The 288,358-nt window shown below is 38.8% G+C and overlaps 1 non-coding gene across 1 annotated transcript; it reads right to left on the bottom strand.

The window, feature by feature from the left end:
- Positions 1 to 220,880: 220,880 nt before the first annotated feature.
- On the bottom strand, positions 220,881 to 220,987 carry LOC148860846 (small nucleolar RNA R71). Its single transcript, XR_016095210.1, has one exon. It is a non-coding gene; the product is annotated as a small nucleolar RNA R71 (small nucleolar RNA).
- Positions 220,988 to 288,358: the final 67,371 nt, after the last annotated feature.

Raw genomic sequence — 288,358 nt, 5'->3', positions numbered from 1 at the left:
TCTGTTTTAACAGACTCTATTAGGCGGATTGTTGTAAAAAGTTGAGAGTGATTGTTGTTTGTAGTTTGGCCCTTACATTTAATGTTTTATTCGTTAGGATTTTGAATAATTTTCGGGCTATGAAATTGTTAGTTTTTTGAAAATTTGGGCAATGAAATACCAAAACATCTTTTTTTGATCCTTTGAAGATTAAGTTAGTTCGTTTAGCACAAGAATTTACATCGCCATAGTGGATTAGTTTGTTTTGGATTATATAGGTTCCGTTTGGCACTTATAAGTCTGAGTGACTAGATTTAGCTTATTTAGGAGATATAAAGGGTATAAGAGAAAATGGTGCTTGTAGGGGGTAATGTGCTCGGTACTTGTTGGTTGATGTTATTTATGTCAAGTTATATCTCTATGTTGTTTAAATGGGTTTGTTTGGATTAGTCATTATTTATTTGCATTGTTTTGATTTTAATAGGTAAAGTTTCAATTTTTGATGGTGCGGAGTTGGTTTTGTTTAACTTAGATTTGGGAGATTATACAGCCTGTGCTATAAGTTCTAATGGGGTTGTTTAATTAAGAATAGTGTGATTAGATCTGTAATAAGCTCTCTTCTTCTGGGTTAAATTGAGTAAGACAAGTTTCTTTTTTTGTTTTGTTTTAGATTCTTTAGTTGGCGGACTGTTTGGATTGATCAACGTTTATTTCTTTTATTTACCTCCGACTTGGTCTATTTATATTTTAGAGAGGAGTTGGCTGGACTTCTTATTTTTTTGGGTATTTCTGGTTCGCTTCTGTCAGTTTTCATTTGAGTGATTTTTGATTAGTTTTCAACGGCTTGGTTCGTTTTGGATAGTCTGTAATTGTTTGTATTTAGGTTTCGAAAGACACAGTTTCATAGGAGTTGGAAGAATTGTTTTGATTAATCTTAACTATATTCGATCTCTACCAGATGGTTTTTTCTATATTGAGTTTGATTCATTTTTATCAGGGTTGGTTTGTTAAACAGGGAATATTCTAAAACTGTACGCATCTTATTTCGTAAGGGCTGACTCTATTTTAGGTCTTGACTTAATAAATTAGGTCGGTTTGGATAGTATTGGATTGTTTGGTCTGATTTCAGCAACGATTTTCTGTGATGGCATCATTCTGGGATGCTATCTTTAGCTTTGGTTGGATTTTTTAAATAAATTGGATAATTTTTCCTATGCTTTTGCTTTATCAGTTACGGAATGATTGTTTTGGCCGACATGAAATGGTTGTGTGGGTTCCAATTTGGGTTGGGAAAGTTTGGTTTTTTTAGAGCTCTGTTCTAATAGACTCTTTTAGGCGGATTGTTGTAAAATGCTGAGAGTGATTGTTGTTTGTAGTTTGGCCCTAATATTTAATGTTTTATTCGTTAGGATTTTCGAATAACTTTCGGACTATGAAATTGTTAGTTTTTTGATATTTTGGGCAATGAAATTGTTTCGGATTATATAGGTTCCGTTTGGCACTTATAAGTCTGTGTGAGTGGATTTAGCTTATTTAGGAGATACAAAGGGTGTAAGAGAAAATGGTTCCTTTAGGGGGTAATGAGCTCGGTATTTGTTGGTTGATGTGATTTATGTCAAGTTATATCTCTATGTTTGTTTTTACGTTGTTTAAATGGGTTTGTTTGAATTGGTCATTGTTTATTTACATTGTTTTGATTTTAATAGGTAAAGTTTCAGGTTTTGATGGAACGGAGTTGATTTCCCAACTTCTATAAATAAGTTGGTTTTGTTTGACTTAGATTTGGGAGATTATGCAGCCTGTGCTATAAGTTTTAATGGGTTTGTTTAATTACGAATAGTGTTATTAGATCTGTAATAAACTCTCTTCTTTTGGGTTAAATTGAGTAAGACATGTTTCTTTTTTTGTTTTGTTTTAGATTGTTTAGTTGGCGGACTGTTTGGATTGATCAACGCTTATTTGTTTTATTTACCTCCGACTTGGTCTATTTATATTTTAGAGAGGAGTTGACTGGACTTCTAATTTTATTTGGGTATGCTTGGTTTCCTTCTGTCAGTTTTCATTTGATTGATTTTTTATTAGTTTTCAATGGCTTGGCTCGTTTTGGATAATCTGTAATTGTTTGTACTTGTATCGATAGACACAGTTTCATAGATGTTGGAAGAATTGTTTTGATCAATCTTAACTATATTCGATCTCTACCAGATGGATTTTTCTATGTTGAGTTTGACTCATTTTTATCAGGGTTGGTTTGTTAAACAGGGAATATTCTAAAATTGTACGCATCTTATTTCATAAGGGCTGACTCAATTTTAGTTTTTAACTTGATAAATTAGGTCAGTTTGGATAGTATTGGATTGTTTGGACTGATTTCAACAACGATTTTCTTTCATGGCTTCATTCTGGGATGCAATCTATAGCTTTTTTTGGATTGTTTAAATAATTTGGATAATTTTTCCTATGCTTTTGCTTTATCAGTTACGGAATGATCGTTTCGGCCGACATGAAATGGTTGTGTGGGTTCTAATTTGGGTTGGTAAAGTTGGCTTTTGTTAGAGCTCTGTTATAATAGACTCTATTAGGTGGATTGTTGTAAAATGCTGAGAGTGATTGCTGTTTGGAGTTTGGCCCTATTAGTTTAATGTGTTATTCGTTAGGTTTTTGAATAATTTTTGGGCTATGAAATTGTTAGTTCTTTGAAATTTTGGGCAATGAAATACCAAAACATCTTTTTTTTATCCTTTGAAGATTATGTTAGTTGGTTTAGCACAAGGAATTTACATCACCAGAGTGGATTCGCTTGTATCGGATTATATAGGTTATGTTTGGCACTTATAAGTCTGAGTGTGTGGATTTAGCATATTTAGGAGATATAAAGGGTATAAGAGAAAATGGTGCCTTTTGGGGGTAATGAGCTCGGTACTTGTTGGTTGATGTGATTTATGTCAAGTTATATCTCTATGTTTGTTTTTACGATGTTTAAATGGGTTTGTTTGGATTGGTAATTGTTTATTTTCATTGTTTTGATTTTAATTGGTAAAGTTTCAGTTTTTGATGGAGCGGAGTTGGCTTTGTTTAAATTAGATTTGGGAGATTATGTAGCTTGTGCTATAAGTTCTAATGGATTTGTTTAATTAAGAATAGTGTGATTAGATCTGTAATAAGCATTTTTCTTCTGGGTTAAATTGAGTAAGACAAGTTTCTATTTTTGTTTTGTTTTAGATTGTTTAGTTGACGGATTGTTTGGCTTGATCAACGTTTATTTGTTTTATTTACCTCCGACTTGGTCTATTTATATTTTAGTGAGGAGTTGACTGGACTTCTTGTTTTATTTGGGTATGCCTGGTTCGCTTCTGTCAGTTTTCATTTGAATAATTTTTTATTATTTTCAACGGCTTGATTTTTTATTATTTACCTCCGACTTGGTCTATTACTCTTAACTATATTCGATCTCTACCAGATGGTTTTTTCTATGTTGAGTTTGATTCATTTTTATCAGGGTTGGTTTGTTAAACAGGGAATATTCTAAAACTATACGCATCTTATTTCGTAAGGGCTGACTCTATTTTAGTTTTTGACAAGATAAATTAGGTCGCTTAAATAGTATTGGATTGTTTGGACTGATTTCAGCAACGATTTTCTTTGATGGCATCACTCTGGCATGCTATTTATAGCTTTGGTTGGATTTTTTAAATAAAATTGGATAATTTTCTCTATGCTTTTGTTTTATTAGTTACGGAATGATCGTTTCGGCCGACATGAAATGGTTGTGTGCGTTCTAATTTGGGTTGGCAAGGTTGGATTTTGTTAGAGCTATGTTATAACAGACTCGATTAGGTGGATTGTTGTAAAATTCTGAGAGTGATTGTTGTTTCTAGTTTGGCCCTAATATTTAATGTTTTATTCATTGGGAGATTATGCAGCCTGTGCTATAAGTTCTAATGGATTTGTTTAATTAAGAATAGTGTGATTAGATCTATAATAAGCACTATTCTTCTCTGTTAAATTCAGTAAAATAAGTTTATTTTTCTGCTTTGTTTTAGATTGGTTAGATGGGGGACTATTTGAATTGATCAACGTTTATTTGTTTTATTTACCTACGACTTGGTCTATTTATAAGTTAGAGAGCAGTTGATTTGACTTCCTACTTTATTTGGGTATGCCTGTTCGCTTCTGTCAGTTTTGATTTCATTTATTTTTGATTGGTTTGCAATGGCTTGGTTCGTTTTGGATCGTCTGTAATTGTTTGTACTCGGGTATCGATAGACACAGTTTCATAGGAGTTGGAAGAATTGTTTTGATTAAGCTTAACTATATTCGATCTCTACCAGATGGTTTTTTCTATGTTGAGTTTGATTTATTTTTATCAGGGTTGGTTTGTTAAAATGGGAATAATCTAAAACTGTACGCATCTTATTTCGTAAGGGATGACTCTATTTTAGTCTTTGACTTGATAAATTAGGTCGCTTTGGATAGTATTGGATTGTTTGGACTGATTTCAACAACGATTTTCTTTGATGGCATCATTCCGGGATGCTTTCTATAGCTTTGGTTGGATTATTTAAATAAATTGGATAATTTTTCCAATGCTTTTGCTTTATCAGTTACGGAATGATCGTTTCGGCCGACATGAAATCGTTTTGTGGGTTCCAATTTGGGTTGGAAAAGTTGGTTTTTGTTAGAGCTCTGTTCTAACAGACTCTATTAGGCGGATTGTTGTAAAATACTGAGAGTGATTGTTGTTTGTAGTTTGGCCCAAATATTTAATGTTTTATTCGTTAAGCTTTTCGAATAATTTCTGGGCTATGAAATTGTTAGTTTTTGAAATTTTGGGCAATAAAATACCGAAACATTTTTTTTGATCCTTTGAAGATTAAGTTAGTTGGTTTAGCACAAAGAATTTACATTGCCAGATTGGATTAGCTTGTATCGGATTTAATAGGTTCCGTTTGGCACTTATAAGTCTGAGTAACTGGATTTAGCTTATTTAGGAGATATAAAGGTTATAAGAGAAAATGGTGCCTTTAGGGGGTAATGAGCTCGGTACTAGTTGGTTGATGTGATTTATGTCAAGTTATATCTCTATGTTTGTTTTTACGTTGTTTAAATGGGTTTGTTTGGATTGGTATTTGTTTATTTGCTTTGTTTTGATTTTAATAGGTAAAGTTTCAGTTTTTGAAGGAGCGGAGTTGATTTCCCAACTTCTCTAAATAAGTTGGTTTTGTATAACTTAGATTTTGAAGATTATGCAGCCTGTGCTATAAGTTCTAATGAGTTTGTTTAATTAAGAATAGTGGGATTAGATCTGTAATAAGCTCTCTTCTTCTGGGTTAAATTGAGTAAGACCAGTTTCTTTTTTTGTTTTGTTTTAGATTGTTTAGTTGGTAGATTGTTAGGATTGATCAACGTTTATTTGTTTAATTTACCTCCGACTTGGTCTTTTTATATTTTAGAGAGGAGTTAACTAGACTTCTTATTTTATTTGGGTATGCCCGGTTCGCTTCTGTCAGTTTTCATTTGATTGATTTTTTATTAGTTTTCAGCGGTTTGGTTCATTTTGGATAGTCTGTGATTGTTTCTACTTAGGTTTCGATAGACACAGTTTCATAGGAGTTGGAAGAATTGTTTTGATTAATCTTAACTATATTCGATCTCTACCAGATGGTTTTTTCTATGTTGAGTTTGATTCATTTTTATCAGGGTTGGTTTGTTAAACATGGAATATTCTAAAACTATACGCATCTTATTTTGTAAGGGCTGACACTATTTTAGTTTTTGCCTTGATAAATTAGGTCGGTTTGGATAGTATTGGATTGTTTGGTCTGATTTCAGCAACGATTTTCTTTGATGGCATCATTCTGGGATGCTAGCTATAGCTTTTGTTGGATTTTTTAAATAAATTGGATAATTTTTTCTATGCTTTTGTTTTATTAGTTACGGAATGATCGTTTCGGCCGACATAAAATTGTTGTGTGCATTCCAATTTGGGTTGGCAAGGTTGGCTTTTGTTAGAGCTCTACTATAACAGACTCTATTAGGTGGATTGTTGTAAAATGCTGAGAGTGATTGTTGTTTCTAGTTTGGCCCTCATATTTAATGTTTTATTCGTTGGGAGATTATGCAGCCTGTGCTATAAGTTCTAATGGATTTGTTTAATTAAGAATAGTGTGACTAGATCTGTAATAAGCTCTGTTCTTCTGGGTTAAATTCAGTAAGATAAGTTTCTTTTTCTGTTTTGTTTTAGATTGGTTAGATGGGGGACTATTTGGATTGATCAACGTTTATTTGTTTTATTTACCTACGACTTGGTCTATTTATAAGTTAGAGAGCAGTTGATTTGACTTCCTACTTTATTTGGGTATGCCTGTTCGCTTCTGTCAGTTTTCATTTGATTGATTTTTGATTAGTTTTCAACGGCTTGGTTCATTTTGGATAGTCTGTAAATGTTTGTACTTAGGTTTCGATAGACCCAGTTTCATAGGAGTTGGAAGAATTGTTTTGATTAATCTTAACTATATTCGATTTCTACCAGATGGTTTTTTCTATGTTGAATTTGATTCATTTTTATCAGGGTTGGTTTGTTAAACAGGGAATATTCTAAAACTGTGCGCATCTTATTTCGTAAGGGCTGACTCTATTTTAGTTTTTGACATGATAAATTAGGTCGGTTTGGATAGTATTGGATTGTTTGGACTGATTTCAGCAACGATTTTTTTTATGGCATCATTATGGGATGCTATTTATAGCTTTGGGTGGATTTTTTAAATAAATTGGATAATTTTTCCTATGCTTTTGCTTTATCAGTTACGGAATGATCGTTTCGGCCGACATGAAATGGTTGTGTGGGTTCCAATTTGGGTTGGAAAAGTTGTTTTTTTTAGAGCTCTGTTTTAACAGACTCTATTAGGCGGATTGTTGTAAAAAGTTGAGAGTGATTGTTGTTTGTAGTTTGGCCCTTACATTTAATGTTTTATTCGTTAGGATTTTGAATAATTTTCGGGCTATGAAATTGTTAGTTTTTTGAAAATTTGGGCAATGAAATACCAAAACATCTTTTTTTGATCCTTTGAAGATTAAGTTAGTTCGTTTAGCACAAGAATTTACATCGCCATAGTGGATTAGTTTGTTTTGGATTATATAGGTTCCGTTTGGCACTTATAAGTCTGAGTGACTAGATTTAGCTTATTTAGGAGATATAAAGGGTATAAGAGAAAATGGTGCTTGTAGGGGGTAATGTGCTCGGTACTTGTTGGTTGATGTTATTTATGTCAAGTTATATCTCTATGTTGTTTAAATGGGTTTGTTTGGATTAGTCATTATTTATTTGCATTGTTTTGATTTTAATAGGTAAAGTTTCAATTTTTGATGGTGCGGAGTTGGTTTTGTTTAACTTAGATTTGGGAGATTATACAGCCTGTGCTATAAGTTCTAATGGGGTTGTTTAATTAAGAATAGTGTGATTAGATCTGTAATAAGCTCTCTTCTTCTGGGTTAAATTGAGTAAGACAAGTTTCTTTTTTTGTTTTGTTTTAGATTCTTTAGTTGGCGGACTGTTTGGATTGATCAACGTTTATTTCTTTTATTTACCTCCGACTTGGTCTATTTATATTTTAGAGAGGAGTTGGCTGGACTTCTTATTTTTTTGGGTATTTCTGGTTCGCTTCTGTCAGTTTTCATTTGAGTGATTTTTGATTAGTTTTCAACGGCTTGGTTCGTTTTGGATAGTCTGTAATTGTTTGTATTTAGGTTTCGAAAGACACAGTTTCATAGGAGTTGGAAGAATTGTTTTGATTAATCTTAACTATATTCGATCTCTACCAGATGGTTTTTTCTATATTGAGTTTGATTCATTTTTATCAGGGTTGGTTTGTTAAACAGGGAATATTCTAAAACTGTACGCATCTTATTTCGTAAGGGCTGACTCTATTTTAGGTCTTGACTTAATAAATTAGGTCGGTTTGGATAGTATTGGATTGTTTGGTCTGATTTCAGCAACGATTTTCTGTGATGGCATCATTCTGGGATGCTATCTTTAGCTTTGGTTGGATTTTTTAAATAAATTGGATAATTTTTCCTATGCTTTTGCTTTATCAGTTACGGAATGATTGTTTTGGCCGACATGAAATGGTTGTGTGGGTTCCAATTTGGGTTGGGAAAGTTTGGTTTTTTTAGAGCTCTGTTCTAATAGACTCTTTTAGGCGGATTGTTGTAAAATGCTGAGAGTGATTGTTGTTTGTAGTTTGGCCCTAATATTTAATGTTTTATTCGTTAGGATTTTCGAATAACTTTCGGACTATGAAATTGTTAGTTTTTTGATATTTTGGGCAATGAAATTGTTTCGGATTATATAGGTTCCGTTTGGCACTTATAAGTCTGTGTGAGTGGATTTAGCTTATTTAGGAGATACAAAGGGTGTAAGAGAAAATGGTTCCTTTAGGGGGTAATGAGCTCGGTATTTGTTGGTTGATGTGATTTATGTCAAGTTATATCTCTATGTTTGTTTTTACGTTGTTTAAATGGGTTTGTTTGAATTGGTCATTGTTTATTTACATTGTTTTGATTTTAATAGGTAAAGTTTCAGGTTTTGATGGAACGGAGTTGATTTCCCAACTTCTATAAATAAGTTGGTTTTGTTTGACTTAGATTTGGGAGATTATGCAGCCTGTGCTATAAGTTTTAATGGGTTTGTTTAATTACGAATAGTGTTATTAGATCTGTAATAAACTCTCTTCTTTTGGGTTAAATTGAGTAAGACATGTTTCTTTTTTTGTTTTGTTTTAGATTGTTTAGTTGGCGGACTGTTTGGATTGATCAACGCTTATTTGTTTTATTTACCTCCGACTTGGTCTATTTATATTTTAGAGAGGAGTTGACTGGACTTCTAATTTTATTTGGGTATGCTTGGTTTCCTTCTGTCAGTTTTCATTTGATTGATTTTTTATTAGTTTTCAATGGCTTGGCTCGTTTTGGATAATCTGTAATTGTTTGTACTTGTATCGATAGACACAGTTTCATAGATGTTGGAAGAATTGTTTTGATCAATCTTAACTATATTCGATCTCTACCAGATGGATTTTTCTATGTTGAGTTTGACTCATTTTTATCAGGGTTGGTTTGTTAAACAGGGAATATTCTAAAATTGTACGCATCTTATTTCATAAGGGCTGACTCAATTTTAGTTTTTAACTTGATAAATTAGGTCAGTTTGGATAGTATTGGATTGTTTGGACTGATTTCAACAACGATTTTCTTTCATGGCTTCATTCTGGGATGCAATCTATAGCTTTTTTTGGATTGTTTAAATAATTTGGATAATTTTTCCTATGCTTTTGCTTTATCAGTTACGGAATGATCGTTTCGGCCGACATGAAATGGTTGTGTGGGTTCTAATTTGGGTTGGTAAAGTTGGCTTTTGTTAGAGCTCTGTTATAATAGACTCTATTAGGTGGATTGTTGTAAAATGCTGAGAGTGATTGCTGTTTGGAGTTTGGCCCTATTAGTTTAATGTGTTATTCGTTAGGTTTTTGAATAATTTTTGGGCTATGAAATTGTTAGTTCTTTGAAATTTTGGGCAATGAAATACCAAAACATCTTTTTTTTATCCTTTGAAGATTATGTTAGTTGGTTTAGCACAAGGAATTTACATCACCAGAGTGGATTCGCTTGTATCGGATTATATAGGTTATGTTTGGCACTTATAAGTCTGAGTGTGTGGATTTAGCATATTTAGGAGATATAAAGGGTATAAGAGAAAATGGTGCCTTTTGGGGGTAATGAGCTCGGTACTTGTTGGTTGATGTGATTTATGTCAAGTTATATCTCTATGTTTGTTTTTACGATGTTTAAATGGGTTTGTTTGGATTGGTAATTGTTTATTTTCATTGTTTTGATTTTAATTGGTAAAGTTTCAGTTTTTGATGGAGCGGAGTTGGCTTTGTTTAAATTAGATTTGGGAGATTATGTAGCTTGTGCTATAAGTTCTAATGGATTTGTTTAATTAAGAATAGTGTGATTAGATCTGTAATAAGCATTTTTCTTCTGGGTTAAATTGAGTAAGACAAGTTTCTATTTTTGTTTTGTTTTAGATTGTTTAGTTGACGGATTGTTTGGCTTGATCAACGTTTATTTGTTTTATTTACCTCCGACTTGGTCTATTTATATTTTAGTGAGGAGTTGACTGGACTTCTTGTTTTATTTGGGTATGCCTGGTTCGCTTCTGTCAGTTTTCATTTGAATAATTTTTTATTATTTTCAACGGCTTGATTTTTTATTATTTACCTCCGACTTGGTCTATTACTCTTAACTATATTCGATCTCTACCAGATGGTTTTTTCTATGTTGAGTTTGATTCATTTTTATCAGGGTTGGTTTGTTAAACAGGGAATATTCTAAAACTATACGCATCTTATTTCGTAAGGGCTGACTCTATTTTAGTTTTTGACAAGATAAATTAGGTCGCTTAAATAGTATTGGATTGTTTGGACTGATTTCAGCAACGATTTTCTTTGATGGCATCACTCTGGCATGCTATTTATAGCTTTGGTTGGATTTTTTAAATAAAATTGGATAATTTTCTCTATGCTTTTGTTTTATTAGTTACGGAATGATCGTTTCGGCCGACATGAAATGGTTGTGTGCGTTCTAATTTGGGTTGGCAAGGTTGGATTTTGTTAGAGCTATGTTATAACAGACTCGATTAGGTGGATTGTTGTAAAATTCTGAGAGTGATTGTTGTTTCTAGTTTGGCCCTAATATTTAATGTTTTATTCATTGGGAGATTATGCAGCCTGTGCTATAAGTTCTAATGGATTTGTTTAATTAAGAATAGTGTGATTAGATCTATAATAAGCACTATTCTTCTCTGTTAAATTCAGTAAAATAAGTTTATTTTTCTGCTTTGTTTTAGATTGGTTAGATGGGGGACTATTTGAATTGATCAACGTTTATTTGTTTTATTTACCTACGACTTGGTCTATTTATAAGTTAGAGAGCAGTTGATTTGACTTCCTACTTTATTTGGGTATGCCTGTTCGCTTCTGTCAGTTTTGATTTCATTTATTTTTGATTGGTTTGCAATGGCTTGGTTCGTTTTGGATCGTCTGTAATTGTTTGTACTCGGGTATCGATAGACACAGTTTCATAGGAGTTGGAAGAATTGTTTTGATTAAGCTTAACTATATTCGATCTCTACCAGATGGTTTTTTCTATGTTGAGTTTGATTTATTTTTATCAGGGTTGGTTTGTTAAAATGGGAATAATCTAAAACTGTACGCATCTTATTTCGTAAGGGATGACTCTATTTTAGTCTTTGACTTGATAAATTAGGTCGCTTTGGATAGTATTGGATTGTTTGGACTGATTTCAACAACGATTTTCTTTGATGGCATCATTCCGGGATGCTTTCTATAGCTTTGGTTGGATTATTTAAATAAATTGGATAATTTTTCCAATGCTTTTGCTTTATCAGTTACGGAATGATCGTTTCGGCCGACATGAAATCGTTTTGTGGGTTCCAATTTGGGTTGGAAAAGTTGGTTTTTGTTAGAGCTCTGTTCTAACAGACTCTATTAGGCGGATTGTTGTAAAATACTGAGAGTGATTGTTGTTTGTAGTTTGGCCCAAATATTTAATGTTTTATTCGTTAAGCTTTTCGAATAATTTCTGGGCTATGAAATTGTTAGTTTTTGAAATTTTGGGCAATAAAATACCGAAACATTTTTTTTGATCCTTTGAAGATTAAGTTAGTTGGTTTAGCACAAAGAATTTACATTGCCAGATTGGATTAGCTTGTATCGGATTTAATAGGTTCCGTTTGGCACTTATAAGTCTGAGTAACTGGATTTAGCTTATTTAGGAGATATAAAGGTTATAAGAGAAAATGGTGCCTTTAGGGGGTAATGAGCTCGGTACTAGTTGGTTGATGTGATTTATGTCAAGTTATATCTCTATGTTTGTTTTTACGTTGTTTAAATGGGTTTGTTTGGATTGGTATTTGTTTATTTGCTTTGTTTTGATTTTAATAGGTAAAGTTTCAATTTTTGAAGGAGCGGAGTTGATTTCCCAACTTCTCTAAATAAGTTGGTTTTGTATAACTTAGATTTTGAAGATTATGCAGCCTGTGCTATAAGTTCTAATGAGTTTGTTTAATTAAGAATAGTGGGATTAGATCTGTAATAAGCTCTCTTCTTCTGGGTTAAATTGAGTAAGACCAGTTTCTTTTTTTGTTTTGTTTTAGATTGTTTAGTTGGTAGATTGTTAGGATTGATCAACGTTTATTTGTTTAATTTACCTCCGACTTGGTCTTTTTATATTTTAGAGAGGAGTTAACTAGACTTCTTATTTTATTTGGGTATGCCCGGTTCGCTTCTGTCAGTTTTCATTTGATTGATTTTTTATTAGTTTTCAGCGGTTTGGTTCATTTTGGATAGTCTGTGATTGTTTCTACTTAGGTTTCGATAGACACAGTTTCATAGGAGTTGGAAGAATTGTTTTGATTAATCTTAACTATATTCGATCTCTACCAGATGGTTTTTTCTATGTTGAGTTTGATTCATTTTTATCAGGGTTGGTTTGTTAAACATGGAATATTCTAAAACTATACGCATCTTATTTTGTAAGGGCTGACACTATTTTAGTTTTTGCCTTGATAAATTAGGTCGGTTTGGATAGTATTGGATTGTTTGGTCTGATTTCAGCAACGATTTTCTTTGATGGCATCATTCTGGGATGCTAGCTATAGCTTTTGTTGGATTTTTTAAATAAATTGGATAATTTTTTCTATGCTTTTGTTTTATTAGTTACGGAATGATCGTTTCGGCCGACATAAAATTGTTGTGTGCATTCCAATTTGGGTTGGCAAGGTTGGCTTTTGTTAGAGCTCTACTATAACAGACTCTATTAGGTGGATTGTTGTAAAATGCTGAGAGTGATTGTTGTTTCTAGTTTGGCCCTCATATTTAATGTTTTATTCGTTGGGAGATTATGCAGCCTGTGCTATAAGTTCTAATGGATTTGTTTAATTAAGAATAGTGTGACTAGATCTGTAATAAGCTCTGTTCTTCTGGGTTAAATTCAGTAAGATAAGTTTCTTTTTCTGTTTTGTTTTAGATTGGTTAGATGGGGGACTATTTGGATTGATCAACGTTTATTTGTTTTATTTACCTACGACTTGGTCTATTTATAAGTTAGAGAGCAGTTGATTTGACTTCCTACTTTATTTGGGTATGCCTGTTCGCTTCTGTCAGTTTTCATTTGATTGATTTTTGATTAGTTTTCAACGGCTTGGTTCATTTTGGATAGTCTGTAAATGTTTGTACTTAGGTTTCGATAGACCCAGTTTCATAGGAGTTGGAAGAATTGTTTTGATTAATCTTAACTATATTCGATTTCTACCAGATGGTTTTTTCTATGTTGAATTTGATTCATTTTTATCAGGGTTGGTTTGTTAAACAGGGAATATTCTAAAACTGTGCGCATCTTATTTCGTAAGGGCTGACTCTATTTTAGTTTTTGACATGATAAATTAGGTCGGTTTGGATAGTATTGGATTGTTTGGACTGATTTCAGCAACGATTTTTTTTATGGCATCATTATGGGATGCTATTTATAGCTTTGGGTGGATTTTTTAAATAAATTGGATAATTTTTCCTATGCTTTTGCTTTATCAGTTACGGAATGATCGTTTCGGCCGACATGAAATGGTTGTGTGGGTTCCAATTTGGGTTGGAAAAGTTGTTTTTTTTAGAGCTCTGTTTTAACAGACTCTATTAGGCGGATTGTTGTAAAAAGTTGAGAGTGATTGTTGTTTGTAGTTTGGCCCTTACATTTAATGTTTTATTCGTTAGGATTTTGAATAATTTTCGGGCTATGAAATTGTTAGTTTTTTGAAATTTTGGGCAATGAAATACCAAAACATCTTTTTTTGATCCTTTGAAGATTAAGTTAGTTCGTTTAGCACAAGAATTTACATCGCCATAGTGGATTAGTTTGTTTTGGATTATATAGGTTCCGTTTGGCACTTATAAGTCTGAGTGACTAGATTTAGCTTATTTAGGAGATATAAAGGGTATAAGAGAAAATGGTGCTTGTAGGGGGTAATGTGCTCGGTACTTGTTGGTTGATGTTATTTATGTCAAGTTATATCTCTATGTTGTTTAAATGGGTTTGTTTGGATTAGTCATTATTTATTTGCATTGTTTTGATTTTAATAGGTAAAGTTTCAATTTTTGATGGTGCGGAGTTGGTTTTGTTTAACTTAGATTTGGGAGATTATACAGCCTGTGCTATAAGTTCTAATGGGGTTGTTTAATTAAGAATAGTGTGATTAGATCTGTAATAAGCTCTCTTCTTCTGGGTTAAATTGAGTAAGACAAGTTTCTTTTTTTGTTTTGTTTTAGATTCTTTAGTTGGCGGACTGTTTGGATTGATCAACGTTTATTTCTTTTATTTACCTCCGACTTGGTCTATTTATATTTTAGAGAGGAGTTGGCTGGACTTCTTATTTTTTTGGGTATTTCTGGTTCGCTTCTGTCAGTTTTCATTTGAGTGATTTTTGATTAGTTTTCAACGGCTTGGTTCGTTTTGGATAGTCTGTAATTGTTTGTATTTAGGTTTCGAAAGACACAGTTTCATAGGAGTTGGAAGAATTGTTTTGATTAATCTTAACTATATTCGATCTCTACCAGATGGTTTTTTCTATATTGAGTTTGATTCATTTTTATCAGGGTTGGTTTGTTAAACAGGGAATATTCTAAAACTGTACGCATCTTATTTCGTAAGGGCTGACTCTATTTTAGGTCTTGACTTAATAAATTAGGTCGGTTTGGATAGTATTGGATTGTTTGGTCTGATTTCAGCAACGATTTTCTGTGATGGCATCATTCTGGGATGCTATCTTTAGCTTTGGTTGGATTTTTTAAATAAATTGGATAATTTTTCCTATGCTTTTGCTTTATCAGTTACGGAATGATTGTTTTGGCCGACATGAAATGGTTGTGTGGGTTCCAATTTGGGTTGGGAAAGTTTGGTTTTTTTAGAGCTCTGTTCTAATAGACTCTTTTAGGCGGATTGTTGTAAAATGCTGAGAGTGATTGTTGTTTGTAGTTTGGCCCTAATATTTAATGTTTTATTCGTTAGGATTTTCGAATAACTTTCGGACTATGAAATTGTTAGTTTTTTGATATTTTGGGCAATGAAATTGTTTCGGATTATATAGGTTCCGTTTGGCACTTATAAGTCTGTGTGAGTGGATTTAGCTTATTTAGGAGATACAAAGGGTGTAAGAGAAAATGGTTCCTTTAGGGGGTAATGAGCTCGGTATTTGTTGGTTGATGTGATTTATGTCAAGTTATATCTCTATGTTTGTTTTTACGTTGTTTAAATGGGTTTGTTTGAATTGGTCATTGTTTATTTACATTGTTTTGATTTTAATAGGTAAAGTTTCAGGTTTTGATGGAACGGAGTTGATTTCCCAACTTCTATAAATAAGTTGGTTTTGTTTGACTTAGATTTGGGAGATTATGCAGCCTGTGCTATAAGTTTTAATGGGTTTGTTTAATTACGAATAGTGTTATTAGATCTGTAATAAACTCTCTTCTTTTGGGTTAAATTGAGTAAGACATGTTTCTTTTTTTGTTTTGTTTTAGATTGTTTAGTTGGCGGACTGTTTGGATTGATCAACGCTTATTTGTTTTATTTACCTCCGACTTGGTCTATTTATATTTTAGAGAGGAGTTGACTGGACTTCTAATTTTATTTGGGTATGCTTGGTTTCCTTCTGTCAGTTTTCATTTGATTGATTTTTTATTAGTTTTCAATGGCTTGGCTCGTTTTGGATAATCTGTAATTGTTTGTACTTGTATCGATAGACACAGTTTCATAGATGTTGGAAGAATTGTTTTGATCAATCTTAACTATATTCGATCTCTACCAGATGGATTTTTCTATGTTGAGTTTGACTCATTTTTATCAGGGTTGGTTTGTTAAACAGGGAATATTCTAAAATTGTACGCATCTTATTTCATAAGGGCTGACTCAATTTTAGTTTTTAACTTGATAAATTAGGTCAGTTTGGATAGTATTGGATTGTTTGGACTGATTTCAACAACGATTTTCTTTCATGGCTTCATTCTGGGATGCAATCTATAGCTTTTTTTGGATTGTTTAAATAATTTGGATAATTTTTCCTATGCTTTTGCTTTATCAGTTACGGAATGATCGTTTCGGCCGACATGAAATGGTTGTGTGGGTTCTAATTTGGGTTGGTAAAGTTGGCTTTTGTTAGAGCTCTGTTATAATAGACTCTATTAGGTGGATTGTTGTAAAATGCTGAGAGTGATTGCTGTTTGGAGTTTGGCCCTATTAGTTTAATGTGTTATTCGTTAGGTTTTTGAATAATTTTTGGGCTATGAAATTGTTAGTTCTTTGAAATTTTGGGCAATGAAATACCAAAACATCTTTTTTTTATCCTTTGAAGATTATGTTAGTTGGTTTAGCACAAGGAATTTACATCACCAGAGTGGATTCGCTTGTATCGGATTATATAGGTTATGTTTGGCACTTATAAGTCTGAGTGTGTGGATTTAGCATATTTAGGAGATATAAAGGGTATAAGAGAAAATGGTGCCTTTTGGGGGTAATGAGCTCGGTACTTGTTGGTTGATGTGATTTATGTCAAGTTATATCTCTATGTTTGTTTTTACGATGTTTAAATGGGTTTGTTTGGATTGGTAATTGTTTATTTTCATTGTTTTGATTTTAATTGGTAAAGTTTCAGTTTTTGATGGAGCGGAGTTGGCTTTGTTTAAATTAGATTTGGGAGATTATGTAGCTTGTGCTATAAGTTCTAATGGATTTGTTTAATTAAGAATAGTGTGATTAGATCTGTAATAAGCATTTTTCTTCTGGGTTAAATTGAGTAAGACAAGTTTCTATTTTTGTTTTGTTTTAGATTGTTTAGTTGACGGATTGTTTGGCTTGATCAACGTTTATTTGTTTTATTTACCTCCGACTTGGTCTATTTATATTTTAGTGAGGAGTTGACTGGACTTCTTGTTTTATTTGGGTATGCCTGGTTCGCTTCTGTCAGTTTTCATTTGAATAATTTTTTATTATTTTCAACGGCTTGATTTTTTATTATTTACCTCCGACTTGGTCTATTACTCTTAACTATATTCGATCTCTACCAGATGGTTTTTTCTATGTTGAGTTTGATTCATTTTTATCAGGGTTGGTTTGTTAAACAGGGAATATTCTAAAACTATACGCATCTTATTTCGTAAGGGCTGACTCTATTTTAGTTTTTGACAAGATAAATTAGGTCGCTTAAATAGTATTGGATTGTTTGGACTGATTTCAGCAACGATTTTCTTTGATGGCATCACTCTGGCATGCTATTTATAGCTTTGGTTGGATTTTTTAAATAAAATTGGATAATTTTCTCTATGCTTTTGTTTTATTAGTTACGGAATGATCGTTTCGGCCGACATGAAATGGTTGTGTGCGTTCTAATTTGGGTTGGCAAGGTTGGATTTTGTTAGAGCTATGTTATAACAGACTCGATTAGGTGGATTGTTGTAAAATTCTGAGAGTGATTGTTGTTTCTAGTTTGGCCCTAATATTTAATGTTTTATTCATTGGGAGATTATGCAGCCTGTGCTATAAGTTCTAATGGATTTGTTTAATTAAGAATAGTGTGATTAGATCTATAATAAGCACTATTCTTCTCTGTTAAATTCAGTAAAATAAGTTTATTTTTCTGCTTTGTTTTAGATTGGTTAGATGGGGGACTATTTGAATTGATCAACGTTTATTTGTTTTATTTACCTACGACTTGGTCTATTTATAAGTTAGAGAGCAGTTGATTTGACTTCCTACTTTATTTGGGTATGCCTGTTCGCTTCTGTCAGTTTTGATTTCATTTATTTTTGATTGGTTTGCAATGGCTTGGTTCGTTTTGGATCGTCTGTAATTGTTTGTACTCGGGTATCGATAGACACAGTTTCATAGGAGTTGGAAGAATTGTTTTGATTAAGCTTAACTATATTCGATCTCTACCAGATGGTTTTTTCTATGTTGAGTTTGATTTATTTTTATCAGGGTTGGTTTGTTAAAATGGGAATAATCTAAAACTGTACGCATCTTATTTCGTAAGGGATGACTCTATTTTAGTCTTTGACTTGATAAATTAGGTCGCTTTGGATAGTATTGGATTGTTTGGACTGATTTCAACAACGATTTTCTTTGATGGCATCATTCCGGGATGCTTTCTATAGCTTTGGTTGGATTATTTAAATAAATTGGATAATTTTTCCAATGCTTTTGCTTTATCAGTTACGGAATGATCGTTTCGGCCGACATGAAATCGTTTTGTGGGTTCCAATTTGGGTTGGAAAAGTTGGTTTTTGTTAGAGCTCTGTTCTAACAGACTCTATTAGGCGGATTGTTGTAAAATACTGAGAGTGATTGTTGTTTGTAGTTTGGCCCAAATATTTAATGTTTTATTCGTTAAGCTTTTCGAATAATTTCTGGGCTATGAAATTGTTAGTTTTTGAAATTTTGGGCAATAAAATACCGAAACATTTTTTTTGATCCTTTGAAGATTAAGTTAGTTGGTTTAGCACAAAGAATTTACATTGCCAGATTGGATTAGCTTGTATCGGATTTAATAGGTTCCGTTTGGCACTTATAAGTCTGAGTAACTGGATTTAGCTTATTTAGGAGATATAAAGGTTATAAGAGAAAATGGTGCCTTTAGGGGGTAATGAGCTCGGTACTAGTTGGTTGATGTGATTTATGTCAAGTTATATCTCTATGTTTGTTTTTACGTTGTTTAAATGGGTTTGTTTGGATTGGTATTTGTTTATTTGCTTTGTTTTGATTTTAATAGGTAAAGTTTCAATTTTTGAAGGAGCGGAGTTGATTTCCCAACTTCTCTAAATAAGTTGGTTTTGTATAACTTAGATTTTGAAGATTATGCAGCCTGTGCTATAAGTTCTAATGAGTTTGTTTAATTAAGAATAGTGGGATTAGATCTGTAATAAGCTCTCTTCTTCTGGGTTAAATTGAGTAAGACCAGTTTCTTTTTTTGTTTTGTTTTAGATTGTTTAGTTGGTAGATTGTTAGGATTGATCAACGTTTATTTGTTTAATTTACCTCCGACTTGGTCTTTTTATATTTTAGAGAGGAGTTAACTAGACTTCTTATTTTATTTGGGTATGCCCGGTTCGCTTCTGTCAGTTTTCATTTGATTGATTTTTTATTAGTTTTCAGCGGTTTGGTTCATTTTGGATAGTCTGTGATTGTTTCTACTTAGGTTTCGATAGACACAGTTTCATAGGAGTTGGAAGAATTGTTTTGATTAATCTTAACTATATTCGATCTCTACCAGATGGTTTTTTCTATGTTGAGTTTGATTCATTTTTATCAGGGTTGGTTTGTTAAACATGGAATATTCTAAAACTATACGCATCTTATTTTGTAAGGGCTGACACTATTTTAGTTTTTGCCTTGATAAATTAGGTCGGTTTGGATAGTATTGGATTGTTTGGTCTGATTTCAGCAACGATTTTCTTTGATGGCATCATTCTGGGATGCTAGCTATAGCTTTTGTTGGATTTTTTAAATAAATTGGATAATTTTTTCTATGCTTTTGTTTTATTAGTTACGGAATGATCGTTTCGGCCGACATAAAATTGTTGTGTGCATTCCAATTTGGGTTGGCAAGGTTGGCTTTTGTTAGAGCTCTACTATAACAGACTCTATTAGGTGGATTGTTGTAAAATGCTGAGAGTGATTGTTGTTTCTAGTTTGGCCCTCATATTTAATGTTTTATTCGTTGGGAGATTATGCAGCCTGTGCTATAAGTTCTAATGGATTTGTTTAATTAAGAATAGTGTGACTAGATCTGTAATAAGCTCTGTTCTTCTGGGTTAAATTCAGTAAGATAAGTTTCTTTTTCTGTTTTGTTTTAGATTGGTTAGATGGGGGACTATTTGGATTGATCAACGTTTATTTGTTTTATTTACCTACGACTTGGTCTATTTATAAGTTAGAGAGCAGTTGATTTGACTTCCTACTTTATTTGGGTATGCCTGTTCGCTTCTGTCAGTTTTCATTTGATTGATTTTTGATTAGTTTTCAACGGCTTGGTTCATTTTGGATAGTCTGTAAATGTTTGTACTTAGGTTTCGATAGACCCAGTTTCATAGGAGTTGGAAGAATTGTTTTGATTAATCTTAACTATATTCGATTTCTACCAGATGGTTTTTTCTATGTTGAATTTGATTCATTTTTATCAGGGTTGGTTTGTTAAACAGGGAATATTCTAAAACTGTGCGCATCTTATTTCGTAAGGGCTGACTCTATTTTAGTTTTTGACATGATAAATTAGGTCGGTTTGGATAGTATTGGATTGTTTGGACTGATTTCAGCAACGATTTTTTTTATGGCATCATTATGGGATGCTATTTATAGCTTTGGGTGGATTTTTTAAATAAATTGGATAATTTTTCCTATGCTTTTGCTTTATCAGTTACGGAATGATCGTTTCGGCCGACATGAAATGGTTGTGTGGGTTCCAATTTGGGTTGGAAAAGTTGTTTTTTTTAGAGCTCTGTTTTAACAGACTCTATTAGGCGGATTGTTGTAAAAAGTTGAGAGTGATTGTTGTTTGTAGTTTGGCCCTTACATTTAATGTTTTATTCGTTAGGATTTTGAATAATTTTCGGGCTATGAAATTGTTAGTTTTTTGAAAATTTGGGCAATGAAATACCAAAACATCTTTTTTTGATCCTTTGAAGATTAAGTTAGTTCGTTTAGCACAAGAATTTACATCGCCATAGTGGATTAGTTTGTTTTGGATTATATAGGTTCCGTTTGGCACTTATAAGTCTGAGTGACTAGATTTAGCTTATTTAGGAGATATAAAGGGTATAAGAGAAAATGGTGCTTGTAGGGGGTAATGTGCTCGGTACTTGTTGGTTGATGTTATTTATGTCAAGTTATATCTCTATGTTGTTTAAATGGGTTTGTTTGGATTAGTCATTATTTATTTGCATTGTTTTGATTTTAATAGGTAAAGTTTCAATTTTTGATGGTGCGGAGTTGGTTTTGTTTAACTTAGATTTGGGAGATTATACAGCCTGTGCTATAAGTTCTAATGGGGTTGTTTAATTAAGAATAGTGTGATTAGATCTGTAATAAGCTCTCTTCTTCTGGGTTAAATTGAGTAAGACAAGTTTCTTTTTTTGTTTTGTTTTAGATTCTTTAGTTGGCGGACTGTTTGGATTGATCAACGTTTATTTCTTTTATTTACCTCCGACTTGGTCTATTTATATTTTAGAGAGGAGTTGGCTGGACTTCTTATTTTTTTGGGTATTTCTGGTTCGCTTCTGTCAGTTTTCATTTGAGTGATTTTTGATTAGTTTTCAACGGCTTGGTTCGTTTTGGATAGTCTGTAATTGTTTGTATTTAGGTTTCGAAAGACACAGTTTCATAGGAGTTGGAAGAATTGTTTTGATTAATCTTAACTATATTCGATCTCTACCAGATGGTTTTTTCTATATTGAGTTTGATTCATTTTTATCAGGGTTGGTTTGTTAAACAGGGAATATTCTAAAACTGTACGCATCTTATTTCGTAAGGGCTGACTCTATTTTAGGTCTTGACTTAATAAATTAGGTCGGTTTGGATAGTATTGGATTGTTTGGTCTGATTTCAGCAACGATTTTCTGTGATGGCATCATTCTGGGATGCTATCTTTAGCTTTGGTTGGATTTTTTAAATAAATTGGATAATTTTTCCTATGCTTTTGCTTTATCAGTTACGGAATGATTGTTTTGGCCGACATGAAATGGTTGTGTGGGTTCCAATTTGGGTTGGGAAAGTTTGGTTTTTTTAGAGCTCTGTTCTAATAGACTCTTTTAGGCGGATTGTTGTAAAATGCTGAGAGTGATTGTTGTTTGTAGTTTGGCCCTAATATTTAATGTTTTATTCGTTAGGATTTTCGAATAACTTTCGGACTATGAAATTGTTAGTTTTTTGATATTTTGGGCAATGAAATTGTTTCGGATTATATAGGTTCCGTTTGGCACTTATAAGTCTGTGTGAGTGGATTTAGCTTATTTAGGAGATACAAAGGGTGTAAGAGAAAATGGTTCCTTTAGGGGGTAATGAGCTCGGTATTTGTTGGTTGATGTGATTTATGTCAAGTTATATCTCTATGTTTGTTTTTACGTTGTTTAAATGGGTTTGTTTGAATTGGTCATTGTTTATTTACATTGTTTTGATTTTAATAGGTAAAGTTTCAGGTTTTGATGGAACGGAGTTGATTTCCCAACTTCTATAAATAAGTTGGTTTTGTTTGACTTAGATTTGGGAGATTATGCAGCCTGTGCTATAAGTTTTAATGGGTTTGTTTAATTACGAATAGTGTTATTAGATCTGTAATAAACTCTCTTCTTTTGGGTTAAATTGAGTAAGACATGTTTCTTTTTTTGTTTTGTTTTAGATTGTTTAGTTGGCGGACTGTTTGGATTGATCAACGCTTATTTGTTTTATTTACCTCCGACTTGGTCTATTTATATTTTAGAGAGGAGTTGACTGGACTTCTAATTTTATTTGGGTATGCTTGGTTTCCTTCTGTCAGTTTTCATTTGATTGATTTTTTATTAGTTTTCAATGGCTTGGCTCGTTTTGGATAATCTGTAATTGTTTGTACTTGTATCGATAGACACAGTTTCATAGATGTTGGAAGAATTGTTTTGATCAATCTTAACTATATTCGATCTCTACCAGATGGATTTTTCTATGTTGAGTTTGACTCATTTTTATCAGGGTTGGTTTGTTAAACAGGGAATATTCTAAAATTGTACGCATCTTATTTCATAAGGGCTGACTCAATTTTAGTTTTTAACTTGATAAATTAGGTCAGTTTGGATAGTATTGGATTGTTTGGACTGATTTCAACAACGATTTTCTTTCATGGCTTCATTCTGGGATGCAATCTATAGCTTTTTTTGGATTGTTTAAATAATTTGGATAATTTTTCCTATGCTTTTGCTTTATCAGTTACGGAATGATCGTTTCGGCCGACATGAAATGGTTGTGTGGGTTCTAATTTGGGTTGGTAAAGTTGGCTTTTGTTAGAGCTCTGTTATAATAGACTCTATTAGGTGGATTGTTGTAAAATGCTGAGAGTGATTGCTGTTTGGAGTTTGGCCCTATTAGTTTAATGTGTTATTCGTTAGGTTTTTGAATAATTTTTGGGCTATGAAATTGTTAGTTCTTTGAAATTTTGGGCAATGAAATACCAAAACATCTTTTTTTTATCCTTTGAAGATTATGTTAGTTGGTTTAGCACAAGGAATTTACATCACCAGAGTGGATTCGCTTGTATCGGATTATATAGGTTATGTTTGGCACTTATAAGTCTGAGTGTGTGGATTTAGCATATTTAGGAGATATAAAGGGTATAAGAGAAAATGGTGCCTTTTGGGGGTAATGAGCTCGGTACTTGTTGGTTGATGTGATTTATGTCAAGTTATATCTCTATGTTTGTTTTTACGATGTTTAAATGGGTTTGTTTGGATTGGTAATTGTTTATTTTCATTGTTTTGATTTTAATTGGTAAAGTTTCAGTTTTTGATGGAGCGGAGTTGGCTTTGTTTAAATTAGATTTGGGAGATTATGTAGCTTGTGCTATAAGTTCTAATGGATTTGTTTAATTAAGAATAGTGTGATTAGATCTGTAATAAGCATTTTTCTTCTGGGTTAAATTGAGTAAGACAAGTTTCTATTTTTGTTTTGTTTTAGATTGTTTAGTTGACGGATTGTTTGGCTTGATCAACGTTTATTTGTTTTATTTACCTCCGACTTGGTCTATTTATATTTTAGTGAGGAGTTGACTGGACTTCTTGTTTTATTTGGGTATGCCTGGTTCGCTTCTGTCAGTTTTCATTTGAATAATTTTTTATTATTTTCAACGGCTTGATTTTTTATTATTTACCTCCGACTTGGTCTATTACTCTTAACTATATTCGATCTCTACCAGATGGTTTTTTCTATGTTGAGTTTGATTCATTTTTATCAGGGTTGGTTTGTTAAACAGGGAATATTCTAAAACTATACGCATCTTATTTCGTAAGGGCTGACTCTATTTTAGTTTTTGACAAGATAAATTAGGTCGCTTAAATAGTATTGGATTGTTTGGACTGATTTCAGCAACGATTTTCTTTGATGGCATCACTCTGGCATGCTATTTATAGCTTTGGTTGGATTTTTTAAATAAAATTGGATAATTTTCTCTATGCTTTTGTTTTATTAGTTACGGAATGATCGTTTCGGCCGACATGAAATGGTTGTGTGCGTTCTAATTTGGGTTGGCAAGGTTGGATTTTGTTAGAGCTATGTTATAACAGACTCGATTAGGTGGATTGTTGTAAAATTCTGAGAGTGATTGTTGTTTCTAGTTTGGCCCTAATATTTAATGTTTTATTCATTGGGAGATTATGCAGCCTGTGCTATAAGTTCTAATGGATTTGTTTAATTAAGAATAGTGTGATTAGATCTATAATAAGCACTATTCTTCTCTGTTAAATTCAGTAAAATAAGTTTATTTTTCTGCTTTGTTTTAGATTGGTTAGATGGGGGACTATTTGAATTGATCAACGTTTATTTGTTTTATTTACCTACGACTTGGTCTATTTATAAGTTAGAGAGCAGTTGATTTGACTTCCTACTTTATTTGGGTATGCCTGTTCGCTTCTGTCAGTTTTGATTTCATTTATTTTTGATTGGTTTGCAATGGCTTGGTTCGTTTTGGATCGTCTGTAATTGTTTGTACTCGGGTATCGATAGACACAGTTTCATAGGAGTTGGAAGAATTGTTTTGATTAAGCTTAACTATATTCGATCTCTACTAGATGGTTTTTTCTATGTTGAGTTTGATTTATTTTTATCAGGGTTGGTTTGTTAAAATGGGAATAATCTAAAACTGTACGCATCTTATTTCGTAAGGGATGACTCTATTTTAGTCTTTGACTTGATAAATTAGGTCGCTTTGGATAGTATTGGATTGTTTGGACTGATTTCAACAACGATTTTCTTTGATGGCATCATTCCGGGATGCTTTCTATAGCTTTGGTTGGATTATTTAAATAAATTGGATAATTTTTCCAATGCTTTTGCTTTATCAGTTACGGAATGATCGTTTCGGCCGACATGAAATCGTTTTGTGGGTTCCAATTTGGGTTGGAAAAGTTGGTTTTTGTTAGAGCTCTGTTCTAACAGACTCTATTAGGCGGATTGTTGTAAAATACTGAGAGTGATTGTTGTTTGTAGTTTGGCCCAAATATTTAATGTTTTATTCGTTAAGCTTTTCGAATAATTTCTAGGCTATGAAATTGTTAGTTTTTTGAAATTTTGGGCAATAAAATACCGAAACATTTTTTTTGATCCTTTGAAGATTAAGTTAGTTGGTTTAGCACAAAGAATTTACATTGCCAGATTGGATTAGCTTGTATCGGATTTAATAGGTTCCGTTTGGCACTTATAAGTCTGAGTAACTGGATTTAGCTTATTTAGGAGATATAAAGGTTATAAGAGAAAATGGTGCCTTTAGGGGGTAATGAGCTCGGTACTAGTTGGTTGATGTGATTTATGTCAAGTTATATCTCTATGTTTGTTTTTACGTTGTTTAAATGGGTTTGTTTGGATTGGTATTTGTTTATTTGCTTTGTTTTGATTTTAATAGGTAAAGTTTCAATTTTTGAAGGAGCGGAGTTGATTTCCCAACTTCTCTAAATAAGTTGGTTTTGTATAACTTAGATTTTGAAGATTATGCAGCCTGTGCTATAAGTTCTAATGGGTTTGTTTAATTAAGAATATTGGGATTAGATCTGTAATAAGCTCTCTTCTTCTGGGTTAAATTGAGTAAGACCAGTTTCTTTTTTTGTTTTGTTTTAGATTGTTTAGTTGGTAGATTGTTAGGATTGATCAACGTTTATTTGTTTAATTTACCTCCGACTTGGTCTTTTTATATTTTAGAGAGGAGTTGACTAGACTTTTTATTTTATTTGGGTATGCCCGGTTCGCTTCTGTCAGTTTTCATTTGATTGATTTTTTATTAGTTTTCAGCGGTTTGGTTCATTTTGGATAGTCTGTGATTGTTTCTACTTAGGTTTCGATAGACACAGTTTCATAGGAGTTGGAAGAATTGTTTTGATTAATCTTAACTATATTCGATCTCTACCAGATGGTTTTTTCTATGTTGAGTTTGATTCATTTTTATCAGGGTTGGTTTGTTAAACATGGAATATTCTAAAACTATACGCATCTTATTTTGTAAGGGCTGACACTATTTTAGTTTTTGCCTTGATAAATTAGGTCGGTTTGGATAGTATTGGATTGTTTGGTCTGATTTCAGCAACGATTTTCTTTGATGGCATCATTCTGGGATGCTAGCTATAGCTTTTGTTGGATTTTTTAAATAAATTGGATAATTTTTTCTATGCTTTTGTTTTATTAGTTACGGAATGATCGTTTCGGCCGACATAAAATTGTTGTGTGCATTCCAATTTGGGTTGGCAAGGTTGGCTTTTGTTAGAGCTCTACTATAACAGACTCTATTAGGTGGATTGTTGTAAAATGCTGAGAGTGATTGTTGTTTGTAGTTTGGCCCTAATATTTAATGTTTTATTCGTTGGGAGATTATGCAGCCTGTGCTATAAGTTCTAATGGATTTGTTTAATTAAGAATAGTGTGATTAGATCTATAATAAGCTCTATTCTTCTGGGTTAAATTCAGTAAGATAAGTTTCTTTTTCTGTTTTGTTTTAGATTGGTTAGATGGGGGACTATTTGGACTGATCAACGTTTATTTGTTTTATTCACCTACGACTTAGTCTATTTATAAGTTAGAGAGCAGTTGATTTGACTTCCTACTTTATTTGGGTATAACTGTTCGCTTCTGTCAGGTTTGATTTGATTGATTTTTGATTGGTTTACAACGGCTTGGTTCGTTTTGGATCGTCTGTAATTGTTTGTACTCGGGTATCGATAGACACAGTTTCATAGTAGTTGGAAGAATTGTTTTGGTTAAGCTTAACTATATTCGATCTCTACCAGATGGTTTTTTCTATGTTGAGTTTGATTTACTTTTATCAGGGTTGGTTTGTTAAAAAGGAAATAATCTAAAACTGTACGCATCTTATTACGTAAGGGTTGACTCTATTTTAGTCTTTGACTTGATAAATTAGGTCGCTTTGGATAGTATTGGATTGTTTGGACTGATTTCAACAACAATTTTCTTTGATGGCATCATTCTGGGATGCTATCTATAGCTTTGGTTGGATTTTTTAAATAAATTGGATAATTTTTCCTATGCTTTTGCTTTATCAGTTACGGAATGATCGTTTCGAACGACATGAAATCGTTTTGTGGGTTCCAATTTGGGTTGGAAAAGTTGGTTTTTGTTAGAGCTTTGTTATACAAACTCTATTAGGCGGATTGTTGTAAAATGCTGAGAGTGATTGTTGTTTGTAGTTTGGGCCGAATATTTAATGTTTTATTCGTTAAGTTTTTCGAATAATTTTCGGGCTATGAAATTGTTAGTTTTTTGAAATTTTGGGCAATAAAACACGAAAACATCTTTTTTTGATCCTTTGAAGATTAAGTTAATTGGTTTAGCACAAAGAATTTACATCGCCAAAGTGGATTAGCTTGTATCGGAATATATAGGTTCCGTTTGGCTCTTATAAGTCTGAGTGACAGGATTTAGCTTATTTAGGAGATATAAAGGGTATAAACGAAAATGGTGCCTTTAGGGCGTAATGAGCTCGGTACTGGTTGGTTGATGTGATTTATGGCAAGTTATATCTCTATGTTTGTTTTTATGTAGCGGAGTTGATTTCCCAACTTCTCTAAATAAGTTGGTTTTGTTTAACTTAGATTTGGGAGATTATGCAGCCTGTGCTATAAGTTCTAATGGGTTTGTTTAATTAAGAATAGTGTGATTAGATCTGTAATAATTTCTCTTCTTCTGGGTTAAATTGAGTAAGACAAGTTTCTTTTATTGTTTTGTTTTAGATTGTTTACTTGGAGGATTGTTAGGATTGATCAACGTTTATTTGTTTTATTTACCTCCGACTTGGTCTTTTTATATTTTAGAGAAGAGTTGACTGGACTTCTTATTATTTGGGTATGCCCGGTTCGCTTCTGTCAGTTTTCATTTGATTGATTTTTTATTAGTTTTCAATGGCTTGGTTCATTTTGGATAGTCTGTAATTGTTTGTATTTAGGTTTCGATAGACCCAGTTTCATTGGAGTTGGAAGAATTGTTTTGATTAATCTTAACTATATTCGATCTCTACCAGATGGTTTTTTCTATGTTGAATTTTATTCATTTTTATCAGGGTTGGTTTGTTAAACAGGGAATATTCTAAAACTGTGCTCATCTTATTTCGTAAGGGCTGACTCTATCTTAGTTCTTGACATGATAAATTAGGTCGGTTTGGATAGTATTGGATTGTTTGGTCTGATTTCAGCAACGATTTTCAGTGATGGCATCATTCTGGGATGCTATCTATAGCTTTGGCTGGATTTTTTAAATAAATTGGATAATTTTTCCTATGCTTTTGCTTTATCAGTTACGGAATGATTGTTTTGGCCGACATGAACTGGTTGTGTGGGTTCCAATTTGGGTTGGGAAAGTTGGGTTTTTTTAGAGCTCTGTTCTAATAGACTCTTTTAGGCGGATTGTTGTAAAATGCTGAGAGTGATTGTTGTTTGTAGTTTGGCCCTAATATTTAATGTTTTATTCATTAGGATTTTCGAATAACCTTCGGACTATGAAATTGTTAGTTTTTTTATATTTTGGGAAATCAAATTGTTTCGGATTATATAGGTTCTGTTTGGCACTTATAAGTCTGTGTGAGTGGATTTTGCTTATTTAGGAGATATAAAGGGTATAAGAGAAAATGGGGCCTTTAGGGGGTAATGAGCTCGGTATTTGTTGGTTTTGTTTGACTTAGATTTGGGAGATTATGCATCCTGTGCTATAAGTTTTAATGGGTTTGTTTAATTACGAATAGTGTGATTAGATCTGTCTTAAGCTCTCTTCTTCTGGGTTAAATTGAGTAAGACAAGTTTCTTTTTTTGTTTTGTATTAGATTGTTTAGTTGGCGGACTGTTTGGATTGATCAACGTTTATTTGTTTTATTTAACTCCGACTTGGTCAATTTATATTTTAGAGAGGAGTTGAATGGACTTCTTATTTTATTTGGGTATGCCTGGTTCGCTTCTGTCAGTTTTCATTTGATTAGTCTTAACTATATTCGATCTCTACCAGATGGTTTTTTTTATGTTCAAGTTGATTCATTTTTATTCGGATTGGTTTGTTAAATAGGGAATATTCTAAAACTGTACGCATCTTATTTCGTAAGGGCTGACTCTATTTTAGTTTTTGACTTGATAAATTAGGTCGGTTTGGATAGTATTGGATTGTTTGGACTGATTTCAATAATAACTTTATTTCATGGCATCATTCTGGGATGCTATTTATAGCTTTGGTTGGATTTTTTAAATAAATTGGATAATTTTCTCTATGCTTTTGTTTTATTAGTTACGGAATGATCGTTTCGGCCGACATAAAATTGTTGTGTGCATTCCAATTTGCGATGGCAAGGTTGGCTTTTGTTAGAGCTCTGCTATAACAGACTCTATTAGGTGGATTGTTGTAAAATGCTGAGTGTGATTGTTGTTTGTATTTGGCCCTAATATTTAATGTTTTATTCGTTGGGAGATTATGCAGCCTGTGCTATAAGTTCTAATGGATTTGTTTAATTAAGAATAGTGTGATGAGATATGTAATATGCTCTATTCTTCTGGGTTAAATTCAGTAAGATAAGTTTCTTTTTCTGTTTTGTTTTAGATTGGTTAGAAGGGGGACTATTTGGACTGATCAACGTTTATTTGTTTTATTCACCTACGACTTGGTCTATTTATAAGTTAGAGAGCAGTTGATTTGACTTCCTACTTTATTTGGGTATAACTGTTCGCTTCAGTCAGTTTTGATTTGATTGATTTTTGATTGGTTTGCAACGGCTTGGTTCGTTTTGGATCGTCTGTAATTGTTTGTACTCGGGTATCGATAGACACAGTTTCATAGTAGTTGGAAGAATTGTTTTGATTAAGCTTAACTATATTCGATCTCTACCAGATGGTTTTTTTTATGTCGAGTTTATTTACTTTTACCAGGGTTAGTTTGTTAAAAAGGGAATAATCTAAAACTGTACGCATCTTATTTCGTAAGGGTTGACTCTATTTTAGTCTTTGACTTGATAAATTAGGTCGCTTTGGATAGTATAGGATTGTTTGGACTGATTTCAACAACGATTTTCTTTGATGGCATCATTCTGGGATGCTATCTATAGCTTTGGTTGGATTTTTTAAATAAAATGGATAATTTTTCCTATGCTTTTGCTTTATCAGTTACGGAATAATCGTTTCGGCCGACATGAAATCGTTTTGTGGGTTCCAATTTGGGTTGGAAAAGTTGGTTTTTGTTAGAGTTTTGTTCTAACAGACTCTATTAGGCGGATTGTTGTAAAATGCTGAGAGTGATTGTTGTTTGTAGTTTGGCCCTAATATTTAATGTTTTATTCGTTAGGGTTTTCGAATAATTTTCGGGCTATGAAATTGTTAGTTTTTTGAAATTTTGGGCAATAAAATACCAAAACATCTTTTTTTGATCCTTTGAAGATTAAGTTAATTGGTTTAGCACAAAGAATTTACATCGCCAGAGTTGATTTGCTTGTATCGGATTATATAGGTTCCGTTTGGCTCTTATAAGTCTGAGTGACTGGATTTAGCTTATTTAGGAGATATAAAGGGTATAAGAGAAAATGGTGCCTTTAGGGGGTAATGAGCTCGGTACTTGTTGGTTGATGTGATTTATGTCTAGTTATATCTCTATGTTTGTTTTTACGTTGTTTAAATGGGTTTGTTTGGACTGGTCATTCTTTATTTGCATTGTTTTAATTTTAATAGGTAAAGTTTCAGTTTTTGATGTAGCGGAGTTGATTTCCCAACTTCTCTAAATAAGTTGGTTTTGTTTAAATTAGATTTGGGAGATTATGCAGCCTGTGCTATAAGTTCTAATGGGTTTGTTTAATTAAGAATAGTGTGATTAGATCTGTAATAAGCTCTCTTCTTTGGGTTAAATTGAGTAAGACAAGTTTCTTTTTTTGTTTTGTTTTAGATTGTTTAGTTGGAGGATTGGTAGGATTGATCAACGTTTATTTGTTTTATTTAGCTCCGACTTGGTCTTCTTATATTTTAGAGAGGAGTTGACTGGACTTCTTATTATTTGGGTATGCCCGGTTCGCTTCTGTCAGTTTTCATTTGATTGATTTTTTATTAGTTTTCAACGGCTTGGTTCGTTTTGGATAGTCTGTAAATGTTTGTACATAGGTTTCGATAGACCCAGTTTCATAGGAGTTGGAAGAATTGTTTTGATTAATCTTAACTATATTCGATCTCTTCCAGATGGTTTTTTCTATGTTGAATTTTATTCATTTTTATCAGGGTTGGTTTGTTAAACAGGGAATATTCTAAAACTGTGCGCATCTTATTTCGTAAGGGCTGACTCTATTTTAGTTTTTAACATGATAAATTAGGTCGGTTTGGATAGTATTGGATTGTTTGGACTGATTTCAGCAACGATTTTCTTTGATGGCATCATTATGGAATGCTATTTATAGCTTTTGTTGGATTTTTTAAATAAATTGGATAATTTTTCCTATGCTTTTGCTTTATCAGTTACGGAATGATCGTTTCGGCCGACATGAAATGGTTGTGTGGGTTCCAATTTTGGTAGGAAAAGTTGTTTTTTTTAGAGCTCTGTTTTAACAGACTCTATTAGGCGGATTGTTGTAAAAAGTTGAGAGTGATTGTTGTTTGTAGTTTGGCCCTAACATTTAATGTTTTATTCGTTAGGATTTTGAATAATTTTAGGGCTATGAAATTGTTAGTTTCTAAAAATTTGGGCAATGAAATACCAAAACATCTTTTTTTGATCCTTTGAAGATTAAGTTAGTTGGTTTAGCACAAGAATTTACATCGCCATAGTGGATTAGTTTGTTTTGGATTATATAGGTTCCGTTTGGCACTTATAAGTCTGAGTGACTGGATTTAGCTTATTTAGGAGATATAAAGGGTATAAGAGAAAATGGTGCCTTTAGGGGGTAATGAGCTCGGTACTTGTTGGTTGATATGATTTATGTCAAGTTATATCTCTATGTTTGTTTTTACGTTGTTTAAATGGGTTTGTTTGGATTGGTCATTGTTTATTTGCATTGTTTTGATTTTAAATAAATTGGATAATTTTTCCTATGCTTTTGCTTTATCAGTTACAGAATGATCGTTTCGGCCGACATGAAATTGTTGTGTGGGTTCCAATTTGGGTTGGCAAGGTTGGCTTTTGTTAGAGCTCTGTTATAACATACTCTATTAGGTGGATTGTTGTAAAATGCTGAGAGTGATTGTTGTTTGTAGTTTGGCCCTCATATTTAATGTTTTATTCGTTGGGAGATTATGCAGCCTATGCTATAAGTTCTAATCGATTTGTTTAATTAAGAATAGTGTGACTAGATCTGTAATAAGCTCTATTCTTCTGGGTTAAATTTAGTAAGATAAGTTTCTTTTTCTATTTTGTTTTAGATTGGTTAGATGGGGGACTATTTGGATTGATCAACATTTATTTGTTTTATTTACCTATGACTTGGTCTATTTATAAGTTAGAGAGCAGTTGATTTGACTTCCTACTTTATTTGGGTATGCCTATTCGCTTCTGTCAGTTTTCATTTGATTGATTTTTGATTAGTTTTCAACGGCTTGGTTCGTTTTGGATAGTCTGTAAATGATTGTACTTAGGTTTCGCTAGACCCAGTTTCATAGGAGTTGGAAGAATTGTTTTGATTAATCTTAACTATATTCGATTTCTACCAGATGGTCTTTTCTATGTTGAATTTGATTCATTTTTATCAGGGTTGGTTTGTTAAACAGGGAATATTCTAAAACTGTGCGCATCTTATTTCGTAAGGGCTGACTCTATTTTAGTTTTTGACATGATAAATTAGGTCGGTTTGGATAGTATTGGATTGTTTGGACTGATTTCAGCAACGATTTTTTTTTATGGCATCATTATGGGATGCTATTTATACCTTTGGTTGGATTTTTTAAATAAATTGGATAATTTTTCCTATTCTTTTGCTTTATCAGTTACGGAATGATTGTTTCAGCCGGCATTAAATTCTTGTGTGGGTTCCAATTTGGGTTGGAAAAGTTGTTTTTTTAGAGCTCTGTTTTAACAGACTCTATTAGGCGGATTGTTGTAAAAAGTTGAGAGTGATTGTTGTTTGTAGTTTGGCCCTAACATTTAATGTTTTGTTCGTTAGGATTTTGAATAATTTTCGGGCTATGAAATTGTTAGTTTTTTGAAAATTTGGGCAATGAAATACCAAAACATCTTTTTTTGATCCTTTGAAGATTAAGTTAGTTTGTTTAGCACAAGAATTTACATCGCCATAGTGGATTAGTTTGTTTTGGATTATATAGGTTCCGTTTGGCACTTATAAGTCTGAGTGAGTAGATTTAGCTTATTTAGGAGATATAAAGGGTATAAGAGAAAATGGTGCCTTTAGGGGGTAATGAGCTTGGTACTTGTTGGTTGATGTTATTTATGTCAAGTTATATCTCTATGTTGTTTAAATGGGTTTGTTTGGATTAGTCATTATTTATTTGCATTGTTTTGATTTTAATAGGTAAAGTTTCAATTTTTGATGGTGCAGATTTGGTTTTGTTTAACTTAGATTTGGGAGACTATGCAGCCTGTGCTATAAGTTCTAATGGGTTTGTTTAATTAAGAATAGTGTGATTAGATCTGTAATAATCTCTCTTCTTCTGGGTGAAATTGAGTAAGACAAGTTTCTTTTTTTGTTTTGTTTTAGATAGTTTAGTTGGCGGACTGTTTGGATTGATCAACGTTTATTTCTTTTATTTACCTCCGACTTGGTCTATTTATATTTTAGAGAGGAGTTGGCTGGACTTCTTATTTTTTTGGGTATGCCTGGTTCGCTTCTGTCAGTTTTCATTTGAGTGATTTTTGATTAGTTTTCAACGGCTTGGTTCGTTTTGGATAGTCTGTAATTGTTCGTATTTAGGTTTCGATAGACACAGTTTCATAGGAGTTGGAAGAATTGTTTTGATTACTCTTAACTATATTCGATCTCTACCAGATGGTTTTTTCTATGTTGAGTTTGATTCATTTTTATCGGGGTTGGTTTGTTAAACAGGGAATATTCTAAAACTGTACGCATCTTATTTCGTAATGGCTGACTCTATTTTAGTTCTTGACTTAATAAATTAGGTCGGTTTGGATAGTATTGGATTGTTTGGTCTGATTTCAGCAACGATTTTCTGTGATGGCATCATTCTGGGATGCTATCTATAGCTTTGGTTGGATTTTTTAAATAAATTGGATAATTTTTCCAATGCTTTTGATTTATCAGTTACGGAATGATCGTTTCGGCCGACATGAAATCGTTTTGTGTGTTCCAATTTGGGTTGGAAAAGTTGGTTTTTGTTAGAGCTCTGTTCTAACAGACTCTATTAGGCGGATTGTTGTAAAATACTGAGAGTGATTGTTGTTTGTAGTTTGGCTCTAATATTTAATGTTTTATTCGTTAAGCTTTTCGAATAATTTCTGGGCTATGAAATTGTTAGTTTTTTGAAATTTTGGGCAATAAAATACCGAAACATTTTTTTTGATCCTTTGAAGATTAAGTTAGTTGGTTTAGCACAAAGAATTTACATTGCCAGATTGGATTAGCTTGTATCGGATTTAATAGGTTCCGTTTGGCACTTATAAGTCTGAGTGACTGGATTTAACTTATTTAGGAGATATAAAGGGTATAAGAGAAAATGGTGCCTTTAGGGGGTAATGAGCTCGGTACTAGTTGGTTGATGTGATTTATGTCAAGTTATATCTCTATGTTTGTTTTTACGTTGTTTAAATGGGTTTGTTTGGATTGGTATTTTTTTATTTGCATTGTTTTGATTTTAATAGGTAAAGTTTCAATTTTTGAAGGAGTGGACTTGATTTCCCAACTTCTCTAAATAAGTTGGTTTTGTATAACTTAGATTTTGAAGATTATGCAGCCTGTGCTATATGTTCTAATGGGTTTGTTTAATTAAGAATAGTATGATTAGATCTGTAATAAGCTCTCTTCTTCTGGGTTAAATTGAGTAAGACCAGTTTCTTTTTTTGTTTTGTCTTAGATTGTTTAGTTGGCAGATTGTTAGGATTGATCAACGTTTATTTGTTTTATTTACCTCTGACTTGGTCTTTCTATATTTTAGAGAGGAGTTGACTGGACTTCTTATTTTATTTGGGTATGCCCGGTTCGCTTCTGTCAGTTTTCATTTGATTGATTTTTGATTAGTTTTCAGCGTTTTGGTTCATTTTGGAAAGTCTGTGATTGTTTCTACTTAGGTTTCGATAGACACAGTTTCATAGGAGTTGGAAGAATTGTTTTGATTAATCTTAACTATATTCGATCTCTACCAGATGGTTTTTTCTATGTTGAGTTTGATTCATTTTTATCAGGGTTGGTTTGTTAAACATGGAATATTCTAAAACTATACGCATCTTATTTTGTAAGGGCTGACACTATTTTAGTTTTTGCATTGATAAATTAGGTCGGTTTGGATAGTATTGGATTGTTTGGTCTGATTTCCGCAACGATTTTCTTTGATGGCATCATTCTGTGTGCATTCCAATTTGGGTTGGCAAGGTTGGCTTTTGTTAGAGCTCTGTTATAACAGACTCTATTAGGTGGATTGTTGTAAAATGCTGAGAGTGATTGTTGTTTGTAGTTTGGCCCTAATATTTAATGTTTTATTCGTTGGGAGATTATGCAGCCTGTGCTATAAGTTCTAATGGATTTGTTTAATTAAGAATAGTGTGATTAGATCTATAATAAGCTCTATTCTTCTGGGTTAAATTCAGTAAGATAAGTTTCTTTTTCTATTTTGTTTTAGATTGGTTAGATGGGGGACTATTTGGACTAATCAACGTTTATTTGTTTTATTCACCTACGACTTAGTCTATTTATAAATTAGAGAGCAGTTGATTTGACTTCCTACTTTATTTGGGTATAACTGTTCGCTTCTGTCAGTTTTGATTTGATTGATTTTTTATTGGTTTGCAACGGCTTGGTTCGTTTTGGATCGTCTGTAATTGTTTGTACTCGGGTATCGATAGACACAGTTTCATAGTAGTTGGAAGAATTGTTTTGGTTAAGCTTAACTATATTCGATCTCTACCAGATGGTTTTTTCTATGTTGAGTTTGATTTACTTTTATCAGGGTTGGTTTGTTAAAAAGGAAATAATCTAAAACTGTACGCATCTTATTTCGTAAGGGTTGACTCTATTTTAGTCTTTGACTTGATAAATTAGGTCGCTATGGATAGTATTGGATTGTTTGGATTGATTTCAACAACAATTTTCTTTGATGGCATCATTCTGGGATGCTATCTATAGCTTTGGTTGGATTTTTTAAATAAATTGGATAATTTTTCCTATGCTTTTGCTTTATCAGTTACGGAATGATCGTTTCGAACGACATGAAATCGTTTTGTGGGTTCCAATTTGGGTTGGAAAATTTGGTTTTTGTTAGAGCTTTGTTATACAAACTCTATTAGGCGGATTGTTGTAAAATACTGAGAGTGATTGTTGTTTGTATTTTGGGCCGAATATTTAATGTTTTATTCGTTAAGGTTTTCGAATAATTTTCGGGCTATGAAATTGTTAGTTTTTTGAAATTTTGGGCAATAAAACACCAAAACATCTTTTTTTGATCCTTTGATGATTAAGTTAATTGGTTTAGCACAAAGAATTTACATCGCCAGAGTGGATTAGCTTGTATCGGATTATATAGGTTTCGTTTGGCTCTTATAAGTCTGAGTGACTGGATTTAGCTTATTTAGGAGATATAAAGGGTATAAACGAAAATGGTGCCTTTAGGGCGTAATGAGCTCGGTACTGGTTGGTTGATGTGATTTATGGCAAGTTATATCTCTATGTTTGTTTTTATGTTGTTTAAATGTGTTAGTTTGGATTGGTCATTGTTTATTTGCATTGTTTTAATTTTAATAGGTAGAGTTTTAGTTTTTTATGTAGCGGAGTTGATTTCCCAACTTTTCTAAATAAGTTGGTTTTGTTTAACTTAGATTTGGGAGATTATGCACCCTGTGCTATAAGTTCTAATGGGTTTGTTTAATTAAGAATAGTGTGATTAGATCTGTAATAAGCTCTCTTCTTCTGGGTTAAATTGAGTAAGACAAGTTTCTTTTTTTGTTTTGTTTTAGATTGTTTACTTGGAGGATTGTTAGGATTGATCAACGTTTATTTGTTTTATTTACCTCCGACTTGGTCTTTTTATATTTTAGAGAGGAGTTGACTGGACTTCTTATTGTTTGGGTATGCCCTGTTCGCTTCTGTCAGTTTTCATTTGATTGATTTTTTATTAGTTTTCAACGGCTTGGTTCATTTTGGATAGTCTGTAATTGTTTGTATTTAGGTTTCGATAGACCCAGTTTCATAGGAGTTGGAAGAATTGTTTTGATTAATCTTAACTATATTCGATCTCTACCAGATGGTTTTTTCTATCTTGAATTTTATTCATTTTTATCAGGGTTGGTTTGTTAAACAGGGAATATTCTAAAACTGTGCTCATCTTATTTCGTAAGGGCTGACTCTATCTTAGTTCTTGACATGGTAAATTAGGTCGGTTTGGATAGTATTGAATTGTTTGGTCTGATTTCAGCAACGATTTTCAGTGATGGCATCATTCTGGGATGCTATCTATAGCTTTGGCTGGATTTTTTAAATAAATTGGATAATTTTTCCTATGCTTTTGCTTTATCAGTTAGGGAATGATTGTTTTGGCCGACATGAACTGGTTGTGTAGGTTCCAATTTGTAAAATGCTGAGAGTGATTGTTGTTTGTAGTTTGGCCCTAATATTTAATGTTTTATTCGTTGGGAGATTATGCAGCCTGTGCTATAAGTTCTAATGGATTTGTTTAATTAAGAATAGTGTGATTAGATATGTAATATGCTCTATTCTTCTTTGTTAAATTCAGTAAGATAAGTTTCTTTTTCTGTTTTGTTTTAGATTGGTTAGATGGGGGACTATTTGGACTGATCAACGTTTATTTATTTTATTCACCTACGACTTGGTCTATTTATAAGTTAGAGAGCAGTTGATTTGCCTTCCTACTTTATTTGGGTTTAACTGTTCGCTTCTGTCAGTTTTGATTTGATTGATTTTTGATTGGTTTGCAACGGCTTAGTTCGTTTTGGATCGTCTGTAATTGTTTGTACTCGGGTATCGATAGACACAGTTTCATAGTAGTTGGAAGAATTGTTTTGATTAAGCTTAACTATATTCGATCTCTACCAGATGGTTTTTTTTATGTTGAGTTTATTTACTTTTACCAGGGTTAGTTTGTTAAAAAGGGAATAATCTAAAACTGTACGCATCTTATTTCGTAAGGGTTGACTCTATTTTAGTCTTTGACTTGATAAATTAGGTCGCTTTGGATAGTATTGGATTGTTTGGACTGATTTCAACAACGATTTTCTTTGATGGCATCATTCTGGGATGCTATCTATAGCTTTGGTTGGATTTTTTAAATAAATTGGATAATTTTTCCAATGCTTTTGCTTTATCAGTTACGGAATGATCGTTTCGGCCGACATGAAATCGTTTTGTGGGTTCCAATTTGTGTCGGAAAAGTTGGTTTTTGTTAGAGTTTTGTTCTAACAGACTCTATTAGGCGGATTGTTGTAAAATGCTGAGAGTGATTGTTGGTTGTAGTTTGGCCCTAATATTTAATGTTTTCTTCGTTAGGGTTTTCGAATAATTTTCGGGCTATGAAATTATTAGTTTTTTGAAATTTTGGGCAATAAAATACCAGAACATCTTTTTTTGATCCTTTGAAGATTAAGTTAATTGGTTTAGCACAAAGAATTTACATCGCCAGAGTTGATTAGCTTGTATCGGATTATATAGGTTCCGTTTGGCTCTTATAAGTCTGAGTGACTGGATTTAGCTTATTTAGGAGATATAAAGGGTATAAGAGAAAATGGTGCTTTTAGGGGGTAATGAGCTCGGTACTTGTTGGTTGATGTGATTTATGTCAAGTTATATCTCTATGTTTGTTTTTACGTTGTTTAAATGGGTTTGTTTGGACTGGTCATTCTTTATTTGCATTGTTTTAATTTTAATAGGTAAAGTTTCAGTTTTTGATGTAGCGGAGTTGATTTCCCAACTTCTCTAAATAAGTTGGTTTTGTTTAACTTAGATTTGGGAGATTATGCAGCCTGTGCTATAAGTTCTAATGGGTTTGTTTAATTAAGAATAGTGTGATTAGATCTGTAATATGCTCTCTTCTTCTGGGTTAAATTAAGTAACACAAGTTTCTTTTTTTGTTTTGTTTTAGATTGTTTACTTGCAGGATTGGTAGGATTGATCAACGTTTATTTGTTTTATTTAGCTCCGACTTGGTCTTTTTATATTTTAGAGAGGAATTGACTGGACTTCTTATTATTTGGGTATGCCTGGTTCGCTTCTGTCAGTTTTCATTTGATTGATTTTTGATTAGTTTTCAACAGCTTGGTTCGTTTTGGATAGTCTGTAAATGTTTGTACTTAGGTTTCGATAGACCCAGTTTCATAGGAGTTGGAAGAATTGTTTTGATTAATCTTAACTATATTCGATCTCTTCCAGATGGTTTTTTCTATGTTCAATTTGATTCATTTTTATCAGGGTAGGATTGTTAAACAGGGAATATTCTAAAACTGTGCACATCTTATTTTGTAAGGGCTAACTCTATTTTAGTTTTTAACATGACAAATTAGGTCGGTTTGGATAGTATTGGATTGTTTGGACTGATTTCAGCAACGATTTTCTTTGATGGCATCATTATGGGATGCTATTTATAGTTTTGGTTGGATTTTTTAAATAAATTGGATAATTTTTCTTATGCTTTTGCTTTATCAGTTACGAAATGATCGTTTCGGCCGACATGAAATGGTTGTGTGGGTTCCAATTTTGGTTGGAAAAGTTGTTTTTTTTAGAGCTCTGTTTTAACAGACTCTATTAGGCGGATTGTTGTAAAAAGTTGAGAGTGATTGTTGTTTGTAGTTTGGCCCTAACATTTAATGTTTTATTCGTTAGGATTTTGAATAATTTTAGGGCTATGAAATTGTTAGTTTTTAAAAATTTGGGCAATGAAATACCAAAACAACTTTTTTTGATCCTTTGAAGATTAAGTTAGTTGGTTTAGCACAAGAATTTAAATCGCCATAGTGTATTAGTTTGTTTTTATATAGGTTCCGTTTGGCACTTATAAGTCTGAGTGACTGGATTTAGCTTATTTAGGAGATATAAAGGGTATAAGAGAAAATGGTGCCTTTTGGGGGTAATGTGCTCGGTACTTGTTGGTTGATGTGATTTATGTCAAATTATATCTCTATGTTTGTTTTTACGTTGTTTAAATGGGTTTGTTTGGATTGGTCATTGTTTATTTGCATTGTTTTGATTTTAAATAAATTGGATAATTTTTCCTATGCTTTTGCTTTATCAGTTACAAAATGATCGTTTCGGCCGACATGAAATTGTTGTGTGGGTTCCAATTTGGGTTGGCAAGGTTGGCTTTTGTTAGAGCTCTGTTATAACATACTCTATTAGGTGGATTGTTGTAAAATGCTGAGAGTGATTGTTGTTTGTAGTTTGGCCCTCATATTTAATGTTTTATTCGTTGGAGATTATGCAGCCTATGCTATAAGTTCTAATGGATTTGTTTAACTAAGAATAGTGTGACTAGATCTGTAATAAGCTTTATTCTTCTAGGTTAAATTTAGTAAGATAAGTTTCTTTTTCTGTTTTGTTTTAGATTGGTTAGATGGGGGACTATTTGGATTGATCAACATTTATTTGTTTTATTTACCTATGACTTGGTCTATTTATAAGTTAGAGAGCAGTTGATTTGACTTCCTACTTTATTTGGGTATGCCTATTCGCTTCTGTCAGTTTTCATTTGATTGATTTTTGATTAGTTTTCAACGGCTTGGTTCGTTTTGGATAGTCTGTAAATGATTGTACTTAGGTTTCGATAGACCCAGTTTCATAGGAGTTGGAAGAATTGTTTTGATTAATCTTAACTATATTCGATTTCTACCAGATGGTTTTTTCTATGTTGAATTTGATTCATTTTTATCAGGGTTGGTTTGTTAAATAGGGAATATTCTAAAACTGTGCACATCTTATTTCGTAAGGGCTGACTCTATTTTAGTTTTTGACATGATAAATTAGGTCGGTTTGGATAGTATTGGATTGTTTGGACTGATTTCAGCAACGATTTTCTTTGATGGCATCATTATGGGATGCTATTTATAGCTTTGGTTGGATTTTTTAAATAAATTGGATAATTTTTCCTCTTCTTTTGCTTTATCAGTTACGCAATGATCGTTTCGGCCGACATGAAATGCTTGTGTGGGTTCCAATTTGGGTTGGAAAAGTTGTTTTTTTTAGAGCTCTGTTTTAACAGACTCTATTAGGCGGATTGTTGTAAAAAGTTGAGAGTGATTGTTGTTCGTAGTTTGGCCCTAACATTTAATGTTTTATTCGTTAGGATTTTGAATAATTTTCGGGCTATGAAATTGTTATTTTTTGAAAATTTGGGCAATGAAATACCAAAACATCTTTTTTTGATCCTTTGAAGATTAAGTTAGTTTGTTTAGCACAAGAATTTACATCGCCATAGTGGATTAGTTTGTTTTGGATTATATAGGTTCCGTTTGGCACTTATAAGTCTGAGTGACTAGATTTAGCTTATTTAGGAGATATAAAGGGTGTAAGAGAAAATGGTGCCTTTAGGGGGTAATGAGCTTGGTATTTGTTGGTTGATGTGATTTATGTCAAGTTATATCTCTATGTTTGTTTTTACGTTGTTTAAATGGGTTTGTTTGAATTGGTCATTGTTTATTAACATTGTTTTGATTTTAATAGGAAAAATTTCAGGTTTTAATGGAGCGGAGTTGATTTCCAACTTCTATAAATAAGTTGGTTTTGTTTGACTTAGATTTGGGAGATTATGCAGCCTGTGCTATAAGTTTTAATGGGTTTGTTTAATTACGAATAGTGTTATTAGATCTGTAATAAGCTCTCTTCTTCTAGGTTAAATTGAGTAAGACATGTTTCTTTTTTTGTTTATTTTCGATTGTTTAATTGGCGGAATTTTTGGATTGATCAACGTTTATTTGTTTTATTTACCTCCGACTTGGCCTATTTATATTTTAGAGAGGAGTTGAATGGACTTCTTATTTTATTTGGGTATGCCTGATTCGCTTCTTTCAGTTTTCATTTGATTGATTTTTTATTAATTTTCAACAGCTTAGTTCGTTTTGGATATTCTATAATTGTTTGTACATAGGTTTCAATAGACACAGTTTCATAGGAGTTGGAAGAATTGTTTTGATTAGTCTTAACTATATTCGATCTCTACCAGATAGTTTTTTCTATTTTCAATTTGATTCATTTTTATCCGGATTGGTTTGTTAAATAGGGAATATTCTAAAACTGTACGCATCTTATTTCATAAGGGCTGACTCTATTTTAGTTTTTGACTTGATAAATTAGGTCGGTTTGGATAGTATTGGATTGTTTGGACTGATTTCAATAATAATTTTCTCTCATGGCATCATTCTGGGATGCTGTTTATAGCTTTGGTTGGATTTTTTAAATAAATTGGATAATTTTCTCTATGCTTTTGTTTTATTAGTTACGGAATGATCGTTTCGGCCGACATAAAATTGTTGTGTGCATTCCAATTTGGGTTGGCAAGGTTGGCTTTTGTTAGAGCTCTGTTATAACAGACTCTATTAGGTGGATTGTTGTAAAATGCTGAGAGTGATTGTTGTTTGTAGTTTGGCCCTAATATTTAATGTTTTATTCGTTGGGAGATTATGCAGCCTGTGCTATAAGTTCTAATGGATTGGTTTAATTAAGAATAGTGTGATTAGATATGTAATATGCTCTATTCTTCTGAGTTAAATTTAGTAAGATAAGTTTCTTTTTCTGTTTTGTTTTAGATTGGTTAGATGGGGGACTATTTGGACTTATCAACGTTTATTTGTTTTATTCACCTACGACTTGGTCTATTTATAAGTTAGAGAGCAGTTGATTTGACTTCCTACTTTATTTGGGTATGCCTGTTCCCTTCTGTCAGTTTTCATTTGATTGATTTTTGATTAGTTTTCAGTGGCTTGGTTCGTTTTGGATAGTCTGTAAATGTTTGTACTTAGGTTTCGATAGACCCAGTTTCATAGGAGTTGGAAGAATTGTTTTGATTAATCTTAACTATATTCGATCTCTACCAGATGGTTTTTTCTATGTTGAATTTGATTCATTTTTATCAGGGTTGGTTTGTTAAACAGGGAATATTCTAAAACTGTGCGCATCTTTTTTCGTAAGGGCTGACTCTATTTTAGTTTTTAACATGATAAATTAGGTCGGTTTGGATAGTATTGGATTGTTTGGACTGATTTCAGCAACGATTTTCTTTGATGGCATCGTTAAGGGATGCTATTTATAGCTTTGGTTGGATTTTTTAAATAAATTGGATAATTTTTCCTATGCTTTTGCTTTATCAGTTACGGAATGATCGTTTCGGCCGACATGAAATGGTTGTGTGGGTTCCAATTTGGGTTGGAAAAGTTGTTTTTTTAGAGCTTTGTTTTAACAGACTCTATTAGGCGGATTGTTGTAAAATGCTGTGAGTGATTGTTGTTTTTAGTTTGAACCTAATATTTAATGTTTTATTCGTTAGGGTTTTCGAATAATTTTCGGGCTATGAAATTGTTAGTCTTTTGAAATTTTGGGCAATAAAATACCAAAACATCTTTTTTTGATCCTTTGAAGATTAAGTTAGTTTGTTTAGCACAAGAATTTACATCGCCATAGTGGATTAGTTTGTTTTGGTTTATATAAGTTCCGTTTGGCTCTTATAAGTCTGAGTGACTGGATTTAGCTTATTTAGGAGATATAAAGGGTATAAGAGAAAATGGTGCCTTTAGGGGGTAATGAGCTCGGTACTTGATGGTTGATGTGATTTATGTCAAATTATATCTCTATGTTTGTTTTTACGTTGTTTAAATGGGTTTGTTTGGATTGCTCATTGTTTATTTGCATTGTTTTGATTTTAAATAAATTGGATAATTTTTCCAATGCTTTTGCTTTATCAGTTACAGAATGATCGTTTCGGCCGACATGAAATTGTTGTGTGGGTTCCAATTTGGGTTGGCAAGGTTGGCTTTTGTTAGAGCTCTGTTATAACAGACTCTATTAGGTGGATTGTTGTAAAATGCTGAGAGTGATTGTTGTCTGTAGTTTGGCCCTCATATTTAATGTTTTATTCGTTGGGAGATTATGCAGCGTATGCTATAAGTTCTAATGGATTTGTTTAATTAAGAATAGTGTGACTAGATCTGTAACAAGCTCTATTCTTCTGGGTTAAATTTAGTAAGATAAGTTTCTTTTTCTGTATTGTTTTAGATTGGTTAGATGGGGGACTATGTGGATTGATCAACATTTATTTGTTTTATTTACCTATGACTTCGTCTATTTATAAGTTAGAGAGCAGTTGATTTGACTTCCTACTTTATTTGGGTATGCCTGTTCCCTTCTGTCAGTTTTCATTTGATTGATTTTTTATTAGTTTTCAACGGCTTGGTTCGTTTTGGATAGTCTGTAAATGTTTGTACTTAGGTTTCGATAGACCTAGTTTCATAGTAGTTGGAAGAATTGTTTTGATTAAGCTTAACTATATTCGATCTCTATCAGATGGTTTTTTTTATGTTGAATTTGATTTACTTTTATCAGGGTTGGTTTGTTAAAAAGGGAATAATCTAAAACTGTACGCATCTTATTTCGTAAGGGTTGACTCTATTTTAGTCTTTGACTTGATAAATTAGGTCACTTTGGATAGTATTGGATTGTTTGGACTGATTTCAACAACGATTTTCTTTGATGGCATCATTCTGGGATGCTATCTATAGCTTTGGTTGGATTTTTTAAATAAATTGGATAATTTTTCCAATGCTTTTGCTTTATCAGTTACGGAATGATCGTTTCGGCCGACATGAAATCGTTTTGTGGGTTCCAATTTGTGTCGGAAAAGTTGGTTTTTGTTAGAATTTTGTTCTAACAGACTCTATTAGGCGGATTGTTGTAAAATGCTGAGAGTGATTGTTGGTTGTAGTTTGGCCCTAATATTTAATGTTTTATTCGTTAGGGTTTTTGAATAATTTTCGGGCTTTGAAATTATTAGTTTTTTGAAATTTTGGGCAATAAAATACCAAAACATTTTTTTTTTATCCTTTGAAGATTAAGTTAGTTGGTTTAGCACAAAGAATTTACATCGCCAGAGTGGATTAGCTTGTATCGGATTATATAGGTTCTGTTTGGCTCTTATAAGTCTGAGTGACTGGATTTAGCTTATTTAGGAGATATAAAGGGTATAAGAGAAAATGGTGCCTTTAGGGGGTAATGAGCTCGGTACTTGTTGGTTGATGTGATTTATGTCAAGTTATATCTCTATGTTTGTTTTTACGTTGTTTAAATGGGTTTGTTTGGACTGGTCATTCTTTATTTGCATTGTTTTAATTTTAATAGGTAAAGTTTCAGTTTTTGATGTAGCGGAGTTGATTTCCCAACTTCTCTAAATAAGTTGCTTTTGTTTAACTTAGATTTGGGAGATTATGCACCCTGTGCTATAAGTTCTAATGGGTTTGTTTAATTAAGAATAGTGTAATTAGATCTGTAATAAGCTCTCTTCTTCTGGGTTAAATTGAGTAACACAAGTTTCTTTTTTTGTTTTGTTTTAGATTGTTTACTTGGAGGATTGGTAGGATTGATCAACGTTTATTTGTTTTATTTAGCTCCGACTTGGTCTTTTTATATTTTAGAGAGGAGTTGACTGGACTTCTTATTATTTGGGTATGCCCGGTTCGCTTCTGTCAGTTTTCATTTGATTGATTTTTGATTAGTTTTCAACAGCTTGGTTCGTTTTGGATAGTCTGTAATTGTTTGTACTTAGGTTTCGATAGACCCAGTTTCATAGGAGTTGGAAGAATTGTTTTGATTAATTTTAACTATATTCGATCTCTTCCAGATGGTTTTTTTATGTTGAAATTGATTCATTTTTATCAGGGTTGGTTTGTTAAACAGGGAATATTCTAAAACTGTGCGCATCTTATTTCGTAAGGGCTGACTCTATTTTAGTTTTTAACATAATAAATTAGGTCGGTTTGCATAGTATTGGATTGTTTTGACTGATTTCAGCAACGATTTTCTTTGATGGCATCATTATGGGATGCTATTTATAGCTTTGGTTGGATTTTTTAAATAAATTGGATAATTTTTCCTATGCTTTTGCTTTATCAGTTACGGAATGATCGTTTCGGCCGACATGAAATGCTTGTGTGGGTTCCAATTTGGGTTGGAAAAGTTGTTTTTTTTAGAGCTCTGTTTTAACAGAATCTATTAGGCGGATTGTAGTAAAAAGTTGAGAGTGATTGTTGTTTGTAGTTTGGCCCTCACATTTAATGTTTTCTTCGTTAGGATTTTGAATAATTTTCGGGCTATGAAATTGTTAGTTTTTTGAAAATTTGGGCAATGAAATACCAAAACATCTTTTTTTGATCCTTTGAAGATTAAGTTAGTTTGTTTAGCACAAGAATTTACATCGCCAAAGTGGATTAGTTTGTTTTGGATTATATAGGTTCCGTTTGGCACTTATAAGTCTGAGTGACTAGATTTAGCTTATTTAGGAGATATAAAGGGTGTAAGAGAAAATGGTGCCTTTAGGGGGTAATGAGCTCGGTATTTGTTGGTTGATGTGATTTATGTCAAGTTATATCTCTATGTTTGTTTTTACGTTGTTTAAATGGGTTTGTTTGAATTGGTCATTGTTTATTAACATTGTTTTGATTTTAATAGGTAAAATTTCAGGTTTTAATGGAGCGGAGTTGATTTCCCAACTTCTATAAATAAGTTGGTTTTGTTTGACTTAGATTTGGGAGATTATGCAGCCTGTGCTATAAGTTTTAATGGGTTTGTTTAATTACGAATAGTGTTACTAGATCTGTAATAAGCTCTCTTCTTCTAGGTTAAATTGAGTAAGACATGTTTCGTTTTTTGTTTATTATAGATTGTTTAATTGGCGGACTTTTTGGATTGATCAACGTTTATTTGTTTTATTTACCTCCGACTTGGTCTATTTATATTTTAGAGAGGAGTTGAATGGACTTCTTATTTTATTTGGGTATGCCTGATTCGCTTCTATCAGTTTTCATTTGATTGATTTTTTATTAGTTTTCAACAGCTTAGTTCGTTTTGGATATTCTATAATTGTTTGTACATAGGTTTCAATAGACACAGTTTCATAGGAGTTGGAAGAATTGTTTTGATTAGTCTTAACTATATTCGATCTCTACCAGATGGTTTTTTCTATGTTCAATTTGATTCATTTTTATCCGGATTGGTTTCTTAAATAGGGAATATTCTAAAACTGTACGCATCTTATTTCATAAGGGCTGACTATATTTTAGTTTTTGACTTGATAAATTAGGTCGGTTTGGATAGTATTGGATTGTTTGGACTGATTTCAATAATAACTTTCTCTCATGGCATCATTTTGGCTTGCTATTTATAGCTTTGGTTGGATTTTTTAAATAAATTGGATAATTTTCTCTATGCTTTTGTTTTATTAGTTACGGAATGATCGTTCCGGCCGACATAAAATTGTTGTGTGCATTCCAATTTGGGTTGGCAAGGTTGGCTTTTGTTAGAGCTCTGTTATAACAGACTCTATTACGTGGATTGTTGTTAAATGCTGAGTGTGATTGTTGTTTGTAGTTTGGCCCTAATATTTAATGTTTTATTCGTTGGGAGATTATGCAGCCTGTGCTATAAGTTCTAATGGATTTGTTTAATTAAGAATAGTGTGATTAGATATGTAATATGCTCTATTCTTCTGGGTTAAATTCAGTAAGATAAGTTTCTTTTTCTGTTTTGTTTTAGATTGGTTAGATGGGGGACTATTTGGACTGATCAACGTTTATTTGTTTTATTCACCTACGACTTGGTCTATTTATAAGTTTGAGAGCAGTTGATTTGACTTCCTACTTTATTTGGGTATGCCTGTTCCCTTCTGTCAGTTTTCATTTGATTGATTTTTGATTAGTTTTCAACGGCTTGGTTCGTTTTGGATAGTCTGTAAATGTTTGTACTTAGGTTTCGATAGACCCAGTTTCATAGGAGTTGGAAGAATTGTTTTGATTAATCTTAACTATATTCGATCTCTACCAAATGGTTTTTTCTATGTTGAATTTGATTCATTTTTATCAGGGTTGGTTTGTTAAACAGGGAATATTCTAAAACTGTGCGCATCTTATTTCGTAAGGGCTGAATCTATTTTAGTTTTTAGCATGATAAATTAGGTCGGTTTGGATAGTATTGGATTGTTTGGACTGATTTCAGCAACGATTTTTTTTGATGGCATCATTATGGGATGCTATTTATAGCTTTGGTTGGATTTTTTAAATAAATTGGATAATTTTTCCTATGCTTTTGCTTTATCAGTTACGTAATGATCGTTTCGGCCGACATGAAATGGTTGTGTGGTTTCCAATTTCGGTTGGAAAAGTTGTTTTTTTTAGAGCTTTGTTTTAACAGACTCTATTAGGCGGATTGTTGTAAAAAGTTGAGAGTGATTGTTGTTTGTAGTTTGGCCCTAACATTTAATGTTTTATTCGTTAGGATTTTGAATAATTTTAGGGTTATGAAATTGTTAGTTTTTAAAAATTTGGGCAATGAAATACCAAAACATCTTTTTTTGATCCTTTGAAGATTAAGTTAGTTGGTTTAGCACAAGAATTTACATCACCATAGTGGATTAGTTTGTTTTGGTTTATATAGGTTCCGTTTGGCTCTTATAAGTCTGAGTGACTGGATTTAGCTTATTTAGGAGATATAAAGGGTATAAGAGAAAATGGTGCCTTTAGGGGGTAATGAGCTCGGTACTTGATGGTTGATGTGATTTATGTCAAGTTATATCTCTATGTTTGTTTTTACGTTGTTTAAATGGGTTTGTTTGGATTGGTCATTGTTTATTTGCATTGTTTTGATTTTAAATAAATTGGATAATTTTTCCCATGCTTTTGCTTTATCAGTTACAGAATGATCGTTTCGGCCGACATGAAATTGTTGTGTGGGTTCCAATTTGGGTTGGCAAGGTTGGCTTTTGTTAGAGCTCTGTTATAACAGACTCTATTAGGTGGATTGTTGTAAAATGCTGAGAGTGATTGTTGTCTGTAGTTTGGCCCTCATATTTAATGTTTTATTCGTTGGGAGATTATGCAGCCTATGCTATAAGTTCTAATGGATTTGTTTAATTAAGAATAGTGTGACTAGATCTGTAACAAGCTCTATTCTTCTGGGTTAAATTTAGTAAGATAAGTTTCTTTTTCTGTTTTGTTTTAGATTGGTTAGATGGGGGACTATGTGGATTGATCAACATTTATTTGTTTTATTTACCTATGACTTCGTCTATTTATAAGTTAGAGAGCAGTTGATTTGACTTCCTACTTTATTTGGGTATGCCTGTTCCCTTCTGTCAGTTTTCATTTGATTGATTTTTTATTAGTTTTCAACGGCTTGTTTCGTTTTGGATAGTCTGTAAATGTTTGTACTTAGGTTTCGATAGACCCAGTTTCATAGGAGTTGGAAGAATTGTTTTGATTAATCTTAACTATATTTGATCTCTACTAGATGGTTTTTTCTATGTTGAATTTGATTCATTTTTATCAGGGTTGGTTTGTTAAACAGGGAATATTCTAAAACTGTGCGCATCTTATTTCGTAAGGGCTAACTCTATTTTAGTTTTTGACATGATAAATTAGGTCGGTTTGGATAGTATTGGATTGTTTGGACTGATTTCAGCAACGATTTTTTTTTATGGCATCATTATGGGATGCTATTTATAGCTTTGGTTGGATTTTTTAAATAAATTGGATAATTTTTCCTATGCTTTTGCTTTATCAGTTACGGAATGATCGTTTCGGCCGACATGAAATGCTTGTGTGGGTTCCAATTTGGGTTGGAAAAGTTGTTTTTTTTAGAGCTCTATTTTAACAGACTCTATTAGGCGGATTGTAGTAAAAAGTTGAGAGTGATTGTTGTTTGTAGTTTGGCCCTCACATTTAATGTTTTATTCGTTAGGATTTTGAATAATTTTCGGGCTTTGAAATTTTTAGTTTTTTGAAAATTTGGGCAATGAAATACCAAAACATCTTTTTTTGATCCTTTGAAGATTAAGTTAGTTTGTTTAGCACAAGAATTTACATCGCCATAGTGGATTAGTTTGTTTGGGATTATATAGGTTCCGTTTGGCACTTATAAGTCTGAGTGACTAGATTTAGCTTATTTAGGAGATATAAAGGGTGTAAGAGAAAATGGTGCCTTTAGGGGGTAATGAGCTTGGTATTTGTTGGTTGATGTGATTTATGTCAAGTTATATATCTATGTTTGTTTTTATGTTGTTTAAATGGGTTTGTTCGAATTGGTCATTGTTTATTTACATTGTTTTGAGTTTAATAGGTAAAATTTTAGGTTTTAATGGAGCGGAGTTGATTTCCCAACTTCTATAAATAAGTTGGTTTTGTTTGACTTAGATTTGGGAGATTATGCAGCCTGTGCTATAAGTTTTAATGGGTTTGTTTAATTACGAATAGTGTTATTTGATCTGTAATAAGCTCTCTTCTTCTAGGTTAAATTGAGTAAGACATGTTTCTTTTTTTGTTTATTTTAGATTGTTTAATTGGCGGACTTTTTGGATTGATCAACGTTTATTTGTTTTATTTACCTCCGACTTGGTCAATTTATATTTTAGAGAGGAGTTGAATGGACTTCTTATTTTATTTGGGTATGCCTGGTTCGCTTCTGTCAGTTTTCATTTGATTGATTTTTTATTAGTTTTCAACGGCTTGGTTCGTTTTGGATAGTCTGTAATTGTTTGTATTTAGATTTCGATAGACACAGTTTCATAGGAGTTGGAAGAATTGTTTTGATTAGTCTTAACTATATTCGATCTCTACCAGATGGTTTTTTCTATGTTCAATTTGATTCATTTTTATCCGGATTGGTTTGTTAAATAGGGAATATTCTAAAACTGTACGCATCTTATTTCGTAAGGGCTGACTCTATTTTAGTTTTTGACTTGATAAATTAGGTCGGTTTGGATAGTATTGGATTGTTTGGACTGATTTCAATAATAACTTTCTCTCATGGCATCATTCTGGCTTGCTATTTATAGCTTTGGTTGGATTTTTTAAATAAATTGGATAATTTTCTCTATGCTTTTGTTTTATTAGTTACGGAATGATCGTTTCGGCCGACATAAAATTGTTGTGTGCATTCCAATTTGGGTTGGCAAGGTTGGCTTTTGTTAGAGCTCTGTTATAACAGACTCTATTAGGTGGGTTGTTGTAAAATGTTGAGAGTGATTGTTGTTTGTAGTTTGGCCCTAATATTTAATGTTTTATTCGTTGGGAGATTATGCAGCCTGTGCTATAAGTTCTAATGGATTTGTTTAATTAAGAATAGTGTGATTAGATATGTAATATGCTCTATTCTTCTGGGTTAAATTTAGTAAGATAAGTTTCTTTTTCTGTTTTGTTTTAGATTGGTTAGATGGGGGACTATGTGGATTGATCAACATTTACTTAGATTTGGGAGATTATACAGCCTGTGCTATAAGTTCTAATGGGTTTGTTTAATTAAGAATAGTGTGATTAGATCTGTAATAAGCTCTTTTCTTCTAGGTTAAATTGAGTAAGACAAGTTTCTTTTTTTGTTTTGTTTTAGATTCTTTAGTTGGCGGACTGTTTGTATTGATCAACGTTTATTTCTTTTATTTACCTCCGACTTGGTCTATTTATATTTTAGAGAGGAGTTGGCTGGACTTCTTATTTTTTTGGGTATGCCTGGTTCGCTTCTGTCAGTTTTCATTTGAGTGATTTTTGATTAGTTTTCAACGGCTTGGTTCGTTTTGGATAGTCTTTAGGTTTCGAAAGACACAGTTTCATAGGAGTTGGAAGAATTGTTTTGATTAATCTTAACTATATTCGATTTCTACCAGATGGTTTTTTCTATGTTGAATTTGATTCATTTTTATCAGGGTTGGTTTGTTAAACAGGGAATATTCTAAAACTGTGCGCATCTTATTTCGTAAGGGCTGACTCTATTTTAGTTTTTGACATGATAAATTAGGTCGGTTTGGATAGTATTGGATTGTTTGGACTGATTTCAGCAACGATTTTTTTTATGGCATCATTATGGGATGCTATTTATAGCTTTGGGTGGATTTTTTAAATAAATTGGATAATTTTTCCTATGCTTTTGCTTTATCAGTTACGGAATGATCGTTTCGGCCGACATGAAATGGTTGTGTGGGTTCCAATTTGGGTTGGAAAAGTTGTTTTTTTTAGAGCTCTGTTTTAACAGACTCTATTAGGCGGATTGTTGTAAAAAGTTGAGAGTGATTGTTGTTTGTAGTTTGGCCCTTACATTTAATGTTTTATTCGTTAGGATTTTGAATAATTTTCGGGCTATGAAATTGTTAGTTTTTTGAAAATTTGGGCAATGAAATACCAAAACATCTTTTTTTGATCCTTTGAAGATTAAGTTAGTTCGTTTAGCACAAGAATTTACATCGCCATAGTGGATTAGTTTGTTTTGGATTATATAGGTTCCGTTTGGCACTTATAAGTCTGAGTGACTAGATTTAGCTTATTTAGGAGATATAAAGGGTATAAGAGAAAATGGTGCCTTTAGGGGGTAATGTGCTCGGTACTTGTTGGTTGATGTTATTTATGTCAAGTTATATCTCTATGTTGTTTAAATGGGTTTGTTTGGATTAGTCATTATTTATTTGCATTGTTTTGATTTTAATAGGTAAAGTTTCAATTTTTGATGGTGCGGAGTTGGTTTTGTTTAACTTAGATTTGGGAGATTATACAGCCTGTGCTATAAGTTCTAATGGGGTTGTTTAATTAAGAATAGTGTGATTAGATCTGTAATAAGCTCTCTTCTTCTGGGTTAAATTGAGTAAGACAAGTTTCTTTTTTTGTTTTGTTTTAGATTCTTTAGTTGGCGGACTGTTTGTATTGATCAACGTTTATTTCTTTTATTTACCTCCGACTTGGTCTATTTATATTTTAGAGAGGAGTTGGCTGGACTTCTTATTTTTTTGGGTATGCCTGGTTCGCTTCTGTCAGTTTTCATTTGAGTGATTTTTGATTAGTTTTCAACGGCTTGGTTCGTTTTGGATAGTCTGTAATTGTTTGTATTTAGGTTTCGAAAGACACAGTTTCATAGGAGTTGGAAGAATTGTTTTGATTAATCTTAACTATATTCGATCTCTACCAGATGGTTTTTTCTATATTGAGTTTGATTCATTTTTATCAGGGTTGGTTTGTTAAACAGGGAATATTCTAAAACTGTACGCATCTTATTTCGTAAGGGCTGACTCTATTTTAGGTCTTGACTTAATAAATTAGGTCGGTTTGGATAGTATTGGATTGTTTGGTCTGATTTCAGCAACGATTTTCTGTGATGGCATCATTCTGGGATGCTATCTTTAGCTTTGGTTGGATTTTTTAAATAAATTGGATAATTTTTCCTATGCTTTTGCTTTATCAGTTACGGAATGATTGTTTTGGCCGACATGAAATGGTTGTGTGGGTTCCAATTTGGGTTGGGAAAGTTTGGTTTTTTTAGAGCTCTGTTCTAATAGACTCTTTTAGGCGGATTGTTGTAAAATGCTGAGAGTGATTGTTGTTTGTAATTTGGCCCTAATATTTAATGTTTTATTCGTTAGGATTTTTGAATAACTTTCGGACTATGAAATTGTTAGTTTTTTGATATTTTGGGCAATGAAATTGTTTCGGATTATATAGGTTCCGTTTGGAACTTATAAGTCTGTGTGAGTGGATTTAGCTTATTTAGGAGATACAAAGGGTGTAAGAGAAAATGGTTCCTTTTGGGGGTAATGAGCTCGGTATTTGTTGGTTGATGTGATTTATGTCAAGTTATATCTCTATGTTTGTTTTTACGTTGTTTAAATGGGTTTGTTTGAATTGGTCATTGTTTATTTACATTGTTTTGATTTTAATAGGTAAAGTTTCAGGTTTTGATGGAACGGAGTTGATTTCCCAACTTCTATAAATAAGTTGGTTTTGTTTGACTTAGATTTGGGAGATTATGCAGCCTGTGCTATAAGTTTTAATGGGTTTGTTTAATTACGAATAGTGTTATTAGATCTGTAATAAACTCTCTTCTTCTGGGTTAAATTGAGTAAGACATGTTTCTTTTTTTGTTTATTTTAGATTGTTTAATTGGCAGACTTTTTGGATTGATCAACGTTTATTTGTTTTATTTACCTCCGACTTGGTCTATTTATATTTTAGAGAGGAGTTGAATGGACTTCTAATTTTATTTGGGTATGCCTGGTTCGCTTCAGTCAGTTTTCATTTGATTGATTTTTGATTTGTTTTCAACAGCTTAGTTCGTTTTGGATATTCTATAATTGTTTGTACATAGGTTTCAATAGACTCAGTTTCATAGGAGTTGGAAGAATTGTTTTGATTAGTCTTAACTATATTCGATCTCTACCAGATGGTTTTTTCTATGTTCAATTTGATTCATTTTTATCCGGATTGGTTTGTTAAATAGGGAATATTCTAAAACTGTACGCATCTTATTTCGTAAGGGCTGACTCTATTTTAGTTTTTGACTTGATAAATTAGGTCGGTTTGGATAGTATTGGATTGTTTGGACTGATTTCAATAATAACTTTCTTTCATGGCATCATTATGGGATGCTATTTATAGCTTTGGTTGGATTTTTTAAATAAATTGGATAATTTTCTCTATGCTTTTGTTTTATTAGTTACGGAATGATCGTTTCGGGCGACATAAAATTGTTGTGTGCATTCTAATTTGGGTTGGCAAGGTTGGCTTTTGTTAGAGCTCTGTTATAACAGACTCTATTAGGTGGATTGTTGTAAAATGCTGAGAGTGATTGTTGTTTGTAGTTTGGCCCTAATATTTAATGTTTTATTCGTTGGGAGATTATGCAGCCTATGCTATAAGTTCTAATGGATTTGTTTAATTAAGAATAGTGTGATTAGATCTATAATAAGCTCTATTCTTCTGGGTTAAATTCAGTAAGATAAGTTTCTTTTTCTGTTTTGTTTTAGATTGGTTAGATGGGGGACTATTTGGACTGATCAACGTTTATTTGTTTTATTCACCTACGACTTGGTCTATTTATAAGTTAGAGAGCAGTTGATTTGACTTCCTACTTTATTTGGGTATAAATGTTCGCTTCTGTCAGTTTTGATTTGATTGATTTTTGATTGGTTTGCAACGGCTTGGTTCGTTTTGGATCGTCTGTAATTGTTTGTACTCGGGTATCGATAGACACAGTTTCATAGTAGTTGGAAGAATTGTTTTGATTAAGCTTAACTATATTCGATCTCTACCAGATGGTTTTTTATATGTTGAGTTTGATTTACTTTTATCAGGGTTGGTTTGTTAAAAAGGGAATAATCTAAAACTGTACGCATCTTATTTCGTAAGGGTTGACTCTATTTTAGTCTTTGACTTGATAAATTAGGTCGCTTTGGATAGTATTGGATTGTTTGGACTGATTTCAACAACGATTTTCTTTGATGGCATCATTCTGGGATGCTATCTATAGCTTTGGTTGGATTTTTTAAATAAATTGGATAATTTTTCCAATGCTTTTGCTTTATCAGTTACGGAATGATCGTTTCGGCCGACATGAAATCGTTTTGTGGGTTCCAATTTGGGTTGGAAAAGTTGGTTTTTGTTAGAGCTTTGTTCTAACAGACTCTATTAGGGGGATTGTTGTAAAATGCTGTGAGTGATTGTTGTTTTTAGTTTGGCCCTAATATTTAATGTTTTATTCGTTAGGGTTTTCGAATGATTTTCGGGCTATGAAATTGTTAGTTTTTTGAAATTTTGGGCAATAAAATACCAAAACAACTTTTTTTGATCCTTTGAAGATTAAGTTAGTTGGTTTAGCACAAAGAATTTACATCACCAGAGTGGATTGGCTTGTATCGGATTATATAGGTTCCGTTTGGCTCTTATAAGTCTGAGTGACTGGATTTAGCTTATTTAGGAGATATAAAGGGTATAAGAGAAAATGGTGCCTTTAGGGGGTAATGAGCTCGGTACTTGTTGGTTGATGTGATTTATGTCAAATTATATCTCTATGTTTGTTTTTACGTTGTTTAAATGGGTTTGTTTGGACTGGTCATTCTTTATTTGCATTGTTTTGATTTTAATAGGTAAAGTTTCAGTTTTTGATGTAGCGGAGTTGATTTCCCAACTTCTCTAAATAAGTTGATTTTGTTTAACTTAGATTTGGGAGATTATGCAGCCTATGCTATAAGTTCTAATGGGTTTGTTTAATTAAGAATAGTGTGATTAGATCTGTAATAAGCTCTCTTCTTCTGGGTTAAATTGAGTAAGAAAAGTTTCTTTTTTTGTTTTGTTTTAGATTGTTTACTTGGAGGATTGGTAGGATTGATCAACGTTTATTTGTTTTATTTAGCTCCGACTTGGACTTTTTATATTTTAGAGAGGAGTTGACTGGACTTCTTATTATTTGGGTATGCCCGGTTCGCTTCTGTCAGTTTTCATTTGATTGATTTTTGATTAGTTTTCAACGGCTTGGTTTGTTTTGGATAGTCTGTAATTGTTTGTACTTAGGTTTCGATAGACCCAGTTTCATAGGAGTTGGAAGAATTGTTTTGATTAATCTTAACTATATTCGATCTCTACCAGATGGTTTTTTCTATGTTGAGTTTGATTCATTTTTATCAGGGTTGGTTTGTTAAACATGGAATATTCTAAAACTGTGCGCATCTTATTTCGTAAGGGCTGACTCTATTTTAGTTTTTAACATGATAAATTAGGTCCGTTTGGATAGTATTGGATTGTTTGGACTGATTTCAGCAACGATTTTCTTTGATGGCATCATTATGGGATGCTATTTATAGCTTTGGTTGGATTTTTTAAATAAATTTGATAATTTTTCCTATGCTTTTGCTTTATCAGTTACGGAATGATCGTTTCGGCCGACATGAAATGGTTGTGTGGGTTCCAATTTGGGTTGGAAAAGTTGTTTTTTTTAGAGCTCTGTTTTAACAGACTCTATTAGGCGGATTGTTGTAAAAAGTTGAGAGTGATTGTTGTTTGTAGTTTGGCCCTAATATTTAATGTTTTATTCGTTAGGCTTTTCGAATACTTTCCGGGCTATGAAATTGTTAGTTTTTAGAAATTTTGGGCAATGAAATACCGAAACATCTTTTTCTGATCCTTTGAAGATTAAGTTAGTTGGTTTAGCACAAAGAATTTACATCGCCAGAGTGAATTAGCTTGTATCGGATTATATAGGTTCCGTTTGGCACTTATAAGTCTGAGTGACTGGATTTAGCTTATTTAGGAGATATAAAGGGTATAAGAGAAAATGGTGCCTTTAGGGGGTAATGAGCTCGGTACTTGTTGGTTGATGTGATTTATGTCAAATTATATCTCTATGTTTGTTTTTACGTTGTTTAAATGAATTTGTTTGGATTGGTCATTGTTTATTTGTATTGTTTTGATTTTAAATAAATTGGATAATTTTTCCTATGCTTTTGCTTTATCAGTTACAGAATTATCGTTTCGGCCGACATGAAATTGTTTTGTGGGTTCCAATTTGGGTTGGCAAGGTTGGCTTTTGTTAGAGCTCTGTTATAACAGACTCTATTAGGTGGATTGTTGTAAAATGCTGAGAGTGATTGTTGTTTCTAGTTTGGCCCTCATATTTAATGTTTTATTCGTAGGGAGATTATGCAGCCCATGCTATAAGTTCTAATGGATTTGTTTAATTAAGAATAGTGTGACTAGATCTGTAATAAGTTCTGTTCTTCTAGGTTAAATTTAGTAAAATAAGTTTCTTTTTCTGCTTTGTTTTAGATTGGTTAGATGGGGGACTATTTGGATTGATCAACGTTTATTTGTTTTATTTACCTACGACTTGGTCTATTTATAAGTTAGAGAGCAGTTGATTTGACTTCCTACTTTATTTGGGTATGCCTGTTCGCTTCTGTCAGTTTTCATTTGATTGATTTTTGATTAGTTTTCAACGGCTTGGTTCATTTTGGATAGTCTGTAAATGTTTGTACTTAGGTTTCGATAGACCCAGTTTCATAGGAGTTGGAAGAATTGTTTTGATTAATCTTAACTATATTCGATTTCTACCAGATGGTTTTTTCTATGTTGAATTTGATTCATTTTTATCAGGGTTGGTTTGTTAAACAGGGAATATTCTAAAACTGTGCGCATCTTATTTCGTAAGGGCTGACTCTATTTTAGTTTTTGACATGATAAATTAGGTCGGTTTGGATAGTATTGGATTGTTTGGACTGATTTCAGCAACGATTTTTTTTATGGCATCATTATGGGATGCTATTTAAAGCTTTTGGTGGATTTTTTAAATAAATTGGATAATTTTTCCTATGCTTTTGCTTTATTAGTTACGGAATGATCGTTTCGGCCGACATGAAATGGTTGTGTGGGTTCCAATTTGGGTTGGAAAAGTTGTTTTTTTTAGAGCTCTGTTTTAACAGACTCTATTAGGCGGATTGTTGTAAAAAGTTGAGAGTGATTGTTGTTTGTAGTTTGGCCCTTACATTAAATGTTTTATTCGTTAGGATTTTGAATAATTTTCGGGCTATGAAATTGTTAGTTTTTTGAAAATTTGGGCAATGAAATACCAAAACATCTTTTTTTGATCCTTTGAAGATTAAGTTAGTTTGTTTAGCACAAGAATTTACATCGCCATATTGGATTAGTTTGTTTTGGATTATATAGGTTCCGTTTGGCACTTATAAGTCTGAGTGACTAGATTTAGCTTATTTAGGAGATATAAAGGGTATAAGAGAAAATGGTGCCTTTAGGGGGTAATGAGCTCGGTACTTGTTGGTTGATGTTATTTATGTCAAGTTATATCTCTATGTTGTTTAAATCTGTTTGTTTGGATTAGTCATTATTTATTTGCATTGTTTTGATTTTAATAGGTAAAGTTTCAATTTTTGATGGTGCGGAGTTGGTTTTGTTTAACTTAGATTTGGGAGATTATACAGCCTGTGCTATAAGTTCTAATGGGTTTGTTGAATTAAGAATAGTGTGATTAGATCTGTAATAAGCTCTTTTCTTCTGGGTTAAATTGAGTAAGACAAGTTTCTTTTTTTGTTTTGTTTTAGATTCTTTAGTTGGCGGACTGTTTGGATTGATCAACGTTTATTTATTTTATTTACCTCCGACTTGGTCTATTTATATTTTAGAGAGGAGTTGGCTGGACTTCTTATTTTTTTGGGTATGCCTAGTTCACTTCTGTCAGTTTTGATTTGATTGATTTTTGATTGGTTTGCAACGGCTTGGTTCGTTTTGGATTGTCTGTATCTGTTTGTACTCGGGTATCAATAGACACAGTTTCATAATAGTAGGGAGAATTGTTTTGGTTCAGCTTAACTATATTCGATCTCTACCAGATGATTTTTTCTATGTTGAGTTTGATTTACTTTTATCAGGGTTGGTTTGTTAAGAAGGGAATAATCTAAAACTGTACGCATCTTATTTCGTAAGGGTTGACTCTATTTTAGTCTTTGACTTGATAAATTAGGTCGCTTTGGATAGTATTGGTTTGTTTGGACTGATTTCAACAACGATTTTCTTTGATGGCATCATTTTGGGATGCTATCTATTGCTTTGGTTGGATTTTTTAAATAAATTGGATAATTTTTCCAATGCTTTTGCTTTATCAGTTACGGAATGATCGTTTCGGCCGACATGAAATCGTTTTGTGGGTTCCAATTTGGGTTGGAAAAGTTGGTTTTTGTTAGATCTTTGTTCTAACAGACTCTATTAGGCGGATTGTTGTAAAATGCTAAGAGTGATTGTTGTTTGTAGTTTGGGCCTAATATTTAATGTTTTATTTCTTAGGGTTTTCGAATAATTTTCGGGCTATGAAATTGTTAGTTTTTTGAAATTTTGGGCAATAAAACACCAAAACATCTTTTTTTGATCCTTTGAAGATTAAGTTAGTTGGTTTAGCACAATGAATTTACATCGCCAGAGTGGATTAGCTTGTATTGGATTATATAGGTTCCGTTTGGCTCTTATAAGTCTGAGTGACTGGATTTAGCTTATTTAGGAGATATAAAGGGTATAAGAGAAAATGGTGCCTATAGTGGGTAATGAGCTCGGTACTTGTTGGTTGATGTGATTTATGTCAAGTTATATCTCTATGTTTGTTTTTACGTTGTTTAAATGGGTTTGTTTGGATTGGTCATTGTTTATTTGCATTGTTTTAATTTTAATAGGTAATGTTTCAGTTTTTGATGTAGCGGAGATGATTTTCCAACTTCTCTAAATAAGTTGGTTTTGTTTAACTTAGATTTGGGAGATTATGCAGCCTTTGCTATAAGTTCTAATGGGTTTGTTTAATTAAGAATAGTGTGATTAGATCTGTAATAAGCTCTCTTCTTCTGGGTTAAATTGAGAAAGAAAAGTTTCTTTTTTTGTTTTGTTTTAGAATTTTTATTTGGAGGATTGTTAGGATTGATCAACGTTTATTTGTTTTAGAGAGGAGTTGACTGGACTTCTTATTATTTGGTATGCCCGGTTCGCTTCTGTCAGTTTTCATTTGATTGATTTTTGATTAGTTTTCAACGGCTATGTTCGTTTTGGATAGTCTGTAATTGTTTGAACTTAGGTTTCGATAGACCCAGTTTCATAGGAGTTGGAAGAATTATTTTGATTAGGCTCAACTATATTCGATCTCTACCAGATGGTTTTTTCTATGTTGAATTTGATTCATTTTTATCAGGGTTGGTTTGTTACACAGGGAATATTCTAAAACTGTGCGCATCTTATTTTGTAAGGGCTTATTCTATTTTAGTTTTTGACATGATAAATTAGGTCGGTTTGGATAGTATTGGATTGTTTGGACTGATTTCAGCAACGATTTTCTTTGATGGAATCATTATGGGATGTTATTTATAGCTTTGGTTGGATTTTTTAAATAAATTGGATAATTTTTCCTATGCTTTTGCATTATCAGTTACGGAATAATCGTTTCGGCCGACATGAAATGATTATGTGGGTTCCAATTTGGGTTGGAAAAGTTGTTTTTTTTAGAGCTCTGTTTTAACAGACTCTATTAGGCGGATTGTTGTAAAAAGTTGAGAGTGATTGTTGTTTGTAGTTTGGCCCTAACATTTAATGTTTTATTCGTTAGGATTTTGAATAATTTTCGGGCTTTGAAATTGTTAGTTTTTTGAAAATTTGGGCAATGAAATACCAAAACATCTTTTTTTGATCCTTTGAAGATTAAGATAGTTGGTTTAGCACTAGAATTTACATCGCCATAGTGGATTAGTTTGTTTTGGATTATATAGGTTCCGTTTGGCACTTATAAGTCTGAGTGACGGGATTTAGCTTATTTAGGAGATTTAAAGGGTATAAGAGAAAATGGTGCCTTTAAGGGGTAATGAGCTCGGTACTTGTTGGTTGATGTTATTTATGTCAAGTTATATATCTATGTTGTTTAAATGGGTTTGTTTGGATTAGTCATTGTTTATTTGCATTGTTTTGATTTTAATAGGTAAAGTTTCAATTTTTGATGGTGTGGAGTTGGTTTTGTTTACTTAGATTTGGGAGATTATACAGCCTGTGCTATAAGTTCTAATGGGTTTGTTTAATTAAGAATAGTGTGATTAGATCTGTAATAAGCTCTTTTCTTCTAGGTTAAATTGAGTAAGACAAGTTTCTTTTTTTGTTTTGTTTTAGATTGTTTAGTTGGCGGACTGCTTGTATTGATGAACGTTTATTTCTTTTATTTACCTCCAACTTGGTCTATTTATATTTTAGAGAGGAGTTGGCAGGACTTCTTATTTTTTTGGGTATGCCTGGTTCGCTTCTGTCAGTTTTCATTTGATTGATTTTTTATTAGTTTTCAACGGCTTGGTTCGTTTTGGATAGTCTGTAATTGTTTGTATTTAGATTTCGATAGACACAGTTTCATAGGAGTTGGAAGAATTGTTTTGATTAATCTTAACTACATTCGATTCTACCAGATGGTTTTTTCTATGTTCAGTTTGATTCATTTTTATCAGGGTTGGTTTGTTAAACATGGAATATTCTAAAACTGTATGCATCTTATTTCGTAAGGGCTGACTCTATTTTCGTTCTTGACTTGATAAATTAGGTCGGTTTGGATAGTATTGGATTGTTTGGTCTGATTTCAGCAACGATTTTCAGTGATGGCATCATTATGGGATGCTATCTATAGCTTTGGGTGGATTTTTTAAATAAATTGGATAATTTTTCCTATGCTTTTGCTTTATCAGTTACGGAATGATTGTTTTGGCCAACATGAACTGGTTTGTGTGGGTTCCAATTTGGGTTGGGAAAGTTGGGTTTTTTTAGAGCTCTGTGCTAATAGACTCTTTTAGGCGGATTGTTGTAAAATGCTGAGAGTGATTGTTGTTTGTAGTTTGGCCCTAATATTTAATGTTTTATTCATTAGGATTTTCGAATAACCTTCGGACTATGAAATTGTTAGTTTTTTGATATTTTGGGAAATGAAATTGTTTCGGATTATATAGGTTCCGTTTGGCACTTATAAGTCTGTGTGAGTGGATTTAGCTTATTTAGGAGATATAAAGGGTATAAGCGAAAATGGTGCCTTTAGGGGGTAATGAGCTCGGTATTTGTTGGTTGATGTGATTTATGTCAAATTATATCTATATGTTTGTTTTTACGTTGTTTAACTGGGTTTGTTTGAATTGGTCATTGTTTATTTACATTGTTTTGATTTTAATAGGTAAAGTTTCAGGTTTTGATGGAGCGGAGTTGATTTCCCAAGTTCTATAAATAAGTTGGTTTTGTTTGACTTAGATTTGAGAGATTATGCAGCCTGTGCTATAAGTTTTAATGGGTTTGTTTAATTACGAATAGTGTGATTAGATCTGTAATAAGCTCTCTTCTTCTGGGTTAAATTGAGTAAGACAAGTTTCTTTTTTTGTTTTGTTTTAGATTGTTTAGTTGGCGGACTGTTTGGATTGATCAACGTTTATTTGTTTTATTTACCTCCGACTTGGTCTATTTATATTTTAGAGAGGAGTTGAATGGACTTCTTGTTTTATTTGGGTATGCCTGGTTCGCTTCTATCAGTTTTCAATTGATTAGTTTTCAACGGCTTGGTTCGTTTTGGATATTCTGTAATTGTTTGAAAATAGGTTTCAATAGACACAGTTTCATCGGAGTTGGAAGAATTGCTTTGATTAGTCTTAACTATATTCGATCTCTACCAGATGGTTTTTTCTATGTTCAATTTGATTCATTTTTATCCGGATTGGTTTGTTAAATAGGGAATATTCTAAAACTGTACGCATCTTATTTCGTAAGGGCTGACTCTATTTTAGTTTTTGACTTGATAAATTAGGTTGGTTTGGATAGTATTGGATTGTTTGGACTGATTTCAATAATAACTTTCTTTCATGGCATCATTCTGGGATGCTATTTATAGCTTTGGTTGGATTTTTTAAATAAATTGGATAATTTTCTCTATGCTTTTGTTGTATTAGTTACGGAATGATCGTTTCGGCCGACATGAAATGGTTGTGTGCATTCCAATTTGGGTTGGCAGGGTTGGCTTTTGTTAGAGCTCTGTTATAACAGACTCGATTAGGTGGATTGTTGTAAAATTCTGAGAGTGATTGTTGTTTGTAGTTTGGCCCTAATATTTAATGTTTTATTCGTTGGGAGATTATGCAGCCTGTGCTATAAGTTCTAATGGATTTGTTTAATTAAGAATAGTGTGATTAGATTTGTAATAAGCTCTATTCTTCTGGGTTAAATTCAGTAAGAGAAGTTTATTTTTCTGCTTTGTTTTAGATTGGTTAGATGGGGGACTATTTGGATTGATCAACGTTTATTTGTTTAATTTACCTACGAATTGGTCTATTTATAAGTTAGAGATCAGTTGATTTGACTTCCTACTTTATTTGGGTATGCCTATTCGCTTCTGTCAGTTTTGATTTGATGGATTTTTGATTGGTTTGCAACGGCTTGGTTCGTTTTGGATTGTCTGTAATTGTTTATACTTGGGTATCGATAGACACATTTTCATAGGAGTTGGAAGAATTGTTTTGATTAGGCTTAACTATGTTCGATCTCTACCAGATGGTTTTTTCTATGTTGAATTTGATTCATTTTTATCAGGGTTGGTTTGTTAAAAAGGGAATAATCTAAAACTGTTCGCATCTTATTTCGTAAGGGCTGAATCTATTTTAGTTTTTGACTTGATAAAATAGGTCGCTTTGGATAGTATTGGATTGTTTGGACTGATTTCAGCAACGATTTTCTTTGATGGCATCATTATGGGATGCTATCTATAGCTTTGGTTGGATTCTTTAAATAAATTGCATAATTTTTCCTATGCTTTTGCTTTACCCGTTACGTAATGATCGTTTCGGCCGACATGAAATGGTTGTGTGGGTTCCAATTTGGGTTGGAAAATTTGGCATTTGTTAGAGCTCTGTTCTAACAGACTCTATTAGGCGGATTGTTGTAAAATGCTGAGAGTGATATTAGTTTGTAGTTTGGCCCTAATAGTTTGTTGTTTTATTCATTAGGGTTTTCCAATAATTTTCGGGCTATGAAATTGTTAGTTTTTTGAAATTTTGGGCAATGAAATGCCAAAACATCTTTTTTTGATCCTTTGAGGATTAAGTTAGTTGGTTTAGCACAAGGAATTTACATCGCCAGAGTGGATTAGCTTGTATTGGATTATATAGGTTCCGTTTGGCACTTATAAGTCGGAGTGAGTGGATTTAGCTTATTTAGGAAATATAACGGGTATAAGAGAAAATGGTGCTTTTAGGTTGTAATGAGCTCGTTACTTGTTGGTTGATGTGATTTATGTCAAATTATATCTCTATGTTTGTTTTTACGTTGTTTAAATGGGTTTGTTTGGATTGGTAATTATTTATTTGCATTGTTTAGATCTGTAATAAGCTCTTTTCTTCTGGGTTAAATTGAGTAAGACAAATTTCTTTTTTTGTTTTGTTTTAGATAGGTTAGATGGGGGACTATTTGTATTGGTCAATGTTTATTTGTTTTATTCACCTACGACTTGGTCTATTTGTGTGGGTTCCAATTTGGGTTGGAAAATTGGCTTTTTTTAGAACTCTGTTCTAATAGACTCTATTAGTCAGATTGTTGTAAAATGTTGAGTGTGATTGCTGTTGGTAGTTTGGCCCTAATATTTAATGTTTTATTCGTTAGGATTTTTGAATAATTTTCGGGCTATGAAATTGATACTTTTTTGATAATTTGGGCAATGAAATACCAAAACATCTTTTATTGATCCTTTGAAGATTAAGTTAGTTGGTTTAGCACAAGAATTTACATCGCCATAGTGGATTAGTTTGTTTCGGATTATATAGGTTCCGTTTGGCACTTATAATTATGAGTGAGTGGATTTAGCTTATTTAGGAGATATAAAGGGTATAAGAGAAAATGGTGCCTTTAGGGGGTAATGAGCTCGGTAATTGTTGGTTGATGTGATTTATGTCAAGTTATATCTCTATTTTGTTTTTATGTTGCTTAAATGGGTTTGTTTGGATTGGTCATTGTTTATTTGCATTGTTTTGATTTTAATAGGTAAAGTCTTATTTTTTGATGGAGCGGAGTTGGTTTTGTTTAACTTAGATTTGGGAGATTATGCAGCAAGTGCTATAAGTTCTAATGGGTTTGTTTAATTAAGAATAGTGTGATTAGATCTGTAATAAGCTCTCTGCTTTTGGGTTAAATTGAGTAAGACAAGTTTCTTTTTTTATTTTGTTTTAGATTGTTTAGTTGGCGGACTGTTTGGGTTGATCAACGTTTATTTGTTTCATTTACCTCTGACTTGGTCTATTTATATTTTAGAGAGGAGTTGACTGGACTTCTTATTTTATTTGGGTATGCCTGGTTCTCTTCTGTCAGTTTTCATTTGATTGATTTTTGATTATTTTCAACGGCTTGGTTCGTTTTGGATAGTCTGTAATTGTTTGTACTTAGGTTTCGATAGACACAATTTCATAGGAGTTGGAAGAATTGTTTTGTTTAATCTTAACTATATTCGAACTCTACCAGATGGTTTTTTCTATGTTGAGTTTGATTCATTTTTATCAGGGTTGGTTTGTTAAACAGGGAATATTCTAAAACTATATGCATGTTATTTCGTAAGGGCTGACTCTATTTTAGTTTTTGACTTGATAAATTAGGTCGCTTTGGATAGTATTGGATTGTTTGGACTGATTTCAGCAACGATTTTCTTTAATGCCATCATTCTGGGATGCTATTTATAGCTTTGGTTGGATTTTTTAAATAAAATTGGATAATTTTTCCTATGCTTTTGCTTTATTAGTTACGGAATGATCATTTCGGCCGACATGAAATGGTTGTGTGGGTTCCAATTTGGGTTGGCAAGGTTGGCTTTTGTTAGGGCTCTGTTATAACATACTCTATTAGGTGGATTGTTGTAAAATGATGAGAGTGATTGCTGTTTGTAGTTTGGCCCTAATAGTTTAATGTGTAATTTGTAAGGTTTTTGAATAATTTTCGGGCTACGAAATTATTAGTTCTTTGAAAATTTGGGCAATGAAATACCCAAACATCTTTTTTTGATCCTTTAAAGATTAAGTTAGTTGGTTTAGCACAAGGAATTTACATCACCAGAGTGGATTCGCTTGTATCGGATTATATTGGTTCTGTTTGGCACTTATAAGTCTGAGTGAGTGGATTTCGTTTATTTAGGAGATATAAAGGGTATAAGAGAAAATGGTGCCTTTAGGGGATATTGAGCTCGGTACTTGTTGGTTGATGTGATTTATGTCAAATTATATCACTATATTTGTTTTTACGTTGTTCAAATGGGTTTGTTTGGATTGGTCATTATTTATTTGCATTGCTTAGATTTTAGTAGGTTAAGTTTTCAGCTTTTGATGAAGCGGAGTTGATTTCCCAACTTCTCTAAATAAGTTGATTTTGTTTAACTTAGATTTGGGAGATTATGCAGCCTGTGCTATAAGTTCTAATGGATTTGTTTAATTAAGAATAGTGTGATTAGATTCGTAATAAGCTCTTTTCTTCTGGATTAAATTGAGTAAGACAAGTTTCTTTTTTTGTTTCGTTTTAGATTGGTTAGATGGGGGACTATTTGTATTGATCAACATTTAATTGTTTTATTCACCTATGACTTGGTCTATTTATAAGTTAGAGAGCAGTTGATTTGACTTCCTACTTTATTTGGGTATGCCTGGTTCGCTTCTGTCAGTTTTGATTTGATTGATTTTTGATTGGTTTGCAACGGCTTGGTTCGTTTTGGATCGTATGTAATTGTTTGTACTTGGGTATCGATAGACACAGTTTCATAGGAGTTGGAAGAATTGTTTTGATTAGGCTTAACTATGTTCGATCTCTACCAGATGGTTTTTTCTATGTTGAGTTTGATTCATTTTTCTCAAGGTTGGTTTGTTAAAAAGGGAATAATCTAAAACTGTTCGCATCTTATTTCGTAAGGGCTGACTCTATTTTAGTTTTTGACTTGATAAATTAGGTCGCTTTGGATAGTATTGGATTGTTTGGACTGATTTCAGCAACGATTTTCTTTGATGGCATCATTCTGGGATGCTATCTATAGCTTTGGTTGGATTTTTTCAATCAATTGGATAATTTTTCCTATGCTTTTGCTTTATCAGTTACAGAGTGATCGTTTCGGCCGACATGAAATGGTTGTGTGGGTTCCTATTTGGATTGGAAAAGTTGGCTTTTTTTAGAGCTCTGTTCTAACAGGCTCTATTAGGCGGATTGTTGTAAAGTGTTGAGAGTGATTGCTGTTGGTAGTCCGACCCGAATATTTAATGTTTTATTCATTAGGATTTTCGAATAATTTTCGGGTATTGAAATTGTTAGTTTTTGAAATTTTGGGCAATGAAATACCAAAACATCTTTTATTGATCCTTTGAAGATTAAGTTAGTTGGTTTAGCACAAGAATTTACATCGCCATAGTGGATTAGTTTGTTTCTGATTATATAGGTTCCGTTTGGCACTTATAAGTCTGAGTGAGTGGATTTAGTTTATTTAGGAGATATAAAGGGTATAAGAGAAAATGGTGCCTTTAGGGGGCAATGAGTTCGGTACTTGTTGGTTGATGTGATTTATGTCAAATTATATCTCTATGTTTGTTTTTATGTTGTTTAAATGGGTTTGTTTGGATTGGTCATTGTTTATTTGCATTGTTTTGATTTTCATAGGTAAAGTTTCAGTTTTTGATGGAGCGGAGTTGGTTTTGTTTAACTTAGATTTGGGAGATTATGCAGCATGTGCTATAAGTTCTAATGGGTTTGTTTAATTAAGAATATTGTGATTAGATTTGTAATATGCTCTCTTCTTTTGGGTTAAATTGAGTTAGACAAGTTTCTTTTTTTGTTTTGTTTTAGATTGTTTAGTTGGCGGACTGTTTGGATTGATCAACGCTTATTTGTTTTATTTACCTCCGACTTGGTCTATTTATATTTTAGTGAGGAGTTGACTGGACTTCTATTTTTATTTGGGTATGCTTGGTTTCCTTCTGTCAGTTTTCATTTGATTGATTTTTTATTAGTTTTCAATGGCTTGGCTCGTTTTGGATAATCTGTAATTGTTTGTACTTGTATCGATAGACACAGTTTCATAGATGTTGGAAGAATTGTTTTGATCAATCTTAACTATATTCGATCTCTACCAGATGGATTTTTCTATGTTGAGTTTGACTCATTTTTATCAGGGTTGGTTTGTTAAACAGGGAATATTCTAAAATTGTACGCATCTTATTTCATAAGGGCTGACTCAATTTTAGTTTTTAACTTGATAAATTAGGTCAGTTTGGATAGTATTGGATTGTTTGGACTGATTTCAACAACGATTTTCTTTCATGGCTTCATTCTGGGATGCAATCTATAGCTTTTTTTGGATTGTTTAAATAATTTGGATAATTTTTCCTATGCTTTTGCTTTATCAGTTACGGAATGATCGTTTCGGCCGACATGAAATGGTTGTGTGGGTTCTAATTTGGGTTGGTAAAGTTGGCTTTTGTTAGAGCTCTGTTATAATAGACTCTATTAGGTGGATTGTTGTAAAATGCTGAGAGTGATTGCTGTTTGGAGTTTGGCCCTATTAGTTTAATGTGTTATTCGTTAGGTTTTTGAATAATTTTTGGGCTATGAAATTGTTAGTTCTTTGAAATTTTGGGCAATGAAATACCAAAACATCTTTTTTTTATCCTTTGAAGATTATGTTAGTTGGTTTAGCACAAGGAATTTACATCACCAGAGTGGATTCGCTTGTATCGGATTATATAGGTTATGTTTGGCACTTATAAGTCTGAGTGTGTGGATTTAGCATATTTAGGAGATATAAAGGGTATAAGAGAAAATGGTGCCTTTTGGGGGTAATGAGCTCGGTACTTGTTGGTTGATGTGATTTATGTCAAGTTATATCTCTATGTTTGTTTTTACGATGTTTAAATGGGTTTGTTTGGATTGGTAATTGTTTATTTTCATTGTTTTGATTTTAATTGGTAAAGTTTCAGTTTTTGATGGAGCGGAGTTGGTTTTGTTTAAATTAGATTTGGGAGATTATGTAGCTTGTGCTATAAGTTCTAATGGATTTGTTTAATTAAGAATAGTGTGATTAGATCTGTAATAAGCATTTTTCTTCTGGGTTAAATTGAGTAAGACAAGTTTCTATTTTTGTTTTGTTTTAGATTGTTTAGTTGACGGATTGTTTGGCTTGATCAACGTTTATTTGTTTTATTTACCTCCGACTTGGTCTATTTATATTTTAGTGAGGAGTTGACTGGACTTCTTGTTTTATTTGGGTATGCCTGGTTCGCTTCTGTCAGTTTTCATTTGAATAATTTTTTATTATTTTCAACGGCTTGATTTTTTATTATTTACCTCCGACTTGGTCTATTACTCTTAACTATATTCGATCTCTACCAGATGGTTTTTTCTATGTTGAGTTTGATTCATTTTTATCAGGGTTGGTTTGTTAAACAGGGAATATTCTAAAACTATACGCATCTTATTTCGTAAGGGCTGACTCTATTTTAGTTTTTGACAAGATAAATTAGGTCGCTTAAATAGTATTGGATTGTTTGGACTGATTTCAGCAACGATTTTCTTTGATGGCATCACTCTGGCATGCTATTTATAGCTTTGGTTGGATTTTTTAAATAAAATTGGATAATTTTCTCTATGCTTTTGTTTTATTAGTTACGGAATGATCGTTTCGGCCGACATGAAATGGTTGTGTGCGTTCTAATTTGGGCTGGCAAGGTTGGATTTTGTTAGAGCTATGTTATAACAGACTCGATTAGGTGGATTGTTGTAAAATTCTGAGAGTGATTGTTGTTTCTAGTTTGGCCCTAATATTTAATGTTTTATTCATTGGGAGATTATGCAGCCTGTGCTATAAGTTCTAATGGATTTGTTTAATTAAGAATAGTGTGATTAGATCTATAATAAGCACTATTCTTCTCTGTTAAATTCAGTAAAATAAGTTTATTTTTCTGCTTTGTTTTAGATTGGTTAGATGGGGGACTATTTGAATTGATCAACGTTTATTTGTTTTATTTACCTACGACTTGGTCTATTTATAAGTTAGAGAGCAGTTGATTTGACTTCCTACTTTATTTGGGTATGCCTGTTCGCTTCTGTCAGTTTTGATTTCATTTATTTTTGATTGGTTTGCAATGGCTTGGTTCGTTTTGGATCGTCTGTAATTGTTTGTACTCGGGTATCGATAGACACAGTTTCATAGGAGTTGGAAGAATTGTTTTGATTAAGCTTAACTATATTCGATCTCTACCAGATGGTTTTTTCTATGTTGAGTTTGATTTATTTTTATCAGGGTTGGTTTGTTAAAATGGGAATAATCTAAAACTGTACGCATCTTATTTCGTAAAGGATGACTTTATTTTAGTCTTTGACTTGATAAATTAGGTCGCTTTGGATAGTATTGGATTGTTTGGACTGATTTCAACAACGATTTTCTTTGATGGCATCATTCCGGGATGCTTTCTATAGCTTTGGTTGGATTATTTAAATAAATTGGATAATTTTTCCAATGCTTTTGCTTTATCAGTTACGGAATGATCGTTTCGGCCGACATGAAATCGTTTTGTGGGTTCCAATTTGGGTTGGAAAAGTTGGTTTTTGTTAGAGCTCTGTTCTAACAGACTCTATTAGGCGGATTGTTGTAAAATACTGAGAGTGATTGTTGTTTGTAGTTTGGCCTTAATATTTAATGTTTTATTCGTTAAGCTTTTCGAATAATTTCTGGGCTATGAAATTGTTAGTTTTTTGAAATTTTGGGCAATAAAATACCGAAACATTTTTTTTGATCCTTTGAAGATTAAGTTAGTTGGTTTAGCACAAGGAATTTACATTGCCAGATTGGATTAGCTTGTATCGGATTTAATAGGTTCCGTTTGGCACTTATAAGTCTGAGTAACTGGATTTAGCTTATTTAGGAGATATAAAGGTTATAAGAGAAAATGGTGCCTTTAGGGGGTAATGAGCTCGGTACTAGTTGGTTGATGTGATTTATGTCAAGTTATATCTCTAAGGGTTTATCCTTATCACTAGAAGAGAAGGCTGATCCAAATATGATTTGGATAAGCACCTCCTAATGGGATTAGGAGCTAATCTTTTCAAGTTAACAAAAAGAAGGAGGGGGCGACAGCCTTGAGAGAGAACAAGAAACACATCAGATCCTCTTTAGTGCTGAAATCAAGAAGAGAGAATTTTGCACCCTGCGAATACTCTCTTGCCGCCTGACGGGTTTGTCGAAGCCCTCAAAATTAGTACTAGTCCCACAATAAAATATTTGCAATAAAAGTGATTCTAGGTCGAATCCCACAGGGAGCAAATCAGTAATCTCTTAGCCGAATGGATAAAGTAATTATGTGGGAATATTAAATAACTATAATTAAAAGAAAAACAAACTAAACAAACAAGAGAAAATCAGTCTTACCGAATTCTGGTTCAAGGGTTCGGGTTGAATCGATTGGCCATCGATCCTAGGTACAATTCAGCATTCTTGCAATTCAAGCATTTAACCTTAGATTTATTAGGATAGCCATAATAAACCTTATGTTTTCCTAATTCAGTTGACCAAACCCAGCATTCGATCAACACTTATCACCACTCAACTGGGTACGATAGCGTTCCATGTTAAACAATGATAGCATTAAGATTTGTGAAAACAGTTAAACCAAAATAACAATAATTGAGATAGCTGCAATTATTGAATTTTGTTCCATCAATTCTTTTAGGTTGAACCATGTTAAAACATTGGTCAAAGGCTGTCACGAACAATTGACCCAAAAAGATATCAACCTATCTGCTACTTGTACCATTATTCGTGACAATTACGGATCACCGAAATCATGGATAGCAGTAGGAAAATCAACATTAATTCAGTTTGTCAGACTAATTAACATTAACATCCAATAAAAATGTGCACAAGAACCAATGAATACTTGAATTAAAAAGAAAGAAAATAAAGTAACTACAGAACCTCACAATGACACAATCGAACCTCCCCACTTGAACCAGAAAAAGAAGCTTAACTACTCATGATCTGCGCAATCTCCATGCTCTTCTTCTCCATAGCCGAACTGCCTTCTTACTTCTTGGTCTTCTTGATGATCTCTTGGATCTTGGAATGAGTGATTGCTAGAGCTGGTTCACCCCCTTCTTTATATAGCCAAAGGAGAGGGCTGTTTTCCAACTCCTTCTAGGAGATCATCTTATCCTTAGGGAGTTTTGATCTTATCTTGAACTAATCCTATCCTATCTCTTATCTAATGTTCTAATCTCAATCTTTTTATCTTTCTAGGATTACATTCAAGACTTTAGATCTGATAAAACTCTCTCCTTGGAGATTACATTCGAAATTCGGACTCTTAACTCTTGAATTCGAGTTGGGCTGCTTCAAGGTACTTCTGCGAGTTGGGCTTAAGTTGTGAAATGGGCCTGGCTGCGAACTTGCTCCGACTTTGGGCTCGTTTTCGTACTCGATGCGGGCCGAATCTGTCAAAACCCAAAACATAAACGTTGTGGGCCTTCCTTTCTTCTTTCTAATGCTTCTTGAATTGTCCAATTCGGTGTCCGGAATTGAGAGTTAGGCCCAGATTACTGACTGTCGCCGAAACTGTGCAAAATCACCCGATTTGTCCTGTTTTCTTCCAATTGCCTTCTTTATTGCCCTAAATCGAAATACAAGAGTAGTGAGTCCATTTAAGTGATAAATAAATGTAAAAGAATGAATATTAGGGGATAAAATTAGGGTTCATTTTGGTCTCATCACCGCCTCCCTGCTCTTGCCGCCCTGTTTGCCAGTTTGATCTCCAGCTGTGGGAGAAGTCGAGATTTGATCTTGACATCAGTTCTTTGAGAAATGATTGAAAAGGAAGCTATGCTCACGTTCCATCCTACTATTTCTTGCAAAGGACAGAGTTTTGGAGAAGAACACTACTGATTCTGCTCCATCCTACACTGCGCCATCTTCAGTGGGAGCAGTCTTTGGATCCTTCCTTGGGCGTGAACACCTTCGTTGGGAGATATTACTTCTCTGTATCAGGTATTATTCTCTCCCATTCCTTTTGGTTCAGATCTAGTTCAATTTAAGGTTCAAGATTGATCCTTGAAAATATGATTTTCTAAATAGGGAATGTGATTCCCAGTTGAAGGGAGAGAAAAATTTTTGAATTTTGCCCCTTATTCCACAATCTTTGGGCGTTCATGGGATGGATCACTCATTCCCTTCAATAATTGGAACAAGGGGATGTCCTAATTCAAAAGGTAGAACCAGCGGAGAATGTAGACCCATTGACTAAGCTGAAGGGATGAGAGATCCATCGTATGGACACACAAAGATTGCGGAATAAGGGGGCAAATTTCAAAAAAATTTCTCTCCCTTGAAATGGGAATCGCATTCCCTATTTAGAAAATCATATTTTCAAGGATCATTATTGAACCATAAACTGAACCCGATCTGAACCAAAAGGAGTAGGAGAGGATTATACCTAATACGTAGAAATAGTATCCCCCAACGAAGGTGTTCACACCCAAGGAAGGATTCAAAGACTGCTCCCACTGAAGATGGCGCAGTGCAGGATGGAGTAGATTCAGTAGTGTTCTTCTCCAAGAACTCTGTCTTTCACAAGAAATAGCAGGATGGCATGTGAGCACAGCTTCCTATTGTTTCTTTCTCAAAGAACTGATGTCAAGATTGAATCTTGACTTCTCCCACAGCTACAGATCAAACTGGCAAACAGGGGCAGAAAGAACAGAGAGGCGGAAAAAAGATTTCTGTAGGAATGCTTAATTCTTCCTTTTGTGATTTCAGCACTCAAGAGGATGTGAATATCTCATTCATCTAAAGGCTGCCACCCCCTCTTTCTTTTGTCAACCTAAAGGATGAGCTCCTAATCTAATTAGGAGCTACTTATCCAAATCATATTTGGAACAACCTTCTCTTCATGTGATAAGGATAAACCCTTATTTTACCTATAGATTAGATTAGCTTTCTCCTAATCTCATTAGGAGGTTTCTAGATCTGAATCACATTAAGATCTGGACTCTCTGAGTGGATAGGGTCAAGACCCTATCCTATATGCTAATCTATCAAAGAATTCACCCCATAATTAACTAAATAAAAAGCCTAGTTTGAAATGGGCCTAAAGCCCATTAAGCTTATGTGCTCGCTTAACTTTCCTAACTGCTACCTAGTTGGGCTTCCTTGTATGGCGTGGGACCCAAGCATTGATCTACACATCAGCCACATTGGTTCGGCCTAGTCTTTGTTACAAGGCCTAGCCGAATACACTGTTATGGACAGTGCACCCCCTGAAACCCATCAAATGGGCTCTATGGGCCCAACACGTACCCTAGGTGGTCCCTGGGCCAAGCCACCATGTAACACCCAGAGACTGTGGGCAGATGCAAGATTAGCCCATCAGGTATTATCCACAATGGTCTTACACTTAACCTCTCAGTCCATAATGATTATACATTGCCCGACAAGAGAGGACCTCTCCCTCGGCTGCAAGGAACATCGTTGCACTCTCTACTTGTATGGATCCTAAGAATTAAAACCTTTTTGCAAACCTTTTAGAAACCATTATATATATACTTTTATATCTCATATAAAATATATTTTACAAAACAAATCTCAATGATTGAAATCGGTTGCTGGCAGTGTTGGTTTCCATTAGTGTGAATGCATCCCCGATCATTACCTTTGTCTAACAATGGGGCTGATCCTGTCACTATGATCACCCATTCAGATGATTTCTCAGACTGTGCCAACATACCCAGGTTTTGACCTCCGCTAAGGATCTCACTGATTGATACATCAAAGACAACCCAATTTGACACCTAGTGTAGTATCATAATCGAGTCTAGGGGTCAGGTGTAACTTTCCAATTTTGCTCATCAATCTCCAAGGTCCAGGGCAATACTGGAAATATGGTCCGGTTCATAGATTCAATTAACCCTACATTGTATTTGCCTAGGGTCTCACCCTGGCAGCTGAGACAGGCCACCCCAACCGACTTGGTGGCTCTACAGTGTCAGCCTTGTCAGGATAGGTCTCCCCAAACTGACCCACTAGCTGTGAACATTCTAAACTAACACCGAGTCTCATTAAGTGTCTAGTTTAAGAAGATTACACAGAAACATACCAAGGTAACATGAATCAAATATGCACTTTTGTTCATTTACAATAAGCTCATAAAGTACATCATTCTGATTGAAGCTAGGGGCATACAAAACTGTCTAACATAAGCCACTGACACAGAGAGTGTTTGAGAAACATGTGGAAAGTCCGGGACTCCGGCTTATACCAGATTAGACCTAAGTACAAGTGTGATTTGTTAGACAGTGTATGTCCTTCGCTTCAATCAGAATGATGTAGATTATGACATTTATTGTAATTGAATAAAGTACATATTTGATTAATGTTATTGTGGTGTGTTTTTGTGTAATACCCTTAAATTGGTCACATATGAGGCTCGTGTTAGTGTAGAATCTTCACAGCCGTTGGATAGATTTGGGGGGATTTATCCTATCAAGGCTGACATTGATGTGCTGCCAAGTTGGTTGGGGTGGCTTGTCTCAGCTGCTAGGGTGAGACCTAAGGTACATGCAGTGTGGGTTTTCTTGAAACCTAGAACTGGACTAGAATTCCAATATTGCCCTGGACCTTGGAGATTGATGGGCAAAACTCAAATGTTACACCTGACCCCTAGACTCGATTATGATACTGCACTAGGTGTCGGATTGGGCTGTCTTTGATCTACCAGTCAGTGAGATCCTTAGAGGGGGTCAAAACCTGAGTATGTTGGGACAGTCTGAGAATTCATCTGAGTGGGTGATCGTAGTGATAGGATCAGCCCCTTTGTTGGACAAAGTGGACGATCGGGGATGCACTCTCTCTGATCGAAACCAAAACTGCCGATAGCCGATTTCGACCGTTGAAATTTGTTTTGCAAAATATACTTATATAGAGATATACGTATATATATTATGGTTTCAAAATGTTTGCAAAAGATTTTAATTTCCGAGATCCATGTGAGTAGAGAGTGCAGCACTGTTCCTTGTAGCAGAGGGAGAGGTCCTCTCTTGTCGAGTAGTGTTTGATCATTATGGGCTGAGTGGTTTAAGTGTAAGACCATTAAGGGTAATACCTGATGGGATAATATTGCATCTGCCCATAATCCTAGGGTTTTTGTAAGGTGCATTGACCCAGGGACCACTTAGTGTAAGTGTTGGGCCCATTAAGAGCCCATGGTGATGGGCTCAAGGGTTCACTATCTCTTACAGTGAATTCAGCCAGGCCTTGTAACAGAGGCTTGGCTGAACCCATGTGGCTGATGTGTGGATCAATGTTTGGGTCCCATGCCATACAAGGATAACCAACCGGGCAGCAGTTTGTAGAATGAATGAGCACATGGACTTAATGGGCCTAAAGTCCAATTCGAACTAGTTTAATTTGATTAATTAAAGAGGGGCAGTTTTGAGATTTAGATCAGTAGATAGGATAGGGAGTTATCCCTATCCACTCAGAGAGTCCAGATCCAAATAAAGATTTGGATTAGGAAACTCCTAATAAGATTAGGAGGGCTGATATTTATCTGAAGATAAGATAAGGGGTTATCCTTATCTCTTAAAGAGAGTCTAGATCCAAATACAAGATTTGGATTAGTTAACTCCTAATAAGATTAGGAGGACCTCTCTTTAAGGCTATAAAAGGAGGAGGAGAGCAAACCCCAGTTCACAAAAATTCTGATTGCAAATACAAGAGAGAAGACAGCTCCCGTGACACTGACGCCATCTTCTGCTCTTGCCTTCTCCTCCTACTACCGCCATTTCCAGTTCATTCTCCACCTGTAGGAGCGATCAAGAAGTGTTCTTGATATCAATTTTTGGTGAAAAACTAATTTGAAGTCATGCTCACTCACCCTCCATCAAAATCATGCTGAAGAGTTCAGTTCTTGCTGAAGAACCACCTGCTGATTCTGCTCCACCCTACGCTGTGCCATCTTCAGTGGGAGCAGTCTTTGGCATTTTCTTTGGGCATGAATACCTTCGTTGGGAGTCACTGTTACTCCATATCAGGTATATCCCTCTCCAAACTTTTGGTTTCAGATCTAGTCCAGTTTAGGTTCAAGATTGATCCTTGGAAATGTAGATTTTCTAAAATAGGGAATGTGATTCCCACATGGGATAGAAAGAAATTTTTGAAGTTTCGCCCTACCTGCCTGCAAGGTTCGGCCATCCATATGATGGATCTCTCATCCCTTCATAAGAGGGACATCAACATCCTCTTGCATGTCTAACACAATGAAATCAACTGGAAAGATGAATCTATCTACTTTTACAAGTACATCTTCTATGATTCGCCTAGGATACTGGATGGATCTATCAGCCAATTGCAATGCAACTCTAGTGGGTTGGGGTTTTCCCAACCCCAATTTCTTGAAAACCGAATATGGCTTCAAGTTTATGCTAGCTCCTAAATCACACAATGCCTTATCAATTTTCAAATTGCCTATAGTGCAAGAGATAGTGAAACTCCCTGGATCTTTCAGTTTCTAGGGCAGCTTGTTAAGGAGGATTGCCGAGCATTCTTCATTGAATGCAACAATAGCCACATCTCCCAATTTCCTTTTATTTGCCAATATCTCCTTCAAGAACTTTGCATAGTGTGGCATTTGAGCTAAAGCATCAGCAAAAGGAATGTTAATATGTAAACTCTTAAACACTTCAAGGAATTACCGAATTCTTTTCCAATTTGTGTTGCTTTAACCTATTCAGAAATTGTACTTGCGGCTGTTGGCTTCTCTCCTTTTGTTCAGATTGCTCTTCCTCCTTGTTTTTGATTTCAAGGGTTGCATCTACCTTGTTTTTAGCCCTTGCTTTCTTATCCACTTCTTGTAGCTCCTTACCACTCCTGAAAGTGATAGCCTACACTTGCTCTCTTGGATTTATTTCGGTATTGCTGGGTAGAGTGCCTGGTACTCTAGCTGATATCATTTGTGCCAACTATCCAACTTGATTCTCCAAGTTCTTGATTGATGCTTCTTGGTTCTAAAATCTTATTTCAGCACTTTCTAAGAACTTGGTCATCAGCTCCTCTAGGTTTGTTTTCTTTTTTGGCAGATTGAAAGTTTGGGGGAAGGGTTTCATCACACTTTGATTTGGCCAAGACTGATTCAGGTGGTTCCTCTATCTGGGGTTAAAGGCACGAGGCTACTGATTTCCATCTTGACATTCAGTGCTGATATGACCTCCCCCACACCATTCACAAGTCACGGTCTGAACATGCATGGCTGCTATCTGCATCTCATCTATCTTCTTGCTAAGTGCACCGATTTGCGCAGATAGGGCTGTATAGGTGTCCACATTGTGAAGTCCGAACTGTCTCCTAACTTGTGCTCTCTCAGAATGCCATTGGTAATTGTTAACAGCCATCTCCTCTATGAGTGCATGGGCAACTTCAAGGGTCTTGTTGTTGATGGAACCCCCAACTGCAGCATCCATAATGGTCTTGTTGGCTTTGGTTGGCCCATTATAGAAAGTTTGAACTTGCAACCATATAGGAAGTCCATGATGAGGGACCTTCCTCAATAGCTCCTTGTAACACTCCCATGACTCATAGAATGACTCTCCATCCTGCTAAAAGAAAGTACTGATATCATTCCACATCTTCATTGTCTTGGATGAAGGAAAATATGTTAGACAGTTTTCTATGCCCTTAGCATCAATCAAGATACTGTACTTTATGAGTTTAATGTAAATGAATAAAAGTGCATATTTGATTCAAGTTCCCTTGGTATGTTTTTGTGTAGTACCCTTAAACTGGACACTTAATGAGACTCGTGTTAGTTTAGAATGTTCATAGCCAGTGGATCGGTCTGGGAAGACCTATCCTGACAAGGCTGACACTATGGTGCCACTAAGCCGGTTGGGGTGGCCTGTCTTAGCTGCCAGGGTGAGACCCTAGGCACATATAGTGTAGGATTAATTGAATCTTTGAACTGGACCAGATTTCCAGTATTGCCCTGGACCTTGGAGATTGATGGGAAAAAACTGGAAAGTTACACCCAACCCCAAGACTCGATTATGATACTACACTAGGTGTCGGATTGGTTGTCTTTGATATACCAATCAGTGAGATCCTTAGCGGGGGTCAACATCTGGGTATGTTGGGACAGTCTGAGAATTCATCTGAGTGGGTCAACATAGTGATAGGATCAGCCCCTTTGTCAGACAAAGGTAATGATCGGGGATGCACTCTCACTGATGGAAACCAAGACTACCGGCAGCCGATTTCAATTGTTAAGATTTGTTTTGCAAAATATATTATATAAAAGTATATATATTACAGTTTCAAAATGATTTGCAAAAGGTTTTAATTCCCGAGATCTATAAAAGTAGAGAGTGCAATATTGTTCCTTGTAGCCGAGGGAGAGGTCCTCTCTTGTCGGGTAGTGTGTGATCATTATGGGCTGAGAGGTTAAGTGTAAGACCACTGAGGATAATACCTGATGGGCTAATCTTGCATCTGCCCACAGTCCCTGAGTGTTACAAGGTGGTTTGGCCCAAGGACCACTTAGGGTAAATGTTGGGCCCATAGAGCCCATAAGATGGGTTTTGGGGGTGCACTGTCCATAACAGTGTATTCGGCCAGGCCTTGTAACAAAGTCTGGGCTGAACCCATGTGGCTATGCCATACAAGGAAGCCCAACTGGGTAGCAGTTTGGAAGGCTAAGTGAGTACATAAACTTAAATGGGCCTTAAGCCCATTTCGAACTGGGATGATTTGATCAGTCAATTAAAAGGGGCAAATTCTGACATGGATCAGCTGATAGGATTTGGCCTAGACCCTATCCACTTAGAGAGTCCAAGATCTAAATAAGATTTAGATCTAGAAGCCTCTTAATTAGACTTGGAGATGGCTGATCTTATTTATAGATAAGATTAGGGTTATCCCTTATCACTTAAAGGGACTTCTAATCCAAATATGATTTGGATTAGCAACTCCTAATGGGATTAGGAGCTGATCCCTTTAAGATTATAAAAGGAGGAGGGGGCGGCAGCCTTTAGACATGCAGCCCAAAAACTCTTGTCTTCAGAGCTGAAATCACAAGAAGAGAGAATTCTGCACCCAGCGAATACTCTGTTGCCGCCTCCTTCCTACACCCGCCACCTCCAGTAGCTTGATCTCCTACTCTCTACAGGAGTAACAAAGATTTGATCTTGATACCAATCTTTTGGGGAAAATATTGATTGGAGCTGTACTCACAACCCATCCTGTTGATTCTTGCTAAGGGTCAAGTTCTTTTGGAAGAACATTGCTGATTCTGCTCCATCCTACACTATGCCATCTTCAGTGGGAGCAGATTTTGGATCCTTCCTTGGGCGTGAACACCTCCGTTGGGATATATTGTTTCTCTGTATCAGGTACATTCTCCCTCTTACTCCTTTTGGTTTAGATCTGGTTTGGTTAATGGTTCAAAATTGATCCTTGAAAAATATGTTTTTCTAAAATAGGGAATTCAAATCCCTGCAAAGATGGAAGAAATTTTTGAAATTCTTCCAGTCCATTCCGAAAAATTTGGGCGTCCATGTGATGGATATCCTATCCCTTCAGTGGTATCAGAGCCATGGTTCAAATCTCGAACCAATTTGTTTCAGATCTAAACTTGCACAAATGGGCAGAAGGCGTTCTACCCAATTTGCGTAGATATGGGTTTTGGGAAACTTGTTCCCAAAATTAATTGGTGAATAATATGAAATTAATTTTATATAAATCTGATTATTATTTAGAACTATTCTATATGATTTTCTTGATTTATGGGTTGTTCGTACAAGAGGAGAGCGATTTCTTGGTTTGTGTAGGGAACCAGCAAGATTTGCAGTTTCTTGATTTATTCATTACATTTGGTTTGTAAATAATTTTTCTTTTTAATTTTTAGACTCAATGTATTAGGCATTCGATCTGATGTAATTATAATAGAAATTACGTTTTCTATTTCTATTTATTTTTGAATCGAAGATGGCGGCACATGGAAGGAGATTTCGTAGATGGGACATTCGCTACCTGCAGTTTGTGAAACTGCAATCTGTGATCTAACCTTTGTTTTGCAGGATGGATTGTGCGAACAACCCTATTTGACTGATTCTTGATTTTGTTTTATCAGTTCTTTAATTTTAGATTATTTTCTTGAATTAAAGATTTAATTAAAGATCAAACCCTAGACCCATTCGAACCAAGATTGGTTCAAACTATTTGGACCAAATCTAGGGTTTAATCAAGGCTGAAAGTCAGCCCTAATTTTCCCACTAATGAGCCTAAGGATTGATATTTAATTAAATGGTTAATTCGGCCTAACCTATAAAGGCCCAATTTTAAATAGTTAAAACTGCCAAAAGCCCACTTCAAAGGATAAAGCTATATGGGCCAAACTGGGCAACCCTACTTCAGCCCATATACCTAGATAATATTAATGGTTAATATTATGGACTTAAATCGGGCTTCCAATGGGCCTTACAGATAATTAATTGATTGGATCAATTTATCCCTGCATGAGATGTATGGATGTGTGATGTGCTGCGTATATGGTGAAAGAAGGGTAGGATCCATCTAATGAATGCCATGAAGGTGCAGAATGGGTGGGCGAATTTCAAAAATTTTCCTACCTTCTCCCAACTGGGAATCATATTCCCTAAATTTAGAATACAATATTAAAGGATTCTACCTGAACCATAATCAAACCAGATTTGAACCAAAAGGAAACAGGAAGGATTATACCTAATCCGGAGAAACAATATCTCCCAAAGTTGGTGTTCACGCCCAAAGAAGATACCAAGAACTGCTCCTACTGAAGTTGACACAGCTGTGAATGGAACGGAACCAGCAAGGTGCGTCCTACACACTGGATCCTTCGCAAGAACCCATTGGAAACTTTGAACACCGAATCCTTTTTAGTCTTTTCTGCAAGACTGATGTCAAGAACTGATTTCTTGACTTCTTTCTCCTACAAAGATTGAATCTTGCAAGAGGGGTTGGCGGTGCACTGGAGGAGAGCTCCTGGACGAAGATGGCTGAACAACTTTTCTTCTCTCTGGAGTTCTTGAGATCAAATTTCTGTTGCAGAAGATGTTCTTCTCTCTCTTGCAAAAACTTGGTTCAAAATCTGGTATATTTGAATCTTATTTTCTCCTCCTTTCTTCTTCATTAAGAAATCCTCCTAATTAGGAGTTATCCCAATCCAAATCATTATTTGGATAGGGATAATCTTAATCCTATCTACAGATTAAGTTAGTTTACTCCCAATCTTATCTGGAGGTTACCAGATTCAAATCTAATTTGAATTTGGTCTCCCATAGTGGATAAGGTCAAAAGCCTAATCCTTTTACTAACATCAATCTCAGATTCACCCCTGATGCCCGAGACAAACCATCCCAACACTTGGTAGCACACCAGTATCAGCCTTGGCAGGATAAATCTCCCTAGATTTATCCAATGGATGTGAACATTTAAAACTAACACAAGTCTCTATGAGTGTTTGTTTTAGGGACTTACACAGAAATATACCAAACAACATGAATCAAACATGTACTTTGTTTATTTACACTAAATGTCAAAAGTACATAAACTTGGATTGAAGCTAAGGGCATACAAAACTGTTTAACACATGGGCCATAAGTGCTTGGCCCATGCTCATTCGAAAGTGGCTCTTGCGCACACCATGGCTGAATGCACATCATTGCCATGGTGTACCTTTTGGTCATTGGATGACCTCCCTCAGTGGTGGGCCCCACACCTCATCAAGAGGTTTCGTGCAAAACCCTAGCCGATTTAAGGCCCATCGAAATCTGACTTTATGAAAATCAGTGGGAGCCACTTTGGTTTGACCTAAATCAAAATAGGGCGTAATAATTGTTCCCTCCAGCTAATATGAGTGCATGTGATAGGGAGATTCATATGATGAACTCTAAAGGCCTTCCATCATTAGCATGAGGATGAGTCTTTTAGTAATGAGGAAACGCACTAGAAAATGGGCTATCCATTTGCTGTTGGGCTTGTCTGAATGTTTCATAAGATGATAGGGGCATCATAGACTAATGTGGGAGGGGCTTCACTAGAAAATTGGAACTCTCTCACGGTACCTTGGTGTTCATGAATATGATGGGTAAGCACTCACTGGACAAAAAGGTTTACTTGAAAACAGCTCTGAACCTTGTCTGACAGAGGCCAAAGGGAAAACTCATATGATGAGTGGATATGATCCTTCACAGAAAGGTGGTGGGGTTATGCAGCTGAAACAGTTGGCTCCATGCACCCTATGTGATTTCCCACATTTCCAGAGACAACCCGTAGTCTCTGTCACTGAGAAAGAGGGAAATGTCAGAGATGAATAAATGGAAATGGATCATAGATTACAATCCATATCTATGCAATGAACATGAATCAAATTAGGTTGTGGACTGATATTTGCTCTTTTATCAGAAAATGGCAAACGGATCTTTTGCAAAGCTTCTTGATGAGAACAAGCTTAAGGGCCCAAACTATGCTGATTGGTACAGGAACCTTATGTTGGTCCTAGCTTCTAAAAAGCTAGACAAAGTGACAAAGAATACTGCCTCAGAGCGTCCGGGCGATAGGACTTCCGAGGCCCGAAGGAGAGACTATCAGGAATGGGAGGAGAAAAACTCCCATGCCTGGTGTTACATCATTGCCTCCTTGGACAACCCAATATAGAGATAGTTCGATCAGATCAAACTTGCCAAGGAAATATTGGACAGTCTCAAGATGATGTATGAAGAGCAGAATCATTCTATTCGACAAAAGGTCTTGAAACCGTTCATCACCGCGCAAATGACCAAGGGCCAACAAGTTCATGACCTTTGTCTTAAGATGATTCGATATATCAATGAACTAGAGACTCTTGGATCTGGGCTGGACCTTGGGACCCAGATAGATGCTATCCTTAATTCTTTGCCTCCTTCCTTTAATCCGTTCATTATGAACTATAACATAAACAAGCTGAATGTCAGCTTGCTAGAGCTCAGCAATATGTTGCAAAGAGCTGAAGAACTGATTAGAAAGGATGAGCCTGAAGCTATGCTTGTTAAAGCTCGCAAGATAGGCAAGAGAAAGAGGAAGGCAAAGAAGCCTCAGAAAAAGCCACTAAGGGTAAGAAGCAGAAGAAAGACAAAGCATCGGATGCCTGTCACTTCTACAAGAAGACCGGCCACTAGAAAAGGAACGGTCCTGCCTACCTGGAATCCATGAAAGGTAATTTCAAAACTTGTTTATAGAAACCAATCTGTTGGTAGCTTCTGTGTCCTAGTGTATTGACTTCGGGGCTTCAACGGGTTCAAGGTAAGTAGAAGGCTGAGTGAATGAGAAGTCACACTCTACTTAGGGACTACCGCAATTGTTGTAGCCGCGGCCATAGGAACCGTGGAGTTACTTTTTAGAGAAGGAACAATTGTACTGAAAGATTGTCTTTATATACAAAATTTAAGGAGAAATTTGATTTCTGTCTCAAAACTGTGTGCAGATGATTATTCTATCTTCTTTATTAATATGATTACTATTAAAAGAAATAACAGATTCATCGCATACGAGGAATTGGAGAATGGTCTCTATGTTCTACCTCCTTCTCTAGAAACTAACATAACCGAAACTACGTCGGTTGAAATCCCCAAGAAGAGAGCCCGTGACACAGTTAATCCCACGTGTCTATGGCATTACTGACTAGGCCACATCGGTGTTGATCAAATCACAAGGTTGGTAAAGGATGGTCCTTTGGATTTTCTAACTGTAGAAGATCTTCCCACCTGTGAGCCTTGACTACAAGGCAAGATGACAAAACGGCCATTTAACGGTAAGCCTGAAAGATGTACAGGCACACTTGACCTAATACATACTGATGTATGTGGTCCCTTGAGTTTTAGGACACAGAATCAACACGTGTATTTCATTACCTTCACAGATGATTTTTCATGATATGGTTACGTGTACCTAATGAGACACAAATCTGAATCCTTTGAAAAGTTCAAAGAGTTTAGACAAGAGGTTGAGAAATAGTTAGGGAGTGAAATTAAAGCCCTTCGATCAGATCGAGGTGGCAAGTATCTCTCTAACGAATTTAGGGACCACTTAAAGGACAATGGGATTCTATCACAATTAGCTCCTCCTACTACACCAAAACTTAACGGTGTTTCAGAGAGGTGGAATAAGACCTTATTGGATATGGTCCAGTTGCTTCTCATACACTCAGAGTTACCCACATCATTTTGGGGTTACGCATTAGAGACTGCAATTTACGTGCTGAATCGGGTTCCAACCAAATCGGTTCCGAATACTCCATATGAACTTTGGACCAAAAAGAAACTAAGTGTTAGATACTTGAAGATTTGGGGTTTGCCAGCACACATTAAAAGAACGAGTGCAGACAAGTGTTAGACAATTTTGTATGCCCTTAGCTTCAATCTGATTTGATGTACTTTTGTTATTTAGTGGAAATAAATAAAGTGCATGTTTGATTCATGTTGTTTGGTTTAATTCTGTGTAAAACTCTAAAACTGGACATTTATAGAGACTCATGTTAGTTTTAAATGTTCACAGCCGTTGGATAAGTCTGGGGAGATTTATCCTGCCAAGGCTGATACTGGTGTGCCACCAAGTGTTGGGATGGCCTGTCTCAGCCATCAGGGTAAGACCCGAAGCACATGCAGTATGGGATTACTTGAATCCTTGAACCGGACCAGATTTCCAATATTGCCTTGGACCTTGGAGATAGATGGGCAAAATTGGAAAGTTACACCTGACCCCAAGACTCGATTATGACATTTCACTAGGTGTTGGATCAGGCTGCCTTTGATATGCCATTCAGTGAGATCCTTAGCGGGAATCAAAACCTGGGTATGTTGGGGCAGTTTGAGAATTCATCTGAGTGGGTGATCATAGTGACAGAATCAGCCACTTTGTCGGACAAAGGGTAATGATCGGGAATGCACTCTCTCTGATGGAAACCAAACTGCCGGCAGTTGATTTCAATCGTTGGAATTTTGTTTTGCAAAATTAATATATTTATATATATATGTACGGTTTCGAATTGTTTGCAAATGGTTTTAATTCCCGGGATCCATGTGAGAGGAGAGTGCGGCACTGTACCTTGCAGCCGAGGGAGAGGTTCTCTATTGTTGGGCAGTGCTTGATCATTAAGGGCTGAGAGGTTAAGTGTAAGACCATTGAGGATAATACCTGATGGGCTAATCTTGCACCTGCCCATAGTCCCTGGGTTTTTATAAGATGGCTTGGCCCAGGGACCACTTAATGTAAGTGTTGGGCCCATAGGGTCCATATGATGGACTCAAGGGGTTCATTGAGTTTTTTAGTGAATTCGGCTGGGCCTTGTATTAAAGGCTGGGCCGAACCCATGTGGCTGGTGTGTAGATCAATGCTTGGGTCCCACGCCATACAAAGAAGCCCAACTGGGCAGCAGATTGGAAAGTAATTAGACACTGAACACTTAATGGGCCAAAAGCCCATTTCGATGTGGGCTGATATGATCACCCATCCATGGGGCGAATTTGAGATTAAAGTTATTTAAAGGATTGGGCCTTTTAGCCTTATCCACTCTTAGAGACCAAATTCAAATTAGATTTGAATCTGGTAACCTCCTGATAAGATCAGGAGTAAGCTAACTCTATCTGCAGAAAAGGATTAAGATTATCCCCTATCCAAATACTGATTTGGATTGGGATAACTCCTAAAAAGGAGGTTTCTTAATCAAGAAGAAAGGAGGAGATTTCGAACCACCTTGAAGAGGTATAGGATACCTCCTACGAATTCAGATCTGATCTGATTCATACTCTCCAGAAAAATTGAAAAAGCAGTTCAGCCTTTTTGTTTTGGAAATCTTCTCCTGCCGCCGCCATCTGCCTTTGCAAGATTAGATCTTTGCAGAGAAGAAAGTCAAGAAATCTGTTCTTGACATCAGTCTTGCAAGAAAGACTGAAAAGGATTCAGTGTTTAGTACTTCTAGAGGATTCTTGTGAAGGATCTAGTGTGTAGGACGCACCTGCTGGTTCTGTTCCATTCACAGCTGTGTCATCTTCAGCAGGAACGGATCTTGGAGCATTCTTTGGGCGTGAACACCAACTTTGGGAGATACTGCTTCTCCGGATCAAGTATATTCCTCCCATTTATCTTTTGGTAAAGATCTGGTTTGATTATGGTTCAAGTAGGATCCTCGAATATTATATTCTAAATTTAGGGAATATGATTCCCAGTTGAGAGAAGGTAGGAAATTTTTGAAATTCGCCCACCCATTCCGCAACCTTAATGCGTCCATTAGATGGATCCTACCATTATTTCAAAAAGATGGAATCAAATGAAAGAATGGTAGGATCCATCTAATGGACGCCATAAAGGTTGCGGAATGGGTGGGTGAATTTCAAAAATTTCCAACCTTCTCCCAACTGGGAATCATATTCCCTAAATTTAGAATACAATATTCAAGGATCCTACTTGAACCATAATCAAACCAGATCTGTACCAAAAGATAAATGGGAGGAATATACCTGATCCGGAGAAGCAGTATCTCCCAAAGTTGGTGTTCACGCCCAAAGAATGCTCCAAGATCCGTTCCTACTGAAGATGACACAGCTGTGGATGGAACAGAACCAGCAGGGTGTGTCCTACACACTGGATCCTTCACAAGAATCCTCTGGAAGTACTAAACACTGAATCTTTTTCAGTCTTTCTTGCAAGACTGATGTCAAGAATAGATTTCTTGACTTTCTTTTCTGCAAAGATCTAATCTTGCAATGGCAGATGGCGGCGGTAGGAGGAGATCTCCAAAGGCAAAAAGGCTGAACTGCCTTTTTCTTTTCTGGAGTATGAATGAGATCCTATCTCAATTCGCAGGAGATATCCTATATCACTTCAAGGTGGTTCGAAATCTGATATTTCTCTTTCTTGGTTAGGGTTTCTCCTCCTTTCTTCTTGATTAAGAATCCTCCTAATTAGGAGTTATCCCAATCCAAATCAGTATTTGGATAGGGGATAATCTTAATGCTATCTGCAAATAAAGTTAGCTTACTCCTGATCTTATCAGGAGGTTACCAGATTCAAATCTAATTTGAATTTGGTCTCCAAGAGTGGATAAGGCTAAAAGCCCAATACTTTTACTAACATTAATCTCAGATTCGCCCCAAGGATGGGTGATCATATTAGCCCACCTCGAAATGGGCTTCTGGCCCATTAAGTGTTCAGTGTCTAATTACTTTCCAATCTGCTGCCCAGTTGGGCTTCTTTGTATGGCGTGGGACCCAAGCATTGATCTACACACCAGCCACATGGGTTCGGCCCAGCCTTTAATACAAGGCGCAGCCAAATTCACTGAAAAACTCAATGAACCCCTTGAGTCCATCATATGGACCATATGGGCCCAACACTTACATTAAGTGGTCCCTGGGCCAAGCCATCTTATAAAAACTCAGGGACTGTGGGCAGGTGCAAGATTAGCCCATCAGGTATTATCCTCAATGGTCTTACACTTAACCTCTCAGCCCTTAATGATCAAGCACTGCCCGACAAGAGAGGACCTCTCCCTCGGCTGCAAGGAACAGTGCCGCACTCTCCTCTCACATGGATCCCGGGAATTAAAACCATTTGCAAACAATTTGAAACCATACATATATATATAAATATATTAACTTTGCAAAACAAAATTCCAACGATTGAAATCAACTGCCGGCAGTTTGGTTTCCATCAGAGAGAGTGCAGTCCCGATCATTACCCTTTGTCCGACAAAGTGGCTGATTCTGTCACTATGATCACCCACTCAGATGAATTCTCAAACTGCCCCAACATACCCAGGTTTTGATCCCCGCTAAGGATCTCACTGATTGGCATATCAAAGGCAGCCTGATCCAACACCTAGTGAAGTGTCATAATCGAGTCTAGGGGTCAGGTGTAACTTTCCAGTTTTGCCCATCTATCTCCAAGGTCCAAGGCAAGACTGGAAATCTGGTCCGGTTCAAGGATTCAAGTAATCCCATACTGCATGTGCCTCGGGTATTACCCTGATGGCTGAGATAGGCCATCCCAACACTTGGTGGCACAACAGCATCAGCCTTGGCAGGATAAATCTCCCCAGACTTATCCAATGGTTGTGAACATTTAAAACTAACGGGAGTCTCTAAAAATGTCCAGTTTTAGGGTTTTGCACAGAATTAAACCAAACAACATGAATCAAACATGCACTTTATTTATTTCCACTAAATAACAAAAGTACATCAAATCAGATTGAAGCTAAGGGCATACAAAACTGTCTAACAGCTCCCACTTGCACTTAGGTCCAATCTGGTACAAGCCGGAGTCCCATACTTTCCACGTGTTTCTCAAACACCTTCTGTGCCAGTGGCTTAGTCAATGGGTCTGCCACATTATCCGCTGATGCTACCTTCTGAATCAGGACGTCCCCTCTACCAACGATCTCCCGTAGTACATGGTACTTTCTCTCGATGTGCTTCGACTTCGAGTGAGCCTGAGGCTCTTTAGCCTGGGCGATCGCTCCATTGTTGTCACACAACAACGGGATGGGAGATGTGCTGGATGGAATCGCTCCCAATTTGTGTATGAACTTCTTCATCCACACGGCTTCCTTGGTAGCTTCACTTGCGGCAATGTACTCGGCCTCGGTTGTGGAGTCTGCAGTGGACCCCTGTTTGCTGCTTTTCCAGCAAACAGCACACGATCCTATCGTGAAAACATACCCAGATGTAGACTTTCTATCATCTGGATCCGACTGGAAATCGGCATCGGTATACCCTAGAACTTGCAGTGAACTACCATCGAATACCAGACAAAACTCTTTTGTCCTTCGAAAGTATTTGATTATGTTCTTTACAACAGTCCAATGCTCCTGCCCTGGGTTTGCCTGGAATCTGCTTACCACACTCACCGCTTGAGCAATGTCAGGGCAAGTGCACAGCATGGCATACATGATGCTCCCTATGGCTGAGGCATAGGGAACGTCTCTCATGCTCTCAATCTCCTCAGAAGTCTCGGGAGACATCTTCTTGGAGAGAGTGACTCCGTGCCTGAAAGGAACGTTTCCTTTCTTGGAGTTCTCCATGCTGTACCTCTTGATAATTTTGTCAATATAAGCAGCCTGGAATAATCCAATTATCCGCTTCGATCTATCTCTATAGAGTCGATGACCCAGTATGTATGAAGCTTCTCCAAGATCTTTCATGGAGAACTGCTGTGATAGCCATACCTTGACCAAAGTCAACATTCCTACATCATTCCCAATGAGTAGGATATCGTCCATGGACAACACCAAAAAGGTGACCTTATCCCCACTGGACTTCCTGTAAACACAGGGCTCATCCGGATTCTACTCAAAGTCAAACGTTTTGACTGCAGAATCAAAACGGATGTTCCAACTCTTAGAAGCCTGCTTAAGTCCATATATGGATCTATTAAGTTTACATACCATGTGTTCCTGACCAGCAGCAATGAAGCCTAGCGGCTGCTGCATGTAGATATCTTCACTAAGATCTCCATTCAGAAACGCGGTTTTGACATCCATTTGCCAAATCTCAGAGTCATGGTACGCTGCTACAGCTAGCAGGATCCTAATGGATTTAAGCATGGCCACGGGCGAAAAAGTTTCCTCATAGTCAATGCCTTCTTTCTGAGTATACCCTTTCGCCACCAAGCGAGCTTTAAAGGTCTCAATCCTGCTATCGGGGCCCTTCTTCCTCTTGTAGATCCATTTGCAACCAATTGCTTTTACCCCGGGGGGCGGATCCACTAGAGTCCAGACTCCATTGGTCTCCATTGAGTCCATTTCAGCTCTCATGGCCTCCACCCACTTCTGGGAGTCTATGTATAACATAGCTTCCGCGTAAGTCACGGGATCATCTTCACTAGTCAAGGTTTCCACCAGGTAACTATCCTGGTCATAACCATATCGGACTGGTGGTCTGGATACCCGGGTGGTTCTTCTAGGTTGGTAATTACGTGGAATTTGTGGGACATCTCCCACTGCTCATGTGCTCTCCTCATCAAAAACTATTTCCTGACGATGGGTGTCCAGGATGTAATCGGATTCTAAGAACTGGGCGTTTCGACTGCAGAACACTTTCTGCTCACTCGAGTCATAGAATAGATAACCCATCGAATCCTTTGGGTAGCCTATAAACAGGCAACGACTGGTTTTAGATTCCAACTTGTCCGCACTTGTTCTTTTAACGTGTGTAGGACAACCCCAAATCTTCAAGTGTCTTACACTTGGCTTCTTTCCGGTCCAAAGTTCATATGGAGTTTTAGGAACTGATTTGGTTGGAACCCGATTCAGCACGTAGATAGCAGTCTCTAATGCATATCCCCAAAAGGATATGGGTAATTGTGAGCGTACGAGAAGTGACCAGACCATGTCCAACAAGGTCCTATTCCTCCTCTATGAAACACCGTTGAGTTGAGGTGTAGCAGGAGGAGCTAATTGTGACACTATCCCATTGGCCTTTAATTAGTCCCTGAATTCGTCATAGAGATACTCTCCACCTCGATCTGATCGAAGGGCCTTAATTTCTCTCCCTAACTGTTTCTCGACTTCCTGTCTGAACTCTTTGAACTTTTCAAATGATTCAGACTTATGTCTCATTAGGTACACGTAACCATATCGTGAAAAATCATCTGTAAAGGTGATAAAGTACACGTGTTGATTCCGTGTCCTAACACTCAGGGGACCACATACATCAGTATGTATCAGGTCAAGTGTGCCTTCAGATCTTTCAGGCTTACCGTCAAATGGCCGCTTAGACATCTTACCTTGAAGGCAAGGTTCACAAGTGGGAAGATTTTCTACGGTTAGAAAATCCAAAGGACCATCCTTTACCAGCCTTGTGATTCGGTCAATACCGATATGGCCAAGTCGGTAATGCCAGAGGCACGTGGGACTTACTGTATCACGATTCCTTTTCTTGGGATTTTCGACCGACGTAGTTTCGGTTAAGTTAGTTTCCAGAGAAGGATGTAGAACATAGTGACCGTTCTCTTGTTCCCCGCATGCGATGAATTTGTTATTCCGTTTAACAGTAATCATATTACTAAAATAAACAGTATATCCATCAGCACACAGTTTTGAAACAGAAATTAAATTTCTTCTCAAGTTCTGTACATAAAGACAATCTTTAAGTACAAGCATTCCTTCTTTAAAAACTAATTCTACGGTTTCTATTGCCGCTGCTGCATCACTTGCATTTGTTCCCAAGAATAATGTCACTTCACCTTCACTCAACCTTCTGCTAACTTTGAACCCCTGCAGTGAGTTACACGCATGAGTTGAAGCCCCAGAGTCAACACACCAGGACACAGAAGTAACTAACATGTTAGTTTCTATGACACAAGTTTTGATGTTACTTTTCTTAGATTCCAGGTAGGCAGGACAATTCCTCTTCCAGTGGCCGGTCTGCTTGCAGAAGTGACAGACATCAGATGCCTTGTTCTTCTTCTGCTTCTTAGGATTGGCAGCCTTCCTTTGTGGCTTCTTTGCCTTTCTCTTTTTCTTGCCCGATTTGTTAGCTTCAGCAAGCATAACTACAGGCTCATCCTTCTTGAGTAGATCCTCGGCTCTCTGCAACATATTGCTGAGTTCCTGGACGCTGACATTCAGCTTATTCATATTGTAGTTCATTGTGAATGCATTGAAGGAAGAGGGCAAAGAATTGAGGATGGCATCCACTTGCGTGCCAAGATCTAGCCCGGATCCAAGAGCTTCAAGTTCGTTAATGTAACCCATCATCTGAAGACAATGGTCATGAACTTTCTGCCCTTTGGTCATCTGCGCGGTCATGAACAATTTCAGGACCTTCTGTCGAGTAGAACGGTTCTGCTCTTCATACATTGTTCTCAGACTGTCCAATATGTCCTTGGATAGTTCGATCTGATCGAACTACATCTGTATTGAGTTGTCTAATGAGGCAACGACAAAGCAGCGGGCTAGGGAGTTCATATCCTCCCATTTTTGGTAGTCCCTTCTACGGGCCTCAGAAGCCCTATAACCCAGATGTTCTGGGGCAGGATTTTTCACTACCTTGTCTAACTTTTTGGAAGTTAGGACCAACATAAGATTTTTGTACCAGTTGGCATAGTTTGGTCCCTTTAGCTTGTTATCATCTAGAAGCTTTGCAAATTGACCGTTTGCCATTATCTGATAAAATAGAAAATCATTAGTCCACAACCTTAGTTTGATTCATGTTACCTACATAGATATGGCTTTTAATCTATGTTCCATTCCCATTTGTTCATCTCTGAGATTTCCCTCCTTTCTCAGTGACGGAGATGACAAAATGTCTCTAGAAATGTGGGAAATCACATGGGGTGCGTGAAGCCAACTGTTTCAGCTGCATAACCCCACCACCTTTCTGTGACGGATCATATCCACTCATCAAATGAGTTTCCCTTTGGCCTCTGTCAGACAAGGTTCAGAGCCGTTTTCAGGTAAACCTTTCTGTCCAGTGAGTGGTTACCCATCATATTCAGGTTACGCCAAGGTACCGTGAGAGAGTTCCCATTTTCTGGTGAAGCCCCTTCCCACATCGGTCTATGACGCCCCTATCATCTTATGAAACACTAATAGATCCAACAACAAATGGATAGCCCAATTTTATGGTGCGTTTCCTCATTACTGAAGGACCCATCATTGTGCTAATGACGGAAGGCCTTTAGAGAGTCCATCATATGGGTCTCACTATCACATGCATTCATATTTGCTAGAGGGAACAAAAACGCCATACTTTTAATTTAGGTCAAACCAGAGTGGCTCCCACTGACTTTCATAAAGTCAGATTTCTGGTGGGCCTTTATCAGCTAGGGGTTCCGTATGCATCCCTTTCCAGGGTTGTGGGGCCCACCAAGCAAAGAGGGGTCATCCAATGACCTTGAAGGACACTATGGCAATGATGTGCATTCAGCCATGGTGTGCCATGTAAAGGAGGAATTGATCCAATCAATTAACTGCTGTAAAGCCCATTGAATAGCCCATTTAAAATCTAAGTCATTAACAATTAATGACTACTAGTGTATGGGCTGAATCGCAGATAGCAGTTCGGCCCATACAGCTTATCTCACAGTAATGGGCCTTTTGTAGTTTTAACCCTTTAAAACTGGGCTTTACAGGTGGGCCGAATTAATCCTTGTAATTGAACATCAGATTTGGAACAGCAAGTGTGAAAAATACAGACTGAAAAACAGTCCCTATCGAACCCCAGATTCGGTCCAAACAGTTTTGGTCCAATCTAGTCTGAGAGGATCCAAAACTGATTTTCAATTCAAGAATTAATTCATGAAAGATATGAAATTAATAATCTTGATTTCAAACAATCACAAATCAAACTATGGACTGTTCGCACCACCTGCAAAACAGAGGTTAATCACAAGGGTTGCAGTTTCACAAAATGCAAATCGCAGAAAGCGATTTCTCCAACTGCAAATCTCCAACGCCGCCTTCTTCTTCCTTCTTCTTTAATCAAGAAAAAATAACAAAAATCATATTTCTATTAATTACATTCTTGATCAAATCCTATACATTCAGTCTAAAATAAAAAAAAATATTTACAAACCGAATATAAATAAATACAAAGAAAAAGGGTGCGCAGACTATCTGTGCCAAAACTGCACTGCGACCTCCAGGTTCGAACAGTCCATTAAATCAAAATAAATAAAGAACAATTCTAAATAAATTTTGGATTTAATAAAAATTAATTTCAGATCAATCGCCCTTAAAAAGAAACAGTTTCTTGAAAAAAGAAAACAATCTGCGCAAATCTTGAAAGAACACCTAAAATCCATCTGCGCAGAGTCAGATCTGATTTTCTTTTGGTTCAAGATTCGAACCTATGGCTCTGATACCACTGAAAGAATGGTAGGATCCATCTAATGGATGCCATAAAGGTTGCGGAATGGGTGGGCGAATTTCAAAAATTTCCTACCTTCTCTCCACTGGGAATCATATTCCCTAAATTTAGAATACAATATTCAAGGATCCTACTTGAACCATAATCAAACCAGATCTGTACCAAAAGATAAATGGGAGGAATATACCTGATCTAGAGAAGCAATATCTCCCAAAGTTGGTGTTCACACCCATAGAATGCTCCAAGATCCGTTCCTGCTGAAGATGACACAGCTGTGGATGGAACAGAACCAGCAGGGTGCGTCCTACACACTGGATCCTTCACAAGAATCCTCTGGAAGTACTAAACACTGAATCTTTTTCAGTATTTCTTGCAAGACTGATGTCAAGAACAGATTTCTTGACTTTCTTTTCTGCAAAGATCTAATCTTGCAATGGCAGATGGCGGCGGCAGGAGGAGATCTCCAAAGGCAAAAAGGCTGAACTGCCTTTTTCTTTTCTGGAGTATGAATGAGATCCTATCTCAATTCGCAGGAGATATCCTATATCTCTTCAAGGTGGTTCGAAATCTGATATTTCTCTTTCTTGGTTAGGATTTCTCCTCCTTTCTTCTTGATTAAGAATCCTCCTAATTAGGAGTTATCCCAATCCAAATCAGTATTTGGATAGGGGATAATCTTAATCCTATCTGCAGATAAAGTTAGCTTACTCCTGATTTTATCAGGAGGTTACCAGATTCAAATCTAATTTGAATTTGGTCTCCAAGAGTGGATAAGGCTAAAAGCCCAATCCTTTTACTAACATTAATCTCAGATTCGCCCCAAGGATGGGTGATCATATCAGCCCACCTCGAAATGGGCTTCTGGCCCATTAAGTGTTCAGTGTCTAATTACTTTCCAATCTGCTGCCCAGTTGGGCTTCTTTGTATGGCGTGGGACCCAAGCATTGATCTACACACCAGCCACATGGGTTCGGCCCAGCCTTTAATACAAGGCGCAGCCAAATTCACTAAAAAACTCAATGAACCCCTTGAGTCCATCATATGGACCCTATGGGCCCAACACTTACATTAAGTGGTCCCTGGGCCAAGCCATCTTATAAAAACCCAGGAACTGTGGGCAGGTGCAAGACTAGCCCATCAGGTATTATCCTCAATGGTCTTACACTTAACCTCTCAGCCCTTAATGAGGTTAAGGGCATCGATTATGAGCAAACCTTTTCGCCTGTGCCCATGCTTAAATCCATTAGGATCTTGCTAGCTGTAACAGCATACCATGATTATGAGATTTGGCAGATGGATGTCAAAACTGCATTCCTGAATGGGGATCTTACTGAAGATATCTTTATGCAGTAGCCGCAAGGCTTCATTGCTGCAGGTCAGGAATGTTAGACAGTTTTATATGCCCTTAGCTTCAATCAAAATGATGTTCTTTATGAGTTTATTTGTAAATGAATAAAAGTACATATTTGATTCATGTTCCCTAGGTATTTTTCTATGTAATACCCTTGAACTGGATACTTAATGAGACTCGTGTTAATTTTGAATGTTCACAGCCAGTAGGTCGGTCTGGAGAGACATATCCTGACAAAGCTGACACTGTGGTGCCACCAAGTCGGTTGGGGTGGCTTGTCTCAGCTACTAGGGTGAGACCCTAGGCACATACAGTGTGAGATTAATTGAATCTTTGAACTAGACTAGATTTTCAGTATTGCCCTAGACCTTGGAGATTGATGGGCAAAACTAGAATGTTACACCCGACCCCTAGACTCGATTATGATATTGCACTAGGTGTCGAATTGTGCTATCTTTGATGTACCAATTAGTGAGATCCTTAGCGGGGGTCAAAACCTGGGTATGTTGGGACAGTCTAAGAGTTCATCTGAGTGGGTGATCATAGTGACAGGATCAGCCCCTTTGTCGGAGAAAGGTAATGATCGGGGATGCACTCTCACTGATGGAAACCAAGACTACCGGCAGCCGATTTTAATCGTTGAGATTTGTTTTGCAAAATATATTTTATATGAGATATAAAAGTACATATATTATGGTTTCCAAATGTTTGCAAATAGGTTTTAATTCCTAGGATCCATACTTGAGAGAGTGCAACACTGTTCCTTGCAGCCGAGGGAGAGGTCCTCTCTTGTCGGGCAGAGTATGACCATTATGAGCTGAGAGGTTGAGTGTAAGGCCATTGAGGATAATACCTGATGGGATAATCTTGCATCTGCCCACAGCCCTTGGGTGTTACATGGTGGCTTGGCCCAGGAACCGCTTAGGGTAAGTGTTGGGCCCATAGAGCCCATCTGATGGGTTTTAGGGGGTGCACTGTCCATAATAGTGTATTCGGCCAAGCCTTGTAACAATGGTTGGGCTGAACCCATGCGGCTGATGTATAGATCAATGTTTGGGTCCCATGCCATATAAGAAAGCCCAACTGGGAAGCATTTTGGAAGGCTTATTGAATACGTAACCCTAAATGGGCCTTAAGCCCATTTCGAGCTGGGCTAATTTGATTAGTCTTTAAGGGGCGAATTCTGAGATATGATCTGCTAATAGGATTGGGCCCACACCCTATCCACTCAGAGAGTCCAAGATCTAAATGAGATTTAGATTTGGAAATTTCCTAATTATATTAGAAGCTGGTTGATCTAATCTGCAGATAAGATAAGGATTATCCGTTATCGTAAAGGGACTTCTAATCCAGTTATGATTTGGGTTAGCAACTCCTAATGGGATTAGGAGCTGATCCCTTTAGTCTATAAAAGGAAGAGCGGGTGGCAGCCTTTAGACACACACACTCATCAACAACAGATAGTCTTGTCTTCAGAGCTGAGATCACAGAAAAGAGAATTCTGCACCCTGCAAATACTCTCTAGCCGCCTCCTTCCTACAGCTGCCGCCTATAGCAGTTCGATCTTCATTCCTTGGGTGAAATCAAGATTGGATCTTGATTCCAATCTTTTGGAGAAAAGATTGGTAGGAGTTGTATTCACAAGCCGTATAGGTGATTCTTGAGAAGGATCAGGTTCTTTTGGAAGAACACTGCTGATTCTGCTCCACCCTACACTGCGTCATCTTCAGTGGGAGTAGATTTTGGATCCTACCTTGGGCGTGAACACCTCCATTAAGAGATACTATTTCTCTATATCAAGTAATATCTCTCCTCACTCCTTTTGGTTCAGATCTGGTTCAATTTATGGTTCAAGAATGATCTTTGAAAATATGATTTTCTAAATAGGGAATTCGATTCCCAATTGAAGGGAGAGAAAAATTTTTGAAAATTTCCCCCTTTATTCCACAAACTTGGGTGTCCATGTGATGGATTTCCTATCCCTTCAAGGAAAACATGGTATGCAAACTTAATATATCCTTTTATGGACTTAAGCAAGCTTCTAGAAGTTGGAACATCCGTTTTGACTCTGTAGTCAAATCGTTTGATTTCGAGCAGAATCTGGATGAACCCTATGTCTACAGGAAGTATAGTGGAGATAAGGTTACCTTCTTGGTTCTGTATGTAGATGATATTCTACTCATTGGGAATGATGTAGGAATGTTAACTACGGTGAAAGTATGGCTTTCACAGCAATTCTCCAATAAAGATCTTGGAGAAGCCTCCTATATGCTGGGTCTTCAACTCTATAGAGATAGATCGAAGCGGATAATAGGATTATCCCAATCTGCCTACATTGATGAAATAGTCAAGAGATACAGCATTTAAAACTCCAAGAAAAGAAATGTTCCTTTTAGGCACAAAGTCAATCTCTCCAAGAAGATGTCTCCCAAGACTTAGGAGGAGATTGATGGCATGAAAGATGTTCCCTATGCCTCTGCCATAGGAAGCATCATGTATGCTGCTGTGCACTCGTCCTGACATTGCTTAGGCTGTGAGTGTAGTAAGTAGATTTCAGGCCAACCTAGGGTAGGAGCACTGAACTACTCTGAAAGTGTACAGATGCCAATTTCTAGTCGGGTCCAGATTATAGAAAGTGTACATCTGGATATATTTTCTTGATAGGATCATGTGCTGTTTGCTGGAAAAGCAACAAATAGGGGTCCACCGCAGACTCAACGACTGAGGCCGAGTGCATTGCCGCAAGTGGGGCTGCCAAAGAAGCCGTGTGGATGAAAAGTTCATTCACGAGTTGAGAGTAGTTCCGTCCAACACATCACCCATCCCATTGTTGTGTGACAACAATGGAGCCATTGCTCAGGCTAAGGAGCCATGAGCCCACTCGAAGTCGAAGCACATCAAGAGGAAGTACCTTATACTGCGGAAATTGTTGGTAGAGGGGACGTCCTAATTCAGAAAGTAGCATCAATGGAAAATGTAGCAGACCCATTAACAAAGTCACTATCATAGAAAGTGTTTGAGAAACACATGGAAAGCATGGGACTCTGGCTTGGACCTGACTGGACCTAAGTGCAACTGGGAGCTGTTAGATAGTTTTGTATGCCCTTAGCATCAATCAAGATAATGTACTTTATGAGTTTATTGTAAATGAATAAAAGTGCATATTTGATTCATGTTCCCTTGGTATGTTTCTTAGTAATACCCTTAAACTGGACACATAGTGAGACTCGTGTTAGTTTAGATAGTTCTCAGCTAGTGGGTTGGTCTGGGGAGACCTATCCTGACAAGGTTGGCACTATGGTGCCACCAAGTCAGTTGGGGTGGCCTGTCTCAGCTGCCAGGGTGAGACCCTAGGCACATATAGTGTAGGATTAATTGAATCTTTGAACTGGACCAGATTTCCAGTATTGCCCTAGACCTTGGAGATTGATGGGCAAAAACTGGAAAGTTACACCTGACCCCTAGACTCGATTATGATACTGCACTAGATGTTAGATTGGGTTGTCTTTGATATACCAATCAGTGAGATCCTTAGCGGGGGTCAACATTTGGGTATGTTGGGACAGTCTAAGAATTCATCTGAGTGGGTGATCATTGTGACAGGATCAGCCCCTTTGTCAGACAAAGGTAATGATCGGGGATGCACTCTCACTGATGGAAACCAAGACTGCCAGTAGCCAATTTCAATCATTGAAATTTGTTTTGAAAAATATATTCTATAAAAGTATATATATTATGGTTTCGAAATGATTTGCAAAAGGTTTTAATTCCCGGGATCCATATAAGTAGAGTGCAACGCTGTTCCTTGCAGCCGAGGGAGAGGTCCTCTCTTGTCAGGAAGTGTGTGATCATTATGGGCTGAGAGGTTAAGTTTAAGACCATTGAGGATACTACCTAATGGGCTGATCTTGCATCTGCCCACAGTCCCTGGGTGTTACAAGCCTAGGGACCACTTAGGGTAAGTGTTGGGCCCATAGAGCCCATAACATGGGTTTTGGGGGTGCACTGTCCATAACAGTGTATTCGGCCAGGCCTTGTAACAAAGGCTAGGCTGAACCTATGTGGCTGATGTGTAAATCAATGTTTGGGTCCCACGCCATACAAGGAAGCCTAACTAGGCAGCAGTTTGGAAGGCTAAGTGAGTACATAACCTTAAATGGGCCTTAAGCCCATTTTGAACTGGGCTGATTTGATCATCCAATTAAGATGGATCAGCTGATTGGATTGGGCCTAGACTCTATCCACTTAGAGAGTCTAAGATCTAAATAAGATTTAGATCTTGAAGCCTCTTAATTAGATTAGGAGATGACTGATCTAATCTGCAGATAAGATAAGGGTTATCCCTTATCACTTAAAGGGACTTCTAATCCAAATATGATTTGGATTAGCAACTCCTAATGTGATTAGGAGCTGATCCCTTTAAGATTATAAAAGGAGGAGGGGGCGACAACCTTTTAACATGCAACCCAAAAACTCTTGTCTTCAGAGCTGAAATCACAAGAAGAGAGAATTCTGCACCCTGTGAATACTCTCTTAATGCCTTCTTTCTACAGCTGCCACCTCCAGTAGTTCGATCTCCTACTCTCTATAGGAGTAATCAAGAGTTGAGCTTGATACTAGTCTTTTGGGGATAAGATTGATTGGAGTTGTATTCACAAGTCATCCTGTTGATTCTTGTGAAGGGTCAGGTTCTTTTGGAAGAACATTGCTGATTCTGCTCCATCTTACATTGTGCCATCTTCAGTGGGAGCAGATTTTGGATCCTTCCTTGGGTGTGAACACCTCCATTGGGAGTTACTGTTTCTCTGTATCAGGTACATCCTCCCTCTTACTCCTTTTGGTTCAAATCTGGTTTGGTTAATGGTTCAAAATTGATCCTTGAAAAATATGTTTTTCTAAAATAGGGAATTCGATTCCCTACAAAAATGGGAGAAATTTTTGAAATTCACCCAGTCCATTCCGCAAGATTTGGGCATCCATGTGATGGATATCCTATCCCTTCAAAATACTTGGAGAGGAATCGGCTAGCCATTTCATCCCATGTAGCTATAGATCCAGCCAGCAATGAATTCAGCCAATTCTTGACTTTATCCTTCCATGGAAATGGGAACAACTTGAGCCTCACCGCATCATCACTAACCCCATTATGCTTGAAAGAATTTTAGATTTTCCAAGAAGTTGGTAAAGTGCGTGTTCAGGTCTTCATGAGCCATGCCACAAAACTGAACCGTGTTTTGTATCATCTGAATTATGGCTAGTTTGATATCAAAGTTATTGGCTGCTATAGTTGGTCTTACAATGCTTGAAGCAGCCCGGGTGAGGGTTGGTTTGGCATAGTCCATCATGGTTCTTGGTTCGGCCATCTCTTATATTTCAGCTCTCACTTGCCTAGAAGCTCTAAGGCAGCTGCAAAGGGTTCTTTCAATCTCAGGATCATAGGTGATGCCCTCCGGGTCATTTCTGCATGTCATAAATTGTACAAGTCAAAGTCATAAAGAGGCTAATGTACACCAATCAGAAAAGCAATCTACCAAACCAAGAAAACTGAATACTACCGAAAGAAAAGAAAAGCAAACAAAGACAAAGACAATTAGCAAGAAGAAAGAAAATTACTAATCAGCAATGGAGGTTTCTATACACATATCAGAACCAATATATACAGAATTGAAAATCAGATTAACAATGGCTAGTGGTTCCTAATATTGCTATAATAAGTCCCCGGCAACAGCACCAAAAACATGATGCGTATTGCTTACACTAGCAAGTGCACTAGCCGATCAAGTAATAAAGTGATGAGTAGAGTATCGTTCTCACGAAGATTTATACAACAACTACTAGTAATACATCTGCCATCTATTTATGATAAACTGAATTCTTATCCTAATCAAAATTTGAATTCCTAACTAGCAAACTATCTCTATCAATTCGGAGCAAACACCTTTCATGCTATCAAGAAAACAAGTTGTATGTGAACACTACAGATTCGGTCCAACAATCAATTTTCAAGGTTAATCAATTGAATTGGGATTCAGCCATGGTTTGGTGAAACCATAATGACATGAACAGCCTCTCTTGAGTGCATTCTCATTCTATCCATAGTGATGATTCTTATATCTCTATGAAGAATCTAATCCCCATGCATGCATTAAGATCAAGAATTCGAAGGGCATCAATTCAGATTTGAATGAACACCAACCAAATGATACAAGTTATCTCTAAATTGTATTAAATTTGGTTCTTGATTAGAAGACCAGATTATCTTAACTCTTTCTCAAAAAATTTAAACATTCCAAGATTCAAGAACAATTCGGCTACAGCTATAGCAGATTATAGTAGAAGATCAAGACTGCAATCAGTCTTGAATCCTAATAGGTTTTAGGTTTGCAAAACAGAAGAAAAAGAGGAAGAAAGGAGAGAGAATAGAAGAGGAACAAGAGAACACAAGTTATTGAAAGGAGGGACAGATTCTTACTGATCTGCTGCCGCCACTCTCTTAATATTTATAGGTTATGTTTAGTACATAATGGAAAGGACACATCTGCCCTTGGTACTTATATAATAAATAAAGTAAATAAAAGCTGAAATAAATAACAACTGAATTAACAAACTGACACTACTATAACTAAAACAAATAACTACACTGCTGTCCTACGAACACAGTGGGGACCACTGTAGTGGGGCCCACATCAGTGTTCTCTACACTCCCCCTCAAGTTGGGAGTAGATATCTATCATGCCCAACTTGGATAGGTCTGTCTCTAACTTCTTCCTTGGTACAACCTTGGTGAGGATATCCGCGAGCTGCATATTAGATGTGATGTACAGAAGACACACTTCTTGTGATGTGACCCTTTCTCGCACAAAATGTCGATCAATTTCGATATGTTTAGTTTTGTCATGCTGCACTGGGTTGTGGGCTATATTAATAGCTGCCTGATTATCACAATACAGCATTAAGGACTTTTCATAGTCAATACCCAACTCTTCAAGTAGTGACCTCAGCCATAAGATTTCAGCCACTCCATTAGCCATTGACCTGTATTCCGCTTCAGCACTGGAGCAGGAAACAACACTCTGCTTCTTACTCCTCTAAGAGACAAGGTTACCTCCCACTAGGGCACAATATCCAGAGGTAGACCTTCTGTCATCAACACTTCCAGCCCAATCGGCATATGTATAGACTTCCACCCTCATTTGATTATTGTTCTTGAGCAATATACCTCTACCCGGGCATCTCTTCAGGTATGCTAATATTCTCTCTACCGCAAGAAGATGAGAAGTTCTAGGGGAGTGCATGTACTGGCTAACAACAATAACTGCATAGCTGATATCCGGCCGAGTGAGGTAGAGATATAGAAGCTTTCCAACCAACCGTTGGAACATAACTTTGTCTTCGAGTGGTTTCTCACCCTCTGCACTAATCTTGTGATTTTGTTCGATGGGTGTATCAGCCGGCTTAACACCCAACTTTCCAGTTTCTGCCAACAGATCTAGAACATATTTTCTCTGAGAGATAAAAATCCCCTACTTGGATCTAGCAACCTCAATACACAAAAAGTACCATAGTGCACCAAGATCTTTCAGCTCAAACTCTTGATGAATGAGCTGTTTGAGAGACTCAATCTCATGACAGTCATTTAATGTCACCACAATATCATCAACATATACTGCTAGTAGTGTCAGAGAGGACTCCACCCTATTGATGAATAGTGTATGATCTGACTGGGCCTGTACATAACCAAACCTTCCAAGGGCTAATTTGAATCTATCAAACCAGGCTCTAGGTGACTGCTTCAAACCATACAATGCCTTGTTCAGTCGGCAAACCTTCTTACCTGTCTTTGTATCATAGAATCCAGGAGGCAACTGCATGTAAACCTCTTCTTGTAAGTCTCCATTCAGAAAGGCATTTTTAACATCCACCTGAAACAGGGGCCAAGAATGATTTGCTACAAGGGATAACAAAACTCGGATGGTGGTCATCTTGGCTACTGGGGCAAAGGTCTCCAAGTAGTCTATACCATAAGTCTGAGTGAACCCCATTGCAACCAGCCGGGCTTTGTAACTTTCAATAGAGCCATCAGCATTATGCTTCATAGTGAACACCCATCTGCATCCCACCGGTTTCTTTCCTTTTGGTGGATCAACCAATGCCCAAGTATTATTCTTCAATAGGGCATCCATTTCGACTTGCATTGCTTCTTTCCATTCTGGAACTGATAAGGCTTCTTGCACTATTCTTGGAATAGGGACATCGGCAATGGAAGTGAAATAGGACCGGTAAGATGGTGATAGATGATCATAGGATAAGAACTATGAGATGCTGTGAGCTGTAGAAGTGGTGCAATGTTGTTTCCCTTTGCGAATGGCAATGGGGAGATCAAGGACATCCACAAGAGGGGAAGTGGCAACAGTGAGAGGTATCTCAGTAGGCTCTGGATCTGGAACCGCAGAAGGAACTGGAGCTGGCCGGAACTGCCAAAGACTAGGTTCAACCTGCCTGCATCGCCTACGATAGACTCTCAACTCTGGCTCCCTCTGACCACCCTCACCACTGCAACCTTCATTATCCAGTGGAATAGGTAAAGGAATAGCCCCACTTCTACCAGCCCCACTTTCACTCTCACTACTCTCCCCCTATGGAAAGAAACTCAAAACAGCCCCACTTCCACTCTCACTACTCTCCTCCTGAAGAAAGAAACTCAAAACAGCCCCACTCTCACTGCTCTCCCCCTGAGGAGAAACCCTAGGATAATAGGGTGTCTCCTCAAAGAAGGTGACATCCATGGAGACAAACCATTTCCCTGAAACCGGATCGTAGTAGCAATAACCCTTTTGAATTTGTGCATAACCAAGGAAAATGCATTTGGAGGCCTTAAGTTCAAACTTGGAATGATGAGGCCCGAGAAGCTAAACGAAACAGGTACAACCAAAGGTTTTAAGGGGAACAATGAACAACTCCTCGTCTGAGTATAGAAGGGAAAAGGGGGTTCTCATATCAAGGACCCGGGAAGGAACTCGATTAATGAGATAAACTGCCGTGAGGATAGCATCACCCCAGAAGTGAATAGGTACATTGGAGGTAAACATAATGCTTCTAGCCACCTCCAAGATATGCCTATTCTTCCTTTTGGCAACGCCGTTCTACTATGGTGTATAAGGGCAAGTGCTCTGGTGAATAACTCCATGGCTAAGAAGGTAAGAGGTCAATGGATGAGCAAAGTATTCCTTTGCATTATCAGATCTAAGGACTTTGATTTTGGTCCCAAACTGAGTGAGAACCATCTGATGAAAGTTTTGGGTCAGAACAGGAACCTCATCCCGAGAACGCATAAGATAGACCCAAGAAAACCGAGTATGGTCATCAACAAACAGTAGAAAATATCTGTACCCACCCATTGAAGAGATATGATATGACCCCCAAACATCAGTATGCACAGTATCAAAATATCTGTCCCAATCACCTTCCTCATCTCCAAATCCTAAAAAACACTTCGGTCAGGGAAAAATGTTACTGAATAGTTCATGTGTTTGGTAATTCTACTAACTGAAAGCAGGTTAGTATCAAGCTTAGGAACATGCAAGACAGAAGATAAAGAGATAGTATCTGATAGCTTGATGTCCCCCTTGCCCGAAATGGGAACAAGAGAGCCATCAGCAATGGATACTCTATCTCGGCCAGAGGACAAGTGATAAGAAATGAACAAAGATGGCAAGCTAGTCATATGGTCAGATGCACCTGAATCTATTACTCAGCAGTGATCAGTATTACCTGGAGCTGAAGCATGGTAAGCTAAGGCTCGAGTACCTGAATGTGCAAATGCAGATGTGGCAGGAGCTGATGGTGACTGAGATGGCTGAGCTAAACTCCCAACTTCATTTTCCAACTGTATGAGGGCAGCCCAAACAACAACTAAAGTCTCTAGAGATGTGCCTGATGAGGATGTTGAATCAGTTTTCAGTGTCATATGAGCATTACCCTTCTTATTTCTTAGTTTTGCTAGGACCAAGTGAGGATGTAGCTTCCAACAAGTATCTTTTGTGTGCTTGAGTTTCTTGCAATGTTCACATACCAGATCCCGTTTATCTTCCTTCTTTCTGTCCCTTTTTGAGTCACCCCTAGCTTGGGTTTAATAGCTATCAAGGTTGGGAAAGAGGGCTGAGGCTGCATCATGACTTTCCTCCTGGTCTCTTCACTATGCACCAGGGAGTATGCTTGAGAGAGGGTCACATTATCTCTTGTCAATATTTGTTGTTGCACAATGTCATATTCTGAATTCAAACCGGCCAGAAACTCAAATACCCTATTCGTCTCAACTTGCTTTCTGTGAGTTTATGCATCTTTGGGACTCTCCCACTCAAGGGTCTCTAGATGGTCAATCTCATGCCACAAGGATTTCAAGGTAGAGAAGTAGACAGAAACTGGCTTCTCTCCTGGTTTAAGGTTGTTCACCTCACACTTCAGTTCATAGGCTCTGGCAACATTAAGGGGTTGGGAATACATTTCTTTCACAACATCCCATATCTCTTTGGTTGTCTTTGCCCACAAATAATTTCGGCTGATATGCGGCTTCATAGAATTATATAGCCATGCCATAACCAAATAGTTCTCTTGAACCCACTTGGTGTATGTTGGGTCCTCCTTGGAAGGTTCTTTCACATCTCCTAAGAGGTAACCCAGTTTTCCCCTTCCTCCAATAGCCATCATGGCTGATTGCACCCACTCCAAATAATTTGACCCATCAAATCTCATAGTTGTAATCTGAAACCCAGTTTCAAATACACTACCATAACTATGGTTTCCAAAACTACTTTCTCCCTACCCTTAAACTCCATCTTTGATCAAGATTCAGTGGCTACAAACTATTAGAGCAACTATACCAAAAAACAAAGTCAAACAAGCAAGTCTAAAATCTGATCCGAAACCAACACAAATCTGATCTGATCTGAAATCAGATCTGATCCAATCTGAAACCAACCCAAATCTGATCTGAAATCAATTGGCATGCACAGTACCAGGCAGCCTATCAATCTGAGATGCTATTTTCTGAAATCACTACTATGGGGCCCATTGCTGCGAGAGCAAAATTAGGGTTTCAACTGTAGGTCTGAAGTAAGTGCTCAGCTGCACTCTCCAAGCAGTCCGCACAAGTGGGGCTTGTCGTAGGGCAATATGAAACCCTAAAAACTAATCACCTTTGAAGAGGGGGGTTCAGCCCAACAGTCAAACCCTAGAAACAAACTTAAACACAGATCAGCAAGCCAAACCCTAGAACAAACTTGAACACGGTTCGGTCCCTCTTTCTAGATAGGTCCAACCTATCTCGACTGATTGCAGTCTCTGAAACTCAGTAAAAAAAAAACTTACTTATGTACTTTGTTTTACTGTCTTCTAGAGTTACCTGAACCCTAACCTTCACTGCCTCTTCCTGATTACCAACTCTCTACAAGCCGTGGCAAGTCTTCAACTGCTGCAAACCTCTCCTAGTAATCTCCAAGATTCAGCCACCGAAAAACTTCTTCAAAGCTTCCAGCCCTAGCTAGTCCTCATGTGGTCAGTTGGACTAGACACACATGAGAAGCCCTAGATAGGCTCTGATACCAAGTAGAAGATCAAGACTGTAATCAGTCTTGAATCCTAATAGCTTTTAGGTTTGCAAAACAGAAGAAAAATAGGGAGAAAGGAGAGAGAATAGAAGAGAAACAAGAGAACACAAGTTGTTGAAAGGAGAGACAGATTCTTACTGATCTACCGCTGCCACTCTCTTAATATTTATAGGTTATGTTTAGTACATAATGGAAAAGACACATCTGCCCTTGGTACTTACATAATAAATAAAGTAATTAAAAGCTAAAATAAATAACAACTGAATTAACAAACTGACTCAAACTGACACAACTATAACTGAAACAAATAACTACACTGCTGTCCTACAAACACAGTGGGGACCACTGCAGTGGGGCCCACATCAGTGTTCTCTACAATTATCTAAACTCTTTCTCAAGCAATTCAAACAGTCCAAGATTCAAGATCAATTCGGCCAAGCTATTCTATAACTCAAAACCCTAATCAACAAACATAAGTAATGAATACAATCAATTGACTAACCCTAGAGAAATAATTAAAAATCTAAAATTTCATGAAACATTGTTCAATTACTAACAAGAAAGAGAAATTAATGGACAAGATTGTATAAAACCCTAGTTGAATTTGGTTAGCACATGCGCAGAACCAAAGAAGAAGACAAGATTGATCTTCAATCTCCTTGAATGGCTTCTTCTCCAATTTCGAATTAAGCACTCTTCTCTTCTCTTGAATCTTCTCCTCTCTTCTCTTTTCGTGCCTCTCTTCTCAAATCTGCCCAAAAGGAGTTTGAGCCCCTTTTTCCCCTTTCTCTTCTCCTTTTATACTTTTCTCTCCAGCCCTCTCTCTCTTCTAAAAGGTTTCCGCCTTTAGGAGACCCTTGGGCTGCAACTTGGGTTGTAATTTGGGCCTCCGCCTTGCTAGGCCGAAAGATCTACCTTGGAGAGTGATGAGGAGTAGAATTTATCATATTTTTATCCTCAATTACTCGGTCTTTTATACTGAATTAGCACCTAATTGGACTCATATTTCTGTTCAAGGCATGAAAGAAGGCATCAGGATTAAAGAAAGGCAAATTGGAAGATTTTTCACAGTTTCGACTGAAAGAATGGTAGGAACCATCTAATGGATGCCATAAAGGTTGCGGAATGGGTGGGCGAATTTCAAAAATTTCTTACTTTCTCTCAACTGGGAATCATATTCCCTAAATTTAGAATACAATATTCAAGGATCCTACTTGAACCATAATCAAACCAGATCTGTACCAAAAGATAAATGGGAGGAATATACCTGATCCGAAGAAGCAGTATCTCCCAAAGTTGGTGTTCACGCCCAAAGAATGCTCCAAGATCCGTTCCTGCTGAAGATGACACAGCTGTGAATGGAACAGAACCAGCAGGGTGCGTCCTACACACTGGATCCTTCACAAGAATCCTCTGGAAGTACTAAACACTGAATCTTTTTCAGTCTTTCTTGCAAAACTGATGTCAAGAACAGATTTCTTGACTTTCTTTTCTGCAAAGATCTAATCTTGCAATGGCAGATGGCGGCGGCAAGAGGAGATCTCCAAAACGAAAAAGGCTGAACTGCTTTTTCTCTTTTTCTGGAGAGTATGAGATCTGATCTCAATTCGCAGGAACCTTTCTTGCGATTTTTCTTGGTTCGAAATCAGCTCCTTTCTTCTTGATTAAGAAACCTCCTTATTAGGAGTTATCTCAATCCAAATCAGTATTTGGATAGGGGATAATCTTAATCCTTTCTGCAGATAGAGTTAGCTTACTCCTGATCTTATCAGAAGGTTACCAGATTCAAATCTAATTTGAATTTGGTCTCTAAGAGTGGATAAGGCTAAAGGCCCAATCCTTTTACTAACTTTAATCTCAAATTCGCCCCATGGATGGGTGATCATATCAGCCAACCTCGAAATGGGCTTTTGGCCCATTAAGTGTTCAGTGTCTAATTACTTTCCAATCTGCTGCCCAGTTGGGCTTCTTTGTATGGCGTGGGACCCAAGCATTGATCTACACACCAGCCACATGGGTTCGGCCCAGCCTCTAAAACAAGGCCCAGCCGAAGTCACTAAAAAACTCAATGAACCCCTTGAGTCCATCATATGGACCCTATGGGCCCAACACTTACATTAAGTGGTCCCTGGGCCAAGCCATCTTATAAAAACCCAGGGACTGTGGGCAGGTGCAAGATTAGCCCATCAGGTATTATCCTCAATGGTCTTACACTTAACCTCTCAGCCCTTAATGATCAAGCACTGCCCGACAAGAGAGGACCTCTCCCTCGGCTGCAAGGAATAGTGCCGCACTCTCCTCTAACATGGATCCCGGGAATTAAAACCATTTGCAAACAATTTGAAACCGCATACATATATATATAAATATATTAATTTTGCAAAACAAAATTCCAACGATTGAAATCAACTACCGGCAGTTTGGTTTCCATCAGAGAGAGTGCATTCCCGATCATTACCCTTTGTCCGACAAAGTGGCTGATTCTGTCACTATGATCACCCACTCAGATGAATTCTCAAACTGCCCCAACATACCCAGGTTTTGATTCCCGCTAAGGATCTCACTGAATGGCATATCAAAGGCAGCCTGATCCAACACCTAGTGAAATGTCATAATCGAGTCTAGGGGTCAGGTGTAACTTTCCAGTTTTGCCAATCTATCTCCAAGGTCCAGGGCAATACTGTAAATCTGGTCCGGTTCAAGGATTCAAGTAATCCCATACTGCATGTGCCCCGAGTCTTACCCTGGTGGTTGAGACAGGCCATCCCAACACTTGGTGGCACATCAGCATCAGCCTTGGCAGGATAAATCTCACCAGACTTATCCAACGGCTGTGAACATTTAAAACTAACATGAGTCTCTATAAATGTCCAGTTTTAGGGTTTTACACAGAATTAAACCAAACAACATGAATCAAACATGCACTTTATTTATTTCCACTAAATAACAAAAGTACATCAAATCAGATTGAAGCTAAGGGCATACAAAACTGTCTAACAGCTCCCACTTGCACTTAAGTCCAATATGGTACAAGCCGGAGTCCCATACTTTCCACGTGTTTCTCAAACACCTTCTGTGCCAGTGGCTTAGTCAATGGGTCTGCCACATTATCCGCTGATGCTACCTTCTGAATCAGGACGTCCCCTCTACCAACGATCTTCCATAGTACATGGTACTTTCTCTCGATGTGCTTCGACTTCGAGTGAGCCCGAGTCTCTTTAGCGTGGGCGATCGCTCCATTGTTGTCACACAACAATGGGATGGGAGATGTGCTGGATGGAATCGCTCCCAATTCGTGTATGAACTTCTTCATCCACACGGCTTCCTTGGCAGCTTCACTTGCGGGAATGTACTCGGCCTCGGTTGTGGAGTCTGTAGTGGACCCCTGTTTGCTGCTTTTCTAGCAAACAGCACACGATCCTATCGTGAAAACATACCCAGACGTAGACTTTCTATCATCTGGATCCGACTGGAAATCGGCATCGGTATACCCTAGAACTTGCAGTGAACTACCATCGAATACCAGACAAAACTCTTTTGTCTTTCGAAGGTATTTGAGTATGTTCTTCACAGCAGTCCAATGCTCCTGCCCTGGGTTTGCCTGGAATCTGCTTACCACACTCACCGCCTGAGCAATGTCAGGGCGAGTGCACAGCATGGCATACATGATGCTCCCTATGGCTGAGGCATAGGGAACGTCTCTCATGCTCTCAATCTCCTCAGAAGTCTTGGGAGACATCTTCTTGGAGATAGTGACTCCGTGCCTGAAAGGAACGTTTCCTTTCTTGGAGATCTCAATGCTGTACCTCTTGACAATTTTGTCAATATAAGCAACCTGGGATAATCCAATTATCCGCTTCGATCTATCTCTATAGAGTCGAAGACCCAGTATGTATGAAGCTTCTCCAAGATCTTTCATGGAGAACTGCTGTGATAGCCATACCTTGACCGAAGTCAACATTCCTACATCATTCCCAATGAGTAGGATATCGTTCACGTACAACACCAAAAAGGTGATCTTATCCCCACTGGACTTCTTGTAAACACAGGGCTCATCCAGATTCTGCTCAAAGTCAAACATTTTGACTGCAGAATCAAAATGGATGTTCCAACTCCTAGAAGCCTGCTTAAGTCCATATATGGATCTATTAAGTTTACATACCATGTGTTCCTGACCAGCAGCAGTGAATCCTTGCGGCTGCTGCATGTAGATATCTTCACTAAGATCTCCATTCAGGAACACGGTTTTGACATCCATTTGCCAAATCTCATAGTTATGGTACGCTGCTACAGCTAGCAGGATCCTAATGGATTTAAGAATGGCCACAGGCGAAAAAGTTTCCTTATAGTCGATGCCTTCTTTCTGAGTATACCCTTTTGCCACCAAGCGAGCTTTAAAGGTCTCAATCCTGCCATCGGGGCCCTTCTTCCTCTTTTAGATCCATTTGCAACCAATTGCTTTTACCCCGAGGGGCGGATCCACTAGAGTCCAGACTCCATTGGTCTCCATTGAGTCCATTTCAGCTCTCATGGCCTCCACCCACTTCTGGGAGTCTATATCTAACATAGCTTCCGCATAATTCACGGGATCCTCTTCACTAGTCAAGGTTTCCACCAGGTAACTATCCTGGTCATAACCATATCGGACTGGTGGTCTGGATACCCGGGTGGTTCTTCTAGGTTGGTAATTACTTGGAATTTGTGGGACATCTCCCACTGCTCCTGAGCTCTCCTCATCAAGAACTATTTCCTGACGATGGGTGTCCAGGATGTAATCGGATTCTAGGAACTGGGCGTTTCGACTGTAGAACACTTTCTGCTCACTCGGGTCATAGAATAGATAACCCACCGAATCCTTTGGGTAGCCTATAAACAGGCAACGACTGGTTTTAGATTCCAACTTGTCCGCACTTGTTCTTTTAACGTGTGTAGGACAACCCCAAATCTTCAAGTGTCTTACACTTGGCTTCCTTCCGGTCCAATGTTCATATGGAGTTTTCGGAACTGATTTGGTTGGAACCCGATTCAGCACGTAGATAGCAGTCTCTAATGCGTATCCGCAAAAGGATGTGGGTAATTGTGAGCGTACGAGAAGTGACCGGACTATGTCTAACAAGGTCCTATTCCTCCTCTCTGAAACACCGTTGAGTTGAGGTGTAGCAGGAGGAGCTAATTGTGACACTATCCCATTGGCCTTTAAGTAGTCCCTGAATTCGTCAGAGAGATACTCACAACCCCGATCTGATCGAAGGGCCTTAATTTCTCTCCCTAACTGTTTCTCGACTTCCTGTCTGAACTCTTTGAACTTTTCAAATGATTCAGACTTATGTCTCATTAGGTACACGTAACCATATCGTGAAAAATCATCTGAAAAGGTGATGAAGTACACATGTTGGTTCCGTGTCCTAACACTCAGGAGACCACATACATCAGTATGTATTAGGACAAGTGTGCCTTCAGATCTTCCAGGCTTACCGTCAAATGGCCGCTTAGACATCTTACCTTGAAGGCAAGGTTCAAAAGTGGGAAGATTTTCTATGGTTAGAAAATCCAAAGGACCATCCTTTACCAGCCTTGTGATTCGGTCAGTACCGATATGGCCAAGTCAGAAATTCCAGAGGCACGTGGGACTTACTGTATCACGATTCCTTTTCTTGGGATTTTTGACCGACGTAATTTCGGTTAAGTTAGTTTCCAGAGAAGGATGTAGAACATAAAGACCGTTCTCTAGTTCCCCGCATGCGATGAATTTATCATTCCATTTAACAGTAATTATATTACTAAAATAAACAGTATATCCATCAGCACACAGTTTTGAAATAGAAATTAAATTTCTTCTCAAGTTCTGTACATAAAGACAATCTTTAAGTACAAGCATTTCTTCTTTAAAAACTAATTCTACGGTTCCTATTGCCGCTGCTGCAACACTTGCAGTTGTTCCCAAGAATAATGTCACTTCACCTTCATTCAACCTTCTGCTAACTTTGAACCCTTGCAGTGAGTTACACGCATGAGTTGAAGCACCGGAGTCAATACACCAGGACACAGAAGTAACTAACATGTTAGTTTCTATGACACAAGTTTCGATGTTACCTTTCTTAGATTCCAGGTAGGCAAGACAATTCCTCTTCCAGTGGCCGGTCTGCTTGCAGAAGTGATAGACATCAGATGCCTTGTTCTTCTTCTACTTCTTAGGATTGGCAGCCTTCTTCTGTGGCTTCTTTGCCTTTCTCTTTTTCTTACCCGATTTGTTAGCTTCAGCAAGCATAACTACAGGCTCATCCTTCTTGAGTAGATCCTCGGCTCTCTACAACATATTGCTGAGTTCCTGGACGCTGACATTCAGCTTATTCATATTGTAGTTCATTGTGAACGCATTGAAGGAAGAGGGCAAAGAATTGAGGATGGCATCCACTTGCGTGCCAAGATCTAGCCCGGATCAAAGAGCTTCAAGTTCGTTAATGTAACCCATCATCCGAAGACAATGGTCATGAACTTTCTGCCCTTTGGTCATCTGCGCGGTCTTGAACAATTTTAGGACCTTCTGTCGAGTAGAACGGTTCTGCTCTTCATACATTGTTCTTAGACTGTCCAATATGTCCTTGGCTAGTTCGATCTGATCGAACTGCCTCTGTATTGAGTTGTCTAATGAGGCAACGACAAAGAAGCGGGCTAGGGAGTTCTTATCCTCCCACTCTTGGTAGTCCCTCCTACGGGCCTCAGAAGCCCTATCACCCGGACGTTCCGGTGCAGGATTTTTCACCACCTTGTCTAACTTTTCGGAAGTTAGGACCAGTATAATATTTCTGTACCAGTCGGCATAGTTTGGACCCTTTAGCTTGTTATCGTCTAGAAGCTTTGCAAATTGACCATTTCCCATTTTCTGATAAAATAGCAAAATCATTAGTCCACAACCTTAGTTTGATTCATGTTACCTACATAGATATGGCTTTTAATCTATGTTCCATTCCCATTTGTTCATCTCTGAGATTTCCCTCCTTTCTCAGTGACGGAGATGATGAAATGTCTCTGGAAATGTGGGAAATCACATGGGGTGCGTGAAGCCAACGGTTTCAGCTGCATAACCTCACCACCTTTCTGTGACGGATCATATCCACTCATCAAATGAGTTTCCCTTTGGCCTCTGTCAGACAAGGTTCAGAGCCATTTTCAGGTAAACCTTTCTGTCTAGTGAGTGTTTACCCATCATATTCAGGTTACGCCAAGGTACCGTGAGAAAGTTCCCATTTTCTAGTGAAGCCCCTCCCACATCGGTCTATGACGCCCCTATCATCTTATGAAACACTCTAATAGATCCAACAGCAAATGGATAGCCAATTTTATGATGCGTTTCCTCATTACTGAAGGACCCATCATTGTGCTAATGACGGAAGGCCTTTAGAGAGTCCATCATATGGGTCTCCCTATCACATGCATTCATATTTGCTAGAAGGAACAAAAAAGCCATAGTTTTAATTTAGGTCAAACCAGAGTGGCTCCCACTGACTTTCATAAAGTCAGATTTCTGGTGGGCCTTTATCGGCTAGGGGTTCCGTACGCATCCCTTTTCAGGGTTGTGGGACCCACCAAGCAAAGAGGGGTCATCCAATGACCTTGAAGGACACTATGGCAATGATGTGCATTCAGCCATGGTGTGCGCAAGAGCCACTAACGAGTCTTCATGGGCCAAATACTTAAGGCCCATGGTCGCAGCACATTGAATAGCCCATTTAAAATCTAAGTCATTAACAATTAATGACTGCTAGGTGTATGGGCTGAATCGCAGATAGCAGTTCGGCCCATACAGCTTATCTCACAGTAATGGGCCTTTTGCAGTTTTAACCCTTTAAAACTGGGCTTTACAGGTGGGCCAAATTAATCCCTGTAATTGAACATCAGAATTGGAACAGCAAGTGTGAGAAATACAGACTGAAAAGCAGTCCCTATCGAACCCCAGATTCGGTCCAAACAGTTTTGGTCCAATCTAGTCCGAGAGTATCCAAAACTGATTTTCAATTCAAGAATTAATTCATGAAAGATCTGAAATTAATAATCTTGATTTCAAACAATCACAAATCAAACTATGGACTGTTTGCACCACCTGCAAAACAAAGGTTAATCACAAGGGTTGCAGTTTCACAAACTGCAAATCGCAGAAAACGATTTCTCCAACTACAAACCTCCAGCGCCGCCTTCTTCTTCCTTCTTTTTTAATCAAGAAAAATAACAGAAATCCTATTTCTATTAATTACATTCTTGATCAAATCCTATACATTCAGTCTAAAAATAAAAAAAATATTTACAAACCGAATATAAATAAATAGAAAGAAAAAAGGGTGCGCAGACTATCTGCGCCAAATCTGCACTGTGATATCCAGGTTCGAACAGTCCATTAAATCAAAATAAATAAAGAACAATTCTAAATAAATTCTGGATTTAATAAAATTAATTTCAGATCAATCGCCCTTAACAAGAAACAGTTTCTTGAAAAAGAAAACAATCTGCGCAAATCTTGAAAGAACACCTTCTATCCATCTGCGCAGGGTCAGATCTGATTTTCTTTTGGTTCAAGATTCGAACCTGTGGCTCTGATACCACTGAAAGAATGGTAGAATCCATCTATTCAAGGATCCTACTTGAACCATAATCAAACCAGATCTGTACCAAAAGATAAATGGGAGGAATATACCTGATCCGGAGAAGCAGTATCTCCCAAAGTTGGTGTTCACGCCCAAAGAATGCTCCTAGATCCGTTCCTGCTGAAGATGACACAGCTGTGAATGGAACAGAACCAGCAGGGTGCGTCCTACACACTGGATCCTTCACAAGAATCCTCTGGAAGTACTAAACACTGAATCTTTTTCAGTCTTTCTTGCAAGACTGATGTCAAAACAGATTTCTTGACTTTCTTTTCTGCAAAGATCTAATCTTGCAATGGCAGATGGCGGCGGCAGGAGGAGATCTCCAAAGCGAAAAAGGCTGAACTACTTTTTCTCTTTTTCTGGAGAGTATGAGATCTGATCTCAATTCGCAGGAACCTTTCTTGCGATTTTTCTTGGTTCGAAATCTGCTCCTTTCTTCTTGATTAAGAAACCTCCTTATTAGGAGTTATCTTAATCCAAATCAGTATTTGGATAGGGGATAATCTTAATCCTTTCTGCAGATAGAGTTAGCTTACTCCTGATCTTATCAAGAGGTTACCAGATTCAAATCTAATTTGAATTTGGTCTCTAAGAGTGGATAAGGCTAAAGGCCCAATCCTTTTACTAACTTTAATCTCAAATTCGCCCCATGGATGGGTGATCATATCAGCCCACCTCGAAATGGGCTTTTGGCCCATTAAGTGTTCAGTGTCTAATTACCTTCCAATCTACTGCCCAGTTGGGCTTCTTTGTATGGCGTGGGACTCAAGCATTGATCTACACACCAGCCACATGGGTTCGGCCCAGCCTCTAAAACAAGGCCCAGCCGAATTCACTGAAAAACTCAATGAACCCTTTGAGTCCATCATATGGACCCTATGGGCCCAACACTTACATTAAGTGGTCCCTGGGCCAAGCCATCTTATAAAAACCCAGGGACTGTGGGCAGGTGCAAGATTAGCCCATCAGGTATTATCCTCAATGGTCTTACACTTAACCTCTCAACCCTTAATGATCAAGCATTGCCCGACAAGAGAGGACCTCTCTCTCGGCTGCAAGGAACAGTGCCGCACTCTCCTCTCACATGGATCCTGGGAATTAAAACCATTTGCAAACAATTTGAAACCGCATACATATATATATAAATATATTAATTTTGCAAAACAAAATTCCAACGATTGAAATCAACTGCCGGCAGTTTGGTTTCCATCAGAGAGAGTGCATTCCCGATCATTACCCTTTGTCCGACAAAGTGGCTGATTCTGTCACTATGATCACCCACTCAGATGAATTCTCAAACTGCCCCAACCTACCCAGGTTTTGATCCCCGCTAAGGATCTCACTGAATGGCATATCAAAGGTAGCCTGATCCAACACCTAGTGAAATGTCATAATCGAGTCTAGGGGTCAGGTGTAACTTTCCAGTTTTGCCAATCTATCTCCAAGGTCCAGGGCAATACTGGAAATCTGGTCCGGTTCAAGGATTCAAGTAATCCCATACTGCATGTGCCTCGGGTCTTACCCTGGTGGCTGGGACAGGCCATCCCAACACTTGGTGGCACATCAGCATCAGCCTTGGCAGGATAAATCTCCCCAGACTTATCCAACGGCTGTGAACATTTAAAACTAACATGAGTCTCTATAAATGTCCAGTTTTAGGGTTTTACACAGAATTAAACCAAACAACATGAATCAAACATGCACTTTATTTATTTCCACTAAATAACAAAAGTACATCAAATCAGATTGAAGCTAAGGGCATACAAAACTGTCTAATAGGCAGGCTTCAGTAATCTGGGCCTAACTCATGTATTCGAACTCTGATTGGACTGATTCAAGACTCAATGGAAAGATGAGAGAAAAAGCCACAACTTTAGTATTTTGGGATTTCGTTGATTTGGCCAGAAATGAAGTCAAATCCTGGCCCAAATCGTGGCAAATTCGTAGGAAGGCCCAATACGCAGCTGAAGCCCAATTCGCAGAGGATGTCTAATACGAATCCAAGAACAAGAAACTGAGAAGGGTCCTTCTAGATCTAAATTCTTGATATAGTCTTAGAAGGATAAAGGGATTGAGTTCACTAGATAAAATGACAAGAGTAGGATTAGACTAGGACTTTCTATTTTTGCAAGATAAACTTCAAGAGAAAGAGGAGACCACCCCCTCCTCTTTAAGCTATATAAAGTGGGGGGGGGGGGGGTGGACCAGCTTTAGGCATCACACAATCACTCAATTTTGGATTTGAATCAAGAAGCAAGGAGCAATCAGTCAAGAAGGGTTCAAGAATTCAAGAAATCTCAAGAAGAAGGTGGTGGCAAGAGGAGATCTCAGCACCATGGGTGAATTCAAGAGTTCTTTCTTTCCCTTTGTTTTCTTTAATTCTTCCATCATGAACTGATTTGTTTCTTGCTAGGGCTATTGATGGGTTTGTCGAAGCCCTCAAAATTAGTACTAGTCCCACAATAAAATGTTTGCAATAAAAGTGGTTCTAGGTCGAATCTCACAGGGAGCAAATCAATAATCTCTTAGCCGAATGGGTAAAGTAATTGTGTGGGAAAATTAAATAACTAAAATTAAAAGAATAACAAACTAAACAAACAAGAGAAAATCAGTCTTACCGAATTCTGGTTCAAGGGTTCGGGTTGAATCGATTGGCCATCGATCCTAGGTACAATTCAGCATTCTTGCAATTCAAGCATTTAACCTTAGATTTATTAGGATAGCCATAATAAACCTTGTGTTTTCCTAATTCAGTTGACCAAACCCAGCATTCGATCAACACTTATCACCACTCAACTGGGTACGATAGCGTTCCATGTTAAACAATGATAGCATTAAGATTTGTGAAAACAGTTAAAAAAAATAACAATAATTGAGATAGCTGCAATTACTGAATTTTGTTCCATCAATTCTTTTAGGTTGAACCATGTTAAAACATTGGTCAAAGGCTGTCACGAATAATTGACCCAAAAAGATATCAACCTAATTGCTACTTGTACCATTATTCGTGACAATTACGGATCACCGAAATCATGGATAGCAGTAGGAAAATCAACATTAATTTAGTTTGTCAGACTAATTAACATTAACATCCAATAAAAATGTGCATAAGAACCAATGAATACTTGAATTAAAAAGAAAGAAAATAAAGTAACTACAGAACCTCACAATGGCACAATCGAACCTCCCCATGCTTTGCTTCTCCATGCTTTGCTTCTCCATAGCCGAACTGCCTTCTTGCTTCTTGGTCTTCTTGATAATCTCTTGGATCTTGGAATGAGTGATTGCTAGAGCTGGTTCACCCCCCTTTTTATATAGCCAAAGGAGAGGGCTGTTTTCCAACTCCTTCTAGGAGATCATCTTATCTTTAGGGTGTTTTGATCTTATCTTGAACTAATCCTATCCTATCTCTTATCTAATGCTCTAATCTCAATCTTCTTATCTCTCTAGGATTACATTCAAGACTTTAGATCTGATAAAACTCTCTCCTTGGAAATTACATTCGAAATTCGGACTCTTAACTCTTGAATTCGAGTTGGGCTGCTTCAAGGTACTTCTGCGAGTTGGGCTTAAGTTGTGAAATGGGCTTGGCTGCGAACTTGCTCCGACTTTGGGCTCGTTTTCGTACTCGATGCGGGCCGAATCTGTCAAAACCCAAAACATAAAAGTTGTGGGCCTTCCTTTCATCTTTCTAATGCTTCTTCAATTGTCCAATTCGGTATGCGGAATTGAGAGTTAGGCCCAAATTACTGACTATCGTCGAAACTGTGCAAAATCACCCGATTTGTCCTGTTTTCTTCCAGTTGCCTTCTTTATTGCCCTAAATCGAAATACAAGAGTAATGAGTCCATTTAAGTGCTAAATAAATGTAAAAGAATGAATATTAGAGGATAAAATTAGGGTTCATTTTGGTCTCATCAAATCCCCCCACACTTAAACTTTGCCCGTCCTCGGGCAAGGCAAAAACTCAAGTAACACAAGAGAGACTAACTATTGATTTTCAATTTTTCTTTTTCTCTACATGAGGCCTGGTTCATTTCATGCTTTAGTTCAGACTTGGTAACCTTTCCCTTTTCATCTCTTTCTCCCCTTTTTCTTGTCCAAGAGTGATGGCAAATCACCATTCCTCATGGTCCCAAGTTAAATCGATAGTCAAGGAGACAAGCCTTTCAGGGCTGAAACTCCTTGGACTGCACGGGTGCTCATTGCTTTTAACAAACCAATTCAGCCAGATGCAATTACTTTCCTTTGAATCAAAACAAGGTGTGCTTATTGCCATAAGCTTGCTATGTATCACATCTTCACCACTTAGTGTGAATTCCTAGGATCTGAAGGTGAGAATGGTGTTGGGGTTCTAGGGTGAGTGCATTTTATGCTCCATCTCACCCTTGCCTTCTTTTCAAGATGTGAGTGCATTTTATGCTCCATCTCACACTTGCTTTCATTTCTAAATGTGAGTGCATTTTATGCTCCATCTCACACTTGTTTTTTGTTTCTAGATGTGAGTGCATTTTATGCTCCATCTCACATTAGTCACGATTTTAGTTTCAAACTCCCTTTCTCTTTTTTTTTTTTTTTTTCACAAGAATCACATGGTTTCACCACCTGATCCATGAATTCATTGATCGTGGTCTCTATATGCCTAACACAGCAAGTTCTAGAATAATCAACCCATGTTTGACAGATAATTATGTGAAAATCAATCAAACCCTTATGCATCTTGCCTATTGATCGATTAAAATCATGAGGTACCATATGCAGCCAAGAAAGATTCAGTTAGTCATACTTGCATCCTATCTTATCTATTCAGCCTAAGCACATGATTCCTAATAAGTTGAAATCGTTCAAGGATAAGTTCCCAGGGAGCAGAAATTTCAAGAAGATAAGGTATCCCAAATTTCCATCAGATTTCCGTAATCCCCCCACACTTAAGTTATACATTGTCCCTAATGTATGTGATTATGCATAAAGTAGAAGGATTTGGGGGTACTTCCCTGTTTGTCTTGTTGGGTTCCTGCTAAACACAAAAATCAAAAACCAAACGAAATAACAAAATTAACTAAACACAATGGGTTGCCTCCCACAAGCGCAATTGTTTAACATCGTTATGCTCGACGTCCTCCTTTGCTACTTTAGCTCTCTTGGTTTCAGCTTTTGGTGTGCCCCCCTTCCATCCATCATGGGCGGGTTCAAATCTGGAATAGGGGCCTTCGTATCCAATTGTACACTCAATTCTAGCTCCTCATTCATATCTTTTTCAAAAAATTCCTGCACAGTTGGATCAATAGTATCAACCGAATGGTCTTCATTTGGGTACTTCATAGCTTCAAAAATATTAAATTTAATAGTCTCCCCACCGATTTCGACGGAGAGGGTACCCTTATCCACATCTATTGTGGTCTTGGCCGTTTTCATAAATGGCCTGCCTAATAGAAGTGGGGCTGAACTTTCGATCGTGTCCTCCTCCATCTTTAGAATGTAAAAATCAGCTGGGAAAATTAAATCGTTAACCTGCACCATTACATTCTCAACAATCCCTTTTGGGTAGGTGTTAGAACGATCAGCTAATTGGATAACAGCTTTAGTTTCCCTTAAAGGACCTAATCTCAAAGCATAGTAAATCGAGTATGGCATGACATTGATAGATGCACCTAAGTCTAGCATGGCATGCTCGATTTGCTTATTGCCAATCGCACAAGGTAGGGTGAACATACCTGGATCAGCATGTTTTTCTGGTAAGGTCCTCTTGATCATGGCTGAAACGTTCTCTCTAACTCTTCAGTCCTGCACCTTGTCTTCTTCCTGCCCTTTATCCACCTTCCTTGGTGATGTAGGTTCTAGTTGTAGTTCCTTCCCGCTTCTTAGCACCACTGCACTTACACTCTCCTTGGGGTTGACTACCATTTGTAATGGTAGTTTCCCGGAGCTCTGCACCTCCAACTTGCTAACAGCAGTGGCAAGTTGGCTGATTTGGTTCCCCAAATTCTGAATGCTGGCTCTTGTTTCCTGTTGAAATTGCTGCGTATTAGTAGCTAGAGCCTTAACTATATCTTCTAATGACATACCTGAATTCGAGGGTTTGCTTTGCACTGTGATGGATGTTGAAAATTGGGGCTGTCGACTGAAAAAATGGGGCTGGTATTGCTGCTGTCCTTCTTGGTTCTCGTAGCTTAGGTTTGGGTGATCTCTCCACCCCGGATTGTAATAATTGGAGTAGGGATCATACTTTCGTTGGGGCTGGCCCGGGAATCCTCCTACGGCATTGACTTGCTGCATCGAACCATCTTGAAATGATGGACACATGTCCATAGGATGGCCAGGAATCGAACAGATACCACACACCCTGGCAGTTTGTACTTGTCCTGCAGTGAGTTGTCTTACCAAAGCAGTTAGTTCAGAAATCTGATTTTCTAAATTTACATGGCTTACCTCATTTACCCGTCTAATGGTACCGTCTATCCTAGCACCGAACTGTTGTGAATTTTTGGCCATGTTGGAGATTAACTCCCTGGCCGCTTCGGGTGTCTTGTTCACCAAGGCTCCTCCACTGGCTACATCGACCATACTTCTATCCATGGGCTGAAGCCCTTCATAGAAGTATTGGATTAACAATTGTTCAGGAATTTGGTGGTGGGGACAACTAGCAACAAGTTGCTTAAACCTTTCCCAATATTCATATAATGTCTCACTACCAAACTGCTGAACTCCACATATTTCTTTTCTTATATTCGCAGCCCGGGATGCAGGAAAATATTTATCTAAAAATATCCTATTCATTTCATCCCATGTGCATACAGAACCGGGAGGGAGAATATAAAACCAATCCTTTGCTTTATCTCTTAAAGTAAATGGAAAGGCTATGAGTTCTACCTGGTCCTCGGTCATACCATGGGGTTTCATGCTTGAACAGACGACATGAAATTCCTTTAGATGTTTGTGAGGGTCCTCACCTGGGAAACCATGAAACAGAGGTAATAATTGAATCAAACCAGATTTGAGTTCAAAGGCTACCTCAAGAGTGGGGTATGTGATGCATAAAGGTTGTTGGTTCATAATTGGTGCAGCCAACTCCCTTAATGTCCTCTCTCTGTCAGCCATTCTTTCTACTTCTTCGAAGATGGGAAGATCACAATCTGAATTCACCTTCTTTGGTGAATGATCCTTCCTTTGCTTCGCCTCCTTTCTTAAACGACGGGTGGTCCTCTCAATTTCAGGGTTGTACTCGAGTTCACCTCGTTGAGAAGCACGAATCATAAAATAAAAAAGGTTAACAAGAGGAAGGTAATAGCTAAGAAATTAAAGTTGCTCCCCGGCAACGGCGCCAAAATTTTGATGGGTTTGTCGAAGCCCTCAAAATTAGTACTAGTCCCACAATAAAATGTTTGCAATAAAAGTGGTTCTAGGTCGAATCCCACAGGGAGCAAATCAATAATCTCTTAGCCGAATGGGTAAAGTAATTGTGTGGGAAAATTAAATAACTAAAATTAAAAGAATAACAAACTAAACAAACAACAGAAAATCAGTCTTCCCAATTCTGGTTCAAGGGTTCGGGTTAAATCGATTGGCCATCGATCCTAGGTACAATTCAGCATTTTTGCAATTCAAGCATTTAACCTTAGATTTATTAGGATAGCCATAATAAACCTTGTGTTTTCCTAATTCAGTTGACCAAACCCAGCATTCGATCAACACTTATCACCACTCAACTGGGTACGATAGCGTTCCATGTTAAACAATGATAGCATTAAGATTTGTGAAAACAGTTAAAAAAAAATAACAATAATTGAGATAGCTGCAATTACTGAATTTTGTTCCATCGATTCTTTTAGGTTGAACCATGTTAAAACATTGGTCAAAGGCTGTCACGAATAATTGACCCAAAAAGATATCAACCTAATTGCTACTTGTACCATTATTCGTGACAATTACGGATCACCGAAATCATGGATAGCAGTAGGAAAATCAACATTAATTTAGTTTGTCAGACTAATTAACATTAACATCCAATAAAAATGTGCATAAGAACCAATGAATACTTGAATTAAAAAGAAAGAAAATAAAGTAACTATAGAACCTCACAATGGCACAATCGAACCTCCCCCCTTGAACCAGAAAAAGAAGCTTAGCTACTCATGATCTGCGCAATCTCCATGCTTTGCTTCTCCATAGCCGAACTGCCTTCTTGCTTCTTGGTCTTCTTGATAATCTCTTGGATCTTGGAATGAGTGATTGCTAGAGCTGGTTCGCCCCCCTTTTTATATAGCCAAAGGAGAGGGCTGTTTTCCAACTCCTTCTAGGAGATCATCTTATCTTTAGGGTGTTTTGATCTTATCTTGAACTAATCCTATCCTATCTCTTATCTAATGCTCTAATCTCAATCTTCTTATCTCTCTAGGATTACATTCAAGACTTTAGATCTGATAAAACTCTCTCCTTGGAGATTACATTCGAAATTCGGACTCTTAACTCTTGAATTCGAGTTGGGCTGCTTCAAGGTACTTCTGCGAGTTGGGCTTAAGTTGTGAAATGGGCTTGGCTGCGAACTTGCTCCGACTTTGGGCTCGTTTTCGTACTCGATGCGGGCCGAATCTGTTAAAACCCAAAGCATAAAAGTTGTGGGCCTTCCTTTCATCTTTCTAATGCTTTTTGAAATGTCCAATTCGGTGTGCGGAATTGAGAGTTAGGCCCAGATTACTGACTGTCGCCGAAACTGTGCAAAATCACCCGATTTGTCATGTTTTCTTCCAATTGCCTTCTTTATTGCCCTAAATCGAAATACAAGAGTAATGAGTCTATTTAAGTGCTAAATAAATGTAATGAATGAATATTAGGAGATAAAATTAGGGTTCGTTTTGGTCTTATCAGCTATGGAAAGCCTAACCATGTTAAAGAATATATTTATCTTTATGATTTATTCAAGATTGTGATTTTCATATAGTCTATGACTTATTGTGCTTAATGCAATTAAGAGCTTGGCCACTTCTTAATTGATTTGGGTTATGTGAATGAATTGAGAGAAGAATTCACATAATTGACAGAATAATTCATAGTGTGAATTGATTGGTTTATAAAGATATATATACATGATTCATCTGAACTTAATGGTTTTTCTTGGACTTAATGCACTTCCATCTTGAGAACTCTACTCGAGTGATTGAAGGGTTACCTGATGGCCGTAGGTTTAGTATATCTCGAGAAAGAATATTAAATAAATTTGGGAAAAACCTCAGCTTATGGGAATGACAAATAATCTTGGTTAATCGAATCCATTAATATTCATTACATTGGTGAGGTGGACCAAAAGCCCTAGTGATTTCATCCATTGCCTATTCGGTTAGTGATCACCTTTGTTTCTATTATCTTTCTCTAGTTTTTATTTTCAGTAGATCTTGCTCAAATCTGAAATTCGATGGTCTAGATAACTAGGGAAGATGATGGTTCTAATACTTATTTTGTTAAATCCCTATGGGAATGATATTTTTATACTACTTGATAACTAGTGCACTTGCTAGGGTTATATATTTACAGCTATCAGAGAGCTTTGGCTAGGCTCTCTCCTTGGGTTCCCTCATAGAGTGCTGCATGAGCCTTGCTTCTCCATTGGCAAAATTTTCCCTCCTTAGGATTCTTGGCTGGGCCTTTCTTCTAGTTGGGCCAAATTGCTTCCACTTTTGCCCCTTTTACATGGTTTTATGTTATCAAGCTGGTCCACATTCTTAATTTCCTAAAATCAACCTAAATTAGGGTAAGAAACTATAAAATTCAGCATCAAAACCATGCATAAAACATTAGAAATTATGTGTAGCTTGTGCACACATCAAACTCCCCCACACTTAAGCTTTTGCTTGTCCTCAAGCAAAGACATCACCCATAAACTGATCAGCCCCCTATTATTATCACCTATCAGATGAATTTTAGGATGAAAGTGCATTAACTGGTTGGGAAACCTGCATAGGTATTCTGATTTATTCCCATGATTAGCCATTCTTACCACATACATAAGAGCCAAGGAAGGTGAGAATATGAGATTCTTCATGCTCCAACATTTGCTTCCATTAAATATGTATAACAGCTCCTTGATCGTCAATATTAACCATTACTCTGAGCTTGGTCTCAAATTTGTTAATGCACCTAATTGAGTGTTCAACCAACTTTTGTCCCTTTGAACATCAGCCATCACCGAATTCTTTTATTTCCCCTTTTATTGGTGTGAGTGCATTTTATGCTCCATCTCACACTGGGAATTTTCTTCTTTCTTTTTCCTTTTTTTTTTTCTTTTTTTCTTTAAGTGTGAGTGCATTTTATGCTCCATCTCACACTAGTCACAGGCTAGATGTAGATAATAATACTCATATTCCAAGTTGCTAGTTTTACTATTCAGCTCAGAATAGCGGAGTTAGGACATAACTCATATCATGAACCACTAGTTTTACTATTCAGTTCATGATAGTAGAGTCATTTGAACTTTGTCCTTTCTTTTCTTCTCTTTTTCTCTTTTTTTTTTCAATTATTGAAACTCATGCATTAATAGTTCAGATGTGAACATAGCTCAAATGATCATTAAGATGTCCATCAAGTGCATTATACACATGAAGAAAGTTAGGGCTGGTCATGATGAAAGTCCTATTCGGCTTCCTTAACCTCATTCAATGTGATAAATTTGGACCATTCACAAGAAGAAATTCTAGCATTTACAGTGATTTCCCTCAACTTATTGCATTCCTTCTTGGAATACACCTTATAAACAACAATAATCTTGATGGAATTTCAGTCTATTCGGCCTATCAATGCATGTATGTGTTGAGGTGATTGAGGTGCATAGCTACAGCCTAACTCCCCCACACTTAACATGGACATTGCCCTCAATGTTCCTAGGGATAGAATGTGAAAATGAATTCAGCAATGAGGGTATTTCCATAAAGAGCATTATCAAGTAATGAGAGGAGTTTAGAGGACTTCCCTGAAGAGCATTCTGAAATCTGGAATGGCTCCTTAGTTTGTAGCCTCTAGCTGCTAAGAACCACAAGAAACTAAATGGAGAAAATGATAAACAATCAGAGAGATCAGCAATCTACCAAATTAATATCCTAGAAAGGAAACTTGAATGATACGGATAAAGAAAAACAGAAAAAACAAATGAAAATAAAAACTAGTCATCAGTGTTGGGTTGTCTCCCAATAAGTGCTTGTTTTTAGTCTGAAGCTCGACCTTCCAGTAAGATCACTGGTTGTCTAGATATACAGTGGATGGAGTAGGCAATGTTCCACCCACTATATAGGGCTTTAGGCGCTGACCATTGACTTTAAATGTGCCTTGTGCTGGGTGAGTGACCTCTACGGCTCCATAAGGGAAAACCTGTGTGATGGTGAAGGGTCCAGACCATATTGATTTAAGTTTGCTCGGGAACAACCAGAGACGTGAATTATACAATAACACTTGCTGGCCCACATGAAAATCACACCTCAACAAGTTCTTATCATGCCATCTTTTTGTTCTCTCCTTGTAAACCTTGGCATTCTCATAGGTGGCAAGTCTGAATTCATCCATCTCATTTAGCTACAGCCGCCTCTCTGCTCCTGTGGCCTGTGAATCAAAATTTAAGAAATTTAGTGCCGAATAAGCCTTATTTTCCAGCTCAATAGGTAAATGGCATGCCTTACCAAAGACTAGCCTATATGGGGACATGCCGATGGGTGTTTTGTATGCCGTTTGATATGCCCACATCGCATCATCTAACTTGATTGCCCAATCCTTCCTAGAAGAGTCTACCGTCTTCTCCAAGATTCTTTTGAGTTCCCTATTAGCTAATTTGACTTGGCCACTGGTTTGAGGGTGATATGGGATAGCTAATTTTTGCATAACACCATATTTTTGCATCAGCCACTCAAATTGGGTGTTGTAGAAATGAGTTCCTCTATCACTAATTATAGCACTAGGTCTGTTGAATTGGGTGAATAGCTTTTTAAGGAAGTGTACTACCCTCCTAGAGTCATTTGTGGGTAAAGCCATGGATTCCACCCATTTGGATACATAATCAACAGCAATTATGATGTACTTATTACCAAAAGAATTTGGGAAGGGTCCCATGAAGTCTATACCCCATACATCAAAAATTTCACAAATTAAGATATTAGTGAGGGGCCTTTCATTCTGTCGGGAGATATTACCTGTTCTCTAGAATTGGTCACATGCAGACACATACCTATGAGCATCCTTGAGTAAGGTTGGCAAATAGAAACCTGATTGCAAAACCTTGGTTGTAGTGCAGTTGGCTCCAAAGTGGCCTCACGCTTCCCTATCATGGCAGTACCGGAGCACCGACTACATCTCCTCCTCGGGGACACACCTCTTTATGATTTGATCTACACATAGCTTGTACAAAAATGGATCCTCCCACAAGTAGTGTTTCATGTCAGAGAAGAATTTCTTCCTCTACTGATATGAAAGGTTAGGAGGGATAACATGTCTAGTAAGATAGTTTGCAAAATCATCATACCAAAGTGATGAATTTACCTAAATGGAGTAGAGGTGCTCATCCGCAAACTCCTCTCGGATGGTGTTGAATGTCTTCCCTTCTACATCTGCATTCTCCAACCGGGAAAGGTGATCAGTAGCTAGGTCCTTGATACCTTTCTTGTCACGAATCTCAATATCAAATTCTTACAGCAATAGGATCCACCTAATCAGCCTCAGTTTTGCATTCTTCTTTGCGAGTAGGTGTCTTAAGGCCGAGGGATCTGTATACACAATGACTTTGGACAAAATCAGATATGAATGAAACTTATCAAAAGCAAAGATTACCGGTAGTAGTTCCTTTTCGGTTGTGGTGTAATTTTGTTGAGCTCCATTCAAGGTTCTGTTAGCTTAATAGATTGGTTGAAAGTGTTTGTTCATTCTTTGCCCTAGAATAGCTTCCATGGCTGAATCACTCGCATCACACATCAGCTCAAAAGGAAGTGTCCAATCCAGTGCTATGATGATTGGGGCATTGATCAGATTGTCCTTCAGGATGTTGAATGCTTGTAGGCATTCGTTTGTGAACTCAAAGGCCACATCCTTCTGAAGCAATGTGGAGAATGGCTTAGCTATCTTGGAGAAATCTTTGATAAACCTTCTATAGAACCCGACATGTCCCAAGAAGCTCCTCACAGCTCAGACTAAAGTTGGTGGTGGCAACTTCTCAATTGTCTCCACCTTAGTTCTGTCAACCTCAATGCCTCTCTATGAAATCTTGTGCCCAAGCACAATGCCTTATTGCACCATGAAATGACACTTCTCCCAATTCAGCACTAGATGTGTGTCTTTGCATCACTTTGGTACCTTCTCCAAGTTGTTCAAACATGCATCAAATGAAGAACCAAAGATTGAGAAATGATCCATGAAAACCTCCATAAAATTTTCCACCATATCAGAAAATATTGCCATCATACACCTCTGAAAAGTTGTTGGAGCATTGCACAACCCAAATGGCATCCTCCTATAGGCAAAGGTACCGTAGGGGCAAGTGAAGGTGGTCTTCTCTTGATCCTTCGGTGAAATTGGAATCTAATTATAACCTGAATATCCATCCAAGAAACAATAATACTCATGTCTGGCCAGCCTCTCTAGCATTTAGTCAATGAAAGGATAGGGAAATGATCGTTGCATGTGACTTCATTGAATTTTCTGTAATCAATGCATACTCGCCACCCGGTAATGGTCCTAGTTGGTATGAGTTCATTCCTTGCATTTGGTACTACGGTCATGCCACCTTTCTTTGGCACTACTTGCACGGGGCTCACCCATGAGCTATCAGAGATAAGATAAAGGATCCCGACATCTAATAGCTTAATGACTTTAGCCTTTACCAAATCTTTCATATTCAGGTTCAGGCATCTTTGGGACTGAACTGAGGGCTTGCTTCCATCTTCCATCAGAATTCTGTGTGTGCATATAGATGGGCTGATGCCCTTGATGTTGGCTACTTTCCAAACCAAAGCTGTCTTGTGATCTTGTAACACCTGCAGTAGTTTTTCTTTTTGCAAAGGGGTCAAAGCTGCTGATATGATTACTGGTAAGGCTGACGGTGCCTCTAGGAAAGCAAACTTCAAATGCGGTGGGAGTTGCTTCAGCTTGTTAGACAATTGTATGCCCTTAGCTCCAATCAGTTTGGTGTAGTTATGACATTTATTGTAAATGAATAAAGAGCATATTTGATTCATGTTCTTGTGGTGTGTTTTTGTGTAATACCCTTAAACTAGACACTTAATGAGACTCATGTTATTTAGAATATTCACAACCATTGGATAAGTCTGGGGAGATTTATCTTGCTAAGGCTGACACTAGTGTGCTGCCAAATGTTGGGGTGGCCTGTCTCAGCTACCAGGGTGGCCTGTCTCAGCTGCCAGGGTGAGACCCAAAGCACATGCATTGTAGGATTAATTGAAACCTTGAATCAGACCAAATTTCCAGTATTGCCCTGGACCTTGGAGATTAGTGGGCAAAACTGGAAAGTTACACCTGACCCCTAGACTCGATTATGATACTGCACTAGGTGTTAGATTGGGCAATCTTTGATATGCCAATCAGTGAGATCCTTAGAGGGGGTCAAAACCTAGGTATGTTGGGACAATCTGAGAATTCATCTGAGTGGGTGATCATAGTGACAGGATCAGCCCCTTTGTCGGATAAAGGTAATGATCGGGTATGCATTCTCTCTTATGCAAACGAAGATTGCCGGCAGCCGATTTCAATCGTTGAGATTTATTTTGCAAAATATATTTTATATATGAATATAAATATATATGTTATGGTTTCAAATTATTTGCAAAGGTTTTAATTTCTGGGATCCATGTAAGAAGATAGTGCAGCACTGTTCCTTGTAGCCAAGGGAGATATTCTCTCTTGTCGGGCAGTGTTTGATCATTATGGGCTGAGAGGTTAAGTGTAAGACCATTGAGGGTAATACTTGATGGGCTAATCTTGCATCTGCCGACAGTCCCTGGGTGTTACAAGGTGGCTTGGCCCAGGGACCGCTTAATGTAAGTGTTGGGCCCTTAGAGTCCATGTGATGGGCTCAAGGGGTTCACTGGGCTTTCTAGTAAATTCGGCTAGGCCTTGTAACAGAGGTTGGGCCAAACCTTTGTGGCTGATGTGTAGATCAATGCTTGGGTCCCATGCCATACAAGGAAGCCCAACTGGGCAGCAGTTTCCCTGGGTGTTACAAGGTGGCTTGGCCCAGGGACCGCTTAATGTAAGTGTTGGGCCCTTAGAGTCCATGTGATGGGCTCAAGGGGTTCACTGGGCTTTCTAGTAAATTCGGCTAGGCCTTGTAACAGAGGTTGGGCCAAACCTTTGTGGCTGATGTGTAGATCAATGCTTGGGTCCCATGCCATACAAGGAAGCCCAACTGGGCAGCAGTTTGGAAGGCTAAGTGAACACATATACTTATTGGGCCTAAAGCCCATTTCGAACTGGGCTAATTTGATCAATTAATTAAAGGGGCGAATCTGAGATTAGATTAGTAGATAGGATAGAGTCTTGCCCTATCCACTCAGAGAGTCCTATTGAATACAGATTCAGATATGGAAACCTTCTGATAAGATTTGGAGAAGGCTGATCTAATCTGCAGATTGGATAAGTGTCTATCCTTATCTCTTAAAGGGAATTCAGATCCTAATATGATTTAGATCAACAACTCCTAATGGGATTAGGAGCTGATCCCTTTAAGGTTATAAAAGGAGAAGGTTGTTGCAGCTTTAGAAGATCATCACATTTTCAAGTCCAGAGAGAGAACATAGCAGCCAATGAGACTACATTGTTTTCTCCTTGCCGCCTCCTTCTTGCCGCCGCCATTACTGCCAGTTCAATCTCCTCTTTCTAGCAGGAATGATCAAGATTGGATCTTGATATCAGCCTTTGGAGAAAGGCTGATCTAAAGTTGTGTTCACAGCCCCAGTGAATTCTTGTGAAGGGTTCAGTTCTTTTGGAAGAACACTATTGATTCTGCTCCATCATTCACTATGCCATCTTCAGTGGGAGCAGTTTTTGGTTGCTACCTTGGGCGTGAACACCTCCATTGGGAGATACTATTTCTCTGTATCAGGTACATCCCTCTAATGAGACCAAAAAGAACCCTATTTTTATCCCCTAATATTCACTCTTTTACACTTATTTAGCACTTAAATGGACTCATTACTCTTGTATTTCGATTCAGGGCAAGAAAGAAGGCAATTGGAAGAAAACAGGGCAATTCGGATGATTTTGCATAGTTTCAGCAATAGCTAATAAACTGGGCATAACTCTTAATTCTGGATTCCGAATTGGACAATTCATGAGGCATCAGAAAGATGAAAGAAATGCCCATAGCTTTAATGTTTTGGGTTTTGATAGATTCGGTCCGCATTAAATACGAAACTGGGCCCGAATTCAGAGCAAGTTCATAGTCTAGCCCATTTCACAACTGAAGCCCAACTCATAGAAGAACCTTGAAGCAGCCCAACTCGAATTCAAGAACCAAGAGTCCCAATTTCGAATGTAATCTCCAGAGAGAGAGTCTTATCAGATCTAAAGTATTGAATATAATCCTAAAGAGATAAGAAGATTGAGATCAGATCATTAGATAAGAGAGAGGATAGGATTAATTCAAAGAAGATCAGGACTCCCTGAATTTAGGATTATCTCATAGAAGGAGTTGGAAAACAACCCCCTCCCTCAGCTATATAAAGAGGGGGGCGGACCAGCTCTAGAATCACTCAATCCAAGGATCCAAGAGATCAGCAAGCAACTGAAGCTACCAAGAGAGCAGTTTGGCCACTGAGAAGCAGAGCATGGAGAGTTCAAAGATCATGAGCAGCTAAGCTTTTCTTTTCTGGTTCAAGGGGGGAGGTTCGATTGTGCCATTGTGAGTTTCTATATTTAATTTAAGATCTTGCTTTTTAATTCAAGTATTCATTGATTATTGTGGATATTTTCATTGGATGTTAATGTTAATTATTCTGGAAAATTAATTAATGTCGATTTTCCTACTGCTATCCATGGTTCGGTGATCCATAATTGTCACAAATAGTGGTACAAGTAGCAATTAGGTTAATATCTTTCTGGGTCAATTGTTTATGACAGCCTTTGACTAATGTATTGACATGTTTTAACCTAAGCAGAATCGATGGAACAAGATTTGATAATTGCAGCTATCTCAATTGTTGTTATCTTGGTCTAACTATTTTCACAAAGCTTAATGCTATCATTGGTTAATATGGAATGCTATCGTACCCAGTTAAGTAGTGATAAGGTTTGATCGAATGCTGGGTTTGGTCAGTTGAATTAGGAAAACACAAGGTTTATTATGGCTATCCTAATAAATCTATGTTAGACAGTTTTGTATGCCCTTAGCTTCAATCCAATTTGATGTACTTTTGACATTTAGTGTAAATAAATAAAGTACATGTTTGATTCATGTTGTCTGGTATATTTCTGTGTAAGACCCTAAAACTAGAAACTTATAGAGACTTGTGTTAGTTTTAAATGTTCACATCCATTGGATAAGTCTGGGGAGATTTATCCTGCCAAGGCTGATACTGATGTGCCACCAAGTGTTGGGATGGTTTGTCTCGGCCATCAGGGTAAGACCCAAGGCACATGCAGTATGGGATTGCTTAAATCCTTGAACTGGACTAGATTTCCAATATTGCCCAAGACCTTGGAGACAGATGGGAAAAACTGGAAAGTTACACCTGACCCCTAGACTCGATTATGACACTTCACTAGGTGTCGGATCGGACTGTCTTTGATATGTCAATCAGTGAGATCCTTAGTGGGGGTCAAAACCTGGACATGTTGGGGCAGTCTGAGAATTCATCTGAGTGAGTGATCATAGTGACAGGATCAGCCCCTTTGCCGGACAATGGTAATGATCGAGAATGCACTCTCTCTGATTGAAACCAAACTGCCGACAGTTGATTTCAATCGTTGGAAGTTTGTTTTGCAAAATTAATATATATATATATATATAAATGTATATGTACGGTTTCAAAAGATTTGCAAAAGGTTTTAATTCCTGGGATCCATGTGAGTAGAGAGTGCGGCATTGTTCCTTGCAGCATTATTCCTTGTAGATCAATGCTTGGGTCCCATGCCATACAAAGAAGCCCAACTAGGTAGCAGATTGGAAACTAGTTAAACACTGAACACTTAATGGGCCAAAAGCCCATTACGAGCTGGGCTGATATGATCACCCATCTAAGGGGCGAATCTGAGATTGATGTTAGTAAAAGGATTGGGCTTTTGACCTTATCCACTCTGGGAGACCAAATTCAAATTAGATTTGAATCTGGTAACCTCCAGATAAGATTGGGAGTAAACTAACTTAATCTACAGATAGGATTAAGATTATCCCCTATCCAAATATTGATTTGGATTGGGATAACTCCTAATTAGGAGGATTTCTTAATCAAGAAGAAAGGAGGAGAAAACAATTTGAACATACCAGATTTCGAACTAAGTTTTTCCAAGAGAGAAGAAAGTCTTCTGCATACAGAGATTAGATCTCACAATCTCCAGAGAGAAGAAAAGTTGTTCAGCCTTCTTCATTCTAGGAGTTCTCCTCTAGCCGCCGCCAACCCCTCTTGCAAGATTTCATCTTTGTAGGAGAAAGAAGTCAAGAAATTAGTTTTTGACATCAATCTTGCAGAAAAGACTAAAAAGGATTCAGTGTTCAGTGTTTCCAGTGGGTTCATGCGAAGGATCCAATGTGTAGGATGCACCCTACTGGTTTCGTTCCATCCACAGTTGTGTCATCTTCAGTAGGAGCGGATCTTGGTATCTTTTTTGGGCATGAACACCAACTTTGGGAGATACTGTTTCTCCGGATCAAGTATAATCCTCCCTATTTCCTTTTGGTTCAGATCTGGTTTGATTATGGTTCAAGTAGAATCCTTGAATATTGTATTCTAAATTTAGGGAATATAATTCCCAATTGGGAGAAGGTAGGAAAATTTTTGAAATTCGCCCACCCATTCCGCACCTTTCTTGGTGTCCATTAAATGGATCCTACTATTCTTTCAATCTATGGTTAAATGCTTGAATTGCATGACTACCAGAGTCTACCTATGATCGATGGCCAATTGACTAACCCGAACCCTTGAACCAGAATTTGGTAAGACTGATTTCTCTTGTTTGTTTATTTTGCTATTACTCTCTTTTAATTTCAGTTATTTAATTTTCCCACAAAGTGATAATATTCATTCAACTGAGAGATTACTATTAGCTCCCTGTGGGATTCGACCTAGTACCACTTTTACTACAAATATTTTATTGTGGGACTAGTAATAATTTTGAGGGCTTTGACAACCCGTTACCCTCTCCTACTTCTGTATTTCGATCTGATTTGGTTTATGGTTTAAGATTGATCATTGAAAATGTAGATTTTCTAAAAGATGGAATGTGATTCCCAGATGAGGGGAGAGGAAATTTTTGAAATTTTGCCCAACCCACTTACAGGGTTCGGCCATCCATATGATGGATCTCTCATCCCTTCAGTGGTATCAGAGCAATGGTTCAAGTCTTGAACCAAATTAAACTAGATCTGACCCTGTGCAAATGGGCAGAAGGCGTTCTACCCTATTTGCACATGTTTGGGTTTTTTCTGTAATTTGTTTCCCAGATAAAGGGCGAATGATCTAAAATTAAATTTTATAAATCTAAATTTCATTTAGAATTGTTCTTTATAATTTTCTTGATTTATGGGTTGTTCGTACAACTAGAGATCGAGATCTTGATTGACGCAGAAAACTGCAATTTTGTAGTTCCTATTTATTTTGGTTTGTAAAATAATTATTTTTATTTTTTAGACTGAATGTATAGGATTTGATCTGATGTAATATTAATAGAAATTTTTAGGGTTTCTATTTTATTATTCTTGGATCGAAGATGGCGGCGTAGGAAGGAGATTTCGCAGATGAGGATATCGCTATCTGTGATTTGTAGTTTGTGAAACTGCCTACTATGATCTAACCTCTGTTTTGCAGGATGTGATGTGCGAACAGCCCTCTTTAATTGGTTCTTGCTTTTCTTTGATCAGTATCTAATTTCAGATCAGTTTCTTGAATTAAATCTTTAATTAAAGATCAAACCCTAGACCCATTTGAACCAGATTGGTCCAAACTGGTTGGACCAAATCTAGGGATCGATGGAGGCTGATTGTCAGCCCTATTTTCCCACTGATGGGCCTAAGAATTGATAATTAATTAAGAGCTTAATTCTGAAAGGGATGGTAGAATCCATCATGTGGACACCAAAACAGTTGCAGAATGGGAGGGCGAATTTCAAAAATTTTCTACCTACCTTTCAATTGGGAACCGCATTTCCAAATTTTAGAATCAAGATTCAAGGATCCTATTTGAACTAGAACCGAACCAGATCTGAACCAAAAGTGAAGGGAGTAATTATATTTGATCCAGAGAAATAATATCTCCCAAAGTTATTATTCACGCCCAAAAATGGCACCAAGATCTACTCCTACTGAAGATGACATAGCAACTATGGAACAAAACCAATAGGGTGCGTCCTACACACTAAATTGGAGACCACTAGATAAAGAGATTGAGTTCACTAGATGAAGAGATAAGAGTAGGATTAGACTAGGACTTTCTATTTTTGAAAGATAAACTCCAAGAAGGAGTTGGAGACCACCCCCTCCCCTTTAAGCTATATAAAGGGATGGGGGGCGGACTAGAGAGTATCAAGAAGCAGAGGAGCAATCAGTCAAGAAAGCAAGAAGACTGCAAGAAGAAGGTGGCGGCAAGGAGAAGAGGAGACACCATGAGTTCTTTCTTTCCTCTTGTTTATTTTATTTCCTCTAGTATGAACTGATTTAATTGTAGCTAGGACTAGGGAAATCCTAATCATAACAATGAATAGATTTTTATTCTGATTTATCCAAGATCGTGATTTCAATATAGTCTATGAGTTATCTTGCTTAATTGATTAGGTTTATGTGAATGAATTGAGAGAATAATTCATATAGCAGACCACATAATTCATGGTGTGAATTGAATGGTATATAGGGGTAAATACACATGATTCATCTGAATGTAATAGTTTTTCCTTAAACTTAATACACTTCTGCCTTGAGAATTCTAGTCAAGAGATCGAAGTGTTACTTGATAGAAGTAGTTTTAGTATATCTCGAGAGAGAATATTAAATAAAATTGGAAAGACTTCAGCTTATGGGAATGACAAATTATCTTGGGTAATCACATACATTAATATTCATTGGAATGGTTAGGTGGACCAAAAGTCCTAGCGATTTCAATCAATTGTTACATACTTCAGCATTGGCTACTTCTTCTCTTGTTTTCTTTTTCTACTTTTCATTAGTTTTTACTCTTAAATCTGAAATTCGATTGTCCAAATAATTAGGGAATGTTGTAGTTCTAATACTTATTTTTTTAAATCCTCGTGGGAATGATATTTTTATACTACTTGATAACTAGTGCACTTGTTAGGGTTATAATCATATTTATCACACTCTCTACTCACATGGATCCTGGTAATTAAAACCATTTGCAAACATTTTGAAACCATACTTAAATATATATCATATATATAAATTTTGCAAAACAAGATTCCAATGATTGAAATCAACTGCTGGCAGTTTGGTTTCCATCAGAGAGAGTGCATCCCCGATCATTACCTTTGTCCAACAAAGGGGCTGATCCCGTCACTATGATCACCCACTCAGATGAATTCATAAACTGTCCTAACATACCAAGGTTTTGACCCTCACTAAGGATCTCACTAATTGGCATATCAAAGACAGCCAAATCCAACACCTAGTGTAGTACCATAATCGGGTCTAGGGGTCAGGTGTAACTTTCTAGTTTTGCCCATCAATCTCCAAGGTCCAAGGCAATACTGGAAATTTGGTCTAGTTCAGGGGTTCAAATAATCCTACACTACATGTGCCTTGTGAAGGGATGAGAAATCCATCGTAAGGATGCCCAAATCTTGCAGAATAAAGGGGCAAATTTCAAAAAATATTTTCTCTCCCTTTCAACTGGGAATCGCATTCCCTATTTAGAAAATCATATTTTTGAGGATCAATATTGAACCATAAACTGAACCAGATCTAAACCAGAAGGAGTAGGAAAGGATTATACCTGATATGGAGAAAAAGTATCTCCCAACGAAGGTGTTCACGTCCAAGCAAAAATCCAAAGACTGCTCCCACTAAAGATGGCATAGTGTAGGATGGAGCAAAATCAACATTATTCTTCTCCAAGAATTCTGTCCTTCGCAAGAAACAGCATGATGGCATGTGAGCACAGCTTCCTATCAATTCTTTCTCAAAGAACTGATGTCAAGATTGAATCTTGACTTCTCCTACAACTGGAGATTGAACTGGATGTCTGGCGGCTGTAGGAAGGAGGCGGCAAGAAAGATTTTGCAAGGATTGCAGAAATCTTTCTTCTCTGATTTAAGCTATGAAGAGGATCTGATTATGTCAATCATCTAAAGGTTGCCGCCCTCCTGCTTGTGTAACCCTAAAAGATCAACTCCTAATCCTATTAGGAGCTGCTGATCCAAATCATATTTGGATCAGTCCTCTCTTTACGTGATAAGGATAAACCCTTATCTTATTTGTAGATTAGATCAGCCTTCTCCTAATCTCATTAGGAAGTTTCTAGATCTGAATCATATTCAGATCTGGACTCTCTGAGTGGATAGGGTGAAAGCACTATCCTAATTGCTGATCCATCTCAAAATTTGCCCATATTTAACTTATTAAATAAGTCCAGGTCGAAATGGGTTGTAGGCCCATTAAGCTTATGTGCTCGCTTAACCTTCCTATCTGCTGCCCAGTTAGGCTTCCTTGTATGGCATGGGACCCAAGCATTGATCTACACATCAGCCACATGGGTTCAGCCCAGCCTTTGTCACAAGGCCTGGCCGAATACAATGTTATGTACAGTGCACCCCCTGAAACCCATCAAATGGGTTCTATGGGCCCAACACTTACCCTAAGTGGTCCCTGAGCCAAGCCACCTTGTAACACCCAGGGACTGTGGGCAGATGCAAGATTAGCCCATCAAGTATTATCCTCAATGATCTTACACTTAACCTCTTAGCCCATAATGATCATACACTATCTGACAAGAGAGGACCTCTCCCTCGGTTGCAAGGAACAATGTTGCACTCTCTGCTTACATGGATCCTGGGAATTAAAACCTTTTGCAAATCATTTCGAAACCATAATATATATACTTTTATATCACATATAAAATATATTTTGCAAAACAAATCTCAACGATTGAAATCGACAGCCGATAGTCTTGGTTTCCATCAATGAGAGTGCATCCCCGATCATTACCTTTGTCCGACAAAGGGGCTGATCCTATCACTATGATCACCCACTCAGATGAATTCTCAGACTGTTCCAACATACCCAGGTTTTGACCCCCGCTAAGGATCTCATTGATTGGTACATCAATGACAGCCCAATCCAACACCTAGTGCAGTATCATAATCATGTCTAGGGCTCGTATGTAACTTTCCAGTTTTGCCCATCAATCTCCAAGGTCTAGCACAATACAGGAAATCTGGTCTAGTTCAAAGATTCAATAACTGTATGTGCCTAAGGTCTCACCCTGGCAGCTGAGACAGGCCACCCCAACCAACTTGGTGGCACAACAATGTTAGCATTATCAGGATAGGTCTCCCCAGACCGACCCACTGACTGTGAACATTCTAAACTAACACGAGTCTCATTAAGTGTCCAGTTTAAGGGTATTACATAGAAACATACCAAGGGAACATGAATCAAATATGCACTTTTATTCATTTACAATAAACTCATAAAGTACATCATTCTAATTGAAGCTAAGGGCATAAAATCGTCCAACAGCTCCCACTTGCACTTAGGTCCAATCAGGTACAGGCCAGAGTCCCATGCTTTCAACATGTTTCTCAAACACTTTCTGTGATAGTGGCTTTGTCAATGGGTCTGCTACATTTTTTGCTGACGCTACCTTCTGAATCAGGATGTCCCCTCTACCAACAATCTCCAACATAATGTGGTACTTCCTCTCGATGTGCTTCAACTTCGAGTGGGCTCATGGCTCATTAGCCTAAGTAATGGCTCCATTGTTGTCACACAACAACGGGATGGGTGATGTGCTAGACGGAACTACTCCCAACTCGTGAATGAACTTCTTCATCCGCACAGCTTCTTTAGCAACCTCACTTGCGGCAATGTACTAGCCTCGGTCGTGGAGTCTGCAGTGGACCCCTGTTTGCTGCTTTTCTAGCAAACAACACACGATCCTATTGTGAAAACATATCCAGATGTAGTCTTTCTATCATCTAGATCCGACTGGAAATCAACATCTGTATACCCTTGGATTTGTAGTGAGCTACTGTTGAATACTAGACAAAACTTAAGTATGTTTTTCACAGCAGTCCAGTGCTCCTGCCCTAGGTTGGCCTGAAATCTGCTTACTACACTCACAGCGTGGCATACATGATGTTCCCTACGACAGAGGCATTGGGAACGTCTTTGATGAGACTGAAAGGAACCCTATTTTTGTCCTCTAATTTTCATCTTTTTACATTATTTTAGCACATAAATGAACTCGTTACTCTTGTATTTCGATCCAGGGCAATAAAGAAGGCAATCAGAAGAAAATGGGGCAAATCGGGTGAAGTTGCACACTTTCGGCAATAGTCAGTAATCTGGGCCTAACTCTCAATTCCGGACTCCGAATTGGACAATTCAAGAAGCATTAGAAAGATGAAAGGAAGGTCCACAATTTTGTTTTGGGTTTTGATAGATTCATGAAAGAATGGTAGGATCCATCTAATGGATGCCAGAAAGGTTGCGGAATGGGTGGGCAAATTTCAAAAATTTCCTACCTTCTCCCAACTGGGAATCATATTCCCTAAATTTAGAATACAATATTCAAGGATCCTACTTGAACCATAATCAAACCAGATCTGTACCAAAAGATAAATGGGAGGAAAATACCTGATCCGGAGAAGCAGTATCTCCCAAAGTTAGTGTTCACGCCCAAAGAATGCTCCAAGATCCGTTCTTGCTGAAGATGACACAGCTGTGGATGGAACAGAATCAGCAGGGTGCGTCCTAGACACTGGATCATTCACAAGAATCCTCTGGAAACACTGAACACTAAATCCTTTTAGTCTTTGTTACAAGACTAATGTCAAGAACAGATTTCTTGACTTTCTTTTTCTGCAAAGATCTAATCTTGCAAAAAATATGGTGGTGGCAGGAGGAGAACTCAAAAGGCGAAATCTGATACTTGGTTCAAATGCAGTTCGCAGGAGATATCCTATATCTCTTCAAGGTGGTTCGAAATCTGATATTTCTCTTTCTTGGTTAGGGTTTCTCCTCCTTTCTTCTTGATTAAGAATCCTCCTAATTAGGAGTTATCCCAATCCAAATCAGTATTTGGATAGGGGATTATCTTAATCTTATCTGTAGATAAAGTTAGCTTACTCCTGATCTTATTAGGAGGTTACCAGATTCAAATCTAATTTGAATTTGGTCTCCAAGAGTGGATAAGGCTAAAGGCCCAATCCTTTTACTAACATTAATCTCAGATTCACCCCAAGGATGGGTGATCATATCAGCCCACCTCGAAATGGGCTTCTGGCCCATTAAGTGTTCAGTGTCTAATTACTTTCCAATCTGCTGCCCAGTTGGGCTTCTTTGTATGGTGTGGGACCCAAGCATTGATCTACACACCAGCCACATGGGTTCGGCCCAGCCTCTAAAACAAGGCCCAGCCGAATTCACTGAAAAACTCAATGAACCCCTTGAGTCCATCATAAGGACCCTATGGGCCCAACACTTACATTAAGTGGTCCCTAGGCCAAGCCATCTTATAAAAACCCAGGGACTGTGGGCAGGTGCAAGATTAGCCTATCAGGTATTATCCTCAAAGGTCTTACACTTAACCTCTCAGCCCTTAATGATCAAGCACTGCCCAACAAGAGAGGACCTCTCCCTCGGCTGCAAGGTACAGTACCGCACTCTCCTCTCACATGGATCCCGGGAATTAAAACCATTTGCAAACAATTTGAAACCGCACATATATATATATATATATATATATATATATATATATATATATATATATATATATATATAAAATATATTAATTTTGCAAAACAAAATTCCAACGATTGAAATCAACTGCCGGCAGTTTGGTTTCCATCAGAGAGAGTGCATTCCCGATCATTACCCTTTGTCCGACAAAGTGGCAGATTCTGTCACTATTATCACCCACTCAGATGAATTCTCAAACTGCCCTAACATACCCAGGTTTTGATCCCCGCTAAGGATCTCACTGAATGGCATATCAAAGGCAGCCTGATCCAACACCTAGTGAAATGTCATAATCGAGTCTAGGGGTCAGGTGTAACTTTCCAGTTTTTCCCATCTCTCTCCAAGGTCCAGGGCAATACTGGAAATCTGGTCCGTTTCAAGGATTCAAGTAATGCCACACTGCATGTGCCACGGGTCTTACCCTGGTGGCTGAGACAGGCCATCCCAACACTTGGTGGCACACTAGTATCAGCCTTGGCAAGATAAATCTCCCCAAACATATCCAACGGATGTGAACATTTAAAACTAACACGAGTCTCTATAAATGTCCAGTTTTAGGGTTTTACACAGAATTAAACCAAACAATCATGAATCAAACATGCAGTTTATTTATTTCCACTAAATAACAAAAGTACATCAAATCAGATTGAAGCGAAGGGCATACAAAAAACTATATAACAGCTCCCACTTGCACTTAGGTCCAATCTGGTACAAGCCGGAGTCCCATACTTTCCACGTGTTTCTCAAACACCTTCGGCATCGGTATACCCTAGCACTTGCAGTGAACTACCATCGAATACCAGACAAAACTCTTTTGTTCTTCGAAAGTATTTGAGTATGTTCTTCACAGCAGTCCAATGCTCCTGCCCTGGGTTTGCCTGGAATCTGCTTACCACACTCACCGCCTGAGCAATGTCAGGGCAAGTGCACAGCATGGCATACATGATGCTCCCTACGGCTGAGGCATAGGGAACGTCTCTAATGCTCTCAATCTCCTCAGAAGTCTTGGGAGACATCTTCTTGGAGAGAGTGACTCCGTGCCTGAAAGGAACGTTTCCTTTCTTGGAGTTCTTCATGCTGTACCTCTTGACAATTTTGTCAATATAAGCAACCTGGGATAATCCAATTATCCGCTTCGATCTATCTCTATAGAGTCGAAGACCCAGTATGTATGAAGCTTCTCCAAGATCTTTCATGGAGAACTGCTGTGATAGCCATACCTTGACTGAAGTCAACATTCCTACATCATTCCCAATGAGTAGGATATCGTCCACGTACAACACCAAAAAGGTGATCTTATCCCCACTGGACTTCCTGTAAACACAGGGCTCATCCGGGTTCTGCTCAAAGTCAAACGTTTTGACTGCAGAATCAAAACGGATGTTCCAACTCCTAGAAGCTTGCTTAAGTCCATATATGGATCTATTAAGTCTACATACCATGTGTTCCTAACCAGCAGCAATGAAGCCTTGCGGCTGCTGCATGTTGATATCTTCACTAAGATCACCATTCAGGAACGCGGTTTTGACATCCATTTGCCAAATCTCGTAGTCATGGTATGCTGCTACAGCTAGCAGGATCCTAATGGATTTAAGCATGGCCATGGGCGAAAAGGTTTCCTCATAGTCGATGCCTTCTTTCTGAGTATACCCTTTTGCCACCAAGCGAGCTTTAAAGGTCTCAATCCTGCCATCGGGGCCCTTCTTCCTCTTGTAGATCCATTTGCAACCAATTGCTTTTACCCCGGGGGGCGGATCCACTAGAGTCCAGACTCCATTGGTCTCCATTGAGTCCATTTCAGCTCTCATGGCCTCCACCCACTTCTGGGAGTCTATGTCTAACATAGCTTCCGCGTAAGTCACGGGATCCTCTTCACTAGTCAAGGTTTCCACCAGGTAACTATCCTGGTCATAACCATATCGGACTGGTGGTCTGGATACCCGGGTGGTTCTTCTAGGTTGGTAATTACCTGGATATTGTTGGACATCTCCCACTGCTCCTGAGCTCTCCTCATCAAGAACTATTTCCTGACGATGGGTGTCCAGGATGTAATCGGATTCTAAGAACTGGGCGTTTCGACTGCAGAACACTTTCTGCTCACTCAGGTCATAGAATAGATAACCCACCGAATCCTTTGGGTAGCCTATAAACAGGCAACGACTGGTTTTAGATTCCAACTTGTCCGCACTTGTTCTTTTAACATGTGCAGGACAACCCCAAATCTTCAAGTGTCTTACACTTGGTTTCCTTCCGTTCCAAAGTTCATATGGAGTTTTCGGAACTGATTTGGTTGGAACCCGATTCAGCATGTAGATAGCAGTCTCTAATGCGTATCCCCAAAAGGATGTGGGTAATTGTGAGCGTACGAGAAGTCACCGGACCATGTCTAACAAGGTCCTATTCCTCCTCTCTGAAACACCATTGAGTTGAGGTGTAGCAGGAGGAGCTAATTGTGACATTATCCCATTGGCCTTTAAGTAGTCCCTGAATTCGTCAGAGAGATACTCGCCACCACGATCTGATCGAAGGGCCTTAATTTCTCTCCCTAATTGTTTCTCGACTTCTTGTCTGAACTCTTTGAACTTTTCAAATGATTCAGACTTATGTCTCATTAGGTACACGTAACCATATCGTGAAAAATCATCTGAAAAGGTGATGAAGTACACGTGTTGGTTCCGTGTCCTAACACTCAGGGGACCACATACATCAGTATGTATCAGGTCAAGTGTGCCTTCAAATCTTTCAGGCTTACCATCAAATGGCCGCTTAGACATCTTACCTTGAAGGCAAGGTTCACAAGTGGGATGATTTTCTACGGTTAGAAAATCCAAAGGATCATCCTTTACCAGCCTTGTGATTCGGTCAATACCAATATGGCCAAGTCGGTAATGCCAGAGGCATGTGGGACTTACTGTATCACGATTCCTTTTCTTGGGATTTTTGACCGACGTAGTTTCGGTTAAGTTAGTTTCCAGAGAAGGATGTAGAACATAGAGACCATTCTCTAGTTTCCCGCATGCGATGAATTTATTATTCCGTTTAACAGTAATCACATTACTAAAATAAACAGTATATCCATCAGCACACAGTTTTGAAACAGAAATTAAATTTCTTCTCAAGTTCTGTACATAAAGACAATCTTTAAGTACAAGTATTCCTTTTTTAAAAACTAATTCTATGGTTCCTATTGCCGCCGCTGCAACACTTGCAGTTGTTCCCAAGAATAGTGTCACTACACCTTCACTCAACCTTCAGTTAACTTTGAACCCCTGCAGTGAGTTACACGCATGAGTTGAAGCCCTGGAGTCAACACACGAAGACACAGAAGTAACTAACATGTTAGTTTCTATGACACAAGTTTCGATGTTACCTTTCTTAGATTCCAGGTAGGCAGGACAATTTCTCTTCCAGTGGCCGGTCTGCTTGCAGAAGTGACAGACATCAGATGCCTTGTTCTTCTTCTGCTTCTTAGGATTGGCAGCCTTCTTCTCAGGCTTCTTTGCCTTTCTCTTTTTCTTGCCCGATTTGTTAGCTTCAGTAAGCATAACTATAGGCTCATCCTTCTTGAGTAGATCCTCGGCTCTCTGTAACATATTGCTGAGTTCCTGGACGCTGACATTCAGTTTATTCATATTGTAGTTCATTGTGAACGCATTGAAGGAAGAGGGCAAAGAATTGAGGATGGCATCCACTTGCGTGCCAAGATCTAGCCCGAATCCAAGAGCTTCAAGTTCGTTAATGTAACTCATCATCCGAAGACAATGGTCATGAACTTTCTGCCCTTTGGTCATCTGCGCGGTCATGAACAATTTCAGGACCTTCTGTCGAGTAGAATAGTTATGCTACTCATACATTGTTCTTAGACTGTCCAATATGTCCTTGGCTAGTTCGATCTGATCAAACTGCCTCTGTATTGAGTTGTCTAATGAGGCAACGACAAAGCAGCGGGCTAGGGAGTTCTTATCCTCTCACTCTTGGTAGTCCCTTCTACGGGCCTCAGAAGCCCTATCACCCGGACGTTCTGGGGCAGGATTTTTCACTACCTTGTCTAACTTTTCGAAAGTTAGGACTAGCATAATATTTCTGTACCAGTCGGCATAGTTTGGGCCCTTTAGCTTGTTATCGTCTAGAAGCTTTGCAAATTGACTGTTTGCCATTTTCTGATAAAATAGCAAAATCATTAGTCCATAACCTTAGTTTGATATATGTTACCTACATAGATTTGGCTTTTAATCTATGTTCCATTCCCATTTGTTCATCTCTGAGATTTCCCTCCTTTCTCAGTGACGGATACGACGAAATGTCTCTGGAAATGTGGGAAATCACAATGGGTGCGTGAAGCCAACCGTTTCAGATGCATAACCCCACCACCTTTCTGTGACGGATCATATCCACTCATCAAATGAGTTTCCCTTTGGCCTCTGTCAGACAAGGTTCAGAGCCATTTTCAGGTAAACCTTTCTGTCCAGTGAGTGCTTACCCATCATATTCAAGTTACGCCAAGGTACCATGAGAGAGTTCCCATTTTCTAGTGAAACCCCTTCCACATCGGTCTATGACGCCCCTATCATCTTATGAAACACTCTAATAGATCCAACAGCAAATGGATAGCCCAATTTTATGGTGCGTTTCCTCATTACTGAAGGACCCATCATTGTGCTAACGACAGAAGGCCTTTAGAGAGTCCATCATATGGGTCTCCCTATCACATGCACTCATATTTGCTGGAGGGAACAAAATTACGCTCTAGTTTTAATTTAGGTCAAACCAGAGTGGCTCCCACTGACTTTCATAAAGTCAGATTTCTGGTGGGACTTAATCGGCTAGGGGTTCCGTACGCATCCCTTTTCAGGGTTGTGGGGCCCACCAAACAAAGAGGGGTCATCCAATCACCTTGAAGGACACCAGGGCAATGATGTGCATTCAGCCATGGTGTGTGCAAGAGCCACTAACGAGTCTTCATGGGCCAAGTACTTATGGCCCATGGTCGCAGCACATCAAACATCCAAACATCACATGTAAAGGAGGAATTGATCCAATCAATTAACTGCTGTAAAGCCCATTGAACAGCCCATTTAAAATATAAGTCATTAACAATTAATGACTACTAGGTGTATGGGCTGAATCGCAGATAGCAGTTCGGCCCATACAGCTTATCTCACAGTAATGGGCCTTTTGCAGTTTTAACCCTTTAAAACTGGGCTTTACAGGTGGGCCAAATTAATCCTTGTAATTGAACATCAGATTTGGAACAGCAAGTGTGAGAAAAACAGACTGAAAAACAGTCCCTATCGAACCCCAGATTCGGTCCAAACAGTTTTGGTCCAATCTAGTCCGAGAGGATCCAAAACTGATTTTCAATTCAAGAATTAATTCATGAAAGATCTGAAATTAATAATCTTGATTTCAAACAATCACAAATCAAACTATGGACTGTTTGCACCACCTGCAAAACAGAGGTTAATCACAAGGGTTGCAGTTTCACAAACTGCAAATCGCAGAAAGCGATTTCTCCAACTGCAAATCTCTAGCGCCGCCTTCTTCTTCCTTCTTCGTTAATCAAGAAAAAATAACAAAAATCCTATTTCTATTAATTACATTCTTGATCAAATCCTATACATTCAGTCTAAAATAAAAAAAATTATTTAAAAACCGAATATAAATAAATAGAAAGAAAAAGGGTGCGCAGACTATCTGCGCCAAATCTGCACTGTGATCTCCAGGTTCGAACAGTCCATTAAATCAAAATAAATAAAGAGCAATTCTAAATAAATTTTGGATTTAATAAAAATTAATTTCAGATCAATCGCCCTTAACAAGAAACAATTTCTTGAAAAAGAAAACAATCTGCGCAAATCTTGAAAGAACACCTTCTATCCATCTGCGCAGGGTCAGATCTGATTTTCTTTTGGTTCAAGATTCGAACCTGTGGCTCTGATACCACTGAAAGAATGGTAGGATCCATCTAATGGATGCCATAATGGTTGCGGAATGGGTGGACGAATTTCAAAAAAATTTCCTACCTTCTCCCAACTGGGAATCATATTCCCTAAGTTTAGAATACAATATTCAAGGATCCCACTTGAACCATAATCAAACCAGATCTATACCAAAAGATAAATGGGAGGAATATACCTGATCCGGAGAAGCAGTATCTCCCAATGTTGGTGTTCACGCCCAAAGAATACTCCAAGATCCGTTCCAGCTGAAGATGACACAGCTGTGGATGGAACAGAACCAGCAGGGTTCGTCCTACACACTGGATCCTTCACAAGAATCCTCTGGAAACACTAAACACTGAATCCTTTTAGTCATTGTTGCAAGACTAATGTCAAGAACAGATTTCTTGACTTTCTTTTTCTGCAAAGCTCTAATCTTGCAAAAAAAGGTGGCGGCGGTAGGAGGAGAACTCTAAAAGCGAAAAGGCTGAACTGCCTTTTTTCTTTTCTGGAGAATGAATGAGATCCTATCTCAATTCGCAGGAGATATCCTCTCTCTTCAAGGTGGTTCAAAATCTGATATTTCTCTTTCTTTGTTAGGGTTTCTCCTCCTTTCTTCTTGATTAAGAATCCTCTTAATTAGGAGTTATTCCAATCCAAATCAGTATTTGGATAGGGGATAATCTTAATCCTATCTGCAGATAAAGTTAGCTTACTCCTGATCTTATCAGGAGGTTACCAGATTCAAATCTAATTTGAATTTGGTCTCCAAGAGTGGATAAGGCTAAATGCCCAATCCTTTTACTAACATTAATCTCAGATTCGCCCCAAGTATGGGTGATCATATCAGCCCACCTCGAAATGGGCTTCTGGCCCATTAAGTGTACAGTGTCTAATTACATTCCAATCTGCTGCCCAGTTGGGCTTCTTTGTATGGCGTGGGCCCCAAGCATTGATCTACACACCAGCCACATGGGTTCGGCCCAGCCTCTAAAACAAGGCCCAGCCGAATTCACTAAAAAACTCAATGAACTCCTTGAGTCCATCATATGGACCCTATGGGCCCAACACTTACATTAAGTGGTCCCTTGGCCAAGCCATCTTATAAAAAACCTAGGGACTGTGGGCAGGTGCAAGATTAGCCCATGAGGTATTATCCTCAATGGTCTTACACTTAACCTCTCAGCCCTTAATGATCAAGCACTGCCCGATAAGAGAGGACCTCTCCCTCGCCTGCAAGGAACAGTGCCGCACTCTCCTCTTTTCATGGATCCCGGGAATTAAAACCATTTGCAAACAATTTCAAACCGTACATATATATATAAATATATTAATTTTGCAAAACAAAATTCCAAGTATTGAAATCAACTGCCGGCAGTTTGGTTTCCATCAGAGAGAGTGCATTCCCGATCATTACCCTTTGTCCGACAAAGTGGCCGATTCTGCCACTATGATCACCCACTCAGATGAATTCTCAAACTGCCCCAACATACCCAGGTTGTGATCCCCGCTAAGGATCTCACTGATTGGCATATCAAAGGCAGCCTGATCCAACACCTAGTGAAATGTCATAATCGAGTCTAGGGGTCAGGAGTAACTTTCCAGTTTTGCCCATATTTCTCCTAGGTCCAGGGCAATCCTGGAAATCTGGTCCGGTTCAAGGATTCAAGTAATCCCATACCGCATGTGCCTCGGCTCTTACCCTGGTGGTTGAGACAGGCCATCCCAACACTTGGTGGCACACCAGTATCAGCCTTGGCAGGATAAATCTCCCCAGACTTATCCAACGGCTGTGAACATTTAAAACTAACATGAGTCTCTATAAATGTCTAGTTTTAGGGTTTTACACAGAATTAAACCAAACAACCATGAATCAAACATGCACTTTATTTATTTCCACTAAATAACAATAGTACATCAAATCAGATTGAAGCTAAGGGCATACAAAAACTGTCTAACTCGTTTGCCATTTTCTGATAAAATAGCAAAATCATTAGTCCACAACCTTAGTTTGATTCATGTTACCTACATAGATATGGCTTTTAATCTATGTTCCATTCCCATTTGTTCATCTCTGAGATTTCCCTCTTTTCTCAGTGACGGAGACGACGAAATGTCTCTGGAAATGTGGGAAATCACATGGGGTGCATGAAGCCAACTGTTTCAGCTGCATAACCCCACCACCTTTCTGTGACGCATCATATCCACTCATTAAATGAATTTCCCTTTGGCCTCTATTAGACAAGGTTCAGAGCCATTTTCAGGTAAACCTTTCTGTCCAGTGAGTGCTTACCCATCATATTCAGGTTATGCCAAGGTACCGTGAGAGAGTTCCCATTTTCTGGTGAAGCCCCTTCCACATCGGTCTATGACGCCCCTATCATCTTATGAAACACTCTAATAGATCCAACAGCAAATGGATAGCCCAATTTTATGGTGCGTTTCCTCATTACTGAAGGACCCATCATTGTGCTAATGATGGAAGGCCTTTAGAGAGTCCATAATATGGGTCTCCCTATCACATGCATTCATATATGCTGGAGGGAACAAAATTACGCCCTAGTTTTAATTTAGGTCAAACCAGAGTGGCTCCCACTGACTTTCATAAAGTCAGATTTCTGTTGGGCCTTAATCGCCTAGGGGTTCCGTACGCATCCCTTTACAGGGTTGTGGAGCCCACCAAACAAAGAGGGGTCATCCAATGACCTTGAAGGACACCATGGCAATGATGTGCATTCAGCCATGGTGTGTGCAAGAGCCACTAACGAGTCTTCATGGGCCAAGTACTTATGGCCCATGGTCGCAGCACATCAAACATCCAAACATCACATGTAAAGGAGGAATTGATCCAATCAATTAACTACTGTAAAGCCCATTGAACAGCCCATTTAAAATCTAAGTCATTAACAATTAATGACTATTAGGTGTATGGGCTGAATCGCAGATAGCAGTTCGGCCCATACAGCTTATCTCACAGTAATGGGCCTTTTGCAGTTTTAACCCTTTAAAACTGGGCTTTACAGGTGGGCCAAATTAATCCTTGTAATTGAACATCAGATTTGGAACAGCAAGTGGGTGAAAAACAGACTGAAAAACAGTCCCTATCGAACCCCAGATTCGGTCCAAACAGTTTTGGTCCAATCTAGTCCGAGAGGATCCAAAACTGATTTTCAATTCAAGAATTAATTCATGAAAGATCTGAAATTAATAATCTTGATTTCAAACAATCACAAATCAAACTATGGACTGTTCGCACCACCTGCAAAATAGAGGTTAATCACAAGGGTTGCAGTTTCACAAACTGCAAATCGTAGAAAGCGATTTCTCCAACTGCAAATCTCCAGCGCCGCCTTCTTCTTCCTTCTTCTTTAATCAAGAAAAAATAACAGAAATCCTATTTCTATTAATTACATTCTTGATCAAATCCTATACATTCAGTCTAAAATAAAAAAAATTATTTACAAACCGAATATAAGTAAATAGAAAGAAAAAGGGTGCGCAGACTATCTGCGCCAAATCTGCACTGTGATCTCCTGGTTCGAACAGTCCATTAAATCAAAATAAATAAAGAACAATTCTAAATAAATTTTGGACTTAATAAAATTTAATTTCAGATCAATCGCCCTTAACAAGAAGCAGTTTCTTGAAAAAGAAAACAATCTGCACAAATCTTGAAAGAACACCTTCTATCCCTCTACGCAAGGTCAGATCTGATTTTCTTTTGGTTCAAGATTCGAACCTGTGGCTCTGATACCATTGAAAGAATGGTAGGATCCATCTAATGGATGCCATAAAGGTTGCGGAATGGGTGGGCGAATTTCGAAAATTTCCTACCTTCTCCCAACTAGGAATCATATTCCCTAAATTTAGAATACAATATTCAAGGATCCTATTTGAACCATAATCAAACTAGATCTGTACCAAAAGATAAATGGGAGGAAAATACCTGATCCGGAGAAGCAGTATCTCCCAAAGTTGGTGTTAACGCCCAAAGAATGCTCCAAGATCCGTTCCAGCTGAAGATGACACAGCTGTGGATGGAACAGAACCAGCAGGGTGCGTCCTACACACTGGATCCTTCACAAGAATCCTCTGGAAACACTGAACACTAAATCCTTTTAGTCTTTGTTATAAGACTAATGTCAAGAACAGATTTCTTGACTTTCTTTTTCTGCAAAGATCTAATTTTGCAAAAAATATGGCGGCAGCAGGAGGAGAACTCTAAAGGCGAAATCTGATACTTGGTTCAAATGCAGTTTGCAGGAGATATCCTATATCTCTTCAAGGTGGTTCGAAATCTGATATTTCTCTTTCTTGGTTAGGGTTTCTCCACCTTTCTTCTTGATTAAGAATCCTCCTAATTAGGAGTTATACCAATCCAAATCAGTATTTGGATAGGGGATTATCTTAATCCTATTTGTAGATAATGTTAGCTTACTCCTGATCTTATCAGGAGGTTACCAGATTCAAATCTAATTTGAATTTGGTCTCCAAGAGTGGTTCGAAATCTGATATTTCTCTTTCTTGGTTAGGGTTTCTCCACCTTTCTTCTTGATTAAGAATCCTCCTAATTAGGAGTTATACCAATCCAAATCAGTATTTGGATAGGGGATTATCTTAATCCTATTTGTAGATAATGTTAGCTTACTCCTGATCTTATCAGGAGGTTACCAGATTCAAATCTAATTTGAATTTGGTCTCCAAGAGTGGTTCGAAATCTGATATTTCTCTTTCTTGGTTAGGGTTTCTCCACCTTTCTTCTTGATTAAGAATCCTCCTAATTAGGAGTTATACCAATCCAAATCAGTATTTGGATGGGGGATTATCTTAATCCTATTTGTAGATAATGTTAGCTTACTCCTGATCTTATCAGGAGGTTACCAGATTCAATTCTAATTTGAATTTGGTCTCCAAGAGTGGTTCGAAATCTGATATTTCTCTTTCTTGGTTAGGGTTTCTCCACCTTTCTTCTTGATTAAGAATCCTCCTAATTAGGAGTTATACCAATCCAAATCAGTATTTGGATAGGGGATTATCTTAATCCTATTTGTAGATAAAGTTAGCTTACTCCTGATCTTATCAGGACGTTACCAGATTCAAATCTAATTTGAATTTGGTCTCCAACAGTGGTTCGAAATCTGATATTTCTCTTTCTTGGTTAGGGTTTCTCCACCTTTCTTCTTGATTAAGAATCCTCCTAATTAGGAGTTATACCAATCCAAATCAGTATTTGGATAGGGGATTATCTTAATCCTATTTGTAGATAAAGTTAGCTTACTCCTGATCTTATCAGGAGGTTACCAGATTCAAATCTAATTTGAATTTGGTCTCCAAGAGTGGATAAGGCTAAAGGCCCAATCCTTTTACTAACATTAATCTCAGATTCGCCCCAAGGATGGGTGATCATATCAGCCCACCTCGAAATGGGCTTCTAGCCCATTAAGTGTTCAGTGTCTAATTACTTTCCAATCTGTTGCCCAGTTGGGCTTCTTTGTATGGCGTGGGACCCAAGCATTGATCTACACGCCAGCCACATGGGTTTGGCCCAGCTTCTAAAACAAGGCCCAGCCGAATTCACTGAAAAACTCAATGAACCCCTTAAGTCCATCATATGGACCCTATGGGCCAAACACTTACATTAAGTGGTCCCTTGGCCAAGCCATCTTATAAAAACGCAGGGACTGTGGGCAGGTGCAAGATTAGCCCATCAGGTATTATCCTCAAAGGTCTTACACTTAACCTCTCAGCCCTTAATGATCAAGCACTGCCCGACAAGAGAGGACCTCTCCCTCGCGTGCAAGGAACAGTGCCGCACTCTCCTCTCACATGGATCCTGGGAATTAAAACCATTTCCAAACAATTTGAAACCGCACATATATATATATATATATATATATATAAATATATTAATTTTGCAAAACAAAATTCCAACGATTGAAATCAACTGCCGGCAGTTTGGTTTCCATCAGAGAGAGTGCATTCCCGATCATTACCCTTTGTCCGACAAAGTGGCTGATTCTGTCACTATGATCACCCACTCAGATGAATTCTCAAACTGCCCCAACATACCCAGGTTTTGATCCCCTCTAAGGATCTCACTGAATGGCATATCAAAGGCAGCCTGATCCAACACCTAGTGAAATGTCATAATCGAGTCTAGGGGTCAGGTGTAACTTTCCAGTTTTGCCCATCTATCTCCAAGGTCCCGGGCAATACTGGAAATCTGGTCCGGTTCAAGGATTCAAGTAATCCCATACTGCATGTGCCTCGGGTCTTACCCTGGTGGCTGAGACAGGCCATCCCAACACTTGGTGGCACACCAGTATCAGCCTTGGCAGGATAAATCTTCCCAGACTTATCCAACGGCTGTGAACATTTAAAACTAACACGAGTCTCTATAAATGTCCCGTTTTAGGGTTTTACACAGAATTAAACCAAACAATCATGAATCAAACATGCACTTTATTTATTTCCACTAAATAACAAAAGTACATCAAATCAGATTGAAGCTAAGGGCATACAAAAAACTGTCTAACAATTCGGCCCACATCGAGTATGAAAATGAGCCTGAATTCATAGCAAGTTCGTAGCCTGGCCCATTTGACAACTTAAGCCCAACTCGCAGAAGTACCTTGAAACAGACAAAGTTTTAAAGCAGCCCAACTCGAATTCAAATGTCCAAATCTCAAATGTAATCTCTAAAGAAAGAGTCTGATTAGATCTAAAGTCTTGAACGTAATCCAAAGAGATTGAGATTAGATCATTAGATAAGAGATAGGATAGGATTAGTTCAAAGAAGATCAAGACTCCCTAAAGACAAGATGATCACCTAGAAAGAGTTGGAAAACAGCCCTCTCCTTGGCTATATAAAGAGAGTGGCAAACCAGCTCTGGCATCACTCACTCTCAGATCCAAGAGACCATCAGGAAGACCAAGAAGCTCAAGAAGGCAATTTGGCTATGGAGAAGAATAGCATGGAGATTGCACAGATCATGAGCAACTAAGCTTCTTTTTCTGGTTCAAGGGGGGAGATTCGATTGTGTCATTGTGAGGTTCTGTAGTTACTTTATTTTCTTTCTTTCTAATTCAAGTATTCATTGATTCTTGTGCATATTTTTATTGGATGTTGATGTTAATTAGTTTGACAAATTGAATTAATGTTGATCTTCCTACTGCTATCCATGATTTCGGTGATCCGTAATTGTCATGAATAATGGTGCAAGTAGCGATTAGGTTGATTTCTTTTTGGGTCAATTGTTCGTGACAGCCTTTGACCAATGTTTTAACATGGTTCAGCCTAAAGGAATCGATGGAACAAGATTCAGTAATTGCAGCTATCTCAATTATTGTTATTTTGGTTTAACTATTTTCACAAATCTTAATGCTATCACTGTTTAATATGGATGCTATCGTACCCAGTTGAGTGGTGATAAGTGTTGATCAAATGTTGGGTTTGGTCAACTGAATTAGGAAAACACAATGTTTATTATGGCTATCCTAATAAATCTAAGGTTAAATGCTTGAATTGCAAGAATGCTGAAATGTACCTAGGATCGATGGCCAATCGATTCAACCCAAACCGTTGAACCAGAATTCGGTAAGATTAATTTTCTCTTATGCGTTTAGTTTGTTATTGCTTTCTTATTATTTTAATTTTAGTTATTAAATTTTCCCACTCAATTACTTTATCGATTCAGCTAAGAGATTATTGATTTTCTCCCTGTATGTTTACCCTACCTTGTGTGATTGGCAACAAACGAATCGAGCGTGCCATGCTGGACTTAGGTGCATCTATTAATGTCATGCGATACTCGATTTACTGTGCATTGGGACTGGGTCTTTTGAAAGAGACTAGAGTTGTTATCCAATTAGCTGATTGTTCTAATGCCTACCCTGAGGGGATTGTTGAGGATGTATTAGTGCAGGTTAATGATTTGATCTTTCCAGCTGATTTTTACATCCTGAAGATGGAAGAAGACACAACCACGAGTTCAGCCCCACTTCTATTAGACAGGCCATTCATGAAAATAGCCAAGACCAAGATAGATGTGGATGAGGGTACCCTCTCTGTCGAGTTTGATGGAGAGATTGTAAAATTTAATATTTTTGATGCAATGAAATATCGTAGTGACTGCCATTCGATTTGCTCTATTGATACTATCAATTCGATTGTGGAGGAAGTCTTTGGAGAGGAGGACATGGACGATGAGCTAGAGAATAAGGCACAATCGAACAAGGAGGAGGAGATCGATGCATCCTATGATACTCCGAAACCAGAACATGAGATAAGTACTTCTGATGTTGAATCAAAAGTTTCTCACACAAGGTTGTTGCCCTCTGTTTTGCAGGCTCCGAAGCTGGAACTAAAGACCCTACTTGATCACCTAAAATATGCCTATTTGGGCAAAAAAGAGACACTGCCTGTGATCATTGCAAAAGGGTTGACTAAGGAGCAAGAAGAAAGGCTCATTAAAGTCCTAAATGACCATAAGGAGGCGATTGGCTGGACCCTAGCCAACATAAAAGGTGTCAGCCTCGATTTGCATGCATAGGATCCTTTTGAAAGATGATGCCAAACTGGTTAGAGAACCACAAAGAAAACTCAACCTGGTAATGAAAGTGGTAGTATTGAAAGAAGTGCTTAAATTGTTAGATGAAGGGATAATTTATCCTATTTCAGACAGCAAATGGGTAAGTCCTATTCATATTGTACCTAAGAAAACTAGGATTGCTGTAGTAAAAAATCAAAATAATGAACTATTTCTCATGAGGGTACAAAGTGGCTGGAAAATGGTAATAGATTTTTGAAAACTCAAGTTGGCCACTCGAAAGGACCATTTTCCCCTACTCTTCATTGATCAGATGCTAGAGAGGCTGGCAGGTAAGGCTTTCTTCTATTTTCTCGATGGATTCTCAGGATATTATCAGATTGTTATTGCGCAAGAGGACCAAGAGAAAATGACAATCACTTGTCCATTTGGCACCTTTGCCTATAGACAAATTCCCTTTAGTTTGTGTAATGCTCTAGGTAGTTTTCAAAGATGCATGATGAGCATATTTTCTGATTTTATTGAAAAATGCATTGAAGTGTTCATGGATGATTTTACTGTTTATGGTGATTCATTTGATGACAGTTTAAATAGTTTAAGTAAAATTCTGAATAGGTGTGTGGAAATAAATCTTGTCTTAAACTATGAAAAATGCCATTTTATGGTGAAGGAAGGTATTGTGTTGAGACATGTAATTTCAGCTAGAGGAATAGAGGTCGACAAGGCAAAATTTGCAAGTTTCTATCGCAGGTTCATCAAAGATTTTTCAAAAATTGCCCTGCCATTGTTCTGGTTGCTGCAAAAAGATGTGCCTTTCGATTTTGATGATGAGTGCAAGGAAGCATTTAACAAGCTTAAAAGTTTATTAACCATTGCACCCATCAGTCAACCACTCGATTGAAACTTGCCCTTTGAGATCATGACTGATGCAAGCAATTATGCAGTAGGGGCTGTTCTAGGGCAGCAAATAGATGGGAAGAGCCATGTCATTTACTATGCTTCCAAAATGTTGAATGCTGCACAGAGCAATTACACAACCACTAAAAAAGTGCTATTAGCTATTGCATTTGCTTTAGATAAATTTAGGTCATTTTTGCTTGGCTCTAAAGTGATTTTATTTTCTGACCATGCAACTTTGAAATACCTACTGGTGAAGAAGGAATCGAAACCGATGTTGATATGGTGGATACTCTTGCTCCAAGAGTTTGATTTAGAGATCAAGGATCAAAAGGGAGCTGAAAACTAGGTGGCGGATCACCTATGTAAGTTGGTGAAAGATGAGGACTCCTCACCCATCGATGAGTTGTTTCCTGATGAACAGTTGTGTCACATGAAAGGTATGGTTCCATGGTATGCTGACATTGTAAACTACTTGGTCACCGGAGTTTTGCCTAATGACCTTAGCAAATCCATGAAGAACAAAATCAGGTATGAGGCAAAATATTATGTTTGGAATGAACCTTATCAATGGAAATTCTGTTATGATCAAATGATTAGGAGATGTGTCATTGAGGATGAGAAGATGTTGATTCTATTGTTTTGTCATAATTATGCTTGTGGTAGCCATTTTGGGCCAAAGATGACTGCTTGAAAAGTCTAGGATAGTGGGCTGTATTGGGCCACCCTATTTAGAGATGCATACTTGTTTTGTAAAAACTATGAAAGATGTCAGCAAACAGGTACATTATCTCGCAGGAATGAGATGCCCCAAACCCCCATTCTTATATGTAAAATATTTGATGTTTGGAGTATTGATTTCATGGGACCCTTTCCTCCCTCTTGTGGTTTTTCTTACATACTTTTGGCAGTCGATTATGTATCAAAATGGGTGGAAGCCAAAGCCACAAGAACTGATGATTCTAAATGTGTTGTAGGATTTATCAAATCTAACATCTTCAGTAGGTTTGGCATCCCTCGAGCCATCATAAGCAATCAAGGGACCCACTTTTGCAACAGAACAGTCGAAGCCCTGTTGAGAAGATATGGCATAGATCACCGAATTCCCACAGCTTATCATCCCCAGACTGACGGGCAAGTTGAAATTTCCAATAGATAGGTAAAGTTCATCTTGGAAAAGATGGTGAATCTAGGAAGAAAGGATTGGAGCCTACGTCTAGATGATGTCCCCTTACAGGTTAATTTTTGGCAAATCTTGCCACTTACCAGTTGAAATTGAACATAGGGCCTATTGGGCAATCAAGCGATGCAACATGAATATGGAAGAAGTAGGGAAGAAAAGGAAGCTCCAGTTGCAAGAGCTGGAGGAGTTGAGGTTAGAGGCATATGAAAATTCAAGAATCTACAAAGAAAAGACCAAACCGTTCCATGAAAATGTACTCTTAAGAAAACAATTTAAAATTTGACAAAAGGTCTTATTGTATAATTCTCAACTTCAACTCATGCTAGGTAAGCTTCGTTTTAGGTGGATGGGTCCGTTTATTGTGACTAATGTTTTTCCTTATGGTGCAGTGGAGATCAAAAGTCTTGACACAGGTAAGATCTTCATGGTGAATGGACATCGATTGAAGTTGTTCCACGAGGATGCAAATGTCTCCACTATGGTAGACATCCTGTTGGACATTCCATAGTATCCATTGGATTAAAGGAACAAAAGGAGGACGTCAAGCATAACGACGTTAAACAATTGCGCTTGTGGGAGGCAACCCATTGTGTTTAGTTAATTTTGTTATTTTGTTTGGTTTTAATTTTTTTTGTTTTTAGCAGGAACCAAAAAAGACAAACAGGGAAGTGTTAGACAGTTTTGTATGCCCTTAGCTTCAATCAAAATGATGTACTTTATGAGTTTATTGTAAATGAATAAAAGTGCATATTTGATTCATGTTCCTTTGGTATGTTTTTGTGTAATACCCTTAAACTGGACACTTAATGAGACTCGTGTTAGTTTAGAATGTTCACAGCTAGTGGGTCAGTCCAAGGAGACCTATTCTGACAAGGCTGACACTATGGTGCCACCAAGTCGGTTGGGGTGGCTTGTCTCAGCTACCGGGGTGAGACCCTAGCCACATACAGTGTGAGATTATATGAATCTTTGAACTGGACCGGATTTCTAGTATTGCCCTGGACCTTGGAGATTGATGGGAAAAACTGGAAAGTTACACCCAACCCCTAGACTCGATTATGATACTACACTAGGTGTCCAATTGGGCTATCTTTGATGTACCAATCAGTGAGATCCTTAGTAGGGGTCAAAACCTGGGTATGTTGGTGAAGGGATGAGAGATCCATCCCATGGACGCCCAAAGATTGCGGAATAAGGGCAAATTTCAAAAAAAATTTCTCTCCCTTCAACTGGGAATCACATTCCCTATTTAGAAAATCATATTTCCAATGATCATTCTTGAACATTAAACTGAACCAGATCTAAACCAAAAGGAATAGGAGAGAATTTTACCTGATACGGAGAAGTAATATCTCCTAACGAAGGTGTTCGCGTCCAAGGAAGGATCCAAAGGCTGCTCTCACTGAAGATGGCGCGGTGCAGGATGGAGCAGAATCAGCAGTGTTCTTCCCCAAGAACTCTGTCCTTCGCAAGAATTAGTAGAATGGTAAGTGATCATAGCTTCCTTTCAATCCTTTCTTAAAGAACTGATGTCAAGATCCAATCTTGATTTCTCCCACAACTAGAGATCGAACTAGAAAACAGGGCAGCAAGAACAGGGAGGCGGCAAGAGAGTATTCGCAGGCTGCAGAATTATCTCTTCTTGATTTCAGCACTAAAGAGGATCTGATGTATATCTCCTAAAGGCTGCCGCCCCCTCCTTCCTTTTGTTAACTTAAAAGATCAGCTCCTAATCCCATTAGGAGCTGCTTATCCAAATCATATTTGGATTAGCCTTCTCTTCTAGTGATAAGGATAAACCCTTATCTTATCTGCAGATTAGATTAGCTTTCTCCGAATCCCATTAGAAGGTTTCTATGTCTGAATCACATTCAGATTTGGACTCTCTGAGTGGATAGGATTAAGACCCTATCCTATCTGCTAATCCATCTCAGAATTCGCCCCTTTAATTAACTAAATAAATAGCCTAGTACGAAATGGGATTTAGGCCCATTAAGCTTATGTGCTCGCTTAACCTTCCTAACTACTGCCCAGTTGGGCTTCCTTGTATGGCGTGAGACCCAAGCATTGATCTACACATCAGCCACATGGGTTCGGCCCAGCCTTTGTTATAAGGCCTAGTCGAATACACTGTTAAAGACAGTGCACCCCCTGAAACCCATCGAATGGGCTCTATGGGCCCATCACTTACCCTAAGTGGTCCCTGGGCCAAGCCACCTTGTAACACGCAGGGACTGTGGGCAGATGCAAGATTAGCCCATCAGGTATTATCCTCAATGGTCTTACACTTACCCTCTCAGCCCTTAATGATCATACACTGCCCGACAAGAGAGGACCTCTCCCTCGGCTGCAAAGAACAATGTTGCACTCTCTACTTATATGGATCCCGGGAATTAAAACCTTTTTGCAAACATTTTAGAAACCATAATATATATACTTTTATATCTCATATAAAAAATACTTTGCAAAACAAATCTCAATGGTTGAAATCGGCTGCCGGCAGTCTTGGTTTCCAACAGTGAGAGTGCATCCCCAATCATTACCTTTGTCCAACAAAGGGGCTGATCCTGTCACTATGATCACCCACTCAGATGAATTCTCGGATTGTCCCAACATACCCAAGTTTTGACCCTCGCTAAGGATCTCACTGATTGGTATATCAAAGACAGCCCAATTGGACACCTAGTGTAGTATCATAATCGAGTCTAGGGGTCGGGTGTAACTTTCCAGTTTTTCCCATCAATCTCCAAGGTCCAGGGCAATACTTAAAATCTGGTCCAGTTCAAAGATTTATTTAACCCCACACTGTATGTGCCTGGGGTCTCACCCCGGTAGCTGAGACAAGCCACCCCAACCGACTTGGTGATTCCATAGTGTCAGCCTTGTCAGGATAGGTCTCCCCAAACCGATCCACTGGCTTTGAAAATTCTAAACTAACACGAGTCTCATTAAGTGTCCAGTTTAAGGGATTTACACAGAAACATACAAAGGGAACATGAATCAAATATGCACTTTTATTCATTTACAATAAACTCATAAAGTATATCAATTTTGATTGAAGCTAAGGGCATACAAAACTGTCTAACAGCTCCTATTTGCACTTAGGTCCAATCAGGTACTAGCCGGAGTCCCATGCTTTCCACGTGTTTCTCAAACACTTTCTGTCGTAGTGGCTTTGTCAATGGGTCTGCTACATTTTCCGCTAACGCTACCTTCTGAATCAGGACGTCCCCTCTACCAACAATCTCCCGCAGTACGTGGTACTTCCTCTCGATGTGCTTTGATTTCGAGTGGGCTCGTGGCTCCTTAGCCTGAGCAATGGCTCCATTGTTGTCACACAACAATGGGATGGGTGATGTGTCAGACGAAACTACCCCCAACTCATGAATGAACTTCTTCATCCACACGGCTTCTTTGGCAGCCTCACTTGCGGCAATGTACTCGGCCTCGGTCGTGGAGTCTGCAGTGGACCCCTGTTTGCTGCTTTTCCAGCAAACATCACATGATCCTATCGTGAAAACATATCCAGATGTAGTCTTTCTATCATCTGGGTCTGACTGGAAATCGGCATCTGTATACGCTTGGATCTGTAGTGAGCTACCATCGAATACTAGACAAAACTCTTTTGTCCTTTGAAGGTACTTAAGTATGTTTTTCACAGCAGTCCAATGCTCCTGCCCTGGGTTGGCCTGAAATCTACTTACTACACTCACTGCCTGAGCTATGTCAGGACGAGTGCATAGCATGGCATACATGGTGCTCCCTATGGCTGAGGCATAAGGAACATCTTTCATGCCATCAATCTCCTCAGAAGTCTTGGGAGACATCTTCTTGGAGAGAGTGACTCCGTGCCTAAAAGGAACATTTTCTTTCTTGGAGTTTTTCATGCTGTATCTCTTGACTATTTTGTCAATATAAGCAGATTGGGATAATCCTATTATCCGCTTCGATCTATCTCTATAGAGTCGAAGACCCAGTATATAGGAGGCTTCTCCATAGAGTCGAAGACCGTAGTTAACATACCTACATCACTCCAAATGAATAGAATGTCATCTACATACAGAACCAAGAAGGTAACCTTATCTCCACTATACTTCCTATAGACACTGGGTTCATCCGGATTCTGCTCGAAGTCAAACAATTTGACAGTAGAGTTAAAACGGATGTTCCAACTTCTAGAAGCTTGCTCAAGTCCATAAATGGATCTGTTAAGCTTACATACGATGTTTTCCTGACCTGCAGCAATGAAGCCTTGCGGCTGCTACATATTGATATCTTCAGTAAGATCTCCATTCAGGAATGCAGTTTTGACATCCATTTGCCAAATCTCATAATCATGGTATGCTACTACAGCTAGCAGGATCCTAATGGATTTAAGCATGGCCACAGGCGAAAGGGTTTCCTCATAATCGATGCCCTCTTTCTGAGTGTACCTTTTCGCCAGCAGACGAGCCTTGAAGGTCTCAACCTTATCATCGGGGCCCTTCTTCCTCTTGTAAATCCATTTGCAACCGATTGCTTTTACCCCAGAGGGCGGATCTACTAGAGTCCAGACTCCATTGGTCTCCATTGAGTCCATCTCTGCCCTCATGGCCTCCACCCACTTCTCGGAATCTATGTCCAACATAGCTTCCGTGTAAGTCACGGGATCCTCCTCACTAGTCAAGGTTTCCACCAGGTAACTATCCTGGTCATAACCATATCGGACTGGTGGCCTGGATACCCGAGCGAATCTTCTAGATTGGTCACTACCTGGAACTTGTGGGACATCTCCCACTGCTCCTAAGCTCTCCTCATCAAGAACAACTTCCTGACGATGGGGGTCCAGGATATAGTCGGTTTCCAAGAATTGCGCATTACGACTGCAGAACACTTTTTACTCACTTGGGTCATACAATAGGTAACCTATAGAGCCTTTTGGGTAGCCTACAAATAGGCAATGACTGGTCTTGGATTTCAACTTGTTTGCACTCGTTCTTTTAACATGTTGGACAATCCCAAATCTTCAAGTGTCTGACACTTGGTTTCTTTCCGGTCCAATGACCATATGGAGTATTCGGAACTGATTTGGTTGGAACCCAAATCAGCACGTAAATCGCAGTCTCTAATGCATCACCCCAAAAGGATGTGGGTAACTCTGAGTGTATGAGAAGCGACCGGACCATATCCAATAAGGTCCTATTCCTCCTCTCCGAAACACCATTAAGTTGTGGTGTAGCAGGAGGAGCTAATTGTGAGACTATCCCATTGTCCTTTAAGTAGTCCCTGAATTCATCAGGGAGATACTCGCCACCTCGATCTGATCGAAGGGCCTTAATTTCTCCCCCTAACTATTTCTCGACCTCTTGTCTAAACTCTTTGAACTTTTCAAAGGATTCAGACTTGTGTCTCATTAGGAACAAGTAACCGTATCGTGAAAAATCATCTGTGAAGGTGATGAAATACACGTGTTGATTTCGTGTCCTAACACTCAGGGGACCACATACATTAGTATGTATTTGGTCAAGTGTGCCTGTACATCTTTTAGGCTTACCGTTAAATAGACGTTTCATCATCTTGCCTTGTAGGCAATGCTCACAAGTGGGAAGATCTTCTACAGTTAGAAAATCCGAAGGACCATCCGTTACCAACCTTGTGATTCGGTCAACACTGATGTGGCCAAGTCGGTAATGCCACAGACACGTGGGATTAACTGTATCACGGGCTCTCTTCTTGGGGATTTCAGCCGACGTAGTTTCGGTTATGTTAGTTTCTAGAGAAGGATGTAGAACATAGAGACCGTTCACTAGTTCCTTGTATGCGATGAATCTGTTGTTTCTTTTAATAGTAATCGTATTAATAAAGAAGACAGAATAACCATCTGCACACAGTTTTGAGACAGAAATTAAATTTCTCCTTAAATTTTGCACATAAAGACAATCTTTCAGTACAATTGTTCATTCTCTAAAAATTAACTCCACGATTCCTATGGCCGCGGCTGCAACAGTTGCAGTAGTCCCCAAGTAGAGTGTGACTTCTCCTTCACTCAACCTTCTGCTTACCTTGAACCCCTACAGTGAGTTACACACATGAGTTGAAGACCCGGAGTCAATACACCAGGACGCAGAAGCTACCAACAAATTGGTTTCTATAAGACAAGTTTTGAAGTTACCTTTCTTAGATTCCAGGTAGGCAGGACAGTTCCTTTTCCAGTGGCCGGTCTTCTTGCAGAAGTGACAGGCATCCGATGCTTTGTCTTTCTTCTGCTTCTTGCTCTTAGTGGCTTTCTTCTGAGGCTTCTTTGCCTTCCTCTTTCTCTTGCCTGTCATGCCAGCTTCAACAAGCATGGCTACAGGCTCATCCTTTCTAATCAAATTTTCAACTCTTTGCAACATATTGCTGAGCTCTTGTATGCTGACATTCAGCTTGTTCATGTTATAGTTCATGATGAACGGATTAAAGGAAGGAGGCAAAGAGTTAAGGATAGCATCTATCTAGGTTGCAAGATCCAGCCCAGATTCAAGAGCCTCCAGTTTGTTGATGTATCCCATCATCGAAGACAATGGTCGTGAACTTGTTGACCCTTGAACATTTGTGCGGTCATGAACTGTTTCAAGAACTTTTGTCGAGTAGAACGATTCTGCTCTTCATACATTGTCCTAACACAGTCCAATATGTATTCGGCAAGTTCGATCTGATCGAACTGCCTTTGTATCGGGTTGTCCAAGGAGGCAATGATGTAACACCGGGCAAGGGAGTTTTTCTCCTCCCATTCTTGATAGTCTCTCCTTCGGGCCTCAAAAGCCCTATCACCCGGACGCTCTGGGGCAGGATTCTTTGCCACTTTGTCCAACTTTTCAGAAGCTAGGACCAGCATAAGGTAACTGTACCAGTCAGCATAGTTTGGGCCCTTCAACTTGTTGTCATCAAGCAGTTTTGCAAAAGATCTGTTTGCCATTTTCTGATAAAAGAGCAAACATCAGTCCACAACCCAATTTGATTCATGTTCATTTCATAGATATGGATTTTAATCTATGATCCATTTTCATTTATTCATCTCTGAGATTTCCCTCCTTTCTCAGTGATGGAGACTACGGGTTGTCTCTAGAAATGTGGGAAATCACATAGGGTGCATGGAACCAACTATTTCAGCTGCATAACCCCACCACCTTTCTGTGAAGGATCATATCCACTCATCATATGAGTTTTTCCTTTGGCCTCTGTCAAACAAGGTTTAGAGCCATTTTTAGGTAATCCTTTCTGTCTAATGAGTGCTTACCCATCATATTCGTGAACGCCAAGGTACCGTGAGAGAGTTCCCATTTTCTGGTGAAGCCCCTCCCACATCGGTCTATGACGCCCCTATCATCTTATGAAACACTCAGACAAGCCCAACAGCAAATGGATAGCCCATTTTCTGGTGCGTTTCCTCATTACTGAAGGGCCCATCCTCATGCTAATGATGGAAGGCCTTTAGAGAGTTCATCATATGAATCTCCCTATCACATGCACTCATATTAGCTGGAGGGAACAAAAATTATGCCCTAGTTTGATTTAGGTTAAACCAAAGTGGCTCCCACTGACTTTCATAAAGCCAGATTTTGGTGGGCCTTAAATCGGCTAGGGTTCCGCACGTAACCTCTTGATGAGGTGTGGGGCCCACCACTGAGGGAAGTCATCCAATGGCCAAAAGGGACACCATGGCAATGATGTGCATTCAGCCATGGTGTGTGCAAGAGCCACTGTCGAATGAGCATGGGCCAAGTACTTATGGCCCATGTACGCAGCACATCACACATCCATACCTCTCATGCAGGGATAAATTGATCCAATCAATTAATTATCTATAAGGCCCGTTGGAAGCCCGTTAAAATTCCATAATATTAACCATTAATATTATTTAGGTATATGGGCTGAATTAGGGTTACCCAGTTCGGCCCATATAGCTTTATCCTTTAAAATGGGCTTTTGCAGTTTTAACTATTTAAAACTGGGCCTTTACAGGCTGAGCCGAATTAACCATTTAATTAAATATCAATCCTTAGGCCCATTATTGGGAAATTAGGGCTGACTTTCAGCCTTGATTAAACCCTAGAATTGGTTCAAACAATTTGAACCAATCTCGGTTCGAATGGGTCTAGGGTTTAATTTTTAATTAAATCCTTAATTCAAGAAAATAATCTGAAATTAAATACTGATAAAAGAAAAAAAAGAAGAATCAGTCAATCAGGGCTATTCGCACAATCCATCCTGCAAAACAAAGGTTAGATCACAGAATGCAGTTTCACAAACTGCAAATCGCAGATAGCGTTTCTCTCATCTACGAAATCTCCTTCTCTGCGAAATGTCCTTTTCTGTGCCACCATCTTCGATCCAAAATAAAAATAAATAGAAATCCTATTTCTATTAATATTTACATCAGATCGAATACCTATACATTGAGTATAGAAAATAAAAAAAAAAATTATTTACAGACCCAAAAATAATTCAAGAACTGCAAAATCGCAGGTTCCCTGTGCAAACCAAGAATTCGATCTCCTCTTGTACGAACAGCCCATAAATCAAGAAAATTATAAAGAACAATTATAAATAATAATCAGATTTATTTAAAATTATTTTCAGATTATTTTCCCATCTGTTTTGGGAACAAATTTCCCAAAATCCAAATCTGCGCAAATTGGGTAAACGCCTTCTCCCTAATTGCGTGGGTTCAGATCTGAAATAGAATGGTTCAAGATTTGAACCATGGCTCTGATGCCACTGAAGGGATGAGAGATCCATCCCATGGACGCCCAAAGATTGCGGAATAAGGGGCGAATTTCAAAAAAAAATTCTCTCCCTTCAACTGGGAATCACATTCCCTATTTAGAAAATCATATTTCCATGGATCATTCTTGAACCTTAAACAGAACCAGATCTGAACCAATAGGAATAGGAGAGAATTATACCTAATACGGAGAAGCAATATCTCCCAACGAAGGTGTTCGCATCCAAAGAAGGATCCAAAGGCTGCTCTCACTGAACATGGCGCAGTGCAGGATGGAGCAGAATCAGCAGTGTTCTTCCCCAAGAACTCTGTCCTTCGCAAGAATTAGTAGAATGGTACGTGAGCATAGCTTCCTTTCAATCCTTTCTCAAAGAACTGATGTCAAGATCCAATCTTGACTTCTCCCACAACTGGAGATCGAACAGGAAAATAGGGTGGCAAGAACAGGGAGGCGGCAAGAAAGTATTTGCAGGGTGCAGAATTCTCTCTTCTTGATTTCAGCACTAAAGAGGATCTGATGTATATCTCCTAAAGGATGCCACCCCCTCCTTTCTTTTGTTAACTTAAAAGATCAGCTCCTAATCCCATTAGGAGCTGCTTATCCAAATCATATTTGGATCAACCTTCTCTTCTAGTGATAAGGATAAACCCTTATCTTATCTGCAGATTAGATTAGCTTTCTCCTAATCCCATTAGGAGGTTTCTAGATCTGAATCACATTCAGATTTGGACTCTCTGAGTGGATAGGATTAAGACCCTAACCTATCTGCTCATCCAACTCAGAATTTGCCCCTTTAATTAACTAAATAAATAGCCCAGTTCGAAATGGGCGTTAGGCCCATTAAGCTTATGTGCTCACTTAACCTTCCTAACTGCTGCCCAGTTGGGCTTCCTTGTATGGCGTGGGACCCAAGCATTGATCTACACATCAGCCACATGGGTTCGGCCCAGCCTTTATTACTAGGTCTGGTCGAATACACTGTTAAAGACAGTGCACCCCCTGAAACCCATCGAATGGGCTCAATGGGCCCATCAGTTACCCTAATTGGTCCCTGGTCCAAGCCACCTTGTAACACCCAGGGACTGTGGGCAGATGCAAGATTAGCCCATCAAGTATTATCCTTAATGGTCTTACACTTAACCTCTCAGCCCTTAATGATCATACACTGCCCGACAAGAGAGGACCTCTCCCTCGGCTGCAAGGAATAGTGTTGCACTCTCTACTTATATGGATCGCGGGAATTAAAACCTTTTTGCAAATATTTTAGGAACCATAATATATTTACTTTTATATCTCATATAAAAAATACTGTGCAAAACAAATCTCAACGGTTGAATTCGGCTGCCGGCAATCTTAGTTTCCAACAGTGAGAGTGCATCCCCGATCATTACCTTTGTCCGACAAAGGGGCTGATCCTGTCACTATGATCACCCACTCAGATGAATTCTCGGATTGTCCCAACATACCCAGGTTTTGATCCCCGCTAAGGAGCTCACTGATTGGTACATCAAAGACAGCCCAATCCGACACCTAGTGCAGTATCATAATCGAGTCTAGGGGTCAGGTGTAACTTTCAAATTTTGCCCATCAATCTCCAAGGTCCAGGGCAATACTGGAAATCTGGTCCAGTTCAAAGATTCAATTATTCCCACACTGTATGTGCCTAGGGTCTCACCCCAGTAGTTGTGACAAGCCACCCCAACCAACTTGGTGGCACCACAGTGTCAGCCTTGTTAGGATAGGTCTCCCCAGACCGACCCACTGGATGTGAACATTCTAAACTAACACGAGTCTCATTAAGTGTCTAGTTTAAGTATATTACACAGAAACATACCAAGGGATCATGAATCAAATATGCACTTTTATTCATTTACAATAAACTCATAAAGTACATCAATTTTGATTGAAGCTAAGGGCATACAAAACTGTCTAACAGTTGGGACAGTCTAAGAATTCATCTGAGTGGGTGATCATAGTGACCGGATCAGCCCCTTTGTCGGACAAAGGTATGATTGGGGATGCACTCTCACTAATGGAAACCAAGACTGCCGGCAGCCGATTTCAATCGTTGACATTTGTTTTGCAAAATATATTTTATCTGAGATATAAAAGTATATATATATATATATATATTATGGTTTCGAAATGTTTTCAAATAGGTTTTAATTCCCAGGATCCATATATGAGAGAGTGCAACACTGTTCCTTGCAGCCGAGGGAGTGGTCCTCTCTTGTCGGGCAGTGTATGATCATTATGGGCTAAGAGGTTAAGTGTAAGACCATCGAGGATAATACTTGATGGGTTAATCTTGCATCTGCCCACAGTCCTTGGGTGTTACAAGGTGGCTTGGCCCATGGACCACTTAAGGTAAGTGTTGGGCCCATAGAGCCCATCTGATGGGTTTCAGGGGGTGCATTGTCCATAACAGTGTTTTCGGCCAGGCCTTGTAACAAAGGCTGGGCTGAACCCACATGGCTGATGTGTAGATCAATGTTTGGGTCCCATGCCATACAAGGAAGCCCAACTGGGCAGCAGTTTGAAAGGCTTAATGAATACATAACCCTAAATGGGTCTTAAGCCCATTTCGAATTGGGCTAATTTGATTAGTCTTTAAGGGGCGAATTCTGAGATAATACCTGATATAGAGAAGTAGTATCTCCCAATGGAGGTGTTCACGCCCAAGGAAGGATCCAAAATCTGTTCCCACTGAAAATGGCGTAGTGTAGGGTAGAGCAGAATCATCAGTGTTCTTCCAAAAGAACTTGACCCTTCTCAGGAATCATCTGGACGGCTTGTGGATACAACTCCCACCAATCTTTTCTCCAAAAATTGGAATCAAGATCCAATCTTGATTTCTCCCAAGAACTGGAGATCGAATTGTTGTAGGTGGCGGCTGCAGGAAGGAGGGGGCAAGAGAGTATTTGCAGGGTGCAGATTCTCTATTCAGTGATTTCAGCTCTGAAGACAAGACTATTTATTGCTTGCTTGTGATTGTCTAAAAGCTGCCGCCCCCTCTTCCTTTCATAGACTTGAAGGGATCAGCTCCTAATCCCATTAGGAGTTGCTAACCCAAATCATATATGGATTAGATGTCCCTTTAAGAGAAAGGATAACCCTTATCTCTTCTGCAGATTAGATCAGCCATCTTCTAAGCTAATTAGGAAGTTTTCAAATCTAAATCTTATTTAGATCTTAGACTCTCTAAGTGGATAGGGTGTGGGCCCAATCCTATAAGCTGATCCATCTCCGAATTCGCCCCTTAGTGATTAATCAAATTATCCCAGTTCAAAATGGGCTTAAGGCCCATTTAAGGTTATGTATTCATTTATCCTTCCAAACTGCTGCACAGTTGGGCTTCCTTGTATGGCAAGGGACCCAAACATTGATCTACACATCAGCCACATGGGTTCAGCCTAGCCTTTGTTACAAGGCCTTGCCGAATACACTATTATGGACAATGCACCCCCTGAAACCCATTTGATGGGCTCTATGGGCCCAACACTTACCCTAAGTGGTCCCTGGGCCAAGTCACCTTGTAACACCCAGGGACTGTGGGCATATGCAAGATTAGCTCATCAGGTATTATCCTCAATGGTCTAACACTTAACCTCTCAGCCCATAATGATCATACACTACCCGACAAGAGAGGATCTCTCCCTCGGCTACAAGGAACAGTGCTGCACTCTCTGCTTATATGGATCCCGAGAATTAAAACCTTTTGCAAATCATTTCAAAACCATAATATATATACTTTTATATAAAATATATTTTGCAAAACAAATCTCAATGATTGAAATCGGCTGCCACTAGTCTTGGTTTCCATCAGTGAGAGTGCATCCCTGATCATTACCTTTGTCCGACAAAGGGGCTGACCCTGTCACTATGATCACTCACTCAGATGAATTTTCAGACTGTCCCAACATACCCAGGTTTTGACCCCCGCTAAGGATCTCACTGATTGGTACATCAAAGACAGCCCAATCTGACACCTAGTGCAGTATCATAATCGAGTCTAGGAGTCGGGTGTAACTTTCCAGTTTTACCAATCAATCTCCACGGTCTAGGGCAATACTGGAAATCTGGTCCAGTTCAAAGATTCAATTAATCCTACACTGTATGTGCCTAGGGTCTCACCCCAGTAGCTGAGACAAGCCACCCCAACCGACTTGGTGGCACCATAGTGTCATCCTTGTCAGGATAGGTCTCCCCAGACCGACCCACTGGCTGTGAACATTCTAAACTAACATGAGTCTCATTATGTATCCAGTTGAAGGGTATTACACAGAAACATACCAAGGGAACATGAATCAAATATGCACTTTTACTCATTTCCAATTAACTCATAAAGTACATCATTTTGATTGAAGCTAAGGGCATACAAAACTATCTAACAAAATCGACTTCCGGCAGTTTGGTTTCCATCAGAGAGAGTACACTATGATCACCCACTCAGATTAAACTCAGACTGTCCCAACATACCAAGGTTTTGATCCCCGCTAAGGATCTCACTGATTGGCATATCAAAGACAACCCGATCCGACACCAAGTGAAGTGTCATAATCGAGTCTAGGGGTTAGGTGTAACTTTCCAATTTTGCCCATCTGTGTCCAAGGTCTAGGGCAATACTAGAAATCTGGTCCGGTTCAAGGATTCGAGTAATTCGATACTACATGTGCCATGGGTCTTACCCTGGTGGCCGAGATAGGCCAACCCAACACTTGGTGGCACACCAAAATCAGCCTTGGTAGGATAAATCTCCCTAGACTTATCAAATCGGTTCTGAACATTTAAAACTAACACAAGCCTTTATAAGTGTACAGTTTTAGGGTCTTACTCAGAATTATACCAAACATGAATCAAACTTGCACTTTATTTATTTACACTAAATGACAAAAGTACATCAAATCGAATTGAAGCTAAGGGCATACAAAACTATCTAAGAGCTCCCACTTGCACTTAGGTCCAATCTGGTACAAGTCGGAGTCCCATACTTTCCATGTGTTTCTCAAACACTTTTTGTCTCAATGGCTTAGTCAATGGGTCTGCCACATTATTCGCTGATGCTACCTTCTAAATTAGGATGTCCCCTCTACCAACAATATCCCATAGTACGTGGTACTTTCTATTGATGTGCTTTGACTTTGAGTAGGCTTGAGGCTCTTAGCCAGGGCGATCGCTCCATTGTTGTCACACAACAATGGGACGGGTGATATGCTGGACAGAATCACTCCCAATTCGTGTATGAATTTCTTCATTCACACGACTTCCTTGGTAGCTTCACTTGCGGCAATGTACTCAGTCTCGGTTGTGGAATCTACAGTGGACCCCTGTTTGCTGCTTTTCCAGCAAATAGCACACAATCCTATCATGAAAACATACCCAGACGTAGACTTTCTATCATCTGGATCCGACTGAAAATCGACATTAGTATACCCTAGAACTTGTAGTGAACTACAATCGAATACCAGACAAAACTCTTTTGTCCTTCAAAGGTATTTGAGTATGCTCTTCACAACAGTCCAATGCTCCTACCCTGGGTTGGCCTGGAATCTGTTTACCACACTGACCACCTGAGCAATGTCCGGGTGAGTGCACAGCATGGCACACATGATGCTCCCTACGGCTGAGGCATAGGGAACATCTCTCATGCCCTCAATTTCCTCAGAAGTCTTGGGAGACATCTTCTTGGAGAGAGTGACTCCATGCCTGAAAGGAATGTTTCATTTCTTAGAGTTCTCCATGCTGTATCTTTTGACAAATTTGTCAATGTAAGCAGCCTGTGATAATACAATTATCTGCTTCGATCTATCTCTATAGAGTCGAAGACCTAGTATGTATGAGGCTTCTCCAAGATCTTTGATGAGACGAAAAAAGAACCCTATTTTTGTCCCCTAATTTTCATTTTTTTTTCATTATTTTAACACTTAAATGCACTCATTACTCTTGTATTTCGATTCAGGGCAATAAAGAAGGCAATTGGAAGGAAACATGCCAATTCGGGTGATTTTGCACAGTTTCAGCGATAGTCAGTGATCTGGGCCTAACTCACAATTCCAGACACCGAATTGGGAAATTCAAGAAGCATTAGAAAGAAGAACAAAAGGCCTACAACTTTTATGTTTTGGGTTTTGACTGATTCGGTCCACATCGAGTAAGAAACTGTGCCCGAAGTCGGAGCAACGTCGCAGCCAGGCCCATTTAACAGCTCAAGCCCAACTCGCAGAAGAACCTGGAAACAGCCCAAGTAGCAGAGAAGTCCAACTCGGATACAAGAGTCTAGAGTCCTAATTCGAATGTAATCTCCCAAGAGGGAGAGAGTCTTATCAGATCTAAACTTTGAATGTAATCCTATAAGGATAAGAAAGTTGAGGATTAGATAAGAGATAGGATAGGATTAGTTCAAAGAAGATAAGACCAAGACTCCCTAAAGATAAGATGATCTCCTAGAAGGAGTTGGAAAACAGCCCTCTCCTTTGGCTATATAAAGAGGGGGGTGAACCAGCTCTAGCATCACTCATCCCATGATCCAAGAGATCATCAAGAGGCCAAGAAGCTCAAGAAGGTAGTTCGGCTATGGAAAGGAAAAGCATAGAGATTGCGCAGATCATGAGTAGCTAAGCTTCTTTTTCTGGTTCAAGGGGGGAGGTTTGATTGTGTCATTGTGAGTTTCTGTAGTTAATTTATTTTCTTTCTTTCTAATTCAAGTATTCATTGATTCTTGTGCATATTTTTATTGGACATTGATGTTAATTAGTTTGACAACTGAATTAATGTTGATTTTCCTATTGCTATCCATGATTTCGGTGATCCGTAATTGTCATGAATAATGGTACCAGTAGCAATTAGGTTGATATCTTTTTGGGTCAATTGTTCTTGACAGCTTTTGACCAACGTTTTATCATTGTTCAACCTAAAGGAATCGATGGAACAAAATTCAATAATTGCAGCTATCTCAATTATTGTTATTTTGGTTTAACTGTTTTCACAAATCTTAATGCTATCATTGTTTAACATGGAACGCTATCGTACCCAGTTGAGTGGTGATAAGTGTTGATCGAATGCTGGGTTTGGTCAACTGAATTAGGAAAACACAAGGTTTATTATGGCTATCCTAATAAATCTAAGGTTAAATGCTTGAATTGCAAGAATGCTGAATTGTACCTAGGATCGATGGCCAATCGATTCAACCCGAACCCTTGAACCAGAATTCGGTAAGACTGATTTTCTCTTGTTTGTTTAGTTTGTTATTCTTTTAATTTTAGTTATTTAATTTTCCCACACAATTACTTTACCCATTCGGCTAAGAGATTATTGATTTGCTCCCTGTGGGATTCGACCTAGAACCACTTTTACTGCAAATATTTTATTGTGGGACTAGTAATAATTTTGAGGGCTTCGACAAAACCCGTCAAAATTTTGGCGCTGTTGCTGGGGAGCAACATTAATTTCTTAGCTATTACCTTCTTTTGTTAATGTTCTTGTTTATGACTCGTGCTTCTCAATGAGGTGAACTTCAGTACAACCCCGAAATTGAGAGGACCACCCGTCGTTTATGGAAGGAGGCGAAGCAAAGGAATGATCGTTCACCTAAACAGGTGAACTCAGATCTCGATCTACCAACTTGTGATTTTCCCATCTTCAAAGAAGTAGAAAGAATGGCTGACAGAGAGAGGACATTAAGGGAGTTGGCTGCACCAACTGTGAACCAACAGCCTTTATGCATCACGTACCCCACTCTTGAGGTAGCCTTTGAACTCAAATCTGGTTTGATTCAATTATTACCTCTGTTTCATGGTTTCCAAGGTGAGGACCCTCATAAACATCTAAAGGAATTTCATGTCGTCTGTTCAAGCATGAAACCCCATAGTATGACCGAGGACTAGGTAGTATGACCGAGGACTAGGTAAAACTCATAGCCTTTCCATTTACTTTAAGAGATAAAGCAAAGGATTGGTTGTATTTTCTCCCTCCCGGTTCTGTACGCACATGGGATAAAATGAATATGATATTTTTAGATAAATATTTTCCTGCATCCAGGGCTGCGAATATAAGAAAAGAAATATGTGGAGTTCGGCAGTTTGGTGGTGAGACATTATATGAATATTGGAAAAGGTTTAAGCAACTTGTTGCTAGTTGTCCCCACCACCAAATTCCTAAACAATTGTTAATCCAATACTTCTATGAAGGGCTTCAGTCCATGGATAGAAGTATGGTCGATGCAGCCAATGGAGGAGCTCTAGTGAACAAGACACCTAAAGCGGCCAGGGAATTAATCTCCAATATGGCTGAAAATTCTCAACAATTTGGTACAAGGACAGAAGGTACCATTAGAAGGGTTAACGAGGTAAGCCATGCAAATTTAGAAAACCAGATTTCTGATTTAACTGCCTTGGTTAAGCAGCTCGCAGTAGGACAGTTACAAACTGCCAAGATGGCCTGATGCAGCAAGTCAATGCCGTGGGAGGATTCCCGGGCCAGCCCCAATGAAAGTATGATCCTTACTCCAATCATTATAATCCAGGGTGGAGAGATCATCCAAACTTTAGCTACGGGACCCAAGGAGGACAGCAGAAATATCAGCCCCAATTTTTCAGTCGACAGCCCCAGTTTTCAACACCCATCACAGCGCAAGGCCAACTCCCGAATTCAGGTATGTCTTTGGATGAAATAGTTAAGGCTCTAGCTACTAATACTCAACAATTTCAGCAGGAAACGAGAGCTAGCATTCAGAATTTGGGGAACCAAATTAGCCAACTTGCCACTTCCATCAGCAAGTTGGAGGCGCAGAACTCTAGAAAACTACCCTCGCAAACGGTAGTTAATCCGAAAGAGAATGCAAGTGCGGTGGTGTTGAGAAGCAGAAGAGAGTTGCAGTCCAAACCAAGTTCACTATCGAAAGCAGCCAAGGAAGAGGAAGGATAAGTGTCAAATGACAGCCCCATTGAGGTAAAATTGGATCCCCCTCTCCCTAAGGTTACTAATGTTGTAACACCTTTTCCTAGCAGGTTGGCAAATTCAAAGAAAGAGGAATATGAACAAGAAGTGTTAGAAACCTTCAGGAAGGTGGAGATCAACATTCCCTTGTTAGATGCAATAAAACAAATCCCTAAATATGCAAAATTTTTGAAAGAGTTATGCACTAATAAGAGGAGGCTGCGAATTGATGAAAAGGTAAGAGTATGAGAGAACGTTTCAGCCGTGATCAAGAGGACCCTGCCAGAAAAGCGTGCTGATCCAGGTATGTTTACCCTACCCTGTGTGATTGGCAATAAACGAATCGAGCGTGCCATACTGGACTTAGGTGCATCTATTAATGTCATGCCATACTCGATTTACTGTGCATTGAGACTAGGTTCTTTAAAAGAGACTAGAGTTGTTATTCAATTGGTTGATCGTTCTAGTGCATACCCAGAAGGGATTGTTGAGGATGTATTAGTGCAGGTTAACGATTTGATCTTTCCAGCTGATTTTTACATCCTGAAGATGGAAGAAGACACAGCCACGAGTTCAGCCCCACTTCTATTAGGTCATCCATTCATGAAAATGGCCAAGACCAAAATAGATGTGGACGAGGGTACTCTCTCTGTCGAGTTTGATGGAGAGATTGTAAAATTTAATATTTTTGATGCAATGAAATATCCTAGTGAGTGTCATTCAATCTGCTCTATTGATACTATTGATTCGATTGTGCAGGAAGTCTTTGGAGAGGAGGACATGGACAATGAGTTGGAATATAAGGCACAATCAGACAGGGAGGAGGAGATCAATGCATCCTATGATACTCCGGAACCTGAACAGGAGGTAAGTACTTCTGATGTTCAATCGAAGGTTCTCATACAAGGTTGTTGCCCTCTATTTTGCAGGCTCCGGAGCTGGAACTAAAGACTCTACCTGATCACTTAAAATATGCCTACTTGGGCGAAAAAGAGACATTGCCTGTGATCATTGCAAAAGAGTTGACTGAGGAGCAAGAGGAGAGGCTCATCAAAGTCCTAAAGGACCATAAGGAGGCGATTGGCTAGACCCTAGCCAACATAAAAGGGGTTAGCCCCTCGATTTGCATGCATAGGATCCTTTTGGAAGATGATGCCAAACCAGTTAGAGAACCACAAAGGAAACTCAACCCGGTAATGAAAGAGGTGCTTAAACTGTTAGATGAAGGGATAATTTATCCAATTTCAGATAGCAAATGGGTAAGTCCTATTCATGTTGTGCCTAAGAAAACTGGGATGACTGTAGTAAAAAATAAAAATAATGAACTAATTCCCATGAGCGTATAAGGTGGTTGGGGAATGGTAATAGATTTTTGAAAGCTCAACTTGGCCACTCGAAAGGACTATTTTCCCCTACCCTTCATTGATCAGATGCTAGAGAGGCTAGCAGGTAAGGCTTTCTTCTGTTTTCTCGATGGATTCTCCAGGTATTATCAGATTGTTATTGCGCAGGAGGACCAAGAGAAAACGACATTCACTTGTCCATTCGGCACCTTCGCCTACAGACGAATGCCCTTTGGTTTGTGTAATGCTCCGGGCACTTTTCAAAGATGCATGATGAGCATATTTTCTGATTTTATTGAAAAATGCATTGAAGTGTTCATGGATGATTATACTGTTTATGGTGATTCATTTGATGACTGCTTGAATAGTTTAAGTAAAATTCTGAATAGGTGTGTGGAAACAAATCTTGTCTTAAACTATGAAAAATGTCATTTTATGGTGAAGGAGGGTATTGTGTTGGGACATGTAGTTTCAGCCAGAGGAATAGAAGTCGACAAGGCAAAAATTGATTTGATTGTGAGTTTACCTTACCCTACAAATGTTAGGGAGGTTCGTTCTTTTCTTGGACATGCAGGATTTTATCGTAGGTTCATCAAAGATTTTTCAAAAATTGTCCTGCCATTGTCCAGTTTGCTGCAAAAAGATGTGCCTTTCGATTTTGATGATGAGTGCAAGGAAGCTTTTAACAAGCTTAAAAATTTATTAACCATTGCACCCATCATTCAACCACCCGATTGGAACTTGCCCTTTGAGATCATGACAGATGCAAGTAATTATGCAGTAGGGGCCGTTCTAGGGCAGCGAATAAATGGGAAGCGCCATGTCATTCACTATGCTTCCAAAACGTTGAATGCTGCACAGAGCAATTACACAACCACTGAAAAAGAGCTATTAGTTATTGTGTTTGCTTTAGAAAAATTTAGGTCATATTTGCTTGGCTCTAAAGTGATTGTTTTTTCTGACCATGTAGCTTTGAGATACCTACTAGCAAAGAAGGAGTCAAAACCGAGGCTGATAAGGTGGATACTCTTGCTCCAAGAGTTCGATCTAAAAATCAAGGATTGAAGGGGAGCTGAAAATTCGGTGGCTGATCACCTAAGTAGGTTGGTGAAAGACGAGGACTCCTCTCCCATTTGTGAATTGTTTCCTAATGAGCAGTTGTTCCACATGAGAGATATGACTCCATGGTATGCTGACATTGTGAATTACTTAGTCACGGGAATTTTGCCTAATGACCTTCGCAGATCCATAAAGAATAAAATCAGGTATGAGGCGAAATATTATGTATGTGACGAACCCTACCTATGGAAATTTTGTTCTGACCAAATGATTAGGAGATGTGTCCCTGAGGAGGAGCAGATGTCAATTCTAAGGTTTTGTCATAATTATGCTTGTGGAGGCCATTTTGGGCCAAAGAGGACTGCTCGAAAAGTCTTGGATAGTGGGCTGTATTGGGCCACCCTATTTAGAGATGCCTACTTGTTTTGTAAAAACTGTGAAAAATATCAACAAACAGGTACACTATCTCGTAGGAATGAGATGCCCTAAACCCCCATTCTTATATGTGAAATATTTGATGTTTGGGGCATTGATTTCATGGGACCCTTTCCCCCCTCTTGTGGTTTTTCTTACATACTTTTGGCAGTCGATTATGTCTCAAAATGGGTTGAAGCCAAAGCCACCAAAACTGATGATTCTAAATGTGTTGTAGGGTTTATAAAGTCTAACATCTTTAGTAGGTTTGGCATTCCTCGAGCCATCATAAGCAATCAAGGGACCCATTTTTGCAATAGAATAGTTGAAGCCTTGATGAGAAGATATGGGGTGCATCACCGAATTGCCACTGCTTATCATCCCCAGACTAATGGGCAAGCTGAAATTTCCAATAGAGAGTTAAAGTCCATATTGGAAAAGACAGTGAATCCAGGAAGAAAGGATTGGAACCTACGTCTAGATGATGCTCTCTGGGCATATCGGACAGCTTACAAGACCCCAATAGGTATGTCCCCTTACAAGTTAATTTTTGGCAAATCTTGCCACTTGCCGGTGGAAATTGAACATAGGGCCTATTGGGCAATCAAGCAATGCAACATGAATATGGAAGAAGCAGGGAAGGAAAGGAAGCTTCAGTTGCAAGAGTTGGAAGAGTTGAGGTTAGAGGCATACAAGAATTCCAGAATCTACAAAGAAAAGACCAAATCGTTCCATGACAATGCACTCTTAAGAAAACAATTTAAAATTGGACAAAAGGTCTTATTGTATAATTCTTGACTTCAACTCATGCCAGGTAAGCTGCGTTCCAGGTGGATGGGTCCATTTCCTGTGACTAATGTTTTTCCCTATGGTGCAGTAGAGATCAAAAGTCTCGACATAGGTAAGATCTTCATGGTGAATGGACATCGATTGATGTTGTTCCATGAGGATGCAAATGTCCCCTCTACGGTAGACATCTTGTTGAACATTCCACAGTATTCCTTGGATTAAAGGAGCAAAAAAAGAACATCGAGCATAACGACGTTAAACAATTGCACTTCTGGGAGGCAACCCATTATATTTAGTTAATTTGTTATTTTGTTTGGTTTTGGTTTTTGTGTTTAGCAGGAACCCAACAAGACAAACAGGGAAGTACCCCCAAATCCTTCTACTTTATGCATAATCATATACATTGGGGACAATGTATAACTTAAGTGTGGGGGGATTAGGGAAATCTGATGGAAATTTGAGATACCTTACCTTCTTGAAAGTTCTGCTCCTTGGAAGCATATCCTTGAATGATTTCAACTTATCAAGAATCATGTGCTTAGGCTGAATAGATAAGATAGGATGCAAGCATGATTAACTAAATCTTTATTGGCTGCATATGGTACCTCATGATTTTAATTGATCAATAGGCAAGATGCATAAGGGTTTGATTGATTTTCACATAATTATCTGTCAAACATGGGTTGATTATTCTAGAACTTGCTGTGTTAGGTATATAGAGACCACGATCAATGAATTCATGGATCAGGCAGTGAAACCCTGTGATTCTTATGCAAAAAAAAAAAAAAATCGTGACTAATGTGAGATGGAGCATAAAATGTACTCACATCTAGAAATGAAAGCAAGTGTGAGGTGGAGCATAAAATGCACTCACATCTTGAAAAGAAGGCAAGGGTGAGATGGAGCATAAAATGCACTCACCCTAGAACCCCAACCCCATTCTCACCTTCAGATCCTAGGAATTCACACTAAGTGGTGGAGATGTGATACAAAGCAAGCTTATGGAAATAAGCACACCTTGTTTTGATTCAAAGGAAAGTAATTGCATCTGGCTGAATTGCTTTGTTAAAAGCAATGAGCACCCATGCAGTCCAAGGAGTTTCAGCCCTAGAAGGCTTGTCTCCTTGACTATCGATTTAACTTGGGACCATGAGGAATGGTGATTTGCGATCACTCTTGGACAAGAAAAAGGGGAGAAAGAGATGAAAAGGGAAAGGTTACCAAGTCTGAACTAAAGCATGCGATGAACCAAGCCTCATGTAGAGAAAAATAAATATTGAAAATCAGTAGTGGTTTCTTTTGTGTTACTTGAGTTTTTGCCTTGCTCGAGGACGAGCAAAATTTAAGTGTGGGGGGATTTGATGAGACGGAAAAGAATCCTATTTTTGTCCCCTAATTTTCATTTCTTTTCATTATTTTAACACTTAAATGCACTCATTACTCTTGTATTTCGATTCAGGGCAATAAAGAAGGCAATTGGAAGGAAACATGCCAATTCGGGTGATTTTGCACAGTTTCGGCGATAGTCAGTGATCTGGGCCTAACTCACAATTCCAGACTCCGAATTGGGCAATTCAAGAAGCATTAGAAAGAAGAACAAAAAGCCCACAACTTTTATGTTTTGGGTTTTGACTGATTCGGTACACATCGAGTACGAAACTGGGCCCGGAGTTGGAGCAATGTCGTAGCCAGGCCCATTTAACAGCTCAAGCCCAACTCGCAGAAGAACCTGAAAACAACCCAAGTAGCAGAGAAGTCCAACTCGGATACAAGAGTCTAGAGTCCTAATTCGAATGTAATCTCCCAAGAGGGAGAGAGTCTTATTAGATCTAAACTTTGAATGTAATCCTATAAGGATAAGAAAGTTGGGGATTAGATAAGAGATAGGATAGGATTAGTTCAAAGAAGATAAGATCAAGACTCCCTAAAGATAAGATGATCTCCTAGAAGGAGTTGGAAAACAGCCCTCTCCTTTGGCTATATAAAGAGGGGGGTGAACCAGCTCTAGCATCACTCATCCCAAGATCCAAGAGATCATCAAGAGGCCAAGAAGCTCAAGAAGGTAGTTCGGCTATGGAAAGGAAAAGCATGGAGATTGCGCAGATCATGAGTTGCTAAGCTTCTTTTTCTGGTTCAAGGGGGGAGGTTCGATTGTGTCATTGTGAGATTCTGTGGTTAATTTATTTTATTTCTTTCTAATTCAAGTATTCATTGATTCTTGTGCATATTTTTATTGGACATTGATGTTAATTAGTTTGACAACTGAATTAATGTTGATTTTCCTATTGCTATCCATGATTTCGGTGATCTGTAATTGTCACGAATAATGGTACCAGTAGCAATTTGGTTGATATCTTTTTGGGTCAATTGTTCATGACAGCTTTTGACCAATGTTTTATCATGGTTCAACCTAAAGGAATTGATGGAACAAAATTCAATAATTGCAGCTATCTCAATTATTGTTATTTTGGTTTAACTGTTTTCACAAATCTTAATGCTATCATTGTTTAACATGGAACGCTATCGCACCCAGTTGAGTGGTGATAAGTGTTGATCGAATGCTGGGTTTGGTCAACTGAATTAGGAAAACACAAGGTTTATTATGGCTATCCTAGTAAATCTAAGGTTAAATGCTTGAATTGCAAGAATGCTGAATTGTACCTAGGATCGATGGCCAATCGATTCAACCCGAACCCTTGAACCAGAATTCGGTAAGACTGATTTTCTCTTGTTTGTTTAGTTTGTTATTCTTTTAATTTTAGTTATTTAATTTTCCCACACAGCTACTTTACCCATTCGGCTAAGAGATTATTGATTTGCTCCCTGTGGGATTCGACCTAGAACCACTTTTACTGCAAATATTTTATTGTGGGACTAGTATTAATTTTGAGGGCTTCGACAAAACCCATCAATCTTTCATGGAGAACTGTTGTGATAGCCATACCTTGACCGAAGTCAACATTCCTACATCATTCCCAATGAGTAGGATATTGTCCACATACAACACCAAAAAGGTGATCTCCAAGGTCTAGGGCAATATTGGAAATCTGGTCCGGTTCAAGGGTTCAAGCAATCACATACTGCATGTGCCTTGGGTTTTACCCTGATGGCCGAAACAAGCCATCCCAACACTTGGTGGAACATCAGTATCAGACTTGGCAGGATAAATTTCCCCAGACTTATCCAATGGCTGTGAACATTTAAAACTAACACAAGTTTCTATAAGTGTCCAGTTTTAGGGTCTTACACAGAATTATACCAAACAACATGAATCAAACATGTACTTTATTTATTTTCACTAAATGTTGAAAGTACATCAAAATGGATTGATGCTAAGGGCATACAAAACTATCTAACAACTCTCACTTGCACTTGGGTCCAATCCGGTACAAGCCGAAGTCCCATGCTTTCCACGTGTTTCTCAAACACCTTCTGTGTCAGTGGCTTACTTAATAGGTCTACAACATAGTCCGCTGATGCTACTTTCTGAATTAGGACGTCCCCTCTACCAACGAGTAAGCCTGAGACTCTTTAGCTTGGGCGATCGCTCCATTGTTGTCACACAACAACGAGATGGGTGAAGTGCTGGATGGAATCACTCTCAATTCATGTATGAATTTCTTCATCCATACGGCTTCCTTGGCAGCTTCACTTGCGGCAATGTACTCGGCCTCGGTTGTGGAGTTTGCAATGGACCCCTGTTTGCTGCTTTTCTAGCAAACAACACACGATCCTATCGTGAAAACATACCGAGATGTAGACTTTCTATCATTTGGATCCGACTAGAAATCGGCATCGGTATACCCTAAAAACTTGTAGTGAACCACAATCGAATACCAGACAAAACTCTTTTGTACTTCGAAGGTATTTAAGTATGTTCTTCACAGCAGTCCAATGCTCCTGGCCTAGGTTGGCCTGGAATCTGCTTACCACACTCACCGCCTAAGCTATGTCCAGGCGAGTGCACAGCATGGCATACATGATGCTCCCTAAGGCTGAGGCATAGGGAACATCTCTCATGCCCTCAATCTCCTCAAAAGTCTTAGGAGACATCTTCTTGGAGAGAGTGACTCCATGTCTGAAAGGAACATTTCCTTTCTTGGAGTTCTCCATGCTATACCTTTTGATAATTTTGTCAATGTAAGTAGCCTGGGATAATCCTATTATCCACTTTGATCTATCTCTATAGAGTCAAAGACCCAGTATGTATGTAGCTTCTCCAAGATCTTTCATGGAGAACTGCTGTGATAGCCATACCTTGACCGAAGTCAACATTCCTACATCATCCCCAATGAGTAGGATATCGTTCACGTACAATACCAAAAAGGTGATCTTATCCCCACTGGGCTTCTTGTAAACACAAGGCTCATCCGGATTCTGCTCAAAGTCAAATGTTTTGACGGCATAATCAAAACAGATGTTCCAACTCCTAGAAGCCTGCTTAAGTCCATATATGGATCTCCATTCAGGAACAAGGTTTTGACATCCATTTGCCAAATTTCGTAGTTATGGTACACTGCTACAGCTAGCAGGATCCTAATGGATTTAAGCATGGCCATGGGCAAAAAGGTTTCCTCATAATCGATGCCTTCTTTCTGAGTATACCCTTTTTCCACCAAGCGAGCTTTGTAGGTCTCAATCCTGCCATCGGGGCCCTTCTTCCTCTTATAGATCCATTTGCAACCAATTGCTTTTACCACAGAGGGTGGATCTACTAGAGTCTAGACTCCATTGGTCTCCATCGAGTCCATCTCAGCTCTCATGGCCTCCACCCACTTCTGGGAATCTATGTCTAACATAGCTTCTACGTAAGTCACGGGATCCTCTTCACTAGTCAAGGTTTCCACCAGGTAACTATCCTGGTCATAACCATATCAGACTATGGTCTGGATACCCGGGTGGACCTTCTAGGTTGGTCACTACCTGGTACTTGTGGGACATCTCCCACTACTTCTGAGCTCTCCTCATCAAGAACTATTTCCTGACTGTGAGTGCCTAGGATGTATTCAGATTCTAAGAATTGGGTGTTTCAACTGCAGAACACTTTCTGCTCACTTGGGTCATAGAATAGATAACCCACTGAATCCTTTGGGTAGCCTATAAATAGGCAACGACTAGTTTTGGATTCCAACTTGTCCGCACTTGTTCTTTTAACGTGTGCAGGACAACCCCAAATCTTCAAGTGTCTTACACTTGGCTTCCTTCCGATCTGAAAGAATGGTAGGATCCATCTAATGGACGCCAAGAAAGGTGTGGAATGGGAGGCGAATTTCAAAAAAAATTCCTACCTTCTTCCAATTGGGAATCATATTCCCTAAATTTAAAATACATTATTCAAGGATCCTACTTGAACCATAAACAAACCAGATCTGAACCAAAAGGAAACAGGAAGGATTATACTTGATCCGGAGAAATAATATCTCCCAAAGTTGGTGTTCATGCCCAAAGAAGTAACCAAGACCCGCTCCTGCTGAAGATGACACAGCTGTGGATGGAACGGAACCAGCAGGGTGCGTTCTACACACTGGATTCTTCACAAGAACCCTCTGGAAACCTTGAACACTGAATCCTAGTTTCTTTCTTGCAAGACTATTGTCAAGAACTACTTTCTTCAATTCCTGTTACTGCAAAGATCCAATCTTCCAACAGGTAGTGGCGGCGGCTGAAGGAGGAGAAGTCCAGGGACGAAGAGGGCAGAATTGTCTCTTCTCTCTGGAGTCAGTGAGAGATCAAATCTCAGATTGCAGGATGTATTTCTTGCTTCCTCAAACCCCTAGTTCAAAATCTGATATTTTTGCTAGGGTTTTCTCCTCTTTCTTCTTGATTAAGAAACCTCCCAATATTTTGGGAGTTATCCCAATCCAAATCAGTATTTGGATAGAGGTTAATCTTAATCCTATCTGCAAATTAAGTTAGTTAACTCCTGATCTTATCAGGAGGTTACCAGATTCAAATCTAATTTGAATTTGGTCTCTTAGAGTGGATAAGGTCAAAGACCAAATCGTTTTAGTAACACTAATCTCAGATTCGCCCTATGAACTGGTGATTATATCAGCCCAGTTCGAAATGGGCTTTTGGCCCATTAAGTGTTCAGTGTTTAACTAGTTTCCAACCTGCTGCCCAGTTGGGCTTCTTTGTATGGCATGGGACCCAAGCATTGATCTACACACCAGCCACATGGGTTCAGCCCAACCTATATTACATGGCCCAGCCGAATTCACTGAAAGACTCAGTGACGCCCTTGAGCCCATCACATGGACCCTATGGGCCCAACACTTACATTAAATTGTCCCTGGGCCAAGCCATCTTATAAAAACCCAAGGACTGTGGGCAGGTGCAAGATTAGGCCATTAGGTATTATCCTAAATGGTCTTACACTTAACCTCTCAGCCCTTAATGATCAAGCACTGCCCGACAAGAGAAGACCTCTCCCTCGGCTGCAAGGAACTGTGCCACACTCTCTACTCACATGGATCCCAGGAATTAAAACCTTTTGCAAATCTTTTGAAACCGTACATATACATATATATATCTTATTTTTGCAAAACAAAATTCCAACGATTGAAATCAACTGCTGGCAGTTTGGTTTCCATCAGAGAGATTGCATTCCTGATCATTACCATTGTCTGACAAAGGGGCTGATCCTGTCACTATGACCACTCACTTAGATGAATTCTCAGACTACCCCAACATGTCCAGGTTTTGACCCCCACTAAGGATCTCACTGATTGACACATCAAAGACAGCCCGATCCGACACCTAGTGATGTGTCATAATTGAGTCCAGGGGTTAGGTGTAACTTTCCAGTTTTGCCCATCTATCTCCAAGGTCTAGGGCAATTCTGGAAATCTGGTATGGTTCAAGGGTTCAAACAATCCCATACTGCATGTTCCTTGGGTCTTACCTTGATGGCCGAAACAAGCCATCCCAACACTTGGTGGCACATCAGTATCAGCCTTGGAAGGATAAATCTCCCAAGACTTATCCAATGGCAGTGAACATTTAAAACTAACACAAGTTTCTATAAGTGTCTAGTTTTAGGGTCTTACACAGAATTATACCAAACAACATGAATCAAACATGCACTTTAATTTATTTCCACTAAATAACAAAAGTATATCAAATCCGATTGAAGCTAAGGGCATACAAGACTGTCTAACAGCTCCCACTTGCACTTTGGTCCAATCTGGTACAATCCGGAGTCCCATACTTTCCACGTGTTTTTCAAACACCTTCTATGTCAGTGGCTTAGTCAATGGGCCAGCCACATTATCCACTGATGCTACTTTCTAAATTAGGACGTCCCCTCTACCAACGATCTCCCGTAGTACATGGTACTTCCTCTCGATGTGCTTTGACTTCGAGTGGACCCGAGGCTCTTTAGCCTGGGCGATCGCTCCATTGTTGTCACACAACAACGGGATGGGTGGTGTGTTGGACAGAATCACTCCCAATTTGTGTATGAATTTCTTCATCCACACGGCTTCCTTGGCAGCTTCACTTGCGGCAATGTACTTGGCCTCGGTTGTGGAGTCTGCAGTGGACCCCTATTTGTTGTTTTTCCATCAAACAGCACACGATCCTATCATGAAAATATACCCAGATGTAAAATTTCTATCATCTGGATCCAACTAAAAATCGGCGACGGTATACCCCAAAACTTGTAGTGAACTACCATCGAATACCAGACAAAACTCTTTTGTCCTTCCAAGGTATTTAAGTATGTTCTTCACAGCAGTCCAATGTCCTGCCCTGGGTTAGCCTGAAATCTGCTTACCACACTCACCGCCTGAGCTATGTCTGGGCGAGTGCACAGCATGGCATACATGAGTCTCCCTACGGCTGAGGCATAGGGAACATCTCTCATGCCCTCAAGCTCCTCCGAAGTCTAGGGAGACATCTTCTTGGAGAGAGTTACTCCATGTCTGAAAGGAACATTTCTTTTCTTGGAATTTTCTATGCTGTACCTTTTGATAATTTTGTCAATGTAAGCAGCCTGGGATAATCCAATTATCCGCTTTGATCTATGTCTATAGAGTCAAAGACCCAGTATGTATGAAGCTTCTCCGAGATCTTTCATGGAGAACTATTGTAACATCCATACCTTGACCGAAGTCAACATTCCTACATCATTCCCAATGAGTAGGATATCATCCACATACAATACTAAAAAAGTAATCTTATCCCCACTGGACTTCCTGTAAACACGAGGCTCATTCGGATTCTATTCAAAGTCAAACGTTTTGACGGTAGAATCAAAATGGTTGTTCCAACTCCTAGAAGCCTGCTTAAGTTCATATATGGATCTGTTGAGTTTACATACCATGTGTTCCTGACCAACAGCAATAAAGCCTTGCGGCTGCTGCATGTAGATATCTTCACTAAGATCTCCATTCAGGAATGCGGTTTTGACATCCATTTGCCAAATCTTGTAGTTATGGTTTGCTACTACAGCTAGCAGGATTCTAATGGATTTACGCATGGCCACGGGCGAAAAGGTTTCCTCATAGTCGATGCCTTCTTTCTGAGTATACCCTTTCGCCACCAAACGAGCTTTAAAGGTCTCAATCCTGCCATCGGGGCCCTTCTTCCTCTTGTAGATCCATTTGCAACCAATTGCTTTTACCCCGCAGGGCGGGTCCACTAGAGTCTAGACTCCATTGGTCTCCATTGAGTCCATTTCAGCTCTCATGGCCTCCACCCACTTCTGGAGTCTATGTCTAACATAGTTTCCGTGTAAGTCATGAGATCCTCTTCACTAGTCAAGGTTTCCACCAGGTAACTATCCTGGTCATAACCATATCGGACTGGTGGTCCGGATACCCGGGTGGTTCTTCTAGGTTGGTCATTACCTGGAATTTGTGGGACATCTCCCACTGCTCCTGAGCTCTCCTCATCAAGAACTATTTCCTGACGATGGGTGTCCAGGATGTAATCGGATTTTAAGAATTGGGCGTTTCGACTGCAGAACACTTTCTACACACTCGGGTCATAGAATAGATAACCCACTGAATCCTTTGGGTAGCCTATAAATAGGCAACGACTGGTTTTGGATTCCAACTTGTCCGCACTTGTTCTTCTAACATGTGCAGGACAACCCCAAATCTTCAAGTGTCTTACACTTGGCTTCCATCCGGTCCATAGTTCATATGGAGTTTTCGGAACTGATTTGGTTGGAACCCAATTCAGCACGTAGATAGCAGTCTCTAATGCATATCCCCAAAAGGATGTGGGTAATTTTGAGTGTACGAGAAGTGACCGGACCATGTCCAACAAGGTCCTATTCCTCCTCTCTGAAACAACGTTGAGTTGTGGTGTAGCAAGAGGAGCTAGTTGTGACACTGTCCCATTGTCCTTTAAGTAGTCCCTGAATTCATCAGAGAGATACTCGCCACCTCGATCCGATCGAAGGGCCTTAACTTCTCTCCCTAACTGTGTCTCGACTTCCTGTCTGAACTCTTTGAACTTTTCAAAGGATTCAGACTTGTGTCTCATTAGGTACACGTAACCATATCATGAAAAATCATCTGTAAAGGTGATGAAGTACACGTGTTGATTCCGTGTCCTAACACTCAGGGGACCACATACATCAGTATGTACAAGGTCAAGTGTGCCTCCCGTTCTTTCAGGCTTACCGTCAAATGGCCGCTTAGTCATCTTACCTTAAAGGCAAGGCTCACAAGTGGGATGATTTTCTACGGTTAGAAAATCCAAAGGACCATCCTTTACTAGTCTTGTGATTCGGTCAATACCGATATGGCCAAGTCGGTAATGCCAGAGGCACATGGGATTAATTGTATCACGAGTCATTTTCTTGGGATTTTTTATCGACATAGTTCCGGTTAGGTTATCTTCTAGAGAAGGATGTAGAACATAGAGACCATTCTCCAGTTCCTCGCATGCGACGAATTTGTTATTCTGTTTAACAGTAATCATATTACTAAAATAAACAGTATATCCATCAGCACACAGTTTAGAAACAGAAATTATATTTCTTCTCAAGTTCTATACATAAAGAAAATCTTTAAGTATAAAGACTCCTTCTCTAAAAACTAATTCTACGGTTCCTATCGCCGCAGCAACAACACTTGCTGTCGTTCCCAAGAATAGTGTCACCTCGCCTTCACTCAATCTTCTGCTAAACTTGAACCCCTACAGTGAGTTACAGGCATGAGTTGAACCCCCAGAGTCAACACACCAGGACACAGAAGTAACTAACATATTAGTTTCTATGACACAAGTTTCGATGTTACCTTTCTTAGATTCCAGGTAGGTAGGACAGTTCCTCTTCCAGTGGCCGGTCTGTTTGCAGAAGTGACAGACATCTGATGCCTTGTTCTTCTTCTACTTCTTGGGTTTGGCAGCTTTCTTCTGGGGCTTCTTTGCCTTTCTCTTTTTCTTGCCCGATTTGTTAGTTTCAGCAAGCATAACCATAGGCTCATCCTTCTTTAAAAGATCATCGGCCCTCTGCAACATATTGATGAGTTCCTGGATGCTGACATTCAGCTTATTCATATTGTAGTTCATAGTAAATGCATTGAAGGAAGAGGGCAAAGAATTCAGGATGGTATCCACTTGCGTGCCAAGATCTAGCCCGGATCTAAGAGCTTCAAGTTCATTAATGTATCCCATCATCCAAAGACAATGGTCATGAACTTTCTGCCCCTTGGACATCTGTGCGGTCATGAACAATTTCAGGACCTTCTGTCGAGTAGAACGGTTCTGCTCTTCATACATTGTTCTTAGACTATCCAATATGTCCTTGGCTAGTTCGATCTGATCGAACTGCCTCTGTATTGAGTTGTCTAATGAGGCAATGACAAAGCAGCGAGCTAGGGAGTTCTTATCCTCCCAATCTTGGTAGTCCCTCCTACGGGCCTCAGAAGCCCTATCACCCGGACATTCTGGGACAGGATTTTTCACCACCTTATCTAACTTTTCAGAAGTTAGGACCAGCATAAGATTTTTGTATCAGTCGGCATAGTTTGGGCCCTTAAGCTTGTTATCATCTAGAAGCTTTGCAAATTGACCATTTGCCATTTTCTGATAAAACAACAAAAATGTTAGTCCACAACCTTAGTTTGATTCATGTTACCTACATAGATATGGCTTTTAATCTATGTTCCATTCCCATTTATTCATCTCTGAGATTTTCCCTCCCTTCTCAGTGATGGAGACGACGGGATGTCTCTGGAAATGTGGGAAATCACATAGGGTGCGTGAAGCGAACTGTTTCAGCTGCATAACCCCACCACCTTTCTATGACGGATCATATCTACTCATCAGATGAGTTTCCCTTTGGCCTCTGTTAGACAAGGTTTAGAGCTGTTTTTAGGTAAACCATTTTGTCCAGTGAGTGCACACCCATCCTATTCAGGTTATGCCAAGGTACTGTGAGAGAGTTCCCATTTTCTGGTGAAGCCCCTCCCACATCGGTCTATGAAGCCCCTATCATCTAATGAAACACTCTAACAGATCCCACAACAAATGGATAGCCAAATTTTTTGGTGCGTTTCCTCATTACTAATGGACCCATCATTGTGCTAATGACGGAAGGCCTTTAGAGAGTCCATCAAATGGATCTCCCTATCACACGCACTCATATTTGCTTGGAGGGAACAAAATTACAACCTATTTCTAATTTAGGTCAAACCAAAGTGGCTCCCACTAGTTTTCATAAAGCCAGATTTCTGGTGGGCCTCAATTGGCTTGGGGTTCCGTACGCATCCCTTTTCATGGTTGTGGGGCCCACCAAGTAGAGAGGGGTCATCCAATGACCTTAAGGGACACCATGGCAATGATGTACATTCAGTCATGGTGTGCGCAAGAGCCACTAACGAGTTAACATGAGCCAAGTGCTTATGGCCCATGGTCATAGCACATCATACATCCAAACATCACATGTAAAGGAAGAATTGGTCCAATTAATTAACTGATGTAAAGCCCTTCGAATGGCCCATTTAAAACTTAAAGCATTAACAATTAATGTTTACTAGCTGTATGGGCTGAATTGCAGTTAGCAGTTCGGCCCATACAGCTTTTCTCACAACAACGGGCTTTTATAGTTTTAACCCTTTAAAACTGGGCTTTACAGGTGGGCCGAATTAATCCCTGTATTTGAACATCAGATTTGGAATAATCAGTGTGAGAAAAATGGACTGAAAAACAGCCCCCTTCGAATCTCTGATTTGGTCAAAACAATTTTGGTCTAATCTAGTCCGAAATGGTCCAAAACTGATTTTCAATTTTAGAATTAATTCAAGAGAGATCTGAAATTAATAATTTTTTATTTTAGAAAATCACAAATAAAAATATGGATTGTTCGTACCACCTGCAAAATAGAGGTTAATCACAAAAATTACAGTTTCATAAACTGTAAATCGCAGTATGCGATTTCTCCATCTGCAAATCTCTAGTGCCGCCATCTTCTTCCCTCTACATTAATCAAGAAAATAAATAAAAAACAGAAATCCTATTTCTATTAATTAATTACATTCTTGTTCAAATCCAATACACTCAGTCTAGAAAAAAAATATATATATTTACAGACCGAATAATAATAAAAGGAAGAAAAAAGGGTGCGTAGACTATCTACGCCAAATCTGCACTGTGATCTCTAGGTTCGAACAGTCCATTAAATAAAAAATAAATAAAGAAAATTTCTAAATAAATTTTTGGATTTAACAAAATTAATTTCAGATCAAACGCCCTAAACAAGAAACCATTTCTTGAAAAAAAAGGAAAGCAATCTGCGCAGATCTTGGCAGAACATTTTCTGTTCATCTGTGCAGGGTGAAATCTGATTTTCTTTAGGTTCAAGATTTGAACCTGGCTCTGATACCACTGAAAGAATGGTAGGATGCATCTAATGGACACCAAGAAAGGTGCGGAATGGCGGGCGAATTTCAAAAAAATTTCCTACATTCTTCCAACTGGGAATCATATTCCCTAAATTTAGAATACATTATTCAAGGATCCTACTTGAACCATAAACAAACCAGATCTGAACCAAAACAAAAATAGGAAGGATTATACCTGATCCAGAGAAATAATCTCTCCCAAAGTTGGTGTTCACGCCCAAAGAAGTAACCAAGATCCGCTCCTGCTGAAGATGACACAGCTGTGGATGGAACGGAACCAGCAGGGTGCGTCCTACACACTGCATTCTTCATAAGAACCCTCTGGGAACCTTGAACACCGAATCCTAGTGTCTTTCTTGCAAGACTATTGTCAAGAACTGCTTTCTTGACTTCCTGTTGCTGCAAAGATCCAATCTTCCAACAGGTACTGGCGACGGCTAAAGGAGGAGAAGTCCAGGGATGAAGAGGGCAGAATTGTCTCTTCTCTCTGGAGTCAGTGAGAGAGCAAATCTCAGATTGCAGGATGTGTTTTTTGCTTCCTCAAACCCCTAGCTCGAAATCTAATATTTCTGCTAGGGTTTTCTCCACTTTCTTCTTGATTAAGAAACCTCCCAATATTTTGGGAGTTATCCCAATCCAAATCAGTATTTGGATAGAGGTTAATCTTAATCCTATCTGCAGATTAAGTTAGTTAACTCCTAATCTTATCAGGAGGTTACCAGATTCAAATCTAATTTGAATTTGGTCTCTTAGAGTGGATGAGGTCAAAGATCTAATCCTTTTACTAACACTAATCTCAGATTAGCCCGATGAACTGGTGATCATATCAGCCCAATTCGAAATGGGCTTTTGGCCCATTAAGTGTTCAGTGTTTAACTAGTTTCCAACCTGCTGCCCAGTTGGGCTTCTTTGTATGGCATGGGACCCAAGCATTGATCTACATATTAGCCACATGGGTTCAGCCCAGCCTTTATTACAAGGCCTAGCCAAATTCACTGAAAGACTCAGTGACCCCCTTGAGCCCATCACATGGACCCTATGGGCCCAACACTTACATTAAGTGGTCCTTGGGCCAAGCCATCTTATAAAAACCCAGGGACTGTGGGCAGGTGCATGATTAGCCCATCAGGTATTATCCTAAATGGTCATACACTTAACCTCTCAGCCCTTAATGATCAAGCACTGCCCGACAAGAGAAGACCTCTCCCTCGGCTGCAAGGAACAGTGTCGCACTCTCAACTCACATGGATCCCGGGAATTAAAACCTTTTGCAAATCTTTTGAAACCATACATATAAATATATATATATATATATATCTTACTTTTGCAAAACAAAATTCCAATGATTGAAATCAACTGTCGGCAGTTTGGTTTCCATCAGAGAGAGTGCATTCCCGATCATTACCATTGTCCGACAAAGGGGCTGATCCTGTCACTATGACCACTCACTCAGATGAATTCTCAGACTTCCCCAACATGTTCAGGTTTCGACCCCCACTAAGGATCTCACTGATTGACACATCAAAGACAACCCGATCCGACACTCAGTGATGTGTCATAATCGAGTCCAGGGATTAGGTGTAACTTTCCAGTTTTGCCCATCTATCTCTAAGGTCTAGGGCAATACTAGAAATCTAGTCCAGTTCAAGAGTTCAAGCAATCCCATACTGCATGTGCCTTGGGTCTTACCCTGATGGCCAAAACAAGCCATCCCAACACTTGGCGGCACATCAGTATCAGCCTTGGCAGGATAAATCTCCCCATACTTTTCCAATGGCTGTGAACATTTAAAAACTAACACAAGTTTGTATAAGTGTCTAGTTTTAGGGTCTTACACAGAATTATACCAAACAACATGAATCTAACATGCACTTTAACTTATTTCCACTAAATAACAAAAGTACATCAATACCGATTGAAGCTAAGGGCATACAAGACTGTCTAACACGATTCATAGTTCTTATGGAGTGTTTGGAACTTATTTGGTTGGAACCTGATTCAGCACATAGATAGTAGTCTCTAATGCATATCCCCAAAAGGATGTGGGTAATTCTGAGCGTACAAGAAGTGACCGAACCATGTCCAACAAGGTCCTATTTCTTCTCTTTGAAACACCATTGGGTTGAGGTGTAGCAAGAGGATCTAGTTGTGGCACCATCCCATTGTCCTTTAAGTAGTCCTTGAATTCATCAGAGAGATACTTGCCACCTCAATCCGATCGAAGGGCCTTAACTTCTCTCCCTAATTGTTTCTCGACTTCCTGTCTGAACTCTTTGAACTTTTCAAAGGATTTAGACTTGTGTCTCATTAGGTACACGTAACCATATCATGAAAAATCATCTGTAAAGGTGATGAAATACACATGTTGATTCCATGTCCTAACACTCAGGGGACCACATACATCAGTATGTATTAGGTCAAGTGTGCTTGCAGATCTTTTAGTCTTACCGTCAAATGGCCGCTTAGTCATCTTACCATGAAGGCAAGGCTCATCAGTATGTACCAGCCTTGTGATTCGGTCAACATCGATATGGCCATGTTGGTAATGCCAGAGGCATGTGGGATTTACTATATCACGATTCCTTTTCTTGGGATTTTTGACCGACATAGTTTCGGTTAGGTTAGTTTCTAGAGAAGGATGTAGAACATAGAGATTGTTCTCCAGTTCCCCTCATGTGATGAATTTGTTATTCCGTTTAACAGTAATCATATTACTAAAATAAATAGTATATCCATCAGCACATAGTTTAGAAACAGAAATTAAATTTCTTCTCAAGTTCTATACATAAAGACAATCTTTAAGTACAAGGACTCCTTCTCTAAAAACTAATTCTACGGTTCTTATTGCTGCAGCTACAACACCTGTAGTCGTTCCCAAAAATAGTGTCACTTCGCCTTCACTCAATCTTCTGCTAACTTTGAACCCCTGCAGTGAGTTACACGCATGAGTTGAAGCCCCGGAGTCAACACACCAAGACACAGAAGTAACTAACATATTAGTTTCTATGACACAAGTTTCGATGTTACCTTTCTTAGATTCCAGGTAGGTAGGACAGTTCCTCTTCCAGTGGCTGGTCTGCTTACAGAAGTGACAGACATCAGATGCCTTGTTCTTCTTCTGCTTCTTGGTTTTGGCAGCTTTCTTCTAGGGCTTCTTTGCCTTTCTCTTTTTCTTGCCTGATTTGTTAGATTCAGCAAGCATAACCATAGGCTCATCCTTCTTGTGTAGATCCTCGGCCCTCTACAACATATTGCTGAGTTCCTGGATGCGACATTCAGCTTATTCATATTGTAGTTCATTGTGAACGCATTGAAGGAAGAGGGCAAAGAATTCAGGATGGCATCCACTTGCATGCCAAGATCTAGCCCGAATCCAAGAGCTTCGAGTTCGTTAATGTATCCCATCATCCGAAGGCAATGGTCATGAACTTTCTGCCCTTTGGTCATCTACGCGGTCATGAACAATTTTAGGACCTTTTGTCGAGTAGAACGGGTCTGCTCTTCATACATTGTTCTTAGACTGTTCAATATGTCCTTGGCTGGTTCGATTTGATCAAACTGCCTTTGTATTGAGTTGTCTAATGAGGCAATGATAAAGTAGAGGGCTAGGGAGTTCTTATCCTCCCAATCATGGTAGTCCCTCCTACGGGCCTCAGAAGCCCTATCACCTGGACATTCCGGGGCAGGATTTTTAACCACCTTGTCTAAATTTTTAGAAGTTAGGACCAACATAAGATTTATGTACCAGTCAGCATAGTTTGGGCCCTTAAGCTTGTTATTATCTAGAAGCTTTGCAAATTGACCGTTTGCCATTTTTTGATAAAACAACAAAGTCGTTAGTCCACAACCTTAGTTCGATTCATGTTACCTACATATATATGGTTTTTAATCTATGTTCCATTCCCATTTGTTCATCTCTAAGATTTCCCTCCTTTACCAGTGACGGAGATGACGAAATGTCTCTAGAAATGTGGGAAATCACATAGGGTGCGTGAAGCTAACTGTTTCAGCCGCAAAACCCCACCACCTTTCTATGACGGATCATATCTACTCATCAGATGAGTTTCCCTTTGGCCTCTGTCAGACAAGGTTCAGAGCCGTTTTTAGGTAAACCTTTCTGTCCAGTGAGTGCACACGCATCATATTCAGGTTACGCCAAGGTACTGTGAGAGAGTTCCCATTTTCTGGTGAAGCCCCTCCCACATCGGTCTATGACGCCCCTATCATCTTATGAAACACTCTGGTGGGCCTTAATCAGCTAGGGGTTCTGTACGCATCCCTTTTCAGGGTTGTGGGGCCCACCAAGCCAAGAGGGGTCTTCCAATGACCTCAAGGGACACCATGGCAATGGTGTGCATTCAGCTATGGTACGCAAGAGCCACTAATGAGTCAACATGGGCCAAGTGCTTATGGCCCATGGTCGCAGCACATCAAACATCCAAACATCACATATAAAGGAGGAATTGATCCAATCAATTAACTGTTGTAAAGCCCATCGAGTAGCCCATTTAAAAACCCAAAGCATTAACAATTAATGTCTACTAGGTGTATGGGCTGAATTGCAGTTAGCAGTTCGGCCCATTCAACTTTTCTCACAATAATGGGCTTTTGCAGATTTAACCCTTTAAAACTGGGCTTTACAGGTGGGCTGAATTAGTCCCTGTAATTGAACATCAGATTTGGAACAACAAGTGTGAGAAATATGAACTGAAAAACAGCCCCTTTCAAACCCCAGATTCGGTCCAAACAGTTTTGGTCCAATCTAGTCTGAAATGGTCCAAAACTGATTTTCAATTCAAGAATTATTTCATGAAAGATCTGAAATTAATAATCTTGATTTTAAACAAACATTAATCAACTATGAACTGTTCACACCACCTGCAAAACAGAGGTTAATCACTAATGTTACAGTTTCATAAACTGTAAATCGCAAGAAGCGATTTCTCCATCTGCAAATCTCCAACGCCGCCATCTTCTTCCTTCTTCTTTAATCAAGAAAATAAATAATAGAAATCCTATTTCTATTAATTAATTACATTCTTGATCAAATCCTATACATTCAGTCTAGAAAAATAAAAAAAATTATTTACAGATCGAATTCAATAAATGAAAAAGGGTGCATACACCATCTGCGCAAAAACTGCACTATGATCTCCAGTCCATTAAATCAAAAATAAATAAAGAACAATTCTTAATAAATTTTGGATTTAACAAAATTTAATTTCAGATCAATCGCCCTTAACAAGAAACCATTTCTTGAAAAAAAAAAAAGCAATCTGCACAAATCTTGGTAGAACATCTTCTGTCCATCTGTGCAGGGTCAGATCTGATTTTCTTTTGGTTCAAGATTTGAACCTGGGGCTCTGATACCACCGAAAGAATGGTAGGATCCATCTAAGGGACGCCATGAAGGGTGCGGAATGGGTGGGCGAATTTCAAAAATTTTCCTACCTTCTTCCAATTGGGAATCATATTCCCTAAAATTTAGAATACAATGTTCAAGGATTCTATTTGAACCATATTTAAACCAGATCTGAACCAAAAGGAAACAGGAAGGATTATACCTGATCCGGAGAAACAATATCTCCCAAAGTTGGTGTTCACGCCCAAAGAAGAAACCAAGATCTGCTCCTGCTGAAGATGACACAACTGTGGATGGAACGGAACCAGTAGGGTGCATCCTACACACTGGATCCTTTGCAAGAATCCTCTAGAAACATTGAACACAAAATCTTTTGGTCTTTCTTGCAAGACTGTTGTCAAGAACTGATTTCTTGAATTCCTATTGCTGCAAAGATCCAATCTTGCAACAGGGAATGGCGGTTGCTAGAGGAGAAATCTAGGGATGAAGAAGGCTGAACTATGTCTCTTCTCTCTGGAGCCTATGTGAGATCAAATCTCAATTCGCAAGAGGTATCTCTTGCATACCAACCCTAGTACGAAATCTAATATTTCTGTTAGGGTTTCTCCTCTTTTTCTTGATTAAGAAACCTCCTAATTTGGGAGTTATCCCAATCCAAATCAGTATTTGGATAGGGGATAATCTTAATCCTATTTGCAAATTAAGTTAGCTGACTCTTGATCTTATCAAAAGGTTACCAGATTCAAATCTAATTTGAATTTGGTTTCCTAGAGTGGAAAAGGTTAAAGACCCAATCCTTTTACTAACATTAAACTCAGATTCGCCCCATGAATAGGTGATCATATCAGCCCAGTTCGAAATGGGCTTTTGGCCCATTAAGTGTTCAGTGTTTAACTAGTTTCCAATCTACTGCCCAGTTGGGCTTCTTTGTATGGCGTGGGACCCAAGCATTGATCTACACACTAGCCACATGGGTTTGGTACAACCTTTATTACATGGCCCAGCCAAATTCACTGAAAAACTCAGTGACCCCTTTGATCCCATCACATGGACCCTATTGCCCCAACACTTACATTAAGTGGTCCCTGGGCCAAGCCATCTTATAAAAATCCAGGGACTGTGGGCAAGTGCAAGATTAGCCCATCAGGTATTATCCTAAATGGTCTTAAACTTAACCTCTCAGCCCTTAATGATCAAGCACTGCCCGACAAGTGAAGACCTCTTCCTCGACTGCAAGGAATAGTGTCGTCCTCTCTACTCACATGGATATCGAGAAATAAAACCTTTTGCAAATCTTTTGAAACCGTACATGTTTATATATATATATATATATATTAATTTTTCAAAACAAAATTCCAACGATTGAAATCAACTGTCAGCATTTTGGTTTCTATCAGACAGAATGCATATCTGATCATTACCATTGTCTGACAAAGGGGATGATCCTGTCACTATGATCACTCACTCAGATGAATTCTCAAACTACCCCAACATGTCTAGGTTTTGACCCCACTAAGGATCTCACTGATTGACACATCAAAGACAGCCCGATCCGACACCTAGTGATGTGTCATAATCGAGTCTAGGGGTCAGGTGTAACTTTCCAGTTTTGCCCATCTATCTCCAAAGTCTAGGGCAATACTGGAAATCTGGTTCAGTTCAAGGGTTCAAGCAATCCCATACTGGATGTTCCTTGGGTCTTACCCTGATGGCCGAAATACGCCATCCCAACACTTGGTGGCACATCAGTAGTAGCCTTGGCAGGATAAAACTCCCAGACTTTTCCAATGGCTGTGAATATTTAAAACTAACACAAGTTTCTATAAGTGTCCAGTTTTAGGGTCTTACACAGAATTATACCAAACAACATAAATCAAACATGTACTTTATTTATTTTCACTAAATGTAAAAAATACAACAAAATGGATTGAAGCTAAGGGCATACAAAACTATCTAACAATGAAGCCTTGCGGCTGCTGCATGTAGATATTTTCACTAAGATCTCCATTCAAGAATGCGGTTTTGACATCGATCTGCCAAATCTCGTAGTCATGGTATGCTACTACAGCTAGCAAGATCCTGATGGATTTAAGCATGGCCACGGGTGAAAAGGTTTCCTCATAATCGATACCTTCTTTCTGAGTATACCCTTTCTCCACCAAACGAGCTTTGTAGGTCTCAATCCTAACAATTAGGCCCTTCTTCCTCTTGTAGATCCATTTGCAACCAATTGCTTTTACCCCGGAGGGCGGATCTACTAGAGTCCAGACCCCGTTGGTCTCCATCGAGTCCATCTCAGCTCTCATGGCCTCCACCCACTTCTAGGAATCTATGTCTAACATAGCTTCCGCATACGTTACGGGATCCTCCTCACTAGTTAGGGCTTCCACCAGGTAACTATCCTGGTCATAACTATATCAGACTGATGACCTAGATAGCTAGGTGGATCTTCTAGGTTGGTCACTACCTGGAACTTGTGAGACATCTCCCATTGCTCCTCAGTTCTCCTCATCAAGAACTATTTCCTAACGATGGGTGTCCAGGATGTATTTGGTTTCTAAGAATTGGGTGTTTCGACTATAGAACACTTTCTGCTTACTAGGGTCATAGAATTGATAACCCACTGAATCCTTTGGGTAGCCTATAAATAGGCAACGAATAATTTTGGATTCCAACTTGTCCGCACTTGTTCTATTAACATGTGTAGGACAACCCCAAATCTTCATGTGTCTTACACTTGGCTTCCTTTCGGTCCATAGTTCATATGGAGTCTCTAGAACCTGATTCAGTACGAAGATAGTAGTCTCTAATGCATATCCCCAAAAGGATATGGGTAATTCTGAGCATACGAGAAGTGACCGGACCATGTCCAACAAGGTCCTATTCCTCCTCTCTGAAACACCATTGAGTTGTGGTGTGGCAGGAGGAACTAATTATGACACTATCCCATTGTCCTTCAAGTAGTCCTTGAATTTGTCAGAGAGATACTCGCCATCTCGATCCGATCGAAGGGCCTTAATTTTTCCCCCTAACTATTTCTCGACTTCCTGTCTGAACTCTTTGAACTTTTCAAAGGATTCAGACTTGTGTCTCATTAGGTACACGTAACCATATCGTGAAAAACCATCTATAAAGGTGATGAAATACAAGTGTTGATTTCATGTCCTAACACTCAGGACCACATACATCAGTATGTATTAGGTCAAGTGTTCCTGCAGATCTTTCAGGCTTACCATCAAATGGCCGCTTAGTCATCTTACCTTGAAGGCAAGATCCAAATAGTCCCCCATCTAAACAATCTAAAACAAAACAAAAAAAGAAACTTGTCTTACTCAATTTAACCGAGAAGAAGAGAGCTTATTACAGATCTAATCACACTATTATTAATTAAACAAACCCATTAGAACTTATAGCACAGGTTGCATAATCTCCCAAATCAAAGTTAAACAAAACCAACTTATTTAGAGAAGTTGGGAAATCAACTCCTCTCCATCAAAAACTGAAACATTACCTACTAAAATCAAAACAATGCAAATAAACAATGACCAATCCAAACAAACCCATTTAAACAACGTCAAAACAAACATAGAGATATAACTGGACATAAATCACATCAACCAATAAGTACCAAGCTCATTACCCCCTAAAGGCACCATTTTCTCTTATACCCTTTATATCTCCTAAATAAGCTAAATCCACTTACTCAGACTTATAAGTGCCAAACAGAACCTATATAATCCGATACAAGCTAATCCACTCTGGCAATGTAAATTCCGTGTGCTAAACCAAATCCATGTTATCTCGTGGATTGATCCACACCACAGGCAAAAATCTCGTCTATGGTTATTTCTCGTAGATCAAACCATGCAACACCATTTTATGTTATGAGCATTGATCCTGTGTTTTATCAATCGCCGCTGCTTGCTTCTGTGCTTGCCGCTGCAAATCTGAGCATCAGTGCTTACTCACTTGCTTTAGGGAATCACAGGCTTCATTGATGGATGAGTTGGTGGTGTACAGAGGTGGATGACGCCGGTGAGGAGAAACCTGTTATGTTTCTTGGTGTGGTCATTGGCCATGTGAATAGGAAGGTCGCACTCTCTGCAGAGAAGCACCTTGTCCTCCTGATAGAACAGAAAGGCACGTCTCTCCTACAACAACACGAAATAGAAATTTTCTATGGTTAAAAAATCCAAAGGACCATCCTTTACAAGCCTTGTGATTTGGTCAACACGGATATGGCCAAGTCGGTAATGCCAGAGGCACGTGGGATTTACTGTATCATGACTCCTTTTCTTGGGATTTTCAATCGACGTAGTTTCGGTTAAGTTAGTTTCTAGAGAAGGATGTAGAACATAGAGACAGTTATCCAGTTCCCTGCATGCGATGAATTTGTTATTCCGTTTAACAGTAATCATATTACTAAAATAAATAGTATATCCATCTGCACAGTTTAGAAACAGAAATTAAATTTCTTCTCAAGTTCTGTACATAAAGACAATCTTTAAGTACAAGCACTCCTCTAAAAACTAATCCTATGGTTCCTATTGCCACAGCTACAACGCTTACAGTCGTTCCTAAGAATAGTGTCACTTCGCCTTCACTCAATCTTCTGCTAACTTTGAACCCCTGTAGTGAGTTACACGCATGAGTTGAAGCCTCAGAGTCAACACACTAGGACACAGAAGTAACTAACATATTAGTTTCTATGATACAAGATTCGATGTTACCTTTCTTAGATTCTAAATAGGCAGGACAGTTCCTCTTCCAAAGGTCGGTCTACTTGCAGAAGAGGCAAACATCAGATGCCTTGTTCTTCTTCTACTTCTTGGGTTTGGGAACTTTCTTCTGGGGCTTCTTTGCCTTTCTCCTTTTTTTGCCCGATTTTTTAGCTTCAGCAAGCATAACCACAGGCTCATCCTTCTTGAGTAGATCCTCGGCCCTCTGCAACATATTGCTAAGTTCTTGGATGCTGACATTCAGCTTATTCATGTTGTAGTTCATTGTGAACGCTGATGAGACCAAAACGAACCCTAATTTTATCCCCTAATATTCACTCTTTTATATTTATTTAGCACTTAAATGGACTCATTACTCTTGTATTTCGATTTAGGGCAATAAAGAAGGCAATTGGAAGAAAACAGGGCAAATCGGGTGATTTTGCACAGTTTCGGCGACAGTCAGTAATCTGGGTTTAACTCTCAATTCCGGACACCGAATTAGACAATTCAAGAAGTATTAGAAAGATGAAAGGAAGGCCCACAACTTTTATGTTTTTAGTTTTGACAGATTCAACCCGCATCGAGTGCGAAAACGAGTCCAAAGTTGGAGTAAGTTCGCAGCCAGGCCCATTTCACAACTTAAGCCCAACTCGCAAAAGTACCTTGAAGCAGCCCAACTCGAATTCAAGAGTTAAGAGTCCGAATTTTGAATGTAATCTCCAAGGAGAGAGTTTTATCAGATCTAAAGTCTTGAATGTAATTCTAGAGAGAAAAGAAGATTGAGATTAGTGCATTAGATAAGAGATAGGATAGGATTAGTTCAAGATAAGATCAAAACTCCCAAAGGATAAGATGATCTCCTAGAAGGAGTGATGAGACCAAAACGAACCCTAATGTTATGCCCTAATATTCACTCTTTTACATTTATTTAGCACTTAAATGGACTCATTAGTCTTGTATTTCGATTCAGGGCAATAAAGAAGGCAACTGGAAGAAAACAGGGCAAATCGGGTGATTTTGCACAGTTTCGGCGACAGTCAGTAATCTGCGCCTAACTCTCAATTCCGGACACCTAATTGGACAATTCAAGAAGCATTAGAAAGATGAAAGGAAGGCCCATAACTTTTATGTTTTTAGTTTTGACAGATTCAGCCCGCATCGAGTGCGAAAACGAGTCCAAAGTTGGAGTAAGTTTGCAGCCAGGCCCATTTCACAACTTAAGCCCAACTCGCAAAAGTACCTTGAAGCAGCCCAACTCGAATTCAAGAGTTAAGAGTCCGAATTTTGAATGTAATCTCCAAGGAGAGAGTTTTATCAGATCTAAAGTCTTGAATGTAATCCTAGAGAGAAAAGAAGATTGAGATTAGAGCATTAGATAAGAGATAGGATAGGATTAGTTCAAGATAAGATCAAAACACCCTAAGGATAAGATGATCTCCTAGAAGGAGTTGGAAAACAGCCCTCTCCTTTGGATATATAAAGAGGGGGGCAAACCAGCTCTAGCAATCACTCATTCCAAGATCCAAGAGATCATCAAGAAGACCAAGAAGCAAGAAGGCAGTTCGGCTATGGAGAAGAAGAGCATGGAGATTGCGCAGATCATGAATAACTAAGCTTCTTTTTCTTGTTCAATGGGGAATGTTCGATTGTGTCATTGTGAGGTTCTGTAGTTACTTTATTTTCTTTATTTTTAATTCAAGTATTCATTGGTTCTTGTGCACATTTTTATTGGATGTTAATGTTAATTAATCTGACAAACTGAATTAATGTTGATATCTTTTTGGGTCAATTGTTCATGACAGCCTTTGACCAATGTTTTAACATGGTTCAACTTAAAAGAATCGATGGAACAAAATTCAGTAATTGCAGCTATCTCAATTATTGTTATTTTGGTTTAACTGTTTTCACAAATCTTAATGCTATCATTGTTTAACATGGAACGCTATCGTACCCAGTTGAGTGGAGATAAGTGTTGATCGAATGCCGGGTTTTGTCAACTGAATTAGGAAAACACAAGGTTTATTATGGCTATCCTAATAAATCTAAGGTTAAATGCTTGAATTACAAGAATGCTGAATTGTACCTAGGATCGATGGCCAATCGATTCAACCCGAACCCTTGAACCAGAATTCGGTAAGACTGATTTTCTCTTGTTTGTTTAGTTTGTTATTCTTTTAATTTTAGTTATTTAATTTTCCCACACAATTACTTTATCCATTCGGCTAAGAGATTACTGATTTGCTCCCTGTGGGATTCGACCTAGAACCACTTTTACTGCAAATATTTTATTGTGAGACTAGTACTAATTTTGAGGGCTTCGACAAACCTGTCAAAATTTTGGTGCCATTGCCGGGGAGCAACTTTAATTTCTTAGCTATTAACTTCCTCTTGTTAACCTCTTTTATTTTATGACTCATGCTTCTCAACAAGGTGAAGTCGAGTACAACCCTGAAATTGAGAGGACCACCCGTCGTTTGAGAAAGGAGGCGAAGCAAAGGAAGGATCGTTCACCAAAAAAGGTGAATTCAGATTGTGATCTTCCCATCTTTGAAGAAGTAGAAAGAATGGCTGACAGAGAGAGGACATTAAGGGAGTTGGCTGCACCAATTATGAACCAACAACCTTTATGCATCACGTACCCCACTCTTGAGGTAGCCTTTGAACTCAAATCTGGTTTGATTCAATTATTACCTCTGTTTCATGGTTTCCAAGGTGAGGACCCTCACAAACATCTAAAGGAATTTCATGTCGTCTGTTCAAGCATGAAACCCCATTGTATGACCGAGGACCAGGTAAAACTCATAGCCTTTCCATTTACTTTAAGAGATAAAGCAAAGGATTGGTTGTATATTCTTCCTCCTGGTTCAGTACGCACATGGAACGAGATGAACAGGATATTTTTAGATAAATATTTTCCTGCATCCCGGGCTACAAATATAAGAAAAGAAATATGTGGAGTTTGGCAATTTGGTGGTGAGACACTATACGAATATTGGGAAGATTTAAATAACTTGTTGCTAGCTGTCCACATCACCAAATACCCGAACAACTGTTAATCCAATACTTCTATGAAGGGCTGCAGCCCATGGATAGAAGTATGGTCGATGCAGCCAGTGGAGGAGCCTTGGTGAACATGACACCCGAAGCGGCCAGGGAGTTAATCTCCAACATGGCCGCAAATTCACAACAGTTCGGTGCTAGGACAGACGGTACCATTAGACGGGTTAATGAGGGAAGCCATGTAAATTTAGAAAATCAGATTTCTGACCTGACTGCTTTGGTAAGACAACTCGCTGCAGGACAAGTACAAACTGCCAGGGTGTGTGGTATCTGTTTAATTCCTGGCCATCCTACGGACATGTGTCCATCATTGCAAGATGGTTCGATGCAGCAAGTCAATGCCGTAGGAGGATTCCCGGGCCCACCCCAACGAAAGTATGATCCCTACTCCAATTATTACAATCCGGGGTGGAGAGATCACCCAAACCTAAGCTACGGGAACCAAGGAGGACAGCAGCAATACCAGCCTCATTTTTCAGTCGACAGCCCTAGTTTTTAACACCCATCACAGCGCAAGGCCAACCCTCAAATTCAGGTATGTCATTAGAAGATATAGTTAATGCTCTAGCTACTAATACTCAGCAATTTCAACAGGAAACAAGAGCCAACATTCAGAATTTGGGGAACCAAATCAGCCAACTTGCCATTGCCGTTAGCAAGTTGGAGGTGCAGAGCTCCAAGAAACTACCATCACAAACGGTAGTCAACCCCAAGGAGAATGTAAGTGCAGTGGTGCTGAGAAGCGGGAAGGAACTACAACTAGAACCTACCTCACCAAGGAAGGTGGATAAAAGACAAGAAGAAGACAAGGTGCAGGACTCAAGAGTTAGAGAGAACGTTTCAGCCATGATCAAGAGGACCTTACCAGAAAAACATGCTGATCCAAGTATGTTCACCCTACCTTGTGTGATTGGCAATAAGCAAATCGAGTATGCCATGCTAGACTTAGGTGCATCTATCAACGTCATGCCATACTCAATTTACGATGCTTTGAGATTAGGTCCTTTAAGGGAAACTAAAGCTGTTATCCAATTAGCTGATTGTTCTAACGCCTTCGCAGAAGGGATTGTTGAGAATGTAATGGTGTAGGTTAACGATTTAATTTTCCCAGCTGATTTTTACATTCTGAAGATGGAGGAAGACATGATCGAAAGTTCAGCCCCACTTCTATTAGGTAGGCCATTTATGAAAACAGCCAAGACCAAAATAGATGTGGATGAGGGTACCCTCTCCATCGAAATCGACGGGGAGACTATTAAATTTAATATTTTTGAAGCTATGAAGTACCCAAATGAAGACCATTCGGTTGATACTATTGATCCAACTGTGCAGGAATTTTTTGAAAAAGATATGAATGAGGAGCTAGAATCGAGTGCACAATTGGATACGAAGGCCCCTATTCCAGATTTGAACCCGCTCATGATGGATGGAAGGGGAGCACACCGAAAGTTAAAACCGCGAGAGCTAAAGTAGCAAAGGAGGACGTCGAGCATAACGACGTTAAACAATTGCGCTTGTGGGAGGCAACCCATTGTGTTTAGTTAATTTTGTTATTTTGTTTGGTTTTGATTTTTGTGTTTAGCAGGAACCCAACAAGACAAATAGGGAAGTACCCCCAAATCCTTCTACTTTATGCATAATCACATACACTGGAGACAATGTATAACTTAAGTGTGGGGGGATTAAGAAAATCTGATGGAAATTTGGGATACTTTACCTTCTTCAAATTTCTGCTCCCAGAAACTTATCCTTGAACGATTTCAACTTATCAGGAATCATGTGCTTAGGCTGAATAGATAAGATAGGATGCAAGCATGACTAACTGAATCTTTCTTGGCTGCATATGGTACCTCATGATTTTAATCGATTAATAGGCAAGATGCATAAGGGTTTGATTGATTTTCACATAATTATCTGTCAAACATGGGTTGATTATTCTAGAACTTGCTGTGTTAGGCATATAGAGACCACGATCAATGGATTCATGGATCAGGCAGTGAAACCCTGTGATTCTTGTGAAAAAAATAAAAGAGGGAGTTTGAAACTAAAATCATGACTAATGTGAGATGGAGCATAAAATGCACTCACATCTAGAAACAAAAAACAAGTGTGAGACGGAGCATAAAATGCACTCAGATCTAGAAATGAAAGCAAGTGTGAGATGGAGCATAAAATGCACTCACATCTTAAAAAGAAGGCAAAGGTGAGATGGAGCATAAGATGCACTCACCCTAAAACCCCAATCCCATTCTCACCTTCAGATCCTAGGAATTCACACTAAGTGGTGAAGATGTGATACATAGCAAGCTTATGGAAATAAGCACACCTTGTTTTGATTCAAAGGAAAGTAATTGCATCTGGCTGAATTGGTTTGTTAAAAGCAATGAGCACCCGTGCAGTCCAAGGAGTTTCAGCCCTGGAAGGCTTGTCTCCTTGACTATCGATTTAACTTGGGACCATGAGGAATGGTGATTTGTGATCACTCTTGGACAAGAAAAAGGGGAGAAAGAGATGAAAAGGGAAAGGTTACCAAGTCTGAACTAAAGCATGAAATGAAACAGGCCTCTTGTGTTACTTGAGTTTTTGCTTTGCCCGAGGACGAGCAAAGTTTAAGTGTGGGGGGATTTGATGAGACCAAAATGAACCCTAATTTTATCCCCTAATTATCACTCTTTTACATTTATTTAGCATTTAAATGAATTCATTACTCTTGTATTTCGATTCAGGGCAATAAAGAAGTCAACTAGAAGAAAATAGGGCAAATCGGGTGATTTTGCACAGTTTCGGCGACAGTTAGTAATTTGGGCCTAACTCTCAATTCCGGACTCCGAATTGGACAATTCAATAAGCATTAGAAAGATGAAAGGAAGTCCCACAACTTTTATGTATTTGGTTTTAACAGATTCGGCAAGCATCGAGTACGAAAACGAGCACAAAGTCGGAGCAAGTTCGCAGCCAAGCCCATTTCACAACTTAAGCCCATCTCGCAGAAGTACCTTGAAGCAGCCCAACTCGAATTCAAGAGTTAAGAGTCCGAATTTCAAATGTAATCTCCAAGGAGAGAGTTTTATCAGATCTAAAGTCTTGAATGTAATCCAAGAGAGATAAGAAGATTGAGATTAGAGCATTAGATAAGAGATAGGATAGGATTAGTTCAAGATAAGATCAAAACACCCTAAGGATAAGATGATCTCTTAGAAGGAGTTGGAAAACAGCCCTCTCCTTTGGATATATAAAGAGGGGGGCGAACCAGCTCTAGCAATCACTCATTCCAAGATCCAAGAGATCATCAAGAAGACCAAGAAGCAAAAAGGCAGTTCGGCTATGGACCATATCCAATGCGTAACCCCAAAAGGATGTGGGTAACTCTGAGTGTATGATAAGTGACTGGACCATATCCAATAAGGTCCTATTCCTCCTCTCTAAAACTCCGTTAAGTTGTGGTGTGGCATGAGGAGCTAATTGTGATACTATCCCATTGTCCTTTAAGTCATCCCTGAACTCGTCAGAGAGATACTCACCACCTCGATCAGATCGAAGGGCTTTAAGTTCTCTCCCCAACTGTTTCTCGTCCTCTTGTTTAAACTCTTTGAACTTTTCAAAGGATTCAGACTTGTGTATCATTAGGTACACGTAACCATATGGTGAAAAATCATCTGTGAAGGTGATGAAATACACGTGTTGATTCCATGTCCTAATACTCAGGGAACCACATACATCAGTATGTATTAGGTCAAGTCTGCCTGTACATCTTTCAGGCTTACTTTTAAATGGTCGTTTCATCATCTTGCCTTGCAGGCAAAGCTCACAAATGGGAAGATCTTCTATAGTTAGAAAATCCAAAGGGCCATCCTTTACCTACCTTATGATTCGGTTAACATCGATGTGGCCAAGTCGGTAATGCCACAGAGACGTGGGATTAACTGTATCACGGACTATCTTCTTGGGGATTTCAGCCGACGTAGTTTCGGTTTTGTTAGTTTCTAGAGTAGGATGTAGAACATAGAGACCGTTCTCCAGTTCCCCGTATGCGATGAATCTGTTGTTTCTTTTAAAGTAATCATATTACCAAAGAAGACAGAATAACCATCTGCACACAGTTTTGAAACAGAAATCAAATTTCTTCTTATGTTTTGTACATAAAGACAATCTTTGAGTACAATTTTTCCTTCTCTTAAAATTAACTCCACGGTTCCTATTGTCGCGGCTGCAACAATTGCAGTAGTCCCCAAGTGGAGAGTGACTTCTCCTTCACTTAGCCTTCTGCTTACCTTGAACCCCTACATTGAGTTACACGCATGAGTTGAAGTGCCAGAGTCAATACACCAGGACGTAGAAGCTACCAATAAATTGGTTTCTATAACACAAGTTTTGAAATTACCTTTCTTGGATTCCAGGTAGGCAGGACAATTCCGTTTCCAGTGGCCGGTCTTCTTGCAAAAGTGACAGGCATCTGATGCTTTATCTTTCTTCTGCCTTTTACCCATAGTGGCTTTCTTCTGAGGCTTCTTTGCCTTCCTCTTTCTCTTGCCCGTTTTTCTAGTTTCAACAAGCATAGCTATAGGCTCATCTTTTTTAACATATTGCTGAGCTCTTGCAACATATTGCTGAGCTCTTGCAAGCTGACATTCAGCTTGTTCATGTTATAGTTCATGATGAATGGATAAAAGGAAGGAGGCAAAGAATTAAGGATAGCATTTATCTAGGTTGCGAGGTCCAGCCCGGATCCAAGAGCCTCCAGTTCGTTGATGTAACCCATCATCCAAATGAAAGGATGGTAGGATCCATCTAATGGACACCACAAAGGTTGCGGAATGGGTGGGCGAATTTCAAAAATTTCCTACCTTCTCTCACCTGGGAATCATATTCCCTAAATTTAGAATACAATATTCAAGGATCCTACTTGAACCATAATCAAACCAGATCTGTACCAAAAGATAAATGGGAGGAATATACCTGATCCGGAGAAGCAGTATCTCCCAAAGTTGGTGTTCACGCCCAAAGAATGCTCCAAGATCCGTTCCTGCTGAAGATGACACAGCTATGGATGGAACAGAACCAGCAGGGTGCGTCCTACACATTGGATCCTTCACAAGAATCCTCTGGAAACACTAAACATTGAATCCTTTTAGTCTTTGTTGCAAGACTAATGTCAAGAACAGATTTCTTGACTTTTTTTTTTCTGCAAAGATCTAATCTTGCAAAACAGATGGCGGCGGCAGGAGGAGAACTCTAAAGGTGAAAAGGCTGAACTGCCTTTTTCTTTTCTGGAATATGAATGAGATCCTATCTCAATTCGCAGGAGATATCCTATTTCTCTTCAAGTTGGTTCGAAATCTGATATTTCTCTCTCTTGGTTAGGGTTTCTCCTCCTTTCTTCTTGATTAAGAATCCTCCTAATTAGGAGTTATCCCAATCCAAATCAGTATTTGGATAGGGGATAATATTAATCCTATCTGCAGATAAAATTAGCTTACTCTTGATCTTATCAGGAGGTTACCAGATTCAAATCTAATTTGAATTTGGTCTCCAAGAGTGGATAAGGCAAAATGCCCAATCCTTTTACTAACATTAATCTCAGATTCGCCCCAAGGATGGGTGATCATATCAGCCCACCTCGAAATGGGCTTCTGGCCCATTAAGTGTTCAGTGTCTAATTACTTTCCAATCTGCTGCCCAATTGTGCTTCTTTGTATGGCGTGGGACCCAAGCATTGATCTACACACCAGCCACATGGGTTCGGCCCAGCCTTTAATACAAGGCCCAGCCGAATTCACTAAAAAACTCAATGAACCCCTTGAGTCCATCATATGGACCCTATGGGCCCAACACTTACATTAAGTGGTCCTTGGGCAAAGCGATCTTATAAAAACCCAGGGACTGTGGGCAGGTGCAAGATTAGCCCATCAGGTATTATCCTCAAGGGTCTTACACTTAACCTCTCATCCCTTAATGATCAAGCACTGCCTGACAAGAGAGGACCTCTCCCTCGGCTGCAAGGAACAGTGCCGCACTCTCCTCTCACATGGATCCCGGGAATTAAAACCATTTACAAACAATTTGAAACCGTACATATATATATAGATATATTAATTTTGCAAAACAAAATTCCAACGATTGAAATCAACTGCCGGCAGTTTGGTTTCCATCAGAGAGAGTGCATTCCCGATCATTACCCTTTGTCCGACAAAGTGGTTGATTTTGTCACTATGATCACCCACTCAGATGAATTCTCAAACTGCCCCAACATACCCAGGTTTTGATCCCCGCTAAGGATCTCACTGAATGGCATATCAAAGGCAGCCTGATCCAACACCTAGTGAAATGTCATAATCGAGTCTAGGGGTCAGGTGTAACTTTCCAGTTTTGCCCATCTATCTCCAAGGTCCAGGGCAATACTGGAAATCTGGTCCGGTTCAAGGATTCAAGTAATCCCATACTGCATGTGCCTCGGGTCTTACCCTGATGGCTGAGACAGGCCATCCCAACACTTGGTGGCACACCAGCATCAGCCTTGGCAGGATAAATCTCCCCAGACTTATCCAACGGCTATGAACATTTAAAACTAACATGAGTCTCTATAAATGTCCAGTTTTAGTGTTTTACACAGAATTAAACCAAACAACATGAATCAAACATGCACTTTATTTATTTCAACTAAATAACAAAAGCACATCAAATTAGATTGAAGCTAAGGGCATACAAAAACTGTCTAACACCAAAGACAATGGTCGTGAACTTGTTGGCACTTGGACATTTGAGTGGTCATGAACTGCTTCAAGACCTTTTGTCGAGTAGAACGATTCTGCTCTTCATACATCATCCTCAGGCTATCCAAAATGTCCTTGGCAAGTTTGATCTGATCGAACTGCCTCTGTATTGGGTTGTCCAAGGAGGCGATGATGTAACACTGGGCTAGGGAGTTTTTCTCCTCCCACTCCTGATAGTTTCTCCTTCGGGCTTCAGAAGCCCTGTCTCCCAGACGCTCCGGGGCAGGATTCTTTGCCACTTTGTCTAGCTTTTCTGAAGCTAGGACCTACATAATGTTCTTGTATCAGTCGGCGTAGTTTGAGCCCTTAAGCTTGTTGTCATCAAGAAGCTTTGAAAAAAATCCGTTTGCCATTTTCTGATAAAAGAGCAAACATCAGTCCACAACCTAATTTGATTCATGTTCATTTCATAGATATGGATTTTAATATACGATCCATTTCCATTTATTCATCTCTGAGATTTCCCTCCTTTCTCAGTGACGGAGACTACGGGTTGTCTTTGGAAATGTAGGAAATCACATAGGGTGCATGGAGCCAACTGTTTCAGCTGCATAACCCCACCACCTTTCTGTGAAGGATCATATCAACTCATCATATGAGTTTTCCCTTTGGCCTCTGTCAGACACGGTTCAAAGCCGTTTTCAGGTAATCCTTTCTGTCCAGTGAGTGCTCACTCATCATATTCATGAATGCCAAGGTACCGTGAGAGAGTTCCCATTTTCTGGTGAAGCCCCTCCCACATCGGTCTATGACGCCCCTATCATCTTATGAAATATTCAGACAAGCCCAACAGCAAATGGATAGCCCATTTTATGGTGCGTTTCCTCATTACTGAAGGACCCATCCTCATGCTAATGATGGAAGGCCTTTAGAGAGTTCATCATATGAATCTCCCTATCACTTGCACTCATATTAGCTGGAGGGAACAAATAATTATGCCCTAGTTTGATTTAGGACAAACCAAGGTGGCTCCCACTGACTTTCATAAATCCAGATTTCGGTGGGCCTTAAATTGGCTCCCAAGGGAACAAATAATTATGCCCAAGTTTCGCACGTAACCTCTTGATGAGGTGTGGGGCCCACCACTGAGGGGGGTCATCCAATGACCAAAAGGGACACCATGGCAATGATGTGCATTCAGCCATGGTGTGCGCAAGAGCCACTGTCGAATGAGCACGGGCCAAGTACTTATGGCCCATGTACGCAGCACCACACACATCCATACAGCTCATGCAGGGATCAATCAATTAATTATCTGTAAGGCCCGTTGGAAGCCCGTTGAAATTCCATAATATTAAGCATTAATATAATCTAGGTATATGGGCTGAATTAGGGTTACCCAGTTCGGCCCATATAGCTTTATCCTTAAAAATGGGCTTTTGCAATTTTAACTATTTAAAATTAGGCCTTTATAGGCTGAGCCGAATTAACCATTTAATTAAATATCAATCCTTAGGCCCATTAGTGGGAAAATTAGGGCTGACTTTCAGCCTTGATTAAATCTTGAATTGGTCCAAATAGTTTGAACCAATCTTGGTTTGAATGGGTCTAGGGTTTGATTTTTAATTAAATCCTTAATTCAAGTAAATAATCTGAAATTAAATAACTGATAAAAGAAAAACAAAAATCAGTTAATCAGGGCTGTTCGCACACTCCATCCTGCAAAACAGAGGTTAGATCACAGATTTCAATTTCTCAAACTGCAAATCGCAGATATCGAATCTCCCATCTACGAAATCTCCTTCTCTACGCCGCTAACTTCGATCCAGAATTAAAATAAATAGAAATCCTATTTCTATTAATTATTACATCAGATCGAATGCCTATACATTGATTCTAAAATAAAAAAAAATTATTTACAGACCAAATGTAATAAATAAATTCAATAAACTGCAAATCTTGTAGTTCTCCCTACGCAAACCAAGATTTCGATCTCCTCTTGTACGAACAACCCATAAATCAAGAAAATTATAAAGAACCATTCTAAATAATAACCAGATTTATTTAAAATTAATTTCAGATTATTTGCCCGTCTATTTTGGGAACAAATTTTCCAAAACCCATATCTGCACAAATTGGGTAGAACGCCTTCTCCCTATTTGCGCAGGTTTAGATCTGAAACAAATGGTTCAAGATTTGAACCTGGCTTTGATACCACTGAAGGGATAGGAAATCCATCACATGGACGCCCAAGATTGCAGAATAAAGGGGGCAAATTTCAAAAATTTTTCTTTTCCCTTCAATTGGGAATCGAATTCCCTATTTAGAAAATCATATTTTCAAGGATCATTCTTGAACCATAAAATGAACCAGATCTGAACCAAAAGGAGGAGAGAGAGATAATACCTGATACAGACAAATAGTATCTCTCAATGGAAGTGTTCACGCCCAAGGTAGAAACCAAAATCTGCTCCCACTGAAGATGGTGCAGGGCAAGGTGGAGCAGAATCAACAGTGTCCTTCCTAAGAACTTGATTCTTCCCAAGAATCACCTGGATGGCTGATGAACTTACAATTTATCTATAATTTTTTGAGGACTTTAGCATGGATTTTTATGCCGGTTTTATTAATTTTTTCCTTAATTTAGCTTAATGCTAAGAATAAGTTCAGGGATAATTAATCCAAGAAAAGGAAGAAAAAAGGCAAGAAAAGAAGGTTCAAAAAGACCAATTTCAGTCCAGCCCGGTCGTGGAAGCAAGAGAGAGCACTTCGACCCAAGAAGAGCAAGTGAATTCCTTGAGAAAACCCAAAAAAATAAAGCCTAGCTATGAATAGAATTCGGCCCAACAAGGAAGGCCCATTCTCAGCCCAAAAGAGCAGCTCAATGTATAGCTATCATGTGCTAAGAGAGAGCCTAAGTGCAGCCCAAATAGCAGCCCTTCAAGAGAGCTCTAGAAAGTTCAAGAAAGGGGTGTAATACACCCCATTCTAGAGGCTTCAAGAAGGGGCAAGAGCCCCCTTGAAAAAGTATATAAGGATGCCTCTAGGAGGGGGGAGAGGTGTTCAATTGCTTGAGAGGAAGGCTCTCCCACCCTTATAGGTTCGGCTACCTTGAGAGAAGAGAAGAGAAGAAGGCTAGGCGCAAGGAAGAAGAAGAAGAAGGGCTGAAGGAAGTTCAAGACAAGCAAGCTAGAAGAGAAGGTGAGTTCGAATTGAGGGTTTGTGATTCAAAGATCTTTTGTAATAAATCAATTGTAGTTTCATTCTCTTTTGATTCGAATTCAGTTTCTTTGTTATATTTTCTTTCTTCTTTCTCCTTTTTTCCATTCTTCCTTGATGTATTTCAGCTTGTAAAATTTCAGTTCAGCAATCTAATTCTTTTTTATTCATTTAAATGGTCATGAATTGTACTTGAAATTTCTTGAATAAGGGTGTTATTGTAGATTAATTCAGCTAACTAACCTTCAAAACTCAGATCTAAATTCTCAGATCTGAGATTGCAAGATCTGAATTGCTTGAAAGAGAATTCAGATCTGCAATTTTCAGATTGGCCGAATTAATCTACAACTTGGAATTCCTAGAGTGCTTGAGAGAGACTCTAGGAATTCAGATCTACTATTCAAGAACTGAATTGAGTGCAAGGTTAGAGATAACTTGCACAATTCAGTTGGTGATCAATTCAGATTTGAATTGATGCCTTAGAAGTGTTTGAAGAAATGCATGCATGGGGATTAGATTCTTGCTAGAGATAGAAGAACCGCCACTCATGCATAGGATGAACATGCGCTTGAGAGAGGCTGTTCATGACCTTGGGGTTTCACCAAACCAAGGCTCAATCATGATTTATTCGAATGATCCAAATTGATAGATTGCTGAATTCTGAGATTGACATTTACTGCTTACTCTTCTAACCTGATTTGAAGGAAATTGGGCCAATGATTTAGATAGATTTTAATTTAAGATTTTTTAGCTTTCATTAAAGTTTTGATTTATTTGTTGATCAGATAAGAAGTGCTCAATTTAGTATTGGTAATTGTTTCCTAAATCCTCGTGGGAACGATACTTCACTCACTACTTTATTACTTGAACGGCTAGTGCACTTGCTAGTGTCACAATGAGCCACACATCAAGTTTTTGGCGCCATTGCCGGGGATTTAGGGAAACAATATTAGGAAACATTGAGCATTCTTAATCTGATCTCATTCAGCATTGCATTCATAGTTGGGTTAATTTGCTAACTTTTTCATTTCAGCTTGGACTGCAACTGCTGTACTACTGTAATTTTGTGTTAGTAGATTACTTTCTCTTCCCTGTTTCAATTTAATTTTAATAAAGGGAGACATGTTTTCCTTTCTATCTTGAAGTTATTGTCTTCTAAAAGAAAAAAAAAAATTGAAAACATGAGTGTTGCAGATCTGAGTTGCATTCGGCACTCAGATCTGCTATAGCAGAACTGCAATACTTAGCAAAAAAAAAAAAAAAAAAAATCTGTTCTCAGCCCTTTATTATTCTTTTCTTTCATTACAAAAAGAAAAAAAATATATATATTTAGATAGTGAAAAAAAAAAGAGAGAGAGAGAACCATATAACCGAAAGAATGGAAACCAAGGATTCGGATCAGAACTCAGATCTGAGTTCAGATCTGAGTTCTACTGTAGCAGATTTGCAACAGTTCAGATCTGAGTTCCCTTGAACTCAGACCTGAACTGATATAAATTCAAAGGGTAATTGGGGGTTATCTTCACCCCAATACACCCTAGAACAAATCTGCTATCTCTATAAAACAATTGGATAGCATTGGGTAAAGAAATTCAGATCTGAAATCACCTAGATCTAAACTGGGACTGTGAATAGAGCAGGATAGAGGGCAGACTTTGCAATGTTAGATAACTTGTACTATGATTTTTTTTTTTTTGAGCTGATTTGGTTGAGAAAAAGTGTGTTTATTTTGAGGAAAAGAATAGCATGAGAGCTTTCAGATCTGAACTTCAAATCTGACTTTCAGATCTGAAACTCAAATCTGAATTTCAGATCTGAAACTCAAATCTGCTAGATTCAGATCTGAGTTCAGCTAATTGCAGGTCTGCATTCTGCTAGGTTCAGATCTGAGTTCATCTGAACTCAGACCTGAGCCTACTTAATTATGACTGATATTTTGATACATCAGACTTGTCTCATGGCTGAAAATGTAGCAAAGAATGAAAGAAATTTGATGTGAACTCAGACTTGGGGTCAGATCTGAGTTCAGTTGGTTGCAAATCTGCTAGGTTTAGATCTGAGTTCATCTGAACTTAGACCTGAACCTATTCAATTCTGATGAGAATTTGGCACCCCATTCACAATGTGAGATATCAGATTAGCTTCAGGGATCAAAGGGTAGCAAGGAATGAAAAATATTTGAAAGAATGATATGTAAGCCTTCAGATTTGAACCTCAGATTTGAGCTCAGATTTGAGCTCAGCTAGTTGCAGATCTCATGTGGGTTCAGATTTGAGTTCATCTGAACTCAAACCTAAACCCACTCTATTCTGATGTGAATTCGGGTAGTAATAGCACCATTTGATGCATCAGACTTGTCTCATTGATGAAATATAAGCCATGAATGGTAAAATCATATCTGAATTACATGAGAATCTGAGGCAGTATGAGTACATGATCTGAAATTTCTTTGAACTTGATGTTTTGTTATCTTTTAAATCTCCTGCACCCGATCTGAATTGATGTTTGGATTAGATCTCTTGCAGCATTTAACAATACCAAACATTGCAGATCTGATTTTTCAGGTCTTAGCAAGTGTTTGATATGCATAAGCTATACAGGTTTGAGCTTCAAATGTAGAGCTTAAAATCCTTAAACCAAGCCTAACTCTGATATCAGCCCTAACGCATCACAGATTTGGTAGATGTATATTGCAGTGTATACCAATGAGTGTGTATGAGATATACAGCTCAGATCTGAATTATTATTTGTTAATTTTTTTGGACTAACAATACCAAAGACTTGTAGATCTGAACTCAACTAAATTGGGTCTGAATTCAGATGTTGCAATCGATGGATGTAGATAAAGGAACCTTGAATAAGATGATTGGTTTAAATCTGCTTTTAGTATAATCGGCTTCATTTATTCATGATAGGATGTAGGTTTTTGTATTCCAATAATTCACTTTACATTTTCAGTGTGATAGGATTAGTTATTTATTTTCTTTTGTGAATATTGGGCTTTTTATTGCTTTGACCTTAACAGTTTATGACAAGCAGACCTGAACTGGAAGAGATCCTTTATGACCCGGAGATTGAACGGACTCTCCGTGTCCGTTTAAGAGCTGCTAGGCAAGTCAGACAAGAAGCACAAGAAGCTCAAGAAGCTCAAGAAATGGCTGAGCAGAGGACTATGATGGACTATTCCAAACCCACTCTCACTAGAGCTGCCTCCAGCATTATCAGGCCCAATATTGCTGCTAACAACTTTGAGATCAAACCTGCCATCATACAAATGATTCAAAACACAGTGCAATTCTATGGATTGGCCCACGAAGATCCCAATGCACACATTTCTAACTTTTTAGAAATTTGTGACACCTTCAAACACAATGGGGTAAGTGATGACGCCATTAGGTTGAGGTTATTCCCATTTTCTTTGAAGGATAAAGCCAAAGCATGGCTGAATTCATTACCGGCAGGATCAATAGCTACGTGGGACGAAATGGCCAGCCGTTTTCTCTCTAAATATTTTCCCCCTTCTAAAACTGCTAAAATGAGGAATGACATCACTACTTTTTTCCAGCAAGAGGGGGAATCTTTATATGAGTCATGGGAACGATACAAGGAGCTGTTAAGGAGAGTTCCTCACCATGGCCTCCCCATTTGGCTGCAAGTGCAGACTTTCTATAATGGTCTTACTGACTCAAATAAGACCATATTAGATGTTGCAGCCGGAGGATCCATAAATAATAAAACTCCTGAGGTTGCCCATGCACTTATTGAGGAAATGGCAGCCAACAACTATCAATGGCATTCGAAAAGAACTCAAACTAGGAAGCAGTAAGGCTTGCATAATGTTGACACTTATACAGCACTATCTGCACAAATAGGAGCACTCAATAATAGATGAAATGCAGATAGCTGCCATGCATGTGCAGCCTCTTAATTGTGAATTGTGTGGGGGAGGCCACATCAGTACAGACTGCCAAGTTGGCAATCAGTTCAGACCATCTACTGAACAAGTAGACTATGTCAGCAATTCGTCAAGACAGCAGGGTTACTAGAGTCACCATACTTTTCATCCAGGATGGAGGGGACATTCAAACCAGTCCTGGCCAAATCAGCATACTTCCAAGCCGTTCTACCAGACTTATCATCAGCCTGAACCAAAATCCAATTTGGAGGAACTGATGACAAAATTTATAGCAGGTGCAGAAACTAGGTTCCAGAACCAGGAAGCCTCAATCAAAAACCTGGAAAACCAAGTGGGGCAATTGGCACAATTAATCTCTTCCAGACTGTCGGGAACTCTTCCAAGCAACACTGAAGTGAATCCATGAGAGCAGGTGCAAGCTATTACCTTAAGGAGTGGAAAAGAGTTGCCTGAGGTAGAAAAGAAGAATTGGGCTGAACCCAAGGCAGAAACAAGTCTTGGGACCAGACAACAGAAGACGGAACAACCAGAAGCACAACAAGGGATGCACCAACAACCACAAGTTCCATTCCCTAACAGGTTGAAGCAACAAAAATTGGAGAAGGAATTTGGTAAGTTTCTTGAAATATTTAAAAGTTTACATATTAATATTCCTTTTGCTGATGCTTTAGCCCAGATGCCACACTATGCAAGGTTTTTGAAGGAATTATTGGCAAACAAAAGGAAACTGGGAGATGTGGCTACAGTTGCATTAAATGAGGAATGTTCTGCTATCCTTCTGAACAAGCTGCCTCAGAAACTCAAAGATCCAGGGAGTTTCACTATTCCTTGTACCATTGGCAGTTTAAAAATTGAAAAAGCTTTATGTGACCTGGGAGCTAGCATCAATTTAATGCCATATTCTATCTTCAAGAAATTGGGGTTGAATGAACCCCAACCCACTAGAGTGGCATTACAATTGGCTGATAGATCCATTAGACATCCTAGGGGGATCATAGAAGATGTGTTAGTTAAAGTTGACAAATTCATTTTTCCAGTTGATTTCATTGTGTTAGACATGCAAGAAGATGTGGAGGTCCCGCTTATCCTAGGGAGACCTTTCCTGGCTATCGGGAAAGCAATGATTGATGTCCAACAAGGACAACTCAGCCTTAGGATACAAGATGAGGAGATAATTTTTAAAATGTCTAATGTTATGAAACATGCACCCTCTAGTGATGATTCTTGTTTTATGATTGATGCCATTGAATTGACAATTGATGAATGCTTCCAGGTAAGTAGAATAACTGATCCTCTTGAACTCTGCCTCCAGCAGGGAGAACTTGAAGAAGGAGAAAATGAAAAAATAAACCTCATGATAGCATACCTGAACGATAAGCCTTAATTCAAGGGAAAGGGGTTTCTTAAATTAGAGAACTTAGGCAAATTTCCTGGACCATCAGGTAAGCCATCACCCCAAGAACCCCCCACCCTTGAACTGAAGCAATTACCATCCCATTTATAGTGTGCTTTCCTTGAGGAACTATCAGATCTCCCTGTGATAATTTCCGCAGCGCTGAATCCCTTACAAAGAGAAAAATTATTAAGAGTGCTGCGGGAACACAAAAATGCTATAGCTTGGAAGGTAGAAGATATCAAAGGCATTAATCCATCAATCTGCACTCACAGAATTTTGATGGAAGAGGACAGCAAGCCTTCCGTTCAACCCCAAAGGCGCCTGAACCCCAACATGAAAGAAGTGGTAAAGGCTGAAATAATTAAGTTGTTAGATGCTGGGATCATTTATCCTATTTCTGATAGTTCTTGGGTAAGCCCTGTGCAAGTTGTGCCCAAGAAAGGGGGTACGACTGTTGTTCCAAATGAGAAAAATGAACTCATCCCTATTAGAACCGTCACCGGATGGCGTGTGTGTATTGACTATAGAAAATTAAATGAAGCCACCCGGAAGGACCATTTCCCTCTCCCATTTATGGATCAAATGTTGGAGAGGCTAGCCGGGCATGAGTATTATTGTTTCTTGGATGGATATTCAGGGTATAACCAGATACCAATTGCACCAGAAGATCAAGAAAAGACCACTTTTACTTGCCCATATGGAACCTTTGCATACCGAAGGATGCCCTTTGGGTTATGCAATGCCCCAGCAACCTTTCAGCGATGTATGATGTCTATATTTTCTGATATGGTTGAAAAATTTATTGAGATCTTCATGGATGATTTTTCAGTTTTTGGCTCTTCGTTTGATGCATGTTTGAATAATCTGGAACAGGTGCTTACTAGATGTAAAGAAACACATCTTGTGTTGAATTGGGAGAAATGTCATTTTATGGTGCAAGAAGGCATAGTGCTTGGACACAAGATCTCTCAAAGAGGTATAGAAGTCGACAAGGCCAAGGTGGAGGCAATTGAAAAATTGCCAACCCCAACATCTGTTCGTTCTTTGAGAAGTTTCTTAGGACATGTCGGATTCTATAGGAGGTTTATTAAGGATTTCTCAAAAATTTCCAAGCCATTATCTACCTTGCTTCAGAAAGAAGTGCCTTTTGAATTTTCAACTAAATGCCTTCATGCTTTCAACATCTTGAAAGATAAATTGATCCATGCACCTATCATGGTAGCACCAGATTGGACCCTCCCATTTGAATTAATGTGTGATGCAAGTGATTTTGCTATAGGAGCTGTTGTAGGACAAAGAATGAACAAACATTTTTAGCCAATTTACTATGCTAGCAGAACCTTGATTGGACCCCAACTCAATTACACCACCACAGAAAAGGAGCTGCTAGCAGTAATATTTGCACTTGATAAGTTTCGTTCATATCTGATATTATCCAAGGTTGTTGTCTACACAGATCACTCGGCATTAAGGCACTTGCTTACCAAGCAAAACTCAAAACCAAGACTGATCAGGTGGATCCTTTTATTGCAAGAGTTTGACATTGAGATTAGAGACATGAAGGGTACTGCAAACCTGGCTGCTGACCATCTCTCCCGGTTGGACACGGTAAGCTCAAAAGAGGAGATAACCAACAACATTCGAGAAGAATTTCCAGATGAGCAGTTGTACTCAATATAGAAATACTCATATCCTTGGTATGCTGATTTTGCTAATTATCTAGCTGCACAAGTCCTTCCTCCTAACCTTTCATATCAACAGAAAAAGAAATTCCTTTCTGATGTAAAATACTATCTGTGGGAGGAACCCTTTTTGTATAAATTGTGTGCAGATCAGATCATAAGGAGATGTGTCCCCGAGGAGGATATGGAGTCGGTACTCCAATTTTGCCATGATAAAGAAGCAGGAGGTCATTTTGGAGCTAGTCGCACTGCAGCCAAGGTTTTGCAATCAGGTTTTTATTGGCCCACACTTTTCAAAGATGCCCATAGGTATGTGTCCATATGTGACAAATGCCAAAGATCGGGAAACATTTCCCGACGGAATGAAATGCCCCTTTCCAATATTTTAATCTGTGAAATCTTTGATGTTTGGGGTATAGATTTCATGGGACCTTTCCCGAATTCTTTTGGGAATAAGTACATCCTCGTTGCAGTTGACTATGTATCCAAATGGGTAGAAGCCATGGCTTTACCCACAAATGACTCAAGAAGGGTGGTACACTTCCTAAAGAAGCTATTCTTCCGATTTGGCACTCCGCGAGCTATAATTAGTGATAGGGGAACTCACTTCTGCAATAGCCAATTTGAGAGGTTAATGCAGAAATATGGAATTACACATAATTAGCTACCCCTTATCACCCTCAAACCAGTGGCCAAGTGGAGTTGGCTAATAGGGAACTCAAAAGAATTCTGGAAAAGACCGTAGCATCTGCCAGAAAAGATTGGTCCATCAAATTAGATGATGCATTATGGGCATACAGAACTGCATTTAAGACACCCATTGGCATGTCTCCCTACAGATTGGTCTTTGGTAAAGCATGCCATTTACTAGTTGAATTAGAACACAAGGCCTATTAGGCTCTTAAATTCTTAAATTTTGACATTCAGGCCACAGGGGCTAAAAGGCTGTTGCAATTGAATGAATTGGATGAATTCAGACTTACCACCTATGAGAATGCCAAAGTTTATAAAGAAAGAATAAAAAACTGGCATGATAAGAACTTGCTGAGATGGGACTTTTATGTAGGCCAACAGGTATTGTTATATAATTCCCGTCTCCGCTTGTTTCCAGGTAAGCTGAGATCCAGGTGGTCTGGACCCTTTACCATTTCACAGATTTTTCCCCATGGGGCTATAGAACTCACCCACCCGGTTCAGGGCACGTTTAAAGTAAATGGTCAATGCCTGAAACCATATTTAATGGGCGGTACTGTACCCCCTCCATCCACTATTTATTTTGATAACCAATAATATTTTATGCTTGCTCATGAACAGGTTAAGGAATCTTTTTGTCATTTATCTTTTTAGAATATTAGTTAGTAAAATAAAGATATTTTTCTCAAAATTCCAATTCTTTAAGGACTCAGTTCATCCTTTTCTTTTCTTCAGTTTACTCTAGCAAGTGTGATCCCCTAACACTACGAACATTGAGGACAATGTTCATCTTAAGTGTGGGGGAGTGAGCCCGAGGCTAGGGTATGAGGGCTGAAACCATGCACCCCAACACACATATGCAGGCAATGACATAACCAAAAAAGACTGGAACCCCTCAAGTTCATTAATATTTATTTGATGATTTTTTTTAAGAAGGAATTCAATGAGTTGAGGGAGACTGATGTACTTGTTAAGTTTTTATTCTTGTGAATGACCCAATTTGATATATGCATGAGAAAAGGGGAGCTGAATATGCTTTTCAGCATGACTAGCCCTAACTATCTTCATGTGTATGGAAGCCCTTGATTTCATGGTTAATGGTCAAGAGAGCTAGTGCACATCTGAAGTACTGATTCTTGAGGTTCAATAATTGCAAAGAAGGACAAAAGCCCAAATTGACTCCGCTATTCTGAGCTGAATAGTAAAACTAGCAGCTTAGAACATGAGTCCTATTTACCTACCTCAAGCAAGTGACCAGTGTGAGATGGAGCATAAGATGCACTCACACCAAAAAAAAAAAAAAGAAAAAAAAAAGAAAAGAAAAGGGTGAGATGGAGCATAAGATGCACTCACCCCTAGAATTAAGAAATTGTGGTGATAGCTGAGGTTCAAAGGGGCACTCTAAAGTTGAACTCTCATTAAGATTTAGTTACAGATGTGAAACTTAGTGAAATTTGATTATTAACCTTGACAATTAAGGAGCTGATTTATATATGAATTAGGAGTGAAGGGTAGACTATGATGAAATTCATATTCTCCTTTCCTTGGATCTTATACATATCTTAAATAGTAATTTACAAGAATAAGAGTTGAGCACTTACAAAAGTCCCTCGACTACTGAATGAATTTCTATTTTAAAAAGTTCACCAGGTAAATGGTAAGAACAGAAGGGGGGGAATGTTCAATTTATGGCTGATGTCCTTGCTTGAGGACAAGCAAAAGCTTAAGTGTGGGGGTATTTGATGAACTTACAATTTATCTATAATTTTTTGAGGACTTTAGCATGGATTTTTATGCCGGTTTTATTAATTTTTGCCTTAATTTAGCTTAATGCTAAGAATAAGTTCAGGGATAATTAATCCAAGAAAAGGAAGAAAAAAGGCAAGAAAAGAAGGTTCAAAAAGACCAATTTCAGTCCAGCCCGGTCGTGGAAGCAAGAGAGAGCACTTCGGCCCAAGAAGAGCAAGTGAATTCCTTGAGAAAACTCAAGAAAATAAAGCCTAGCTATGAATAGAATTCGGCCCAGCAAGGAAGGCTCATTCTCAGCCTAAAAGAGCAGCTCAATGTATAGCTATCATGTGCTAAGAGAGAGCCTAAGTGCAGCCCAAATAGCAGCCCTTCAAGAGAGCTCTAGAAAGTTCAAGAAAGGGGTGTAATACACCCCATTCTAGAGGCTTCAAGAAGGGGCAAGAGCCCCCTTGAAAAACTATATAAGGAGGCCTCTAGGAGGGGGAAGAGGTGTTCAATTGCTTGAGAGGAAGGCTCTCCCACTCTTAGAGGTTCGGCCACCTTGAGAGAAGAGAAGAGAAGAAGGCTAGGCGCAAGGAAGAAGAAGAAGAAGGGCTGAAGGAAGTTCAAGACAAGCAAGCTAGAAGAGAAGGTGAGTTCGAATTGAGGGTTTGTGATTCAAAGATCTTTTGTAATAAATCAATTGTAGTTTCATTCTCTTTTGATTCGAATTCAGTTTCTTTGTTATATTTTCTTTCTTCTTTCTCCTTTTTTTCCATTCTTCCTTGATGTATTTCAGCTTGTAAAATTTCAGTTCAGCAATCTAATTCTTTTTGATTCATTCAAATGGTCATGAATTGTACTTGAAGTTTCTTGAATAAGGGTGTTATTGTAGATTAATTCGGCCAACTAACCTTCAAAACTCAGATCTGAATTCTCAGATCTGAGATTGCAAGATCTGAATTGCTTGAAAGAGAATTCAGATCTGCAATTTTCTGATTGGCCGAATTAATCTACAGCTTGGAATTCCTAGAGTGCTTGAGAGAGACTCTAGGAATTCAGATCTACTATTCAAGAATTGAATTGAGTGCAAGGTTAGAGATAACTTGCACAATTCAGTTGGTGATCAATTCAGATTTGAATTGATGCCTTAGAAGTGTTTGAAGAAATGCATGCATGGGGATTAGATTCTTGCTAGAGATAGAAGAACCGTCACTCATGCATAGGATGAACATGCGCTTGAGAGAGGCTGTTCATGACCTTGGGGTTTCACCAAACCAAGGCTCAATCATGATTTATTCGAATGATCCAAATTGATAGATTGCTGAATTCTGAGATTGACATTTACTGCTTACTCTTCTAACCTGATTTGAAGGCAATTGGGCCAATGATTTAGATAGATTTTAATTTAGGATTTTTTAGCTTTCATTAAAGTTTTGATTTATTTGTTGATCAGATAAGAAGTGCTCAATTTAGTATTGGTAATTGTTTCCTAAATCCTCGTGGGAACGATACTTCACTCACTACTTTATTACTTGAATGGATAGTGCACTTGCTAGTGTCACAATGAGCCACACATCAATGGCTAGTGAATACAACTCCTACCAATCTTTTCTCCAAAAGATTGGAATCAAGATCCAATCTTGATTTCTCCCAAACAATGGAGATCGAACTGCTATAGGCAGCGGCTGCAAGAAGGAGGCGGCTAGAGAGAATTTGCAGGGTGCAGAATTCTCTCCTCTGTGATCTTTGCTCTGAAGACTAGACTTGTGTCTGTTGGATGTTGTGTCTAAAGGCTGTCGCCCCCTCTTCCTTTTATATACTTAAAGGGATCAGCTCCTAATCCCATTAGGAGTTGCTAACCCAAATCATATCTGGATTAGAAGTCCCTTTAAGATAAGGGATAATCCTTATCTTATCTGTAGATTAGATCAGCCAGCTCCTAATCTAATTACGAAGTTTTCAAATCTAAATCTCATTTAGATCTTGGACTCTCTGAGTGGATAGGGTGTGGGCCCAATCCTATCAGCTGATCTTATCTCAGAATTTGCCCCTTAAAGACTAATCAAATTAGCCCCATTCGAGATGGGCTTAAGGCCCATTTAGGGTTATGTATTCATTAACGCTTCCAAACTGCTGCCCAGTTAGGCTTCCTTGTATGGCATGGGATCCAAACTTTGATCTACACATTAGCCACATGGGTTCAGCCCAGCCTTTGTTACAAGGCCTGGCAGAATACACTATTATCAACAGTGCACCCCCTGAAACCCATCAGATGGGCTCTATGGGCCCAACAGTTACCCTAAGTGGTCCATGGGCCAAGCCACCTTGTAACACTCGGGACTATGGGCAGATGGAATATTAGCCCATCAGGTATTATCCTCAATGGCCTTACACTTAACCTCTCAGCCCATAATGATCATACACTGCCCGACAAGAGGGGACATCTCCCTCAGTTGCAAGGAACAGTGTTGCACTCTCTCATATATGGATCCTGGGATTTAAAACCTTTTGCAATCATTTCGAAACCATAAAATATATATACTTTTATATCTCATATAAAATATATTTTGCAAAACAAATCTCAACGATTGAAACCGGCTGCCGGCAGTCTTGGTTTCCATCAGTGAGAGTGCATCCCCGACCATTACCTTTGTCCGACAAAGGGGCTGATCCTCTCACTATGATCACCCACACAGATGAATTCTCAGACTGTCCCAACATACCCAAGTTTTGACCCCCGCTAAGGATCTCACTGATTGGTACATCAAAGACAGCCCAATCCGACACCTAGTGTAGTATCATAATCGAGTCTAGGGGTCGGGTGTAACTTTCCAATTTTTCCCATCAATCTCCAAGGTCTGGGGCAATACTAGAATTCTGGTCCAATTCAATGATTCAATTAATCCCACACTGTGTGTGCCTAGGGTCTCACCTAGGTAACTGAGACAAGCCACCCCAACCGACTTGGTGGCACCACAGTGTCAGCCTTGTCAGGATAAGTCTCCTCAGACTGACCCACTGGCTGTGAACATTCAAAACTAACACGAGTCTCATTAAGTGTCCAGTTTAAGGGATCACACAGAAACATACCAAGGGAACATGAATCAAATATGCAGTTTTATTCATTTACAATAAATTCATAAAGTACATCATTTTGATTGAAGCTAAGGGCATACAAAAGTGTCTAACACTTGTCACTATGATCACCCACTAAGGATCTCTCTAATTTAAACATCCAAGACAGCCCAATCCGACACCTAGTGCACTATAATAATTGAGTCTAGGGGTCGGGTGTAACTTTGAAGTTTTTCCCATCAATCTCCAAGGTCCAGGGCAATACTAGAAATCTTGTCCAGTTCATAGATTCAGTTAATCCTACACTGTATGTGCCTAGGGTCTCACCCTAGCAGCTGATACAGGCCACCCAAACTGTCTTGGTGGCACCATAGTGTCAGCCATGTCAGGGTAGGTCTCCCCAGACCAACCCACTAGCTGTGAACATTCTAAACTAACACGAATCTCATTAAATGTCCAATTTAAGGGAATTACACAGAAAAATAACAAGGGAACATGAATCAAACATGCACTTTTATTCATTTACAATAAACTCATAAAGTACATCATTCTGATTGAAGCTAAGGGCATACAAAACTGTCTCACTACTCCCACTTGCACTTAGGTTCAATTAGGTACAAGCGAGAGTCCCATGCTTTCCACGTGTTTCTCAAACACTTTCTGTGATAGTGGCTTCGTCAAAGGGTCTGCTACATTTTCCGCTCACTCTACCTTCTGAATTAGGACATCCGCTCTACCAACAATCTCCAACAGTACGTGATACTTCCTCTCGATGTGCTTCGAGTTCGAGTGGACTCGTGGCTCCTTAGCCTGAGCAATGGCTGCATTGTTGTGACACAACAACGGGATGGAAGATGTGATGGACGGAACTACTCCTAACTCGTGAACAAACTTCTTCATCCTCACAGTTTCTTTGGCAGCCTCACTTGCGGCAATGTACTCGGCCTCGGTCATGGTGTCTGTAGGGGACCCCTGTTTGTTGCTTTTCCAACAAACAACACACGATCCTATTGTGAAAACATATCCAGATGTAGACTTTCTATCATCTGGATTTGACTGGAAATCGGCATCCATATACCCTTGTATCTATAGTGAGCTACTATTGAATACTTGACTCCATTGGTCTCCATTGAGTCCATCTCTGCTCTCATGGTCTTCACCCACTTCTAGGAATCTATGTCCAACATAGCTTCCGCGTAAGTCACGGGATCCTCCTCACTAGTCAAGGTTTCCACCAAGTAACTATCCTGGTCATAACCATAACGGACAGCTGGCCTGGATACCTGAGTGGATCTTCTAGGTTGGTCACTACCTGGAACTTGTGGGACATCTCTCACTGCTCCTGAGCTCTCCTCATCAAGAACAACTTCCTGACGATGGGTGTCCAAGACATAGTCGGTTTCTATGAATTGTGCGTTTTGACTACAGAACACTTTCTGCTCACTTGGGCCATAGAATAGATAACCTACAAGGACTTTTGGGTAGCCTACAAATAGGCAACAGCTGGTCTTCGATACCAACTTGTCTCCACTCATTCTTTTAACGTGTGCTAGACAACCCCAAATCTTCAAGTGTATGACACTTGGTTTCATTCTGGTCCAAAGTTCATATGGAGTATTTGGAACCGATTTGGTTGGAACCCAATTCAACACGTAAATCGCAGTCTCTAATGTGTAATCCCAAAAGGATGTGGGTAACTCTGAGTGTATGAGAAGCGACCAGACCATATCTAATAAGGTCCTATTCCTCCTCTCTGAAACACTGTTAAGTTGTAGCAGGAGGAGCTAATTATGATACTATCCCATTTTCTTTTAAATAGTCCCTGAATTCATCAGAGAGATACTTGCCACCTCGATCTGATCGATGGGCTTTAATTTCTCTCCCTAACTATTTCTCGACCTCTTATCTAAACTCTTTGAACATTTCAAAGGATTCTAAATTGTGTCAATAGGTACACGTAACCATATCGTAAAAAATCATCTGTGAAGGTGATGAAATACACGTATTGATTTCGTGTTCTAACACTAAGGGGACCACATACATCAGTATGTATTAGGTCAAGTGTGCCTGTACATCTTTCAGGATTACCGTTAAATGGCCATTTCGTCATCTTGCCTTGTAGGCAAGGCTCACAGGTGGGAAGATCTTCTACAGTTAAAAAATACAAAGGACCATCCTTTACCAACCTTGTGATTCGGTCAACACCGATGTGGCAAAGTCGGTAATGCCACAGACATGTGGGATTAACTGTATCACGGGCTCTCTTCTTGGGGATTTTAGCCAATGTAGTTTCGGTTATATTAGTTTTTAGAGATGGATTAGAACATAGAGACCGTTCTCCAGTTCCCCGTATGCAATGAATCTGTTATTTCTTTTAATAGTAATCATATTACTAAAGAAGACAGAATAACCATCTGCACACAGTTTTGAGACAGAAATTAAATTTCTCCTTAAATTTTGTACATAAAGACAATCTCTCAGTACAATAGTTCCTTCTCTAAAAAATAACTCCACGGTTCCTATGGCCGCGGTTGCAACAGTTGCAGTAGTCCCCAAGTGGAGTGTGACTTCTCCTTCACTCAGCCTTCTGCTTACCTTGAACTCCTGCATTGAGTTACACGCATGAGTTGAAGCCCCGGAGTCAATACACTAGGACGTAAAAGCTACCAACAGATTGGTTTCTATAACACAAGTTTCGAAATTACCTTTCTTGTATTCCAGGTTGGCAGGACAATTTCTTTTCCAGTGGCCGGTCTTCTTGCAGAAGTGATAGGCATCCGATTCTTTGTCTTTCTTCTGCTTCTTTCCCTTAGTGGCTTTCTTCTCAGGCTTCTTTAACTTCCTCTTTCTCTTGCCTGTCTTGCTAGCTTCAACAAGCATAGCTATAGATTCATCCTTTCTAATCAGTTCTTTAGCTCTTTGCAACATATTGCTGAGGCAAAGAATTAAGGATAGCATCTATCTGGGTCACAATGTCCAGCCCGGATCCAAGAGCCTCCAGTTCATTGATATATCCCATCATCTGAGGACAATGGTCGTGAACTTGTTGGCCCTTGGTCATTTGTGTGATCATGAATTGTTTTAAGACCTTCTATCGAGTAGAACGATTCTGCTCTTCATACATCATCCTGAGACTATCCAATATGTCCTTGGCAAGTTTGATCTGATCGAATTGCCTCTGTATTGGGTTGTCCAGGGAGGAAATGATGTAACACCGAGCAAGGGAGTTTTTCTCCTCCCATTCCTGATAATCTCTCCTTCGGGCCTCAGAAGCCCTATCACCCGGACGCTCTGGGGTAGGATTCTTTGCCATTTTGTCTAGCTTTTAAGAAGCTAGGACTAGCATAAGGTTCCTGTACCAGTCGGCATAGTTTGGGCCCTTCAACTTGTTGTCATCAAGAAATTTTGCAAATGATCCATTTTCCATTTTCTGATAAAAGAGCAAACATCAGTCCACAACCATATTTGATTCATGTTCATTTCATAGATATGGATTTTAATCTATGTTCCATTTCCATTTATTCATCTATGAGATTTCCCTCCTTTCTCTATGATGGAGACTACGGGTTGTCTCTAGAAATGTGGAAAATCACATAGGGTGCATGGATCCAACTGTTTCAGCTGCATAACCCCACCACCTTTTTGTGAAGGATTATATCGACTCATCATATGAGTTTTCACTTTGGCCTCTGTTAGACAAGGTTTAGAGTTGTTTTCATGTAAACCTTTCTATCTAGTGAGTGCTTACCCATCATATTCGTGAATGCCAAGGTACCGTGAGAGAGTTCCCATTTTTCTGGTGAAGCCCCTCCCACATAAGTCTATGACGCCCCTATCATCTTATGAAACACTTGGACAAGCCCAACAGCAAATGGATTGCCCATTTTCTGGTGCGTTTCCTCATTACTGAAGGACCCATCCTCATGCTAATGATGGAAGGCCTTTAAAGAGTTCATCATATGAATCTCCCTATCACATTCACTCATATTAGCTAGAGGGAACAGTTAATAATGCCCTAGTTCTAATTTTAGGTTAAACCAAAGTGGCTCCCACTGACTTTCATAAAGCCTGATTTTGGTGGGCCGAAATTGGCAAGGGTTCTGCACGTGACCTCTTGATGAGGTGCGGGGCCCACCACTAATATTATCTAGGTATATGGGTCAAATGGTTCAGCCCACATAGCTTTATGTGTTAAGTGGGCTTTTAGTAGTTTTAACTATTTAAAACTGGGCCTTTACAGGTTGGGCCGAATTAACCATTTAATTAAATATCAAACCTTAGACCCATTAGTGGGAAAATTAGGGCTGACTTTCAGCCTTGATTAAACCCTAGATTCGGTCCAAATAGTTTGAACCAATCTTGGTTCAAATGGGTCTAGGGTTGATCTTTAATTAAATCTTTAATTCAAGAAAATAATCTGAAATTAAACACTGATAAAAGAAAATCAAGAATCAGTCAAACAGGGATGTTCACACAATCCATCCTGCATAATAGAGGTTAGATCACAGTTTGCAGTTTCATAAACTGCAAATCGCAGATTGTAATTCTCCCATCTGCGAAATCTCCTTCTCTGCGCCGCCATCTTCAATCCAAAAATTTTTAAAAATAGAAATCCAATTTCTACTAATGATTACATTAGATTGAATACCTATACATTCAGTCTAAAAAATAAAAAAAAAAAATTACAGATCAAATGTAACAAAATAATTCAAAAACTGCAAAATCGCAAGTTCCCTACGGAAATCAAGATTTCGATCTCCTCTTTACGAACAACCCATAAATCAAGAAAATCATGAAGAACAGTTCTAAATAATAATTAGATTTATATAAAATTAATTTCAGATTATTCACCCATTAATTTTGGGAACAATTTTCCCAAAACCCATATCTGCGCAATTCAAGTAGAACACCTTCTACCCATTTGTGCAGGTTCAGATCTGAAACAAATTGGTTCAAGATTTGAACCATGGCTCTGAAACCACTGAAGGGATGAAAGATCCATCGTATGGACGCCAAAGAATGCGGAATAAGGGTGGAGCAAATTTCAAAAATTTTTCCCTCCCTTCAACTGGGAATTGCATTCCCTATTTAGAAAATCATATTTTTAATGATCATTCTTGAACTATAAACTGAACTAGATCTGAACCAAAAGGAGTAGGAGAGCATTATACCTGATACAGAGAAATAGTATCCCCCAACGAAGGTGTTCACGCTCAAGGAAGGATCCAAAGACTGCTCCCACTGAAGATGGCAAAGTGCAGGATGGAGCAGAATCAGTAATGTTCTTCTCCAACAACTCTATCCTTCGCAAGAATCCGCAAGCTGGCACGTGAGCATAGCTTCCTATCAATTATTTCTCAAAGAACTGATGTCAAGATCGATTCTTGACTTCTACCACAACTGGATATCGAACAGGCAAACAGGGGCAGCAAGAACAGGGAGGTGGCAAGAAAGAATTCTGTAGGGTTGCTTAATTCTTTCTTCTCTGTGATTTTAGCACTGAAGAGGATCTGATTGTGTGTCATTTAAAGGCTGCCACTCCCTCCTTCTTTTGCTAACCTAAAGAATCAGCTCCTAATCCAATTAGGAGCTGTTTATCCAAATCATATTTGAATCAGCCTTCTCTTCATGTGATAAGGACAAACCCTTATCTTATCTGCAGATTAGATTAGCTATCTCCTAATCTCATTAGGAGCTTTCTAGATCTGAATCACATTCAGATCTGGACTCTCTGAGTGTATCTGCTAATCTATCTTAGAATTTGCCCCTTAATTAACTAATTAAATAGCCCAGTTCGAAATGGGCTTTAGGCCCATTAAGCCTATGTGCTCACTTAACCTTCCTAACTGCGGCCCAGTTGGGCTTCCTTGTATGGTGTGGTACCCAAGCATTGATCTACACATCAGCCACATGGGTTCAGCCTAGCCTTTATTACAAGGCCTCCTCGAATACACTATTATGGGCAGTGCACCCCTTGAAACCCATCAAATGGGCTCTATGGGCCCAACACTTACCCTAAGTGGTCCCTGGGCCAAGCCACTTTGTAACAACCAGGGACTATGGGCAGATGCAAGATTAGCCCATCAGGTATTATCCTCAATGGTCTTACACTTGACCTCTCAGCCCATAAGGATCATACACTGCCCGACAAGAGAGGACCTCTCCCTCGGCTGCAAGGAACATCGTTGCACTCTCTACTTGTATGGATCCCGGGAATTAAAACCTTTTGCAAATTCTTTTAGAAACCATTATATATATAATTTTATTTCTCATATAAAATATATTTTGCAAAACAAATCTCAACGAGTGAAATCGGCTGCCGGCAGTCTTGGTTTCTATTAGTGAGAGTGCATCCCCAATCATTACCTTTGTCCGACAAAGGGGCCGATCCTGTCACTATGATCACCCACTCTGATGAATTCTCAGACAGTCTCAACATGCCCAGGTTTTGACCCCTGCTAAGGATCTCACTGATTGATACATCAAAGACAACCCAATCCGACACCTAGTGCAGTATCATAATCGAGCCTAGGAGTCGGGTGTAACTTTCCAGTTTTGCCCATCAATCTCCAAGGTCCAGGGCAATACTGGAAATTTGGTCCAGTTCATAGATTCAGTTAATCCTACACTGTATGTGCCTAGGGTCTCACCCTAGCAGCTGAGATAGGCCACCCCAACTGTCTCGGTGGCACCACAGTGTCAGCCTTGTCAGGGTAGGTCTCCCCAAACCAACCCACTGGCTGTGAACATTCTAAACTAACACGAGTCTCATTAAGTGTCCAGTTTAAGGGGATTACACAGAAACATACCAAGGGAACTTGAATCAAACATGCACTTTTATTCATTTACAATAAACTCATAAAGTACATCATTCTGATTGAAGCTAAGGGCATACAAAACTATCTAACAGACTTGTCCAACGGCTGTGAACGTTCTAAACTAACATGAGTCTCATAAGTGTCCAGTTTAAGGGTAATACATAGAAACACACCATAGGAACATTAATCAAATATGTACTTTATTCATTTACAATAAATTCATAATGTACATCATTCTAAGTGAAGCTAAGGGCATACAACTGTCTAACTGGCTGATGTGTAGATCAATGTTTGGGTCCCACACCATACAAGGAAGCCCAATTGGGTAGCAGTTTGGGGGCCGAATGAGCATGTGGACTTAATGGGCCTAAAGCCCAACTCGAACTGGTTTAATTTGAGTATTTAAAGAGGGGTGTTTCTGGGATTTAGATCAGTAGATAGGATAGGGAATTATCTCTATCCACTCCAAGAGCCCAGATCCAAATAGAGATTTGGATCAGGAATCTCCTAATAAGATTAGGAGGGATGATCTAATCTGCAGATAGGATAAGGGCTTATCTTTATCTATTAAAGACAGTCCAGATCCAAATAAGGATTTGGATTAGGAAAGTCCTAATGAGATTAGGAGCTCTCTTTAAGGCTATAAAAGGAGGAGGGCAAACCTCCATACACAATAACTCATTCAGATCTTAGATCACAGATAGAGAGAAGAGAGCAACAGTAATACTGCACCATCTTTTGCTCTTGCGCCCTCGTCCTACTGCTACCATTGCCAGTTCGTTCTCCACCTGTAGGAGTGATCAAGAAAGGTTCTTGATATCAGTTTTTGGTGAAAAACTGATCTGAAGTCGTGCTCACATACCCTCCATTGAATTCTTGTTGAATGATTCGGTTCTTGTGAAGAACCACCTATTGATTCTTCTCCACCCTACACTGTGTCATCTTCAACGGGAGCAGTTTTTGGAGTTTTCATTGAGCATGAACACCTTCGTTGGGAGTTACTACTACTCTGTATAAGTTATATCCCTCTCATACCTTTCAGATCTTGTTCAGTTTAGATTCAAGATTGATCCTTGAAAATGCAGATTTTCTAAAACAGGGAATGTGATTCTCACATGGGAGAGAGAAATTTTTGAAATTTCTGAAAGAATGGTAGGGTCCATCGTATGGACGCCATAAAGATTGCGAAATGGGTGGGAGAATTTCAAAAATTTTCCTACCTTCTTCCAATTGGGAAACGTATTCCCTAATTTAAGAATACAGTATTCAAGGATCCTACTTGAACTTTAATCAAATCAGATCTAAACCAAAGACAATGGAGGAATTATACCTGATCCAGAGAAGCAGTATCTCCCAAAGTTGGTGTTCATGCCCAAAGAGGACACCAAGATCTGCTCCTACTGAAGATGACACAGCTATATGTGGAGTGGAACCAGCAGAGTGCATCCCACACACTGAATCCTTTGCAAGAATCCTCTAGAAACTCTGAGCACCAAATCTTATTAGTTCTTTCTGCAAAACTGATATCAAGAACTTGTTTCTTGATTTCTTTCCTTCAAAGATCGAATCTTGTTAGAAAAATGGCAGCAGCTGGAGGAGAACTCCTGAGATGAAGATGGCTGAAATTGCTTCTCTTCTCTATGGAGTGTGTATGAAATCCAATTTCATTTCGTAGGATGATTTCTTGCACACAAACCCTATGTTCGAATTCTGATCTTGTTTTCTTAGGGTTTCTCCTCTTTTCTTCTTGATTAAGAAACCTCCTAAGGAGGAGTTATCCCAATCCAAATCAGTATTTGGATAGAGGATGATCTTAATCCTATCTGCATATTAAGTTAGCTTATTCCTAATCTTATCAGGAGGTTACCAAATTCAAATCTGATTTGAATTTGGTGTCCTAGAGTGGATAAGGTTAAAGGCCCAATACTTTTGCTAATTTTAATCTCAGATCTGCCCCATAAATGGGTGATTATATCAGCCCAGTTCGAAATGGGCTTTTGGCCCATTAAGTGTTCAGTGCTTAACTTGTTTCCAATCTGTTGCCCAGTTGGGCTTCTTTGTATGGTGTGGGACCCAAGCATTGATCTACACACCTACCACATGGGTTCAGCCCAGCCTTTATTACAAGGCCTAGCCGAATTCACTGAGAAGCCTAGTGAACCCCTGAGCCCATCACTGGATCCTATGGGCCCAACACTTACATTAAGTGGTCCCTGGGCCAAGCCATCTTATAAAAACCCAGGGACTGTGGCAGGTGCAAGATTAGCCCATCAAGTATTATCCTAAATTTCCTTACACTTAACCTCTTAGCCCATAATGATCAAGCACTGCCCAACAGTGTTGCACTCTCCACTCACATGGATCATGCGAATTAAAACCATTTGCAAACATTTTGAAACCGTACAATATATATATATATATATATATATATATATATATATATATATATATATATATATATATATTAGTTTTGCAAAACAAAATTCCAACGACTAAAATCAACTGACGGCAGTTTGGTTTCCATCAGAGAGAGCGCATTCCCGATCATTACCTTTGTCCGACAAAGGGGCTGATCCTATCACTATGATCACCCACTCAGATGAATTCTCAGACTGCCCCAACATGCCCAGGTTTTGACCCTCGCTAAGGATCTCATTGATTGGCATATCAAAGACAGCCCGATCCAACACCTAGTGAAGTGTCATAATCGAGTCTAGGGGTCAGGTGTAAGTTTTCAGTTTTGCCCACCTATCTCCAAGGTCCAGGGCAATACTAGAAATCTGGTCCAGATCAAGGATTCGAGTAATCCCATACTGCATGTGCCTTGGGTCTTACCCTAGTGGCCGAGACAGGCCATCCCAACACTTGGCGGCACAGTAGTATCAACCTTGGCAGGATAAATCTCCCCAGACTCATCCAATGGTTGTGAACATTTAAAACTAACACGAGTCTCAATAAGTGTCTAGTTTTAGAGCCTTACACAGAATTATACCCAACCACATGAATCAAACATGCACTTTATTTATTGATACTAAATATCAAAAGTACATCAAAACAGATTGAAGCTAAGGGCATACAAAACTGTCTAACAATTTTGCCCTACCTACCTGCACGGTTCGGCTATCCATATGATGGATCTCTCATTCCTTCAATGGTATTAGAGCTAGGTTCAAATCATTAACCAAAATAGATCAGATCTGAACCTGTGCAAATGGGCAGAAGGCGTTCTACTCGATTTGCGCAAATAATTGATTTTCTGGGAAATCGGTCCAGATTAAGGGTGAGTGATCTGAAATTAAATCTTTATAAATCTGATATTTATTTGGAATTATTCTTTATAATTATCTTGATTTATGGGCTATTCGTACGGTGGAGTTCAAATTCTTTAATGGCACAGCAAATATGTGATTTTGTAGTTCTATTAATTTTTGGTCAGTAATTAATTTTTTTAATTTCTTGACTAAATGTATATGAATTCAATATGATGTAATATTAATAGAAATTTAGGGTCTTTCTATTTTATTTTATTCAAGATCGAAGCTGAATGTGTAGGAGAAGGAGATTTCACAGATGGAGAAATTGCTATCTGTGATTTATAGTTTGTGAAACTGCAAACTGTGATCTAACATCTATTTTGCAGGTTGTAGATCTATGAACAGCCCTAGTTCTTATTTTTGATTGTCTTTAATTAGTGATTTAATTTTTTAGATCAATTCTTGAATTATTTCTTGAATTAAAAATCAAACCCTAGAACCATTCGAACCAGATTGGACCAAACAGGTTGGACCAAACCTATGGTTCGATGGGTGCTGATCTCCGCCCTAATTTCCCACTCTTGGGTCAAGAGATTGATGTTAAATTGTAAGACTTAATGCAGCCCAAACCTATAAGGCCCTGTTTTAAGATGTTAAAACTACTTAAGCCCACTAACTTTAGAAAAGCTATATGGGCCGAAATGCTTAATGCTACTCAGCCCATATACCTAGATAATATTAATCAGTAATATTATGGATTATAATGGGTTTTACAGATATTAATTGATTGGATCAATTCTATCATTGCATGTGATGTATGGATGTGTGATGTGCAATGGTCATGGGTCATAAGCACTTGGCCCATGCAGATACGATAGTGGCTCTTGTGCACACCATGGCTGAATGCACATCATTGCCATGGTGTCCCTAAAGATCATTGGATGATCTTCCTTTGTGGTGGGCCCCACACCTCCCTGAAGAGGATCTGTGCAGAACCCTAGCCATTTAGGGCCCACTGAAATCTGACTTTATGAAAATCAATGGGAGCCACTCTGGTTTGACCTAAATTAAATTAGGGTGCAATAATTTTGTTCCCTCTTGAAATATGAGTGCATGTGATAGGGAGATTCATATGATGAACTCTCTAAAGGCCTTCCATCATTAGCATGAATAAGGGTCCTTCAGTAATGAGGAAACACACCATAAAATTGTGTTATCCATTTGTTGCTGGATCTATTGGAATGTTTCATAAGATGATAGGGGCATCATAGACTAATGTGGGAGGGGCCTATCCTAAAATGGAAGACTCTGTCATGGTACCATGGCGTTCACGAATATGATGGGTGAGCACTCACTAGACAGAAAGGTTTAACCTAAAATGGCAATAAACCTTATCTGACAGAGGCCAAAGGGAAAGGTCATACGATGAGTGGATATGATCCATCACAGAAAGGTGGTGGGGTTATGTAGCTGAAACAGTTGGCTCCATGCACCCTATGTGATTTGCCACATTTCCAGAGACATAATCACAGTCTCCATCACTGAGATAGGAGGGAAATTTCAGAGATGAGCAAATGGAAATGGATCATAGATTAAAAGCCATATCTATGTAGATAACATGAATCAAATTAGGTTGTGGACTAATATTTGCCTTTTATCAGAAATGGCAAACAAACAATTCATGAAGTTGTTGGATGACAACAAACTAAAAGGACCAAACTATGCTGACTGGTACCATAACCTTATGCTGGTCCTAAATTCTAAAAAGTTGGACAAGGTGGCTAAAAACCCTACCCTGGAATGTCCAGGAAATAGGGCTTCTGAGGCCTGAAGGAGGGACTATCAAGAATGGGAAGAGAACAACTCCCTAGCACGGTGTTACAACATTGCCTCCTTGGACAATCTGATACAGAGGCAATTCGATCAGATCTAGCTGGACAAGGACATATTGGACAGTCTAAAGATAATGTATGAAGAGCATAACCGTTCTACTCGCCAAAAGGTCTTGAAGCAATTCATGACCACACACATGTCCAAGAACCAGCAGGTTCATGACCATTGTCTTTGGATGATGGGCTATATCAATGAACTTGAGGCTCTTGGATCCAGGCTTGACCATGTCACAAAGGTAGACGCCATCTTGAATTCTCTGCCTCCTTCCTTCAATTCATTCATCATGAACTATAACATGAACAAGCTGAATGTCAGCAGCATTCAGAAACTCAGCAATAATTTGCAGAGGGCTGAAGGACTGATAAAGAAGGATGAGCCTCTTGCTATGCTTGTTGATTTGCTTCCTGGTGTATTGACTCCGGGGCATCAAGTCATGCGTGTAACTCACTGTAGGGGTTCAAGGTAAGTAGAAGACTGAGTGACAGAGAAGTAACTCTTTACTTGGGGACTTCTGCAAGTGTTGCAGTTGTGGCTATAGGAACCGTAGAGTTAATTTTCAAAGATGGAACAGTTGTATTGAAAGATGGTCTTTCTGTACAAAATTTGAGAAGAAATTTGATTTCTGTTTCGAAATTATGTGCGAGTGGATATTCTCTTTTCTTTAGTAATACGATTACTATCAAAAGAAATAACAAATTCATCACATACAAAGAACTTGAGAATGGTCTCTATGTTCTCCATCCGAAGAAATTTGATTTCTGTTTCAAAATTGTGCGGATGGATATTTTGTTTTCTTTAGTAATATGATTACTATCAAAAGAAATAACAAATTTATCGCATACGGAGAACTTGAAAATGGTCTCTATATTCTCCATCCTTCTTTGGAAACTAACATAGCTGAAACTACATCGGTTGATATCCCCAAGAAAAGAACCCATGATACAGTTAATCCCACGTGCCTATGGCATTACCGACTTGGCCATATCAGCATGTATCGTATCACAAGGTTGGTAAAGGATGGTCCTTTGGATTTTCTAACATAGAAGATCTTCCAACTTGTGAACCTGGCTTTCAGGGTAAGATGACGAATCGGCCATTTAACGGTAAGCCTGAAAGATGTATAGGCACGCTTGACCTTATACATACTGATGTATGTGGTCCCATGAGTGTTAGGACTCGTAACCAACATGTATATTTTATTACATTCACCGATGATACATGTTGAAGTGGGTTACCCACATCCTTTTGGGGTTTCATTGTGGAGACTGCAGTATATGTGTTGAAACAGGTTCCAACCAAATCAGTTCCGAAGACTCCCTATGAGCTTTGGATCAGAAAGAAACCAAGTGTGAGACACTTGAAGATTTGGGGTTGTCTGACACATGTTAAAAGAACGAGTGTGGACAAATTGGAATCTAAGACTAGCCGTTGCCTATTCGTAGGCTACCCCAAGGGCTCTGTGGGTTGCCTATTCTATGACCTAGGAGAATAGAAGGTGTTTTGTAGCCAAAATGCCCTTTACTTGGAGGATAATAATGATGAGAATAAAAATTATCATATTTTTATCCCTCAATATTCAGTCTTTTAAACTTATTTAGTGACTAATTGGACTCACATTCTTGTATTTTGATTTAGGGCACGAAATAGGCGTTAGGGGAAAAACAAGGCTAATCGGGTAATTTTACATAGTTTTGGCACTGCAATATGATCTGGGCATAACTCTTCCATTCGGACTCCAATTGAGAAGATTCAAGATGCATTGGAAAGATATGGAAAAACTCTACAATTTTGATAGGTCCCACTCAATAACCATGTAAAAATGCTCTTCTTTGGGTGAGAACAAACCACAAAATTTTATTAAACTTCAACACCCCTTCTTAGCTGGTTGGGTGGTGTTTAAATACAAGGAACTCTTAACTGCATACCAGGAATTTAGCCCCTAGTTAAGGGATTAGCAAACTAACAGAGTAACAAACTAACAGAATAACAAACTACTTGATAAACTTGTTAGACAGTTTTGTATGCCCTTAGCTTCAATCTGATTTGATGTACTTTTTTTATTTAGTGGAAATAAATAAAGTGCATGTTTGATTCATGTTGTTTGGTTTAATTCTGTGTAAAACCCTAAAACTGGACATTTATAGAGACTCATGTTAGTTTTAAATGTTCACAGCCGTTGGATAAGTCTGGGGAGATTTATCCTGCCAAGGCTGATACTGGTGTGCCACCAAGTGTTGGGATGGCCTGTCTCAGCCATCAGGGTAAGACCCAAGGCACATGCAGTATGGGATTACTTGAATCCTTGAACCGGACCAGATTTCCAGTATTGCCCTGGACCTTGGAGATAGATGGGGCAAAACTGGAAAGTTACACCTAACCCCTAGACTCGATTATGACATTTCACTAGGTGTTGGATCAGGCTACCTTTGATATGCCATTCAGTGAGATCCTTAGCGGGGATCAAAACCTGGGTATGTTGGGGCAGTTTGAGAATTCATCTGAGTGGGTGATCATAGTGACAGAATCAGCCACTTTGTCGGACAAAGGGTAAAGATCGGGAATGCACTCTCTCTGATGGAAACCAAACTGCCGGCAGTTGATTTCAATTGTTGGAATTTTGTTTTGCAAAATTAATATATTTATATATATATGTACGGTTTGGAATTGTTTGCAAATGGTTTTAATTCCCGGGATCCATGTGAGTGGAGAGTGCGGCACTGTTCCTTGCAGCCGAGGGAGAGGTCCTCTCTTGTCGGGCAGTGCTTGATCATTAAGGGCTGAGAGGTTAAGTGTAAGACCATTGAGGATAATACCTGATGGGCTAATCTTGCACCTACCCACAGTCCCTAGGTTTTTATAAGATGGCTTGGCCCAGGGACCACTTAATGTAAGTGTTGGGCCCATAGGGTCCATATGATGGACTCAAGGGGTTCATTGAGTTTTTCAGTGAATTCGGCTGGGCCTTGTTTTAGAGGCTGGGCCGAACCCATGTGGCTGGTGTGTAGATCAATGCTTGGGTCCCACGCCATACAAAGAAGCCCAACTAGGCAGCATATTGGAAAGTAATTAGACACTGAACACTTAATGGGCCAAAAGCCCATTTCGAGGTGGGCTGGTATGATCACCCATCCATGGGGCGAATTTGAGATTAAAGTTAGTAAAAGGATTGGGCCTTTAGCCTTATCCACTCTTAGAGACCAAATTCAAATTAGATTTGAATCTGGTAACCTCCTGATAAGATCAGGAGTAAGCTAACTCTATCTGCAAAAGGATTAAGATTATCCCCTATCCAAATACTAATTTGGATTGGGATAACTCCTAAAAAGGAGGTTTCTTAATCAAGAAGAAAGGAGGAGATTTCGAACCACCTTGAAGAGGTATAGGATACCTCCTACGAATTCAGATCTGATCTGATTCATACTCTCCAAAAAAAAGGAGAAAAAGCAGTTCAGCCTTTTTCGTTTTTAGAGATCTCCTCCTACCGCTGCCATCTGCCATTGCAAGATTAGATCTTTGCAGAAAAGAAAGTCAAGAAATCTGTTCTTGACATCAGTCTTGCAAGAAAGACTGAGAAGGATTCAGTGTTTAGTACTTCCAGAGGATTCTTGTGAAGGATCCAGTGTGTAGGATGCACCCTGCTGGTTCTGTTCCATTCACAGCTGTCTCATCTTCAGTAGGAATGGATCTTGGAGCATTCTTTGGACGTGAACACCAACTTTGTGAGATACTGCTTCTCCGGATCAGGTATATTCCTCCCATTTATCTTTTGGTACAGATCTGGTTTGATTATGGTTCAAGTAGGATCCTTGAATATTGTATTCTTAACTTTGGGAATATGATTCCCAGTTGGGAGAAGGTAGGAAATTTTTGAAATTTGCCCACCCATTCCGCAACCCCTTTATGGCATCCATTAGATGGATCCTACCCTTCTTTCAGTGGTATCAGAGCCACAGGTTCGAATCTTGAACGAAAAGAAAATCAGATCTGACCCTGCGCAGATGGATAGAAGGTGTTCTTTCAGGATTTGCGCAGATTGTTTTCTTTATTTCAAGAAACTGTTTCTTGTTAAGGGCGATTGATCTGAAATTAATTTTATTAAATCCAAAATTTATTTAGAATTGTTCTTTATTTATTTTGATTTAATGGACTGTTCAAACCTGGAGATCACAGTGCAGATTTGGCGCAGATAGTCTGCGCAACCCTTTTTCTTTCTATTTATTTATATTCGGTTTGTAAATAATTTTTTTTTATTTTAGACTGAATGTATAGGATTTGGTCAAGAATGTAATTAATAGAAATAGGATTTCTGTTATTTTTTCTTGATTAAAGAAGAAGGAAGAAGAAGGCGGCGCTGGAGATTTGCAGTTGGAGAAATCGCTTTCTGCGATTTGCAGTTTGTGAAACTGCAACCCTTGTGATTAACCTCTATTTTGCAGGTGGTGCGAACAGTCCATAGTTTGATTTGTGATTGTTTGAAATCAAAATTATTAATTTCAGATCTTTCATGAATTAATTCTTGAATTGAAAATCAGTTTTGGATCCTCTCGGACTAGATTGGACCAAAACTGTTTGGACCGAATCTGGGGTTCGATAGGGACTGTTTTTCAGTCTGTATTTCTCACACTTGCTGTTCCAAATCTGATGTTCAATTATAAGGATTAATTCGGCCCACCTGTAAAGCCCAGTTTTAAAGGGTTAAAACTGCAAAAGGCCCATTACTGTGAGATAAGCTGTATGGGCCGAACTGCTATCTGCGATTCAGCCCATACACCTACTAGTCATTAATTGTTAATGACTTAGATTTTTAAATGGGCTATTCAATGGGCTTTACAGCAGTTAATTGATTGGATCAATTCCTCCTTTACATGTGATGTTTGGATGTTTGATGTGCTGCGACCATGGGCCATAAGTACTTGGCCCATGAAGACTCGTTAGTGGCTCTTGCGCACACCATGGCTGAATGCACATCATTGCCATGTTGTCCTTCAAGGTCATTGGATGACCCCTCTTTGTTTGGTGGGCCCCCACAACCCTGAAAAGGGATGCGTACGGAACCCCTAGCCGATTAAGGCCCACCAGAAATCTGACTTTATGAAAGTCAGTGGGAGCCACTCTGGTTTGACCTAAATTAAAACTAGGGCGTTTTTGTTCCCTCTAGCAAATATGAATGCATGTGATAGGGAGACCCATATGATGGACTCTCTAAAGGCCTTCCGTCATTAGCACAATGATGGGTCTTTCAGTAATGAGGAAACGCACCATAAAATTGGGCTATCCATTTGCTGTTGGATCTATTAGAGTGTTTCATAAGATGATAGGGGCGTCATAGACCGATGTGGGAGGGGCTTCACCAGAAAATGGGAACTCTCTCACGGTACCTTGGCGTAACCTGAATATGATGGGTAAGCACTCACTGGACAGAAAGGTTTACCTGAAAACGGCTCTGAACCTTGTCTGACAGAGGCCAAAGGGAAACTCATTTGATGAGTGGATATGATCCGTCACAAAAAGGTGGTGAGGTTATGCAGCTAAAACAGTTGGCTTCACGCACCCCATGTGATTTCCCACATTTCCAGAGACATTTCGTCGTCTCCGTCACTGAGAAAGGAGGGAAATCTCAGAGATGAACAAATGGGAATGGAACATAGATTAAAAGCCATATCTATGTAGGTAACATGAATCAAACTAAGGTTGTGGACTAATGTTTTTGCTATTTTATCAGAAAATGGCAAACGGTCAATTTGCAAAGCTTCTAGACGATAACAAGCTAAAGGGCCCAAACTATGCCGACTGGTACAGAAATCTTATAATAGTCCTAACTTCCGAAAAGTTAGACAAGGTAGTGAAAAATCCTGCACCAGAACGTCCGGGTGATAGGGCTTCTGAGGCCCGGAGGAGGGACTACCAAGAGTGGGAGGATAAGAACTCCCTAGCCCGCTGCTTTGTCGTTGCCTCATTAGACAACTCAATACAGAGGCAGTTCGATCAGATCGAACTAGCCAAGGACATATTGGACAGTCTAAGAACAATGTATGAAGAGCAGAACCGTTCTACTCGACAGAAGGTCCTGAAATTGTTCATGACCGCGCAGATGACCAAAGGGCAGAAAGTTCATGACCTTTGTCTTCGGATGATGGGTTACATTAACGAACTTGAAGCTCTTGGATCCGGGCTAGATCTTGGCACGCAAGTGGATGCCATCCTCAATTCTTTGCCCTCTTCCTTCAATGCGTTCACAATGAACTACAATATGAATAAGCTGAATGTCAGCGTCCAGGAACTCAGCAATATGTTGCAGAGAGCCGAGGATCTACTTAAGAAGGATGAGCCTGTGGTTATGCTTGCTGAAGCTAACAAATCGGGCAAGAAAAAGAGAAAGGCAAAGAAGCCTCAGAAGAAGGCTACCAATCCTAAGAAGCAGAAGAAGAACAAGGCATCTGATCTCTGTCACTTCTGCAAGCAGACCGGCCACTGGAAGAGGAATTGTCCTGCCTACCTGGAATCTAAGAAAGGTAACATCGAAACTTGTGTCATAGAAACTAATATGTTAGTTACTTCTGTGTCCTGGTGTGTTGACTCCGGGGCTTCAACTCATGCGTGTAACTCACTGCAGGGGTTCAAAGTTAGCAGAAGGTTGAGTGAAGGTGAAGTGACATTATTCTTGGGAACAACTGCAAGTGTTGCAGCAGCGGGAATAGGAACTGTAGAATTAGTTTTTAAAGAAGGAATGCTTGTACTTAAAGATTGTCTTTATGTACAGAACTTGAGAAGAAATTTAATTTCTGTTTCAAAACTGTGTGCTGATGGATATACTGTTTATTTTAGTAATGTGATTACTGTTAAACGGAATAATAAATTCATCGCATGCGGGGAACAAGAGAACGGTCTCTATGTTCTTCATCCTTCTCTGGAAACTAACTTAACCGAAACTACGTCGGTCGAAAATCCCAAGAATAGGAATCGTGATACAGTAAGTCCCACGTGCCTCAGGCATTACCGACTTGGCCATATCGGTATTGACCGAATCACAAGGTTGGTAAAGGATGGTCCTTTGAATTTTCTAACTGTAGAAAATCTTCCCACTTGTGAACCTTGCCTTCAAGGTAAGATGTCTAAGCGGCCATTTGACGGTAAGCCTGAAAGATCTGAAGGCACACTTGACCTAATACATACTGATGTATGTGGTCCCCTGAGTGTTAGGACACGGAATCAACACGTGTACTTCATCACCTTTACAGATGATTTTTCACGATATGGTTACGTGTACCTAATGAGACATAAGTCTGAATCATTTGAAAAGTTCAAAGAGTTCAGACAGGAAGTCGAGAAACAGTTAGGGAGAGAAATTAAGGCCCTTCGATCAGATCGAGGTGGCGAGTATCTCTCTGACGAATTCAGGGACTACTTAAAGGCCAATGGGATAGTGTCACAATTAGCTCCTCCTGCTACACCACAACTCAACGGTGTTTCAGAGAGGAGGAATAGGACCTTGTTGGACATGGTCCGGTCACTTCTCGTACACTCACAATTACCCACATCCTTTTGGGGATATGCATTAGATACTGCTATCAACGTGCTGAATCGGGTTCCAACCAAATCAGTTCCTAAAACTCCATATGAACTTTGGACCGGAAGGAAGCCAAGTGTAAGACACTTGAAGATTTGGGGTTGTCCTGCACACGTTAAAAGAACAAGTGCGGACAAGTTGGAATCTAAAACCAGTCGTTGCCTGTTTATAGGCTACCCAAAGGATTCGGTGGGTTATCTATTCTATGACCCGAGTGAGCAGAAAGTGTTCTGCAGTCGAAATGCCCAGTTCTTAGAATCCGATTACATCCTGGACACCCATCGTCAGGAAATAGTTCTTGATGAGGAGAGCTCAGGAGCAGTGGGAGATGTCCCACAAATTCCAGGTAATTACCAGCCTAGAAGAACCACCCGGGTATCCAGACCACCAGTCCGATATGGTTATGACGAGGACAGTTACCTGGTGGAAACCATGACTAGTGAAGAGGATCCCGTTACTTACACGAAAGTTATGTTAGACATAGACTCCCAGAAGTGGGTGGAGGCCATGAGAGCTGAAATGGACTCATTGGAGACCAATAGAGTCTGGACTCTAGTGGATCCGCCCCCCGGGATAAAAGCAATTGGTTGCAAATGGATCTACAAGAGGAAGAAGGACCCCGATGGCAGGATTGAGACCTTTAAAGCTCGCTTGGTGGCAAAAGGGTATACTAAAAAAGAAGGCATCGACTATGAGGAAACCTTTTCGCCCGTGGCCATGCTTAAATCCATTAGGATCTTGCTAGCTGTAGCAGCGTACCATGACTATGAGATTTGGCAAATGGATGTCAAAACCGCGTTCCTGAATGGAGATCTTAGTGAAGATATCTACATGCAGCAGCCGCAAGGCTTCATTGCTGCTGGTCAGGAACACATGGTATGTAAACTTAATAGATCCATATATGGACTTAAGCAGGCTTCTAGGAGTTGGAACATCCGTTTTGATTCTGCAGTCATAACGTTTGACTTTGAGCAGAATCCGGATGAGCCCTATGTTTACAGGAAGTCCAGTGGGGATAAGATCACCTTTTTGGTGTTGTACGTGGACGATATCCTACTCATTGGGAATGATGTAGGAATGTTGACTTCGGTCAAGGTATGGCTATCACAACAGTTCTCCATGAAAGATCTTGGAGAAGCTTCATACATACTGGGTCTTCGACTCTATAGAGATAGATCGAAGCGGATAATTGGATTATCCCAGGCTGCTTATATTGACAAAATTGTCAAGAGGTACAGCATGGAGAACTCCAAGAAGGGAAACGTTCCTTTCAGGCACGGAGTCACTCTCTCCAAGAAGATGTCTCCCAAGACTTCTGAGGAGATTGAGAGCATGAGAGACGTTCCCTAAGCCTCAGCCGTAGGGAGCATCATGTATGCCATGCTGTGCACTCGCCCTGACATTGCTCAGGCGGTGAGTGTGGTAAGCAGATTCCAGGCAAACCCAGGGCAGGAGCATTGGACTGCTGTGAAGAACATACTCAAATACCTTCGAAGGACAAAAGAGTTTTGTCTGGTATTCGATGGTAGTTCACTGCATGTTCTAGGGTATACCGATGCCGATTTCCAGTTGGATCCAGATGATAGAAAGTCTACATCTGGGTATGTTTTCACGATAGGATCTTGTGCTGTTTGCTGGAAAAGCAGCAAACGGGGGTCCACTGCAGACTCCACAACCGAGCCCGAGTACATTGCCGCAAGTGAAGCTGCCAAGGAAACCGTGTGGATGAAGAAGTTCATACACGAATTGGGAGCGATTCCATCCAGCACATCTCTCATCCCGTTGTTGTGTGACAACAATGGAGCGATCGCCCAGGCTAAAGAGCCTCGGGCTCACTCGAAGTCGAAGCACATCGAGAGAAAGTACCATGTACTGCGGGAGATCGTTGGTAGAGGGGACGTCCTGATTCAGAAGGTAGCATCAATGGATAATGTGGCAGACCCATTGACTAAGTCACTGACACAGAAGGTGTTTGAGAAACACGTGTAAAGTATGGGACTCCGGCTTGTACCAGATTGGACCTAAGTGCAAGTGGGAGCTGTTAGACAGTTTTGTATGCCCTTAGCTTCAATCTGATTTGATGTACTTTTGTTATTTAGTGGAAATAAATAAAGTGCATGTTTGATTCATGTTGTTTGGTTTAATTCTGTGTAAAACCCTAAAACTGGACATTTATACAAACTCATGTTAGTTTTAAATGTTCACAGCCGTTGGATAAGTCTGGGGAGATTTATCCTGCCAAGGCTGATACTGGTGTGCCACCAAGTGTTGGGATGGCCTGTCTCAGCCATCAGGGTAAGACCTGAGGCACATGCAGTATGGGATTACTTGATTCCTTGAACCGGACCAGATTTCCAGTATTGCCCTAGACCTTGGAGATAGATGGGCAAAACTGGAAAGTTACACCTGACCCCTAGACTCGATTATGACATTTCACTAGGTGTTGGATCAGGCTGCCTTTGATATGCCATTCAGTGAGATCCTTAGCGGGGATCAAAACCTGGGTATGTTGGGGCATTTTGAGAATTCATCTGAGTGGGTGATCATAGTGACAGAATCAGCCACTTTGTCGGACAAAGGGTAATGATCGGGAATGCACACTCTCTGATGGAAACCAAACTGCCGGTAGTTGATTTCAATCGTTGGAATTTTGTTTTGCAAAATTAATATATTTATATATATATGTACGGTTTCGAATTGTTTGCAAATGGTTTTAATTCCCGAGATCCATGTGAGTGGAGAGTGCGGCACTGTTCCTTGCAGCCGAGGGAGAGGTCCTCTCTTGTCGGGCAGTGCTTGATCATTAAGGGCTGAGAGGTTAAGTGTAAGACCATTGAGGATAATATCTGATGGGCTAATCTTGCACCTACCCACAGTCCCTGGGTTTTTATAAGATGGCTTGGCCCAGGGACCACTTAATGTAAGTGTTGGGCCCATAGGGTCCATATGATGGACTCAAGGGGTTCATGAGTTTTTCAGTGAATTCGGATGGGCCTTGTTTTAGAGGTTGGGTCGAACCCATATGGCTGGTGTGTAGATCAATGCTTGGGTCCCATGCCATATAAAGAAGCCCAACTAGGCAGCAGATTGGAAAGTAATTAGACACTGAACACTTAATGGGCCAAAAGCCCATTTCGAGGTGGGCTGGTATGATCACCCATCCATGGGGCGAATTTGAGATTAAAGTTAGTAAAAGGATTGGGCCTTTAGCCTTATCCACTCTTAGAGACCAAATTCAAATTAGATTTGAATCTGGTAACCTCCTGATAAGATCAGGAGTAAGCTAACTCTATCTGCAAAAGGATTAAGATTATCCCCTATCCAAATACTGATTTGGATTGGGATAACTCCTAAAAAGGAGGTTTCTTAATCAAGAAGAAAGGAGGAGATTTCGAACCACCTTGAAGAGGTATAGGATACCTCCTACGAATTCAGATCTGATCTGATTCATACTCTCCAAAAAAAAGGAGAAAAAGCAGTTCAGCCTTTTTCGTTTTTGGAGATCTCCTCCTGCCGCCGCCATCTGCCATTGCAAGATTAGATCTTTGCAGAAAAGCAAGTCAAGAAATCTGTTCTTGACATCAGTCTTGCAAGAAAGACTGAGAAGGATTCAGTGTTTAGTACTTCCAGAGGATTCTTGTGAAGGATCCAGTGTGTAGGACGCACCCTGCTGGTTCTGTTCCATTCACAGTTGTGTCATCTTCAGCAGGAACGGATCTTGGAGCATTCTTTGGGCATGAACACCAACTTTGGGAGATACTGCTTCTCCGGATCAGGTATATTCCTCCCATTTATCTTTTGGTACAGATCTGGTTTGATTATGGTTCAAGTAGGATCCTTGAATATTGTATTCTTAACTTTGGAATATGATTCCCAGTTGGGAGAAGGTAGGAAATTTTTGAAATTCGTCCACCCATTCCGCAACCCCTTTATGGCGTCCATTAGCTGGATCCTACCCTTCTTTCAAAACTACTTGCCCGAGATATTCTCTAACCGGTTTTTGACCCCTTCTAAAGCAATCCAAAACAGAAATAGAACAAACAAAACAGAATAGTAGTACATCAGCATCACTCCAAGTCTCTCGGATTTTTCCTGGGCACCCTAACTGACCTTCTTATCTTATCATTGCCCCCTCATTAAGTGGAACCTTGTCCTCAAGGTTCAAAGTGGGAAACTGGTCCAACAGCTCCTGTGTGTTTTCCCAGGTAGCTTCTTCGATGGGGAGCTTCTTCCATTGGACGAGGCTCTCCTTAATGAAAAGGTTGCCTTTTTTCACCCATCTTGTGTCTATAATAGCTTCAGGTTCTGCAATGATTTCTCCATCACTTGTTATAGGTGGCAAAGTTGAGCTCATAGTGATGTGATCACCAACATATTTCCTTAATAAGGACACATGAAAATAGGATGAATCTGGGCATCTTCTGGTAGCTTAAGCTTATAAGCAACTTGCCCCACCTTCTCTTCCATGGTATATGGACCATAGAATGTGTTGGCCAACTTTTGGCTGGTTCTTTGGAACACAATATGTTGGCGATAGGGTTGCAATTTAAGGAAGACAGAATCACCCATATGGAATTCAATATTACATCTCTTTGAATCGGCTACCTGTTTCATTCTGTTCACAACTACATGTAAATTGGTCTTGAGTTGGTGGAGGATAGCATCCCTTGTGAGAAGTGTTTGATCCACTTCATTGACTACTGAAGACCCGACTTCAAAGTGGGGAATATTGGGTGGCACTCTTCCATAAAGTGCTTGGAAAGGTGTCATTCCGGTGGATATATGGTAGATGGTATTGTACCAATACTCTGCCCAAGGAAGGAAAGAAGGAAGTCCACTTGCGTGGCTGTTGAGATGTGAAACATCTAAGATATTGTTCGAGACATCGGTTTAATACCTCTAATTGTGAAGGGATGAGAGATCCATTATATGGACGCCCAAATCTTGTGGAATAAAGGGGAAAATTTCAAAAATTTTTCTCTCCCTTCAACTGGGAATCTCATTCCCTATTTAGAAAATCATATTTTCAAGGATCAATCTGATGTGTTGCTCATTGGGACACTAGCAAGTGCACTAGCCGTTCAAGTAATAAAGTAGTGAGTGAAGTATCGTTCCCACGAGGATTTAGGAAACAATTACCAATACTAAATTGAGCACTTCTTATCTGATCAACAAATAAATCAAAACTCTAATGAAAGCTAAGAAATCCTAAATTAAATTCTATCTAAATCATTGGCCCAATTGCCTTCAATTCAGGTTAGAAGAGTAAGCAGTAAATGTCAATCTCTGAATTCAGCAATCTATCAATTTGGATCATTCGAATGAATCATGATTGAGCCTTGGTTTGGTGAAACCCCAAGGTCATGAACAGCCTCTCTCAAGCGCATGTTCATCCTATGCATGAGTGACGGTTCTTCTATCTCTAGCAGGAATCTAATCCCCATGCATGCATTTCTTCAAACACTTCTAAGGCATCAATTCAAATCTGAATTGATCACCAACTGAATTGTGCAAATTATCTCTAACCTTGCACTCAATTCAGTTCTTGAATAGTAGATCTGAATTCTTAGAGTCTCTCTCAAGCACTCTAGGAATTCCAAGCTGTAGATTAATTCGCCCAATCTGAAATTTGCAGATCTGAATTCTCTTTCAAGCAATTCAGATCTTGCAATCTCAGATTTGTGAATTCAGATCTGAGTTTTGAAGGTTAGTTGGCCGAATTGATCTGCAATCACACCCTTATTCAAGAAACTTCAAGTACAATGCATGACCATTTGAATGAATCAAAAAGAATTAGATTGCTGAACTGAAATTTTACAAGCTGAAATACATCAAGGAAGAATGGAAACAAGGAGAAAGAAGAAAGAACATATAACTAAGAAACTGAATTCAAATCAAAAGAGAATGAAACTACAAATGATTTATTACAAAAAATCTTTGAATCACAATCCCTCAATTCGAACTCACCTTCTTCTTCTAGCTTGCTTGTCTTGAACTTCCTTCAGCCCTTCTTCTTCTTCTTCCTTGTGCCTAGCCTTCTTCTCTTCTCTTCTCTCAAGGTGGCCGAACCTCTAAGAGTGGGAGAGCCTTCCTCTCAAGCAATTGAACAACTTTCTCCCCTCCTAGAGGCCTCCTTATATAGTTTTTCAAAGGGGCTCTTGCCCCTTCTTGAAGCCTCTAGAATGGGGTGTATTACACCCCTCATGAACCTTCTAGAGTGCTCCCTCCTTCTCTTCAAGAAACTTCTAGGAGTTGCCGCCCCTAGCTCCCTTTGGGCTGCTATTTGGGCTACAACTTAGCTTGCTTTTGAGCTCAAGTGGGCTACACTCTAGGCTGTTATTTGGGCTAAAAATGGGCTGGGCCGAAATTTCCTTCTTGCTAGGCTTCTTCCCTTGGATTTTCCAAAGAGTTTCACTTGCTCTTCTTGGGCCGAATGAAATTCTCTTGCTCTCATGGCTGGGCCGGGCTGAACTTGATAAATTTTGGGTTTTCTTTTCTTGCTTTTGCCTTCTTTTTGTTGATTTGGCTCCCCCTGAAATCTTTTTTGCAATCAAGCTAAAATAGGGCAAAATTTAATTAAACCATCATAAAATTTCATGCAAAAACCTCATAAAATATAGATAAATTGTAGGTTCATCAAATACCCCTACACTTAAGCTTTTGCTTGTCCTCAAGAAAAGACATTAGCCATAAACTTAACATTCCCCCCTTCTGTTCTCACCATTTACCTGGTGAACTTTTTTTTTTTAAGATAGAAATTTATTGAGTAGTCGGGGAACTTTTGTAAGTGCTCAACTCTTATTCTTGTAAATTACCATTTAAGATATGTATCAGATCCGAGGAAAGGAGAATATGAATTTCATCATAGTCTAGCCTTCACTCGGTTGTCACCACAATTACTTATTTCTAAGGGTGAGTGCATCTTATGCTCCATCTCACCCTTTTCTTTTCTTTTTTTTTTTTCGGTGTGAGTGCATTTTATGCTCCATCTCACGCACTTTTCTCTCTCTCTCTTTTTTTTTTTTATTTTTATTTTTATTTTTTTTTTTGGGTGTGAGTGCATCTTATGCTCCATCTCACACTGGTCATTTGCTTGAGGTAGGTAAATAGGACTCATGTTCTAAGCTGCTAGTTTTACTATTCAGCTTAGAATAGCGGAGTCAATTTGGGCTTTTGTCCTTCTTTGCAATTATTGAACCTCAAGAATCAACACTTCAGATGTGCACCTAGCTTTCTTGACCATTAACAATGAAATCAAGGGCTTCCATACACATGAAGGAAGTTAGGGCTAGTCATGCTGAAAAGCATATTCAGCTCCCCTTTTCTCATGCATATATCAACTTGGGTCATTCACAAGAATAAAAACTTAACAAGTACATCAGTCTCCCTCGACTCATTGAATTCCTTCTAAAAAAAAAATCATTAAATAAATAGTAATGAACTTGAGGGGTTCCAGTCTTTTTTTTTTTTTTTTGGTCATGTCATTGCCTGCATATGTGTGTTAGGGTGCATGGTTTCAACCCCCATACCCTAGCCTTGGGCTCACTCCCCCACACTTAAGATGAACATTGTCCTCAATGTTCGTAGTGTTAGGCAGTAATAATAAAACTAGCAAGAGAATCATCAAGTAATAGGAGGTATTTAGAGGACTTCCCTGAAGATCATTCTTAAATTCTACAATATGTTGTCGGTGGAAAACTTCTTCTGCTAGAAATCACTTGCAAATTAGAAGAGGAGATCAGTAGCTTTGTTCTAACTAAAAATAATTTAAACCAAATAATAAAAAAAAAACTACTATACACAATTCCAAACAATGTAAATAATTTAACCAGTCTGTAATACACAACAGAAACTTACAAGGCCAAGAAGTTTGAATTCTATCTAACAAATAAATAAATAAATAAATAAATTAATTAAAAAAACAAGATCAAAAGCCAATATAAATATCTCTTGGAATCTGATATGCAAGTGATAAACAAGTGATTTACAAGATTGAAACTAGCCTAGAAGTCTAAAAGTTCTTGAAATCAGCACACTACCAAAGTTATTTGATTTTTTTTTTTTTTTTGTGTGCTCAGATCTGCATTAGAATTTCAGCAATGTAAGTGAACGTACGCAGATCTGATCCATACTAAAAAATTTGCAAATTAGAAAAACATAGCTCCATTACTGAAACTAAACCAACATTCAAGTGTGAAGTAGATGTTCAATGGAAAAGAGAGCTAACTAAATCAGCAATGGGGTTTATTACACACTATTCTAAACTTAAATGAACATAAGTAAACAAATCTAAAATCTACTGTAAACAGATCTACAATCATTGCTGAATTTATGATCTTTAAGCTGCTCTTCAAGTTCTAACCAAAAAAAAAAAAATCAGATTTGAAAACTTAACTTTTGAGAACAGTCACTTACAAAAACTCCAAACCTAATATCAATAAGTAGGTCTAAAATCTGTTGCAGTTAGGTCTGAAATAAGTTTGATCCCAAGAGCTTACAACTTCTCTTTCAAGTCCCAACTTAAATGTCTTGTATGCCTCAATTGATTGCAGGGACCTGAAATCATATCTGCAATTTTATAATGAAAGCAGCCTTGATTCAGATCTGAATACCATTACATAAAAAATATGAAGCTCTTTTTGGACTTTTCAGGCCTCACAAACATCAGTCCTAATCCAATCCAAACATCAATCCACAGCCAATTCAGATCGGGTGCAAGTGATTTAAAAGATAACAAAACATCAAGTTCACAAAAATTTCAGATCATGTACTTATACTGCCTCAAATTCTCATGCACTTCAGATCCGATTTTACCATTCATGGCTTAAATTTTCATCAATGAGGCAAGTCTGATGCATTAAATTGTGAATTGGGTGCTGTCACTACCCGAATTCACATCAAAATAGAGTGGGTTCAGGTCTGAGTTCAGATGAACTCAAATCTGAACCTAGCAGAATGCAGTCCTGCAACCGACTGAACTCAGATCTGAACTTCAAATCTGAGTTTCAGATTTGAAAACTCACATGCTATTTTTTCATTGTTTTCTTTTTATTTTCTTTATCTATTTTTTTCTTTTTTTTTTTTTATAAATCTAAAACAAAATACAGCAATGCAACCAAAATCTTTTTGGATGAGTGCAGGTCTGATTGATGAATGCAATTCAGATCTGAACTCATTTTAAATTTTTTTTTTTTTTTTTTTTTGGTTGAGTGCTGCAGTTCTGCTATAGCAGATCTGAGTGCCGAATGCAACTCAGATCTGCAACACTCATGATTTTGTGATTTTTTTCTTTTAGAGGGTAATAACTTCAAGATAGAAAGCAAAACAGGTCTCCTTTTATTAAAATTAAACTGAAACAAGGAAAATAAAGTAATCTACTAAAGAGAAAAGAAGCATAACTACAGTAATACAACAGTTGCATTCAAAGCAAAAATGAAAGATTAAGCAAATTAAACCAACTATGAATGCAATGCTGAAGAACTACATCTGAAGAACTACATCTACCAGCTACACTAAATCAGCAATCAAATATGAAGTAGATCATCAATGGGAAAGAGAGCTAACTAGATCAGCAGTGGAGTTTCATGGTAATTGCTGTACTGTAGCAGCCCTGCTACAGCTTTGAATGCTAGTGGAATGCACTGCTGCTTTTATTGAATATGTGAGGCATCACAATTATTCAATCCAAACACACATCCTCAGCAAATTTAGATTGGGTACAAGTGGGTAAAGCCAAGAATTCAGTCCACCCAGAATTCATAGTATGCTCTGTATCAGTTCAGTCCTCACATCATATCAACTGCATTTCAGATTTGAATTTCTCTCATTCTTTGCTATCCATTCACCCTTGAGGCAGGTTGGATGTATCATAGGGTGGATTGGGGTAGTGATGGCACCCAATTCACCTCAAACTTGCATCGGTTCAGATCTGAGTTCAGAGGAATTCAGATCTGAACTGAGTAGATCTGTAACAGCAGAATTCAGATCTGAACTCAAGTCTGAGTTTGGATCTGAATTCTCAATTGCCTTACCTTCAGTTATTGCTACCAAATTGTTTTTGGGGAATAGCAGAAGTGCCCTAGGGTGAATTGGGGTGGTGATGACACCCAATTCCCCTCAAAATTGCATCAGTTCAGGTCTGAGTTCAGAGGAACTCAGATCTGAACTGTTGCAGATCTACAATAGCAGAATTCAGATCTGAATTCAAATCTGAATTCTGATCCGAATTCTCAATTGCTCCTCTTGTTGTTCAAAAGATCTCCCCCTTTTTTTTTCATTTTTTTTTCTTTTTGTAATGAAAGAAGAAAAAAAAATAATAAAGTCTGAAACACAAGCAACTCTTTTCGGCTGAGTGCTGCAGATTTGAAATCTACTGATCTGAGTGCCGAATGCAACTCAGATCTGCAACACTCATGCTTTTTTGTGATTTTTTTTTTCTTTTTTTTTTCTTTTTGAAGGGAACAACATCAAGATTGAATAGAAATCAAATATGCCTTTATTAAAATGAAACTGAAACCAGAAAAAGAAAGTAATCTACTTAAGAAAAAAGAAACATAACTATAGTAGTACAGCAGTTGCAGTCCAAGCTGAAATGAAAAAGTTAGCAAATTAACCCAACTATGAATGCAATGCTGAATGAGATCAGATTAAGAATGCTCAATGTTTCCTAATATTGCTTCTATAAATCCCCGGCAACGGCGCCAAAAACTTGATGTGTGGCTCTTAATAGAATCAGACCTGAAGTCTTAGCTTTTGAGAACAGTCTTACAAAAAAAACCTAACATCAATAAATCTGAATTATGATGCAATTAGGTTTGAAATAAGTCTGAACTCAAGAGTTTAAGACTTCTTATTTCAAGTCCCAACTTATATGTCTTGTATGCGTCAATAAATTGCAGAGACTTGAAATTAGATCTGCAAACTTACCTACTGAGAACAGTCACCTTTGGATCTGAGTTTAGATCTGAAATTACAGTAGTCATTTATACTGAAATCAGTGGTTACTAACATTCAAATAACCACTGATTTTAGATCATAAATGATTTTGATTATTAAAAAGGGAATCCAAACCAGCAATCTTATTTACATTCCTTAATTATAGCATCTAAATTCAGATACAATTTATCTGAGTTCAAATATGCAATTAACAAACCATAAAAAAATTGGAGTCTGAATTGAATATGCTTATTGAAACTATTGCACATCACCATTTACATCTGCTATACTGTGGGCTGCTATTCAGAGCTGAATTGTCAATGTGCCTTCAGAGGGCTTAAATTGGGCTACAACCAGACCTGAGCCAGGTTTGGATTTAGGTTTGTAAGCTATGCAAGTGTATGGCTTCATAATCTTGAAGACTTCTGTGACCTGAAATCAGGTCTGCAATGCATACAACCTGTAAATTCAGCCCACAGTCAGTTCAGCCCATGTTTTGTTTCAGATCTCATATCAGCCCAAATCTGTCTAGCTCAAATATATTAAGCTGTTCAGTCCACAAATTTACAGAAACCTGAAATCAGGTCTGCACTGTTTGGCATTGTTACTGCTACAATTTAGCAGTGTTGCAGAACAGAACTGAGTCCATTTCAGATCAGATCTCAAAGCAATCAGAGCTGGTCATCTAAAACTTTGATTTTACTAATGGACATCCAAGATTATGTGCAAGAGGTTCAAAGCAGAAACCTGAAATCATGATGGCTCAAATTAAGTAGTTGCAGAAACCTGAAATCAAGTCTGCTAACTATATACTGTAAGCAGCCCTGAATGCCAGTATATTACACTCATCCAGTTCAGATCTGGTGCAAGTGGTTTAAAGCTAGTAAAATCAGTCCACATATATGAACACAAACATCAGTCCACAGACAAACAATCAATCAGATCGGATGAAAGTAGTTTAAAGGATAAAAACATCAGTCCACATATTGCCTCATGTCATCAGTCAGTCCACAGTAGAAATCAAGTGCACTCTGATATCATCACACATTGCTACTATTTCATCAATGATGCAGATCTGATTTTTACACATTTTTGGTATACTGCTACAAGTCCACATCAATGAAGCATCAATGAAATATACTGCAATCATAAATCAGATCTGATGCATCAGATTGCAATGTGACATTGCAATTTTTGGTACTATTAATAACTGAATTCAGATCTGAGTTCTGATCTCAATTGCCCTTCTTTGCTATCCAACTAATTTTGGGGGCTGGAAGATGTATAATAGGGTGAATTGGGGTGATTATGGCTCCCAATTCACCTCATGATTGCATCAGTTCAGATCTGAGTTCATCAGAACTCAGATCTGAAATGTTGCAGATCTGCAATATCAGAAGAGAAGTCTGAAATAGAGAATTGTGTGGAGGTGCTACATCGCATTAAAACTATTGAGGCATAAAAAAAATTCTCAGATTAAATATACTTTTCTTCAACCAAATCAGCTCAGATAGGTTGGAGTACAAGTTATTTAATACAGCAAAGTATGCCCTGTATCCTGCTCTGTTCACAACCCCAGTTCAGATCTAGGTGATTGCAGATTCGAATTTTTTTTAACCATGACTATCCAATTGTTTTTGGGAGATAGCAGATTTTTTGTAGGGTGTATTGGGGTGAAGATAACCCCCAATTACCCTTTGAATTTACATCAGTTCAGGTCTGAGTTCAAGAGAACTCAGATCTGAACTGTTGCAGATCTGCTACAGCAGAACTCAGATCTGAACTCAGATCTGAGTTCTGATCCGAATCCTTGGTTTCCATGGTTCTTTCTCTTTCTCTTTTTTTTTTTTCACTATCTAAATATATATTTTTTTCTTTTTGTAATGAAAGAAAAGAATAATAAAGGGTTGAGAACTGATTTTTTTTTTTTTTTTGAGAATTACATTTCTGCTATAGCAGATTTTAGATCCGAACTCAAATTCAAGCAATTCAGATCTTGCAATCTCAGATCTGAGAATTCAGATCTGAGTTTTGAAGGTTAGTTGGCCGAATTGAGTGACGGTTCTTCTATCTCTAGCAAGAATCTAATCCCCATGCATGCATTTCTTCAAACACTTCTAAGGCATCAATTCAAATCTGAATTGATCACCAACTGAATTGTGCAAGTTATCTCTAACCTTGCACTCAATTCAGTTCTTGAATAGTAGATCTGAATTCTTAGAGTCTCTCTCAAGCACTCTAGGAATTCCAAGCTGTAGATTAATTCGCCCAATCTGAAATTTGCAGATCTGAATTCTCTTTCAAGCAATTCAGATCTTGCAATCTCAGATTTGTGAATTCAGATCTGAGTTTTGAAGGTTAGTTGGCCGAATTGATCTGCAATCACACCCTTATTCAAGAAACTTCAAGTACAATGCATGACCATTTGAATGAATCAAAAAGAATTAGATTGCTGAACTGAAATTTTACAAGCTGAAATACATCAAGGAAGAATGGAAACAAGGAGAAAGAAGAAAGAACATATAACTAAGAAACTGAATTCAAATCAAAAGAGAATGAAACTACAAATGATTTATTACAAAAAATCTTTGAATCACAATCCCTCAATTCGAACTCACCTTCTTCTTCTAGCTTGCTTGTCTTGAACTTCCTTCAGCCCTTCTTCTTCTTCTTCCTTGTGCCTAGCCTTCTTCTCTTCTCTTCTCTCAAGGTGGCCGAACCTCTAAGAGTGGGAGAGCCTTCCTCTCAAGCAATTGAACAACTTTCTCCCCTCCTAGAGGCCTCCTTATATAGTTTTTCAAAGGGGCTCTTGCCCCTTCTTGAAGCCTCTAGAATGGGGTGTATTACACCCCTCATGAACCTTCTAGAGTGCTCCCTCCTTCTCTTCAAGAAACTTCTAGGAGTTGCCGCCCCTAGCTCCCTTTGGGCTGCTATTTGGGCTACAACTTAGCTTGCTTTTGAGCTCAAGTGGGCTACACTCTAGGCTGTTATTTGGGCTAAAAATGGGCTGGGCCGAAATTTCCTTCTTGCTAGGCTTCTTCCCTTGGATTTTCCAAAGAGTTTCACTTGCTCTTCTTGGGCCGAATGAAATTCTCTTGCTCTCATGGCTGGGCCGGGCTGAACTTGATAAATTTTGGGTTTTCTTTTCTTGCTTTTGCCATCTTTTTGTTGATTTGGCTCCCCCTGAAATCTTTCTTGCAATCAAACTAAAATAGGGCAAAATTTAATTAAACCATCATAAAATTTCATGCAAAAACCTCATAAAATATAGATAAATTGTAGGTTCATCAAATACCCCCACACTTAAGCTTTTGCTTGTCCTCAAGCAAAGACATTAGCCATAAACTTAACATTCCCCCCTTCTGTTCTCACCATTTACCTGGTGAACTTTTTTTTTTTTAAGATAGAAATTCATTGAGTAGTCGGGGAACTTTTGTAAGTGATCAACTCTTATTCTTGTAAATTACCATTTAAGATATGTATCAGATCCGAGGAAAGGAGAATATGAATTTCATCATAGTGTAGCCTTCACTCCTAATTCATATATAAATCAGCTCCTTAATTGTCAAGGTTAATAATCAAATTTCACTAAGTTTCACATCTGTAACTAAATCTCAATGAGAGTTCAACTTTAGAGTGCCCCTTTGAACCTTGGTTGTCACCACAATTACTTATTTCTAAGGGTGAGTGCATCTTATGCTCCATCTCTTCTCTCAAGGTGGCCGAACCTCTAAGAGTGGGAGAGCCTTACTCTCAAGCAATTGAACAACTTTCTCCCCTCCTAGAGGCCTCCTTATATAGTTTTTCAAAAGGGCTCTTGCCCCTTCTTGAAGCCTCTAGAATGGGGTGTATTACACCCCTCATGAACCTTCTAGAGTGCTCCCTCCTTCTCTTCAAGAAACTTCTAGGAGTTGCCGCCCCTAGCTCCCTTTGGGCTGCTATTTGGGCTACAACTTAGCTTGCTTTTGAGCTCAAGTGACTACACTCTAGGCTGTTATTTGGGCTAAAAATGGGTTGGGCCAAAATTTCCTTCTTGCTAGGCTTCTTCCCTTGGATTTTCCAAAGAGTTTCACTTGCTCTTCTTGGGCCGAATGAAATTCTCTTGCTCTCATGGCTGGGCCAGGCTGAACTTGATAAATTTTGGGTTTTCTTTTCTTGCTTTTGCCTTCTTTTTGTTGATTTGGCTCCCCCTGAAATCTTTTTTGCAATCAAGCTAAAATAGGGCAAAATTTAATTAAACCATCATAAAATTTCATGCAAAAACCTCATAAAATATAGATAAATTGTAGGTTCATCACAATCTTGAACCATAAATTGAACCTGATCTGAACCAAAAGGAGTAGGAGAGGATTATACCTGATACGGAGAAAGATTTTCACAAGGATTGCAGAAATATTTCTTCTGGGATTTCAACTCTGAAGACAATGTGAGTATCTATCTCTGTCTCTGTCTTTAAAAGATGCCACCCCTCCTTTTTTAATCCTAAAAGATCAGCTCCTAATCCAATCAAGGGCTGTTGATCCAAACAATATTTGGATCAGACATCCTTTCAGGTGATAAGGATAAACCCTTATATTATATGTAGATTAGATCAGCCTTCTCCTAATCTCACTAGGAGGTTTCTAGATCTGAATCACATTCAGATCTGGACTCTATGAGTGGATAGGATTAAGACCCTATCCTATCTGCTGTTCCATCTCAGAATTCGCCCATATTTAACTTATTGAATTAGTCCAGTTCAAAATGGGCTTTAGGCCCATTAAGCTTATGTGCTCACTTAACCTTCCAATCTGCTGCCTAATTGGGCTTCCTTGTATGGCGTGGGACCCAAGCATTGATCTACACATCAGCCACATGGGTTTGGCCCAGCCTTTGTTACATGGTCTGGCCGAATACACTGTTATGGATAGTTCACCCGTGGAACCCATCAAATGGGCTCTATGGGCCCAACACTTACCCTAAGTGGTCCCTGGGCCAAGCCACCTTGTAACACCCAGGGACTGTGGGCAGATGCAAGATTAGCCCATCAGGTATATTCCTCAATGGTTTTATACTCAACCTCTTAGCCCATAATGATCAAACACTACCAAACAAGAGAGGACCTCTCCCTTGGCTGCAAGGAACAGTGTTGTACTCTCTACTTATATGGATCCTAGGAATTAAAACCTTTAGCAAACATTTTAGAAACCATAACCTATATATAATTTTATGTCTCATATAAAATATATTTTGCAAGACAAATCTCAATGATTGAAATCGGTTGCCGACAGTCTTGGTTTCCATCAGTGAGAGTGCATCCCCGATCATTACCTTTGTCCGACAAAGGGGCGGATCCTGTTAGATAGTTTTGTATGCCCTTAGCTTCAATCAAAATTGATGTACTTTATGAGTTTATTGTAAATGAATAAAAGTGCATATTTGATTCATGTTCCCTTGGTATGTTTCTGTGTAATACCCTTAAATTGGACACTTATTGAGACTCGTGTTAGTTTAGAAAGTTCACAGCCAGTGGGTCGGTCTAGGGAGACCTATCCTGACAAGGCTGACACTGTGGTGCCATCAAGTCGGTTGAGGTGGCTTGTCTCAGCTACCGGGGTGAGACCCCAGGCACATACAGTGTGGTATTAATTGAATCTTTGAACTGGACCAGATTTCCAGTATTGCCCTGAACCTTGGAGATTGATGGGCAAAACTAGAAAGTTACACCTGACCCCTAGACTCGATTATGATACTGCACTAGGTGTCGGATCGGGGTGTCTTTGATGTACCAATCAGTGAGATCCTTAGCGAGGGTCAAAACCTGGGTATGTTGGGACAATCCAGGAATTCATCTGAGTGGGTGATCATAGTGATAGGATCAGCCCCTTTGTCGGACAAAGGTAATGATGGGGATGCGCTCTCACTATTGGAAACCAAGACTGCCGGCAGCCGATTTCAACCGTTGAGATTTGTTTTGCAAAGTATATTTTATATGAGATATAAAAGTATATATATTATGGTTTCTAAAATGTTTGCAAAAGGTTTTAATTCCCGGGATCCATATAAGTGGAGAGTGCAACACTATTCCTTGCAACCGAGGGAGAGGTCCTCTCTTGTCGGGCATTGTATGATCATTAAGGGCTGAGAGGTTAAGTGTAAGACCATTGAGGATAATACCTGATGGGCTAATCTTGCATCTGCCCACAGTCCCTGGGTGTTACAAGGTGCCTTGACACAGGGACCACTTAGGGTAAGTGTTGGGCCCATAGAGCTCATTTGATGGGTTTCAGGGGGTGCACTATCTTTAACAGTGTTTTCGACCAGGCCTTGTAACAAAGGCTGGGCTGAACCCATGTGGCTGATGTGTAGATCAATGCTTGGGTGCCACGCCATACAAGGAAGCCCAACTGGGCAGCAGTTAGGAAGGTTGAGTGAGCACATAAGCTTAATGGGCCTAAAGCCCATTTCGAACTGGACTATTAATTTAGTTAATTAAAGGGGCGAATTCTGAGATGGATTAGCAGATAGGATATGGTCTTAATCCTATCCACTTAGAGAGTCCAGATCTGAATGTGATTCAGATTTAGAAACCTCCTAATGGGATTAGGATAAAGATAATCTAATCTGCAGATAAGTTAAGGTTTTATCCTTATCACTAGAAGAGATGGCTGATCCAAATATGATTTGGATAAGCACCACCTAGTGAGATTAGGAGCTGATCTTTTAATTTAACAAAAAAGAAGGAGGGGGCAGCAGCCTAGAGAAGAAGAGACCAACAAGAAACACATCAGATCCTCTTTAGTGCTGAAATCAAGAAGAGAGAATTCTGCAGTCTGCGAATACTCTCTTGCCGCCTCCCTGCTCTTGTCACCCTGTTTGCCAGTTCGATCTCCAGCTATGGGAGAAGTCAAGATTGGATCTTGACATCAGTTCTTTGAGAAAGGATTAAAAAGGAAGTTGTGCTCACGTTCCATTCTACTGTTTCTTGCGAAGGACAGAGTTCTTGGGGAAGAACACTGCTGATTCTGCTCCATCCTGCACTGTGCCATCTTCAGTGGGAGCAGTCTTTGGATCCTTCCTTGGGCGTGAACACCTTCGTTGGGAGATATTACTTCTCCGTATCAGGTATTATTCTCTCCCATTCCTTTTGGTTCAGATCTGGTTCAGTTTAAGGTTAAAGATTTATCCTTGAAAATATGATTTTCTAAATAGGGAATGTGATTACCAGTTGAGGGGAGAAGAAAATTTTTGAAATTTGCCCCTTATTCCGCAATCTTTGGGCATCCATGTGATGGATATCTCATCCTTTCAGTGCTATTAGAGCTGAGGTTCAAATCTTGAACCATTCTGTTTCAGATCTGAACCTGCGCAATTAGGGAGAAGGTGTTCTATCCAATTTGCGCATATATGGTTTTTGGGAAATTTGTTCCCAAAACAAATGGGCAAATAATCTGAAATTAATTTTAAATAAATCTGATTATTATTTAGAATTGTTCTTTATAATTTTCTTGATTTATGGGTTGTTCGTACAAGAGGAGACCGAATTCTTGGTTTGCGCAGGGAACCTGCGATTTTGCAGTTCTTGATTTATTTTGGGTCTATAAATATATTTTTTTATTTTCTAGACTCAATGTATAGGTATTCGATCTGATGTAATTAATAATAGAAATAAGATTTCTATTTATTTTTATTTTGGACCGAAGTTGGCGGCGCAGAAAAGGAGATTTCGCAGAGAAGGAGATTTCACAGATGAGAGAAATGATATCTGCGATTTGCAGTTTGTGAAACTGCATTCTGTTATCTAACCTCTATTTTGCAGGAAGGATTGTGCGAACAACCCTGTTTGATTGATTCTTGTTTTTCCTTTTATCAGTATTTAATTTCAGATTATTTTCTTGAATTAAGGATTTAATTAAAAATCAAACCCTAGACCCATTCGAACCAAGATTGGTTCAAAACTATTTGGACCAATTCTAGGGTTTAATCAAGGCTGAAAGTCAGCCCTAATTTCCCACTAATGGGCCTAAGGATTGATATTTAATTAAATGGTTAATTCGGCCCAGCCTGTAAAGGCCCAGTTTTTAGTTAAAACTGCAAAAGCCCATTTTAAAGGATAAAGCTATATGGGCCGAACTGGGTAACCCTAATTCAGCCCATATACCTAGATAATATTAATGGTTAATATTATGGAATTTTAACGGGCTTCCAACGGGCCTTACAGATAATTAATTGATTGGATCAATTTATCCCTGCATGTGATGTATGGATGTGTGATGTGCTGCGTACATTGGCCATAAGTACTTGGCCCATGCTCATTCGACAGTGGCTCTTGCGCACACCATGGCTGAATGCACACCATTGCCATGGTGTCCCTTTTGGTCATTGGATGACTTCCCTCAGTGGTGGGCCCCACACCTCATCAAGAGGTTACGTGCGGAACCCTAGCCGATTCAAGGCCCACCAAAATCAGGCTTTATGAAAGTCAGTGGGAGCCACTTTGGTTTGACCTAAATCAAACTAGGGCGTAATTTTGTTCCCTCTAGCTAATATGAGTGCATGTGATAGGGAGATTCATATGATGAACTCTCTAAAGGCCATCCATCTTTAGCATGAGGATGGGTCCTTCAGTAATGAGGAAACGCACCAGAAAATGGGCTATCCATTTGCTGTTGGGCTTGTCTGGGCGTTTCATAAGATGATAGGGGCGTCATAGACCGATGTGGGAGGGGCTTCACCAGAAAATGGGAACTCTCTCACTGTACCTTGGCGTTCACGAATATGATGGGTAAGCCCTCACTGGACACAAAGGATTACTAGAAAATGGCTCTAAACCTTGTATGACAGAGGCCAAAGGGAAAACTCATATGATGAGTGAATGTGATCCTTCACAGAAAAGTGGTGGGGTTATGCAGCTGAAACAGTTGGCTCCATGCACCCTATGTGATTTCCCACATTTCCAGAGACAACCCGTAGTCTCCGTCACTGAGAGAGGAGGGAAATCTCAGAGACGAATAAATGGAAATGGATCGTAGATTAAAATTCATATCTATGAAATGAACATGAATCAAATTAGGTTGTGGACTGATGTTTGCTCTTTTATCAGAAAATGTCAAACGGATCTTTTGCAAAACTGCTTGATGACAACAAGTTGAAGGGCCCAAACTATGCTGACTGGTACAGGAACCTTATGCTGGTCCTAGCTTCTGAAAAGCTGGACAAAGTGGCAAAGAATCCTGCCCCGGAGCGTCCGGGTGATAGGGCTTCTGAGGCCCGAAGGAGAGACTATCAAGAATGGGAGGAGAAAAACTCCCTTGCCTGGTGTTACATCATTGCCTCCTTAGACAACCCAATACAGAGGCAGTTCGACCAGATCGAACTTGCCAAAGACATATTGGACAGTCTCAGGACAATGTATGAAGAGCAGAATCGTTCTACTCGACAAAAGGTATTGAAACAGTTCATAATTGCACAAATGTCCAAGGGTCAACAAGTTCACGACCATTGTCTCCGGATGATGGGATACATCAACGAACTGGAGGCTCTTGGATCCGGGCTGGACCTTGCAACCCAGATAGATGCTATCTGTAACTCTTTGCCTCCTTCCTTTAATCCGTTCATCATGAACTATAACATGAACAAGCTGAATGTCTGCTTACAAGAGCTCAGCAATATGTTGCAAAGAGCTGAAGAACTGATTAAAAAGGATGAGTCTGTAGCCATGCTTGTTGAAGCTGGCAAGACAGGCAAGAGAAAGAGGAAGGGAAAGAAGCCTTAGAAGAAAGCCACTAAGAGCAAGAAGCAGAAGAAAGACAAAGCATCAGATGCCTGTCACTTTTGCAAGAAGACCGGCCACTGGAAAAGGAACTGTCCTGCCTACCTGGAATCCAAGAAAGGTAACTTTGAAACTTGTGTTATAGAAACCAATTTGTTGGTAGCTTCTGCATCCTGGTGTATTGACTCCGGGGCTTCAACTCATGCTTGTAACTCACTGCAGGGGTTCAAGGTAAGCAGAACGCTGAGTGAAGGAGAAGTCACACTCTTCTTGGGGACTACTGCAACTGTTGCAGCCGCGGCCATAGGAACCGTGGAATTAATTTTTAGAGAAGGAACAATTGTACTGAAAGACTGTCTTTATGTGCAAAATTTAAGGAGAAATTTGATTTCTGTCTCAAAACTGTGTGCAGATGGTTATTCTATCTTCTTTAGTAATACGATTACTATTAAAAGAAACAACAGATTCATCGCATACGGGGAATTGGAGAACGGTCTCTATGTTCTACATCCTTCTCTAGAAACTAACAAAACCGAAACTACGTCGGCTGAAATCCCTAAGAAGAGAACTCGTGATACAGTTAATCCCACGTGTCTGTGGCATTATCGACTTGGCCACATCGGTGTTGACCGAATCACAAGGTTGGTAAAGGATGGTCCTTTGGATTTTCTAACTGTAGAAGATCTTCCAACTTGTGAGTTTTGCCTACAAGGCAAGATGACGAAATGGCCATTTAACGGTAAGCCTGAAAGATGTACGGGCACACTTGACCTAATACATACTGATGTATGTGGTCCCCTGAGTGTTAGGACACGAAATCAATACGTGTATTTCATCACCTTCATAGATGATTTTTCATGATACGGTTACGTGTACCTAATGAGACACAAGTCTGAATCCTTTGAAAAGTTCAAAGAGTTCAGACAAGAGGTCGAGAAACAGTTAGGGAGAGAAATTAAGGCCCTTCAATCAGATCGAGGTGAAGAGTATCTCTCTGACGAATTCAGGGACTACTTAATGGACAATGGGATAGTATCACAATTAGCTCCTCCTGCTACACCACAACTTAACGGTGTTTCGGATAGGATGAATAGGACCTTATTGGATATGGTCAGGTCGCTTCTCATACACTCAGAGTTACCCACATCCTTTTGGGGTTACGCATTAGAGACTGTGATTTAAGTGCTGAATCGGGTTCCAACCAAATCGGTTCCGAATACTCCATATGAACTTTGGTCCAGAAGGAAACCAAGTGTCAGACACTTGAAGATTTGGGTTTGTCCAGCACATGTTAAAAGAACGAGTGCAGACAAGTTGAATCCAAGACCAGCCGTTGCCTATTTGTAGGCTACCAAAAGGTTCTGTAGGTTACTTATTCTATGACCCAAGTGAGCAGAAAGTGTTCTGCAGTCGTAATGCGCAATTCTTGGAAACAGACTATATCCTGGACACCCATCGTCAGGAAGTTGTTCTTGATGAGGAGAGCTCAGGAGCAGTGGGAGATGTCCAACAAGTTCCAGGTAGTGACCAACCTAGAAGATCCACTCGGGTATCCCGGCCACTAGTCCGTTATGGTTATGACCAGGATAGTTATCTGGTGGAAACCTTGACTAGTGAGGAGGATCCCATGACTTACACGGAAGCTATGTTGGACATAGATTCCCAGAAGTGGGTGGAGGCCATGAGAGCAGAGATGGACTCAATGGAGACCAATGGAGTCTGAACTCTAGTAGATCCGCCCTCCGGGGTAAAAGCAATCGGTTGCAAATGGATTTACAAGAGGAAGAAGGGCCCCGATGGTAAGGTTGAGACTTTCAAGGCTCATCTGGTGGTGAAAGGGTACACTCAGAAAGAGGGCATCGATTATGAGGAAACCTTTTCGCCTATGGCCATGCTTAAATCCATTAGGATCCTGCTAGCTGTAATAGCATACCATGATTAAGAGATTTGGCAAATGGATGTCAAAACTACATTCCTGAATGGAGATCTTTCTGAAGATATCTATATGCAGCAGCCACAAGGCTTCATTGCTGTAGGTCAGGAAAACATGGTATGTAAACTTAATAGATCCATTTATGGACTTAAGCAAGCTTCTAGAAGTTGGAACATCCGTTTTGACTCTGCCGTGAAATCGTTTGACTTCGAGCAGAATCCAGATGAACCCTGTGTCTACAAGAAGTACAGTGGAGATAAGGTTACCTTCTTGGTTCTGTATGTAGATGACATTCTACTCATTGGGAATGATGTAGGTATGTTAACTACGGTGAATGTATGGTTATCACAGCAATTCTACTTGAAAGATCTTGGAGAAGCCTCCTATATACTGGGTCTTCGACTCTATAGAGATAGATCGAAGCGGATAATAGGATTATCCCAATCTGGTTATATTGACAAAATATTTAAGAGATACAGCATGGAAAACTCCAAGAAAGAAAATGTTCCTTTCAGGCATGAAGTCACTCTCTCCAAGAAGATGTCTCCGAAGACTTCTGAGGAGATTGATGGCATGAAAGATGTTCCCTATGCCTCTGCCGTAGGGAGCATCATGTATGCCATGCTGTGCACTCGCCCTGACATAGCTCAGGCAGTGAGTGTAGTAAGCAGATTTTAGGCCAACCCAGGGTAGGAGCATTGGACTGCTGTGAAAAACATACACAAGTACCTTCGAAGGACAAAAGAGTTTTGTCTAGTATTCAACGGTAGCTCACTACAGATCCAAGGGTATACAGATGCCGATTTCCAGTCAGACCCAAATGATAGAAAGTCTACATATGGATATGTTTTCACGATAGGATCGTGTGCTGTTTGCTGGAAAATTAGCAAACAGGGGTCCTAAGTTGCAAATTAATAGTCCACAACCCAAGCCGAGCGCATTGCCGTAAGTGAGGCTGCCTTATGAATGAAGGTGTTCATTCATGAATTTGGAATTCAGCACATCACCCATTCCATTGTTGTATGACAACATTGGACCTACAGGAAGATGATAGTAAGAGGTAGCATCAGTGGAGAATGTGGTAGGCCCATTGACTAAGCCATTGACACAGAAAGTGTTTGAGAAACACGTGGAAAGCATGGGACTCCGGCTAGTACCTGATTGGACCTAAGTGCAAGTGGGAGCTGTTAGATAGTTTTGTATGCCCTTAGCTTCAATCAAAATTGATGTACTTTATGAGTTTATTGTAAATGAATAAAAGTGCATATTTGATTCATGTTCCCTTGGTATGTTTCCGTGTAATACCCTTTAATTGGACACTTATTGAGACTCGTGTTAGTTTAGAAAGTTCACAGCCAGTGGGTCGGTCTGGGGAGACCTATCCTGACAAGGCTGACACTGTGGTGCCATCAAGTCGGTTGAGGTGGCTTGTCTCAGCTACCGGGGTGAGACACATATAGTGTGGGATTAATTGAATCTTTGAACTGGACCAGATTTCCAGTATTGCCCTGGACCTTGGAGATTGATGGGCAAAACTGGAAAGTTACACCTGACCCCTAGACTCGATTATGATATACTGCACTAGGTGTCAGATCGGGGTGTCTTTGATGTACCAATCAGTGAGATCCTTAGCGGGGTCAAAACCTGGGTATTTTGGGACAACCCGAGAATTCATCTGAGTGGGTGATCATAGTGATAGGATCAGCCCCTTTGTCGGACAAAGTTAATGATCGGGGATGCGCTCTCACTGTTGGAAACCAAGATGCTGGCAGCCGATTTCAACCATTGAGATTTGTTTTGCAATGTATATTTTATATGAGATATAATAGTATATATATTATGGTTTCTAAAATGTTTGCAAAAGGTTTTAATTCTCGTGATCCATATAAGTGGAGAGTGCAACATTGTTCCTTGCAACTGAGGGAGAGGTCTTGTCGGGCAGTGTATGATCATTAAGGGCTGAGAGGTTAAGTGTAAGACCATTGAGGATAATACCTGATGGGCTAATCTTGCATCTATCCACAGTCCCTGGGTGTTACAAGGTGGCTTGGCCCAGGGACCACTTAGGGTAAGTGTTGGGCCCATAGAGCCCATTTGATGGGTTTCATGGGGTGCACTGCCTTTAACAGTGTATTCGACCAGGCCTTGTAACAAAGGCTGGGCCAAACCCATGTGGCTGATGTGTAGATCAATGCTTGGGTCCCACGCCATACAAGGAAGCCCAACTGGGCAGCAGTTCGGAAGCTTGAGTGAGCACATAAGCTTAATGGGCCTAAAGCCCATTTCGAACTAGGCTATTTATTTAGTTAATTAAAGGGGCGAATTCTGAGATGGATTAGCAGATAGGATAGGGTCTTAATCCTATCCACTCAGAGAGTCCAGATCTAAATGTGATTCAGATCTAGAAACCTCCTAATGGGATTAGGATAAAGCTAATCTAATCTGCAGATAAGATAAGGGTTTATCCTTATCACTAGAAGAGAAGGCTGATCCAAATATGATTTGGATAAGCACCTCCTAATGAGATTAGGAGCTGATCTTTTACTTTAACAAAAAAGAAGGAGGGGGCGGCAGCCTAGAGAAGAAGAGACCAACAAGAAACACATCAGATCCTCTTTAGTGCTGAAATCAAGAAGAGAGAATTCTGCAGCCTGCGAATACTCTCTTGCTGCCTCCCTGCTCTTGTGGGAGAAGTCAAGATTGGATCTTAACATCAGTTTTTTGAGAAAGGATTGAAAAGGAAGCTGTGCTCACATTCCATTCTACTATTTCTTGCGAAGGACAGAGTTCTTGGGGAAGAACACTGCTGATTCTGCTCCATCCTGGACTGCGCCATATTCTGTGGGAGCAGTCTTTGGATCCTTCCTTGGGCGTGAACACCTTCGTTGGGAGATATTAATTCTCCATATCATGTATTATTCTCTCCCATTCGTTTTGGTTCAGATCTGGTTCAGTTTAAGGTTCAAGATTTATCCTTGAAAATATGATTTTCTAAATAGGGAATGTGATTCCCAGTTGAAGGGAGAAGAAAATTTTTGAAATTCGCCCCTTATTCCGCAATCTTTGGGCATCCATGTGATGGATCTCTCATCCTTTTAGATCTTGTCACTACGCTCACCCACTCAGATGATTTCTCAGACTGTCCCAACATACCTAGGTTTTGACACCCGCTAAGGATTTCACTGATTGGTACATCAAAGATAGCCCAATCCGATTCCTAGTGCAGTATCATAATCGAGTCTAGGGGTCAAGTGTAACTTTCTAGTTTTTCCAATTAATCTCCAAGGTCCAAGGCAATACTGGATGTGCCTAGGGTCTCACCCTGGCAGCTGAGATAGGCCACCCAACCGACTTGGTGGCACAACAGTGTCAGCCTTATCAGGATAGGTCTCCCCAGACCGATCCACTGGCTGTGAACATTCTAAACTAACACGAGTCTCATTAAGTGTCTAGTTTAATGGTATTAAATAGAAACATACAAAGGGTACATGAATCAAATATGCACTTTTATTCATTTACAATAAATTCATAAAGTACATCATTTTGATTGAAGCTAAGGGCATACAAAACTGTCCAACAGATTATCCATTTGTTTGTGGGTGGTAGGAGGAGTTCGTGTTGAGTTGGGTTCCTGACAGATTGAAGAATTCCTTCCAAAAATTGCTTATGAAGATGGGGTCACGGCCACTGATGATCAACCTTGGCATTCCATGCAGCTTGATCACTCCTTCAACGAATTTTGCAGCTACTATCTTGGCTGTGAAGGGGTGCGCCAATGGCAAGAAATGCACATACTTTGTCAAGTGATCGATGACAACCAGGATTGTATTGAATCCATTAGAAGTCGGCAATCCCTCTATGAAACGCATTGTGATATCCTCCCACACTTGGCATGGAATGGCTAGTGGTTGAAGGAGACCAGTTGGTGATTGTGTGGTTGCTTTATTTCTTTGGCAAATGTCACATGCCACCACATACTCCTTGATAACTTTATGCATTGATGGCCAGTAAAATTGCTGAGCTAGCCGCTTGAATGTTCGCAAGGTACCTGAATGTCCACCAAGGGGTGAGTCATGGAATTCGTATAAGAGCTGAGACATGATGCTCGAATTTGGAGGGATTACAATTCTGCCCTTGTAGCACACTAATCCATTTCGCCATTTATAAGGTTCACCAGGATATTCCGTCGCAAGCTTGCCGATTTGATCATGTAAGGATGTTCAATGGCTTCACTTTGGATTGCTTCCCACAAGGAGGTATGAGGCACAAACAAGGAGTCAAGGTAGGGACTTCCTTCTACTCTGGATAGTGCATCTGCGGCTGAATTTTCACGACCCAACTTATAGACGATTTCAAAATCATATCCCAACAGCTTAGCCATCCATTTTTGTTGCTCTGGAGTGGCTATTCGTTGATACTTGAGACTTTTCTGGTCTGTATGGATGTAGAACTTGCAGCCAAGAAAGTAAGGACGCCAAGTTCTAATGGCTTCAAGAATGGCGAGCATCTCTTTTGCATAAATGGACCATGATTGTTTGGAAACCCCAAGGGCTCGACTCATGAAAGCAATGGGCATGTTTTGCTGCATTAGGACCACCCCAATTCCTCCACTTGAGGCATCAGCTTTAATCATGAATGGCTGGTCAAAATTGGGCATTGCAAGTGTAGGTGTTGTGGTCATGGCCTGCTTCAAATTGTTAAACGCTTCCTCCGCCTTTGGTGTCCATGCGAATTTTCCCTTTTTTAACAGATTTGTCAATGGCTGAGCAATGATCCCATAGTTGCAAACGAACTTCCTGTAATACCCTGTGAGGCCTAGGAAACCATGCAACTCAAAAACATTAGTAGGAGTTGGCCACTTCAACATGGCTTGGATTTTTTCATGGTCCACCGTAACGCCATTTGAAGTGACAATGTGACCCAAGTACTCAATTTCTTGTTGGCCAAATGCGCATTTGTGAAGCTTGATAAAGAATCTATGATGCCTTAATATTTTGAAAACCATTTTAACATGTTCGATGTGCATGGTCCAATTGGGGCTATAGATTAATATGTCATCAAAAAAGACTAAAGTGAACTTTCATAGGTACGGGCGAAAAATAGAGTTCATGAGAGCTTGAAACGTTGAGGGCGCATTACATAAGCCGAAAGGTATAACGAGATATTCATAATGGCCATTGTGGGTACGAAATCCGGTTTCATGAATGTCAAATGGGTGCACCCGTACCTGGTGATAACCAGTCTACAAGTCCAGTTTAGTGAAGAAGGCTGCCCCATGTAGTTCATCTAACATGTCATCAACGGTGGGGATGGGAAATCAATCTTTTATGGTCACTGCATTGAGAGCCTTGTAGTCAGTACAAAAGCATTAGAAACCATCTTTCTTTTTAACTAATAAAACAAGAGATGAAAATGGACTTGTACTAGGTCTGATTAGCTCCAATCTTAGCATGTCATGAACTTGTTTTTCAATTTTGGCTTTTTGAAAATAGGCATACCTATAAGGTCGAACATTAATTGGTTTGTGGTACCTTCCTTAAGGGTGATGCAATGTTCAATCTCTCTTGCTGGTGGTAACTGTTTTGGCTCTTGAAAAATATCTTCAAATGTATCCAGAAACTACTACATGTCCTCTTGAACCTCAGGTGTCTGCATATTGAATGAGGGTTGGCAGCAGACTACGAACATAGAGCATCCTTGGCAGGACTGCTTAGAGATGGTCTTGAATGACATGGCTTGGATTGGAGGGGCATCCATCCCATGTAATTGGTGGTAATTTCCCTTCCATTAAAACTCCATGGACATCTTTCTCCAATCACAAACTACCATGCCCAAGAGTTCTAACCATTGGATTCCTAGAACCACGTCCAAACCCATTAGTGGCAATGCATAAAGAGTTAAGGTGAAGGGTATACCTTGTAGGAGAATTTTCATGTTCTCGAATCTGCCCTAACATGTTAAAGACTTCCCATTAGCTACCTTCACTGTAAATGGCTTGGTGGGAACCATTGGCAACTGTAAAAACCCCGCCATCTTGTCATTGATAAAGTTATGCATGGATCCACTATTGATGAGGACTATCAGATCCTGCAATCCTATCTTGGCTTTAATCCTCATGGTCTGATTTGCAGCCCATCTAGTGAGAGCATGGAGAGATATTTTTGGTGCCTCCTCCTCTAGAAAATTAAAGTCGTCCTTATTGTCCTCATCCATGTCACTCAATCCTGCCTCAAGTAACAGTAGTTTTGGCCCTTGGCATTTATGCCCCGGTGTAAAGCTTTCATCACAGTTGAAACACAAGCCACGAACTCGTCCTTTCTGCATTTCCTCCCAAGAGAGCCTCTTAGTAGGTAGAGGCTGCTTGCTTTTCATAGATGATGATACCTCAGTGATGGGCTAATTGATTGGCTTGGGAAGCTTTCAATAATGAGCTAACTGCTCATCCCTCATTCGTGCTAGGCTGATAGCATCCTTCAAGCATTGAAGTTTGAACATACGAATACCGTCTGCTTTATCGGCCCTTAGACCTCCCATGAATGTTCCCACTAGAGCTTTCTGAGTCCAGCCTTGCACACGGTTGCCCAACCTTTCAAATTCTTTCTGGTAATCATGTAAGGACCCTGTTTGCTTGATTTTTGACAATGCTTCATCGAAATCTTCAGAGTTAGTAGGGCCGAATTGGGCCCATAATTCCTCTTTAAAGTTCTCCCATGTCACTGCTTTGCCCTCTTCCTTGTAGGTCCATTTCAGCCATTGCCACCATTCATTAGCCTCACCCTCCAAATGGAAAGAAGCTAAGCTAACCTTCTGAGAATTCGAGGTTACCTGAAAATCAAAATATTGTTCGGCTCTTGCACACCAAACCGTTGGATCCTCACCTGAAAAGTGAGGAAATTCCACTTTGACAGGTTTTACTTCAAACAGAGGCCATCTTTCATCTGAATTATCGTGAACCTCCTCTCCAACGATGTGACTATGAACCTTTGAAGATGATATCTCAGGATTGTTGCTAACTCCAGTCCCTTTACTAGAGAATATAACTTTAGACAGCTTATTGATGGTATCCTCCAATCGGTGTAATCTGTCGGACATACTCTCTTCCATTTGGTTGAGGCTACTCTGGAGTCCCCCAAGAGCTACTTCCAAAGTCTTGATCCTCTCCTTGTTAGTTGCCATGAAACCAGTAGCACTGATACCAATGATAGGTCCCAGTCAGTAGCCATGTAAAAATGCTCTTCTTTGGGTGAGAACAAACCACAGAATTTTATTAAACTTCAACGCCCCTTCCAAGCTGGTTGGGTGGTGTTTAAATACAAGGAATTCTTAATTGCCTACCAGGAATTTAACCCCAAGTTAAGGGATTAACAAAGTAACAGAGTAACAAACTAACAAAATAACAAACTAATTGATAAACTACTTGGCTGAGATATTCTCTAACCGGTTATTGACCCCTTCTAAAGCAATACAAAACAGAAACAGAACAAACAAAATAGAACAGTAGTATGTTAGCATCACTCCAAGTATCTCATATTTTTCCTAGGCACCCTAACCGACCTTCTTATCTTATCAACTTTTGTGCTTTGAGTTTTGATAGATTTGGACTGCATCGAGGTCAAAATCGGGCCCAAAGTCTAAGCAAATTCACAGAGAAGCCAAATTCATAGCTAAAGCCCATTTCGCAGTTAAAGCCCAATTCACAGCTGAAGCCCAATTCATAGAGAAGCCTTGCAGTAGCCCAATTCATTAATGATGTGTGCACAATTTACATATAAATTTTGGTGTTTATGCATGGTTTTGATGCTGATTTGTGTGAATTCTTACCCCAATTTAGCTTGATTTTAGGAAATTGTCAAAGGAGACAAGTCTAGGGAAAAAGAGCATAAAATCATGCTAAAGGAGGCCAAATAAAAGGTAATACAGCCCAGCTGGGAGCAAGGCCCAGCCGAGAGGTCAAAGGAGGGCCATTCGGCCCATGCAGCCCATACTGCACTATTTGGGAAAGCCCAAAGAGAGAGCACAAATGAAGCTCTCCAATGGAGCCTATTCGGCCCAACAATGAGGAGGCCCATTTGCAGATCAAGAGCAGCTCAAGAGCAGCCCAAGTTGCAGCCCAAGGAGCCTAAAGGCGGGAAACTTTCTAGAAGAGAGAAAGGAGGCGTTAATTGAAAAACAAGGCTAATTGGGTAATTCTGGACAATTTTGGCACGGAATAGTAATTTGGGCATAACTCTCTCATCCGGACTCCGATTGAGATGATTCAAAATGAGTTGGAAAGATAAAGAAAAAGTTCTAGAAATTTCATTTTTTGAGTTTTGATAGACACGGACTGAATCGGGGTCAAAATCTAGCACGAGTTATCTAGAACCGCATTATAGTACTTTCTAGATGTGAGAACATTCTAAAGGAAAGAACTTTCTAGATGGGAGAAATTTTGATGTGTGGCTCATTGTGACACTAGCAAGTGCACTAGCCATTCAAGTAATAAAGTAGTGAGTGAAGTATCGTTCCCACGAGGATTTAGGAAACAATTACCAATACTAAATTGAGCACTTCTTATCTGATCAACAAATAAATCAAAACTCTAATGAAAGCTAAGAAATCCTAAATTAAAATCTATCTAAATCATTGGCCCAATTGCCTTCAATTCAGGTTAGAAGAGTAAGCAGTAAATGTCAATCTCAGAATTCAGCAATCTATCAATTTGGATCATTCGAATGAATCATGATTGAGCCTTGGTTTGGTGAAACCCCAAGGTCATGAACAGTCTCTCTCAAGTGCATGTTCATCCTATGCATGAGTGACGGTTCTTCTATCTCTAGCAAGAATCTAATCCCCATGCATGCATTTCTTCAAACACTTCTAAGGCATCAATTCAAATCTGAATTGATCACCAACTGAATTGTGCAAGTTATCTCTAACCTTGCACTCAATTCAGTTCTTGAATAGTAGATCTGAATTCCTAGAGTCTCTCTCAAGCACTCTAGGAATTCCAAGCTGTAGATTAATTCGCCCAATCTGAAATTTGCAGATCTGAATTCTCTTTCAAGCAATTCAGATCTTGCAATCTCAGATCTGAGAATTCAGATCTGAGTTTTGAAGGTTAGTTGGCCGAATTGATCTGCAATCACACCCTTATTCAAGAAACTTCAAGTACAATGCATGACCATTTGAATGAATCAAAAAGAATTAGATTGCTGAACTGAAATTTTACAAGCTGAAATACATCAAGGAAGAATGGAAACAAGGAGAAAGAAAAAAGAACATATAACTAAGAAACTGAATTCAAATCAAAAGAGAATGAAACTACAAATGATTTATTACAAAAAATCTTTGAATCACAAACCCTCAATTCGAACTCACCTTCTTCTTCTAGCTTGCTTGTCTTGAACTTCCTTCAGCCCTTCTTCTTCTTCTTCCTTGCGCCTAGCCTTCTTCTCTTCTCTTCTCTCAAGGTGGCCGAACCTCTAAGAGTGGGAGAGCCTTCCTCTCAAGCAATTGAACAACTTTCTCCCCTCCTAGAGGCCTCCTTATATAGTTTTTCAAAGGGGCTCTTGCCCCTTCTTGAAGCCTCTAGAATGGGGTGTATTACACCCCTCATGAACCTTCTAGAGTGCTCCCTCCTTCTCTTCAAGAAACTTCTAGGAGTTGCCGCCCCTAGCTCCCTTTGGGCTGCTATTTGGGCTACAACTTAGCTTGCTTTTGAGCTCAAGTGGGCTACACTCTAGGCTATTATTTGGGCTAAAAATGGGCTGGGCCGAAATTTCCTTCTTGCTAGGCTTCTTCCCTTGGATTTTCCAAAGAGTTTCACTTGCTCTTCTTGGGCCGAATGAAATTCTCTTGCTCTCATGGCTGGGCCGGGCTGAATTTGATAAATTTTGGGTTTTCTTTTCTTGCTTTTGCCTTCTTTTTGTTGATTTGGCTCCCCCTAAAATCTTTCTTGCAATCAAGCTAAAATAAGGCAAAATTTAATTAAACCATCATAAAATTTCATGCAAAAACCTCATAAAATATAGATAAATTGTAAGTTCATCAAATATCTAGAGGAGGAAAGGGGCTGAGGAGAAGGCTATAAAAGGAGAACAGTGAAGGGATAGGAAATCCATCACATGGATGCCCAAAGATTGCAGAATAAGGGGGCGAATTTCAAAAATTTTTCTCTCCCTTCAACTGGGAATCGAATTCCCTATTTAAAAAATCATATTTTCAAGGATCATTCTTCAACCATAAATTGAACCAGATCTAAACCAAAAGGAATAGAGAAGGATAATACCTGATACAGAGAAGTAGTATCTCCCAATGGAGGTGTTCACGCCCAAAGAAGGATCCAAAATCTGCTACCACTGAAGATGGCACAGTGCAGGGTGGAGCAGAATTAGCAGTGTTCTTCCAAAAGAACTTGATCATTCTCAAGAATAAACTGGACAGCTTGTGAATACAACACCCACTAATCTTTTCTCCAAAATATTGGAATCAAGATCCAATCTTGATTTCTCCCATGAATTGGAGATCAAACTACTGTAGGCAGCGGCTGCAGGAAGGAGGCGCCAAGAGAGTATTTGCAGGCTGCAGAATTCTCTCTTCTATGATTTCAGCTCAGAAGACAAGACTATCTAATGCTTGCTTGTGATATCCAAAGGCTGCCACCCTCTCTTCCTTTTATAGACTTAAAGGGATCAGCTCCTAATCCCATTAGGAGTTGCTAAACCAAATCATATCTGGATTAAAAGTCCCTTTAAGATAAGAGATAACCCCTATCTTATTTGCAGATTAGATCAGCCATCTCCTAATCTAATTAGGAAGTTTCCAAATCTAAATCATATTTAGATCTTGGACTCTCTAAGTGGATAGGATGTGGGCCAAATCCTATAAGCTGATCCATCTCAGAATTCGCTCCTTAAGTGACTAATCAAATTAGCTCAGTTCCAAATGGGCTTAAGGCCCATTTAAGGTTATGTATTCATTTAGCCTTCCAAACTGCTGCCCAGTTGGGCTTCCTTGTATGGCGTGGGACCCAAACATTGATCTACACATCAGCCACATGGGTTCAGCCCAGCCTTTGTTACAAGGCCTGGCCGAATACACTGTAATGGACAGTGCACCCCCTGAAACCCATCAGATGGGCTCTATGAGCCCAACAGTTACCCTAAGTGGTCCCTAGGCCAAACCACCTTGTAAGACTCAGGGACTGTGGGCAGATGCAAGATTAGCCCATTAGGTATTATCCTCAATGGTCTTACACTTAACCTCTCAGCCCATAATGATCATACACTGCCCGACAAGAGAGGACCTCTCCCTCGGCTGCAAGGAACAGTGTTGCACTCTCTCTTGTATGGATCCTGTGAATTAAAACCTTTTGCAAATCATTTCGAACCCATAATTTATATACTTTTATATCTCATATAAAATATATTTTTCAAAACAAATCTCTTGTATGGATCCTGTCACTATGATCACCCACTCAGATGAATTCTCAGATTGTCCCAACATACCCAGGTTTTGACACCTGCTAAGGATCTCTGATTGGTACATCAAAGATAGCCCAATCCGACACCTAGTCCAGTATCATAATCGAGTCTAGGGGTCGGGTGTAACTTTCCATTTTTGCCCATCAATCTCCAAGGTCCAGGGAAATACTGGAAATCTGGTCCAGTTCAAAGATTCCATTAATCCTATACTGTATGTGCCTAGGGTCTCACCCCGGTAGCTAAGAGAAGCCACCCCAACCGACTTGGTGGCACCATAGTGTCAGCCTTGTCAGGATAGGTCTCCCCAGACCGACCCACTGGCTGTGAACAATCTAAACTAACACGAGTCTCATTAAGTGTCCAGTTTAAGGGTATTACACAGAAACATACCAAGGGAACATGAATCAAATATGCACTTTTATTCATTTACAATAAACTTATAAAATACATCATTTTGATTGAAGCTAAGGGCATACAAAACTGTCTAACAGCACCCACTTGCACTTAGGTCCAATCAGGCACTTTGTCAATGGGTCTACTACATTTTCCGCTGATGCTACCTTCTAAATCAGGACGTCCCCTCTACCAACAATCTCCCTTAGTACATGGTACTTCCTCTCGATGTGCTTCAACTTCGAGTGGGCTCGTGGCTCCTTAGCCTGAGCAATAGCTCCATTGTTGTTACACAACAATGGGATGGGTGATGTGCTGGACGGAACTACTCCCAACTCGTGAACAAACTTCTTCATCCACACGGCTTCATTGGCAGCCTCACTTGCGGCAATGTGCTTGTCCTCAGTCATGGAGTCTGTAGTGGACCCCTGTTTGCTACTTTTCCAGCAAGCAGCACACGATCCTATCGTGAAAACATATCTAGATGTAGACTTTCTATCATCTGGATCCGATTAGAAATCGACATCAGTATACCCTTGGATCTATAGTGAATTTGTTAGACAGTTTTGTATCCCCTTAGCTTCAATCAAAATTGATGTACTTTATGAGTTTATTGTAAATGAATGAAAGTGTATATTTGATTCATGTTCCCTTGGTATGTTTCTGTGTAATACCCTTAAACTGGACACTTATTGAGACTCGTATTAGTTTAGAATGTTCACAGCCTTGGGCTTGAATTAGTTTTGTTGATACAAAGGCAAAGCCCAGCCCGTACATGCCCTGACCAATGAAAAGATTTAATCCCAACCATTACCTATCCAATTGATAGCTATAAATATTAGGTTGGGGGGAGAGAGAGAGAGAGAGAGGGAGAGAGAGAGAGAGAGAGAGAGAGAGAGAGAGAGAGAGAGAGAGAGAGAGAGAGAAATAACCCAGAGTGAGTAATTTTTAACCACTTCTGCTAGTTAAATACAATAGCACAATTAGAAAGTAACTACTTAAAACAAACTGATAAGCTCTAGAATAGAGGCAAAAATAACAAGCTAACTCATCTAGAGAGAGAGATTGCACGATTAAGGAAGGTTAGGCCAATGGTTCCCTTGTATGATGGGTAAATAGTTGCATGTTTATTAAAAAGAGATTACTAGAAAATGAGAGAGAAACAAAGAATAAAAATTTCCTTTTCGCAATCCGTAATTACGATTCATTTATTGATATAAAGGCAAAGGCCCTGCCTAAACGTGGCACAACCAATAAAAAAGGTTTAATCCCAACCGATACATATCCAAATTGAGAGCTCTAAATATGTGGGGGGAGAGAGAGAGAGAGAATATAAATAATGAGAGAGAAAGAAGAATTTCCTCATGGATAATACTTTAATTAATTTTTTCAAATAAATAAGAAAACCCTAAATATTAGACATGAAGCGGTAAAAAAGAGAGAAATAATTAATTTGGTCTAGTAAAATAAATAAATAAATTTCATTTATTAGTTGCCCTAAATAAGTTTTAGGATAATAATTGATTAATTAATTAATTAAAGAATTCAGTAAATTAAGTAAATAGAAATCTATGTATAATAATTTACATAATTTTGTAAATAGATAAATCAATCAATAATTAACTTTAATAAAATAAATAAATAAATATTCACTTATTATTGGTGCAAGACTAGTCCAAACAATCTAGAAACAAACACGAACCATTGACAACCGTAAATATAGGTCAAGCTTAAATAATAATTTATGGAGAGTAATTTATTTAATCTATTAAAACAAATAAATAAAGAAATAAAATTTCAGTTATTATTGGGACAAGACATGTATAGACTACCGACACCAAAACTAATCCATTTTATAAAGAGAGAGAAAGAGATATGAATAACACAATAAAATATTATGGCCAAACTACAAACTGCGAGCACTCTCAACATCTTAGAACAGTCTACCCAATAGAGTCTGTCGGAACAGAGCTCAAACAAAACCCAACCGGGCCAACCCAAATTGGAATCCACACAACCATTTCATGTCGACTGAAACGATCATTCCGTAACTAATAAAGCAAAAGCGTAGGAAAAATCATCTAATTTACTTCAAAAATCCAACCAAAGCTATCGATAGCATCCCACAATGAAGCCATCAAAGAAAATCGTTGCTGAAAACAGTCCAAACAATCCAATATATACAAACCGACCTAATTTATCAAGTCAAAAACTAAAATAAAGTCAGCCCATACGAAATAAGATGCGGATAATTTTAGATTATTCCCTTTCTAACCAACCAACCCTGATGCAAATGAATCAAACTCAACATAGAGAAAACCATATGGTAGAGATCAAATATAGCTAAGCTTAACCAAACCTAATCTTCCAAGTCCTATGAAACTGAGTCTATCCATACTAAGTAAAAGCAATTACAGACTATCCAAAACTAACCAAGACGTGGCAAACAAATCAAACCAAAACTGATAGAAACGAACCGAGCATACCCGAATAAAGTTGGAAATCAAATCAACTCAACGCTAAAATATAAGTAGACCAAGCCGTAGGTAAATAAAACAAATAAAAGTTGATCAATCCAAACAGTCCCCGTCTAAACAATCTAAAACAAAACAAAACAAGAAACTTGTCTTTAAAAATTTAACCCACAAGAATAGAGCTTCTTAAACTCTAATCACACTATTCTTAATTAAACAAACCCATAATAACTTATACCACAGGCAGTATAACCTCTAAAATCTAAGTTAAACAAAACCAACTTATTTAGAGAAGTTGGGAAATCAACTCCGCCCCATCTAAAACTGAAACCTTACCTACTAAAATCAAAACAATGCAAACAAACAACGACCAATCCAAATAAACCCATTTAAACAACGTAAAAAATACATAGAAATATAACTTGACATAAATCACATCAACCAACAATTACCAAGCTCATTACCCCCCTAAAGGTACAATTATCTCTTATACCCTTTATATCTCCTTAAATAAGAAAAATCCAATCACTCAGACTTATAAGTGCCAAACAGAACCTATACGATCCGATTCAAAGTAATCTAGTTTGGCGATATAAATGTCCTTCTGCTAAACCAACTAACATAAGCTTCTTAGGATAAAAAAAATATGTTTTGCTATTTCATTGTCAAAAATTTCAAAGCACTAACAATTTCATCGCCAGAAAAGTCTTCGAAAACCCTAACGAATAAAACATTAAACTATTAGGGCCAAACTACAAACAGCGATCACTCTCAGCATCTTAGAGCAATCTGCCCAATAGAGTCTGTGGGAACAGAGCTATAACAAAACCCAACCTAGCCAACCCAAATTGGAATCCACACAACCATTTCATGTCGACTAAAACGATCATTTCGTAACTAATAAAGCAAAAGCGTAGGAAAAATCATCCAATTTACTTAAAAATTCCAACCAAAGCTATCGATAGCATCCCACAATGATGCCATCAAAGAAAATCATTGCTGAAAACAGTCCAAACAATCCAATATATACAAACCGACCTAATTTATCAAGTCAAAAACTAAAATAAAGTCGGCCCATATAAAATAAGATGTGGATAATTTTAGATTATTACCTTTCTAACCAACCAACTCTGATGCAAATGAATCAAACTCAACATAGAGAAAACCATCTGGAAGTGATCAAATATAGCTAAGCTTAACCAAACGTAATCTTCCAACTCCTATGATGTATGGATCCATCATTTTTCTAGCTAAGAAAAGTTGTGGAACTTATTACCTTACAGATATGGAAATTACAACTAGGAATTAGCTCAAATCCATTACTACATTCAAAAGTTGTTCCTTCTTCACACAGTTTAAACACAAATAGTAAAATACTTCCATCAATAAGTAGGGGCTACTTTAGATTGAGTGTGGGGTTTTGGGTTTACAGTACAATGTGATTGTGTTGTAGTCACTTTTTGGATATTTACAACATAGTCTCCATAGGTTCTAAATCCATGTATCTACATAAACAAAATTTGTTTCTACGCTGGTGAAATGGGCCTTGTCTTTTTTTTTTTTTTTTCCTAGTCCAAAGATAGCTCCTCTACTTATTGACAAAAGTATTTTTGTCAACAAAACAAGCATATACAATGGAAGGGAAGTGTCATGTTACAACATTAAATTGCACCTAAGAATGAAAGTGTCAAGTTTCATTCTAGGATATTATTAATCTTCTTCTTCCCAATTCTCTGCGTTCTTGTCTTTTGTCTATTGATATTGCTTTTGCTCTTATTGATGTTGCTTGTATTAAAATATCATAGTTCTCTTTTAATGCTTATTCCTCTTCCTATGATGCCATCACTGAATCACCATTCATATCTTACTTGAAGCATATTAACCTCGCCTATTTGGACTCTGAAATATCGTCATTGGAGGCATAAGAAATCAGACAAGCATTCAGGCCATTGGTTATGGGATCTGTGGATCACAAAGGAACAATTTAACGTTATTCGAGGGTATGATATGTTGGTTTTCAATACCTAATTTTTG

This window comes from Nelumbo lutea, chromosome 4 (assembly GCF_056320005.1).
Source record: "Nelumbo lutea isolate HS-2025 chromosome 4, American lotus-T2T, whole genome shotgun sequence".
NCBI classification, from domain to species: Eukaryota; Viridiplantae; Streptophyta; class Magnoliopsida; order Proteales; family Nelumbonaceae; genus Nelumbo; species Nelumbo lutea.
This window is presented reverse-complemented; position numbering and strand designations above follow the sequence as displayed.